Source organism: Phodopus roborovskii, unplaced genomic scaffold (assembly GCF_943737965.1).
Source record: "Phodopus roborovskii unplaced genomic scaffold, PHOROB, whole genome shotgun sequence".
Taxonomy (NCBI): Eukaryota; Metazoa; Chordata; class Mammalia; order Rodentia; family Cricetidae; genus Phodopus; species Phodopus roborovskii.
In genome coordinates, this window is record NW_026126563.1 from 2,444,068 (window position 1) to 2,732,425 (window position 288,358).

Genomic DNA, 288,358 nt, shown 5'->3' on the forward strand with positions numbered 1-288,358 from the left:
TATACAAGGCCTTCATGGTTATGCACGAGTGAAATTTATTTCCCCTAACAAATATTTCCCCCTTAGATATGAAAGGCTAGAGAAATTATGGTTAGGATTAAGATATTAGGGCGACTGCTCTCTTCTATTTTTTTTTTTTCTTTCCTTTGCATATTTTTACACTCCATTTCTTGATCAGGCAAAAATAAATAAATAAATAAATCTTTCACTTTGAATACATTTCCCCCCTATTTAACAGTTACCTAACTCCTGGGTTATTTTGTAAGTGTGGCTCCCTGTATGTCACCAATTATCCTTTTACTGGCACGATGGCTGTAATTCATAAATGCTCCCTCTTTCAGTTCTACAATTTTGAATCTTTGATCTCAAGGTCTCCCGCGTTTTAATAGTTTGGCGCCCTCAGATGCTTTGTGTTTTTGAAGGATGCTGGCAGTGATGTTTCACAGCTGACAAGCATGGACAGTTGTTGATGCAAACACAGTCCTCACTCCAAATGTAACGAGAGAATTTATTCTACACCAAATATATCAGACCAAGGTCTTAGAACGTGGATTCTAGTTGGGCCAAATAACAAAATGCATTGTGGTAATAATTATGTGAATTTTCCCTTGACCTTTTTTTTTTTGTTAGTTTGTTTGTTATTGTATTTTGTTAAAGTAGTTCATGAAGTAAAGGGTTTTGTAAGATTTTTGCAAATGCTTTGTTTCCTTGTCCCTCAAGCCCATCATCCTCCACCAACACCTTGTCCCTTGCTACCCATCCTCTTAATTCGCCAGCTTCTCTCCCTTCTGCTTCATGATGGATGCATCATGTTGGGTTGTTCCATGTTTGAAACCTGAGCTTTTATAATAATCGAAAAGAGACACAAGTCAGTGAATTTAACAGATATACTGATGGAGGCAGCAGGTAGGAAGGTTGGGGCAAAGTGCCACAGGCTACAGCTACCACTTTAGTCTCATGAAACCTAGCAGCCTAGGTCAAAGTAATGCAAGTGCTTTGCCTGATTTAAAGGCCAGACACAGCGGCTGGTGATAAATGGCTATTGTTTTCACTCGTAGTATTATTTGGAAGCTAAATGTATTATGTGAAGATGGTTGAAATATGGGTTAGATATGTGCTTCTATGTATCTTGTTATGGCACACTACTCCTTCATATCAGGTTGGTCATGGTAAGAAATTGGAAGACGAAAAGAATATCACGTGCTACAAAGCAATTCTTGACTTACTGCTTATGTTTTAAAGTAAGCTAAGGATTACGGGTATAGTCTCTTGATAGAGCACTTGGTTGACATACGTAAGTGTTGGGGTTGGAATGCTCGCGATACGATACGTAAGACAAGCACCGTCTCAGCAGTGCGATTAGAAATTCAAGGTCATCCACAGATATTGAGACAGTAAGAAACCACCTTGAATACGTGAGGTTTTTGTTATCATGCAGCTTATTTGTAACGTGTATTGATTATGTAGTGGTCACGTCCTTAGTAATATAAAAAGAAATGGACCGATAGCCCTCACATGTTCAAAAGACGCCTGATTCAGTTTAAAAGTCATTCACTTAAAGGAGGGAGATACACACAGTGGAACTGATCTTTCGAGTTTATCTCAACTGGAAATGTGGGCACTCGTGTTTGGACTTCTTTTGGGAAAAGTAGTTGATAAAAATTGATCAATGCATCCTTAAACTCAAGTTCGTTTACCATCACATTACTTACTAGCCAGACCCTTTGCACATTAGACAATTTTTAAAAACCAATTTAAATCCTTCAGATATTAGTATGAAGAACATTTTGTAACAAAATTATGGACGCCATTTCTGGAGCTTTTCGTACGGCATTGACTTGGCTTCAGGTGGTATTACGCCGAGGAGGGGCATGGAAGGTTGAGGTCATTGAAACTTGAGGTTGTAGGGTATGCTACCTTTCTCCTCATTCTTTATCCCTTCCTAGCCATAAGACGGGCTTTATTGTCCTACCCGAGACTCCAGTTTTAACAGGCTGCCAGAGGTTCACTTCAGTGGAGCAAGCAGAATAGTCTCTGTGAGTTCCTGTGTGCATCTGTAATGTTGATTGGGGGGAACCTTGTTTTCCTTGGCGGCCTCCGTGCCCTCTGTTCTTATTCCCTTCCTGCCACCACTTCTTCAGGCTTCCCTGAGCCCTGAGGGAGGGGTTTGATCCAGACATCCCCTTTAGGGCTGAGTGTTCCAAGGTCTCTCACTCTATACACAATGTTTGGTTGTGGCTTTCTGTATTTGTTCTTGTCTGCTGAAGGAAGAAACTTTTCTGATGCTGGCTGAGAAAGGCCTATAGATATAGCAGAACGTCATTGGAGTCATTGGAGTCATTTTATTGCTACATTCTATTAGTAGAACAGTTGTCGTATTTGGTTTTGTCCTAGGTGCCTGGGCTATGTAGTCTGAAGCTCCTGATGGACCAGGAAGTGTTGGGTATGAGTTCCATCTCATGGAGGGGGCCTTAAGTCAAATCAGATACTGGTTGGTTACTCCTACAAGCTTTGTGCAGCCATTGCACTAGAACATCTTTCAGGCAAAAGAGCTTTGTTGGTAAAAGGTTTTGTGCCTGGGTTGGTGTTTACATTTCTCTTTTTGTAGGAGCTGGACACTAGAGCATGGGGGTGAAGGTTCTATTTAGGCAGAAACTCAACTTTTCTACATTCAATGAATTATGTAGGTTTTGTACTTAGCAATAAGGCCTTATCAGTTTGTGAGAAGCATTATTGAGTCTTGGCAGCATCCTGGATTGTTTGGGGCCCCCATGGGACCCTTTGGCCAACAACTCAAATAGATTTAGAAAATCAGTCCCAGTACCAAAAGATTTCATTTGGCAACAGGAAATGGCCATTTGGGGCTCAGTCTCTCTCATTATTTTGTGACTTCATCTAGATTTCCTTCACATATGTGCATAGTTTAGGAAGCTTCTACTGTATGAGGTTTCCATATTATCCCTCAAATTGTCCTTAATTTTTACTGTCTCTCCCTGTGTTCTCCCTTCACGCCCTACTCCTACCCTCCCCATTCCAGCCTATTCTCATCAACCCATAGCCACTTATTCAACTTCCCTTTATGAGGGAGAGCTCTCTGCCCACCTAGTCCCTTTCTCCAAACTTAACCTCTGTGGTTCTACATATTATAACTTGAGTATATGTAGTGGTATCTTGCTTGCACAAATAAAGCCTGTCTGAAGACCAGAGAGTGGAGCTTGCTATTACCTAACCATGGAGGCCTGGAGGTGTATACAGACAGACTGGAAGTGAGAAGAAATAGGAACTCATTCTCTGGTCTGCTGAGACACTTGGAGGCAAGGTGTGGCTTGAGCCTTCTCTCCAATCCCTCAGCATTTTCCTCTGCGTTTTATTATTTAGACCAATTAAGAACTCTGTTATACAGGTATAATTGACTTAACGGCTAATGTCCACAAATAAGAGAATACATATCATGTTTGAATTCCTGGGCCTGGGATATATTACTCAGGATGATTTTCTTATACGTATATCCATTTGCCTTCACATTTGGTGAGTTCATTTTTTAATAGCTTAGTAATACACCATCCTATAAATGTACCACATTTTCTTTATCTAGTCTTCTTTTGATGGATATCTAAGTTGTTTCTAATTCCTGTCTATTATGAATGGAGCAGCAATAAACATGATTGAGCAAGTGTCTATGGCAGAATGAAATGCCATTTGGGTGTATGCCAAAGAATGGTACAGCTAGATCTTCAGTTAGAGCAATTCCCATCTTTCTTATGAACTGCCACACTGATTTCTATAGTGGCTATGTAAATTTTCATTTCTACTAACAATAGGGGAGTATTATCCTTAGTCTACATCCTTGCCAGGATGAGCTGTCAATGACAATACTTTGACATTTTGGTAGATGCATTTATGAGTATGGGTATATATACACCTTGATGCATACCGCTTATACACACATACAACACACATAGCACACACATCAATATATACATGGATACACACATATGAAACTAAAAGAAAAGTGCATAATTGCATGCATGCAAGCACACATTTCTAGTATCTCTGTATGTATGTTAATGGGATGGAATTATGGGCCTTTTGCATGCTATGCAAGCGTCTTACCATTTTTATACCACCTAGTGCCATTTAATTTCTTAAGAGAAAGTCAGACATATTTCCTAGGATGTTGAGGTTTCAATATAGAGTTTTAAACTGTTCAATATTAATACTTCAGAAATATTTTAAGCAAAAGTCTTAATCAGCAATCTTATACATACACTTGCTACAAATAATTAGTTATTTGTTTACACAAAAGATAAGCAAAGTACTATTGACTGGCCAGCTCTTCAATACAGAACAAGATTATGGTCAAAGGCTGCATATAATTGCAAACAACAAAGTTCATAGGAATTGTGAGGGGCAGAGCTAGTGAAAATGAAAGACAGTAAAAGAGGGAAACAAAAATCAACAGCAAATCACCCCCAAACCCTGGCACATTGTTCACTTTTAACAGAACATCAGTCACGTGGAATATTATAGTAAAATAAAATGCATAGGGCAAAAATAAACGTCGGAAAGCTGTGTGATGTCTAACAGTAATACAACCTTAATTTAATGGGTTGAAAATATTGTTAATATCTATTGATCAGTTTAATGTAAGAGTAGCATGATCACAAGATGTGAAAACTCCAGGACCTTCCTTCTGTAACCTTTTCCAGTAATTTCTCCTATTGTATATAATCATGCTTGGGGTTGCATGGCTTTCTGGAACTCATACACTTGCTAAGTACTTCTCCTGCACTGGTCAGAAGCTACTTGAACTGGCTGTTATTGTTGAGCCCACAGTTGCCATCCCAACCCTCTAGCAGGTCACGCCCTCCAGTTTCCTTGCATGGTACCAGCCTTTAGGTACAGCCCTAACTAAGCATCCCCACTGGTAAGACCAGATGACACACCACCAGGCAGGATCACAGAAAAGAGAGCTGTTTTTGAAGACCTATTCAAGGATGTGATTGTACTTTCAGGGCCATGCTTTGACATTTCAACATCATTATGCAGAAAATGAAGGCAGATAAGTAGACTGGTTTTTTTTTTTTTTTTTAAATCAAGAAATAAATTAGGATTGTTTTTTTTTTTTTTTTTTTTTTTTGAGAGTCTGTGGTGATAACATGAATCGTAAAAGAGTTCTGAAAAGTCAGTTTATCCTCTTGCTTTCTGAGTGAGGGCCAGACTTGTTCAGTGAGTTCTATGAATGAATTGAAGCACACATTAGAATGGTTTTTAATAATAATCTCATTTTGAAACCTGCATTCCCAGTAGAATATCGTAATCATAGCTGAAGAGTTCAGCAAATGGTATGTGTATATTATAAAAAATAACATGTAGTGTTTTTTTTTTCATTATATAATGGAAAACAAAGTTGAAATAACTTTCCTGAATTTTGGAATACCAAGGAATAGAAAACTGATTTATTATTAGAAAAAAATAAAATAATGAAGTAAGATAGGTATTTTTAACTTGTTCTTGTTGGCTTAACAAAATGTTATGTGAAAAATCATAAAGCTTATATGTAAGAACCCCTTGGAATACTTGATTTGCCACTCATGACTTTCTTAGTACATTAGACTAGTTCAGGTAATAGTAGATTTTTCTAAACAAAACAAACAACTATCTCACCAATGTTTAGTGGACTTAACATGACAAAAGTAAATTTTTTTATTTCTCATTAAGTGTGAAAGATTTTTATCAGTAGATGAGTTTTCCTTACCAAGGTAATTCGTAGCCTGTGATTCTATCTTGTGGCTTCAAAAAAGTTGCCCCATCCTCAATGGTTTTAGGAAGGTGAAAATAAAGGGAGCAGATATGTACATCTCAGTGCTCAGGCTAAACATGCATCCTTATCAGATTTTATTGTCAAAGATGCCTAACTGGACACACACAGCAGCAAGGGGCAATTTGAAATTAATTCTTGTTTATTAGTTGACATCTGGCAAGAAATCAGTACTAATGAAAATAAGCTTTGGGGGTGAAAATAAAGTGTTTATTGTAAATTAACAATAAGAACTAAGAGTAAGGCTTATTTTCTACTACAAAGCCAGAGTAAGAGAAATAGAGTGTGGGTAGGTTGAACAATGGCTGCTATTTGTGCTTATAGGCAGTCAGGTGAGTGGAGGTAGTGTTAGTATTCAGGCATTTGTACTGGCCTGCCTTTGGAATCTTGTCAGAATACACCTTCAGCTGCTGCCACTAAGAGCACCACCTGTGCTTATTCAACTTGTTCCCTTTTAAAAAGGGCCCACCTCCCACCTCCCTCCCTCCCTCCCCCTCTCCCTCTCTCTCCTCCTCCCTCTTCCTCTCCCTCTCTCTTCCTCTCCCCTCTCCTCTCTCCCCTCTCCCTCCTCCTGTCCCTGGAGACTGCTCTCCCTGCCCTTTCCCCTTAATTAAAAAATCCCTCTGATTGAACTCCCTTGCACAGTGTCTTTCTCTCTGAGGCCTCATTGTTTATGTTTTGTTTTGTTTTTAAATTGCAACAGGTAGTGATAATTTACTATAGACTTCAAAATCTAGAAATAATTCATTTGTATTCAGAATAAATAAATAACAAATCTTTTTGTTGATACATGTGTTTATCTTATATCCCAATAACACGTTTTGTAGTATTTTTAAAATACCAGCTAATTAAAAAAAAAAAGGGAGCAAATGATGGAAGAGAATGTGAATACCAAGCTGATGGGCTTCAATAACACCTGTGTTCTGCCTGTTCCTCTCTTCTCCCCAACCCCAGGCAACCACTGACTTTAAGAATATCTCCATGCTTTTTCCTTCTGTGGGTTATATAGTTTTGACTACAATGGTTCCTGGTCTTTTCATATGCTTCTCTTTCATTTAATAATATGTATTTGTATGTTTTCATGGCATTAATTTTTTTACCATTGAATAAAGCAACACTTCATAATTTGCTTTACCTCAGTTTATCAATTTGCTTATTGAACTGACTGATTCCATGTGTCAGTTACTGGGATATTACTGATATAAGCATATATATTCAGGGTTTTGTAGGGGCCTGTCCTCAGCTCATTTGGGTAAACACCAAAAATCATCTTTACTACAACTGAGAATAACAGTGGTTTTTATTTGGCAGAAAACTATGCCCTCAAAGTGCTTATTCCTTAAGTGCTGATGTTAGGGAATGTTAGGTGAAGATGTATACATTCGTTTATGCTGTGGATGCAAAGATGTATTGCATTCTTTATGGTGCATTTGTTTAACTCTGTGAAGCTGTGCCACTTTGCCTGTCTGAACATCAGGCTGTTCTAATAAAGAAGTTAGCATCCAGTGGCTACGCAAGAGGAAGAATAGGTAGGACAGACAGGCAGAGAGGTTATAGGAGGAGAAATCTGGGGAAAGACAGAGAAATGAATGAGAAAAGGAGGGAGGACACCAGGGGCCAACCACACTGCTACACTACAAGCTACAGAGTAACAAACAAGTAAACAGTGTAAGGAGTATGGTTTTTTTGCCTGCCTCCGCTGGTCTTGTCCTGCTGCTGCGCCAGCCCCAATAATACACAGAGACTCTGTATTTGATATTATACTGTTGGCCAGGTACTGGTTTCTTATTGGCTAGCATTGTCTTAAGTATTAACCCATTTCTGCTGATCTATGTATTTTCACATGGCCTTCTCTTACCAGGGAGGCGGCTGGTTTCCAGATCTCTCCAGATTCTCCATCTTGACTCCTCTCTCCTACTTCCTATTTCCTCCTTGTCTCCTAGTCCCTCCCTATCTTCCTTTCCTATTGGCCAACAGTGCTTTATTATTAACCAGTATGAGAAACAAATATAGAATGACATCTCCCATCAAAACAGAGGCGTATAGATAAAAGCCCAGAGGCAAAAGGTAGATGAGATCATTTAAAATAAGAACAGCTGGCTAGGACATTCCCCATGGAGGGATACTCCCCTAATCTAGAGGCTGGAGGGGGGCCTCTACTCCAAATGACTTGACTGATTTGGTTGATCCCTCCATGTGGAGGGGGGAGGGATGGGATGGGGGAAGGGGGGAGGGCGAGGAAGGGAGGGAGAGGGAAGAAGAAAAATAAAGTTGGCTAGAAACAAACAAAGCACATTCATCAGTAAGAATAGCCTCCATGTATTTATTTGGGAGCTGGGTGGTTGGCCCCTGGAAGAGTAAAGAGAAAAGAGTTAAAAAAAAAAAAAAAAAAGAAAAAAGAAACAAACAAAAATACTTATCTATCAACAATGAGTAAGTTTTCTTAACTCTGCACATTTATTGGCTTTTGATGTTGCTATTGCTTTCGGTTTTCTGTTGTTGTTTTTGTTTTCATTCTAAGACCTATGAGATAGCGTCTCCTTTTAATTTGTTATATCCTGCTGGACCTCTAAATATCTTCCTGGATAAAGGTCTGTCCAGGTCTGTGGTTGTTTGAATAAGAATCCCCCCCCCATGGGTTCTTATATTTTTATTTTTGGTTATTATTTGGTAGAACTATCTGAAAAGGATTAGGAACTGTGTCCTTGTTGGAGCAAGTGTTTTACCCTGGGTGGACTTGAGGCTTAAAAGCTACTTCTCCAGCACCATGCCTCCCTTCCTACAGTCATACATCTCTCCATTGTGTCATAGACTCCTACTCTGAGACAGCAAACATGTCCCCAATTAAATGCTTTCTTTTGTAAGTTGCCTTAATCATGGTGTTTCTTAACAATAATAGAAAAGTAACTAAGACAGATTACTCGTTCTCTCCTTGACTAGGCTCCTCTGCATCTGTGTTGAATTTTAAGAGGTTTTCATATGTTGAAAGCAACGGGGTTTTTATCAGACACATCTTTTAAAAGTTTGTGGTTTGCCATATATTTTTCTCTAAGCATGGTATTTTATTTTAATTAAGTTTATGGATTCTAAATGTGGTGTCATGTTTTTGAAAATCAAAACTAATTTTAAGACTACTGATATGTTTCCCTTATGTGATCTTTGTTTGTTTGTTTGTTTGTTTTAAATTAAGACTTCTCTTTTGGATATTTCTTGCTGTAATGAGAACCAAGAGATGAAGCAGAGACCGGAGAGTTAGGGTGAGCAAACTGATTAGAGTTACTGTGTCAAAGACAGGGGCTTACGGAAGTAGATCCTGTGTGGTGGGAGGTGGCAGAGCCTGCACAGATGGAGGGACGGCCTTTGATGGGTTCACAGCTCATAGTGCGCTCATATGTGAGCAGCAGGAACACGGAGTATGTGGGTGCAGATGCTGGAAACTGAATGGATGAGACCGTGGGAGGAGTCTGCGGAGTTCTATTCTGAAGCCTGCTTTTCTCAGTGAATCAGGAACAGAGGACAAAAACGGGAGAGTGGAACTGGAGGAGATTTGCAGAGAGAAATCAGAAGACGGGAGCATACAGAATCGAGGAGAAGTACAACACAAGTTGCAGTGAGTCACTCGGGGGCTACAGCTGACACTGCAGTGGCGAATTTATAGGATCGGTGCTGTCTTCATGACCGAGTTCATTTCTTTAGCTGTGTTCACTATAGAGGTGTAAGTGAGGGGAGGGAGATGATCTCATGCTGTGAAGTCCTCAAAAAGTACAGTAAAGCGAGAGAGCTCAGGAGCTGAGCATGTGCATGAGAGGATGACTCACAGGCATATGACTTATCAGCTGACAGACATTCTATTGTCCCGGTCTGTGGCTCTGCTAAGCACCACGAACAAAATAAGATGAGGAAGAATGGGCTGATTTTGACTTACTCCTCCAGGTAACAGTCCATCCTGGAGGGAAATCAGGACGGAAACTCAAGTAACAGATTCAGAAGCTGTAAGGAGCACAGCTCACTGGTTTACTACAGTTGTCTTTTTCTATAGGCTCATTAGGCTACAGTTGTTACTACCACAATGGGCTGGACCTTCTAATGCCATTTAGGAATCAATAAAACCCACATGTCAAACTGATGTAAACAGTTCTTCCATTGAGGTTCCCTCTGCCCAGGCGTGTCATGCCGATAACCAAAATTAGCTGTCACATCTAAACGGCAGCAGTCAAGGATAGCGTAGTATTAAGATTGGAGAACCTGATATTTGTAAGGTAGTTGGAGCTGGGCTTCTAACGAAGTGATCTGGGGTTAGAAGAAGTAGAAGTTGGGATGGACAGACCTGCTGTAGTTCAGGGACTGGCATTGATTGTGGCAGAGTCAGAGCCGTAGAAGAGAGTGAACTAAAATGACTGTTTTGTGGCCATCATTTCAAGTAACTTGCATACAGGATGCTGGAAGGATGATCTGTATGAACAGTCACCACTACAAAAAGTAAGACAGGATTATTTTGGGAAAGGTGGCAATGAGTCAGGAGCTAAAACGATCACAAAATGAGGAGGAGTCTGTAGAAGCTGGGCATGGGACACTAGCAGTAAGGGGTAGTATTTGATAATGCTCTGCTGAAAATGTGACTCAGAGATGCAGATTTTTAGGACGAAAAGAATATGATACAGACCCCACAATGAGAAAGCAAATTCTCCTCCAGTGATCTGGTAATTAAAATGGCTATTGGCAAATAGCTACAACTTGGGATAACAGCAGAGCAAACCGAGCTCTTCAAATAACAGTTAGTGGAGGCGACGGGAGGGAGGAGTCAAGGCACTGGGATTGAAGAGACTTGGGAGATAATTATGTTCGAATGATTGAAATGGATCTTCGGGGAGGGTCAGATGTAGAATTGGGGTTTCTGGAAGGGAAGAGGAGATATGTGGTGATCTAAAGTCTAGTGCACTGGTTTGAATGGGAATGTCCTTCACAGGCTCAGATATTTGAACCTTGGCCCCCAGTTGGTGGCTATGTTTGGGGAGGGTTAGGAGACAGAGCCTTGCTGGAGATAGCCTGTCACCAGGGGCAGGTTTGACAGTTTACACTCTAATAACACATCCAGTTTATTGTCTGTTTCATGTTCATGATTGAGATTTAGTTCTTGGCTCCTTATTCCTGCTGTTCTGCCTGAGATTTACTGCCATGCCATAAAGGACTTTTACCCTCTGGAACTATAATCTCAAATAAATATTCCTTCTGTAAGTTGCTTTTGGTCATGTCACTTTATTGCAGTAATAGAAAAGTAATTAATATACTTAGAAATACTTTCTAGAAGGTTAATTTTATTTGTTAGTTGACACAGTTGAACTGCTAGACTTTTAAAGCAGACTGTTGGAATAAAAACAAATGATGCACACTGATAAGAAACCTGTCTTTTCCTTGATTACACTACCCATTCATCCTCATATCTCTAAACCTGAAAACGCACCTTCTGGTCTCTCTCTACCGTTGGATAGTTTAATATTTATACTTATTAAGGCAATATCAGTAGCTAGGTACTGGAAATAATTAGACAGTGTAGAAGAAATTGATATATTACAACAAAAACTCCTCTTAAAGTTATATATAAAATAAAAATGGGAGTGTGTATTGTCTAAACAATCTCTTGATCCATTCATGATCCTTTTGTGCCTGTATCTCCTTCTTGATCTAGTCTGCCTCTGAGATTCTTCATGTTTAATATATACTGATAGGAGCACTGTCTATGAACCTATGAATGCCCAGCCTTAGATTGGCTTATTTCTAGCCAATCTCTTTTTTTTTAATTTAAATTATTCCATCTACCCTTTGCCTCTGGGTTTTACCTTTCTCTATGCTATATATCTTTCTTTACTTCTTACTCCGTGGCTTGCTCTGTTGCTGGGTGGCTGGCCCTGATGTCCTCTCCTCCTTGTCTTGCTCCCTCATCTCTTCAACCTCTTTCTCCCCAGAGTTCTCCTCCTATTTACTTTCTCTGCCCTCCAGCCCTGCCTAGCCTTTCTCCTGCCTTGCTATAAGCTGTTCAGCTCTTTATTAGACCGATCAGGTGTTTTAGCCAGGTCAAGTATCACAACTTCACAGAGCTAAACAAATGCAACATGATAGCATACAGCACATCTTTGCATCATTAAACAAATGTTTCACACAATAAACAAATTCTACAGCATGCCATAGACATTCTATTAAATTTATTTGCACTTACATTTGTTCTGTGCATGTGGGGTGTGTGTGTGTGTGTGTGTGTGTGTGTGAGTATGTGTGATTTATATCTACATGGTCTATTCCAGAGAATCTTTTCTGAAACATCGTATATCAGAGCATGGGGGTCTTTCTGGCTTTGTGAGGTTCTCCGGCCTTCACTCCATTTATGAAATGCCTTTACTCTACTACTCTTGAAAGCCACTTATCTTCCAAATCAAGTGTCCATATGTAGATGGGACTATTTGCAGGCTCTCAATTTTTCAGTGTTCTTTCACCTACTCTTGCATCTGGGCCATATGCTTTAAAATTCGGCTTTTATAAGGCAGTAAAAGTCCTCCCACACCCTTCTTCAAGGGAACTTTGCTATTTTTAGTCTTCGCAATTCTATATAAATTTTCTGAATATCCTGCCAGTTTCCATATGAAACATTGTCATCCTTATTAACACTTCATTAAATAAGTAGATGCAGTTTGACATTGTGACATTTGTATGGTTTTGAATAACACAATACTTAACAGCGGTATACATGATAAATTAGCAAACCAGTATTGTTTTGTTGAGTATGTATGGATCCACACTAAGTCTCATTAGTTCTAAACATTATACACTATAAGTTTTCCCCAAACATAATGGACAGTGAGACACACAATGAGGCTCCCGCTTGAGTTTCTGGAACTTTCGTGAGCTTTTCTGTGCCTTGTTTAAAGAGACCTTATTTAGTAGATCATTCCGTATTTAATAGTAAACTCACGTTACTGTTACTGTCACCTGCAGAGAATGAAAGTACTGAATGCAGCACTCTCTCCATGAAGAACAACCCTCTTGCTTTGTGTTTACTACTACTTTACAGATACTTACTCCATACTTAGAGCCTCATTAAATCACAAAATCACTAAGAAGTGCCTGAAATGGAAGAGACAACCTGGCACTGAACAGAATGCAAGGCAGACACGAGGTACAATATTACAACTGGACGAAGAAGACAAAGGCTACTGCCCTGCTTAATGGGGGAAATTTGCACCTACCACTCACTGTTTCTACCCACAGTTGGCTCACAAAGTAATTACAAGAACTGACTTTTCGGTATCAAATAAATAAATGAACATGGAATCTGCAAGTATATTGATAACAAATATCATTTGGTAACTTGGATCATTTTACATGATTTCTGATTTATTTCATTTTTCGAGTGTTTAAAATACAACTGATTATAAAATATCTTAAGAACGTAAGCAGTCATATTTTTTAAGTTCATTTCTTAAATGTAAATTAGCTAGAAAGTTTAGGCATCATATTATCAAAATTAGTTGTCTGTGAGGCTGCCTCCTGGCATGGGTAAAATTAGGAGTGCAGGTGAAGACCAGGCACTCCTGGTCCTGGTCACCCATAGGTTATTAGCCAGGCACTCCTGGTCACCCATAGGTTATTTGGCGGGCCCTCTGGTTACACATATTTTAGCTAGATCCATGTTCTCTACTTGGCCAAAAGAAATACCAGTTGCCTCTCAGAAAATTATACAGCTAGTAGCTCAAACACTTGGCAGAAACTAAAGTATTTAATCCTGAAGAAAGAAGATAGTATACCTGGCCTTGACTACTTCTTAAAAGTATATTTTGAAAGTCAGTGTCAAGACACACACTGAAAGGGTGAAGTGAACACTGGAAATACATGAAGAGAGATGGCAGAAACATCAGGTACTGCAAAACAAACGACCAAGATGATCTGAATATTAAAATTATCAGGGATGATTTCAAATGTTCAACAGTGTAAGATGAATGGAAAAAGGAAACATTTGATAAAACCGTAACAACTAATTCTAAAAATAGGACAAAAATAATAAACCGTAAAATTGAGAAGTAGGTAATAATTTTTAGAGGTTAAATATTAGCAAAAAACAAAGCTTTGGAAATTGAAAAAACAAAAATGCATGGGCCCCAAAGCAATCGTCCAGTGGGATGTCTCCATCAAACCTCTCACCTCAGAGCTCAGGGAACCCCCAGAGAAGAGGAAGCAGAAAAAGTGTAAAGGCCACAGGGGATGGAGGACACCGGGAAGACAAGAGCCTCGAAATTAACTGAGCAAGGCTCACAGGAACTCACAGAGACTGACACAGCAATCACGGGGTCTACACCAAGTCTAAACTGGGCCCTCAGCATATACATTATAGCTTTCAGATCAGGGTTTTCATGGGCATCTTGAGTGTGTGAATGAGTGGCTCTCTGATCCTTGTGCCCTTGTCTCGAGCTCTTTTCCTCCTTCAGGCTCGCCTTGCCCAACTTTCATTTGGCGCTTTTGCTTTATCTTATACTTTATTTCCTTATGTTTTGCTGTTATCTCGTAGAAACTTGTTCCTTTCTACTGAGAAACAAAAAGGGAGTTTACCTGGATTGAAAGGGAGTTGGGAGTAGTAAAGGGAGAGGGAACTGTAATCAGGATGTATAGTATGAGAAAAGAATCTGTTCTCAGTAACAGGGGAAATTATTTAAAGATTAAAAAGTTTCATAGACTATTCATGAAATTCACCTTAAAATCAGAAAGGACAAGAGAAAACAAACAAACAAAACAAAACAAAACAAAAGTAGATGCAAATATACATGCTGCTTTGTGTGAAAAAAATATGTATACTTAATTGGATAAGAGATGAGGAGAAGAGGGGAAGAAAGAGAAAAAGGAAAATCTTATTGGAATACGCAATAGTTCAGAATTTTCCAAAGGATTTCCATTTACAGATAGAAAATATAGTTAGATATAAAAGTGTTTATTCACCTATTCTAAAATAATTTGAAGGGTTTTTTTTTTTTTATGACTGTTTCTTCCTGCCAGAATTCAAAACATTTTTGTTTGGTATTTTTCCATCTGTTTTATTTCCAGATATCAGCCATTATTATTCATTATAAAGATTGTATGATATGCATTTGCTCTGCCCACAAGTTCAGGATTTCGTCTTGTTACCCATTCATTTCCCATCCTAGAACAGATACAAAGAATTCTTTCCCATTTCAAATGAAGGAGCCCATACTGGAGAGTTTAAATCATGTTCAGACGAGCAAGCCTAGTGATCAACACAAGTTAGATATGTCTTAGGCATGATTTCTATTAATGTGATCAAAAGCTGTGGAAAAAAGCAACTGAGAGAAAAAGGGTTTATTTGACTCATATGGAAAGGGTTTGGTCCATCACAGAAGAAAATCAAGGCAGTAGGGACATGAAGTAGTTCAGAGTCATTTAGTAGTTCAGAGCAGAGGAACGTAAATTAATGTGTACATATTAGTGCATACTTCACTTTCAGAACTCATGTAATCCGTGATCACCTGCCCAGGGAATGGTACCATGCATAATAGGCTGGCTGTCCCACTACACATGGTACTGGAAAGCACAAGCCTCTGACATGAAGCCAGAGCTGTGAGGATGCTTTTATCCTGGAGGTTCAGTATGAGGCGTATAGGGCAGGATGCTTGTGGTTTGTGCTGTGTCAGTGCTGAACACTGAGTCAGGAGTTAAGTATTTGTCCCCTGTTCTTTAATAAAAGTAGGAGACATGTTAGGTGGCCATCAGTGGTGCATGCCTTTAATCCCAGCACTCAAGAGGCAGAGGCAGAGGCAGGTGGATCTCTGTGAGTTTGAGGCCAGCCTGGTCTACAGAGAGAGTTCCAGGACAAGCTCCACAATAATACAGAGAAATCCTGTCTGGAAAAACAATAAACAAACAAAAAGAAGGAGAAGGAGGAGGAGAAGAAGAGAAAAAAGTAGGAGACATGTGTCTGTGAAACTCAGAACTCTAAAGAGCAGGGTCCCTGTACCCAGTCTGTAGCAGATATATTTGGAGAGAATGGAAAATAAATGTTACTTAAACACCACCCAGACTGATATAACCATCACACTCTAGGAAGAATGCCAGAACTTCCCTTGGAATTTGAGTTTCTAATGTATAGTTACCACTAGCATCATCAACAGGCTGTGTTCAAATATTTATACTGTTCAGTGAAGCTAGTGTCTTGCAAACTCTCCAAAGATTTACTTTGTTCACAGAATCAACCTTCTATCTGCCTGTGTGGGAACAGAAATCCCATGGGGCATAGGGGATGTTTGGGACTCTACTTCATCAAAGGGCATGGGCTAGGCCTCCAAAGCAGGCACATGGCTGGAGCAAGGAGGAGGTATAGTTCTCTGAGATCTTGGTTGGCCTGTATGTGCATGGACTGAGTTACAGAAGCTTGTGTTTGAAAGACATTCTGGGTTTTTCAGACAATGTTCCTTTCTTCTGTGGATCTTCTTGCAAACACTGTCATGCAACCTTGTTCTATCATGGTCCACTTTGAAGGCCTCAGTTCTACTCCTAGAGTTTTGAAATTGAATCTTTACCTTACCAATTGTAAACAAATTCCCTTCCCCACCGGGGCACTGTGAGGATCTTTGAATGTTGGCTTGACTCATGCTTATCATCCTAAAACCATACAATTTAATAGATTATATTTCATATTTACCAATATTTATCTCTATATATATTATCATTCCATGAAGCAGCTTCAAAAGATGGAAATGACCAAGGATTTCATTTGTCTCTGAGAAACTCTAAGAAATAGGCTAGTGAGTGTTCTTATGATTGATTTTTTTTATTTTAAAAATTTTAATTTATACATTTTCCTACTGTGTGTACATATATATGTATATGCATATATATTACATATATATATATTTGGTTTTTTTGTTTTTTGTTTTTGTTTCTTTATTTTATATAACCAAGTCCATTTAAATGAAAACAAACATTTATAGACAATATTTGGCAATTTGGGCGTCGTTCTTTCCAAACTACTTCCTGCAGACTAATGTGGTTTGATCAAGTCAGACCGCCTGAATCAGAGTACCAGGTGATCCTACATTCAAAACAGCTGGACAAAGCAGCCTTACAGACTGCAGCCAGGATTTCTGCATCTTCTTCGAATTCCCCATGACAGTGCCCCTTACGATTGATTTTTATAAGAAAATGTAAAACAGCACTTGGCAGAGCAATTCTCTGCATAAGCCTTAACTGCATGTGAGGATCATTGCCTAGACCAGCTGGTTCCTGTCAGTTTTCATCTTTGAAACCGAGGTACTTTTCAAAGTCACTCTGACCATTCCATTTTACAACTGTTAGCTGCTACTTAAGGAAGACACCTTTAAAAGAAAACTCTTACATTAAGGTACTTTAAAGTACCCTTTTGTCTTCTCCAGCTAAACTTTCCTGCTGCACGCTTAATGGTATTGCAGTGTATGTCACCTGAGCTATTCAGTCAGGCCCATGGCCCGTGACCTTAAGTTAACATGTCCCAAAATGAGCCCTCCACATTTTTCTTCTTGAGCAATAACCCCATCCCTAGCATATACAGGGATAAAGAACTTAGTTGAGCAGGCTCATGCTCAGGAGCATGGTATCTTCACTCAAGAACTGCATGAGTTGACACAGCCTCCCTAAGTAAAATTCCCATGCCTATGTTGCTCAGGGAGGACACTGCACCATCGTGCTCTCCTAATCTCTTATAGATAACACACGTTTCTCTGTTCTTATTTTGGCTTTGAACCCATCCAGGTGTGAGGCTATCACATGCGGTTACATTGTCAGCTCCAGGTTTCAGTGTGTGTCAAGCACATGTTTTGGTGTTTAGGAACTTTCAATTATGCTTTCTCAGTGTTTAATTAAACCCTGCAGTCACCTTGTAATGTGGGATGAAAGGTATGTAGCTCCCATTTTTTTCCTTCATCATTTCCTTACCAGGCTTTCCTCGTCATTTTTTCCTACCAGTGCTCTCGGGCATTTCAGCCTTCTGACTGTTCACCCGTGTGAGCCTTCCCTAACGGAAGGCACACGTACCCTGCACCTAGAAACTTTTACTTACACGGACTCAGAGTCTGTTGTTTCTTGCTCAGATATCAGATCAAATACTCCCTCTAACAGTCGGCCTCCTTCGCCTCCTCTTTCTCTCCCTCCTACCTTTCTCTTGCGTCATGCCTTTGGATTGCCACCACATTTTAAAAGCCACACCACATGGGGCACATGGACCCCATCATAAAGCTGGGGAACCAGCATAGGACAGAGCCAGGCCCCCTGAACGTGGGTGCCACTTAGGAGGCCTGGGCAGGCTGTGGGGTCCCTGACAGTGGAGCCACGATGTACTGCTAGTACAGGAAAAGACTTTGGGAGCCCATTCGCCATGAAGGGGATGGATACTCTCCCAGCCTAGATACACCCGGCTGGGGGTGGAGGGGCTTGGTTCTGCCCCAAATGATGTGACAGACTTTGATGACCTCCCATAGAAGGCCTCACCCTCCCTGGGAGTGGATGGGGGATGGGATGCTGGGGGGGTCAGTGGGGGACAAGGGAGTACAGGAGGGAGAGGGAACTAGGGTTGATAATAAAGTAAAATTGTTTCTAAATTAAACAAATAAAAGGAAAAAGAAAGAAAGAAAGAAAAAGCCACACAGATTATTTGTTTAGGAACTGTTGCTTCACATTCTAAGGGGAAAACAGACAGTCCACATTCTAACCGCTTCTATGTTTCCGGTAGAAAATGGGCACAGCCACAGGGAGTAAAATAGCAAGTGTGCACTAAATCCCCACAGTGAAACCCCAGCAAAGTGGTCTCGCTGGCTCGGGGAAGATGGCCTGGAGGTTTTATATCTTGTTTGTTCTCTGCGAGGAAGTAATGACACCAGCCCTTCCCTTCAGCTGTGATCCGAAACAAATGCTTCCCCTTCCTTCCTTGAGTTGCCTTTCTCAAGTATTTATTTCGTCACGTACGTGAGAAAAGTAGCTACAGCACAAGTGTTCAACAAAGGAGTATCCCTGGGTGAAAACAGAAAAATGCTGAACATATATAAACCTTATATTAACCATACTTTCCGCCTCTCTTCCTTTGCACGTCATTCATTCGCAAGGTACGGAGGCTGCATGACTCATCTCCCTTTATTGGACTTATACATACATATGAGTATCACCCATATTAATACAAGAAGCTGGAGAAATGTGTCAGTTTAATATCCGGAAGATGAGGAGCGTGGCCATGAATTTCTTCACCAAAGGTATTCAGTAGCTTTTCAGGTGGAACCATGGGCCAACTGAGGCTAGAAACAGTGTGGATATCTTGACTGGATAGGAACGTGGCTGCCACCTGAGCACTGGTCCTCCCAAAGAATCACCAAACAAAAGAGGAGCAACGCCCCACTCCACACACGTATTCCCCAGTCCCATTTTAATTCAGGGACTGTTAAGAATTCAGCTTCAGCTCAACTTGAACTCCTTATTGATTTGTTCAGTACTATTCATGACGATCATTTATACTCACAGGGTATGCTGGTGACTGGCATTATTAGCTGAAAATGGATTCCAGCTGAAAGGAGAAAAAGTAGACTTATATTGTGGAGCAATTACCATATAAATAGATATTAGCAATCTGAAAGACTCCTCCACATAAAATTAGTGAAACAGATCTTTTGGGGTGTTATTTCTGAGACTTAAAAGTTGAAATGCCATTTCAACTCTCATTTTTTCTTTCTTTCTTTTTTTTTTTTCTTCTTGTGCTTTCAGAGGAAGGGAATCCTAAAAGAGAGCTCTCAATGCTCAAACATCCACACTATAGATGTGGAGTATCATCAGAAATATGCTGTGTGATTATAGCATGTAAAATACTATCCAAATCCAGTATGACAGTCAAAACAGGTTATCCTCAACACCCACCCGGCTAATGCCACAAATTGTCTTAGGGTTTCTATTAGTGTGACTAATGCCATAATCACAACAAAGGAGGGGAAGGAAGGGCTTATTTCAGCTTACAGTTTCACATAACAGGTCGCCACTGAGGGGAAATCAGAACAGGGACACAGGCAGGGCAAGTTCCTAGGGGCAGAAGCTGATGAAGAGGACATGGAGGAGTGCTGTTTACAGGATTGCAGCTCGTGCGTGGCTTGTTCAGCTTGGTTTCTTATAGATCCTAGGGTCACCCTGGCATGACACCATCCTCTGGCAGCTGGACCCTCCTATATCAACCATCAACCAAGAAAATGAACCACAAGCTCGCCAATGGGCCAATCTAGTGGGGATAGTTTCTCAGCAGAAGCTCTCTCTTCCAAGGCCATTCTCATTTGTATCAGGCAAACATAAACCTAGACAGAACAATGGGTCTCTTGTCACCATGGCAAACACACACATATCTGTTAAGCCATAACCTTTTCGTTTTTGTTTATCCCCAAGGTCTCGTTAAAAATAAATAAATAAACATCACAGTAAATAATGTATTTCCAAACTCCAATAGGGTCAGGCTTAAAAAAAAAAAAAAAACCCTGACAGTGTAAATAACCCAGTGTCCAGTATCTTCAACTCACTCAGTCTTTTGGGCTCCAAAGAGCTTAGACAGTTGCAATTCTCTAATTCTGTCTTTCAAAGCAAATACAGCTTGTTTCCTAGGCCCAGGCTACTTTCATTTCATGGCTGTCCCTGGTGCTCAACCTATGATACTCATAAATTTTCTATCCTTAACTGAAATTGGGCTACACCTTCACCAAGAGCATCACCTGGATCCCTTAATAGACTATGATGCTGACACATGATGCTAACCAAGCCTCAGCCTCTCTCCATGACCCTTTCACACTAGAGTCTTCACTGCTAATGAGACTGTGCCTATACCCATGGCCTCTCCCAGTCTGTCAGAGTGCCACAATTCAGCTGATATCCATGCCTTCAAAACTGAAACTTCCTGGGAGACTCTTAAACCAAGATCAGATGCCAGCTTATGAACAGCCTGGGCTGCCTCGGTGCCACAGCAGCTGTGTGCTGACCCTGGGGAAATACTTCCTACAGGATTCCATTTTGGTGATGCTGGTATCTTCTTATCACAACCAATCCCCCAGCTCCAGGTGACCAGAATCTTTTGGCCCAGTCAAACAAAGTTTTCAATTTAGTGGTCCTTAATTCAAGATATCACAGGACTCTTTGATGGACTCTCCAACTTCACAAGTCAGACCTCTGCCACTTACATTTCTTTCAACACGCTTATCTTCTAAGAGCCCCCTGAAAAGTCTGCTGATATCTCAGCATTCAAGGGCTTTTCTAGGTCAAAGTTCAAATGTCATTACAATGATTACCAAGACACATGGTGAGGTATGTCACAGTACTTCATGACCTGGTACACATTTCTGACTTAGTTAGGGTTTCTGTTGTTGTGATAAAACACCATGACCAAAATAACTTGGGGAAGTAAGGGTTTATCTCATCTTACAGTTTCATATGATAGTCTACCACTGAGGGAAGTCAGGGCAGCAGGGCAGGAGGGAATCTAGAGGGAGGGACCGAAGCAGAGGTCCTGAAGGACTGAGCTTACTGATGGCTCGATCACCCAGTACCACCCACCCAGGTGTAGCATATCCCACATCAATCAAGTAAATGCACCACAGGCTTCCCCACATGCCAGTCTAGTGGGATCATTTTCTCAATTGATGTCCCCTCTTCCAAGGTGACTCTAACATGTGTCAAGTGGGCACAAAACTAGACAGCACACAAAAAGTAGTGTGGATGCTTCATTTGGACACTACCATGCTTAATCTTGATTGCCAACTTAACGGGATTTGGAATTGTGCTGACAAATCACTAGGCACATCTGTGAGTGGTTGTCTCAATTTACTAATTTTGGTGAGAAGACTCACGCTGAAATAGCACAGCATCATTCTATGGACCAACTAATAAATACACCAAACAAGCAAAATCAATAAAAGGGAGAAAGGAAGCTAAGCATGAACATTCATTTGTTTAGTCCTAACTGAAGACAAAATGGGACCAGTTGCTGCCTGCTTGAAGTTGCTGTCCATGCCTTCTCTCTGCCATGATGTAGTATACACTCAAGCTGGGAGACAAACACACACACACACACACACACACACACAAATTCATTCAACCAAGCAAACAAAAAAATGTTGGGAGCCAAACTAAAAACCAGTTCAATCAACCAAATAAAAATTATCCCAATCTTCCTTCCATAGCCTTTGCCATGTATTTGTCACAGTAACACGACGAGTAGTTAATAGAAACAAATTATAAAAGGTTGAAAGTTTTCATTTATTTTTCTGTCAAATTAAAATTTTCATGGAGGAGCCCCTGTAATTAAATTGACACAAAGCTATATATTTTCAAGATGAGTTTGCAATATGAAAGAAACAAGATCTTTTTTGGGAGTAAGTCCTTCTGAAATCAGAGAGCCTCCTACTGATGTGCTAGCTGTACATCTTGAGGTATGATGCCTTCCTTTGTTTTGTTGGGTTATTTCTTTTGTTTGTTTTTTGTTTTTTGTTCCTGTAGGAAGTGAATTGAAGTTATTTTCACATTAAAGTATTTTTAAAAGAAAAAGTATAATTATTTCAGTTATATTTTATTTTCCATATAGTTACTGAAATTATTTTTCTGTAACCTTCCAAAATGTGAGTTGAGTATATATATGAATATAGCAAAAAAAGCTATTAGATTAGATTATTTTTTCTTTTTCTTTTTATTTCTATTCTTTATTGTTTAAAATATCATACTTTTGCTGCCTTTTTGAATTATATGTTACTCCATGTTGATAGTTAAGTAGTGCTTCACACTTTACAAAGCATATTAACATATGTGGAACTGATGGTAACATTTCATGGAACAGGTGTAACAGCAACAGTCTGAAGGTTAAGTAAGAGCTTTCCTTAGAGTCTCACAAAGTCTTAAGGCTGCATCTCTTATGCTCTATTGAAGACACAAGACTGCTTGGAGCTCTGACAAACAGAGACAACTTCCCTGAATACACACAAATTTTCTACTAAAATTTACAGAGCCTCTAAATGTTAAACAATATAATTGTGCCTTTCCTATAATAATCATAATGATTGGATGTTATTTTGTCAAGAACATAGGTTTATAAATTGTTGTTATAGCGGTTAGATCCTTCATCTATCAGCAAATTAGTGGCTTAGTCTTTGGCTATACTGTCTCATTTTAGATAATTCACATGGTATGATCCATCCTGTTGCTGACTCAGAGATAAAGCTTTCAAGGCACTCTCTTCTCATCAGTGTCTAGAAATTCAAACAAGTGCTAGGTCATGGTGTACATGCAACAACAGTTCCATTTCGTTTAGTACAACATGTTTCAAGGTATTTTTTTTTTTTTTATAAATCTGGGTTACTCATTCTCTGAATCTAAATATTTTGAGCTTGCAGTTAGATGCATTTTTTTCTCTATCCCTTTTACCCAGGGAATTCTTGTAACAAGTAATTAATTATCGTAGACAGGCACTTTGGCTACAATCCCTTTCATATGGAGTCAATGCCTCCTACCTCACCTCTAAGAACTGTTGTAGTTTGAATTGCTGCTGTGTTCAGCTCACTGCTCTGACCAGAGGCTGAATACAACACTTCTGTGTTCCAGAAATTCACAGACAAGTCTGGTGACAGATTTCCATGGGGCAGTTTGCAGACCTCTTTGGAAAAGTGACAAAGCACAGTGGGCTGAAGGTCCACTCCAGTCTGTCGGAGAAGCATCAACTGTGAGACTCTTCAGGCTGAGGGGAGGAAATGGCGAAGAATGAGGTCTAACCCTGTGAAAAGGCTTTAGAATTAGGATATAGAGGAAACCAGTTGTCAATGAGGGAGACAGGACCCAGCCTAGCTCTCCCTAACCCAAGCCACTATTTCAAGAACAAGAGGAACTCCAGTGTCTGAGATGACCTGTGATATATAACTAGTACTCTTTGTTGAGACTAAACAGGTTAATGTGACATTACATATATATAATTATATGTTTGTTGAATTGTGTCACAGATGCAGCATATTACCCCCGCAAATCCTAGTCAACTGAGCCAGTTTCAACTAAAACCTTCACTCAAAGTACTGAAGGAGGAGATTGAATGATTCAGGGAAGACATCCTTCTCAACCTGTGGCCTCCTTATATAAGGATACCTGCACATGCACAGTGTACATACAAGCAAATTAATGAAAATATTTACAACATAACATACAACAACAAAACCATGAATGCTCATGCACATACACACACACACACACACACACACACACACACACACACACACACACACCATCATCTTGATCCCTAATAGCATCCTCCCCACTTAAATAAGAAATTTGGAAAGTCAGTCAAGGTGAAAACATATTTGAAATTTAAAACCACATTTGAGAATCTGTGAGCCACACTGATGTCCTCATCTTTCAAGTGTGATTTAATTCCTAACCACACCAGTGTCTTTGGGGGCCTTGTGAAGTCTCCATGAACCTGGTCTCCTCCCTAGCCTGCTGAACTGTGTAGTGTAGTCTGTACTGCACAACATTCATGAATGATTCCTGTTCTAATAAAAGTTCTGCTCTGTTTCTGTTTTATTGTGTCAAAGGCAACCTTGATGTATACTACTTTCTACATACTGAGTCAATATTCTTCAATGATATCTAAAATATCCCAAGCAATCATTGTCGTTTCTTTATCGTATCTATCTCAAACAATTCAACTTTGTTTATATCCACCTGTCGTCTATTTACCTCCCTGAGTAGCTAGTTTTATAAGGTAGAATCCTGTAGGTTTTTGGAAACACACAGTTAATTAGGTATTTTCTGTCCTCAGAGATTTCTTTCAGTGTGACTGAACTAGATAGAATGGCTTGAACTTAATTATAATACAAGGCAAAAATGGCACTTCCTTGGGTCTCGACCTGACATAGAAGAAAGAATTTGCATTTAATTAGATCCTTGTCATGTCTAAGCACTTGACCCTACCTTTCACAAAGAATTAACACCTCTTCCTTCTTCTTCTCTCAAAAGAAGTTTCTAATTGAAATTAATTCACAGTCAAGCAAAATATGATTGCTTTACCCACTTGTCACAAGCACATCTTTTCTTGTGATATAAAATGACATTTAAATATAGCATGGAGATGTAGGCACTCTGTGTTTAATCCATGACTCTATACACTCTTCAGTTTCACTCTTCTACTTCTTGGTGAAAATATTTAATATATGAAGAAATCATTTCATAGAAAATATCTCATCACTTTTTTTTTTTACTTTAGTTGAAGGCTGTTTTTCCATTCATGTAAACAATTTTATTTAATATTCTATGATCAGTGATGAGGAAGAAAGATCAAAATTAGCAAGTTCAGGGCTGTTTTCTATGAGTTTTAGAGAAAAAAAAATAGTAGACTTCTGTGTCTGGGGCTCCTTATAATTCACATTACATATGGGTAGAACAGATGAAGTTGAACATGTTCTAATTTCAAACAGCATCCTCCCTCCCTCCTTGTTTAGAGTAAACCAGGAAGCCAGATCCTTTTAAGGGGTTTACTTCATAGCTTCCTACTTCCTCTGGTCTTGGGGATGGCCTTCATCTCAGTCATCTAGATGCAGATATTACACAAAGGTCACAGGTCGCTCACAGCAGGTGAGAATGCAGGTAACTGTATTTGAGGACTCAACACACATTGTAGACTCTGTCTATGGCAGCGTGTTCCAGCATCTGACTGACTATTCTGGCATGACGGACGTTGCTTGCCCACACTTCACAAAGATGCCTCTTCAGTGAGACTGTCTGTCCTCTCTGCCAACATGTCCTTGAGAATCTTCACAGAATAAAAAAGCATTTTCAAGGTTTTAAGACATTTTCATTCAGTTTCATGTAGAAAATGGTTTTATTTTTTCTTAAATTTTTGTTTAAAAAAAAAAACAAAAACCCGTTTAGCCATTTCACATATATTATTTTCATGACAGCACCATTTCAATGTGACAGCCATCCCCAAACGATTGCCAAAACTACCCATTTTCTTATTTATCAATACAGGATGTATAAATTATATGCTGACACGATATGAACTAGCATTAAGATAAAACTGTCCTATGTTGTGCTGTATAATCTGCAGCAGAGGAAATGTAGTACTCGCTTGTCAGTTCAAGTTTGCCTAGCAAAAACACAGACCGATGCAGACGGCCGGCTGTGAATCTCAACAGTGTTTTATGAGTGATGATTCTGAGAACCGTGTGGTATACATTTAGCTCAGAACTACATCTAAGTCTGAATTTAACTCTGCTAAGGGATGCTTTAAACCAACATTGCAAGTTTTCAATCGAGTGACTGGTGATTTAAACCATCGTAGTTCACATCTCGGCTGGAAAAGGTTTCAGCACAGGCAGAGATATTGGGGAAACTGGTGCAAGACCTTGCCGATGATAAAAAAAAAAAAAAAAAAGCAACATGTACCATAGGAACTCGACACTACACTTGAATTACTCTCAAAAACCATCACCAAAGAAGTCAAACACAAGGGAGAAAAGAAGAAGGAGAAGAAGGAGAAGAAGAAGGAGGAGGAGGAGAAGCTGCATCCTGAAGGCAAGGGAGCATGTTTGTCACTAAACACATCTCCCCCTTTGGGGGTTGAATTGTGTTACTTTGTGCTCATATTGAAGTCCCCATCTTAAGTACCTCAGAATATGATCTCCTTTAGAAACAGTCTTCACAAACATAAGGAGATAAGAGGAGGATGAGCCTAGAAATGCGGTAAGATTGTCCTTCAGGGGAGGACAGAGTCTATACAGACACTTGCACATAGTTAAAGACCACAGGAGCAGAAAAGTATTTCACATTACATAGCTTCAAAGTTAGGCCTAAGGAGATGTTTCTCACCACCCCATAGGGACTGCCATAGTTAGCTGCGGCTCACAACTTAACACAAACCTAAAAACATCTGGGAAGAAGGAGCCTCCACTGAAGGATTATGTCCATCAGATTAGCCTGTTGGCATGTCTCTGCAACATTTCCTTTGTTAAGCGATGTAGAAAGCCACAGACCCCTTGGGGTGGTGATATCCTTAGTAAGGTGGGCCAGGATTCCCTGCTTAGGGAGGGATTCTATTGCTGCCAAGAGAAGCTATGATGATGGCAACTCGTATAAAGGAAAACACTTACCTGAGGTGGTGAGTCCAGAGGTACAGGCCATTGTCACCATGGCAGGGAGCATGGCAGCATGCAGACAGACACGGTGCTGGTTACATCTTGATGAGAAAGCAACAGAAAGTGGACTGAGGCACTGGGAGTGGCTTGGGCATATATGAGACCTCAGAACTCCCCTCCACAGTGACACACTTCATCCAACAAGGCCATTCCTAATCCAACAAAGCCTAGCAATGTAATTCCCAATGGCTTTATGGGGGCCGATTACATTCAGACTACCATACTGGGTTATGTAAGAAATAGCACGTGTCCTTTGTTTCTGCTAAAAGCTCCTGACTTTCCTCAGTTTCCCTTGATAAAGGGCAATATAATCTGTAAGAGCTATAAATCCTTTCCTCCCCAAGTTAATTTTGGTTAGTGTTTTATAACAGTCACAAGCAGCAGCCTGAGACCTGAGACAACTCTGAAGACACCTTCGTTTAAACTTTCCAGCATTCAGAACGATCTGAAAGTGTGTGCACGCACGTGTCTATATGTTTCTACAGTCTATGGTGTGTTGTTATGGTCAAAGCAAACTAACAATATCCCAGATATTGTCCTAAGTTCATACCTAGGGCAACTGCATTTCAACTGGAAATGTGACACACCTGAGCTTTTTTCTCAGTCGGTAGATTATTGATACCGTTTCTAAAAACAGCAGGTCACTGTTGTCCTTCCTTTCTGTAAGCTGAGTTTTGACTACTCCTGCCATTTCTAACCAAACAAGGAGAATCTAATGTCTTCTTCATTGCTTCGTGACATCTTCAAACATAAACATTTCATAGCCTCCTTCATGGTGTTGTCTCCAGTAACTTAATTCTGTAACATTTGACTTAGCTATGCCATCAAAAGTGTTAGTTAAGGTGTCTTTTTTACAGACGTTAAGTAAATCTATTATTTTATTCCAAATTTGGGAATCTGGGTAGGGGACCATGTTCCTTTTCTCCCTTTAAATTTGGTTTTGAGTTCCATCTTATACTACTTTCTCCCCTTATCAGCTTCCCATCCCCCTGATATTACAGGTCTTATTTATAATCATGTCTGTTATAAATCTAATCAATAACTTTCTGTCAGCCTCTTCGTTTCCAGAGAGAATCACATTTAATGTAGACACGTTTGAAGTTTTAGTCTCTGACCTCTCTCAACAGGCTCACAATCCCTTATCCATTTTCATAAAAATAATCCATTCTTACATTTGTAATTTTCCATCTCTCTGAGGTTTATAGGAGTGATAAAAAAATACCCTAGACTTATTCTTGAAGAATTTATAATAACAGATCCAACAACAGTTATATTTGGCAGCTTCTTTGTTCCTCACAAACAAACACTGGGACAGAAAGCCTCCCTAAGAACATTGTGAACCTCTCTCTAAGTTTCTGAAATGGTATGAATTTCCATTTTAACCTCTGGCTTCTCCTCTCCTGAGGAACCGAGTGGAGAATGAAAGCTAAAAGAGAGAGTGATTCCTCCACTACTCTCCTGCACTTTATCTGCTCTCCCTACATCTCTTCCTCCTCCATTGCCTCCTCCTCCTTCTCCCCTCTTCCTCCTCCTCCTCTCTCCCTTCTGCTCCCCCTCTCCTTCCCCTCTGTCCCCCATCTTTTTTTTACTGGGCCTCATGCACTACTGTTCACTTCTAAGTACTCAAGCCTTCACCTTCCTGGTGTGGATGCCCACCAGACACCTGCCTGCAGTGTATTTACAAGAAGAGTGAGACCTTTGCTTCTGAAAAAAAAAAATAAAATGAGCAAGATTGCTTAGACAAATGAAAGTATATGAGCTTAAAAGCTGTTCGCTCATTTCCTCATAAAAACAAGTTTACTGAAGTAAGTCAAAGCTTAAAGTCTAAATAAAAACCCAGGATGTAGTTCAGTGGCAGATTTCTTGCCCAGTGTACACTAAGCTCCTGTTTCAGTTCATAATATTACAATAGTCCCTAACAAATAACTTTTACAATTTATCTTCATATATATGTACACACACACACACACACACACACACACACACCAAGGGAGGAGAAGGGCAGGCTCAGACAAATGCTTCTTGATATGCCGTGGTTATTGTGGAAACAGGACATCTTGTTTTAAACTTTGATTATCATGCACAAGGTGTTGTATTTTTTTCTAACAACATCTTTATGCTCTTTTTCAGTAGCACCTGGCATGTATTTATCCATTCATTGTTCAAATCTCTCCACTTTGTCTCCCTAAATCCCTTTTGCCTCGGATGATGCCTGTAACATTGAGGGTGCATTTGTAGAGAGCATGTACACCTAATACTGATAGACCTATCCACTGGTTCTATTTTTAGTAATGCTATTTCATAATAACCAATGTTTTAGAATCATATATATATATATATATATTTGATATATATATATATATAATGTGACATATATATATATATGTCACATTTCTTCAAGTATCCTGTCCCTACACTGCAATGGATGGCTCTATAACCAAGCACTTGATGACAGTTACAATTGAACAGAAAGGTCTAAAAAGAGAGTTACAAATCTGGGAAAGAGATGTGTTGGGTGACAGGAGTATAATGGGGCAAAAACTTGGGTGTGAATCTGATTAAAACACACCACAGACATATATGAAATTGTCAAGGAATATAGAAAAATAAATCTTTTAAAAAGAAACACGGTCACCAGATAGTATAATTCTTTTTATTCTTATTTTACTTTTCAATCCCAGTTCCCCCTCCTTCCCATCCTCCCCTGCTCCCCCCAACCCCCCTCCCATCCCATTTCCCATCCACTCCCCAGGGAGGGTAAGGTCTTCCAGTAGGGATCATCAAAATCTGTCAAGTCATTTGTGGCAGGAGCTAGGCTAACTAGGCTAAGGGAATGTCCCTCCATGGGGAATGTGATCCCAAAATCCTTCCCTACACCAGGGATACTCCTGATTCCACTGTTAGAGGTCCCTTAGACTGCCTAGGCCTTCTACCTGAGACCCATGTTGTCCCTTTCCCCTAATGTGAGGGACCTTGTATGACTCTTTTAGGGTCCTCCTTGTTTCCTAGCTTCTCTGGTGGTATGGATTTTAGGCAGGTGATCATTTGCTCTATGTCTAAAATCCATATATGAGTGATTACACACAATGTTCCTCTTTTTGTGACTGGGTTACCTCATTCAGGATGGTTTCTTTAAGTTCCATCCATTTGCCTGTGAATTTTGAGATTCTATTGGGTTTTTTTCCCCCACAGAGTAATATTCCATTGTGTAAATGTGCCACATCTTCTTTATCCATTCTTCAGTTGAGGGGCATCTAGGTTGTTTCCAAGTTCTAGCTATTACAAATAATGCTGCTATAAACATAGTTGAACACATGTCTTTGTTGCATGGATCTGCATCTTTGGGTATATGCCTTAGTGGAATCTACCACAGGATAGTATAATTCTTATTTCTTTCAGTTTTTTCTTACATTTATAGCATCACCAGGCTGTAAGGAGTAAGGTTTTTCCTGCAGGCCTGGACCCACAATGTCGCCAGCCCCCAATAACACACTGAGACATCGTATTTGATATACTGCTGTTGGCCAGGTACTAGTTTCTTATTGGCTAGCTCTGTCTTAATTATTAACCCATTTCTATTAATCTAAGTATTTCCACGTGGTCTCATCTTACGGGAGAGAGAGGACCGGTGGTTCTGCTCTCTCCAGTCTCTCCATCCTGACTCCTCCCTACTACTTCCTTGAATCCTCCTTGTCTCCTAGTCCTACCTATCTTGCTTTCCTATTGGCCAACAGTGCTTTATTCCTTAACCAGTATGAGAAACATAGTTACAGAATGACATCTCCCATTACCAGGCTAAAAGGTGCATGCCTTCAGTCCCAGCACTCGGGAAGCAGATGGTGGATCTCTGTTAATAAGGCCAGCCTGGTCTACAGAGAGTAAGCTTCAGGGCAGAGCTATACAGTGAAATCTAGTCTAGAACAAAACAAAACAAAACATTAAATAAAGTTATCAACTAAAAAATACAAAGAAACCACTGATTTTTATCAAAGGTTAAATTAAGATAATATGAGACTTTGATAACTTACTTAATGTTAAATACATGTTATGACATTCTGTCTTTCTTGTAGAGTTGACAAATTTCTTGATGTTTGATCTCCTTGGGTTAGTAACAGAAGATGCCTGCCTGTTTTGCATATCTAGTCAAAATATGAAGATCCAAGTTTAGAGATGAATGTATTATGCTTATTGCAAGATAAATAGCCTTGTAATCCATAGCTATGTTAATTTGAAGGAAGTCAATATTTGCAGAAAGCTCTCTAAAGCCCAGAATAGATATATTTTCCTACAACATTGTGTTAGCTGTAAATGTATTGAGGAGATCAAATTCCTACAGTGCATGTTAGATGATAGAGAACTTTTAGTTACCCAAAGCTGTGATTTATTAAAAGCTGGAGCACATCTGTCTATTACACAATTAATCTATGACTTTGTTTCATTTTCTTTCTTATGGTTGCCTGATGGGAGATGTTTGTACACTGATGTGAGATCTTTGTATGTTATATTTTAAATATTTGTACAGAATGTATCTTACCATGATTCTTTCTCCCTTATGCTGACCTATTTTGCAGTCACAAGAAATTCTGCTGACTTTTAAATGTGAGCAAAGATATATGAATTTTCTAGAAGAATTATGCTTTTAGTTTTCATCCTTTTTAACATGATTGCACCTAATAGTGTTGAATTGTCCCTAATTATAATGTTTCTGGAAAATAACCCAGGTGTAGAAATCCTCCAAGCCTTTTATTTTCTGCCACTCTTAATGTTGCCCTTTTTCAGGGAAAATTATCAAAGTCCCCCTTCCTCTTATATATCCCAGGAGCACCTGCCTTTATACTTCCTCTATGCAGTCCCTATGAAGAAAAAGAAAGAGGAGGAGGAGGAGAAGAAGAAGAAGACCTTAAAATTTCTCCCTCTCCTTCAAGATGTCTCTTACCTCTGAGCATCTTCTTACTACAATGACCTAAGTCAATCTCCAACTTCTTCCTACAGTGTAGTCTTCCTTTCTCAATTAGGGCTCAAAGGCAAAAACAAGACTTCTCTCCTCTTTTTACTGTGTGCTTGTTTCACCGGGGAGATGGGGCCTTGTTAGTTCATATCCTCCAGATGAGTCTGAATCCTGCAACTTACTATTGAGCCTGTGGGTTGCCTGATAATTGTAGGTTTTGATTCTTTGTGAATTGTTCTTTGATTATGGATGCTAGAATCTCACACCTTTCTGGTATGATCACTTGGCCTCTTTTGTGAGTAGACTATAAGTTTATTTCCTCTATTTCAATTAGTTTTTTATGAAATCAGTTAAAAAAACAGTATCTACTCGAAAAGAACTCTCAGATTTTAATCAGGGAGTTCTGTTGTTTTGATTGCATTTAGCTCATGTATGAAATCCAGACAAAACGTATCTCTGAGGGCACACATAATTATTTACCTGCTAGTCTCATCTGTGAAACATAAGTTATGATGGTGCAAATATATGATCAATATATAACCTCTTCTTAAATAATATCACTGAATTAGGTCTTAAACTCTCTTAACAGAGCTGTATTATGACCAACTTAGTAATAAATGCTTTTATAAATAACATGTTTCAAAATTCCCAGGAATTAAAATTAAACTTCAGAAAATCTCAATGTCATTTGAAGAAATCCTACCTATATGGAAATCCATCCATACACATTAAGAATCCTTGTTCACACAATTTGAATAAATATTTTGCAAATGACTCTAAACACTGCTAGTTTTCTAAAAAAAAAAAAAAAACTAGTCTATATATTCTCTTAATTACTACAAGCTCCCATCTTTATTCTTCTTGAGTATCTTCTTCCTAATGGTATACTGTTTGAATGACTGAATATATTAAGATTATTTTCTATTTGTTTTAATATGTATGTGAATGCATACCACATGCATGTGGATATATGCAAAAGACAGAAGAGGGTGTTTGATTCCCTGTATTTGAAGTGGCAGGCAGTTATTAGAAATGCAACTTGGTTCCTATGAACTGGGATTTCATTTTCTAGAAGGTCAGCTGGAGTTATTAGCCCCTGAGCTACATTTCTAACACTATGAATAGATATATTGAAGGCTTTGAATAATCTAAGATCGCAAAAATATAAATATATTATATAAACAAATAAGATCACTTATTACAAGTTTTATTTTAGTGGAAAGATATTTTATGATAAATCAACTTATAGATAGCTTCCAAGATCTTCAGGCTTTTAATACAATATATAGAAGCTATATTTTATGCTTCTGTTTATAAACCTTCTCTATCTGGCCGTGTTGAGAAGCTGTTCACCAAGAGGTAAATCTGGCTATAAAAACCTGTGTGTTCTGTATTCTGCAAGTCTGTTGCAAGGTGGTAACATGTGTGAAAGACATCTCATAATTATTTACCTGCTAGTCTCATCTGTGAAACGTAAGTTATGATCGTGCGAATATATGATCAATGTGTTCAAATGGGGGAAGAATTAGTAGTAATAGTGTCAAAAGATGATATTTTGTTAAAATAGAATGATTTTTCCTTCCAAGGTGAAAGTATTTGTTCTAGAATGAAAATAAGATCCTGAAAACAAAACTTGAATGAACATCAGAGGTAAAAGTAGGTTTCAGAAAGGACATCTTAGTGGAAAAGAGGAGATCAGGCTAAAGCTTGACAGATTTCTATTTAGATTGCTTTAGAATGGTTTGAACATTAAACATTGTACTGATGCAAACTTGATTGTTATTTCTGTTTTAGTTATGTTTTCTCAAATCATGGGTCATTTAATACCACTCTATCAAAGCTTTTTCTGTAACTTTAGTGCACTGTGGGAACAGTAAGGATTCTGCACCTGCCTAAATTACTCTTACAGGTTATAAAGACTACTTATAATTTTTATAATTTATGAAAACAAACTTTTCACATATGTAGAAAGTAAAGTTATATATACTAATGTTAATTCTAGTCTTAACCTTAAAATATTTTTCACATTGTTTAGATATTCATATGGTTCCTCGGTGACCCATCATTCTTTCTTATTCATTCTGACAGGGTTGGAGAGATGGCTTACCAGGCAAGAGCATTTACATCCTGCAGAAAGGACAACAGTTTAGGCACAATAAATTAACCATGGTTGTCTCAAGTCTTTTTTTTTTTTTTTTCTTTTAACTTCAGGAAAGAATTGGTTTACCCAGGGGCTTACTGGTTCTTGAAATCAGTTACTATTCAGATCACATTAACTTCCATTGCAGTGGACACTCTCAGAGCTCTGCAAGCTGGCAAAAGCTACATAAAGTAGGTGTTGGCCCATAGGCTTCTAATGATGTCATTTAAGCATCTCTGAGACCTAGCAGCAGAGTCACTTAAGGCTTCCAATATTCTAACTGTGAAGCAGATGACTTCGGAAGATTGTTGACATGATGTGATTTGAGATCAAGCAGACCAGACATTGGTTAAACTAGGGACTGAGGAACTGTACAGAGATGGCTGTGGATTTCACTTATAATATTAGTGCTGATCTAGTGTTTTGATTTTTCTCCGTAGTGGAAAGATAAGGAACTCCTGTGTCCTTAAGCTATCTATCAATCCTAACAATATCAATACACGCTCAACTTTTTAAAGTTTAAGTGAAACCTTTAGAAAGGAAATAGTTTTCCCTGTTTCATTTTTTTTTCAGACTTCTGAAACTCTTAGATGTTCTTATTTTCATAGCAGTGTAGTTACATGCATACATTCACATTATGTAATGTAGTTATTTGCATGTCCTTCTTAAAAGAACATAATTAGAAACATTGGTTATACAACCAAGGTCTTACTTGGAATGTCATATTTGAGAATGATGCTTTTAATCTACTGCAATCAGATATTTTATGGAACTAAGTTAAATATTATGGAATCAATACATGCAAAACCTTCTTAGAAAATTAACCCAGACCCAGTTATAATATCCTAGCCTAAGAGGTGGAACAGGTCAGTGAATTCCGTGTAGGCCTGGTAATCTCAGGGCATTTGGGGAAGTCAAGAATGGAATAATTAGTTCAAAGCCTGGTGTTGAATTTCTGTTGCTCTTCTTAGACTTCCTATTGCAGCTTTTGAGATCCAACCTGAGCTTGCTCATAAATAATTCCAGAAAAGCAAATAAGGCAGCTTGAGTGGTGATTTACTATTCTTCTACACCTGTGCAAATAATCAGGCCAGATCCAATGAGACAAGACTTGCTCTGTGATTGAGACTGATCTTTCCTTGAGATTACTTAGTCTCAAAGAGCTGTGAATAGAGATTGCTTGCCTCAATGGGAAATGTGTCGTCATCTGTTGCCCATGTTCCTGCGTTATCAGGTTTTAACCTATTTAATTTGTCTCACATCCACTTTATACCTCTTTGGAAATTCAGGATGCCTTGTAGGTATACACACTCTTGTCTTATCTAACAATCATTTAATTTACTTCCTCCCTTGCTGGGGAGGGGGACAAATAGATTTGGTTCTTAACTACAAAATGGACATAATCTTGTTATCTCAAACAAATTGGGAAACTTAATCCAATTCGTACTTTTTTCTCACCTTTTCTTGAATATCTGTTTTTAAAATTCCAAGGCTAGTTTTTGTAATATTTTTTACAGTGACCTAGTTAAAGCCTCTCATAATTCCTCACTATCTGGTCCCTATAGTGTCTCTTGCTACTTATGTCCCTAGGATATGAAGAAACACACATTACTGAAGCTCAGTGGCCTACAGGACCCTGATGACCTGATTACAGCTGCAGCCATGGGTGACTTTCAAGTCACCCTGGAGAAGATGCTTCTGGTCACTAGGTAATTTAGCAAAGTGTTTAGGATACATTAGAGCTGAGGAAGACTGGGGACATCTTCAGCAGAGCATTGGAGATCTTGGTGTGTATGGTGATATTTTGTTTATGGTTTAACAAGCAAAGCTAGCCTGAAGATCAGAGTACTAAGCTAACCACACTAGTCAGCCATTGAGGCCAGGCAGTGGTGGCACATGCCTTTCATCCCTGCAGCCACACTAGTTATCCATAGAATCTGGGCAGTGGTGATGCACGCCGTAAATTCCAGCAATAGAGAGGAATATAGGGTGAGTGGAAAGAGGAGTGCATTTCAGTCACCCTGCAGACAGGATCACCCCAGCCTTGGTAGAGGTAAGAACTCTCTAATGGTTGGCTTCTTTGCTTTTCTGTCTTCAGCTTGAACCCAATATCTGTCTATGTGTTCTTATTATTCATGCTACAGGTGTGAACTCCAGGAGGACCTCAACAGCCTGTGCTGTGAATGCAGAATTTCCTGGGATTCACACTGTGATGAGTCAGAGGCTCAAGCCTCAATCTTTACTTTGACATAGTTATTGTATTACGTTTGTTTTCCCTCTGAGATTTTATCTTTCATATAAATCACTAACCATCATTCTCTTGGGAATCATAGACCTTCCCACCATCTCTTAATACTTTCAACATGCTTTTCAGAAACCACCACAAGAGCCCACAGAGACTGCTTCAAGCCAGGCAGTTCTGTTACTAGTTCTTTATCACTGGAGGAACAAACAAGAGAACAGACTGATGATGCTGACCTTGAGCTTCAACAATGACCATGGTTGACAAATGCCTTCGTTCTATTGTGTTCAAGAAACTAGTCAGTCACAAAGGGCTTCCCTGCATTGCACTCTTTAAAGCAAAATCCACTGCTATCCTCTCTTAATTTTCCCTTCTGCTTCTTCGAGATGTCCTGCTCCCCATTTCAACATTTCACCTGGAACTCTCTCATACACCAGGGCCTACCTCCCCAGGCAGCAGCAACATTCTAAATGCTTCAGTTGGTGAAGTAGCTCACAGTACTCTAATGTAATTTATGAAATTGACATTGGGAAGTCAGAATGACAGTGTTCACTTCAATACACCTGCAGTACTATAAAGTGAAATAATGTAAACATAAATTGAAAAAATCAAAATTAAAAAAACTCATTGTGTCACATACATGTCAAAGTATCGAATAACATAGAAAGGAAATTCCACTGGAGGTATTTACATCTTATTACGTTGTTTTTAATCTTGAAAAAGTTAGCTTGTTTACACATCAACACTTTAAAATGAAAGATAAGCAATATCTCAGAATACATGTATGCTATGAAGGAATGTGAAAGTTAGTGAAATAAATATTACTTAGCACAGAGATTTGTTTAATGATTTGTGGGTCCTAGGCTCTAAATCTAAAATGTTGTAAGTGAAAATACAAGTAGAACTACAAAGTAGTCTTAACAAGAAACTCAGACTTCACTTTGTATATTAGTTATTAGTAATAGTTCCATGAAGATGATTTTGAAACTTAGAAGTCTATTTGAAAATGAATCAATTCATTTACTATACTTGAGTTATGAAAAATGGTTTGTGTGTGTTGGGGGGTTGGCTCAATATAAACATTATATATGTCTAGTAAAAAAATCTGTATTATTACATCTCATTGTAAGTATAATTGTGAAGTAATTACTCCTATTCATTTTCAAACATCTGCATCTCTTACCTCTGTATTCTGAGAAGACCAGGAAACAGTGCACTAAAAGCAATGAACAGCCTAACCTTGAGGACACAATCCATAATTCCTATCTTCTGAGTTCCCCCAGAGACATGGTTAATGCTACCAGAGCACTTGAGTTGCAGGGATATGCTCAGCTATTGTCCAACAGGTCCAACAAATTCTCATTTATAATATGTAGGACTTTGGAAGCCAAGGTGAGAAACCCAGACTCAGGAAACTACAGCAACAATCAGAGAATGTACAGGGAAGAGAATCCAGTCTTCCCATCATTCCAGACCTTTGTAGAACATGATGGTTTACACAGGATCAGAGATTTTACTGATTATCCTGTGCTACAAATTGAAATAAAATATTTAAAATAAAAAGCATTCTTCTGTTTGTTCCACACACTTATCGTTCCAGTTACCACTCTCTTCTTCACAGAAATTTATGAATTTAAAGTTGTCATCAATACATATGATGAAATTCTTATGGCCAAAATTTGGTTTCAAAATATCCTAAAATTTTCTTCATATCATTTTAGGTCTTGGAATCATCTCTTCTGATATCATTCAGAGATGACTTCATTGACCCTGTTCTTGAACCAAACATTAATTTGCCCTAACGTACAGCTGGCTTTTATGTCCCACATCACCATGTTGAAAGTTTTATTGATTTTGAAAGAATGCGTGCAGCCTGTGCTTTCCCTTTGTACTAGTGCTAACACTAGAACCAAGTGTGTTTTCTTAGAAGGACTCTTAGGACACAAGAAAGAGGGACAAGAAGCAAAACTGTGTAGAGGAAATGGCCCGAGCTGTGGTTTAGGACCACCCTCATTCCCATCTGACCCCAGAAGAAGCTCAACAGACTGAACAGAAATTCTTCAAAGTTGTCCAAAATGGCCTCAGGTAACTCAGCCTCTTCATGGGTTTTACCTCAAGGTATCAGTTACTAGATTTGGGCTTTCCACAGGAGGGGGAAAATGGGGCCAACCTTTAGCCTTCATTCAGATAGGGGTTGGAGAGGGAAGATGTTACCGAACAGTAATCATGCAGGGCAATAGTACTTTGCTCTGGGGAAGTTGGAAGCATAACTCTCTTCCTCCTGGTATCCCAGGTGCTTTATAATATACTTGATGCCTAGAGACACGCATACAGCGCTCTCTCATCATCCCTGGGTGTGAACAACTGGCCCGTCTGTCACTGTTCAATCAATTCATAGCTGTCGGCTTATAAACTGTTCATTATCTTGGCCTTGCTTGTGATAAAGTTTTAAGGATCCATCTATGTTTTCTCCCTATTTCCCTGGTGGCTCTCATGAATTTAATCTTAGGTTGGATGTCTGTACTTAGAAATTCAGCTCATGGTGGCAGAATGGGGGAAAAGCTAATTGAAGTGGAATTGAAGCCGTGAACTTGACCACATTAATATGCCTCATAGACCAAACAAAAGGACCTCATTTGCTTTACCAAACTAGACTCTTCCCTGTGTAAAAGGTGAAGTCACCACCTGGATAGTTGCTATCTTTACAAAGAAATCTTAGTTCAGTAAAGTTTGAAAGTGTTCCTACTGTCCACTTAGAAAATCAAAGCCAGCTCGTACAAGCAAATAGCAACAGGAAAGATCAACATGATCTACTTTACATGGGGAGCATGAGTTGAACTGCAAGGTAAATAGTCTCCTCTGAGTTATTTAAAAACAGCCAGACAATATTAAATGGACACACACTGATTATCTTAACAGCCTGATGTAGAAACTAGAACCTCTTCAAAAGAAACAGCATTAGAATCACACCCGTAGCTCCTCATTAGAATAAAGGGAGCAAAGCAGACTGGGCTGTGGCTCTGCTGTGCTTGCCGAGTTGCCCTTGGGGCCTTGGCTTGATCCTTATGATTATGTGTAGGAAAAAACAAAGAAGGTGATTGAAATAAAAAGGAGACAGGTTGTGGCTTAAGGACAAGAAGAATGGGTTTAATGCATATTTTTCATTGGAAATAGATCCTTCTTTCACACACCTCAGCCAGACCGCTGTTTCCTCTCCCTCCCTCCACTCCTCTAAGCGCCCACCCCCACCTCCTGTCTCTCCTAAATCACTCTCCCTCAGTCTCGGTTTCCCTTCAGAAAAGAGCAGGCCTCCAAGAGATGGCAACCAAACAGGATTCAATACCATGAGGCAGAAGCTCTCCTATGGAGGCTGGACAAGGCAACCTAACAGGAGAGCAAAAGGTCCCAAGAGAAGGAAAGAATCAGAGATTCAGGGATTCCAGTTTTTGAGTGCCACACACCTGTTAGCCAAGCTAACAGGTTTAACATATTCCTAGAGGACCTGATACAGAACAATGAAGACCCTGTGCTACCACTTCGGTCTCTGTGAGCCCACATAGGCCATATTCTCTGATTATCCTCCATCCCCTCTGTCTCCTACAGTCTTCTATCCTCCTCCTCCCTGAGGTTCACCAGTTCTGAGGGGAGAGACCTGGTGGAGACCTCCAATTTATACCCTCACTCTCTGCATAATGGCCAGCTGTGAGTCTCTGCACCCATTCCCATTTGTAATGGGATGAAACCTTTGTGATGACTACTGGACTAGACACCATTCTTGAAGTATAGCAGAATATCGTTAGGAATCATTTCATTGTTTTTGCTGTTGGTTGTCGTCTGTCTGGTGTGTGTGTGTGTGTGTGTGTGTGTGTGTGTATTTTGGCCAATTGTGTTTGGTTCTACGAAAGTTCTCTGGGCTCTCCAGTCTCTCATCCCTGCCCATCCTGGCAGTGTAGGTTACGGTTCCTTCTCATTGTGCCTCAAGTAAAATCAGATATTGGTTGGCCACTCCCACAAGCTCTTTGACACCATTGTCCCAGCACATCCTGTAGGCAGGACAGATTGTAGGCCTAGGATTATCTAGTGAGGTCTGTGTTCAGGTTTCTCTTTCCATAGCCTGGAGAGTACTCTCTGGCCAGAGACTGGAATGCAGGGGTGAAGGCTCCAAGCCCAGAACAGCTTGACCTCTGTATGTTCAATGAACACTGTGGACAGTGTCCTCAGCACTGGGACCACACAGTCATCTTTTAGAGTGACCCCCTTGTCCTACAATTAGCCTGGGATTTTTTTTTTGGGGGGGGGCAGAAGGGATCTCCACAGGACTCCCTTGGCCAACAACATAACCAAATGCAACCCAATCCCAGCACTGGAAAGATCGCCAGTTCACACTCCATATTCTCCATGAATTATAATTTTTGTTTTGTGACCCTCTTGTTGAAATTGACAGTTCTCCCTAAATGCCTTAATATTTGAATATTCAGTATCCCCAGTCTGGTAAAGCCAGATGCTAATATTTCCACACAATGGAGCTTCTTTCCCTTAGATTATGTGAGAGTTATGTTAGCATCGTGTCCAGAATTGAACAAATAAGTAAATAAAAGGGTTAAGCAGTCACTTCCGTTTTCCTTAACCTTTAGACTGAACAACTTCAAAAGTTTTTTAATACTGCATCTTTTAAAATGTGCATCATAATACAATTTAAGACACATTTCAATTGTTTGACCAATCTCAAAGCAGATGGAAGAAAAGCTGAATGGTTTTATTATTGTGAATGCCCACTCTATTTCATATCTTGCCACAACAGCCACTTTCCTGTGGAATATGTAGCAAGGTGGTCCTCGCTTGGTACTACAGGTACTTTCTGATCATACATAATGAAGAGTGTGAAAGGGAGCAGAAGTTTGGAGAGGGTCTTAGAAGAAGTCAACTGTGGTAAACAAAGTAGTAATGCTCAGTCCTGTCCATTTATTTTTACAGTTTTCACCCAGTATTTTATTTGCCAGATCTTTGCCTATCTCTCCATTACACTGTTAACTCTCTGAGCGTGGGGTTTCATTAACCCTGATTTAGTCAGCAGAGGTTATATTACAAGGAAGGTAAACTCCAAATTAATGGTTATAGAGATATGCAATGGTTTTTGGAGAATCTGTACTGTTCCAACTCTCTCTCTCTCTTTCTCTCTCTCTCTCTAAATGACTCATGCAATGACAGCTAACATGGTGACAGATATGATTATGAGAGATAGTGTCTTGGTTTTTAGTTCAGTGCTCTTTCAAACTAAGTAGTTTTTCTCTGCAACTGTATTAACAACTCTTGAATCCATTTGCCATCTTATTCCCTGTGAATCTAAAGAACACTGACATCCCCATAGTGCATTAGCTTCTTCTAGCCAACTCATGCACATAGGATGGAAGACTTTTCTTAGTCCACAACCAACATAATGCATATGAACATTGTATAAAAAGGGCCCTCACTGAACTCTCAAGGAAAAAAATTATGATCACAGCTACTTAATTATTTTTCAATTTAAAATGCACACCTTTTGGTAACTAAGAAAAGATGTCATCAGCTAATTTGATATGCCTTCCTCTAACGTAATTCATGAATACATAGGTTAGATGGGGTTTATGTCCCTGATGAACCTATCTGTGACACCAATCTACTGACAAGAGCAAGTATTTTCTGTTTTTCCCATGACATGACTTATTTGTTTTTAGAAAATTAGATTTCTATTTGATACATGGAGAATGTCTTAGAATAACAAACTCTGCCTTCTTTTGGGAATTGACCCACTCAGATGTAGTCTAACATGATAGCAATGCTTTGTAAATAAAAAAGAGGAAGGAAGATGAGTAGACAGAAAAGGTATCATAACTTTTAACTTTTTCAGAGTTACAAACTAAAACTTTACTAGGACACCCTGTAGGTGTATTACAATTGCTAAGTACGGAGAGCTACACTATACTTTAAAAATATCTGTATATTTTTCTTATCATAACTGGGTAGTTATTCTGTTTAACATTCATTCCAGTTACAAAAATAAATAAATAAATAAATGTTCTGTCAAGTTGTGTACTTGGAAATCATGGCATGGAGATGGCTCTTTATACCTGCATGTCAATCACTGTCAATAAAAGAACCAGGAAATGGGGAAATGGCATCTCCCAAGGGCTTATGCAAATTCAGGGTGAGAAATGGAATTGGGATCTCAGGCCCACCATTTGAAAAAAATCCAGCCCTCATAAATCCTGACAGTCCTGTCTCATGCCAAATCCACTCAAATCATGACAGAAGCAAGAGAACTGGCCACATTTATATGGAATTCACTAAGAATGCACAGCTCAGACTTTCAGAGAACTAGGCATCATGCTGTGTGATAAGCAGGCAGTTTGAGTCAGCAGCCTGCAAACATTCACACGTGTATTTAAGAGAACAATGACATCTGTCTGATAACTTCCACCATACTACTATTCTATCTGAAGTAAATTTACCTAAAGTTTAGTCTTTTTCCTTCATCTCACCATCCCACTAAAGACCTCAGTGCATGTCTCTGAGAGCTACACATAAACTACATAAACTGTCAAGAGTAGTGTTTTCACACAAAACTTCGGTAACGAATTATGAGGCCATCAACGTAACTTAGTGCTTACCATTCGTTAAGCACATGCAATATTTGTATCAAGAGGTACATGTTACCTACCAGTGAGGGAGGGGGGTATTTGATCACACTGTGAACCCTGAGTTTGCATTTGCATTAAGTAAATAAAATTAACTTTGGTCAGAAGCCTCAGTTAGCAGCTATTGAAGGAAAGTCATCTTAGAGTGTCAGAGGACATCTGGAAGAGATAGAGAGACACACCAGAAGCAGTAGGGAGGGGGCTCTGTGTGGCCCAGCTGTTTTAGTTTGGCAGAACTAGGTCTCTTTCTGAGATGCCAGTAAGGAGAGAAGGTTAGCTAAGTGCTACTCAACCTCTCTGACTAGCATGTTTTCAAGCCAGACTTTGAGTCTCCAATCTTATTTATAGACAGAACAATAGAGATTTTGTTAAAGCTACCTTTAGCAGCAGCTGAAAAGTCGGTGTCTGCAGGAACAGAATTCCTCCCAGGCTGTGGCCTGAGCAGACCACTGCCAGAGAAGCAAACTGGAAACTGGAGTTGCAGTTCCTATCTGAAAGATCAGTAGGTGAAGGTTCAACTACTGTGCCAAAGTTAACACAACAACAAACCTGTCTTTGCCACTCTGAAGGGTGATTCCTTCCAAGTTCTTTATACAAATCGTGAATGGAAGGGCCGGGATTCTAAATGGGGAAGTAAAGGGGAAGGCTCTAGTATAGCATATAAGGTAGTCATCAATCTCATTATCTGGGAAGGGCATTTAAGGTAGCCTCTCCACTATTGCTTAGATTGTTAGTTAGGGGTTGGTCATCTTTATAGATCTCTGGACATTTCCCTAGTGCCAGATTTTTCTTTAAACCTGTAATGGCTCCATCTATTATGGAGTCTCTTTTCTTGCTCTCCTCTGTTCTTTCCATGACTCACTTTTCCTGCTCCCTCATACCCTCCTCTCCCCTCCTCCTTTCCCCTTCTCTTTCTTCTAACTTCTTCTCCCCTCCCACCATGCTCCCAATTTGCTCCAGAGATCTTGAAGATTCCCCATGGAAAGCTTCCCCCTCCCTGCAGAGCAGAAAGGGGATGGGATGGGGGTTGGGAGGGAGACAGGGGAGGAGGAGAGGGTGATGGAATTGGGACTGACATGTAAAACAAGCTTGTTTCAAATTTAAATAAAAATTATCATAAAAATGAAAAAGAAAAGTCATCTACTTTCCACACATACTTTGTATCTAGAACACTGGATGATTTGAAACTAGTTTTTAAGTTGAAGTTCAAAAATGGGTAAATAAAGATTTTATTTCAAATGATGGGTAACATTCTACAACCATGCTGATGGGTATAGTTATATGCCTTTATATAGGTGAATACCACGATTATGTGTCCAGTTTGGTCTTTGTCTCACATCTTCCCAGCATCTGCTTGCTTATCACATTGTTACCTGTGTTGTCTTCTTAGAGTCCATCTGATAAGATTACAACCTTTTTTAAGACTGTCCAAGCTTCCATCTTCCTCTACTTACTCTACCACTAGGATTACAGACATGTGTCAGCACATCCAACATCTATGTGGGTTCTGGGGATCCAAACTAAGCTCCCTGTGTTTGAGCAGAAAGATTACCCACAAAGCCATCCCCCAACCTCAGTCTATAAATTTTGGGTTATAGACTATTGGAAATGCACAAAACTATCATTGCTTAAACATTTTTTAAACATCTTTTATTCTATTATGTTAATTTACCTTTCTTAGAACACATTTAAATAATCTAAATATATATGCTTAAATATTTTATTTGAATTGATTCAAATTACAATTGAATTTCATAAATATCTTCAAAGTCTGTAACCTAAACTTTATTCTTTCTTATGAAATCACAGGTTTAAAATTTTATTACAGCTAGGCATATCATTCTCCAGGGTCTAGCCCAGCGAATTGTATCCTCTCCTCCATTCCCTCTTTACCCAACAAGCCAGATCAAGTCTGGGTCCAGCATTCAGTTGCTCAGCCTAGTACCACCATCTGTTATGCAACCAATATGTAGGCTTCAGCCAAGATCCACCTGCCTTTTTGACACCCAGACCCCCGCCATGCCACATCCATCCCCTCCCTACAGCCAGATCTACCAGGATCTGGATCCATGACATACTCCAGGCCTGGGGCCAGAGCACACACATCCTATACAGCAGCTCAATCCTCTTAGTCCACCTGACTTCTTTCTGTTAAAGCCATTTCTAATCTCTAGGACAAACCTGCCCATATATCCTCTCTGTTACCACAACCATCTCTGTCTACATTAAACACAGAACTAAGAAGAAAAGTTCACATGTCCAGATCTCATAGCAAAACAAAACAACATTAAGTATTAACCCTGTCTATCGCCTCTGAAACTCAACAGTCTTGAAGCAAAGGTGGCAATAAACTTCATCTAAGAATTTGGGAGTTTTAAAAAGACACAAAGGAAGAACTGAATGAAATTAAGGCAAATAAATGCTTCAGTGGTGCCCTGGAAGAGGGGCTAAAAGATTAAAAGAGCCAGATGTTCAGGGTGGTTGCTGTGAGGCTGTATCTCTTAGGAATGTCAGAAGCTACACTCATAACGTCTTACACCAAGAGATATGAACATATATATACATATATATGCATATACTGCACTTGATAGTTCTGACTTCCCTTTCAGCCTATTATACTCACCTGATATAGTGATGGATGATGCAATTTCATTCAATTAAATATAATTTATGCTTTTAATCATAAGTACCCACATGACATATGTGATAAGATATGGACCCTGAAAAAAATAGATGTCAATAGTTAATAAAAGTCTAATCTAAATAAAGTTAATGTTCAAAAATTGTTGCATATTACTTTTATATTCATTCATCCTAGTATGAATTTTGTATCTTGCTGACTCTGGGCCTTATAGTGTGTAAAATCTTGGATTGCAGGAAGAAAACTCAAGATGAAGGGTATACAAGGAATGTGCTATGTTCAGATAACTATAACCTAAAATCTGATGTACAGGGGCCGTAAGTAGATAATAGAAGTGTCCAGAGAGGGCCAATATGAAAAATTTTAAATATTAAAATTTTGTCTACACTACTTCTCATGGAAGTCTGTTATCCGGAATTCATAATTGCAACCACAGTGTCCTCCTGTGGCAGTAAGATAGTTCTACAAAATAATAAAAAGATTTCAATGCATTTTCATATACTTTTAAACACTGTAAGTTACAGAGTGGCAGGGAAGTGGCCCAGGGTCTCCATGTTTCCCCCACATGTCTTCTAGCCCGGATGTTTCTTTATGGAGCCTGGTTTTAGATGAGAGTTCTTGGAAAGAGGCTGTGTTTGCACACCGATGGCTGACTGGAGTTGTAGTACTCAGAGGAGATGGGAAGCCATGGGTCCAGAGACTAATTTAGTTGTACCGTGCTAGTTTTACCCCCAGACAATCAATCATTGTTCACCTCTGTGTTGGAACTAACATCCTGTGATGAATACATAAAAACCTCTGACTCTATTAACTTCACAGATCCACTGGCTTCCACCATCTTAAAAACAAAACAAAACAAACAAACAAAATCAACAAACACCAATGACAACACCATCTGATCCTTATAGGAATGCTTTCTCCATTTTGTTGTGACCACCTACCTGATGACCAACGTATTTCAAACTTGCCTTGATCCACAGATTTTCTTTGCTAAGTAAAACTTAAAAATTTCATGAAATTGAAATTGTTTCCACAGGAACATGGAATTTGGAATAACCTAAATCTATATTTCCTGGGTTATGGTCACTCAAAGTGGCTCCAGAATAAATTGTCTCATATTCTCTTTCAGATGAGAGCTGTGATTTTTATATTGACAGTGTGGTGGTAAAAGCCTGCTGTCCTTGCTTTCAAGGGGGGGGGGGAGTGTATGATTTCTGGAATAGTTTATGCTACAGACCTGGAGCCAAAAATCTGTGGAAAAATGCCTGGGGGAGGTAAACAACCCAACTCAATAGATAGGAAACAAGGGCACATCTACACTGTAAATTATAGATGAACCTAATCCTACTGATGTGATATGGGCTCCCTTTTCCTGGGTCTCCTGTGGTCTATGGTTACTGACATGGGGGTTGGAGAGCTTTTGTTTTGTCTCATTTCTCTATTCAACCTCTCCCTATGCTCCATGGTTCCTTAAGAGTGTCCCCGTGTATTCGACCATAAGATAACAGCCCATGAGAAGTAAAATGAGCCAAATCATTCATTAATTTGAGTGTGGGTCTCTAGGAGCATCAATTCCAGCCCCATAATAAAATCAACATCAATACCTGAATGCATCTCATTTACTTTTGGTATCTCAAAAACTATACACGCATCTACTCAACACGTTCACAAAGATTTTGAGCTTAGCCAGTAATGGCAGAAACAACAAATGTGAAAAAAATATTTTATCCTCCACATTTTTATTTACTTGAGGACAAAATTAATTTTGAGATAAACTACATACTTGCGGACACAGGACAAACGAAAATTGGCTCGTGTGTGTGTGTGTGTGTGTGTGTGTGTGTGTGTGTGTGTGAATTGTACAAATCTATTCCTCAGGACAGACCCGGGATAATCAATCGCTGGCCTCGAATCTGAAGCCTGCTAAGCAGCTAACCTGTGAGGCCAAGTGAGAGGATGAGAGCCTGGGGTTCCACTCTCTGCGAAGTCACAGCCCAGACACTCCAGCAGCTGGTGGCTTTTCTGGGTGAGGTTGGTGTGAATGGAAAGCGACAGCAGTGTGCTTCCTGTCACATTTGAATGAGCAGCTACGTGACGGGGAGACTTTTCCTGTCAACACAATAACCGTGTCCGCGTGAGGGCCCGAACTTAACGTGTTATTTTCCCCTGGAGGGAAATTGTTATCTAATAAGTGAAGACTTCATTCAACTTACATTTTAAGTGTCTGCCGCTGACAGGCACTGAGATGACCTGGGAAGAAGTAAGATTGTTTCCAAGAGTGCTGTGGTGTGCTGAGGAGGAAGGAAGCGGACAAAGAGACAAGGAGACACAGCAATGCTGGCAGCACTGGTAGGCAGGTTTCTAACGAGGGCAAGGAAGGCAGCGAGGCTTTGCAGGACCAAACAACGCCGCGTGGTGGGCAGGCAGGACATTTGCATTCAAAACGTTTGTGGCTGTGGAAACTCGTGTTCATAAAGAGGGCCCCCGCTATTCCCACCTGTGTAGTATGCTGTGTGCGGTGCATTAGGTAAAGAAACAGGCTATAACTGTTGTGCAAAAATGGTCTGTGCCTGCCAGTGAATTCTAAGGAACTCTCATTACTAAGAAAGCAGAACTATGTAAAGGTACTGGGTCAGATTTGGTGCTTAATGCTGTATTATGCTTTCTTTATGGCCCTTCTTTGCTCCAAGATCCAACTTTCTCTAGAATAAAACACTAATATCCTTCCTAGTCTAAACCTTTATCATCTATTCCACTCCATTCCATTTCGAGCCTCTCAGAAACTGAAAATCGATCCCAGCAGATGTGAGGCAGTGCTGTCAAGTAAACCCTGCTTGACTTTATTTTCTCTGTATTTTGGGCCAGCCATGGCAGGTCTGTTAAACTTGCCAATAGACTCGAAGACCTTCTCTACACTCTTGGTGCATTTGTGCTTATGACTAACTTCCAAGTGCCCTGTGATTCATCTGCTATTTCCCATGTGTCTATTTTAGACTTGCCAGCAGGAAAAGCATTTCTAAAATATGGTGTGTTTTAGCAGTGTCTCTTGAAAATGACACATGCCTCCTAGGCCTCTGTACCACCCAGGAAGATCCCAGGCCCACTTCCTGTAAAGGCGCTGTAACCAGGGTATTTCTTCCCTTTTATGGAAAACAGATTTTTTAATCATATAATATATTCTGATAATGGCTACCCATCCTTCTGTCTTTCCTAGTTCTGCCTTACATCCGCTCTTACCCAGACCCATTGCATTCCATCAGAAAACAAGTAGGCTTCCAGGAGACAATAATAAAATATAATATGACAAAACTAAAACATTGGAATTGTGCAGCACAAAGGAACAGAAATAAAAGATATAAGATACAGTGATGCACTCATTCACACACTCAGGATTACCTTAAAATTCAATTAAAAACCATAGCATACATGCAAAGGACCTGGTATAGACCCATGAGCACTCCATGCATGCTACCTTAGTACCTGAGTTCTTACATGGATTGACCATGTTAATTCTTGGTGTCCTCCATCCCCAGTGGCTCTTACATACTTTGTACCTCTTTTTCTGCAGGGTATCCTGAGCTCCCTTGGGGGGAATGTGATGGAGACATCCATGTCAAGTCTGAGTGTTCCAGTTTCTCTGCCTGTGGGTCTCTTTATTTGGTTCCATCAGCTGCTGGAGGAAGCTCCTGCTCCAATGATGAATGAGCAAGGTACTGATCTATGGACATAGCAAATGCCACTACGAATCATTTTATTGTAACTATTTTAAAAAAAAAAAACAATAGTTTTACTCTACATCTCTGGGCTACCTAGTCTCAGGTTCTGGGTCACCCAAGCAGTGTCAGATATGGGTTGTATCACATGGAGGGGGCCTTAAGTCAAATCAGATACTGGTTGGTTACTTCCACAATCTTTGTGCCGCCATTGCACTAGCGCGTCTCACAAACGGAACAGCGTTGTTGATAAAAGGTTTTGTGCCTGTGTTGGTGGTTACATTTCTCTCTTGATGGTGTGGAGAGTTCCTTCTTGTGGCATAGGTGCTGGAACATAGGGGTGAAGGCTTTATGTAAGAGCTAGCTAGGGATGTGCATGTTTAATGAGTGCAGGTGTAGGGGTTGTTTTGGGTTTCCATGCTTCCCCTTAAATTGCCCTTAATTTTAGCACTCTTTCCTACCCATTCTCCTCTTCTGTCTCCCTTCTCACTTGATCCTTCTGTTTGAGCTCACTCATAAATCACAACTATCTATATTATTTCCTTTTCTGGGGAAATCTTCTGACCCTAGTCCCTTAGTCTATATCCAGCCTCCATGTTTCTACACACTGTAGCTTGGTTGTCATCCACTTAACAGCTAATTAGCTACATATAAACAAAGGCATGCCATATTTGTCTTTCTGAGTTACCTCACTTAGGAGAATTTTTCTAGTTCTATTAATTTACTTGCAAATTTCATGGATTCATTTATTTTTAATAGCCGAGTAACTCTCTGTTGTGTAAATGTACCACATTTTCTTTAACCATTCTTGGGTTTGAGGGATATTTAGGTTGTTTCCAATTTCAGGTTGTTATGAATAGAGTGGCAATGGACATGCTTGAGCAAGTGTCTCTGTGGAAGAATGAAGCAGTCATTTGGGTTTATACCAAGAGGCAGTAAGGCATGATTCTGAGGTAGATAGATTTCCACATTCCTGAGCAATCAATACCCTGATTTCCATAGTGGTTATATAAGCTTACACTCCCACCAACAATGTGTGTCTTCCCTTACTCCAGATCCTCACCAGCATGAGCTGTCCTTTGTTTTATTCATCTTAGACATTCCAACAGGTGTAAGATGAAATCCCACCTTGGATTTGCATCTTCTGATCACTAAGGACGTTGAACATTTCCTTAAGCATTTCTCAGTCACTTGAGTTTCCTCTTTTGGAAGTGTTCTGTTTAGATCTATACCCCACTTTTAAATAGAATCATTTGTTTTATTGATATTTAGTCTTAAAATAATTCTTCATATATTTTGTATATGAGCCCTTTGTTGTACATGTATTGGTAAAAGTCTTTTCCCATTCTGTAGACTGTCATTTTGTTGGAATGATGATCTCCTCTGCCACCCAGAAGCTTTTTTGTCTCATGAAGTCTTGTTTATTAATTATTGATCTTAGTGTATGTGCTAAATAACAACTGTGCCAATGAGCTTAAAACTATTCCCTACATTTTCTTCAATCAGCTCAGTGTATCTGGTCTTATTTTGAGGTCTTTTATTCAACTGTACTTCAGTTCATGTTGTATAATTATGAATCTATTTGGATTCTTCTACATGTAGCCATCCAGTTTGACCATCACCATCTGTTGAAGAAGCTATCTTTTTTTCCCAAGTGTGTGTTTCTGGCTTATTTATCAAAAATCAGGTGTTCATACCCACATGGCTTTATGCATAGATCTTCAATTTGATTCTATTGATTAGCATGTCTGTTTTGTTCCAATACCATTCTTTATTATTACTATACCTCTGTTGTACAGCTTGAATTTGGGAATAATGATACTTCATTATTCAGGAATACTTTAGCTATCCTAGAGGTTTCTTTTTTATTTTTTCACATGAAGATGAAATTGTCCTTTTAATACTTGTGAGGAATTACATTGGAGTTTTGATGGGTTGAGTGCATTGAATCTGTAGGTTGTTTTTAGTAGATGGCCATTTTTCCTATATTAATCCCACTGATCCATGAACATGGGAGATGTTTCCATCATATAGGTGTTTCACCTGCTGGGTTATGATTACTCAGAATTCTATATTATTTGAGATTGTTCTGAAAGGTGTTCATCTGTTATTTTTATATAATAGGATTATTAATTTTTGTGGGTTAGTTTTGCATTGAGCTACTTTGCTTAAAATATTTATCAGCTGTAGGAGTTTCCCAGTGGAAATTTTAGGGTCATGTATGTATACTATCATTTCATCTGCAAATAAAGATATTTTGGTTTTATTCTTTCCAATTTGTATGTCCTTGATCTCCTTCCCTTGCTTTATTTCTGTCATTAGATTTCAAGTACTGTATTGAACAGATATGGTAAGAGTGGAAAGTCTTGTCTTGTTGCTGATTTTAGTGGAATTGCTTTGAGTTTCTCTCTGTTTATGTTGATATTAGCTATGGTCTTGCTGTAAGCTCTCTTTATTATATTGAAATGACTTCATTATATCTCTAATCTCCAGAACTTTTATCATGAGGAATGGTTGGCATTAACTCATCTTTAAATTCCTGAAGAGATTTTTAAAAGGTACATGTCCCTCAACCTGGCTATCAGACCATTAAACAGTGGATCCAAGAAAACAAAAGCAAACTGAACAAACAACAAAAACAGACTTCCTCCAAGAATCCTATGATGAGAGAAGAGAAAGCCTACCACCTAAGCCATGTAGAACCAAACTTTCTCACAGAATGAGTTTACAACTTGTCATATAACCTCATAGGAGACATTGGAACACAGACAATGATTAATGAGATCACACTTTGTCTTGGGACTGCTTAAATATGCATAACTGTGTCCCTGTACTTAAACCTTAACATTACTGCAGGACCGTGAAATTTGATTTGCTGTGTAAGTCTCCCTGAATCTCTGTCTTCTTCCCAATGTGACTACACCAAACAAATTTTTTTTGTTGATTTTCACTGTGCATTTTGGTGGGAGTGTATGCTTTGGAGGCATGTGCTTATTTGGGATAAATGGATGAACTTTGCTTGCTGGTACATAGGCTGTGACCACAAATCCTGTAACAATCTATCCACCACTGCCAATAGCTTTGCTCTTGCACTGTTTGGAAAGGGATCTCTTTCTCAGTCCAGAGGCTGGTAGCATTGGGAGCCAGTAAGTAAAGTCTACTGAGCTATGTTTTGAAAATTTTGAGAGGGAGCAAAAAACTTTCTCCTGTCAGCTTGATACTTCAGAGGGATATTGAAGAAACTTTGTTTCTACAGCATGCTGTTGGGCCCAGAAGACAAGCAGGCTCTCTGATCATAGTCCAGGCATCCAAGACTCTATTCTTATTTAAGGTTCATGTTTAAGCATAGCTCATTATTTGTAAACATTACTTGTCAACAAGTCAAAGATTGAAATTTTAAGCATATGTCACTATCCTACCTTGCCACACTACAAAATCTATTGCAATATTTTCCTTAATCCTTTTAATTATTATTTTTTTAAAAAAGCTACTTTGATTCCCAGGGGGTATTCTATGATCTTTAGTTGATATCACTTGCATGTGCCTGTTTGTATGTGTGTTTGTGTGCAACTAAGAGCTGTTTTAAAGGGCTCTGATGCAAGCATGGATATAGTGTGTGAACTGTGATGAGATTTCTAAGACTTCTAAAGCTTGGAAGTGGTCATGTAGAATGAATCATTTGTTCTCTGATTCTGTTATTAGAGAATGCTCCAATGAGTCAGCTGGGTTACCTGAGTAGGGGAATAAGGATTGAGAATAGGCAGATAAAAGAAATAGAGACAGAAACACAGATAGACTCTGGAGGACCGCCCAGTCCATGCCTTCCAGCACAGTGGAGAGCCACTAGTTTAATTTACACACTGCTTACATACAAAGTAGAGGCAAAGCAGAAAAAAGAAAGGAAGGAAGGAAGGAAGGAAGGAAGGAAGGAAGGAAGGAAGGAAGGAATGAAGAGAAGCATAGTCAATTAACTAGCTTCTGCACTGTCCTTGAACCTAGTGGCAGCCGGGTTCACTATTTATCACATGAGTCCTGGTAGCAGCTAGCAGCTTCATTCCCTATCTCTATGTGTCTTTTGGCTGGCGTCAGAAGCTTGTTAGTTAGATAATATGCTCTTTTCCATGAGATTAATCAGAACTTTCTTGTGGCTCTCAAGGAGACTGAAATAAGCAAGCTTGAACTCTAATGTCTTATAAGTCAGAATAGACTCCAGATGGAAACTGAGTCACTATGGGCTCCCAAACTATGTGAGATCTGAAATTTCAAACTCATTAAATCAAAACAAAAAGTCTAGAATAATCAAACATTTATTATTTCATACTTTCATATCATGGTTTAATAAGGATCAGGATAAACAAATATGCCGAATAGGTGTGCCATAAAAGAGGGACACACAAATCAAAATGTGGGCACACCGCATACATGTGACTGAAATATAATGCCTGAAGTATGAAGGTAAATAATTAGGAGAGGGGAGAAGAAAGCATGTGAGGTGTGCCTACAACTCAGAACACAGAGAAGGAGAAGTGTGGAAAATAAAGGGGCTGTCTCCAGGAGATAGGTAAGGTCAAGAAAGTACATCTGGGAGGAGGGTAATTAGGGAGAGTTGCTCAGGGTGCCAGAGAAGGCACATCTGTCAAGGGAAGCAAATCCTGAAAAGCGACACTTGAATTTATCTGCTCTTTGTATAACACCCAGCTGCCACTCAGATTACCTAGTTCTCTCTCGATAAGCTGAAGCTAATGACTGCAGCTATCATTTGCAATGCAACACAGAAATTGCAGCATCCCATTTACTACAGTTAAGAAACTGACATTTATCACTCCATTCACCAGAGCACTACAGGATTTACTAAGATGAGATATTCTACATGGGGAAGACTCAGAAAAATAAGAACATTGGCTGTGAAAGTTCAAAATGTGACATTTATTCAGAAAGTTGTCATAATATGGTGTAGGTACCTACTTTTAAATAATGCAGTTTCGAGCAAACTCTCTCCGGAGTAAAGGCATCTCCTACCACAGCTTCAATTGTGAGATGTGATTTCTATTTGAGGAAATGATGTGGTTATTGCCCCAGGGAAAAATAATGAACAGGATCTTTCTTCTTTGCCTTGCTGAGCTGTACACATACCTGCTTCTCCAAGCAAAAACATACAATCTTTTCTTTCATGCCACAAGTTATTGTCTCACTTTTAAGCCTGTTTGTACACATCAAAATTCAGGAAAACAGTGGACACCAGTCTTTAAACCAAGACATGTGATCTTAACCACACAAGTAATTTAAGTTCTTTTTCACTCAAGAAATCTAATGTATTTTGTTTCAATTAGGTCAATCTTTGTAGCACTTCTTGACCATGGCAGCATCCTTCCTTCCTTCCTTCCCTCCTTCCTTTCTTCCTTCCTTTCTTTCTTTCTATGATTGTGTATTCTATTCTTCAGTGGATCTTATCTCCTCTCCATTTCTGAATATTTCCAAGATATGCTTTTGAACTTCAGTTGTCCCCTCAGTGTCTTAGACTGTCTCTCTGTTACTGTGAATAAACACGTTATCAAAACAATATTAGGGGACGAAGAGTTTTACTTCATCTTATATCTCCCAAGTCATAATCGATTACCAAGGGAAGCCTGGGCATGAGCTTAGGTAGAAACTTGGAATCAGGGACTAAAGCAGAGACCAGCAGGAGCACAGCTTACCCCCTTGCTTCCTCTGATGTGCTCATCATTTCCATTCTTTAGATAACCCAGGAGCAGCACTGTCCACAGTAGGATCTCCCTTATCAATTAGAAAGTAATAAAACTGTGATCCTGTAGGCCAATCTGATGTAAATAATACCTTGGTGGAGTTTCACTATCTAGGATTGTATCAAGTTGATAAAACATCTAACCAGTATGCTCAGCCTCTTTATCTTTGTTTCTACCTCCTGTCTGTTTTGGGTACTGTTATTTACTTTACACATCCCCTTTGGCAATTTTGCATCCTCCAAGGATTTAACATGATGATGTGGATGTCATATTTCAATCAAGAGCCATAGGAAGAGATGGCCAAATGGCTTAGGGACTTTCCCTAAGGGGTGTTGGCTTTTTGATGTAGTGCTTCTACATTTGGTAGCCAGTTTCTTGTGTTGATAGTTCCTTGACTTATTTTTATCCACTTCCCAGAGACAAACAAAATCAAGAGAAAGACATTGTCTTTGTAGGTCCATGAGATGTCTGACAGTTGGATGTTTCCATTCTAGAAACAAGAAACATGACCCAGGAAGTATTTTTAGAACCAATGAAAAATTAAATAACTTTGTAGGTAAATTTTTATCATTGTGGTTTTGAATGAGAATAACTCATATATTCAAATGCTTTGTCCCCAACAGGAGGAATAGTTTGGGATAGATTAGGAGGGTTTGCTTTGTCGGAGGAGCTGTGTACTGGGGGGTGGGTTCTGGGGTTTCATATTTCTGTGCCATTCCCAGTTAGCTCTCTGTTTTTCTAAAAGACACGTGACTGTGTATCAGATGTAAGTGGTCAGCTACTGTTCCAGCTCCACATCTACCTGCCTGGTGCCATGCTCCCTGCTGTGATGATCAATGACTCTAAACCTCTGGAACTGTGAGCCCCAGTAAACTTTTTCTTTTGTAGATTGGTGGTCGTGGTGTCTTGACACAGCAATGGGAAAACCGACTTAGACAACATCATTGTCTCTATGTTAGGGCAATTTAGAAAATCAGAACTCTGCCACGTCTTTCCTGAATGGCTTGGTCTTGTAGACCTGACAGGGATGTCCCAGGAATGATGAAATGGCAGACTTAGAAGAAAGGACAGATAGAGATCCAGAAAGGCAGGGAATCAGGATTGTGCTTGTGCTGATTGGGGCACCTACTACAAAAACCAGAAACTCAGCTCATTTGTAATGTACAGATCATGGAGAAGGGGTTAGCTAGTTGGTGGGAGGTCTCTGTAAGTCAGAAGGATCACAGTATAAACACCCAAGGATAAAGCTCAGCCATGTTTTCTACATTGTTGCATTTGTCCTCAGACTAAGGGAAGAGGCTGCCATTCCCAGGGCTCCAAGGCACTGTAGTCCTTTACGTGGCTGTGCTCATGTGAGCTATACATATTCACTCAAGATTTCCTTTGCTTCCCTAGTGACAAGGATCATGGAATTCTCTAACACAGTGGTAATTATAAAGGCCATCCCAACCAGCATGCTAATCAGAGTCCCACGAGATCCCCTGCTATGTGGTTAGCCATATACCCCTTCCTGTGTAAGATCTGTCCTTGCCACCAGAAACACAGCTTCGTGTTACTTGGAATTAAGGTTTTCTTGTGCTCTAATAACTGACCTCTGGCTTCCATGTGAGGAGAGAAGTAGCCAAGTTCAATAACCAGAAATGAAAGGAGTACTTCTGGGATGGCTTAGTCTGAGGCAATATTCCTACAAATACCTTTTATCATTCATCTCATGTTAATATTATCAGGATTGCATTATATGTATAGTCATAGTTCACTAGAGGAGCAGCATAACAGATAAAATGACTACTTATTAAAGAAAGGATTTACTAAATTGCCTACACATTAGGGTTGAAATAGTCCAGCAACAGCTATATCACACCGGACAGGTAAAGATCACAGTGGTTGCTCATTCCATTAAGCTGTGTGTCTCGACACAGTTGGAGGAGGCTAACAATGGCTGCCCACATGTGAGAAGCTGAGAACCCACTAGTTGCATAGACCATGAGGCTAATATATGAGTGTTTCCAATATTACACTGAAAGAAATATAACCTCAGAAAAGCTGATTATTATATCACTTAAATAAACAACAACAGCATTAAGCTAAATGTGTTCAGTGGCTGAGAGAAGGCCAGTAGGGCAAGAAGCAAATAATTTTCCTTCCTCCATGTCTTCTATTTCTTTGTTTGTTTGTTAGTTCCTTCCTCCCTCCCTCCCTCCCTCCCTTCTTCCCTCACCCCTCTCTCTCTTTCTTCTCTCTCTCTCTCTTTCTTTTAACTCTGGGATAATACCAAGAGGTGTTGCTGACATTTAAAGTGTATCTTCCCCCACCAATTAAGGCAATCCAGCCAATCCTCCACATACTCACCCATAGGTCAACATGGTGTAGACAACTGCACAATTGAGGGTCCCTTCTTAGATGATTCTAAGTCATGGCAAGTTGACCTTTAAAACCAACCATCACATATGTTCTAATTTCATCTGAAATGTGTCAAAGCTCTGTATACAATGATCTTCAGCTACTCCTGGTTTACTTTTGGGGTGGGGGATGGGGGGCTCCAGACATTATAAAAACTCGTGGCTCAGCTCTACTGCATTGTTGTAAATTACACACGCAAATTCAAGTTCATCATCTTTCCCTTTCCCTTCACTCTTTCCCCCAGATTCTTAACAAACCCCTGTAGGTCCCCATTTCATATATTTTAAACAACGGTTTACAGTATTCTTCAATGTCGTTATTTTATTTGAATTACCACTTAACGGTATACCCACTTTCTTGCTTGCATCTACTTTAGAATGTACTGAGTCTCAGCACATTCATGGTCTTTGAGTTCTTCAATACTTTGAACAACTCTTCACTACACTTCGGTTTCTCATTGCTCTTGTGTCTGTCTATCCACTGTAACAGCATCATGCTATTTGGAACCCATTCTTAAGACATTTCTGCTCCACAGGCTCTGTTGCTTCTTTCTGAACTTCTGTAACCTAAAGTGACATAAGGAAGATAAACAAAACCCAGGTGTATTAAGAGATGAGATTGAAAAATAATTATGCGTTCTTTTTGGTTAGTCACTCAGCTGAAGTCTCTCATTTGTAATACAGGTATGACACTGTTGGAAAAATAAGCAATAAGTTGCTATTGTAGTACTTGACATGCATTAAGTGATGATAACTTCAGCAAAGTATTGAGGTCAAACCAATTTTTAATGTGGATATGTTCAATCAATGTTTCAATTAAATTGGCCCATCAGCAGTTCTCAAAGGTGCTTTCACTTGGCTAGTCCACTGTTTTCTTGTGGTTTCACTTTATCACATATATTTCAAGTGTCCTTTTTTCTGATTCTGCAGGTTCTTTTAAATTCAACTTCTTTTTTCTCATTGTCTTCAAGAGTATACAGTACCTCTTTGTCACTATAATACTAAAAACTATCATGCTAGTAGTAATGGCTAATATTAAATGAAAAATTACAATGCAACAAAATAAATAACTCTAAGAAAACTTTCCAAATAGTAACACACATTACTCCCTTGGGGTGCTCATCTTTACAACCTTGACCTAAAAATGCATCTATTCCATGCATGGCTCTGGCCATGTCAGTTGCCTAGTCAAATATTTCTTGTTCTGGGTTCCAGGGTAATCGGACTGTATTCGGAAGGCAGCTTCATAGGGTGATTTAGTCCCAGTAGTACTCATAGGTCTAGCCCCTACTCCTCCCTAGGACATAAGTGTTTCTATTTAATGGAGCTATGTAATACCTTGAGTATTCTTTCTTTCCTCAAACCACATCTCTACTTGTGCAAGTTCTCTCAAGATGCATTTTCACATCTTTACTCTGACTGTTTTTCTGGGTCACTTCAAATCCTACCTCCTTCTTTAAATTTTATTAGGATACTGTTACAGTAATGAATATCATCAACACATTTGTTTATACCTACACACACACACACACACACACATGCATACACACATGAGAGAGAGAGAGAAAGAGAGAGAGAGAGAGAGAGAGAGAGAGAGAGAGAGAGAGAGAGATTGTGCTCTTTTCTGTCCTACACTGCCCTTACCCAGACTGGTCTACTTTTTCCCTGATAAGAATCCCCTCCCAGCGCATGCCTCATACAATCCATTGCTCTCTCTTCCCTTTCCTTTTCCTTTCAAAAAAAATGCATTTTCCCTATCATAGTTTCTTTCTAATTTTACAACCTACATGTGAGTACACATGCAGGACACACAGAGAGAATATATCAGTATGAATTCCAGTAAAGGCAATATGATATTGAAGTAGTGATTGATTATTTTCATTTTCCTTCCCCACTCATCTATTTTTATTTCTTTTGTTGGTACAGGTAAGCCTTAGAGTACAGTACTGAATAAGATACAGGGTATGTCACCATTGAGCCATTAAAGATGTTAGAGGAAGTATCTTTTGTTTTTCCCAACTTAATATAATGTCAGCTATAGCTTATACATATATAACCTTTATTACAAAAAATAGAGTACTTGAAGTCCTTGTTTCTTTAGTAATTTTCTCATAAGAGGATATTGAACCTTGTCGAATGCCTTTTTGCCACGTATAAAGAGTATAATTTGATTTCTGTCTTTAAGTTTATTAATGTGTGGTACTATGTTTATTATTTTATGTATTTCATTCTTCAGTTGAAAACAACTCGATTATGGTGAATGATGTTAATATTTTCTTGTATTAGGCTTACAAGTATTTTTTATTGAATTGTTTTATTTCTATGTTTATCAGTGAAACTGATTTCCTTTGTAACAATCTGTAGTTGTTCTTTTCTGTTGTATTCTTATTTGGTTTTACAATTAGAGTGCTACTAGATACATGTAATATGTTTTTTATTGTTCCTTTCATACTTAAGTTGTGGAACAGTTGGAGAAGTATTGGTAACATCTTTTCCTTAAACTTTTTGTCAAAGTAATCTGTGAATCCATGAGGTCCTGGGCTTTTTTTTGTAAGGAAACTAAATTCTTCACTGTCATTGTTTGTTTTAGATTTCTTTATGCTCTTTCTATCTTTTTACGTTAATTTTGGTAGGTCCCCTTGTTAGTATTTCAGCATTTTTACTGGCCTGCCTTTGAAGTTCTGACAGCATACACATGCCCTCAGCTGCTTCCACTAAGAGCACCAACTGTGCCTTTTAAAGGGCCCTGCCCACCCCATCCCTCTCTCTTTCTCTCCCTCTCTCTGTCAGTCTCTCTCTCTCTCTCTCTCTGTCAGTCTCTCTTTCTCTCTCTCTGTCCCCAGAGGACCATCTCCTCCTCCCTTTTCCCCCATTTATGACTCTTTTCCCCTAATTAAAAAAAAAAAAACCCTCTGCTTAAACACTGTCACATGGTGTCTTTCTCACGACACTTTTTAAAAAATTACAACATTCATGTGTTTAGGAATTTATTATTTCGTGTAGACTTTTAAGTTCTTTTAGAATATACGTTTTCACAACAGTCCCACAAGATTGTTTGTATTTCTTTTGAACCTTTGTGGATTTTTAATCTTTAATTTCAACTCAATTTTTAATCAACTTCTTATGTTTGTTTTGCTATGAGGTGGTCTATATTTTTATATTTTTAAAAATGTTCTTTGATTGGTTGAGTCTATATACTTTTTTGAATTCTCGATTTTATTAATTTCTGTTCTCATCTTTACTATTTCTTGACTTCTGCACCACTTATGTTTGAGTGCTTTTGTTTCTCTAAGTCGTTGAGATACATAAACAGCTTGTCACGAAACAGCTAGTTTTTAATGTAAGCATTGTAGCCTTAAACTCACTTCTTAAAACACCATAATCATAGCTGTATCTCAGAGATTCTGGAAATTCACGCCATCATTTTTCTTTGACTCTAGAAAATTTAAATTTACTTCCCAATTTCATTGCTGACAATTAACATTTCAAAATAGTTTTGTTCACCCTCTACATATTTGTATAGTGTCTGTAATTTCACTTGATAATTATTTCTAGCTTTATTCCACAATGTCATGATATTATAAAGGAATGACATTGGTCCTTCAAATTTCCAAAGCCTCGATGTGTATCTTATCATGGAATTAGTTATACAGGTAGATCCATGATCCCAGGACTAGAAAGAAGAATAAACATTATCTATGTATTGGATACAATATTCTGTCAATATCCTTTAAGTCCAGTTGATCAATATAGTTTAGTTTAGCTATGGTAGAGTTTAGCTATGGTTTGTTGAATTTTAGATATGGATACTGTCGTCTGATGAAAGCAGCCTACTGACTCTGCCCACAACTGTTGTTTCAGGAATTATCTCTTCTTTTGTGCCTTTTAGTGTTTTCCTTGTGAAACTGTAAGCATCTATGTTTGACACATATCTATTTTCAGTGATTACATCGCCCTGGTCAATATTCCCTCTCATTATCATGCAGTGGATGTCTTTGTTTCTCCTGACTAGTTGTAGCTTGAAGTCTCCTTTTCTGGATATCAGAATAGCTACATGAGTTTGTTCTCAGTTTTAATTTCCTCTACAAGTAGGTTTCTAACCCTTACCTCTCAGTTTGTGGGTGTTTTCCAGTGAAGTCAGCTTTTTGCAGACTCTAGGCAGTTAATCCAAGTTTAGATGGTCCACTTCATCGCGAACAGCTTGTGTTCTAAAACATTGACCAGGGAGGGGGTAAAGAAATGAAGAGACAGACACACAAAAGAAAAAGTTGGCATGGGGTGAGCCACACAAACTACCATCACTAACCCAAACCTCAGCATGTTTCTCAGCTATAGAATTGGGGGAGGCGTTGGTGTGTGATATCAAGAGAGATTTAAGCTTTTTTTTTTTTTTTTTTTTTGCTACTTAAACAACATAGTAAGCAGTGTGGGGCAAAACAGGAGGTACCACTGAGTTCTGACCGTGTCAACAAGTACAGAACTTGCTTAATGACAATGACTGTCAAAGGATGTCTAAAGAAGGATGAGAAAGAATTGGAAAGCTATCAATGAATTAGGTCTGTTGTGCATTTAGGACCAGAAAAAGACAGGAACCTTTACCACTCTTCTGTCCACCATGAGTATATGAAAGCATTTACCATCTGGACCCACAGTGGGAAGAATGAAAATATACTTTGCCTGAAACATCCATGGAGTTGCAAACCACCAGACTTCTATCGGACTGCATTTAGCTAAAAGTTACTTGTGGAAAGGAAATAGTCAAAGTATAGGCAACTGAGAAGTATGTTAAAGTTCCCTTGTACCCAATGGGACAGAGCTTGAAGCCTAATGAAATACTGAATATAAAAAGTTTCATGACATTTCTTCTGTATAACTTAATGTAAATAGTTTCTTGACACTGGTATGATGTATTCACATTATAATATGCTAGGAAAGTCTTGCATATAAAATACATTCAATAAATATGTATTAAGTTGGTCCATAAAGGATTTTGCAAATGCATAGCATTTCAGAATATTCTAAGCATAAAAATATATGAAGAGCCATCAACATCAAGATGTATCCAGATAGGTCAGGATATAAGTTCTCCCTATTTGTGGGACAAAAGTGTCACCACATCGAACTTGTGGGACTGTGTGAATGACGAGCAGGGCACCTCCATGGCCTCTCCCACCTCGGCTTGGATTTTCCCAGCATTGTTGCTATTGCTAGTGGTTCCCACCCAGTGTGCCTTTTCTTCCCTTTGCTATCACCGCCTGCCCCTCTGTTCTTCCGTGACAAGGATCCCAGCTGCGAATGTCAGACTGGGATTCCCAGCTTCCGTTTTCCAGAATGCTAGCTGATCTTAACTTGTCAGTGCCTTTTTCAGTCACACAAAGAAAGTGTCATCTTCCCGCCAGAGGGACATCACACGACGCAGTGATATGGTTTACAGACCACCATTGCAATACCTCAGTTCCAGTTTTGAAGCTGAGCCGTTTGTCTCTAAGTCAGAAAGCTGCTGGCAATTCCTAACCTTGGACAGAGGTTAGATGCTACCTCCACCTGTGAGTGGCAATAAGATAATTTGAGATGCTTGTTACTTTTTGTGCATGTCCTTGTCTTCTTAAGTGTCAGTCATATCTATCGACTCTAATGAGATATGTGTGAGACAGAAGCCATTCATCTTTGGGTGTGCAGGCTCATATGTGGACTAAGAGGACGATGGATTGACAGGCTTTAGAAATTAGCAGATATGGTAGTTGGTCTAGGGCCAGTCTTTCTTGTTTTGTTCGCTCTCAGTAATGTCTGATAGTGACAACGTGGTAGAGAACAAGCCTTCAAGGTGTACGCCCATTTAGGGGTCCTGACTGTCCAAGCTGCTGAAGCAGAATGAAGAATTGGTTCAAGGGATGCTTGAGTTTGTCCTACAGGTTGGTTGCACTGTCTGTATCCCTGAGATCCTTTCAGAATCGCTCCAAGATATTAGGTTCATACCCTTTCTTCTACAGCGAATTATAAGACACAGGGTTCTTATATTCTGTTTCTAATTCAATCAGTATATAAGACTGCCTTGATAGCACAGCATTTCTAACCTGGATCACAAGATCAGAATTCACCCAACTAACTCAGTCTATGCTTTAATATTGTCAAATATTAGGAAGGAGCTCCACCTGCATGATCACTTTCTACATCTTTAAAACCAAAATGGACAGATCAATGATGGGTAAGTAAGAGAAAGAGAGATGTCAAGGTATTATCTCGGAAGATGAAATGGGCCAAGAATATATCAAGAGCACTAGCTTGTAAAACTACAGGTGCCCCACTCCCTGAATATTACATGTGGAGAGAATATACATGAAGTACAACTTCTCACTGAATACCTAAGTCTCTAGGATAAATGTACAGATTGTACCCAGAACCAGAAATGAGCACAAGAGCAGACAACAAAATGTCTTAGTGAAGGAAACAAGTATTCTAAAGTTAGGACTAAAATCAATGTTTGAGTAGATTCTTTACAGCACCATCTGTACTTCACAAGTTAGCCTTTGTAAGACAAAAGTTAGGATGAGGAGACAAATGATGGTAAACTAATTATTAGAGTGGAAGGACACAAATATTATTTTTCATTGATTTGAATTTAGGTAACAACCATACAGATTTTAAACCCTACCATAACACACACACACACACACACACACACACACACACACACACACAAAGAACAGATGTGACCCACTGCAAATGGTAAGACCTGTACACAGGCAGGTGACATGGTTATGTTACCACCATAAAGGCTCCTTACACTTAATCACTTTCATGTATTTTCCGATTTTATAGTAATCGGCAAGTTGCCTCAAAATTGTGCTTTGTCATTCATTACACAATGGGTTGTCTTGTGATAACAGATCATCCGAATCTCTCTAATTAGAAGTGAAGGTCTTTGAGGGTAGAGGGTTGAATTTGTTTGCAACACCCATGATGTCAAAAACTATCTTACACATATGCATAATAACAACCAAATGGTTTTCTTTAAAATATCGGTGTCAGGTATAGTACAGTACCAGCCATTTTGGGGAAAACAGAGAGAACAACTGTGCATAATGGAGGTCATCTCCCTAATACCTCTTCAGGGCAGAGAAGACAGAGAGGGCCAGACTCTGGAAATGTTTAACTTATGTCAGCATCACATAGCCTCCATCAATGCAGCTTAATGCAAAATCAGATTGGTGTCTGAACACTGAATAATTCATGTGGAGCTTACATAAATATATTCCCATTTGTGCTACATTGTGCACAGTTTAGATTAACTTGGGTTTTGGTTCTTAACCCTTAAACACTCATTAAACTAAGCACAAATGTGCAATTTAAAAATGGGCTTGATGTCCCACTGGGGAATGTGCTGTCCTGGTGTGACTATGCATCTCATCAGGTTGTTTAATTTAGATGATTAAATGTCGTCTGCTGTATCATTCCTTTAAAGTCCTGTGGTATGACCATTGTAGAGGGGAAAAAAAAAAAACCATTGCCGATCCAGGAAGAAAGATTATGTTTGTTTTAAGAAGTTACACTTACATTATTTGAAAAGGTGCTGTGTCTCATTTTTCCGAATGATATTTTATTGAGAAGTAACTCACATGGTATAAAATTAATTCTTTGAAATGAGTGAAATGCCATGCTTTTTAGTTTACCCGGAACTGTGTGCCCATCACTGTGATTCAAGTTTTAAACATTCCCAGCAGCCCTCAGTGGAACTCTGCACCTTGTAGCTGCCAATCCTCCCCTCCTTCCTGAGCCCTATGCAACCTGATGGCTTGTCTTTATTTGCCCAAAAGGCATCTTTCTTGAACACTTTATAGAAATATGGTCTCTTTGTCTGGCTTCCTTTGCTTAGCATAGTATCTCTATATTTCATTCCTGTTGCCCCGTTGTTTATTGGTTCAGTTCCGTAATTAAAAACAACGCACATCACATTAGTGGCACAAAACTGGATGTCGGATTTTCATCTGCGGTCTAGGCAATAATGATGGAGAAACACAGATTAAGCTGACAACATTGTACCACATCTTAAATATGTTTTATATATACTTATATAAAATATATTTCTTTCACAGTTCTGTGTTTAAGAAGAGTCGTGCCAATTTTGTCTTTTGAAAATCAGGTTTAGCGGATGCTTGTACATTATACTCAATGGCGCTATCCATGACTTCAGTTTGGTTCCAATAGCATGTGTATTTCTATATTGGAAATCACTGTCACCAGGAGTCAGAGCCAACTGTTACTCATACCCAGCTAAATGACCTCTGTACAGTCCATACACACTCTTACACATCTCATACTTTCAGTTATCCTACCAAGAACGAGTCACCAGACATGCCAAGACCAAAGCCAGGACCATAGGATAGCTATCATTCTTAACACTAAATTAGTAAAATAATATCTGTCATTCCTGGCTCTGCTTCAGAACCGATAAATAGACATCACCTGACATATGGAATTATTAATTTAAAGTCAAATTAGAACTGGAATATTGGAAGACTAGGTCTGTCTCAAACTGAATTCAGTAGATGAATGATGGAAATCCACGAAGCATGTTGTTAGAGTTTCTCTGTACCTACCTAACCAAGGTTCACAGTGTTGTGGTTGGGGAAGAGAATCTTTGTCTCTGAATGTCTGGAAGAATTACTGACAGTGTCCCCGTTAATCTAATCAGGGGTAGACCTTGGAAGGATATGTGTTGGGGGGGGGGACGACACAGGAGGTAGAAATTTTAGCATATAGTCTTGGGTATGGTTCCTAGACTGATGGTTAGAAGAAATCCTTTGGAAGGAAAAATACACGTGGTGGCAGGAAGGACAGAGTGTAACTTGTCACTCCACTCCCATCTCTGTTTTCCCTTCTCTTTACTTCATATCTCTATGTCAACAGTTGGGCATAAAATATCTCCCACAGGTTCAGGACTTTAAAAATCTTTGTCCTTGGCTGTATATAAAAGGTGGGATAGTCACAGGTTAACTTTGAGGGCTATAGAGTAGCCTGATTTTCCATTCCAGGCTTTCTAAGTTGTTTTTTTTTTTTTCTACACCAAGATATAAGCAAGCATCTTCAAGTTCCAGCTGCCATTAGCCTGGGCTGTCCATCACCACACCTCAAACTGTAATGGCCAACTGCCATTACCCTGGGCTGTCCATCATCACACCTTCCACCAACTGTCAGTCAGAATAAACCTTGTATGCTTTAAGTTGCCTCTTCCAGGCATTTCCTCATGGTGATGAGAAAGGCAGCTAAGCCATCCTGTTTCACATCTCATGACTCAACCCAAATGGCAAGAAAAATGGTTTTGGAGAAACTTGTGAGACAAAATGTGCTGACAGTTTATACGAGTTATTTTCTCTCTCTCTCTCTCTTCCATTTTCTCCTCAATTCCTTTTTCGATTCTGTGAGGTGGGTGGGAATATGGGGTTTGGAGAAAGTTGTCTTGGAATAGAGAAAGAACCCACGAGAGAAAGGTGATTGCACTTTTTTATCTAGGGATTTTTAAGTTCAGAATTAACTAGTCCCAATTGGCATGGCTTCCTCATGAATTGTTTGTTTGTGTGTGTGTGTGTGTGTGTGTGTGTGTGTGTGTGTGTGTGTATGTGTGTGTGTGTCTGTGAAACATAGATCTCTCTCTCTCTCTCTCTCTCTCTCTCTCTCTCTCAGCACTTTAGTCATGTAACCAATCATGCTATTGATTTACTTGTAAATTCCAGGGAAACACAGATTGAATGAAATATTAATTCCACTGACAACTAAACATAAAGGTTGAATTTAACTTACTATCCTTCTTTGCTAGTTTATCCTCTCTGTTGTACAACGTGATAGAATATGCGATCAGTGCAACCGTTTGTGTGCTCATGTAAACAAACAGAAGTTCGCTCGCTCTCTCTCTCTCTCTCTCTCTCTCTCTCACACACACACACACACACACACACACACACACACACACGCAAATTGACTCTGAAAGACATTGAAGACACTTCACTATTCTACTTTTCTTAGTTTCCCCAGGGAGTATAAAATTGCCTATGAAATTAAAACGATCCCTTTGTTTCTGGGCTTCAATTCATATGCCCATGCAAAGTTCAAAGATTATAAATTTTTGCCACCCTTCCCACATTGCAATTTTTTCCAACACTCAATATGCTTTAAAGGGATACCCTAAGGAAGAGCAATTACTTCAGAATTGATTCTGTCTGTCATTCAAGTGGCTTCTCACTTCAGAAAAACAATTAAAAGTTTTATACTTCTGAGCCTCAGATCCTTGGATAATTGGGTATCAGCACTCACTGGATGTATTGAGAGGATGGGGTGGATCTATAAAAACTGGTCATGCACAAATCTCTCTTTGCTGTTCCACTTGGCCCCTTGCAGTGTAATCTGAGTTATATGTGTGACAGTCATAATCTTGATAGCTTAGATAGTCACATACACCTCTCTATACACTTAGTCCAGTATGTCCTAAGGAGATATAGGAAAATCTATAAACACTGAAGCCATGCATAAGAAACAAGACATAGAGAGTGACTTCAGATTCTGAGGGGGTATACGTTACCAGTTGACAGAGATATTGTTCAACTCACCAGCCAGCAAGACTTAGAAACTACCCACTGTAAGCTCTATAAGCTGTCATTTTTTAAAATATCTGGTCATGGAATTAATTCTTTTTTTTTTTTTTTTTTGCCCAGAGTGAGAAAAGAGAATTTACATACAAAAGTGTAAACACTCATGAAGGGAAATGTGTGAATGTATATATTATCCAAGCACCACTAAGTAATTAGAGAAGGGCATTGCTGATACACCAGGTACAGGAAATATCTATCGACAACATGATTTTTTTCATCAAAATAGTAAGTGAATTACTAAATGTAGTACAGATGCTTAATTTTCTGCTCTGAATTCTGGGTAAAATCCTAAGATGAATGAATTCCTCTTATCTGTTATTTAGTTTTATAAGAGGAGGGCCATAGAGAATTTTTATCATTATTTCCTGCCCACAGATCAACTGAGGTTATTCACTGACTTGATCTCATGCTACATATGGTACCAGAAGAAAAGTGTTTTCTAAGCCTGTTACCTGCCTCCTCATGTCTCCAAAGTACCTCATCAAAACAACAAAGCTGTGAGGTGTAAATGGATGGTTATTGTTAATATAGCACAATGAAATGAAGTATGTATATACCTTGATGATATGATAACTATTCCTTCATTTTCCCCTTTCTGTGGGTAACTTACTTGAAGGACCTAGCCAGCTTAAGCCTTAGTTTTCCACTTCCATAGACAAAGAAGGGACAATTGAACACAAGACATCCAGAATCGTCATGTGCTTGATATATATATATATATATATATATATATATCAAAGCCTAACTTCCACTGGGTCCAAAAGGAACTCTTAAGACCTAGTTTGACCTGACAGCATGGAAGATTACCAGGTGCTTTCACAAGCATTCCTAGTAAAGCCTTTATCAAGTCTCACTTTGCACAGGAAGACCAGAACGGAAGGTTTTTGCTGTTGTGCTGTTGTAGTTGCTTATGAATGCTGGTGAGAGTTTTGGTCCTGTTTTGTGTCACCTGGCTCCACAGTTATTGAGTTCACAGTGACTCTTCCTCTCCTCCTGCATGCATCTGTGGTCCTGAATGAAGAATTCTGTACCTGTCCTTGGCGTATTTTCTAGACAATCGGTCCCAGGAGACATTATTCCCTAGGGTTTCCTGAGATTTCACATACTTTCATTCTCAGGAGCAATTTTGGGGTTCCCCTTATCTTCCTTACTCTTTCACATTTTGAGTGGCAAGTGATCTACTTAGGATTCTTCACTTTTCTGTCCTTAGTCTCCCACTAAACCAAGCAGATACCATGGCATTAGAGGAGGCGCATACTGAGAATTTACATGAGCCTCAGTGTGTTGTTGTTTTCTTTTCTGCCTGATAGAATTCATGTTATGTGCTGTAATGCTACGTGATGTGGGATGGCTGGCAAAGCATTAAACATAATGCATGCATCACACTAGTAGGGCCGGCGTCTCCCCAGCATTAGTCCTCTGGACTCTGTCAAGACAGGTCTGTCCCTGCATCTGATCGGGACAAAGTCTGCTGGTTCCCGTGTAGCCTCGCCATGTGCCATTCCATGCCCAGTCTTGCGTAAGACCTCCTGAAAACACTCTTGCTCTGCCTACTGGAAGCGACCCTTGGGCTTCCTCTTATATCTTCATCAAAGTTCAACAATTCCTCTCTCTCCACATTCACAGTACTGTGACGACTCTACCATTGATCACTGCTCCAAGCAACGCACCGGATTCTCTGGAATCTCTCTACCAGCTCAGCTTTTCTGCCATGTCCATATAAAATTATGCTAAAGTGATTTTGTTTTCATAAGTATGTGCTATTAATTGAACGAAGTAATAATTTTCATTGAGAAATTTCTACAGATGGGTATAAAGAGCTAGATTATATTCTCTATCTGCACTCTTATCACCACTTGCCTTCCTCTTCCCCTGTCCTTGTCTGTCTTTCCTTAACCTTCTCATCACTCTCCATCCTAAATCCCACACATAAGAGAAAGCCTGCCTCGTTACATTTTTCAGGGTTGTCTATAGTGTTATTGTATTGAAACAGCTATTTTACATGTTGAATATCTCATTACTGCTTTCCATGATCCTAAAAGACCATACCGCAGGGGAATTTAGGATGACTGGTGTTCAGGTTCGGACCTTGCATGGTGCTCAGCTGGCATTGCTGCTGCTCTGTTCCCTGCTCTTCACAGCCAGGGAATCCAAGTCCTCTGCATCCTTAAATAAATTGCTTTCTCCTTAGATAAATGTCACCCTGTCACATGAATTACTTTCTCCATCATTTTTTAAACTTGTCAGTGTCTTTCCAAGTCTGATATAAGTCACGCCATTTTCCAAATAACTTTATTATCCTAATTACTATTTAATTTGCTGGTCAATATGTATTACTATTACATGGAAGAAGACACTCAAGACCAGCTCTGGTCTTAAAGATGCTTTTCTCGGTATCTTGAAGTATACATACTTGTGTGTGATATGGGTTGGAATCACCAGTCAGTGAAAGAGGCTATAAAAGACATAACACTAGAATAGATGTCAAGAAGGTATCAAGAAGAGCGAAAGAAAGAACAATTGAAAGTACATGTTTATGTGTCCTCTACATCTGATACAATTTATTATTCTTTCTCCTTACTTACCCAAAACAATGTCAAGTTCTAAAGGATGTCTAGGAGCTTGGAAAGCTAAAACACTCACAATACAAACAAATTAATGCAAAACTCCTTGGAAGTATTCGTGTTACTGAACTCATTTTAGATTTTTCTCTCAACCCTGTATTTAGACAACTTTCAGCTGTCTTTACCTGAAATACATTGCGTAGGAAACAGAAGCAAACAAACAAATGAAAGCCATTGTGTGCTATCCAGAGATACTTGGCTCCTATTTCTCCTAGCTAGCTCTCAACTTTGTTTTATTTATTTATTTTTTTAGCTCAAACAAATGAAAGATTAACAGATCACCTTATTTCCTCTCTCACTATTTTCTATAGTTCATGTTGACATTATCATGGTAGTCTCTTTTTAATCCTTTTTGTTATATAGTACAATGATGTGTTTACTTTTTTTCCCTATTTCAAATGTAGGTACTCCACGAATAAAGAATCCATTGCTGCTGGTCCTTGGCTTACAAAAAATAGGTTTAAAAAATGTATAATATGGAAGATAGCCATTCATACAAAGCCTTCATAGTCTTCTAGAGAGGGAGGGAGAGAGAGAGAGAGAGAGAGAGAGAGAGAGAGAGAGAGAGAGAGAGAGCTCTATGTCAATGGATCATACAGAACATGGAAAATTGGCTATTTCAGTTTCAGGTTGACAAGAATGTACCAAGACAACTGATATCTCAGCCATGATCTGAAGGCAAATAAAAATGGTTTTCTCAGGTTCAAGTCAATCATATAAGAGGGATCCCCTCTTTGTTTATGGTAGGCTTTCTGCCCTTCATCTAACTGATTAAGTCTCACAATAAGAAAATCAGTTACCTATGGAGAAGGACAAATCTTATTCCGGAACAAAGCGATATGAAAACTCAGAGTCATAGAGGATCATACATTTGGGCATTTTGGGGTCAATGATTGACCCATTGAATAGGAGACATATATTGAGAGTTTTCTAAACTACTGTGTAGGCGGGTATTCTCGGCACCTGGCCTGACAAAGGCATAGTCCTTATCTGCTGTGTCTCCCTCCCACCTTTCCCCTCTCTCCCTCCCTCCCCCCTCTTTCTCTCCCTGCCTTTCTTGGTACTATTACTTTCCCACTGCCAGCCTGGTCCCAGAGTCATGTCAGTCCCCAAATAATACACAGAGACTCTATTAGTTATAAAGCTGTTGGCCAATGGCTAGTGCTTCTTACTGGCTAGCTCTGTCTTAAATATTAACTCATTTCTATCAATCTAAGTGTTTCCATGTGGTCTTATCTTACCGGAGAGAGGATCTGGACCTCTTCTCTCATGTCCTACATCTTCACTCCTCTCTACTACAACTCCCAGAATTCTCCTTGTCTCCTAGTCCCACCAATCTTGCTTTCCCATTGGCCAAAAGGGCTTTATTCATTAACCAATAAGAGAAACATATTTACAGAATGACATCTCCCATTACTCCCCCACTCTCTTCACAGAGATCAGACTGCTGGTTTCATTAAACCCCTGCATAGACCACAGCTGCTATCTACCTTGTTGTGTATCCATGAGTGTCTTCTAATAAATCCTTGATACCCATTTGACTGAGCTCTCATGGTTTTGCCTACAATATTGCCTTTGTTAAATCTAGTTAAGTTCTTTGTCCCCTAGCAATTTCTGGTTTCAGGCTACCCAATTCTGTATCTTCTGCATGGCCTGAGCTTTTGACTGTAAATGTCTCTTACAAAATAGCTATTTCATCACCTGTGACTGCAGAAGTCTGAAATGGTCACAGCCATCATTAGAAAATCCATAACTACTGTGTGATAATATACAGGCAGACAGACACATAACCTTTCTTGCCCCAAATCTCATCTAAGAATCATCTTTTCTCAGCCAAACCTTCACCATATGCTTTATGAAGAAAGAAGAAAACGTCTTTGGATTTGTGCAAGTCTCATGAGAGACACCAACTGTCCCCAAAGTGTTATTAAAAGCAGCTCTCATCTGCTGCTACAGCACATGTGACCTGAATTTTCTAGGTGAACCACAATTTCATTTACATATTGGTTTTTATGCTTTCACTTATTCCTCTATCATTGTGTGTGTGTGTGTGTGTGTGTGTGTGTGTGTGTGTATATATATATATATATATATATATATATATATATATATATATCATTAAAAACATGTCGACATCACATTAGGAGGAAATTCCTAGCACTTCCTTGGGTTGCTTTGACCAAGAGTGAATCCTAGTTGTGTTCTCCACTATACTTTGTGTTCCCTCTGTGTATCTGGTTTGTGGTTTATTGTTTGTCTGTATTCTGTCTCTTGTGTTGATAACTGACCTGTGCTAGCTCCTGTGCCTGTCTTGTTCCTTTCCTTATCTGATGTCTATCTGTCCCTACTGCAATCTACAAATGCTGTCCCCAAGGGTAACTTTTACTCTGTACCCACTGAATAAACAGTACAGGAAGAATCACATGGAAAAGAAATGGACACTTTGCAGAAATCTTTAGCAGAGTTTCACACATGGCTAAGTTATTCACTCCAATGGACCCCAAAACGGAACTGCAAATGCTCTCTTATGAAGTAATATCCAAATGTTACTTTTGATATTTGTGGTAGATATTTATTGCATATGGCTGTTTTTAATGCTGTTTGCTATTTTTTTTTCTGTTTTCTTTTTCTTTTTTTTTTGTATTATCATAGGTTGTAAAAACTGAGTACATGGGGTATGCAAGGACAATAAGAATGATTTTTACATTTTTAAAGATGGTTAAAACACAAGATGAATACACAACATATCATTCTTAACTCTTAAGTGACCTAAAGGTGCTTTTATCAACTCTGCTTAGATAATAAAATAAACATCTGAAAATGTAATCAAGCCTCAATTAAATGTTTTTTTCATATGAGTTGCCACAGCCATGGTGTCTACTCACACCAAAGAACACTGACCAAAACTTTTGTGCAAACCTCCCCTCCATTCACATATTGAAATAAAATATCCTATGTGGTGGTATTAGAAAGCGAGGCCTTTCAAATATTACTAGGTCACAGGCCATCGCTCATGAATGGGGTTAGAACCTTAATACAGAATATCCAACACTTCTTTGGTCTTTAAGTCACAAGCAAGTATACACAATAGAGTGCCATCTGCACCCAAGGAAATGGCCTTGAACTTGATTATCTCCAAGACTAGGAGAGGTGACTGTTCCCCTGCTTGTAGCCTCTTGGTTTATGGTGTTTTTGTTAGAAATATACATGTGTACTAAGACAACTATAAATGCTATTATAATAGATAAGGTCTCTGCACAGAATTTTGAGTGATGTTGACACACAATGTGTGAGATCTACAGAATATGTTTGCTTGTATTCATGTACCAAGGGGCCATAAACACATACTTAACTGTTTTAATTTGTCACATTAAGTGACATCATGAGTGTTTCAAATGACACATCCCATGTACTTGTCTACAAGCACATTTTTTTTTTTATGAGATCCAGCTAATTGCTGGCCACAGTAAACAAGTCATTGTTCTTTAAATGTTTCGCTGTCATGGTTTTCTATAAAAGGGTCTATTCATTTGTATCATCAGACCTGTAAATTTGATCCTTCCATTGTCTCTGTACCTTGTAGGAAAATTTGAGAACAAGGCTCTACTTAGACCTCCTCATCGTAAGAAATGAAGCCCAGGTCATCTACCAGGCCCTCTAACTTTATTGCTTCCCTTCATATCTTTCAATATCTCTCAGGGATTCAGGCTCAGGAAATCTCTGCTTGTTCATGTATCCTTTTATGTTATGCTCAACCAGAGTACTAACTACAAAATTTAGTAGGATTTTTTTTAATGATGTTTCTATTGTCTCAATAGATAAACTTCCTTCCACTTTAACATTTGTCTGAAGAAAGATGAGTGGATTACTTTTTATAACCTTGTCCCATAATTCAATCATAATACTCATACATTTTCAAGAAAACCTGCTACATGGAAACCTATGTAATAATTTGTGGATATGAAGTGTAATATGGAACTGCCAAGGTAATAAGACAAGGTAAAATATGTAAGACACAGAGCTCACGTGGCTCAGGGATGAATTGTCAGGCAGCCAGTTATCTGAGATAAACTCAAATATTGACCCAACGCTGAGGAAAGCCAGGTCTCCCAGAAGAGCAGAAGAGGTGAGTGACAACACATGGAAGCCACCAATCACCAGTGTGGTTCAATGGAAGATGCCATATTGGGTTCCTTGAGAAGACCCCCTTATTAATATTTGTTTACTTTTATTGTATCCTATTAACATTTTTATATATTTTCTTTCTCTTTTTTCCTTTTTTATTCACTCCCTCAAGCTTCCATCTTATTATTGTATTGATAATTTGTTCTTTTTGGAAAAGTTATCATTAAGAATGAATTACCCATGATGTAACTCTTCATGGTCTCACATACAATGCTTTCATAAGGCTTCTAAACATGGCAAAATCACAGAGTATCTCAGATCAATGTGCTGATTGCCTTCCTAAGGAAATGCAGGAAGATTTTGTTTTCCTGAACACGAGTCAGTACTTATCTCATGGGTACCCCCAAGCAAATGCACTTTTACTTCCTTTACTGGCATTGACTTCTTAAGGAACTAAAAATAAAACGTAACAATTTCACTAATTTTAATCCAAAGGGGCATGGGAATTGAACACTTGATCAAAGCAGCAGGGTTTTGTTGTTGTTGTTATTGTTTGCTTGTTTGTTTTTTTAGACTTTAAATGTGACAGGTGCTACGATCTTCTTTGAGGGTAAAACCATGTGTATGCATTGTAATGCATTGATAGTCTAGTTCAGCCATGACTTTTGACCTAGTGTACATTGTAGAATGTTATCACCTTTTATTATGAATTACGATTTCATTTTCTCTAATGTGAAGCAGTCATCTACACATTTCTGAAGCAATTTGATTTCAGATTAAGTCATTTTTTCTACATTTTCCTTGATCATTTAGAAGTACATTTTAAATGGCTGTTTTTATTTATTCTTAACAGTGATGTTTAAATAAGTTCTGTATATCTATAAAAAGTCCCATAGATATATTTTAATGTTAGGTCTTATTAGGTGATGATATCATGTTAAAATAAAAATCCTGGGGGGGCTGGAGAGAGAGAGTGAGAACTAGCAGCTGAGTATATATCACACTCTTCCAGAGGACCTTAGTTTGTTTCACAGCATCCAACAGCCAGCTCACAATCACCTGTTAAGTTGCGTTTCAGGAGATGTGACATCCCTCATTCAGACTCCAAAGACCCACACAGTCATGCACAAAAGCAACACATATACACAATACACATAATTTTAAAAATAGTAAGCTTGCTTTTCCAAGGCTATAAGCAGTGATTTCCCAAAAGATGAAACCTTAGTTTTGTCAGCAAACTATCCACTAGAGATAATTCATACTCTAACACAGACATAAACACACACACACACACACACACACACACACACCTCAATTTTTTTAAAGCTAAAAAACAAAAGAAATTCTGAAATATAGAGAATACACCACAAAGCAGAGGTATCATTAGGCCAAAAGCTGCGTGCTGGAGACAAAATCCAGACAATGTGTTAAGAGTGCATTTTCTCTTGCTTCAGTGAGCATCAGAAATAACTGCTGCCCTTTAGTCTTCTGAGAAACATGGAATAAGCTCACTTCTCCACCTCATACTCAGCCATGTCATGCTCATCACATATATATACTTATATACACATACACACATATACATACATGCACACCTACATACATACATACACACACATACATACACGCAAACATATATACAAGTAGGAATGGATACTCTGCCTCTTGGTGGACATTTTCCTTTCTCCCTGCACAAATGAGAATTCTTGAATGCCTGCCTCTACATGGAACCTAAACAGAGGTTGGCTTAAAGAGACTCAGAAAGCATCTGGCTTCATTCTCTCCTCTGTCCTCTCCTACACTCCTTCGATTGCTTACATTCAAAAAGGCAAGTCAATTGCAAGTAGAACTGTTTTAGGAATAATAAGTTAACACATCTACAAATAGACAATTTTAAATCTGAGTCAGGAAAAGGGTGCCAATATATATTTTTTTCAATTCATCTTTCACTTTGTTTTATTTCTGGTCAGCATCCTAGGGGAGTGGGAGTGATATCTGGAGGTGAAGGAACTTCCATATGTTTGTGTCTGGCCATTTTTCCCCTTCAGTATTCATCTTCATCACTTTGTCTTTCCCTTTGAAGGTGCAAGGAAGCAGGGGAAGACATTGGAATCAAACGAGCTTATGCTCAGCCTTTAATCACATTTTTATAAAAAAAATCAATACACCTTTTTAGAGTTTTAGTTCACTAGATGAAGTTCAGAGATCAAAGGGCCCAGAACCTCCCTAAAGTGGAAATTTTTCACTTACTACTTCAGAAACATATCCATGGGAAATTCGTTCCCGCCCTCTGGTGGCCACTTGGCAGTGTGACATCAACTTGCCATGTCTTTGAGTCCTTAAGTTTCTATAACCAGAGTCATTTGGAAGAAATCTAGAATATGTGTGTCCTTTCTGTCACAGAAACACATTTTAGCAGTTTATAAGCAATTTACATTCATGAAAATGTGAATAAAAGTGGCGCATGTCTAAGTGTTAATGAATTTGATGGGTATGTCAGAGACAACTAACTACTAAATTTCTCATTTTTTTATTTTCACAAACTGTGGGACAAAGATGTAAATACATCAGTGGCCATCTCGAAAGGCCAAATGGATGAGGCTGACATGGTGCGACAGGAATCCTGCTTTGCTGGTTCCAACCCAGTCAAGCAGAAGGTTATGTAAATACCCCTGAAGCACTCAGACAGAAGGGCACAAAAAAACCGCACACTTCACATGCTATGTTATGAAGGGCACAAGGGCAAGTTTTAACCAGACCTGAGGCCACACGTGGTCTCACTCCTCGCACCGAGAACTTGAGATTGACAATATTGAGAATGTCACAGCCATTACCTTGGAAGAACACAGGCACACACAACACAATGGGACAAAAGTCTCTCGGAGGGTTCAACAACTGAGCAGCGCTGACATCACAGATAGGCGCATAATACCCACAGGTAGACACGGAACAATGACACATACATGTAAGCGGCGATGGTGAATTTCCAACGTTCTTGTCTGGTCTCCATCAATCTTCCTCTGAGCAATGACATATTTGAATTAAGGCAACATCTTCAGATTAGGCTGTGATAGCGTTTTCAGTAATTTTTTTCCAATCTAGGTACTCAATTTGAAGCAATGTCCACTACTGTATATAGGACGCAGAAACAAGTAACTGCTTCTCATGGCAGGGCTGAGTCATGGTGATTTCTCATCATCGGCTGCAAGGAATAGCTAAAATCGAGATGTTCTGTGTTCAGAAGCTCCCTCTGCACAGCATGCCTCACCTTTTCTCACCTGTGAGAGGGAACCTTATATATATATGCGCTGTGCTGTGTCTGGGTACACAGTCTACTACCAGCTATCTCAAAAGTAACATCTCTGGTCAACACTCCCTAGCAGGATACATAGGTATATAATGTAATTAATGTCTACTGAATGAAGTCGGAACCATCATGCATTTTATATGTCTCACGTACATAGTCATTGAAACATGGAGTCTATGTAAAGCACAAAATGGGAGGACTTCAAGAGATTTGATTCAAACGCACACACCCCTACACATCTCCATCACACGTCTAACTTACCCAGCTATGGTTCTCCCTCCCAGATTGACTGGGAGCATGTCGGTGAGTCATGCATGTCTCCGCAGCTTTTCTGCTAATGGCTCTGAGGAAAAGTGCTATTATTGAGGTAAACTCTAGACCATTAGAGCCCTAAAAGGTTTGGAAATGGAGTTGCAATTTTATAGTCTGCTATTTTTTTTTCCTTCCAGAACAACTAGAAATGTCTATTGGTATGGATGGGTCAGACACTTCCATCCCTTAAATTACCCCAACATCAACATCAGGTCATCATCACCCAAGAAGACAAGCCCTGAATACTATTTATCCTCTGATCCTTGATGTGACAGGAGTCTCTTTCAGCAGCTGTACTGACAGTTAGGTAAAGTTTGGAACTTCATAAACTGACAGGTTCCCTGCTCTGAGCTCTTCAGCCCTAGAGTCTTAGAAATCACAAGGTTTTTCCTCCCCTCACTTTACCAAGAAGCTTTATTTAACTTCACGTCTGTTTTCTTCACTCCCATCAGACACTCTTGCATCTTTTTGTTAGGATAGCCATTCTGCATCAAAAGAAGGCAGAGATAAAGATCTGAGTTGAAGAAAGGGTTTGCAGAAAAGCGAATGAAAAGTAAAAAGCACAGACATATGCTTGTCAGCTTGATCGAGGCCTCCACTCTCCAAGAAAGCATTTTTCATGATGCCTCGTGACTCATTTAAAATCACCCATATTACCACATAATTCATTTTGGCGAGTGGAACACTGCATTTTTATATCAAGGTTTACTTATTAAAGTTATATTTCATTTGCAATAGGTAGAGAGGAATGGTCTAATGAGCACAGTGAGTACTGAAAGACAGCTCAGTGGACAAAGGCACTTGCTTGGCGACTTATAGACATGGGCTCTACCCTGGAACCCACATGGCTGAAGAACATATCCCCCAGTTGCCCTCAGACCCCCACATGGATGGAATGTAATGCACATGCCCACCTCTTCACCCTGGATACATTAAACAGATGCTTTTAATGCTTTTAAACAGTGGATTGGAGGATTTCAGCAGAGGGTTAACTCCATTCCTCCCTCTGAGAACAGAAACACTGGTTCGTACATGGATCAGCCACAGAGAAACTTTGAAAAGATTAAAGAAGGAAGCAGAACATCCAGAAAACTGAGGATACGAGGAACAGTACAGGAAGAGGTTCTGTGATTTTCCTCATGACCTCCACTGTGTTCCCTATCAGACATTGCCGAAGCCTGGATCATAAAAGAGCCAATTAAGACAAGTGCATTTGATTCCTAATAATTCTCCTAGTTAAAATGCTAAGGAAAGGGCGGCCTAATAACAGAAAACCATTTTTAGCCTCATCTACCTACCCTCACCTCAACCAAACATCAACAGGAAAAACAAGAAAACAAAACAAAGCTCTGTCCCTGGAGTGTTGGGGAGTGAGGAAAGGGAACATTTTCTACCAGGACCATGGAGAGCACTCCACACCCTTTACTAAACGGCTTTGGTGTCTGAGGCGCTACTTGCCTGTCATTTCATTTTTAGGAAAACAAGGGGTTCTGATTCCAGGCAAGGTGAAATCAACATGTCCCAAGGAAGAGCCCAGCCTCATTCCCACCTAATGTCAAGGAGCAAAGTCAGTGACACTAAGGTGGTAACAACCCCAGCACTCTATCCCACGTGTGATTAGGAGTCCAGACATGAGCTCTGCATTACCTCTTCCCATTCAGCACACATGAGGAAGTATGAGACAGTAGGGGGAAAAAAGCAGACAGAATCTAGAGTCCTATAGCACAATGCCCTAAATTCCCTGGATACAATAAAAATCCATGCATCATATTAAGAATAAGAAAAAAAAACCACAACATAAATAATGATTGAGAAACATACAATGACACCAAGATGGTAGCTACATAACAATTATCTCAAAAAAAAAAAAAAGATTTTAAAACACTTGTCTCAAAAACTTCTACAAACATAGGCAAATTTTGTGTAAACAAATGAAAACATAGAATTCTTTTGCCGAGACATTGAAGCTGACAGGAAAGACTAAATGGGAATTATGAAATTAGAAAACATGGTTACAATAAAAACCTCAGTACAGTTCAGCAGAGTGTGAGCATGTGGTTAATAAGTTTGCTGAGATCAAGATGAAGTCCTTGTTCTGAACATCCCATGAAGGACTTGGAAGAGGTTCCCTCTCACTTTCTGCCAGGTGACTTTCCTGGTGCAGTCCTCGGATATATGAAGAATTTTCATTTTCATTTTCCACAGAGGTAAAAAGGAGAGGGCTATTGAGGGCGGAAGAGTTTGGGACTTGAGAACGATGTAGTTGGAAATGAAGACGTATTTTGTATTCTCCCTTTCGAAGACAGAGGACACTTTTTTTTGGGGGGGTGCTTTTGATTTTTGGTATTTTTGTTGTTGTTGTTGTTGTTTTAATTTGGAAAAGCATGCTTTGCCTGTCTAAACATTCCACCCTAGATGGAGTTTGCACATCTGCTCACAGCCTGTGACATGTGTTTAGTGAGACTGTACCACACAAAGCATTTTCATTTATGCTGAAGAACTGAAAATACCGGTGAGCAAACTTAGCGTGGAACAAGTCAAATTATTTCAGTAGTTCTAAGACCTGTGCGTGTGTTATGGAAAAGAGTACAGCCTGCAGCTAATCTTATTTAACTTAGAAATCACCTGCTGTCAGAACATTAAAAGAACATCTGAGGACATAGAGATAAACTTTCAGAACTACCAAGATCAACAGGTAGACCAGGGAGGCTGAGAGGAGAGGATCATTGTAGCCTTACTTAACTCCTCCAACCTGACTGTCTCTCTCTCCCTCTCTCTCTCCCTCTCTCTCTCTCTCTCTCTCTGGTCTTGTCTTTTCCATGAACATGAAGACATACAGAAATCTCTAAATTAGCTCAGCTCTCTTGCTGTTACTTATTTTACTCTCAGTTTCCTTTTCTGTTCCCTTCCTCTGATACCTTTAAAAGCTCTGCGAAAGTGGAAGGGGTTTCCATGACAAGATACCCAAAGCAGGAGGTGAAACTAATAAGCCCCTTCCGTTATAACAATGACTGTTAGTACATGGATGACAAATGGTATGTGTGCAAGGCGTAACTGCCAAAAATGCAAACATAAGCACACACGCACACACACACACACACACATGCACACACACATGTACGCATACACACATGCACGCATGCGCACACACATGCACACACTCATGCACACACACGCACATGTGTGTGCACACACGCACACACACACACACACATACACACAGGCATGCACTCATGCGCACACACATGCACACGCACACACACATACAAACACACACGCACACATGCACGCACACACACTTACAGAAAACTATTTTTGACTAACAAACTTACAGAATCATGAGCCTGGTAGGGAGAAAAGACCTTCATCCATCAACTGTGTCTTCCAGTCGGGACAGAGTAATGCCAAACATTTCACTTATTGCTCCTATTTTGACATTCAGCAAAGATGACAGCAATGCCCCAGTTTCTGCAAACATTAAATAACATTCTATTCCAAGAAGATTGTTTCTCCCCACAAAAGTTATTCATCTTTGAAACAGTTACTTCCTTTCTCAGAAGGGAGATGGGAGCTCATTAGCAAGAGGAAGACATACTCTCAGGGTTAAATGTCAGGATTGATCACCCATTGGTTGCAAAACTGTATTTGGTACTACAGCCAAGAATTAATTGCAAAAGTCATCTCAGGCCTCATGGTTATATACTTGCAAATTGTACAGCAGTTATCCTGCAGGGAGGAAGGAGACTCAGGTAATGGTACAACCTCATGACTTCGTAAGCCCCACTGTACCATGCCTCCCCCAAGGCTGTGAATGCCTGCAATAGGAATACAACTCTAACCCCAAGGGAAGAAGGGAGACATACTAATGACCAGAATCAAGGAAACAGAGGAGGCAATGACAAGCCTGTCAGGGTTGAGTTGGATTATATTCATTCAAATATGTTAGACAATGACTCATTTACTAGTTCATAATCTACTACCTAAAGTCTTCATATCCTGCCAGAAGAAAAAAAAAGTAATTGTTATGACTCTCCCCAAGACACACTAGTATTAGTATTTGATAAGATGTACAAAGTAATTGATAAGGTGTACAAAGTAATGGCTTCCTCCTCATACGTGCCACCCTCCCACTCCCCTCCATCAACACCCTGCCTCCCTCCTGCTGTTGTCCCTGGAAGTTCCTTCACTCCTCTGTGTTAAATGTACACTGTTACCCGCTCTTTTCTCCTTCCAATCCCCTCTCAATACCTCCTCTCACGGCCTCTTTTCTACTGTCCTCATCTGTGTGCATTCCCCTTATAAACGTTTGTACACACACATGAAAAATTAATGCTAGGGTTCACATGTAAGAAACACTGTGTAGAACATGTGTGTATATGCTCCTGCCCAACTGTTTTGAAGTATACTAAAACCACACTCTATTATATTGAGGTAAAGAGTTTGTGAAAATCATTGAGGAAGCTTCTGTAGTTGGACATTTCCAAAAGAGGAAATCAAGAATGGGTAGAGTAACTGCTGCCGGCCACTGTAGCTAGCCTTGCTAGCCTGGCTTGCCCTGATGGATATGTTGCTTTGGTCCACATTTCCCATAGACACAGAAACAAATCTTGCTCTGTTTTTGGAACATTTTTTCCTAACTCTTCCTTTGCCACTTTTCTACGGTTTGTATCTCATGCAGTATTTCTTTAGTTTTCTAAAATGTTTAGAAGTATTTTGTTCTCTTCTACCAACTTGGTACTTGTATACAATAGTGGAAACAAGTCTGTAATCCTTGCCCAATGGAGATTTATGGTTTAGTAGAAAATTACTCAAAAACAAAAAACAAACAAACAAAATGCCACACACACACACACACACACACACACACACACACATACATACACATGTCACACAGGTTTATAGTGACAAACTTTGGCTATTTGTTCTCTGAGTCTACTCAGTAGATCTGTCTATACCTTGCTTGCTCTGACAGCATCTAAGAAATACTAAAAACTCCTGCGAATGATAGTGTATGGTGCTGTCTCCCATTTCAAGCCCACTGGTTCCAGTAAAAGATCAAACACACCCATAGAAAGTTGTCATGTGGAGTCATCGTGCTTCCTTCTGTGAGCTCAGTCAGCAGGAGAAGACAGAGACAGAGCCTTGGAACAAAGTAGATGCTGTCAGACACAGTTACTCAAAGAGAGGTCTGAGGCCCTGAACTTCACTGTTGAACCTGCATAGGGCCACGAAGACCATTCTTAGTCAATATTCTACATCAACCCATATATGTGACCCAAAGATCCATGAGTGAACATAAATTACATAGAAGGGGATTACTAAGTATAGAGAAGTTATTTATAGCTGTTTGTGGTATTATCCTTTGGCATGTTAAATTTTCCACTTATTTTATAGCAATCTTGTTCATTTTACCCCTGCAAGATCTGTAAGACTAAAGCTATTTATTACGTTCTAGTTTTATTAACAGAAATCAAACATTTTGAATCCTATATAATTTCAACAGAACCTAAGGCTTTAAAGAAGCTCGCTGTTTCTCCAGACGGGATTTTCATGAGTTACACAGCTTTAAGGATAGCTGCTCTTTTCATTGAAACAGAACAGATTCATTTTTCAACAAAGGCCTTCCTTAGAGTTTTATATTTCAGACTAACTCACTAAATTACATTTGACCTGACTTTTTTCTATACAGGAACACATTTTTTTTTTGGCTCCATGGCCTCATTATACTTAAGACTTTTATTTTGAGTGTGTGTGTATGTGTGTGTTTGTGTTTGTGTGTGTGTGTGTGTGTGTGTGTGTGTGTGTGTGTGTGTGCAGAGGAGGGTATCAGTTCCCCTGGACCTGGGTTTACAGGTAGTTCTTGTAAGTCATCCAAAGTAGACAGTATATAAGAAATAAACTCAAGTACTCTGCGAGGGATGCATACACCCTTAAATGCTATTGCATCTCTGCCACAGAGCCTCAGCCTTATGAGCAAAGATGAAGTCAGTACTACAGGAAGAATGTCAGTGACAGACCTGTATGTAGCCTTGTTTGAAACTGCAGAATGGCAAACAAAATGTTTTGTTAAAACTCTCTCGGAAGCTACCAATTCAATGGGCCTTCAGAAACTGGATGATGACTATCAGATCCTGAGCTTGAAATCAGTGTCTTCCCAGTTACAAACTTCAGCTGGAACCACAGAATCAAAACCTTGATAGCAGCTCTTTAAGAAAGCCAGCAGTAAAGGCAAGTCTCAGTTCATAGCCAGAGTACAAAGAGAATTCCAGGACACAGAAGTGAATGCATGTATACTGAAGCCAGGAATTAAGAGGCAATTTGTTACACAGTAGAAAACAAAGTAAAAAAAAAGCATAGTGTATGTGTATAATTTAGCGTATAATTCCTTGAAACTGTGACAATCAGATGGAAGAGGAACACTGACAACCAAAGAATTTATATAATGTAGAGGAACAAAAATAACCCTACTTACATTTTCACTGAAAATCAAAGTGTTACTCAGCAAACATTTAGAATAGCTTGTACTTTTCAATGGTTTTAATTAATGTAACCATTTCTAATATTAGAGAAAGCTAATAGTGACCCAAGCAAGTAAATGGCACCCAGTGGAGGCACAATTGACTGCATCCTTTGAAAACTATGATCCCTAATATTAAATTGTGCAATCTATAGATAGTGGCACATTTTGCATTGGTTAGCAATTATTTCAGTAATTCTAGTTATCTATTCATGCACCTGATGTTGCAGCTTAAACTATGTCCTTGTAAATGCCATTGGCAAGTATTCATTATATTAATAGTTCAACAATTAAATTATGTATTTCATTTTAGACATGTGTATAGGTGTGTGATACATAATCTCACTCTCACACATTCCACTAGAAGTCATTAATACTGCTCCTTTATTGAAAAACGTAATGATAATCATGTGAACTGAGTGATAGCTTATTCTCTAGTCACTGAGCCAGTTGGAATTTCAGTGACTACAACCATATTTTGAAAATGCATTTTGTTTAAGGTCCAGAAGCATTTATATCCTGGGGCAGTGCAATGCAACTTGATTCAGAACTCCTGAGGGCAACATCATTATTTCTAAAGTGGGTAGAGAGAGATTGAGTAGGGTGTTTGGAAAAGAAAACCAGCAGGATGGATGGAAGCACTGATGTTAGAGCTACAGGGATTGATTGAGCAGGCACCTAGAGAACATTAAGAAGAAACCACACAGAGAGTGAGCCCTGGCCTTCAATAATCGTTACCTATCAGTCATTTGTACTCTGGAAATTCTCACAGAACTATTGAGTAATTTTAATTGGGAGTATGGAGACAATGGGTAGGATACTGTAATTTATGGGCATTGTCAGTACTAGTAGATATTGAGAAACATTTATTTAAATGAAAACCCCCTTTCTTTGAAACACTAATTAGAAATGGCTTTATTACCTCTGTACCTTGTACAATTTCCATTATCATTCACATGTAAAATGAGTACAAAGTATCAATGTGTTGATACAAAGTATCAAGGTAGTCTTCAACTGAGCTCTCTGTTCTCCCATTTCTCCCAAATACAGGAATTCTTAACTACTGTATGGCACAGGACTTGTCTGCTTTATCACTGTTCTTTTGCATATGCCTCAGCTTAGCTCTCTGTACATGTAATGAGAGATGCTCATGTCTAGGAACGGCAGGAGCAAATGGATAGTATCAAGGCCATAGTTACTCTTCTTCTGGAATTTGTGTTCCGTCTGTTCACTCTAAGACTGTGTTGTATTTACAGCACAACCATTCTATTTATGTACTGTCCTCTTGCTTCCTCTCATAAGATCCACATGTTCTGTCTGGCTCTAACACCCCTTCTTCACGTAAGTCAAAGATGCACATGGGAGCAGCAACCTAGCATTGTTGACTCAGGATGCCCGTGGATCTTGTTGGTGTTTAACCAGGAACACACAGGTTTTGAGTGAAAGTTTCAAGTCATTGATGACTATGTGGAAGAGAGATACCCACTACGACTTCACATATTTGAACGGCTAGCTGGTCCATAGCTAGAAGCACAGTTTGAAAGGCTGCAACACTGAGGAGGTCCGTAATCACTGTTGGAGGGGGTCACTGTAGACAGACCAGGAGGACTGATAGCCCAGCCCTACTCAACGTTCACTCATTGCTTTCAGAGTGTGACTACAGCTGTGACCAGGCAGTCTCCTGCTCTGGTCTCCATGAATTTGCTGATGAGTCCTCCTCACCAAGATGGAGTTTATTCTCCTCTAACTGAAGCCAAAATAACCCCCTTTTACTTCAAGTTTCCTTTTCAGGTCCTTTTATTCCAGCAACAAGAATGTAACTAAAATATCTACATTTTTCATGGCATAAATATATTACACTTTCAGAAGTAGCTTACAAAGCACAGAGGTATTATACTGCATCAATATCTGATACAATGCAGTTATATTTTAGTGCATGGACATCTTTCTCTGAATTACAAACTTTCACCTTATAGACTGCACAGAACTGTCATTCTGTAGATACACAAGGTTCATATATTTCAAGAGCTGGTATGATGGGAGAGGTCATTCTGTAAATACGTTTCTTGCATTGGTTAATGAATAAAGCACTGTTGGCCAATAGGAAAGAAAGATAGGAGGGAGTAGGAGACAAGGAGGATTATGGAAATAGTAGGGAGGAGATCCAAGATGGAGCACCTACAGGGTAGTACGCCAGTCTCTCTCTCTGGTAAGATAAGACCACGTGGAAGTACTTAGATTGACATAAATGGGTTAATATTTAAGACAGAGCTAGCCAATAAGAAACTAGTAACTGGCCAACAGCATTTATATCTAATACAGAGTCTCTGTGTATTATTTGGGGCTGGCAAGGCGGTGGGACCAGACCGGCAGGAAAATCTACTCATAACATTTTATCATCGCCAATAGTTTGTGTTTACATGATTTTCATTGTAAAGATTCAGAATATCTATTTGCATCATCCTGGGTCGGTTATTGCAAAGAAACTTTATTCTACTCCTAAGTGTATTGGAGAATATGAGGATATGTCAATGGGAGGTTTCTGTTGTGGTTGTTGTTGTTGAAGGGCAGGATGGCTTAGAATGTGTAATGAGGAAAACCACCTGTACTCCCCTGTGTATTGTAAAGACACCGCCCTGCTTACATTTACACAATCAATACGGTCAGGCTGCATCCAAGATGAGCCACAACAGAGTCATCCCAAGTGTCCTCTTGTTAAACAGGCTGTGATGGAGCCTCTGAAAGGTTTATGCTAATTCACAATTGCCTGGATTTATTCAACCACAGCTTCTCCAGTCAGGTGGAGAAGGTCCCATGCCTTCCTTTCTGCTCCACTGTGGGTCCTGCCTGCTGACTTTCCTTTCTTTCATACCATGAAGCAGTCCCTGTTTCATCTCATTTTTTAAATCAAACCTAGGCTTCTCCTGACCACAGCCACTGTGTTGCCACACACCTTCACAAACAGCTTTGTCACCGTGGCAACATGCAGCCTTGAATTCTGCCATGTAAACTTGAAGACCATGGGAAACGGCAAGGTACCATTTTACTGGAACTACAAGTTTACCTGACAATAAAACATGTCTCATTCTCCCCAGTAGATGTCTCCCTTATACCTCTCCAAGAATCTAGAAAGGGCACCAGGCAATAATGTTTGTTTGTAAAAGCGAAGTTTTCTTCAGATTGCTAGTGACGGATTCTGCTTCCTCAGCCCAGTGTGTTTTAAGAGAAAAAACACATCAACGTCAAGTCTCACCAATATTTCTTTTTCTATTGTATGAACGTGAGCTGAAACAATAGTTAAGAATGAATCTGATAACTCCAAACACTGCAGGGTTTTTTGGTCATCGCTGTTGCTCACCACAATTGAGTGTCTAGGGGGCAGTGGTCTCTATTTCCTTGGTTTAAAATTAAAAGGAAGAGGTTAAAATCACAAAGTCCCAGAAACGAGTGTACCATGTACTACTTGACCTTACTCCATGCCTCAGAGTGCTGGCAATTAGTCTGATTTCAGGGATACCGTTGTGCTATTTCCAGCTGGGTGAATGCATCCTAGAAGTGGTGAACACTGTTACTTTGTTGAAACATTTGTTCTTTTCTGTTTGCTCTCACCAAATGATTCAGGCTGTTCCTAATTATACAAACTGTAAATTTTGTGACATTTTTATTTAACAGTATAAGCAAAAAAAAAAAAAAACCTGACTGAAAGTCAGTAAACAAACTAAAGCTAAAAGACTACATCTGGCCTGAGGACACACCTCCATTATTAGGGTCCAAGTCTGGGAAACACATAACATGGAGTTAGATCCCTGGCATGGTGGAAACCATGCAAAGTGGCCCATTCTAATCCCAATGCTCTGGAGGTCTGGATAGGAGGGACAGAAGTTTAAGGTCATTTTCACCTACATGTGGAGTTGGAGGACTGCCTGGAACACATATACACACACACACAAACACACACACCCTGTGTCAAGTAAGCAAGCAGAACAAAATGTAAACTAAATTTAAAACTCCATTTTGTTTAGAAATTTAATAGTAGTTTTGCATTGCTCCATAGTTTTCAATCACAAAAAAAAAAAAAAAAAAAAAAAAAAAAAAAGGCAATTTTGCTCACAAACCTATTGACTGACAGCCACATCCAAGTTTTTATAATGAGGCACTCAGGGTATTCGTTGCTTACAGGTGAGCTGGGAGGTCAAATCATTTGTATGTCCAACGTTTAAATAACTTAGCAAGGTTTTATTAAGCCATTCCCACTGCTGAGTGTTTGAACAGATCTTTCTAGGGTGTAGAAGTGAAATGAAAAAAAAAAAAATGGTAATCTCCTCCATCTCACAGGAAGGGGTTGAATCCCGTAAGACACTTTCAACTGCAAAAGAACTGAAAGACTAGCTTCACTTTTCATATGCCTTTCAAGTTAGATAAATAGAGTAGTATTTCTTTGAAAATCTTCTTCAGCTGCCAAACTAGCCCTGAAATGCTTCTGTAAACAGTGATAAAAGGGACAACAGGGAACCAAGAGGAGATAAATACCTCTTGATATAATGGAGGCTGAATCTTAATGTATAAACCCAGATATCAAATTACTCTCTGTAAAACAAATATGTCTCTAGTATAAGGTAACATTTTAATGTCCAAGTAGTCAAATTATGTTCACCTATCTTTGAGAAGCGAGCTAATTTTTTTTTTAACAGTTAGAAAATGACAGAGTTCTGCTACGAATATTAAATACTGTTGTTATCACAAAAATGAGAGCACAGGAAATGATGGACCAGCTGTGAAAATGGGATGGGACAAGTTTTCATTGGTGCTACAGTTACAGGAAGCTGTTCAAAGATACCTTGGTGGGAAAAGTTCCCTGTGATTATAGTAATAATAAATAAGAATAATAATACAATATCTTGCCCTAAAAATTGACTTCATACATGCTTCTCTGTTGTTATTTCAGTCATGAACACTTGACAAAGGAGATAAACAAGGGCACTAATGGCTTCTTAGCCTATGAGTTCTCTTATGTCCTAAAAAAATACTATGGATTCTAAGTAGAGGATCCTAATTCTTACCCACCCAACAGTCAAGGAAGCCTTCATCCCTCGCTCTCTCAGTGGAGACTGAGTTGGGAGCTACTAGAATGAAGAGCTACCCATTTTCTGTCAGAGGAAGGAGGAGTGTGTCAATTAAAAGAGAATGTTCAGGAATAGGGTCAGCAAGCAGACAAATGGCTGTTATGAGTAGGGTTTTTCCTGTTAGTCTGGTCCCACAGCTGCGCCAGCCCCAAATAACACATAGAGATACTGTATAGATACAAAGCTGTTTGGCTGTTATTATCATTGCTTATTGGCTAGCTCTGTCTTAATTATTAACCCATTTCTATTAATCTAAGTACTTCCACGTGGTCTTATCTCACCAGAGAGAGGGGCTGGCTTTCTTCTCTCTCTGTCCTCCATCTTGGATCTCTTCCCTACTACTTCCTCTTTCTTCCTTGTCTCCTAGTCCCACATATCCTGCTTTCCTATTGGCCAACAGTGTTTTATTCAATAACCAATACGAGAAACACATTTACAGAATGACATCTCCCATCACATGGCAAGAAGGAACTCCATAGAAAGAGCAGGCAAGGACCTTCAGACATAGACCGAGAAAACCCAGGGTGCCAGGGAGTGTCTGAAAAGAAGATTTAAAAAAGAAAAAGGAAAAGTTACTCCACATTACAGGATTTGGAGTGAGTCTTAAAGTACTGAAAGACACAAAGAGCAAACTACTGAATAAACATCTTCTCAACAGAATTTCAGCTTTTAAGATTATGATATGATCATACAATGTTAGAGTCATCATTGTGCAGGAAGCAATAATTGTCATAAATAATCAATATTTGAGAAACTTCTTGATTTAATTGTCTCTTGTGAGATTTAAATTTTAAGATGAGGATCCTGCATCACACATTTCATCCAACTAAGAACCAATGACATTTTGGATAAATAAGCCTTAAGCAAAAAAAGTTATGTGATGTTAATTATGTTGATGAACTGTCATTTACTTTTTTGCATTTGTTGAGCGCTTACTCTAAAGACAAGACAATCTTTTCTGCCTCAGATTTTAGAATGTTTATTTCAAGTGTCTTCTGAGAATTCTTACACTTGTGCAGGCTGGACATGAGTGACAAAGAGGGCCAGGGTAGTAAATAGTTAAGGGCATTTAAAACATTTGCTCTTGAGAAGGCAAACTATTTCCATCTGTCATTATTATGTATCCTGTGTTTCTTAGTCAGGGTTTCTATTTCTGTGAAGACACACCATGGCCAGGACAACTCATATAAAGGGAAACATGTAATTGGTGTGCCTTACAGTTCAAAGAATGAGTCCATTCCATACATATCGTCATAGTGGAACACGGTAGCACGCAGGCAGACATAGTACTGAAGAAGGAGCTGAGAGCCCTAAATCTTGATCCATAGGCAGCAAGAAGTGAACTGAACTCGTCATAGCTGAGGTATAGGAGACCTCAAAGCCCACCCCTGCACTAATACACTTCCTCCAACAAGGCCACACATCCTAAGAATGCCATTCTTGATGAGCTTATGTGGGCCAATTACATTCAAACTGCCACACCATGGTTTAAAAATATCAGTGGTGGGTGACAACTGGGAGCCAGAAGCTTATCTTAATGAGACCTCTGATCTGCTTGGAAATCTTTGAATTGGGAGCTACAGAGTGATTGTTTCAGGTAGCCTTCCCCATTCATCTCTGCTAGACACCAGCAAGGAAGCAAGGAGAGAAAGTTAGCTAGTTGCTACTCAACCACTCTGAGCTGTTAGGTTTTCACCCAGGTTTTAAATCTCACCTCTTATTTGTAAATAGAACAATAGAGATTTAGTTAAAGCTACCTTTATTGGCAGCAACAGAGCCAGTGCCTGTAGGAAAAAAATTCCCACCAGTCTGTGGCCTGAGCAGCCAGGCCACTGCCAGAGAAGCAGGCCAGTAATTGGAGGAGTACCAACTGCTGGCTGAAATAACAGTAGATTAAGATGCAGCCACTGTGCCAAAGATAAAACAACAGGGAATGTGTTAGTCCACCCAATAATTTCAATCGAGATGCAAAGAATAGCCAGACTACAATCTACAACTCCAGAGAAGCCAGGTAACAAGGAGGACCCTAAGAGGAAGACATGGATTGCCCCGGGAAGAGAAATTAGATGACATCTCCTGAATACACTGGGGGTGAAGGATGATAAAGGGGAGGAGATGGGGAATGAGAACATGAGGAAATGGATAGTCAAGTTAGGAGAGGAGCAGTGTGGGAGAGCAATAAATGAGATATCACGATAGAGGAAGCCATTATGGGGTTAGGGAGAAACATGGTGCTAGGGAAACTCCCACCAATACACAAGGACTCCTTCCAGCAATAGTGGAGAGGGTCCCTGGAGTGGCTTCCCCTGTAATCACACTGGTGACTACCCCTTCTGTTATCACAGAGCCTTCATCCAATAATTGATGAAACCAGATGCAGAGATCCACAGCCAAGCTTCCGGCCAAGCTCAGGTAATCTAGTTGAAGAGCAGGAGGAGTTAAATACATGTGCAAGGAGGTCAAGATCATGAAGGGGAAATCTACAGAGACAGCTGAACCAAACTCATGGGAACTTGCAAACTCTAGACGGATAGTCATGGAGCCTCCTTAGAACTGAACTAGGCCCTCCCTCTGCATGTGGGAGACAGTTGTGTAACTGGGTCTATCTGAGGGGCCCTTGAATGCAGGATCAGAATCTATCTCTGGTGCATGAGCTAGCTTGTTGGAGCATATTTCCTATGGTGGTATGCTATGCTCCTGCACGGGTGAGGGGCTTGGTCCTGCCTCAACTTAATGGGCCAGGCTTTGTGGACCAACCCCCCGCCATGGGAGCTCTACCATGTGGGAGGAGTGGATGGGGGATGGGCTGGGAGAGGAGTGGTAGAAGGGAGAACTGTGGTTGGGATGCAAAATGAAATTAATTAAACTTAATTAAAAATAGAATTTCCAATTATTGATTCGATGGGCCTTCCCCAGGCAATTTCTGTTGGGTCTTAAAAGTATCCAATTTGATATTGTTAATTTCCTTATTCTATTCAATTAGAATAATTCTATAGCCATTTCTACTGGATGCTGTAAGCATACGACTTTATGACATCCTCTCTGCTGCTTACTACTTGTTCTTCTATATCTGCTTGCTACATGCTCAACGCACTTCATTTGAGACTGAGAGTATAGTTAGCATAAACCATTCTCCAGGGAGAGCAGGTACCACCAGCCTTTGTGTCGTGCTACAACCGGTTTCTGTTGTGTATAAGGCTTTTGTCCTCCCCCAAGAGAACAAGAATTAAATGCTGCATACATGACTACAATAAGGACACTAACTTCATATAACAAGGGAGCAGTTGGTGTCATTTAAGTACAGTTATCAAGACATCATAAAACACTGGGTTGATCTACTAGGAATCATGTAAAGAAAATATATATCTTACCTGTGATGTCAAAAAAGAGTCATAACAGAGTTGTTTCAGTTGAAAAACAAAACTCTGGTGAATGGGTGTGCTCAAAATTGCCCCAGGTCATCTTCATTTATCAGGTAACAAAGTAACCTAAAATCCAGCTAGTACTAGCTATATTGCAAAAAATGTAAAATAAGAACTCAGGTGCTCTTTAGGCTGACAAATGAACCACACGAACTCCAGTTAATACTGCTGATATGAAATGTGACAGGGTGTTCAGAGACTGGTCTTAACAGATAGAGACAAACTTCAAAATATGTGTAGAATCCGTCAACCCCATGTGCAACTATCTCCAGCCTGCTGCCTCGTGTAGATAAGACAAGTCCATAGGCCACAAGGGAACCCCGCCGATAAAATTTGGCCCTGTCAATAAAAGCCAGCAACTTTATTCCTCTGCTGTGCTCAAAGGCCAGTGACGAAACTCAGCTTGAAAAGAGATGAGGAAACAGAGAGTAGAAAGACAGGGATGGGTTAGGACTTAAACCGATTTAGTTTATGCATCACAAGGTGTTTTATTGGAAAGCAAACAATGCATTAATGCCTTAGGCAAATACTTTCAGGGTGAAGTACGAATTATCTCTTAGCAATGGAGGGATCCCAGATCATTTCATTTCTTAATTTTATACCCAAGGGAATAATGGAATTAATAGATCTTTCTCAGGGCTGCAGTGAATGAGCAACAGATCTGGTAGCAGATTCTGCCTCCATCTGAACAGACTGTTTATCTATCTCTCCAAATTACTAGTATCTAAAAAAAAAAAAAAAAAGAAGAAGAAGAAGAAGAAGCAGAAACATTTTCTTTCAGGTTTGAATGTGTAAGTTCACGCTTCCTTGTGTTGACAGACCACATTGGATTGTGGATAAGCGTGGAACCTTCTAAGCAGGGATGACTGACAGGGAAGAGGAGACAGGTGTAAGCTGATTGGGCCACAGAGACCTGTTGAGTATCTTGGAGTAAGCATGTAGCTGTGTGGCAAACAGATTTTTTTCACAGGCTTTCCCATGAGCCTTACGGCAAGAAAGCCAAGGGTATACAGAAAGGAAGCGCTACTAAATCATGAGAGAAAAACCTGGTCCCTTCTGTGTCCTAAACACACTAAGGAACTCTTGAGAACTGAGTTATAGACTTGATACGGGCACATATTTGGTAGGGAAGTGACTTCACCATTTACTATAATTCCATAGGCCCCCAAAAGATATCCCACCACTGTCTACTTTATTTTTAATATATTTAAAGATCTAATTCTATGCATATAATGTCCAGGAAGAGTGATCGTCTATGCATCTGTTTACTATGCCACCCTTAGCGAATTGCACTGGTGACCAAAAAAAAAAAAAAAAAAAAAAAAAATGGATTAGAAAACGAAACAATGGAAAAGGAAGGAAGATGAGCAAGTGTTACAGGAGCGCAAAGAGCCGCGTTACCTTCTAGGCACAATCGTTTCATCACTAATCCTGGGCTGTCAGTGCTATGGTTATGGGAAGGCAGAGCAGCTGCGCACTTGCAAGCTCTGCACCTGCTATCCACACTTGTGTGTATACTCGCTCACGCATGCATATGAAGATCTAATTAGTTATGTTTAATGGGGCAGATTCTTCCTCGACAGTACGTTTCTGGGTAGTTTGAAGTTGAGTTTCATTAGCCACATGCTTACCCGGCTTTGCTGCCAACTTCTCACTTTGCTATGAAATCAAGTGTAATACTGTAATTCTACTTAATCTACTTTTAAAAAAAAAACAATCAAGAATACCCCCAAAGTATCAAGAAAAAGGAAGTATTACAAAAACTTAAACATTAAAAAAAAAAACAAAATAAAACTATTAAGTGAATTCAGTGCCCTCACCTCAGATGTGCATACCCATTGCAATAAATCTATTTAGAGGCACAGCATCCTTTTGGCTCCTTGGTTCTATGGTCTCTATGGGACGATGCCACATGCATTTGTCTTGTAATATTCAGCTGTGGGTACCACACAACAGAGCAGGAATGTGGTTACTCCCAGTGTGTTCTAATTGTTTCCCACATATCCAGACTCTTTCAGTTCTAAAGCTCAGTAGAAATGGCTTTTAGAGTAACCCTCTTCCATTATAGTCTGGGGCTCTGAGATCCTTCTCGTGTGATTTCTCCTGATCTTCTCCTTGGCCACACATATGCGGCAAATTCCTTAACATAGCTACCAAGGCCTTTTTCCAGTCTGACCCTGGCACATCATGATTGACAGCAGGAACCTAAACATGTAGCTCCTGATCTGCTGACTTCATCTGTTAATGTTTTAACTTTTCACGTGGCCCCTGTGTGCAGAAGTTTGTCTGTCCTTGCTGAGCTTCACAGGAGCAGTACACAGCATTACACGCCATTATGATATTTGAGGATGATTTGGTCATGAAAATAAATCTGACACATTGATTTTTCCTGGAAGATTTTATATCATCTTGAATAAATCCTGAAGAGGGGTAACAGCCAACCTCTCCAAAATAATTTCATAACCTATTTCAAGCTGATGTGATAAGGAACTAGAGATGTGACAAAATCTAAATTTAAGTAAAGTCACAGATCAAAAAGGATCAGTCGCATTAAAAGAAAACTTATTATTGGCTTCTTACAAACAGTGGTTTCCCCAAGTGTCTTTAAAATATCAGCTCATGTATATTGAGTGTTTCAGGGTCATTATACTATATAAAATAATGTACAAATTTATGACTTAATTTTTTTTTAGAGAAAAACTCTTTTGTAGAGATGTCACTGAGAAACTGAATTATATACAGTCTAAATCAGCAATAATAAATTGATATTTTAGGGCAAAATTGTGTTGTTTCAAAATTTTAACACAGATTTTATTAGATTAATTAGAAATTATACTTTTCATTAGTTAATTAATAAATTAACCAAGTAATTTTTATAAGTATTTATGCTTAATAAAATTTAGAAATAATAATTAGCATATATACTTATATACATGTATATACATACATATATACATGTGTGTATATATATGAAAATAATCACTACCTAATCTTTGGTCTTTACTGGTTATGTGTGATAGAATGATAGCAGAATCATAGATAGATAAATGATAGACAGATAGATGATAGATAGGCACATGATAGCAGATGATAGGTAGATAAAGACACATCCTAATATACAAAAGGTACAATATGATTCTAGTGAAGTTTATAAAGGACAATATAGTCTACCACTTTTTTAAATATAATTACACCACTATCAGTTATATGCTGGTATTTCCTGGGGTCAATGCAGAGTTTTACCATGGATATTGGATCTTGTTAATGTAGTCTACTAGCATCTAACATCAATGATACATAACAAGCTATAGCCAAAATGCTTAGCAATTATTAGAGGCTCCAAGCATCCCCAGTAATTACAGATGAAGATGAACACTAGCAGAACCAGGTGTGCCACCCAAGAAATAGAGAAATAAAACAAAAAAAAAAAAAAAAATAAGGGGGTATCATGAAGAGATGACTACAGTTACCTGTGTGCATTTGCTCTTTCTTTTAGTATGTATTATGACAACTGGTGAGTTTAAGATGGCTAACGATAGAAGCTAACCGCCACTCGGTGTTCTAGAGCCTACAATCTGATGCCCTGACTGGCATACCAATGTGTGCATCTACTATATGTGTGCTACTGGCAAAGCCTACGGACTTAGGATGTCTTCAGAAACACTGCAGAGTTTTATAGCTTAATCATATTATTTATTCAGCAAAGAAACTTTTGTCATTTTAATTTCAAGTTTTGAATGAGTTCCTATCTATATGATGACACAATGAAAAATTAAAGAGAAATAGTTACTCAGACTGCAAATATTATTATCCTTTTAAAGGATGTTAAACATTTCAAAACTGTACATAATACATAAAATATTAATATTTGGTATAGATTACAGAAAATTTACATTGACTAATTTTGTTTGCTAGTGATTATTTAAAATTATCTGCATAATGCATTCTAACCAGAAAGCCATTGAGTTAACGTCTTCATCTAGAGAGGATGGACCCTAAACTTTGGTGACTCAACCCTTCCTTTTTACTATCAATGCCATACACAAATGGCTATACTCATGCACAAATTGTAAATTATATACATTCACTTTCACAGGTATGATTTTTATACCATCATTAATTTTTCTAATTTAATGTATCAACAACAGCTTCCAACATCAGGAAATATGATTGTGTGCAAAACTTTTACAACAATACTAAGTTTCAGAAATACGAAACTGGGTTTCTATTTCAGTGCAGTTTATTTCACTGAAATATTTCCTCATGGGAGGAGCCTTCTGCTGTTTTAGAAATGTGTATATTTAATTGATTTATGTTTGCGTGCATGTGTGTTTGTGTGTAGTTACCTGCTGCACTGTGGCAGAAGCCTGCAGAGGTCAGGAGAGGGTGTAGGATTGGCTGAAGCAGGACAAACAATGGCTGTGAGCTACCTACGGGGTGTCAAGGAAGAGCTATAGTCCTTCAGAAAAGCAGAAAGCCCTCCCCTCCTAACGGAACCATCTCTCTATTCTGCTTTTTCACTAAAATGTATTTTTCTCCAGTTTGATGTGTGCTTGTGTTTGTACGCTAGCCCGCTATTGCTGTGGGGCTTTGCTTTTGTTGTTGTTGTGTTCGCTTATTTTGCCTTGTATGTTATGTGACTTAATCTGTTTAAATGTGGACAAACATCTTATGTGAGGAAGACCGCTGACTGTGGACAGGAGATTCAGTGCTACCCAAGCCCAGCTTGGTGAACTAATGAGCTTATGGGGATTATTTCTAGAGCATGGATGACAGAAATGCAGCTAGCTACATTATCAAGAAGCTCACCCCTGCATCGCCGTCTTTGAAATGTATGCTTGCTGATTTTGGCCAGAAGAGTCTGCAATGTTATCTTAAGAGGGTTATTTTTTTTTTTTTTTACTATTTATGTTGAAATAAATATATTACCAAACACAGCGCACACTAGTCCATCTCCTATAGTTTCTCCCATATCCTCCAACACTATTCCATGTCCACTGCAGGTACTTTATGTTTTAAAACACTGGGTGCATTATTGCTGCCGGTAGTTGCCTGAATTATTGTGGATGGTGACCTGAACACTATTCTATGTATATTTTTAAAAGTAGACTTTAACAATCATAGCAAAAGCTGCTTACGGAACAATGAAACCCATCTCAACATTAGTGACACCTCAGGACAGTTGCTTCTCCTGAGCTCCTGCCACAGCATGCAGCCAGCCAGCCAGCTCCAGAAGAAAGCTTTGTCTTCCCAGCACTTGGTATCCACAAAATAGAATCCAAAATGGAGTCTGTCACTGACACTGTGCTCAGAAGTGCAGGTCTCCCTGTAGTTAATGTCCTTGCTGTGACAGAGCTGAGCTTTCTAAGGTCCACACATACCTATCTGATTGCCACCTCCCAGGAGCAGAGGTCTGTGGTTGTAACTCTCCTGACTTGCAAGCTGCTAACTGCCCCTATGAGTATTGTTCGCAGTGTTCTGCTTGTTGTGACTGTCAACATCCAGGAGAGAACATTTCACTTGACATGAAAAAAAAAAAAAAAAAAAATCTCCACACCAGTCTCCTGATACAGCCTGAGCTGACTTTGAAATCACAGTACTCCTCGCTCAGCATTACAGTGGTGGTTACAGAAGGCTACCAGAAGTCTGTGGGAACTGTTCTTCAACTACTCTGGGTATGTACATTACATGTATATTCACATATATACATAAGTACAATCTTGTTACACTCATGAAATATGTATTTGTGTTCCTTAGTCTGTTTTATTTTTTTACTTAGTATGATTATATGCACTTCCAATCACTTTCAAGAATGACATGAATTCATTCTCCTTCATTCCTCTTCACTGATGAAATATATTTCACAGATCACACTCCTCTCTCTCTCTCTCTCTCTCTCTCTCTGTGTCTCTCTGTGTGTGTGTCTGTGGTCTGCATATGCTAAGGGGTTTCTGGTAGCATTTCTGGGTTTTATACAGTGGTCTTTCCTCTATGAATCATTTTTTTCATAAGATTTACAACATAATATCAAATAGAGCTGCAGAGAATAGCTAACCTTGCCATAAAGCTGTTCCTTATTGACTATGTCAATAGGTGATAAACATTCAGCTATCACAAGTAAATGTGAAAACTTAATATGAAAGCAAGCATTACCAAGGGCTAAGTAGCTATAGCAATGGCAGAATTGAGTGGACGACACTCTTCCAGAAGATCTCATGAAAGTCTCTGCTTAAAAGAGAGGTAAACAGATCCCTGATGTGACTGAGTCAATTTTCTTGGGTATCTGATGGGAGATGTCATTCTGTAAATATGTTTCTCATACTGGTTAATGAATAAAGCACTGTTGGCCAATAGGAAAGCAAGACAGGCGGGACTAGGAGACAAGGAGGAAAGAGGAAGTAGTAAGGAGGAGTCAACATGGAGAGACTGGGGAGACGAGACACCTGCCCCACTCCCCGGTAAGATACGACCACGTGGAAATACTTAGATTAACAGAAATGGGTTAATAATTAAACAGAGCTAGCCGATAAGAAAGTGGCCAACAGCATTATATCAAATACAGAGTCTCTGTGCGTTAATTGGGGCTGGCACGTTTGGCGGGACAAGACCAGCGACCGACGGGAAAACGTACTCCTTACAGGTATCTTGGGGAAGATCTGACCACAAAGACTGGGAGGGCTTTAATGTTTCAGTAACAAGAGGAAGCCTATTCTGTTTGGTGTTATCATGGTAGAATGTGGGAAAGATCCCATGGAATATTCAAAGAGAACAGTTTCCATTTCCTAGAGACAGAACTCAAGTCCATAAGGGAGAAGACTCCCAAGGAAGTTGTTGTCGGGCTTAGAAACCCTTTTGCCTTACTGTGATATCCTAATACTCATATTATGAACTTGAGAGACTGACGTTTTTCCACCTTCCACCGGTATTGTCTTGATAATAAGTAAATATGTTAATTCACATAAGTAAAGCAGACCAACAAAACCACCACTTTTTGACAAAACAACACTACCAGATAGGAACTTAGATACTCACAAAGCTGCATGAAAATCAATGAGGAGAAATGTACTCAAAAGGGGGCTTGACTTCTTTGTTCCTGGGTTTTGCATGACACTTCTTTTCTACTTAAAAAGAGTGTATTTATAGCTACATTGATGCCTAAGTCAGATAATGACCAGAGTATTTACACACACATTTTTTTTTCTTTTGATTGAGTGGTGGTAGAATACACTTTTAATACCAGTACTCAAAAGGCAGAGGTAGGTAGATCTCTGTGAGTTCAAGGCCACACTGGCCTACAGAGCAAGTTCCAGGACAGGCTCCAAAGCGACACACAGAGAAATTTTGTCTCAAACAAAACAAAACAAAGCCTCTCATGCTTCAATACATTGTATTGTCCTTCCTCCTAGACATAATATCTTTTGAAGATGAACAATGACTTAAAATTTAGTAGACAGCAGATGTACAAAAGCCTTGCTTTGAGTTCCCTTGATAGATGCAACATTAAGCAAAATCTGCTCTCATGAAATAAAGAGGGGGTTGCATTCAGCCTTACATAAGTAAGCTTTATAAGAAACAAGGGGAAGCTATGAGGGATGGAAATGACATAGGAATAGTCTACAAGAGAACAGATACTTTCATCTCATGGAAATTAAGAGATATTGATAGTGTGGGGTCTCAGAAGTGGAAACTACAAACCTCTGGAAAGTGTTGTTTGAATTCTTCCATAATGAGAACCTTGTTGAGTTCTCCGGTCTTGCTACTAAGTGGTCTGCTTGGTTTTTTTTTTTTTTTTTTTTTTTAAATCAAGGGTATGCGGTGAGAATTTTGAATATCCCGAGGGAACTTAAGAGACTGACATTGTCCCACCAGTATTGTCTCGATAACAAGTAAATTTGTTAATTCACACAAGTAAAACAGACCAATAAAACATGACTTTCTGACGAAACAACTCTGCAGCTGGGAACTTTATTTGGCACTCACAAAGCTGCATGGGAATCAATGAGAAGGAATGTACTCAAGAAAGGGACTTGAGTTCTTTGTCCCTGGGTTTTGTACACAGCCATGGTGTCTTAGTTGTCGATTTCTTGACTCTTGACCCTCATCGTGAGAGGTTTATCCTTTTGAACTTAATATGGGCATGTCCCCTTCAGGCGTCATGACTAAGTAGACAGTACTGACACAGACAAACAGCAGCAGCAGCAACAACAACAACAAGGAAAAATGCAGTCCCTCCCGCAATTCTTTTCAGCCATCCTTACACCCGTTATTAGCAGGAACCCATGCATGGCCATTCCCAGCTGGGAAAGTGAATGACTTACTCGGCAGTCTGACACTCTGAACAGAATTTGGGGTTTCCCCAGTAAGGGGGAATGGGAGGTGTGCTAAATCAGGAGTATTTGAAATGGCATTTGACTTTATTATTTCTTTTCTTTGCTTTAGCTCGATGAGCACATAGAAATGAGTTTTTCATCCCGGTCTAGATACTAACAGTCTCTGGGATGATCCAGCCAGCCATTTTTATAGAGTTCATGGGCATGGGACTTTCCTGACTTATTGAAAGCTGTCCAAATAGACCTCAGGCTTTCAGCAAGGAATATAAAGTAGCAGACTGTTTATAGACACTGTTGCATTAATTAGAGCCCATCTGGCTTCATGAAAGGGCTCCACACTGGGAAAGGATAGGTTTCATCTGTTATGACAGTAGCAACACCTGAGGCTCCGTGCTAGTGGATTTGATAATGAGGATGGCAAGGTGACTGAGCACGGATTTCCCGTAGGCTCCCCAAGCTTTTTACCTACTGTGTCTCCAGAAATCATTAAAGCCTGCAACACCGCAAGGAGACCTATTTTTTTTTTTTTAAAGAAGTCAATATTTTTTTAATTAGATTTTGTTAGTAATGAATAAGGTACTGTTTTAGAACTGAAGTCCCCTTTGCAGTTCTACTGGGATATATACTGCTTTTGTCGACATAGTTCACTTTACGGATTGTGGGAAGCCTTCCTTCACAAGCACTAATGTGACAATTTAAAGAGTGAAAATATACCTGATGTAGTGTCATCTCAGCACTTGTGAGTCCAAGGCAAGAATGTTCATGGATAGCCAGGTAAGCTGGCTATCAGAGCAAGAGTCAAAAAGGAGAAGAGAAGGGAGATGAAGGGAAAGAGGAGGAGGAGGACAAACAGAAATAGGAGGAGTGGGAAAAGAATTAGTAGAATACGGAAAGCGATGACCGGAAGAGGAGGAGGACGATGAGGGAATGAGACTGCATACCCGACCTACGGAAAGGAGAAGTAACAACATAAATTAGCCCTGCATTAAGAGATTCTCAGACTTCTTGATTTGTTACATTTTAGCTCAGTGCTCCTCCCTCTTGTTTCCCCTGAGATGATTAAGACAAAGGGAACAAGCCCACTTGCTCATCCTCAGGGAAAACTAAACTTTCCTGCTGGACTGTGCTATCTCTTAGGCCAGAGCCCTGGAAGGTGCCAGGTTTTGTTTCTTGTGCAAATTTAACTTAGACCCTCTCCTTGACCCACAGCCCTAAGCAGTTGGTGCTAGAGGTGTTTTCCTAACATATACAATACTTACTTATTTGTTGCCAGTCAAATTTAAATTAGTAAACGTTTTATTTCTAGCAAGCACTTAAGAATCAGTACAACAAAGTGCCGAGTTGTCGGTAAGCTAAGCAGAATTCATATGCAAAGTGCAGACAAATATTTCTTTGGGCCCTAATTCACAAAGTGACATAGAGACTTATTAATTTTGTAAGCTCAGTCTATAGCTTAAGTTTGTCCCACTAGCTCTTACAATTTAAATTAACGGATTTATATTAATCTATGCTTTGCCTCATAGCTTTTTATCTCTCTTCCATCTTGTACCTCCTGCTGCCTCTCCTTGCCCTCTGGTTGGTCTCCATTCATCCCCCCCACCCCCCAGAAATCCTGCCTAGCTTCTTCCTGCCAAGCTATGGGCCATTCTGCCCTTTATTAATGTAACCAGAGGGCTGCTTGGCAAAGATATATCTTCACAGTGAACAAAACAATTATTTCACAACAGCAAAGAACACTTGCTGCTTTTTATTTCTTTTAAATTTTCAGGTTTTGTGTTCTGACATACAGTTAAATTCATTTTCAAGAGCAATCCATCACACATCTCAAGACAGTGTGCAGATTTGATAACCACGCTAAGGCGTTTTGAGAGGATGTGGGTTGGAGAGAACAAGTTCTTCTGGAAAGAAACAGTTGAAAAGGGAGCTTGGGCTGTGGCTAGCTGTGCAGAGATGCCAATCTCTCTGTGCCTTTCTTTCTTACACAGAAACACTTCAAGAGGGAGCAGATCTGCAGTGAGAATGAAGATGAAATTCCTACCATCAGGAGACTGCAGAGAGCCATCCCTGCTTTCCATAGCAAAGGCAGTAGAGGATCGGCTGTTCTCTCATCAAAATCACTGGCAGGTTAGCAAGGTCCTTTTGTGCACCAGGGATACATCCTGGCTCCACTGTCTGAGGTTCTTTAGACTGCTCAGTCCTTCTGGCTGAGACCCATATTCAGGGGGGCCTGAGTTAGTCCCATGTTGGCTTCCCAGCTATCAGTCTGGGGGCCCGTTAGCTCCTCCTTGTTCAGGTCAGCTGTCTCTATGTGTTTCTGCTGCCTGGTCTTGTCTTCTCCATCTGCAGCTGGGTTCTAGTTCGACTCAGTGTTTATGTATGGGTGTTTGCTCCTGTTTCCAACAGGTATTACATAAGGGCTCCATGGATAAATTAGTTGTTGATCTCAATATCAGGGAAGGGCATTTATGGTAGCCTTTCCACGGAAGCTCAGATTGTTAGTTGGCGGCAGTCTTGTAGTTCTCTAGACCTTTCTTTGTGTTCAATTTTATCTTCAAACCAATATTGGCTCCCTCTTTTATGTTCTCTCTCTCTCTCTCTCTCTCTCTCTCTCTCTCTCTCTCTCTCTCTCTCTCCTGTCTTCTATTCCCAACTGGACTCAATCTTCCTGGTCCCATGTGTTTTCCTTTCCTCCCCCCTCATTTTCTCCTACTTCTCTCTCCATTCGCTGCCCACCCTCCACTTCCCCTGAGCTCTGGTTCTGTGAGGGAGTTTATATGAATCTCTTAGAATACACCATGTATCCTATTTCCTCTGGTGGTGTGAATTACAGGCTGGTGATCCTTTGCTGTAGGTCTAAAATCCTGGAGACAGGAGAGAAGCCCTAGTCCCTACTTCACATGACCTGTCAGATCTACTTGACCCCAACTGGATGGCATTCCCCTACATATGGAATTGGGGTGGGGGGATGGGAGGGGTGGGTGGTTAGGGTGCATGTGAGAGGGCAGAAAGGGTAAACGGGAGGGAGGGAGGGAGAGAGAGGGAACTGGGATCGACATGTAAAATAATAAATTAAATATAAAAAATGCTTTGACTCCAAAATTTAAGTTCAAGGACAAGTTACTGGGGAAAAGGATTTCTATTTTTGTTTCCACAGAAAATGAAAAGATGTGGATTCCTTCCAGACTAATGTGGTTTGATCAAGCCAGGCCGCCTGAAACAGAGTACCAGGTGATCCTACATTCAAAACAGCTGGACAAAGCAGCCTGACAAACTACAGCCAGGATTTCTGAATCTTCTTCGAATCCCCCATGACAACGCCCCTTACCAGCAGGAATTAGTTTGGAAAGAACGACGCCCAAATTCCCAAAGATTGTCTATAAATGTTTGTTTTCATTTAAAAGGGCTTGGTTATATAAACCAAATAAGTAAATAAAATACAAAAACAAAACAAAACAAAACAAAAAACCAAAATCATTGGCGAGACAGATCTAAGGACAAAAGCAGTAAGTTAAGTGTTATCACATTCTGAAAGTACAGACAGGAAGGGAGAATGTAAGGAGGGAGGGAGAGAGGGAGAGGGAGAGAGAGAGAGAGAGAGAGAGAGAGAGAGAGAGAGAGAGAGAGAGAGAGCAGCTATAAACTAACACCTGTACTCAGAAATTTTTAGTTTATAAATTTTTATATCACTGCCATAACAACTTGTAACATTTCCAACACTGTATATTTTTCTATGTCGACATTAAGATTCAATCAGGGAAGGCAATCGTGAAATTCCTTAAACTTGTTATCATATTAACTGTATATTTTTAATTCAGCACAGTATGTACTGAAAAAAATGAACTTTCTGTTCTCTGCAGCTTTAATTAATCATAAATTCTGATCCTGGAAATCTATCCTTAAAAGCAGAGATACTCTTCTGAAATATACCCACTTTGCAGTTCATCCATATCATTTACATATCCATCCACAGATTTACACTCATAGCCTGCTACGTATCTACACATCATTAGACCTGCTTATAGAATGGAGACTCAAGCATAAAATTGATGGTGTCTTACTTTTATAAGGGCCTTGCAGTCTAGTGGGTAGATGTTTTCATGGCCACTGTTGATACTTTGGAAGGGTACCAAGGGCAGTGACACTGTGAATCTGAATGAGTCAAGGTTTGCTGAAAGCCGTCAAACAATGGGTATTATTTCAGCTAATATAATGAGAAAGTAATAAGAAAACAACAACAACAACACACCACGGACATTATTAAACATTAGTTAACTACTATACTTATAAAGCAGTAACAACTGAATTTTCTGAAAGGGTAGGTTTATTCCCTAAGTATATTGATTAAAACCTGACATTATCATGTGTGTGTGTTTATGCAGATGCATGTGTGAGAGGCTGTGTGCATGCAGCCCTATGTGTGTACACAAGTGTGTGTGTGAGAGAGAGAAAGAGAGAGGGAGGGAGAGGGGGAGGTGGAGAAGGAGAGGGGGAGAGAGAGAGGGAGGAGAGGAAGAGGGAGAGGGAGGGAGACAGAGGATTTTGAAAATTAACTATGATTTTATCAAGTGAGGCTCCATCTAACTGGCTACGAGTGTGTAAGAATGAGTCACCTCTGATGTTGGTGCTAGAGAAGCATTTTTTTCCATGGCAGTATAGTAGATCTCCAAGTTTTGGGCTCTGGGACATAAGTCAGTCTCCCACAAGCTCAGTCACTCAGAATTGTTCTGATCCAAGCTTTCCACCACCCCTATTCTCCAGTTTGCAACAATCCCTTCATGATAGGCCATCGTTTTTAGAATAGCATAAGCCAAGCCTAAGAACTCACTTATTGTCATGAAAGTTTGTATCCATCCATGAGGAATCTTGACATAAAAATATCCTGTCTTTGCCATTGTAACTTTTTCTGACATAAATAAGAGGTTACTTTCACTATTTTTAAAACATTGTTATTTGAAGACAATTAGTATCTACTGTACCAGCTCAGATGCTCAGCAAGAGAAGCCATTGTCTTTGAGAATATACAATATTCTCAAACAGAAACTGAGGATATTATGTATACCAGTAAATGTAATCTGTCTTATAAACAGACTTGAGATGAAATCCACATGATCATCTTATAGAATGGAGAAAAGCCCTTTGACAAAATCCAATACTTCTTCAGGATTTAATGTCTGGAGAGCTTAAGAATATAGAGACATATCTAAACATAATAAAGGCAAATTACAGCAAGCCTGTAGCCAACATCAGCCTAAATGGACAGAAAATCAAAGCAATTGCACTAAAATTAGGAAAAAAGACAAAGTTGTATAATCTCTCCCATAGAGCCGTACTTCTCACCCTGCATATGACTCAATTCTAAACAGATCAAAGACCAACATCAGACCTGATACACTGAACCCGACAGAAGAGAAAGTGGGGATAGGAATAGCCTTGAACTCATTGTCAGAGGAAAGAAAGGACTCTGAACAGAGCACTTAGCATAGTCAAAAAGACAACATTTAGTAAATAGGACTTCATGAGACTAAGCTTCTGTAAGAAAAGTACACCATCATTCAGATAAAGTGGAGGGCTATATAATGCGGAAAGATTTCTTATTACTTATTTTGTTTTTTGAGACAGGTTTCTCTGTGGCTTTGGAGCCGTCTTGGAACTAGAGCTATAGACCAGGCTGGCCTTGAACTCACAGAGATCCGCCTGCCTCTGCCTGCCTCCTGCATGCTGGGATTAAAGGCGTGTGCCACCAACACCCAAAAAAGAAGATTTTTTTTTACCAACTGAACATCCAGTAGAGGGCTAATATACAAAATGTTTAAATAATTGAAAATAAACTGGGCATCAAGAAAACAAACAAACCATTTAAGAAACGGCCTCAAATCTAAACGGAGAATTCTGTAAAGAGGAGTCTGAGAATCACTTAAAGCACTGTTCTGCATAGCTAGCAGTCAGAGAAATTCAAGTTAAAACGACCTTGAGATTTCATGTTACAGAAGTGAGAATGGCCAAGCTCAATAAAATAAATCACAGGTGATGCTGGGGAGCATGAGAAGTAAGAGGAACACTTGTCCATCGCTGGGCAGACTCAGAACTTGCAAAGCAACTTTGGAAGCCACTGTGGTTCCTCAGGAAGATGGACATTGATCTGTCTCAGGACTGTGCCACCCAGGTATATTCTCAAAGGTAATTTCATCCTACTTGACAGATACTTGCTCAACCATGTTCATAATTGCTCTATTCATGATAGCCAGAAACTGGAAACCTAGAGGCCCATCAACAGATAGAAGAATAAATGAAATGTAAATTTACACAATGTAATGTTACTTAGAAATTAAATTATAAGTTTCACAGGTCAATGGGTAAAACTAGAAAAGAAAAATAATTTGGAGTGAGGTAACCCATACCCAGAAAGAAAAATATGGCATGTATTTGCTCATATGTGGATGTTACATGGATAACCAAGCTACAATCTGTGTAACCACAGAGATTAGATATAGAGTAAAGGACTATGGGCAGGGATTGATCTCTTTAGAAAGGGGAAACAGAAGTATATCTATGGATGGATGAGGATCTGTACTGGAACTGGAGGATCAACTGAGGAAGAGGAAGGTAGAGGGGGGATGAGGGAGGAAATTCAGGAGGGACATCTAAACCTAGTATTGTAGAAGCTTCTATATTTTTTCTGCTTTTCCTTTGGCTATTTTTCTCCTATTTGTTTTGTTCTATTCAGATTTGGTTGGTTTTGTTTTATGTTATCTTGTTATTGCTTAGATGCCTGTTCATTTTCTATGGAGAGAGGGAATGGCAGGAGAAGAGGGGAGGAACTGGGAGGGGTCAGTGGAGGGAAAAACGGTAAATTGAATATTTTAGATAGATATCTATTATCAGTTAAAAAATATTTTGGCCTTTCGTTGATTTCTCATCACACCTGTTTCTCTGTACTTACCCCAACTATAATCAGCGCCTAACTTTGGCTCCTTTTCAGTTCTGGCTGACGAAAGAAAATCCAAAGAGCAGCCATCCAGTCATAGTTAATTACACATTCTACATCTACATTTTAAAAGTTCAAACAAAGCATTAGAGTTTATGAGGTCTATGACGCTGACAGGATTGTTATAATGGTTTGGGGTTCAGATTTTCAGTAGAAAAGTGAAATTGATAATTCATATATTAAAATTGATGATTGAAATTTCACTGTGTTTTTACAAGAAGTAACCAGATAACTGTAAATTAATTGGAACTGGGAATTATACAGACATAACATTTAATAATATCTTTCTTTATGTGTCAATGCAGGGTTATTTGTTTATTTGTCTATATTTCAAAAGCAATAATTCATTTCTTTTTGTGACCTCAGAATTATCTATATTTACTACGATTACTAAGAAAATAGAAATTATATACATGTTAGTGTTTTATAAGAAGTTAAGTTAGTCTTAGAAACATTGAGAATATTTTTTGTATAAAATGAACTTGATTTTTAAAAAGCTGTGGTTTTATCTGATTAAGCTAAAAAAGTTAATCTTCCCCATATATATTCTCAGTCTGTGGGAAATCCTAATTTTTAACAGACTACAGACTGAGTCAAAAATCATTCAATTCTATCAGCCTCATCCAGTTGCCTGTTTCCTTAAGATAAAAGTTCGATGGTGGTTGACTCTAAATAGATTAAAAAGCTTATCACCAGGTGATCAGATTTAAGGTTGGTTCCTGCTAAAAATTGAGGTTATGTATTTCTAAGCTTTTCAAGCTCTGTGGTTGATTAGTTCAAGTCAAAGCTATTATTCCTCCTGGGACAGGCTTTGTAACTTCTAACAGACCAGAGCAGCATCTCTCAGCTGTCATTGAAGGCAACTGCAGGCTCCTACTAGGTAACAAGTTTTAAGTGGACTTCATTTGTAGAGAAGAGTAAAATTTAAAGTGAAGCACCTCCTTACAGCAAAGGATACTGTTATTCTATTGAGGAGGCAACCAGTTGCACCGAAAAAAATTATCAGCCGTGTATCTGACAGAGGGTTAGTAACTAGAATTGCAAGCAACTCAAATAAACAACACCAAGAAGAGAAACAACTCAATTAAAAATTGGGGCATGGAACTAGAGAGTTCACAGAAGAAAAATAACCAAGCAATGGTTAACATCTTATTTCAACTTTCTCAGCCATCAGGGATACATAAATTAAAACTTGTATTTATTTTACCCAGTTCACAATGGAGTAAGAATAAGCCCAGTGCCTGGTCTGACTTATCTCTTTATGAGTCATTGGTCAGTGATGTCCCAAAGGAACCCGACCCCAATAAACATTATAAGCTGTTACCACTGCTCTTCCTACTCTCCAGACATTGGTAGTAAGTCCATATTGCTATGTTCTGAAGACTGAACATAGTTGCATCACTGAACATGGAGAAATGATGCCGCCAGTAATTGAAGCTTTATCACTACTGGCTTGTCTCTACATTGCTGGAAAATTCTACGCGTGCTACCAGGGCACAAAGTTAGTCAATAATCATACCTAGCTGTTAATCTTGAAAGTTACAACAATGGTTGACCTGCAAAGATATACACACTGGTGTGATAAGGTGACAGGTGTGAGCAACTACTTTTGATTAGTATTCGAAGTTCATCTCACAAGATGGAACTTGTGCCTGGTATTGTAAACTGGGCCCAAACCCAGTGACTTGCTAAGTCATTGACCCTGAGGGGCATAGCTTAATATTCTGCAAGATGGGCTAAACTGATCCATATGTTGTTATCTTATACACATACATTAATGAACCTCTAAACCTTTATAATAGAAACTTGATTTTGAAGTAGTTGGTTTATACAGGCACCTGTAATTGGCCAACATGTAGACACTAAGAGACAGTGAAGAGCTCAGCACTAAAAGGAACATTTAAATGACACCTTGACCTTCCAAGGCCAATGGATGATCATAGAAGAGGGAGCAGAAATATTGTGAGAGACAGAGGTGGTGAGTTTCTGCAGAAGAATAGTATTTGTAGGACATTACGGGACCATTGTTTACACAAAAACTGTGGCTGCCTTCACAAGACCTATACAATTCAAACTTAATATGAGGCATGGTTCATCAAGTCATACCTCTAGCTGATCAATGTGGCAACTGATGGATACTTGGAAAGAAAATTCAGCTCTGTAAGACATATGACCTGTGAGATGTTACCCACATTCTAGTAGAGAGTCCTACAGTCATGCACATACGGGCAGCACTAAGTGTGTTTATAAACACAGCACATGCAATGGGAAGGACTGGTAGAGGAGAAAATGAAGGAAAAATAAAGGAAGTAGATTTGAATATATGAAATTCTCAGACACTAAGCATCTGCTGTGGTCTACACATGTGTTAGGAAATATCTTAAAATAGATTGTAAAGAATAGCAATGTAGGTAACCTTCTTCCACAGGAATACCATTTCAGTATAAATGATTTGTCCCTAAAAATGCACAAGAGAATTAATTTAGCCATAAGAAGGGGATGTGTACTCAATGAATATATGAAAAGCAGCAATTAAAAATTTAGTATTTCATGGTACACATTTAATATTTCATAAATAATCTTGCCAAATATGTCATTCTTGTAAGAAGCCCAGCCAGGCAAAGTTGTCATAAATTAAACAAAATTATCTCAAGAAAGAATTTCAAAACACCCTCTGGAAGGACAAAGGAAATCAATTAAAATTCACCGTAGTCCCATAGTTCTTAAAGTATAAAACACACTAAATGTTTCAAAGGTTAATAGAGCCAATCGCAAGGGTGAGTGGCAAAACCCAACAGGTGATTTAATGATCACACAGAGATAATAAAATGTAAGTTTTCTCCTGCATGTCCTTGACCTGAGGGAAGACGAAGGGCAAGAATAGGTGTTTCAAGAACTTACAAACCTGGAAAGGGGCTAGAGTGTCCCAAGGAAGTCACTCAGTGTGGCCCTCATGCTGCAAAAACACCAGTGTGATAAGCAGATGCAGAGTAGAAGTGAATAGGAACCCAGCTAGCAAACAGACCTTGGTGTTCCCAAGGTATCGTCAATATCTGTCTACGGAACCCAGAATGAAAATCCTAGTGAATCAGCTGATCCTAACTTGGTCATCAGCGAAAGGAAACACCTGGAAGAATCCTTGTAATTCTTATTCTGTATGCTAGGTGTTTTGATTATTATCACATGACCTGTCAGATATACATGACCCCAACTGGATGGCATTCCCCTACATATGGAATTGGGGTAGGGGGATGGGAGCTGAGGGTGGTTAGAGTGCATGTGAGAGGGCAGAAAGGGTAAAAGGGAGGGAAGAAGGGAAGGAGGAAGTGAGGGAGGAAGGAAGGGAGGGAGGGAGGGAGGGAGGGAGGGAGAGAGGGAGGGAGAGAAGGAGAGGGAACTGGGATCGACATGTAAAATAATAAATTAAATATAAAAAATGCTTTGACTCCAAAATTTAAGTTCAAGGACAAGTTACTGGGGAAAAGGATTTCTATTTTTGTTTCCACAGAAAATGAAAAGATGTGGATTCCTTCCAGACTAATGTGGTTTGATCAAGTCAGACCACCTGAATCAGAGTACCAGGTGATCCTACATTCAAAACAGCTGGACAAAGCAGTCTTACAGACTACAGCCAGGATTTCTGAATCTTCTTCGAATCCCCGATGACAGCACCTCTTACCAGCAGGAAGTAGTTTGGAAAGAACGATGCCCAAATTCCCAAAGATTGTCTATAAATGTTTGTTTTCATTTAAATGGACTTGGTTATATAAAATAAATTTTAAAAAAAGGCAAAAAAAAAAAAAAAAAAGAATTCTTGTAATTCAAAGCAACAGGGGCTTTGGAGATGAGTTGTAAATGTGGTCATGTAACCTTGTCCTTTAAAAAGTGATTCTTATAGACAGGAACTACATAAGGAGCCTCTCATCTGGTATCTGTAAAATATATAACTTGTGGTCACAGAGTCTGGATGTTCATTTTGGTCAGTGATGACTCATTCACATAAATACACACATTTCACACACACACACACACACACACACACACACACACACACAAAACTGTAGACTGCAAACTGGAAAAGTAGAGTCGAAGATGCTACAGCTTTTGTCTCCATCCTGTAACCCCATGAAGCTTTATCACTCATGCCATTGGATGCTCTTGCGAGCATGTTTTTTAAATAGTTTTTTTTTTTTTTTTTTTTTTTGTCTGCATTACTAGGAGAAACTGAGAAGCTTACAAAGGCATTTTAAGGAACACATGATGGGAGATGTCATTCTGTATATATATGTTTCTCATACTGGTTAATGAATAAAGCACTGTTGGCCAATAGGAAAGGAAGACAGGAGGGACTAGGACACAAGGAGGAGAGAGGAGTAAGGAGGAGTCAAGATGGAAGACCGGAGAGAGCAGAAGGCCGGTGGGCTCTCTCTCTCCGGTAAGATGAGACCACGTGGAGATTAATAGAAATGGGTTAATACTTAAGACAGAGCTAGCCGATAAGAAACTAGTACCTGGCCAACAGCATTATATCAATTACAGAGTCCCAGTGTGTTATTTGGGGCAAGTACAGCGGCGGGGAAAAACCTTACTCCTTCCTTAGAAACACATGTGTAGGAAGAAATGCAAATAAAATTTGGACTATTGGAAAAATAGTTTAATCCGTGTGCCACATTTTAATTCAAAACTATGGCTATGAGACTATACTTACTTCCCTAATTATCTGTTTGTAGATATGTGAAACAATTGTCCATGGTTGAAAATAGCATCCTTCCCCCTTCATATGTTTCTATCTTTGTGCACAAGTTAACAACTTGATCCTCGGAGTTATTTAAGAGCTCCAGGATTCATCGTTGCTCACAGTGAAAAACGGCACTTTGACAGAAGGTGAAAGAAAGATGTTCTGGAAGAAGTGGCATCTAAATGGCATCAGATTCAATGGCTTCTGGAAGTCACATGTGTTATTCAGACCAGAGATGCTAACATCTTTTCATGGCTGTTTCTTTGTAGGTATCATCATGTCAATAACAAAATAAAGTTTACACAGAAATTAGGAAAAAATGGTTTATTCTTTACAATGCATCATAGAATATAAAAAAATATCTTCCCAGTGCATGATCATTTGGTATTCACACACTTTCATGTGAAAAGAAGCTTTTATAATCCACATTTTACAGATGAGTAAACACAAAATTACAGGGTAATATGGGCATCTTTCAATTTCTCTCAGTGGAGTACACTAGTTAACAGAGTTATAGTTGCACATTGCTGGAAAACACCTCGCCGGTTAGTCAGCTTGGTAGGAGAACTGAACTCAGCAGTCTTACACAGTCTTATAAAAGTTATAAAACCAGTCCAGTTTCCTGGACAGTACAATGACTATTAATATACAGTGTTCGCAGTAGTTTTATTAACAAAATCATGTTTTCTATCCAAGGAAAAGATTCCACATACATCACTCAGAAGGGACTTTGTCATGGTAACTCTTACTATGTTTACTCATTAACCATGGTCATGGTAATAATGTAGAAAATAAGTAGGGTAGCAAGACATACTCCTGCTTCTCTGAACATCTGTTAGTTTTAATTTCTTAATTCAAATTTTAATTGATTTTACTATGTGCCATTATGCATTCTCCTTAGTAAATATACTGACTTAGGAGACACCCATTCATACTGTCCCAAATACACTAAGATAATTGTCTTTGATCGAAAAACAAACTCTTGTTCAGCACCTAATATGTTCAGAAACCACTGCATTAACCTCATCTACTCTTTGTACTATATTTTCTGTAACTCTTCATTACTTACCTCCAACTCAAATTAGAGTTCTTCCAGCCTGTATTTTACCTAATGACACTAAAAATATATCATTCCCCGTATTTGTTGGCAATGGTCCCCTTCACTGTTGGTCTGGGAAGCCTGCACTTCACAGAGCTCCTCAGGTGCCCCTATGGAAAAGCTATTCTAATATTCAAGATCTCACTTCTTGACTATACAATATCATCTGCACTACATTTGCTTAACTGGTAATTATGTTTTGTATTATACAGAATGCAGGGAACTAGGGAAATCTAACTGGTGTTTGAAGATGGGCCACATGGTTAAAAAAATAATGTGAATAGAACTTTCTTCTACAGTTCTAAGCACCATCCCTCCATCAGTCTCCACCATCATCTTCATCCCCAATGTACTGAAGGAGAGGTGTTTTTTGTTTTTTTTTTAATATATATACAGATTGTACAGACCAAAAAAAAAAAAAAAAAAAAACAACAACAACAACAAAAAAAAAAAAAACTAGCAATGCTGATATAAACTTAAAATCAAGGAATGTGAATAAAGAGTACAAGTTTAATAATGTAATATAAAAGGAACATTTTTTATTTTAAATAGATTACACATCATCCTTGCTGGTCAGCTTTAAGTTTTGTGTATGGGACTATCTGTGACTACTAAAAGAAACCCAAAAAAAATGTTTCAGTGAGTGCCTGGGAAATAGCATGGCTTACTAGGTAAAGAGAAAGTGATGATGGGGACAGAGAATGGGCTGATTGCACAATTCTACGGCTACTGAATACAAAAGCGCTCTTGTGACCAGGATGGTTCACAAGAACAAGGAATCTTTTCTAAGTCCTCAAGCAAATGACAGAAGCGTGATGACTTGTATTTATTGGTTTGCTTCCTAACATAAAGAAATGAAGTTATGTTAGAAGGGCTTCTCTCTTTAAGAAAATGCCAGAAAGCACATAGCCTGGAACCACAAGGAAAATAGTGAAATATGTATTTGACATTAGTTCCTTGTATATCTTGCCTTTGTTACACTCTTGGATTTACCTAGATGACATTACTAGGTTAAAGGAACGCTGGTACGATCTGAATTCATTACAAAATGAGTAGTTATACCTTTTAATTGAAGGTTGCTTGGGATTTGTTGACCTAGATTAATGATAAAAGAAGAACACATCCCTGTATTTGTGCCATGCAGTTTTCTTTCTCCAATTTTTAGAAGGGAATATAAGAAAGGTTAATCAAAGAGATAAGGGACTAGTAATTAACTCAAGTTCCATTTATTTTATTTCTCGGCCTCCTCTTTCTCATCATGCTGTGATAAATAGAAATGGTTTCATTGAGGAAACTAGGGATAACCACTAACCCTTTTGTACAATGGACATGGAAGAAACTCACTTTTCACATTGTATCCATTTAGGAAACAGATCAACTTAAAATAATTCCTTTATTTCACTCCCCTTCAGTATTGGAAACTGCTATAATTCAAACAAAGAGGTCTCACCGTTGCATTGTTGTTGCTTTACAATGCTGGTAAGACTCAGAATCATATTATCTCACTTTATTTTAATATTGTGAGTTCAGGGAAGTCCATCCTTGATTTAAATATGAAAGAAGCAAAACATGTAACATGAGGAAATCTTGACTTCCCTTGGGGAAATAGAGAAGAGGCTGACACAGAACTTAAGAGATAATCATATGATGTTGAAGGCCAAACTTAAATTATGGAGAAGAATAATTCTTAAACTATTCAACATCCTGAAACATTTTCTAATAGGGCAAAAATTTGACGAAAGATTCAGCATCTCCAGGACAGGGTTCATTCTCATTTACAGACCTAATGACTTTGATCTCTAATTATGCTTACTGCACATTTTAATTATCTGGCTAAAATAAGCTGTGAAAAATCAAATAGCATGTCTATTTTGTGAAATGATGCGTAAAATCTGCATGTGTATAAAAACAGGTGCAGAAAATAATTCAGATTCAAAGTCAGAACATTAACTTTGTGTTAAGGAATAGTACTGCACTTGGAGAGAAGTAAAAAGCTGAACTCAGGTCTTCATGGGTATTCCATGTGACAATGAAAAGCCACCAAGATTGTTAAATGTGTATACAGACCCTTAGATCAAAACCAGTATTTTCACCAAACTTACATAGTGATCTATTTGAAAATATATCATTGATTCAGTATAATTCTTATGTGAGTTTATTTGAAATAACCATGAATTAACTACCATTAACCCATAAATTTGATAGTTTTCAACCACCTATTTTGAAGGTTTTCTGTAGGTTGATATGCAAGTGGTAAAGTTTCATGTCATTATTTAAAAAGCATTTTTAATATATTGACAAATCCCAATATTGGGTTGGATTTTATAAAGGCACACGCATCGAGATCCAAAATATACCTGGTAGCTTTTCTGAATTCTCACACTCCAAGATTCAGAATTTAGAATCTCTGATGGGGACGGTCACAGACCGCCAGGACTCTGGGAAGTGATGTCCGCATCTCTTCTCTTGAAGAGACAACACCTGTAGCTCATGTAATTATTACCCAAGAGGAGGCTTATCATTCAAGAGAAGTTATTTTCCCATGAAGAAATTATATATTAAATATATGCTAGTCACCCACCCTTAGTATTATGGTTAATTCAGTTTCGTGTCAATAAAAGTGTCTGTTCAATTGATTTGAGGTATTAAATGCATTTAAGCATAAAATAAGCAGATCAGTAGCATTTTGTAGATACTAAAAGAACTGGAAAATTTGAAAATATTCATGACAGGTGCGTGGTGATTTATCCATTTAATTTATCTTCATGTCTTCATTATTGCGTATGGAACACACCATGACATACATATCAAGTGTGGTATCACCCCATTCAAAAATAATACTGTCCACTGAGAACTCCTAAAGAGGTTAAACAATAAAAAACAGGGCAACTAATTTTAATGATAACCCTGGAGTGCCATTTGAATTAATGAACACGAAATCACATATAGTAACAAATATAAATTGAGTATGCAAACAGGGAAAGGTGAATTTTATCATAAGTGATACGTGTAAAGTCTGCATCATATTAAAGAGAGAGAGAGCATTCATTGTGTCAGTACATTTCCTTAATGAACAATTTGCCAACTGCATTCAAAGGAATGATCCTTTTAATATTATTTTAGGTTTTTGTACATGTATCTTTGTGTAATGTTTGTGTACACATGTCTGTGTGTTTGTGTGCATGTGTGCACATGCATATATGTGTGCATGTACGTTTGCCGAGGCCAGAAGTTGACAAAAAGTGTCTTTTCTCACTCTGTCTTTGTTATGTTGACCTCGAAAGGGTCTCTGGCTGAACTCAGACATCTTCTGTTCAGCTGGTTTAGTTAGACTAGTGCTTCTCAACCTATCTAACCCTGCAACCCTCTAATGTTGTAGCGACCCACCCCAACCATAAAATCATTTCTGTAATTTGGCTACTGTTTGAACTGTGATATATAAATACCTGCCTTTTCCAATTGTATCAGGCTACCCCTGTGAATAGGTTGTTTGGCTGCCAAAGGGGTTGTGATGCATAGGTTGAGAACTACTGAGTTAGACTACATGCTGTGGCAATGTCCTTCTCTGTCTTTAGAGAGCTGAGACTACAGGTAGACCACCAAACCCACCTGCCACTTATGTCCCTGTGTGGCAAGTACTCCACAAGGCATGGTGATCATATTGCAACCATATTCAAGAACTGCTGTAATTCTTTAGTTTTTCCTATCACAATTTACTTTATCTTCATTTATATTTTAACACATCAGAGATTGGCCTGCTAAAAGAGACACGTCAAGGAATATCCATTTAGACTATAAAAGAAAAGTTGTATTTTGACAATTTTTTTGAAAAGAATAAGCAGATATACTGTAATTATTCTTTCATAATTAATTTTGGAAGACTACAAATCCTTTATTAGAAAAGGTATCCATTCAGTGTTTATGGGGGGGGTACATTATAATTCAATGGAAGTTACGTGAACAATGAGTTTTAGTTTTTCTGTGTTAAACTCAGTACCAATTAAGCATCTAGGCCCATGTGTGTGTGTGGGTAAGTCAGAATGGTATAGTGTAGTCATAAAACAGTCTGTGATTTTGAAGGAGTGACTTAGAAAGACTCTTAATACAAAAGGCATATATTCGTAAGATGTTAGAAATCAAATATTCAGGGAAGCCTCAATATTAAATGACATTTTGTAATCTAGAGTGTAGGAAGAGTTGACATTAATAAATCATGTGCTCATTTAACTCTGCATTGTATCACAACAGAAGAAAGCATTTCTCTTAACTCAGATTAGGAAATTATTATACATTTTATATATGTGTATATATTTATATAAAAGTTACAAGTAGCAAGCATATGGCACAAAGAAATGGAAGATTAACAGCAATATTTGAGAATGCATGCTTTTTACAATGTGTCTAATAAAGACAGAGTGTTGTTTTTTTTTTTTTTTTTTTTTTTCCAACCTAAATATCCAGTACTGACATGCAGGGGATTTCCTCAAACTTGTCAATTCAGTCATATTGCTAAGTGCTTAATCAAACAAAATTCTGTTGTAGTATATGAATGGAAAAATACCTGATTTCAGAAAGGCATTTATGAAACTCGGTATCTTCCCTTGATGAAAACAAAAAGGAAATCAGGGGTACATAGAAGTGATAAGGGGAGACAGAAAGAAAGACAGAGGGGGGAGATATTTGTCTTATTGCAATCTAGATTTTACTCTTATTTACTGCACTTAATTATAATGAAAAACAAACAGACAGACAGGTGTGCACAGTCTACTGAACCTCTAGCTGGTGTTTCCACGATCCACATTTCCACTTTTTCATTGGAGCATGTTCAAAAACCACGCAGGAACGCACTATTCTCAAGCAGTCTACGCAATGAAAACAATGTACACGGAACACAAGGTTCACCCCAAAGTTGTGTTTTTTGTTTTTCTCACAGATCACAGAGGTACAATCATGTAACAAAGATGTGAATAACATACAAATGGAAGTGAGGTTGACTGGTAAAAGTAAAGCTGGGGTAGTCTTAATCAGGAACTAATTTCTTCTTCAAGTTTCCGTAAATCTCAGAATGTATTTAAAACCTAAGGAGCACTTGGTGATCAGCAACCAAATTAGGGAATGGACACATCATTGCTCAGCAGCAGGGATGTCTTGCCGAGGGAATAACACATGTCTGTGACTCTTTAAGTTTGGGTAAAGGCAGTGGAATGGATTTAAAAATATGTCCACTTTTCACAATTCGCTACAGAATTCCCTTTTCACAGTCCCCATGTGTGTATAAATAGTTCTCTGAAAATAAAGCACAGTTAAAACATTTTTTTTCCCTCCCGATGAATAAGATGCAACAAACACACCAGCTTATTAAGTTCATACAGCGCATGGGATGCGTTCTCCTAATTCAAGGACAGTTGATAGGCTCGAAGAGTTTTGAGGAGATCAGCTGTGAAGCAAATTTAATTGGAAAGGAGTTAGAGTAAAATCAGCTCAGGCAGCCAGGTGAAGATGTAAAGCTTTTGTAATAGCTCATGACAAATAGATGCTCGTGTGGACAACTGAAGGCTATGAGGTTTTTAAAACACGAAACACTCAATTTTATTTTATGAAGTTTCATCAACATGCCACATATAACTTTAATGAGATAAGTTAATCATTCATGCAAAAATAAGACCACACAAATTGTATAAATACCCGGCATTGAATTTGAATAGGATATAGCCAAGTTATGTCAGTGATTGTAAGTAAAATGCATTCACTTCAGTTACTTTAAGAGTAAATGTTGTTCAATTATTTTGTTTTGTTTTTAAACTTGGCTTGCTGAACTAGTCTTTGGAAGAAAGTTCGTTGCTTTTATTATCTTTGTCCTACAATGTAAACACTAGCTTATTCTGTTGATGAACAATGTCTAATAGAAGAATATTAAAATTTAATATAAAACTATGTATCTTAAGAATAACCGCTCCATTATCACCACATCCTTTATGCCTCTAAATATGAAATGCCTTGAAATAGGCAGCTTAAAAGTAATGGATAAATAACACACTCTTTGAAATACTGTAAGACACTTTAAGAGAAACAGAACAAAATAGAACATGGCAAAGGGCATTGACTTACCTTGAGTTTTCGTTTTACACCCTAGTTGTGTTGTATTCGGATTCATGTTTGCTTAGAGATCCAATGAGGCAGAACCTGGAATGTTATGGCTATTTCATTCAACAAAGTAATATTTGCTCAAAATATAGGCATATATATTCACTTAAAGAGCATCCCTAAATTTAACAAAGCAATAAAATAGTATTTCATCAGCATGCATGAACATATTAAATCAACTTAGATATTTTATATTTCATGAATAAAATTTATACTACTGTAGAGTTAAATAAATTATGGCAAACATAAAAAAACAGCATAATTCAACTAGCTCTTAAAATTTAAAAAATAAACCATTTCTAAATCCAAATTTTCTGCTCATTTTTACTCATTTTTAGAAATATTAACATTTAACACAAGATATTCAATATATAAATGAAAAATGAATAAAATGTCTCCCAATATATTCTATACTTAAATATATTCTTGGCATTTTATCATTCAATGTTATAAAATATAACTGTGATCTGAATATTACATTATATGGTGAAATATACTTTCATTTTCTTACCAAAATAAATATATCTATTGCAAAATGTTTTATTTTTGCATTAAAAATATTCAGTGAGATAGTACAGTTATCTTGGTAAGGCAACAGTTTCATAATACTATTTTCTGTCCTGAAATATAATATTGATGAGAGCAAAAACTATCACTACGTGAAGTCAAATTAGTTGCATAAATCTCTACTGTAAATGAAGGGCCCTGTTTTCTGTAGAGATGGTTTTTATATATACATAAATAAACAAAATATCTTTGGTCTGTGTGTACATGTGTCGTCACACACATGCACATTTCATGCACATGTAGGGATTTTAGACAAACAGACTAGTGCTAGGAAGATCAAGGGGAGATGGTTTCAACTATTATTCATAGGGGAGGTGAGCGTGAAGACAGACTCTACACAACACAATGCTGTGGGAGCATTTCTGTCTTCAGTTAACGGTTGCCATCAAATATCTATGCATACTGACCGCTGGACGGATTTCTCATGTCTGGATAGCCTGTGGCTTGTGGTGGGCACCTCCTCAATCTCGTCGATGTCACAGGCATCAGCAGCATCTTGCGAGTAGTTGTGTTTCATGACCAGGATGTTCCTTCTGTTCACGGGTGGGATGAGGGGCTTGACTGGCTGGGTGGGTATCTCTGCCAAGATGGAAGCGTCCCTTGTGCTGAGGTTACTGCGGCTGCCTTTTGCGCTGGACAGTTGGGATCCACAGTGATGGTCATGGATGCATTTGGAAGATGATCTCCGCAGTTTGTGATAGTTATCAAAGTCGTCTGCGAAGTCAGCCGTGGCTCCGGTCCCTCTGAGCGTGCATAACTCATAGTGAGGAGGCTCAAACACCTCCTGGAAAACGGTCTGGTCAAAGTCTGACTTCCTTTGGACGTATTTTTTACGAGGCTGTTTGATCTGTACAATGACAGAGATGATAATAAGGATGATCACAATGCAGGAAGTCACGCCAATGACCGTCCCACTGGTGTTGGTCAGCTGATCCAGCAGGCTGGTTTTCCTCTTTTCTGTAGGCAGGAGAGAGTGACGACAGACAGACAAGAGGAGAAACAACCCACCACACGTTAATATCGCCTTCAAAACGCAAATCCAAACTTAAAAAAAAAAAAATTCTCAGCCCTAAATTACCGCACAACGGTGCCTCAAAATAAAAATTCTGTTTTCACAAGGGCTCTATTTTCCATCCATAAAAGCAAATATTTACTTCCTACTTTTGTTTTTGTTTTTGTTTTCCAAGACAGGGTTTCTCTGGAGCCTTCCTGGAACTCCGTCTGTAGACCAGGCTGGCTTCAAACTCACAGAAATCTGCCTGATTCTGCCCCCCCCCGCCCCCACCGGAGTGCTGACATTAAAGGTGTGAGCCACCAATGCCCGGCTACTTCCTACTTTTAATGTATAACATGTATACATATTAGTGTACCTGTGTGTGCAAAGGCAGATACATGCTAAAACTTGCATAAAACTTACACCTGTCTTTCTCTCTATTACTGCTTGACAGGGAGAAGGAAAGTTATAGAACTGAGGCATTTTGATACGGAGATTAATTCAACACAAAATCACAGCAGACATTTGTAGAAGCATGAGAAGTTGCACACATTTTCCCCAAACAAAAACTATGATAAAAATTGACCACTAAAATTGGGGAATAACGGAGGTGAGGAAATTTTCCTCTGAGTGGGTAGCGAACGGGCACATACAGGAAAAGTGCACACACGCACGGGGGGAGAGAGTGTGCTCAGGAGAAAACGTCTGCACGTACAGAAGCTTGAACGATTAATTGCAGATAGGCATTCTTATAGACGTACTAAAGGAATTAATCCATTCCCCTAAATATAAAACAAAATGTGTGAGAATTCTTCAGGAAGAGTGATCATCCAAGGCATTTAAGCAACGCCTCCCCCACCCCCCCAAAAAAAACCCTTTGAAATCATCAGCTGTCTTTCAGGGAAGCTGAAGTTAAATGCTCCATCTGCAAAGATGGAAGAATAAAAGTTCTGGGGAGTGAACATAGCACCAGGAAAATGTATCAAGTAATGAAAACAGTTTCCATTGGGCAAACTTTCCTTACTACCTCAGTTCCTCAACAGATACTGGGCAGGGCTTCTCTGCTTCTCTCTCTGTAGAAAGTATTTTGATAGATCATCCTAGAAATTTAAGTGTGAAAGAGTTCCTTGTTTATCTTCTTTTGAACTGAGTCTAACATTCAGCTTTAATAATGGATTGGTTTTTTTTTTTTTTTTTTTTTCATGTTAACTAAAATGGAGCATTACCCATCCAACAAGCACCATTTAAAGAACCATATGTTGGTTGTGGGCTGGTCCACAGGGCAATTATTTTGTAGGAAAGAAAAAAAAATCTTCTTAGCAAGAAGATCCTTAACATGCAAAAAAAAAAAAAAAAAGCACTGGAAAAAGCTTGAATAAAGGAAAATAGAAGAAATTTAATAGGGTACAAAGGTGTCATGGAGTGTGGCCCTCCACTGCTGGCTGCTCCTTTCTGCCTTTGGCCCTGCAAGCCCTCCTGAGGTATCTTTGATGAGTGTTCTGTAGTGTAAGCAGAGTCCACTGTCATTATGGATGAGGTCTCCAGGCACACTGAGGCGTGAAGATGGAGACTATTTACAAACTGACTCTAAGGCGTATGCAAAGGCCAACAAAGCCACACCCTCTGTTCTATAACACCTAAGCAGAGATAGCTCCTCCCTACTCCAGGGCTCTGTTTCCATTACCTTTACAGTGATTTTCATCCCAGGGGTATACACAGTTCTGGAGCCCATTGCAGACTAGCGTGTTGTTAATACACATGTTACTGTGACAGAAGAACGTGTTTCCTTCGCAAGGAGCTAAGGGAAGGAAAGGGGGTGGGGAGAGAGAGAGAGAGAGAGAGCATGATGAAAAGGGAAAGTCATATCCAATGCTCTTTGGCTCAGCAGTCACTGAAGGTCTTGACAGGAACCAGGATGTGCCTTTAATAAGACATGGCACTGGATTTTCAGAAAGGCTGACACAGTGATCATTATTCCCAGTGACTGGAGGCTCAGGTTATTATCAGGACAGTGTCTTTACTCTCATCAATACATACAACTTAGAAAAATTCATGTACTTTCCCTGGGCATACGCATGCTCTACACAGCAGTTCTACACACATGCATTTAGATTTACTATACAAAGCATTAATAAAAGTTGGTATAGTTTGAAAATATTATGACAGGTACTATAGAGAAATATATATTGAAAAAACCCATAACCATACTTGAGCATATGTAAAACAAAAGCTCTAGAAATCCAGAACCAACAGAAAATTAATCTTCAACAACCTTAAGAAAATAAGAGAATGCACATAACAATATAATGAATAATTTCCAGAATACAATGCATATTTAGGTAATGGGGGGAGGCTAAAATTAGAACTTCAAAGTGGTAAAAAATATGAGTAGAGAATTATGAAGAATGTGAGGAACAATGATAGCAAATAAAAAATGTCCAACGTAATGTTGGTAGCAGAAAACATGAATTTGTATCACTATTACAGTAAAAAGATCTACTTAGTCTGCACAAATACTGCATTGTGGATTATGGCTTATAGAAATGTTTTTGAACATTTCTTCATCTTTATAACCAGTGGATATATACCTCATTAAGTTTAATTTTTGTGCTAATTTTCCTTAGTAATCATTTAAATCTCTTTTGTATTAATATTTCTAGGTAAGTGAATATAAAAATATGGTATATATGAGATGTTTGAAATTAATCATTCAAGACTTATTGATGATCAATATTATCTAAGATATAATTGCAATAAACTTTATAAATTTCAGAAGTACGTATTTCATATATTTAGGGAAATTAGTTCCTCTACTATATATGCTGTGCTTTTTAGTATGGCCAGGAAAACATTTTGCATATGGTAACTAAGGATATTTTCAAATATCATAATTTTTTATATAGGAAAGTTATTGAATTATGAAAATAAATAGGAAAGCTGAGGGAATGGAGAGGTGGTTGAGTGATTAAGAATGCCAACTGCTCTTTCAGAGGACCGGGATTCACTTCCCATCACCAACACAGTGGTTTACATCTACAGGTAACTCCAGTTCCAGGAGCCTTTCTCATTGGTTGGGCCCATATGTCCCTGTGTGCATTCATTTGGTACACATAAACTCACCAAAGTACAAACTCATACAAATAAAAATAATAAGTATATATTTTTTTATTTTAAGTAAGACATACACAAATTCAGATCCAATGGTTCCACCTGCTCCCTGCCCTGGCTTTCCCAGGAAAGTATTTACTTCCCATAGCTGAGATCTACTCTAGGTTCCTTATATAAAGATTAAAAGACATGGAATATCATCTGGAAAAGCTATAAAAAGAAACGAACCTGTGGCAGTCATTTTGGAAGTACATTAGTGATTTGTTAAGAGGTCTGTAAATCTCTTATAATGTAAAATTTAGTGATGTGATATAATGTTGCAAAAGTTTACTTTTCAATTTGGGAGTAAATTTAATTTCCTAATGCTTTGTAGAACAAATACGGGCTGCTACACAGACAATAACTGTTTTCAAAATTTGTACATAAAACATTAAGGTATTTCCTAGATTAGACATGCTGAAAAATATGCTTGCGTGTAAAGCAGAATGTGATGATACATTATTTATGATTTATTAAAGTTTGCTCGAGGATTCAGAAAGGAAAGTCAGTCTCAAGCTATAAAGATCATTCAGTGGTTGCTCAGACCTTTAACCCCAGGACTCAGGATTAGGAGGTAGAAAGATCTCTATTTTAAACAAGAGTGAAGGATAACAGCTCATGCCTTCGACCCCAACATTAGGAAGCATCTGCTCTCTTCCACCTGCAACAAATCTACATTTTCATTTTCATTAGATGCTGACTTTGCCTTCCATTCAGTACCAACTATTGGGTCTCTGGTGGGCTTATCCACTTCTGACATTTCCCTGGATGTGAGGCTTCCTTTCTTAAGCACAGTCCTTTCCTCTCTTTCTGGCTCTTCTGGAAGTCCTGGTACCGGTGACTGTGTCTCCAAGGCTCAGAGCCCTTGGACCCCACCCTTTGAGTGATGACTCACTGGGTGGTCTGTGCCAGTCTCTGAAATTGGCCCTCTGAATTTCTGAGACACTAGGAATTGCAGACCCTTGGGTCTTAACTTCTATGTTTAACTCATGGGAGCTTTGTTATAATCTATATCTCCTTGCTCCCACTGGGATGCTTTTGGAGACCCACTGAACCCTCTAATCAGGTGTTGTTTCAGGGCTACCAGCTGTTGTCCATAGAGCTGGAGGCTCAAAACTACCAAGCATGTCTGGGTGATGCTGTAATAATGGGAAAACGTCAGGTGTTTTAAGCCCTAGGGAGTCTGTTTGGATCCACCAAGAACAGCATTTTGCCAAGTCCAGGAAGCACCTTGATGGTTAAATAGAGCCTGGACAGTGAAGTTAAACAGGCAGCTACTCCAGGACATGATCAGCACCCCAGCTTTTCCAGATCCCCCAAAGATGAATGACATCCCCCAGGTCAGCAGGGGGTAGTCTTGAGAGCAGGGCATCCTCATTCCCCTCACCTGGTACCCCTTTCTAACACCTCATTCTTTTGTAATAACTAAAGAGGGGGAAATGTTAGTATCCAGGCATCAGTACTGGCCTGTCCTTGGGGTTCTGACAGGGTACACCCTCAGCTGCAGCCACTAAGAGCACCACCTGTGTACATTCACTGTAAGCCCTTTTAAAAGGGCCCTGCCCACCTCCCTTTCCTCTCTCTGTTCTTCTCTCTCTCTCTCTCTCTTTCCTCTCTCCCTCCTTCCCCCCCCCTCTCCTGCTGCTCGAGTCTCTGATGGGAGATGTCAGTCTGTATATGTTTCTCATACTGGTTAATAATAAAGCACTGTTGGCCAATAGGAAAGGAAGATAGGAGGGACTAGGAGACAAGGAGGAAAGAGGAAGTAGTAAGGAGGAGTCAGCATGGAGAGACCGGGGAGACCAGACGCTTGCCTCACTCTCCGGTAAGGAGACCACGTGGAAATACGCAGAAATGGGTTAATACTTAAGACAGAGCTAGCTGATAAGAAACAAGTAACCGGGCCAACAGCATTGTATCAAATACAGAGTCCCTGTGTATTATTTGGGGCTGGCGTGGCGGCAGGTGGAAAAAACGTACTCGTTACAAGTCTCTAGAGGCAGGTCTCTCCTCTCCCCTTTTTATGATCCCTTTCCCCAATTAAAAAAATATCCTCTATAAGAGAGAGAGGGAGAGCGAGAGAGAGCATAGCAGTCTGGGATTACAGTCTGACATTTGGTGGAGCCAGGATCACCTTTCTGCCTGAGGTAGAGTAAAAGCTAGTGGCCGGCTGCTTTGCTTTTCTGGTCTTCAGCTGGGAAGTTTGAACCCCAATGTCTGTCTCTGGATCACTGTTTTTCAAGTGTGATTAGTATATTGCTCTGATTTATAATTATCTACCAAGTAAAGAATACCTTTAAGATACTTGGATAGTTTTTGGCCTTCTCCAATGCCTTGCTAATATTGTAATAATTTGTATATCGGATGAGTCAGTTTAAAAATTTTAAATTTATGAATCAAAGGAACATTTTACCTTAGACACAAAACAATGCAATAATGTACTGGACAGATAAGAGTGTTCAGATTAATATTTCAAATAGTAAAGATGTGTTTTTTGTCTTTTTTGCTGCTTCCTAATTGTGAATATGTTAATCAACATGTTCTTTTAGTTATTATATGTTTCAGTTACTGAGACCACAATAAATACAAAGAAATGTCAGAAAATTTTGTTCCAACATTACATCATCAAGCAATGAGAATCGCCATCACTTACCTTAGATCATATTCTAGGTAATAAATACACTATGTTTTTTTTTTCCCTCCCTTATTGTGGTGATATCAGTAGAATTCTTGTACAACTCGCAAATAGGTAAAAATACAAAAAACAGCAGATAAATTCTATGATGGCTATAAAACAAATTTTTAACCTGTTAGCTCTTAAACTAAAACTAAATTTTATAACTAGGCAAACAACAACAGCAAAACTACAGTGTTCAATTCTGGCCTTGCAGACTAGGGCGGAGAGTGTCTTCAAGAGGGACTTTGCTTTGGGCTGTGAGAAATGATGTACTGTTCCCTGGGCCAAAGCAGGATGACTATGACTTGTAAGACATGGGGGTAGTCAGCATTGGGATACTGGCAGGCCAGTCTAAAACTCCCAGTATCCCTCTTCAAACTTTACCATTGAGCTAGCCAACACAATAAATACACGTCAGCTGTCTTAGTAAGTACTGTACTGAGACAATGATGAAAACTAAGGTAAGAGCTTGCAGAGCTAAGGGTGTTGGCCAGGCCTTCAAACACTACAACAGAAAAGCAGGAAGAAGGTCAAGAGGTCAAGGTCACACTTGGCTACATAAGTACCCTGTGACAGAAAAGTGATACAAGGGAAAGTAACCTTTCCAAGTTGAGATTTTGGATACATTCTATCAAGTGAAGGGGCTTAAGTGATGCAAAATAAGCATTTTTTTTTTTGAGAGTTCTCTGCCTTCCACTAAGTGAGACCATTTATTGGATTATTTTGAAAGCAAGTTTTCTGGTTATCATTTCAACTGTCATGTATCACCACAATTTAAGTTATTACCTTTCAGTTCTAGAAAAATAACAAAAGTAGAGCTCATACATATTAAATATCATGATAAATTTAAGTTTTCAGCATATATGTGTTCAAATAAGAGTACAGCTTTGAAAAGACTATAGCTCAAATATGCATATTTATTTCTGATATTCTGTTTTTTACACTTTAACAAGACTATCAAAATAACATTTACTCTCTCTCTCTCTCTCTCTCTCTATATATATATATATATATATATGTGTGTGTGTGTGTGTGTGTGTGTGTGTGTCAAAGATGTTAAGACTCTGTACACTTGAGGATTGATAGGAGTGACAATGTTGCTTTTTATTATGATAAAAAAAAATGTTTCAAAACTTTTAAAAAAACCAAATAAATGTCTAGACTGTGAATTATTTATAGGTACCTTCAATATAGTTTAAATTTTATTCACTGAACATTCATCTAAATCCTTCAAAATAAATTATGTATGAAGAAAATTCACAATTTTTTTCACATAAGGAATGGAAGAAGTAATAGTATGATCTGTAGTTTCCAGATTTCCAGCTCATAGATCTCCAGACTCTCCATGTCAAATAGGAGCTGGACATTCATAAAAGTTTCATTGTCAGGAACTTACATAGCTTTGTTTACTTTAAATAATTCAATTTATCATTTGAAAGGAAAACTAATATTTAAATTTAAGAATTATGCCCCTAATGTTAAAACTCCATCATAGTGCACATACTCTTAATTCTTAAGTAAATGCATATTAGTGTGTAAGCATACCTATGTGGATGCAATTTCTCTAATAATAAGGTAATAAACACACTACAAAAAATTCACAGGAAATACGTAAGTCAAACTGTGGGTAATTTCTAGATTGTTCCTAATGGTTATTTCTAATATTTATTGAAATTATATTGTGTTTATCTAGAGATTTCAGTATTTTTATATTCATATATATTATATATTCATATTATTCATATATTCATATATAAATACATGTTTGTAAAAGTTCTAGAATTTCAAAACAGGCTATAGAATATTGATCAAAAAAGCCAATTTTCCATCTCATATTTTATACTAGAGAAAATGGCAGTTTCTCTAGAATTAAAAGTAATGAACATAAACATATTTAAGGAAAATTGTATGCTATCTTGTATGAATTCTCAACTGTTCGCAATCTATCCACAAGGTGGCAGGCATCCACCACACTTCGCTGAAACTTGTCAGGGCAGTTAAATACATAGTGACACAGCATCCATACACCTGAGGACTCACACTTCAGAGAAGAAAATGAACAAGGGTCCACAGGGACGCCGATACTGTTTACTTATTCTAAAATCCATATTTAATAAAATCAAATATCTAATCAGAGAATGTTTGCCTCCTAAGTTTATGAAGAGTCTCAGTTCTGTAATTAAGAGCTTTAGCAAGAAAAGAGATTCCTTAATAGAGGGAGCCATTATAGGTTTAAAGAGCAATCTGACACTAGGGAAATGTCCAGAGATATACTAGGATGACCCCAACTAACAACCTAAACAGTAAGGGAGAGGATACCTTAAATGCAATGAGATAGATGATTATGTTAAATGCCATCCTGAGACTTCATCAAGTAGCTGATAGAAGCAGAAGAAGACATCCATACTAAACGCTGAGCCTCTCCTGGAATCCAGTTGTAGATGAGCAAAGGGTTTAAGACAATGTTGGGGAAACCCAAAGAAACTGTGACCTGAACAAGCAGGAGCGCATGGACCCCAGTCTGACAGCTTGGAAACCAGCACAGGACTGAATCAGGCCGTACATGGGTGATAGTTAAGAGGCCTGAGCAGTCTATGGGACCCCTGGTAATGGAACAATATTTATATATAGTATACAAATGGACACTGGGAGCCTACTCTCCATAGAAGGATACTCTCTCAGAGGGAGCCCCTAGACCCTCCTCCAAATGGTGTGCTAGACTTTGATGATCCCCCATAACGGCCTCATCCTTTCTTCTCCTCCTCCTTCTTTTTTTTTTTTTTTTTTTTTTCTTGGCAAATGTATCACAATTGTGTCCCAATCATCCCTTAGATTCCTTTTTTCTTTTTTTTTTTAAATATTTTTCTTATTTTATATATTGATCCCAGTTCCCTGTCCCTCCCTCCCTCTCCCCCACCCTCCCATTTCACACGCCCACTCCATGGGTAGAGTGATGCCTTCTAGGAGGGGTCATCAAAATCTGTCAAGTCATTTGGAGTAGGGACTAGGCCCTCCCTCCTGCCTCTAGGTTAAGGGAGTATCCCTTCATAGGGAATGTGCTCCCAAAGTCCTTTCATGCACCAGGGATACATCCTGGTTCCACTGTCTGAGGTCCCTTAGACTGCCCAGGCCTTCTGACTGAGACCCAAGTATGTTCTGGAGGTCTGAGTCAGTCCAATGCTAGATTCCTAGCGATCAGTCTGGGGGCCCATTAGCTCCTCCTTGTTCAGGGCAGATGTCTCCATGTGTCTTTGTAGCCTGGTCTTGTCCTCCCTCTCTGCATCTGGATTCCAATTTGGCTCAGTGTTTAGCTGTGGGTGTCTGCTTCTGTTTCTATCAGCTACTAGGTATTGGCACAAAAATAGACAGGTAGACCAATGGAATTGAATCGAAAATCCTAATATTAACCAGCACACCTACCAACACCTGATTTTTGACAAAACAGCTTAATGTATACAATGGGAGGAGGAAAGCATCTTCAACAAATGGTGCTGGCACAACTGGATGATGGTGTGTAGAAGGCTGAAGATAGACCCATGTCTATCGCCATGCACAAAACTCAAGTCCAAATGGATCAAAGACCTCAACATAAATCCAGCCATACTGAACCTCTTAGTAGAGAAAATGGGAGGTACCCTTGAACAAATTGGTACAGGAGACAGCTTCCTGAACATAACTCCAGAGGCACAGACACTGACATCGACAATTAATAAATGGGACTGCCTCAAACTGAGAAGCTTCTATAAGGCAAAGGACACAGTTGACAAGACCAAATGGCAGACCATAGACTGGGAAAAGACCTTCACCAGTCCTACATCTGACAGAGGGCTGATCTCCAAAATATACAAAGAACTCAAGAAACTAGTCACCAAAACACCAAATAACCCTATTTAAAAATGGGATACAGAACTGAATAGAGAATTCTCAATATAGGAAATCAAAAAGGCTGAAAGACCCTTAAGAAAGTACTCAACATTCTTAGCTATCAGGGAAATGCAAATCAAAACAACTCTGAGATACCATCTTACTCCTGCCAGAATGGCTAAAATTAGAAACACCAATTACAGTTTATGCTGGAGAGGATGTGGAGAAAGGGGACCACTCAACCACTGTTGGTGGGAGAGCAAACTTGCACAGCCATTTTGGAGATCAGGATGGCGGTTCTTCAGGAAAATGGGAATCAGTCTACCACAGGCCTCACCGTTTCTATGGAGCAGAAGAAGGACTGGAGGGGTGGGGAGGCATGGGAGGGAAAGGGAATGGAATTGATATGTAAAATAAGATAGTTTCTAATTTAAATTTAAAAAGGTTTTAGATTTATAACTGCTGTTTTAATGCTGAAGTCTATACAGGTCCATTAGCACTGTCAAGGTCTTTCATTTCTTCAAATAAACAAAAACGCACTAACTAGTAAATGAAACGTGAAATAAAACATTTCTTTCTGGGATGCTGATATTTCAACTTCCTGCATTTCAAAGGTAAGGAGTCTACCATGGGTAGATTAAGTCAGCCACACAACCATCATCTGGGGATGAGAAACATAGAAAGGACATTGAGATGGAAAACTTGTGCTTAGGACTGCACTTACAATCTGACTGTGGGCCTCAGCACTCTCTTTTCCCTCTTCGTTTCCCTCCAGTTATTTTCAAAGTGAATTATCCTCCTTTTGCTCCAGAGCTCACAGACATGGCAACACACATTCACACATGCACACCCGACTCCCTCTACAGCACACTTCTGCTCTGTCATGTCCTCTACCTATAAGTCAATAAAACTTCCTTCAGACCCGTGAGGAATTGGAGTGGGAGGAGAAGAACATTTAAATCTTTTTATTTCTTGTGTTAAATGATTATGACCTGAGAAGATAATGGCTTACTAAAACTTTCCTTAGAGATAAGGTCTTATTAAACTTTCTGATCTTTCAAAATGATCAAGATGATTTGGAGTCTCTTTGAGTGTTGCTTTTTTTTTTTTTTTTTTTTTTTTTGATGAAAAATTAAGAAAAGTTCCACACTGTTATAAACATGCATATGTGACTTATATCTATATTTGATAGACAGACACATAGTGAGTCCATATTGCATGCAACGCCTTGCATAATTAAAAAACACAGCTGACTTCATTCAATACTCACCACAGTCAATTTTGTGAAGAGGGTTTCCTATGCTCTGCCAGCCCCCTAGGCCAATTTCTAGAAGCATTTTTTGGTTACATTTTCAGGCTTCTTTGGGTTAGTCTGCATTTTCCTCTATGCCCCATTTTACCCAGGCTTGTTATTTTACAAGTGCCCCATCAGTTTCTATTGAGTCTAAGGTTAAACCATTGACTCGGGACTCCTACTGGGCTCTGGAAATTGTCTGAGAAACAGCCTGAGTCTGAGCTTTCCAATTCCCACACAGCTTCCCTACTTGGAATTCTAATTGGCATGCTAACTGAATATGGCCTAATGGCATCATGAAAAGGAATTTTCATCCTTCTGCAGCTCGCCAGCACTAGCTTCCCTTCATTATCATGTTGTTTTGTTTTATTTTATTTTATCCTTGGCTAATTGATCGGGACTTACTCATGGCACAAAGTGGTTGGGTTCATGATGATATATCCTCAAATACATACCATATTGTGACTGTACCTACCTTTAATCCTCTCCTGTCCCTGCTGTAGAACATTATTTTAAGGTGTATAACCTTTGTTTATGCCGTGGACCATTTGTTTAACTATGTAAAGATGTGTGACTTTTGTTTATGCTGCATTTGTTTAACTGTGAAGCTCATTTAAAACACCTGGTGGTCTAATAAAGAGCCGAACAGGCAACAGCAAGTCAAGAGAAAGGATAGGCAGGGCTGGCGAACAGGGAGAATAAATTGGAAGAAAAATCTTTAGAAGAAAGAACAACATAGAACAAAGACAGGGGGACACTAGGGGCCAGTCACCCAGCCACCTAAGGAGTAAGAGTGAAAGTAAGACTTACAAAGTAAGGAAAGTGGAGACTTCTCCTTAATTAAGCGCATAATGGCTCCTTCCACCAAGGTCATTCTTTGTCCTTCCCCCAGCTTGACCTTCCTGATCTCTCACATTCTCCTTTCCTATTTCTCCTACCTCCCTTCCCCTCCCGCCATGCTCCCGATTTACTCAGGATAGTCCATGAGATAGAAATGGAAACAATGTTACCAAACACATTTTTGTAAAGCCAGTACTACCCAGATAAGGATACACATGTGCATGCACACACACACAACCACATAACACAACCAGAGAGAGAGAGAGAGAGAGAGAGAGAGAGAGAGAGAGAGAGAGAGAGAGAGAGGAAACAATTTCCCTGACAAAGAGTATGAAAGAAAAATACTTACAAAACCAATTCAACAACACATCAAAAATCAAACACTCTGAACACCACAGCTTCATTCCAGAATGCAAAAGCAATTCAATAAATGTAATATACCCCAAAAAACGAACTTAAATAAATTGCTTGATCATTTTAATTGATGTAGAAAGGCATTTTTGACAGAATTCAGCGTCCCTTCATGATAAAAAGCCCTGAAGAAAGTAGGAGTAGAAGGAAATTATCTCAACATAATGAAGGCTGAAACAGGCACCTAACATTGGGGACAAGGACACTCTTCCCACTCACATCTTTTTCCTGACAGTTATTGAAATATTAGCCAGGACAATAAGGAATGAGAAGGAGGAAGAAGGTCATACATAGGAAAAGGAAGCAGTTATTCCTGCTCTACAATGGTTTGACTACAGTGAACACACCCTAAAAACTGCACTGGAACACCCTTAGAAATTAGTTTTAAACGTTCAGGAAAATAGCAAGACATAATCAACACCAAACATTGGCAGCATTAATGGCCACACTGAGAAAAAGCTAGGATCTCACTTGTCTAGGCTACCTGGGCAGCCAAATCCGCAGGATCCCCAGTCAATGCTGTGATTACAGATGTGCATAGACACACCTGGGTTTCCACATGAATGCTGGGGATGCAAGCTCAGCTCCTCTTGATTTTATAGTAAGCACTCTCACCAACTGAGCCAACTTCTCAGGCACAAGTACTACTTCCTGCTTACTTCATATATGCTCATTTGCAGACCATGTCGAGTACAAATCCCTCAAGCAGTACCACTTTTATGAGATGCCAACTTCTCAGTGAAGTCTGACAATGGTTTCAACTTCTGATGAATTTCACTCTTTCTTTGGCATTAATAATGAGGGACCATACTAATTCATCAGAAACAGCACTTATAAATCGTAATAAAATATTTATTTTTAGATGTCAAAAGCAGGTTTAAAACTATTGCTCACTGCTAACTGCCATTTGTCACAGTGTTATTCTAATTACTGAGCAGAAATGGAAAAACTTGTAAATTATGGGTCTACAGGAATGACTTAGAAATTACCGGCACTGGCTGAGCAGTAATGAGGACCAGAGTTGGGAACCCAGAATCCATTCAACAAGCTATACACGGGACCCTGACACACTCTGCTAGCACACTTCATGCTAGCACAGGAATGTCCACCCTCTCACATGCCTGTGCACACACTCATGCCTGCACACATATATGCACTAAAGTCTTCTAAAAATTGGGAATACATCAATCCATCAACATTGCTGCCACAAATTCCCTCTCAAATGGATTTTTTTCCCTCCTGTCATATTGTGAACTAAAGTTGGCCCTTAGATTTTGCAGTTAATAATAAAGGAAACTTAACTGAGAAATGTTTACAAAACTGATTCCAGATATAGATTTGTGCACATTCTCTTCATGTCTTTTATAATCTTTCTATTTCTTTAAAAAAAAATTCCAAAACTCTCTTTTCTGACATGAAAAGAAAAGGAATATATTTCTGAATCTCTTAATCTAATTTACAAGATTCTGCTTATGAACTTTAACCATGCACAATTATTAGACCTCCCCCCAAAACTTGCAATAAAATGTAACATCCCACTGTTGAAGATTTTTCTGTGAGACGAAAGCCATGATTCCATGCATACACATTCTATTCCATAGGTAAACATAACTTCCTTCCTCTCTTGCGATGGTTTACAACACAAGACATCTACTCCGGGTTCACTCCAAGGAATCACGGTGCACTTTTATGCCATCATTATGTCTGCTTTGACTCAGCTGCGTGATGATTTATTCATCATGTGCAATTAGACATCACAATGATAATGAGGAGGATGTTGGACTGCTTTGCACTGGAGTTATTATTAGGCCCTGCACATTTGGTACAGAATTTGTTTTGTGACCGATTTATGCATGTCTGCAGCCGCTGGTTAGTTTAGACACATTGTTCTTACAAAGGTACAATATTTGTCTCTGCTGCTGAACATTCCAAGTTCCAATAGAAGAACCTGCAGTAAACAAAGATTTGTGCCAAGTCTTAAGAGGCTGTGGTTGCCTGGAGCTTGTGATTGGACAACTTCAAATGATGACTGTTGAAGATAATAATCTTCTGTGTCCATGTGGCAAACAGATATTTTCACTGACAAATATAAACTACAATGACTGCAAGAACAAAGTGAAACCAATTGATTACATATAATATAATGTATAATATGTATATATGCACACAAACACACACACACACATATATATATATGATTATCTGATGGGAGATGTCATTCTGTAAGTATGTTTCTTTTATTGGTTAATGAATAAAGCACTGTTGGCCAATAGGGAAGCAAGATAGGTGGGACTAGGAGAATAGGAGGAGAGAGGAAGTGGTAGGGAGGAGATCCAAGATGGAGGACGGAGAGAGAAGAACGCCTGCCCCTCTCTCCAGTAAGATGAGACCACGTGGCAGTACTTAGATTAGTAGAAATGGGTTAATAATTAAGACAGAGCTAGTCGATAAGAAACTAGTAACTGGCCAACGGCATTATATCAAATACAGAGTCTCGGTGTGTTAATTGGGGCTGGCTCAGCAGTGGGCCCAGGTGGCAGGAAAAACCTAACTTGTAACAATTACCAAAGAGCCTAAAATGATATGTGATTATACCCAGGCTCTTGCAAACCCACACTTCATACCAAAGTCTGCATTACTCTAGAATGTGCAATTGGAAATCCTAAATAAATAAAAACCAAAGCTAAGTTGATTTCAATTAAAGTCGTTGTTTTTGCATGGAAAACTGAAGATACGGATTAATATATGTTATCATTCTGTGTACCTATGCACGTAGAACCTTCCTAGTGATGCAAGTTAAGTTACCTGGTCAGTAATACGAGTCCATTACAGATAATTTTCAAATATTGGTTGCTGTTTTCATTATGGTGCATTTGAAGCCAAGCAAAGGATTGAGGAGAAAAGTGTAAGCTGGAGGGAAGGACGGAGCCAGAGAGGGTTGATTTCTTACAGACTGAGACAAGAAGGACACTCCAAGTTCCAGGCCAGCCTGAGATACAGCCAGCGAAGAAACCCTGTATCAGAAACAACAACAAAATCAGAAAAAAAAAAACAAAGAAAAACAAAAAAAACCAGAGTTGTAGTATAGGCCTGTGATCAACCATTGGGAAATAGAGGCAGGAGGATTAAGAGAATTTAAGGTCATGCCTGATATAAAGAACCTCTACCTCCTATTGACCAAGAAGCCAGTATATCAGACAAAAATCACTGAGCAAGGGCTCCTAGGATGTGGCTCTGTAGGGTTTACAGAATACCCTTGGTTTGATTCAGAAGCCCTTAGAACCTGATTCACCACGACACCTCTGTGCAGTACCATCTGTGTCTTTACACTCAGGTGTTGAAACAGACATCAAGTGCCTCTGAAAGGCCTCTAGTGTTGCAGGAAGCTTGCTTCAGCTCAGGAAAGGCGGGGAGGCTGTGTCCCAGATTTAAGCCTAGCCCTTTGTAACAGGCCTCAAACAGCTATCGTCGAAATGGGTGAACCTTGGCATTCCCTGAACTCCTGCATACTGGGTTCTTCCGGTGGTTTGAAAGAAAATGGCCTCCAAAGGGAATGGCACTATTAGGACCTGCAGCTTTGTTGCAGTGAGTGTGGCCTTGCTGGAGGAAATGCGTCACTGTGGAGGTGGGATTTGAGGTTGCATATATGCCACCACGATGATGGTGGACTAAACTTCTGACACTGCAAGCCACCCAATTAAATGTTCTCCTCTATAAGAGTTGCCCATCGTCATGGTGTCTCTTCACAGCAGTAGAAACCCTGACTGAGACAGTTCTCATGAGTAAAAGTGTAGCTTAGAAAAGTAGTGGGATCTAAGGAAACATTGTAAGATGGAGCCTTCCCTAACCATACCTTTATAAGATCCTGGTTGCAAGACTCTACCAGAAGGAACAGCAAGCCAAGACAAGGTTCATCGCATGGGTGGTGCATGCCAGAGTAGTGACTTTCATTTGCCCATCGGCACCACTCCACCCAGCTCAGCATCATGTTCTGTGCTTACCACAGGGACCACCGCTAAGTCTCAGAGCTGGTGGTCCAGGCTCACTCCCATCAACCACTCAGAGTCTACTGCTGCTGTGTGCACAGCTGCTGATTCCGTGCACTCTGGCACACAGCCTCCCTGCCTTTCCTGAGGTTCTAAATGCATGGTAATTATTGCATCATAGAAAACCATGAGTAATCTTATTTACTTAAATATAATTGACCCCTTCAGAAAGTCTTATTTTTAGACTTTTAATGTTTAACTAAATCAATTCATATTTCATGTAGGCAAAAAACAATAATCTAAAATTATTATTTTCTACATATATGTACTGGATAGGTAATGGATATTTCATGTTAAGTATTTATGTGCTGTATTTACAAGAATATGTGTATAGTGTGGGTGCTTTTGTTAATTACTTTATTTTAGCAAAGAGAGACCTCAACACCCACCCCAAAAGTGATACGCTTCCTCCCTTTGGCGGCCAAGTTCTTTCAAACTGCCATCTCCAAACTGTTTTCTTCCTTTTCTAAACTAAGCTGAAGGGTGACAACTAAACGTAATGACTGAAGGCATACCTTTCTGTTACTGCTATATGTAGTCTCATAGAAGGCCATGTGCACTCTTCTAAGATTGTTTATTTCGTTTTTCCCTTTTCTAATACAGTTATTGTCATTTTCTTACTGAATTCTTGTCGTGATATTTTGTTTATTATCTAACAAATGAAGCTTGCCTGAAGATCGGAGAAGCAAGGCTGGACACTCCAGTCAGCCATAGAGATCAGGTAGTGGTGATAGCCCATTTAATCCCATTAGCCACACTAGTTAGACACAGAAGCTTGGCAGTGGTGGTGCATGCCTTTGGTCCCAGCACTAGGGAGGAATATAGGGTGGTGGAGACAGGGGTGCAGTGTACTCACTCTGTCATCACACTGAGCACAGGATCGCCCCAGCCTTGGTAGAGGTGAGAACTCGCTAGCTGACAGATTCGCTTCTTTGAATTTTCACCTTTCCCCCTTTAATATCTGTCTCTGGGTTTTTATTATTCGCGCTACACATTCTTAAGTTTTTTTATAGGATTAAATACAATGATTTATCTTGACACTTGTTCGCCTGTTCTTCTTTCCCCTTGCATTTCAGCTATGGTATTTTTTCATCGATACAAATATTAAATATAGAGATTTTATTACCTACTTTATGCGTTGTGTCTATTTTAGAAAGACTTGCCAAAATATGACATACATTCGGCTTTTTTTTTCCCAGCATACTTTATGTACTGTTGATATTTAAATCTATGCCATCTGTTATTTATGTTTCTGTATGACATATACAGTAAATATTTCCTACATTAATAAAAATATGCTTAATCTGCTTTAAACACAGCCATTTATAATGGTGTGATATTGAAATCTACACCCTAGAGAGGAGAACCCTACTACTGCTACACTCTTGAGCCAGTATAATTTACAACTGCAATCTATGTATTTATCCTCACACCCATGGATAAATGTAGTTCCCACGCCTCATCAAAGGAGCACCTTCTTCTATCAGATGGAGACCACAAGTGTTCAAAATCCAGAGAACAACTGGCTGTTCTTTGGCTGCCCTCAGTTGGTAAGTCTACAACACAACTCCTACACCTCAGGCTCAGAAAACATCACAGTAAGAGCCAGAGGACTAGCATGTACTGTGGAAGGAAAGATGCCCCCACGAAATCTCAATATTATGGTTGTTTAAATAAGACCTTCACAATGACAACGGTAGTTCAGAAATCACCCAGCCATTTTCATATAATCTCTGTTGGTTAGAAGCTAAGTGCAAACGTCATAATTTAAAAACATGGCATCCAAGAGAAAGAGAGAATATAGCGGAGCTTTGGTGGAGGGGTTTTTTAATTGAGAAAAGTGAGTGGGAAAGGGGTGATAGGAGAGGGGAGATTGCCCTCTGGTGGCAGGAGTGAAAAAAAAAAGAGTAAGGCAGAGAGAGGAGGGAGACAGAGAGACAGGCAGAGAAGCAGGAATACACACAAACACACACACACACACACACACACACACACACGCACACAGAGAGAGAGAGAGAGGCAGATAGACAGACACACACATGCACACACACACACACACAGAGGCAGATAGACAGACACACACACATGCACACACACACACACACACACACAGAGAGAGAGAGAGAGAGAGAGAGAGAGAGAGGAGGTGGACAGGGCCTTTTTAAGAGGGAATGTAGTGAATGTGCACAGGTGGTGCTCTTAGGCTGCAGCTGAGGACATATCCTGCCTGAACCCCAAGGGCAGGCCAGTACAGATGCCTGAATTTTAACAAGAGGATCACCACAAAAGTTTCAATGCAGGCATCAGCTGTAGCTCTGATCTTCAACTTTGTGCAGATTCCTTTTCCCAGAATTTTAGACTATGTGAAACTCAAATTCTTGGAATTGCCTGACTCAGTTCCTCATTTCTCTACTTGTTTGTGGCCAAAAACTCTTTGAACTCCAGTGTCTGATGCCCTAAGATGCAATCAGTTCACACATGACTCCTCTAGTCACAACTGGATTATGTTTCGTAGAGTTTTCCGGTTTGATCAGGTCTTACCTTTTTTATTCATTATCTTGTAACTATTTGATAAAGGATTCACAATCTCAGGGACATTTTGCCACAGAATACAAACAGCACCATTCACTTCAGAAGATATCTGTAGATCCTGGTGTCCTGTGAGTATTCTATCTGTATGAGCAGCTGTATCATGGGTATTCTATCTATTGGTGCTACTGCATTATGGCTACTTTTTTCTAGGTGTGGATATACTGTGGACATTCTATCTGCAGATGCTGCTTTATCATGGGTATTCTATTTATAAGTGCTGATGTATCTCAAGAATTCTAGCTATACGGAGAGTATTCTATCTGTAGATGCTATTGTATCCTGGGAATTCTATCTGTAGGTGCTGCTGTATCATAGGTATTATAGACTGTTTTTTATATGATGAGAACTTTTTACCTCATCTAAGAATAACCCTTCACAATTCCCTTGACATCAAAAGGATATTATGTGCAATTTAATAAAAAAAATAGACCTCCTACTTTGACTTATAAGTTGACATGAAACCACACGTACTGTGCTATTTGAGCAATTTATTGTCAATAATTTCCATATGATCCTAAAGCATTCAGCATTTAAACATATCTTTTACTTTGCTTATCTCTTTACAACAGGCATTTCCTGCTCACCTATCAAATACTGATAATGTGCAAAAAGCTTTGCCTGGGAGCAGAAGAATGAAAAGCTCTCTAGAAGTGAGAAGTGTCCTGACTTGTGGGATGCACCCAATCCCATTACTGAATTCACACACAAAAACCGGGGTCTCCAGCTTCCCCGCATTGACGTGGAGTCAATGCTAAATAAGCACTTCTGCCATAATTGGTTACAAATAAATGTGCTAAAAGTTAAATACTAAACATAATCTTTCTAACCACATGATTCCTTAGGATAAAAATCAGTGACTGTGGAAAGTGATCTTAATATATTTAGCTGTATTATTAGAAACACTTTGACATAAGTCAGTAAGATAAAACTCAATTTATTGGTAATAATTCATCAGTGTGAAGACCCATCATTGACTCTGAGAAGCCCCAAATAAAGCAGGAGAGAGAGAGAGACATTACACACCTAGAAACTCACACACATAATCATGCATATATGTACACATGTGTCCATATACACAAGTGTGAACACTCACACAAAAAGTACACACGTGATATCTGTGCTAATTATAGATATCAGTTAGTCTGTCGCCAGAACAAGCCTAAAAGCTGCATGTCCATCCCTCCAAACCCCAAGTCTGCCTTGTTATGACTGATGGAGTCTACATACACTGTGTTATCAGCAACAGACAAGAGAATAATGCACTACAAACAACTACAGTCATCACTATCGTTCACGATGCAGGTCTAGACTTGTTGCAGAGCTAACGCTGCACAAAGCCACTCTAGGCGAGGAGCCTGAAGGTTCTACAATGAATCTCCTTGACACCAGTATAAGAACCCATCTCAATGTTTCTAACACATGCATTTCAAACAGGAGCCCACTTGATATTTTTTCACAGTTTCTGCACCTTATCTAGTAGAACATGGTTCCAATAAATAAAGCAGCACACACACACACACACACACACACACACACACACACAGCTCATTACATAATGACTTTCACCATTTAGTACACAAACACAGTTCTAAACAATGATGGAGAATGAAGGAGAGCAAATAAAAAAAGCCATGATAAAAATCTTTACCAATTATTTAATTTTCTTGTGATGTTATAGTGAAATACAACCCACTTACAAGTGAGGCATTGTTTTTGCACAGTTCTAGAATCTGCAAAGTGCAAGATTGACATACCAGCAAATTTGGTTCATGGTAATGATCAGCTGACAGGTGAAAATACCACACTAGCACCTCACGGGTTGGGAGGAGGGGTATACTCACTGAGGAGATTGCCTGTGAAGCCCAATCCCATTAATGAGTGTTTGCCTTTGAAATCTAATCATTTTACAAGGATCCCACCTCCTAAAGGTTTCATATTGGTTATTAGGTTCTTAACAAATGGAATTTGAGGAATTTATAGACATCATTTGAGTTTCACCTGACAAACTAACCATATTTTGTGCAACAACAGAGAATATTTGATATAACATGCAAGAAAATCAAGATCACACAAGATGACTTCGGTAAAAACTCATTGCAAATTAATGTAACAATCCCAGAAACTGTTGTTGTAACGCCCGCCCCTTGTTCCAAAACAAGTAGATCTCCTCTCCTATGGAAGAACTTAACGGGTTAGGTGGACTTCCCTTCGATATTGAAGGAGCATCCTATATCCTGCAGACTGTTCATTGTTACAGTTACTCACTAAATAGTTTTAATAGCTTATAAAGTCACAGACACTGAGATGCTGTATTTTCTCTTAACTATACTTACATGGTAGGTTCATAGCATGACACATAATACCATTTCTTATATGCATGCGGATTTATAAATACTCATAGAAATCAATAATCCATTTTAGAGGTAAAAGGGACCTTAGTTGTCAGCTGAAATTTCCTGCTATCCCACACATGGTCAAGCTTCCCAATGGCTTATTTTCCCCATAAAAATACCAAAATGTGAGCTATAGGGTTTCATTTTGATTACTGTAGCATCCCATGCACCTGATATCTTTTATTTTTTGTATGATTACTGCAAGTCCTTTAATTATACACCTAAGTGTGCTTTCCTCATAATGAAGTTATTGGCTCATATTGCACTCGAGTAAAATAAAATCTTGAATTGTAGCGGATGTTTTAAATTTAGCAATATATTTCTCATTTATCCATATTAAATTTTACGGTGCAGTAGATAAAATTTGCAGATTTTTCATGATATTTGAGAGATTCCCACAGTACTTTGCCATTCTATATTTTTGACATGAAATTAGATGGGGGGATCTCAGTAAGTCATGATTCCAGATTGTAAAGAACATTTTAAGAACTTCTCACACTAGGGGCCAGGCTAGACAGCTGAGCATCTAAAATTGTGCTTGCCACATAAGCCTGATGAACTGTTTGATCCCTGGAAGGAAAGAACCAACTCCACAATGTTATCCTCTACTGTCACGTGTGTGGTATGGGACACTCCCCATGGTTCATGCACACATGTCACACAAGACAACAATAAATTAATAATACAAAACCACCACACAATATCAAGGCTAATTCTAGCCCATCACTGTGAATGCTATCTGAACTTTTCTTTTTGTAGTGAGAAAACTTAATGTTCATTTCTTAGCTTTGCACAGGAGAAAAATGTATCATCGCTGACTAGGCGCAACAGTTCTGTAATGCCTACATCAAAATATCGTGTCACATATGGCGAATGCATAATGTGTTATATAAATTAAAGGTAGTAAGAAAGAACTGTCAAGGCCAAAATAACAAAAGTAACAGATCCCATGTTAACTATATTCCACAGAACACGTAGATTGTAATTCATACTTTTAAAATGCAGACCCTTATCAAAGGCACACTGCACTAAATATGTCTGAGCAATGAGATATGACCCGCCAAAAATTACAGTAAGAATTTCTTCACATTCAAGTCTAGAAAATAGGAGATTATTTTTCAAATACCATAATGAAATAAAGATCCAAGACCTCCAGTATTTAAATTAACCACTGAGATGAAGACAGAGCCTTCACCATGTATAAACAACACACAGCTGGGCAGGATATTTAACTCACTTGAAGTCCATGGTACTATTTAGAGAGATCAAGTGACATTCAAGGATTCTTGTGCCACCGAATACCCTGGCTGCATAATTAGAAAGGAAACTGAAAGCCAAAAGTATTTGTGTGTTTTATAAAGTGATTATCTAAAACTTTTAACAATTCTGTACTTAAAAATCTTGGCACACTGCACTGTTTCCATCAAGAGATGCCGTAGAAGGCTCTGAGCTTTTTCTCTTTTCTATTTAAACAAAATGCATAGCTTCCAAATACAAGGCTCGTATCCTTTAAAGCTGAATTTCTTGGCATTTTCTTTCATTTGCTTATATCTGTGAACCATGAAATGCCCTAAGTTCCCTAAGAATGCCTCAATATATCTGTTCATGATGCTTGTTAGGCTATAATTTTCACAATTAAAAATTTATGGAAACAAAGATGTACTTTTCAGTAGCTTTAAACATCATCACGTCACTTAGACATATTCTGATTTTTTTTTTCTCTAATTCTCTGTCTTCCCAAGCAATCCTCTCTTCCCTCACTTTAACTATGGCTCTGCAGAGGCAAGCCCGTCCAGATTAAACGAGACTAAGACTTCTACAGAAGCTTACTAAAGCCAATACATCAAACATTTTATGAAGTTCTGGAAACCGGTATATAAACTCAAGCTTCATCAGAAACTGCAGCACCGCCTCCATATTCCTGGGAAGAGCTAACATAAAGACAAACAAAATCCATCATTTCCCAGTGGAAGAGCATTCACTCGCTTAAGGGAGGCTGTGATGCAAATAGGGAAGTAAGTACTGAGAATGTGATAAGTAACTCCCTGCATCAGATTGAGGGAGAAAGGAACCTCACTGGTTTTAACCACTTATTAGGGAACATCCTGCTGTGCCCAAACTGCATGAAGAAAACCCCATTAGCAGCTGAGGAGCTTTGCAGCCCAGGGACACATCTGAAGGACAACCAGCCAAGTAAAGAGAACCTTACGCTCTTGGAAGGATGTGAAGAGCATCTGAAACCTGCTGTTGCGGCTGCCCTCGTCCGCCCACATGCGGATCACCCCCAGGCCTGTGCGCAGCATCACGTCATTAGCCACGGTGCTACAGAACTTGGCCTTCAAGTCCTCCACCGAGCTGCTGCCATCATACACCGCCACGAAGTTCCTTTTACATTCATTTGAATTCTGCATCTCATAGTCCAAGAAACGCAAGTAAATCTGCAAAACAAAGATAAAACAATCCGCTCATTCCCGCTACAACCTCCTTCTGTCTTTTCAGTCTCACAAGACAGCCTTGATTGCAATCAGCCCCATTATTTCCCGTCGACGACCACAGCCAGACAAACTAGTGCAAAGCAAATTATCTTTAATATTTCTTCTCAAGTGTTATTATGCTTTTTTTTTTAAAGAAAAACTTAAATGTGCCATTTCCTTTAGCTAAGTATTTTTTGCCCAAATGATCCTGATGTCATCCTGTGATGTATCTGAAACAACACCGTTTAGCTTTGGATATGGATGTACTTTAAATATTTTTTATGTATTCTTGTTCAAGTGCCCTTGTTGCTTTATGTTGAAAAAAAAAATGTATACAAAGAACAAAACTAAAGGAAAACGAAACTTTGAAAGCTCCTGATTTTAGTCTGTTTAGATTACACTTACTCAGCCTTTTCGGTGAAGCATATTAAAACCGTTTCAAAAGGCCAGTCTAGCCTTTTTCATACTTAAAATCAGGCCACTCAGCTAAATCTATACACATAGAAGTTAAATTAGCCCTTAGCATTTAAAGAATACAATGTATCACGAAACCAAGTCGTCATACGTCATCATTATAGGCTCCTGACAATTTTGTGACTCACATGTCAATGTACTCAGATGTGACAACTCACAGAGTATAAACTACAAGTGAGACAGGAGGTCTCTGTGGCTCCATAGTCCACACTCCTTCCTCAAGGACACTCTGTGGTGAAGAGATTTTATCTGACTGGCTTCCAGTGTGTATCCAGATTCCCAAGTGATTGATTCCAGAAGAGATGAGACTACAAAGGACTCAGGTGAGTCATCCTTCCATTCAGCAATATCCACAACCTAGACTTTCAGCTGGTCGCAGCCATAATTCAAGGCATTGTGCCAACAACAGTAAGCAAGGAATGAAGCACTTGCTGAAGAGTGTGCTAAATCATTACACCAATATAGAATGTGAACTCCGTTGAACATTACATTTTGGCTTTACATTTTATCATTTAACCGTGCCTATCTATAGCTTATTGTATTTAAATTAGATTTAACTTTATATGACACGCATACAAACTTAAAGGTATACATTTATTTTAAGTTCACTTTCAAATTTCTATATTAACTCTCTTGTTGTTATTTCTATACTAACTTTTGGTTGTTATTTCTACAACTAAGAAACTTGTAGGACAACCCCCCCCCCCAGATCTGGAAATATCTACCCTGTTTAAAATTTCAACAATTCAGTTCATACAAGCATTTTATTGCCCTTAACTGCTATTAAGACATAATAATTAGTTTCTCTTACAAATCAGTTATATGCCTTGTCCCCCTGAAACAGGGCATTTCAACAACCTCCTCAAAACTGTGTTATCTGTTAGAGTCAGTGTCTGCCATGTGGCTCAAGTCTCAACCCAGCCAAACTTAATACTCGTGAGTACAAAGTCAACGATCCATGCCTCTGGCCCGAATCCTCACCGCACAACCATCTAGAAACCTTGCTAGGGCAGACATCTCCCCCTTTCCCTGCCAGCACTGTGTTTCTGTTCCAACACCCTACACTTCTTCATGCTTGAGCAGTAAGCATTTACTTGGGGGAACTGGTTCCTGCTGTTTGTAGCAACTCCTTGCAGGTGTGTGGAAGTTGAGTTCAGTTACTACATTCCCAATTATAAAAAACGCCTCCTACTGGGCCGCCTCCCTCACTCCAACAGCCTTTCCCTTTATTCCCTCCTTGCTCAGTTAGAACCTAACATATTTTAAGCTGCAGCTCCTGCAGCTCTACCTTTCTTCTCAACTAACTAGATCTCACATTTTCCTTACTACTTTCATGTGCATCCTCCATATATTTACTGGCTGCCCGTACACTCGACTATCTTAAGTATTACAAATGATGATTATGCACATGGGTTACAGTCAATAGTAACAATTGTTTAGAATAACTCTCAAGACAAACGGTTACGTGGATCTAAAGTATATGAAGCATAATACCATAAATATATTGTAGGCCTGTGTGAGCTGGGAATGAGCTGAGGTGGCTCACACCAGGTCACCCTGACGATGTAACTTTGAGAAGGCAGGACATATATGTGAAATATGAGGAGGTGAATGGAATTGAGCAATATGGAGAACTGGACTTTTACCCTGATTTTTCATACAACGAAGGTTTCATATGTAGGATTTCTGTCGGTTTCTAGCTACTCTGGATGAATTTGAAGTAGCTGACTTGTCAAGACCATTTACGCCACATAGTCTAAGGAAGTGCCCATTGTGGCCATGTCCAGATCATTGTTTTATCATATTCAACATAAATGTTATCCACTACTCCCATCATCCATGTGGAGTTTATTCTTCCCAACATAATGCATTTCTGAAATTATCCACAGTATCCCAGAAATGTCCAGATTAAGAAAGTCTGATTTTGTTTTTGTTTCTGTTTTTTTTATGGGGGGGGCAAGTGTTTCTAGCACTTTTCTGAAGATCCTGCTAGCCAAAGTAGAGAAGAGAATCTTTCTCTAACAGCTTGGTAACTCCTCTGCTTTCTTTGCTGGGGATATATTATATTTAAGTGTTCCAGGAAAAAATCTGGGAGATGTACTTAATGCTTTCTGCTTCCGAGTTTTCCAAGTCTAGTCACTCTGTTTTTGCAAAAGATCGCCATTGCCTACAGGGGTGGGTTTGCTTGGTGGGTACATAATTAATATAAATGTGTGACTAGTTAGAAAGCTATACTACAAGTGAACAGCACAGTGGCCTGAATTGATCTTAGCAGAGTTAACTGAAGTGTGTGGGGACAGAGATGAACTGAAAACTTGTTAAGTAGACAAATCACACAAAGGGGCTTTTGAAAACTGCACCTTTTCCTCAGGTTTGAAAACCAGGTGGGTTGTGGTGTTATTTCATTGAAGAGAGCAAGGAAGGTAGGAAAGTTTGGATACTCGAGAAAAGAATATGCCCTTTAAATATTTGTATATATAGTTCTCTGGGGCTCCCATCTTGGTCAAAGAAGTTTCTCGTGGAACATTGGCAGTAACATATTTCTGCTCAAAGAGCTGAATGTCCCCACAAGGGCTCAGTAGTTGATAAGACAACTACATATCTCCTTGCAGGCTCACAGAGCAATGCAGAAAGGGGGGGCAAAAAAAAAAGTGTCTCCGAGCTGGAGGGACTAGTGATGTGAAAATGTGAAATACTGTTCTCTGCATACAGTATGGCTCTTGTATACATGAACTCACAGCAGGGGTTACCTGTGTAAGTTCTACCCAAGATCAAGTCAATTTAGAAAACCCAGTATGGTTGTGCAGAGATGGGGCTCTCAAGACTCAGCCCCAGCTGAGGTGATGTTGGTAACTGATGGGATCTGGGGGCGGGAGGAATAGTTATTGTTCTTTAGGCATATGGCCAGTGATACACCTCAGTGGGTGATCCAATGCGCAGTCTCACATATGGAGGGGTAATTGGACTCAGTGTGTTTAAATAATAAATAAATAAAATAAGTTCAAGGTTGGCATGAAGTTGGAAGTTGTTTTGGGAAAGAAAATGGGTGAATGAGGCATGGCTATGGACAAATTATATTTACACTGATATGAAATTTTGAAATTTTGAATTAATGGAGAAACCATAAATCTGAAAAATGGTAAATCTAAATTTTTGCCATATGTGTCACTGCGTCTTTCACACGCTCACATGAAAGGCTTTTTAGAAGAAGGCGTCTTTCGGATGGTCTCTACCGGAAAGGCAGAGAAGGGACTAAAGCCATAACTCGCTTAAGAAACGTAGTAAAACCAATGTGAGTCTCTGAGGCAAGTTCTGTTTTTTAGATTATTTTCATTGTGTTGCCTTGCTGTGTCCAGAATAATAGCAGTCTGGAAGCTCTATAAAAATTAAATGAGAGCCTGCCAGTTTTTGTAAGATAACAAAATTGTGAAGTGCAATAAAAAAAAGTCAGAATGCACGTAGTATATTATAAACTACTCAGCAATAAGTCCAGCATAGCTTATCACTCTTAAAAGAGCGTACAAATGCAATTGAGAAACGCACAGATTTGCCAGCCAGGGAAACGTCCACTACAACAGGTGACCCATCACAGACCACTTTTTAAAGAATACAACACAAAACAACCGTGGAAATCAGTAGTTTTGCAAAGTTTAACAAAAACAACTATGTACCCACAGAAATAAAAATAATGAAAGTAAATGACTAACCAAAACTACAAAAACACAAAACAGTTTTTCATTTGACACCTTCAAGTCCAGGTGCTTCAGCTCCTTAATGTGCATGAGCGCTTTTCCAATGGCTTATACTGTAAGCTGAAGCAGACTGGGATACTAATTCTTTATTATTAGAAAGGACTTTGTGTGCTGGCAATCACTCTTAGACCTGAATTAACACTTTTCTACAGTTTCCAACAACAGATTACTGCAACAAGAAATTAGTGCAACAGCATATTAGTGCAAGAACTGTTGAGATTTACAAAAGTTGAGTCTGATTTTTGAAGTGACGTGGAATTTTTAACACTGTTTATGTTTGTACTTTGGATCTGCCTGATACCAATCCACTCAGTATCCTCATTGCATCCTTAGGGGATCCTCTACATTCTTAGAGAAAACATTTAGAAAATATTCATATGCTGTAAATTCCAGAGGGAAAGTTATTATATTTAAAGAAAAAACTTTAATAAAATAAAAACAAATTGGGGAAAGTCCCTGTAAAGTCAGAAATTTCAATTTTGCGTGAGTCTGTGAAACACGTTGATGAAGTCAGTAAAACTCAGTGGCAAAATTGTGCCACTTTGAAAATAAATGATTATCTTAAAAAGAAACTTTAAAGTTAGGGCTATTTAATATTGAAGCTGTTCAATTGTTAGAAAGTCAGTTTGCCAACTGGGCTAAAGTTTTACATTTGACATTCTGCAGTGTCTGTTTTACCACAGAGTCACTGACAGGCATGTGTTTGTGATGAACAGTGATGGGCTATATCTTAAAGGTATTTTTCCTCATAGAACTCTGTTTATGAAGGAGGTACACAACTACCTATACTAGATTTTGTATGAACACTTGTGTAGTATTTATGATTATTTTGGACTTCAGTTTTTCTATTTAATAGGAAACTAAAGTGTTGGAGTACTGCTTTTGCTTCACTGAAATAAGAGCTGTCTGTCTATAAGCTAAATTTATTTCAAGGAAAACATACTGATCAAAAATTTCCTCAATAGCTGCAGCCTCAGTCACGTAAATTGCTCCTTGCTAATTTCAATAATATCTTCCTGGTCTTGGAGGGAAACTTCCAATAGCTTACCATAAATATTGCCTCAAACTCCTTGCTATTGTTTATTTTTATAAGAATAAACTTAGCTATTTATTTATGCAGGAGTTGAAATAAGAAATATTAGTCATGGAAACAACTTATGAGCCTTTTTAACTTTGTGGACATCTAACAGTGTTAAGTGTTTATACTAAGTGTAATATGGTAGACATTCTATTCAATTATCTTTTTCTTAGAAAATTAATCCAACATCTGGAAATATAGTTTCGTAGTTAAAAGCACTTTTTGCTCTTGGAAGAAGACACAAATTCACTTACCAGCACCCACTGCTGGTGGCTCATAATCACCTGGATCCCTAGCTGCAGGGAATCTGATTCTTTCTTCTGGCTTCTGAGAGCACCTGCACTAATGTGAGGACACACACAACACACACACACACACACACACACACACTCACAAACCCATAATTAAAATAATATAAAAATAAAACAAAGCAAGCTTTGATCATCTATTATATCTATGCTTTCAATTGTTTTGAAGGATTTTCAATTTATACCATAAGCATGGGTTTAGCCCAAGTATACATACTGATTTTCTAACCATAACAACACCTAAATATGAAGTACTCCCCGATTTTAAAAACTATTAAGATAGTCATTATGGCTGGAGTCAGTGTATAGAATTTGTGACACAATGCTTCCAAGGAAAATAATTATTTCAGGTAGCAATTGAAAAAATAAGGAAAAAAAACTCTCTAGTCCCTCTGTGAAGGAAAGAGAAGATGATAAACAGAATAATATATAACTCTAGTGAAATAGTCAGATCCAAATCTCTTCTCAGTGAATCATTTTGATGCATTCTCCTTTTTAATCAATCACAAAGATTTGGAACTGACAGGATGATTCATTGAACAAGACATGGGGAACTTTGGGACATATAAACCATTTCTTGGAGTATCTATTTTCCAAATTGCACTAATATGGAAGAGAGTGTCACATTTATATGCAAAGTGAGTAAATTTAGCTGAACTTACTAAGTAATGCGTTTACAAAGAAATTTTAACACCAGCAGCACAGAAGTTCCTCCTCCTGTGTCATAATGATATGAAAAAAACACATGTCAAGGCAATTATGTGAAACTCAACAGAAAGTCTATTCACAGTAAATACAAGTTGAATCATCTGTAGTCTGACATGTGTTATTGATGATTTCACCTCTGGACATCTTGACATTTGAACCACAGTCTAATGGCCTGTGCCCAGGGCTTTGTGTTTACTGTTTGTGACTGAACAGGTCAGGATTATATCATGTAGAATATTGTATGAATTTGAAGGTTGGAAATCTCCACTTGGAAAAACATGAATAAAAAAATAAATAAAGTAGATTTTGATATTAAAAAATATTAAAGAGATTTTCAGATACATATGGAAAAGTACCAAAACATTTGGGTAGCCCCCTACATTCTCACATTCTATCTACAATTGCTATTTTATTTTAAAATTTCTTGGCTATTATCTACTACATTAAGATTTTCATTTTCATTTTTCTTTTTCTCGTGTATAGAGATAACAAAGGTGGATTCAATTCCTAGAATCTTTGAGACATTTTTTTGTTTCCAGTTCTAATCACTACCCCTTTCTATTGTTATGTAAGAAATTTCCTCAACTTCAGAAGATCCATTTAAGATGATCCATTTATTTCTGTGCAATCCTCAGGTTAGAAGAACTCCAGACTTAGATTCTTCTGCCCATGAAGAGCGCTCTGCTGCGTGATTAGATTAGACTCAGCTGAGCCACCTCCCTTTGCTCAGAGCCATCTTATTGACAGTTTGACTAGTGTCCCTCAAGCACCAGTTACCCAGCAAATTAATTTATTGTAACCAGATGTGGGACTTTGGTGGGAAATTGCAGACATTTCATAAGCTTCTACCACACGTACATCATCACATAAACAGGGTTAACAGTTTGGTGTTTTATGAAGTACAGACTTTTTTTTTTTTTTTTTTTTTACATCGTATGACATTGACTATAAGTAGACTTGCAATGTTTCAATTTAGTAACTAATTTAAATTTAATTTGAAATAAGAAAGTTATATGTAGATAACAAAAGGTAGATTTGTTTGTTTGTTTGTTTTTAGTTCTCCTAAAACATTTATTACTCACTCTCCTTGGAACACACTTGGTGAAACTTTTGATCCTATCTCCTGTGATACTTGGATGAACTTGATCATTTTACTGAATATAGTGGTTCTGAGACATCAGACTGAGCCAGAGCTTTGAGATATTATCCTTGCTTCAGCCCTGCTACTAGAGAGCTAAATGTCTGAGCTGGTCTCAGAACATATATTTATGGGACTTGAGTTTTAACAGGATTTTCATATAATATTATTCAAAAATTACTTGATTTTAATTGTTATGCATTATTCCCCACCAAATTCTTCTTTCATTCCTCCCCTGGAGATTGTTAACACCAAACCTTTAATATATTGAATTCAAATCTGTTTATCACCAGTTCCAAATATAAAATACAGTTCCTAAAACAACGTAGATTAAGAAGATAGCTATGTTGCTCTTTTATTTCTTGATACAATTTATCTTAAATTTTACATGAATTTTCTAAGTACTGTTTTGATAATTTCAATTATCATATATTTAATATTTATAGATATATAATGTATTATGGTTTTATTCCTCTCTCATCACCCTGTCTTATCCCCTCCAATGTTTACTGCCCTTTGTCCAAATAGTCCCTTCTCCCTTTCATGCATTGTCTTAGCCACTGAATTTAGTTGAATTTAATTGCAAGAACAAAAGTGATGAGTCATCATACAACAGCGTGGTCAATTTAACAATAGCAACAATAGAAGAAAATGACATCTCCTCTTCTGGTAACTTTTAACTGCCAATAGTTCCTTAGGAAGGGTAGGGCCTTGTATTTCTTAGGATTTCTATTGCTGTGAAGAGATGCCATGACCAAGGCAACTCTTATAAAACATTTCATTGGGGTGGTTTTCTCACAGTTCAGATGTTTAGTCCTTTATCATCATTCAGGGAAGCATGCCATTATGCAGGCAGACATAGTTCTGGACAGGAACTGAGAGTTCTTATGTCATGAACTTCAGGCAAAAGGAAGTGGTCTGTTTCACTGGACGGGTCTTGAGTGTATATGAGACCTCAAAGTACGCCTCTACAGTGACACACTTCCTCCAAAAAGGCCACACCTTCTATTATTCCAATCCCTACAGGACTCAAGAAGCCCTCCCCCAGGCAGAGTTGAATGGGGAGTGGCCCCATTTTGTGCAGGTATTGCCATTCCATTTGAAGTGGTTGCCTACAAATACCTAAAGTTCATCCCTGAAGGGAACTGGAGTTCAATTCCTTACCATGGTTTTGTATTCTATTACTCCCTACAGGTGACACTTCTCTGAATAAAAATCTATAACTAGACACATTAATTCCTTTCCTATAGCATTGGTCTAGAATCTTCATAGATACAAAGTCTGTTCATGGAAGCTGTTTTTTACCACCCCCCCCCCATGGTTAACTCAAAAAAAAAAAAAATAAGACCTCCATTATCCTGACTGTTTATTCTATTTGTAAATGACCCCATCATGAATAAACTTCCAAAGGTATCTGGTTTTTTTCCTTGGGAATGCTGGTTGATCACATTTCTAATGAAAGGGGTTCTTAACATTAATAAGGGAGACATTGGCAAATATTCTTTCTGCTGAATTCTAAGAAGCAATATGCAGTGCATATAAATTTGAATGGCAACAAGTAAACTCTTCTAACAGTTCATTGCATGCTATGCGGGGTCAGGAGAGATCATTCAGAGACACACAGTGACCCATTTCAAGCTTGACCTATGCTTTGATATTTTAGTCTCATAAATCACTAGGCTATCCACAAAAATAGAACCCACGGTTGCGGTAAACCTTGTTTCTTGTTTTCCTCCACAGCATTCAACGCCACTCCGTGTCCTCTGAGCCTCTAATTGAACAGAAAAAGACTGTCACAGTAGAACCTTCCTGGTTCAGCTCTACAGGCAGTGTCTCCTTTGGGTCACAGACTGCCAGATTCCGGGACAGGCAGGTGCACCAGGCATTGTTGTTCTGAGGCTACACAAAAGACAGATTACTTGCCAGCTGGAAGAAGGAGGCGAGTGTTTACACTCCACTGTAACACTGAAGTGACAAGGTGCCATTAAAGACAGCAAGGTGCCATGCTTACAGTTCCTGTTTGTAAAAGTTGGCTTTTAATAAAAGATTTTCATTCATAACGGTGAAGAAAAAACAAGCACTTTCTTGAGGATCTGCAAATCCTACATAAGACAAATTTAGCTCTCTGGTCATCAGGAGAGTGTTTATCACTTTATATGACAAATACCAAGTAGTTATATAAAAAAATTGCTTTGAATATAGAGATTTGAACCGAAGCTAGACAAGTGCTTTGTCGCCAAGCTGTATTCATGTCTTTTTTTTTTTTTTTTTTTAACTTTTCATTTTGAGATAGGGTCTCCCTAAATTGTGCAATCTAGCTCACTCTCTGTAATCTAAGCCAATCCTGTACTGAAATGGCAGCCATCTTACCTTAACCTCCCAACTGAGCAGAGGCTCGGGAGTCTCAGGGGTTTATGCTGTTAGTATCAGGTGTCAAATTCATTTTAATTTACAAAGAAATAGAAGAAAAAGAAAAAGCAGTATCCAAATTGTTATAAAGTGATAAACTTTATAAAGATTTGCTCCCACACAGACAAACATGTAACTATAGGAGCTGTGAGTAGGGCCACTCTTTTATCATTTCTAAAGCTCTGTGGCTACCTGTTTGAAGAAAAGGGCAAGATGTGTGTGTGTGTGTGTGTGTGTGTGTGTGTGTGTGTGTGTGTGTGTGTGTGTGTAGAAAGGCCAAACTACTTTTTGAAGGGCCAACTCCCCCCCAGATTAAAAAAAAAAAACAAAGGCAAAAAGACTATGTTTTTCCTCAACCCGAATATCTCACCCCCAAAATTCTCTGGTATCCATCTATCCTAATATTTAACTGGTCACTAGAACACAGTTCAGTCCTAGACTCATTGTCTTCTCCCTACTTAGGCATGTGTTCCTGTTAACCCACTTACTTTTTCCCCCCACATAATGATCTATTTCAAAAATGCAAATCCAGTCATATCCCCTTTATTCTTGCCTTTGATGATATCACTAAGCGCTTGGGGTATAGTCCCCATTCTCTGGGAAGACCCACAGAGCTCCAGAGCTTATGGACCTGCCTCCCTCCACACCCATCACCTAATTACATCTCAATCAACTGCTTTACCTTCTGAAAGTTTTGCTGCCTTCTCTGCATGTGAAGTCTCAGGTGCGCTCCCCTGATGTCTTCAGCACCTCCCCTCCTGTCCACTTTCCATGGTGCTGTTTCTCATGGCATTCTGCTGAGACCTTGGCCACCTCTGTGTAGTAGTCTTACATAGTCTTTCCTTTTACACTTTCCTTATTAGTAGCTCAGGGGTCCAATCCTATTGCTTGAATGGTTTCTTTACATATATGTGTAAGTACTAAATAAAGAAAAGCTGAAGGATGAGTCTAGAGTGTTATCTGTGTGTGTGTGTGTGTGTGTGTGTGTGTGTGTGTGTGTGTGTGTGCATGTGTGTAATGTTGCATGTGTGTCTCAGAGCACCCACACACATGTGCATTGCTGTATGGAAGCCAGAGGTCTAGAGGTCAGCTTTTGAAGTTGTTTATCATGCTTCAGTCATAATATTTTTGGAGGCAAGGTCTCTCACTGGCCTGGAACCCACCAAGTAGGCCAGGATAGCTGTATCTTAAATCCCGGGAATCTGTCTTTTATCCCCCAGCTCTGGAAATGTGAGTTCTCACCACTGCATCAAATTTTCTTTATGTTGGCTCTAGGAATCAAACCTAGGTCCACATATTTTCAAGATAATCATTCTACAAATGAAATCCATCTTTCCATCCATCTTCCCCTCCAGTGTACTTTCAGTAATGGATAATAATGCTCTGGGCTTTTACAGGGTCACTAAACCAATTAATTAAACAAGAAATTAATTTTCTTCAATAAATAGTATAAATCAGTCATATTATAGCTCTACTGTATATGTGGGAAGGAGAATAAAAAAATAATAAAATGAAAGTATTATGTACTGATAGGGCAGTTCCTTTGAGGCAGACCTGTGAGGATGAATGCACTCTTCACTGTCCTAAAACATGTTTTCAGAGTGTTTGCCTGCATCTGAATCTGACCAACGTTACAGTCACTGATGCATATAAGATTTAAAATATTATAGTGTAATTCTAGCACTCAAAAAATGGGGTGGTCAACAATAGGTATGGAGTGCTTGTGACTGAAAGACAGGACTTGGTAATATAACCTGCAAATTTGCCATACCAATTACAGGAAAAAACAAAAAAAAAAAAAAAAAAAAAAAAAAAAAAAAAAAAAAAAAAAAAAAGCAAAAAACAAAAAAAGAACTATCCAGAGGCATGTGAGTGAGCTCTCCTAGGCTCCTTTACTTCACATGCTAGATATATATGATTTCATGGACCCTGCTCACTTCTGCAGACATGCCTTTAATTTAAAACTGCTGACAGTGAGGGTTCTCGTTTACATCTTTCCTAACAAGGACTCCAGCCTGACACTGGGATCTAGGTTCCGGAGAGGTAGACTTGATTCACTCACATGTACAATCTGTTAACCAGATCCCATGCTGGAAAGTTACCTTAAACAGGCGGATACAAGTCTCAGTTCAGAACACGGGATACTGCTCACCCATGGCATGCTTGGCACATGCCCCAGCGCTACCAGATAATGTGGGAGCAAGATGTTTCTCACATCCACAGCTGTGCGTGGGTTTCACCCTTGAGACTGACCTTGGATCGTGGCGGGGCTCTGATGTACCACTTGCAATCCACGGCTTCACTGGCAGAAGCTTTGCCTTCCTTCAGAATTTGTATGGACTCCACGATTCCTTCAGGACCGCCCATTTCAAACTCACACGCTAAACAATAAAATGCCAAACACACACAAAAACGGAGCTTGAATAATAAACCCAAAGTATACTTCATCACAGAAAACAAAGACCTCTGGACATTAGCAAATCTCTGTTTTACCAACCTGGCAATGGTTTCAAAACTCCAAGGTCCTTAAAGTCAGGATCTTAAAAATTGAGAAAGAGACAATTAGTTTTATTCTGCATATAGTCCTTGCTGTTATATTGAGTAACATTCCGTCAAATTATCCAGGAAGTAGCTTGGTTATACATTCGGAGAATTTAGACGATAAAACAGTAAGTACATGGCAGTATCAAATTATGGATTTCAAGTGTATGCCAATATAGCCATACATTACTACTGGTTTTCTACAAAAGGTGGGGGAAGGCTAGGTCTGGGGTCTCTCTCTCTCTCCCTCTCTCTTGGTTCCTGTCACTGAGAGCAGCCTGGGTGTGGATCATTGGAGTGGGAACTTGAGGGTCATCGGCTTCTCGTGTAGGTGACTTCTTCAAGAATAAACCTCACATAACCTGTTCTGAGTCTCTGAATCTTAATTCTGCACATCCATAATTAGGTATACATATTAAGATCATGTGAGTTTATGTAACGTCTATGTCTAGGTGCACCTCATCCTGTTCCCTAGTAGGTGAGTATACTAAATGTGCATGTGCAGGCTTGTGTTCAGTTTCGTTGTTTGCTTTCTTGCAGTTAAATATTGTTGTAAACTGGTTCTCTTGCCAGTGAGAGACGTAGCATTAACCATGGTATTCCCAACTGCATAAACTATTTTCACTCAGTTTATTATAAACACTACTAGAATTTATGTATATACATAGAATCAACAAAAACAAAATATTTTAACCTAGAGACCATTTTCCTAGAAATATTTGAAAATTATCCTTTTAGTTTTATGGGACAAAGAAAATATCTATATTTAATTTCATTGGAAAATAAACAAAGAAGACGTATATGTGTGTATGTATATGTGTGTGTGGTGTGTATCATTTATTAAATTACTCATCAGTAATGTTTTGTTTTTCTTTCTTCCTTAAGCATCAATGGGCATCTCAGTATTCTTCCAATAAATATATGTTAAATGTCTGATGTGTGTAATAAAACAGCTAAATTTTATGTAAAGTTACTAATGCTTTCACCGTTAAGCAGTCCACTGGTATGGAATAGAGTCATGCATATTTTCTGGGAAAGTCAAGCTTTGAAATAGACTGTGGTCTTCCACAACATTCTACATCAGAGGGTGGGAAATGCCTCTAAGTTCAAGGACGTCTTGGTCTGTGCAAGTTCTAGGGCTATATAGTCATTCCTCATCTCAAAAAATTAATAACTATAACTAAATCAAGCTTATCATTGTAGGGCACAGCTCATTCAAAGAAATTTGTTTGACAGGGTTAAAACCATGGATTTAATCCTCAGAAGAAACACCAAAAAAATATTTACATCTAAAACTAAGAGTGCCCACTTTGAGTCTCTAGATTTTTCTTATGCCATTTGTGCTATTTGGCCTCTGCTTAAATATATCCCTTAAAAAATGCACATTACTGCCTTTTATGATTAGGAAGTTTCAGATGCGCACACAGCTGTCTCTATAATATTGAGGGAAATTAAGTTAATGTTATATCTTCCAGTTTGAAGGGAAACATCTATCATTTTTATAAGTCTTGCCGCATCAGGTTGATATTAATGCCAGAACTGGGAAATGAAAATTTATTTTTGTCTTTGTATTAACAGTGATAGGAGTGATGGCTCAAAATACTTTTGGAAAAAAATTGTGTTGCAGTTCTGTTTGGAATACTATAATTATAAATTCCTCCTATGATCCAAAACAAAACAATCAAAAGCACATTTGAAGCAGCCTAAATTGGATTTAAGAGTAATAAGTGACTGATTGCTCAAGGTTATTTGGGGCAGACAAAAGTTATTATGTAGCTGCACAGTAAAGCTGAACACATTAACCAACATTCTACTCTCTTGATGTCTCCAAAACGTGTTCTCCACAAAGCAATCTAGATTAAATTTAAAAATATAAATGAAGCCATGGGAGTTACTTCCCATTGTCCTATGATCACAACAGATCCATCCCTCATGGGGCCACAGAGCCCATAGCTGACCCTGCTCTTGATCGCTTCCCACACTCTTGTGTCATTAAATCCAGTTGTTAGAAATTTTAATTGTTTGCCTTAAAAACCAAAGAAATTGTTTCTACTACATCTATCCTCTGGTGGGGAACAGATATTTTTGTTAGAAAAGTTAAAATAAAAAACTCACTTTTTCTTCCACATGTATAAAGTCTGTTCAAAAGGGCAAAACAATGAAGAAATAATTTTTGAACAGATTTCTTACTTATGGAAAGAGATGGGAACTACATAAAAGTGGTCATGACAAAAATTTTACCAGCCTTATAGATGTCAGAAACATATTTTACAGGGACTTAGACACTCAAATACTGTGTGGTAGTTTTATTATCAAGTTTGGTAACTAGTAATCTGAGTCAGGCATTTAAAAATTCTGGAAAAGAGTGCTAGATATTTACATGATTTACATGTACACATCATTACCTCTTCAAAAGAAAAATATTACTGAAGGAACCACAAATTGAGAAGTAATTGAAGCATCTCACAGGATAAGCTATTTTTCACCCGGAGTCACACACACACACACACACACACACACACACACACACACACACCTCGTAGAACCTGTCTTTACTGAATCCATGCTGGATGGAGACCATTGAGGGAATGGTCCACACAATTGCAGTTACAACAATTCCTGGACTAAAAGCTTTAGATCAAACAAGATGGCAGAGTGCATATCACGGCTGTACTCTTGTGTGCTCCAGAGCTGGACAAATGTGGTTATTCACTTTTACCAGAATTGGACCAGTATTAAATATGAATGAATTAACCAATGTGAACTTTTATTGGAACGTTGGTAATAAATACACATTGAATAACAATACTGAAATTGTCATTTAATTTTAAAACTTACACTGCACAGCTTGTGCTAAAGGTCTATTTGTATCGACTGCTCAAGAGTCATCATGTTTCAAAGAATTAGTGCTCAGCCAAGTACCCAAGACACAGACCATGGCAGCTAGCCTCCATGGTACAATCTTTTAAAGATAAGAATTTACTTATAGGTCCTTGATGAAGCACAGAAAATTATCTATTTTAAATGTGTGAATCCCAGTAGAAGTGTCTTGATATTCTTTAGTGAAAACTGCAAACTATCAATAGGCAGTTTTGCTTCAAACTATCTGGTGTGATGGTTTTTTTTTTTCAGAAAATTAATTTCAAAGTGGTTTATACTGTGAGCTGGTGTGTGTGTGTGTGTGTGTGTGTGTGTGTGTGTGTGTGTGTTTTACTCATGGACCATGGTTTTTCACTTGAAAGACAAATTGTAATTATTCAGATTTAGATTCTTGATGGGAGATGTCATTCTATAAGTATGTTTCTCTTATTGGTTAATTAATAAAGCACTGTTGGCCAATTGGAAAGCAAGATAGGTGGGACTAGGAGAATAGGAGAGAGGAAGTAGTAGGGAGGAGATTCAAGATGGAGGACGAGAGAGAAGAACACCAGCCCCTCTCTCTGGTAAGATGAGACCACATGGCAGTACTTAGATTAATATAAATAGGTTAATAATTAAGACAGAGCTAGCCGATAAGAAACTAGTAACTGGCCTACAGCATTATATCAAATATAGAGTCTCTTATATTATTTGGGGCTGGTGTGGTGGTGGGACCCAGCTGGCAGGGAAAAACCTACTCTTAACAGATACTTGCCAGACTTTTTCTTGAAAAATGAACAAAGTGAAACTCTGTTACAGATTTGAAGGAAAACAACTAACAAGGCTGTCATTGATACCAATCAGACTACAGTGAAGAGAATGCATTTGTCATTGTGGGCCTGACAGCCTCCCGATACTTGGAGAATTTAAAAAGGAGGTGGTTTTTGATATGATAAAATATGGTTTTTGATGTTTTAAAACATAATTGTATCAACATTTTACAATTCTGCATAGTAGGGATCTGAAGCCTGCCTAACAGACACCTTGCAGATTTAAAAGCCCTGGAAGGATTTGCACAGGTACTTGGCCTATTATAAGAAGAAAACACACTTATGTCATTAATGTATTAGAATAAAAATATCAATGATGTAGCTTCACGGTTTCTATAATGATTAAGCATTTTAAAACAGTCACCAGATGAAGCTTCATGTAACTTAAAACAATAACCACTATCATCTGTAAAGACCATTGAATTGGTTTCCTCTTATCCACGAGATATCTCTATGAAGTCGGATTCTCTCTGTAATGACTGTGAACAAAGAATGCCATTAAGCAGATGCAGAAGTCTATTCATATGAGAATGAAGGCATTATATTTATAAAAATAATAATTAAAAAAAAGTGTTGTTCTTCCACTAAAATGTCAATGGTGCCTTAACGTACGCTCTGTGTTTTAATTCCTAATTGACTTACTGGAGTAACATTTTCATGATTTGTAGGTATATTTTTGAAGCATTCCTTATTTAATTGGGTAATTTGTCAAACACTGAATAACACAGCTCCATGCACTTTGAGAGAATTTTGATAATTTTTCAGAGAAGAATGACAAGCAATCTCCAGAATGCCTACCCTCACAAACCCTATCACTGTCTCATGGGCATCTCTTCCCTAGTAACTCAAGATCGCCACTGAATACAGAGGAACTGGAGATTCACTCGTGCTGCTGTCTCAAAGTCTCATATTGTGAATTAAGTCATGAGAGACTTACTAGAAATTGCTGTTCAAATGACTACTAATGCATATGACACAGACATTTTCTCTAAATGGAGTTTGACAACTTCATAAACAGTATGACTGAAATTGACTGAACCTTAAGTAGTTCTTGAAGAAAGCTCTGAGACTTTCTGGAGTGGTTTTCTTAATTGGGTTAAAACAAGGGTTTTATTGTTTAGGTTTCACAACTCACATATTCCCATCTACCACAAAACTCAGCTCTGTTCCAACAAGCCAGCAATTAATGAGAAAACAGGCTATGTGACCAGGCTGTATAATATATTGACAGTCTTGTACCATATAAGAATTAAGGTTGCTATGTGCATATGTTTATGATCTAGTTCAAATACTGGATAGGTTAGTCAGTCTTGGTCCTCTCTTCTTTCTCCCTTCCTCCACCCATCCATCCCTCCCTCCCTCTCTCTCTCCCGCTGTGTGTGTGTGTGTGTGTGTGTGTGTGTGTTATAATGCAATTTTCATTGAAGGGCCCAAGCCTTCTAAGAGTAACATCTTCTAAGAGTGACATTGTCTTCCTTTCCAGGGCATGCCAATTTAACATTTTTACAATTTAGTTTGAAATTATTTTTTTGGTTGTCCAGCATAAATATAGGGTAAGACCCAGTTCCTGAAGACATTTCACACACTGGATACAGTACATAAAGAAATCAATCAGAAAATGACTAGGAATCTTCTTCCCTGATGGCAAGCTTTGATAGTGCTAGAAGGTGCTATTCAGAAAAAGAAAAGAAAAAAAAAAAAGAGATTAGTGTCATTAGTGTAATTACCTAATGCTAGGCCCTGCATACTCTAATAACAACAGAAGAGAGAGAAGAAAGCCAGCCCTTCTCTCCGGTGAGATAAGACCACATGGAAGTACTTAGATGAATGGAAATGGGTTAATAATTAAGACAGAGCTAGCTGATAAGAAACAAGTAACTGGCCAAAAGAATTATATAAAATATAAAGTCTCTGTGTGTTATTTAGGGGCTGGAATGATGGTGGGGCCAGACTAGGAGGAAAAACATATTCATAACAGTACTGCAATTTTTTTATGTGTCACAAAGCCTCATGAGTATTTATACAAATGATAAGACTGTGAGTACTTTTTAATCTATGCACCTAACTGAAACAAAGATTGCTCTGTCTTGTAAGCAGCATGAGCTGAGTTGGTTTTGGTAGTTGCTGGAGGATGAGAGTCGGTTTTCTCCAAGTGTGTGATACCTGCTAGGTTTCCTTTGTTCTAATAGATGGCTGTATGCCCATGGACATATGGGAAATACTAATTAGACTCTGTAGATTATAAAAACCTAATAAGGGAGATGACATGATATCAGAGGGGAGAGTCGGGGAGGAAAAGAAAAGGGTAGATATGGCCAAAATGCACTCTGTATACGTACGGCACACTCAAAACAAGTATTTTCACAGACCGGAAATCCTATTATTTTAATGCAGTTATGCTGTTAATGGGCCATCGATACAATATATGTGTGTAAATAGTAAGGCTTGGCATCAGAATCAAGCAGTTTAGTTTCATGATTACATGATATCACTTTCTCTGTGTCAGTCACAAGGATAATAAATATTTTGGATAATTATGAGCAAGTAGTATTACTCTGGGGAAACAAATTTTGTCATACATAAGTAAAACCTTGGGAGAGACAAGGAAGAAATAAACAGGAGAATAAATAGAGATGTGAAACAGGAGGATAAAGACTAAAAAGGAGAGGCAGACCTCTGTTTATTTGAAGAAGCTATTCTAGAACATCTCTGTCTCTCTCACTCTTACTTTATTTCTCCCTCCCTGCCACCCTCTTCTTTTCTGCTTTGCTTTCTACCTTATTTGTCTTCCTGGAGTGAGTTCTAGCTTGATGACAATGCCTGCCTCTCCATCAGTACTCTCCCAGTGATCTCGTGCATTGCCTGAAGTAATCAGAACACAGGTCACTTGAACCATGCAATCTGCCATTCCTTTTAAAGGAGCTAATTGAATGGAGACTACCTTGCTGGTAGACTACTGTGGTTAGCAAATATAGCACCGCTACTGGCCTTGGTCTATTAATTTCTGTGTATTTATCCTTCATCCTTGCACTTGTATTGACAAGGACAATAAAATCTTCTATGCCAATCAGGGAGAGTTGGGCATCTAATTAACACAAATAGCGGTTGTAAAATGGCTTAAGTTCTGTGTCTGCTAGAGTAGGAGAAGGACACAACCATCAACAGTAAATTTGAGAGATTAGAAGTCACATATACTTCTTTGAGAGCTGGGTTCAGAAGTGTATCACAAGCATGAAGGGGCAGAATGCTGTGGCTCCCCACATCTAGGACTGAAATGTTGAACATGGTATCACATTGTAGATCAGTGTGTGAGTGCCAGAATAGCATTACTGTCACACTTCATCCTACTTGTATCAATATTAAATAAATCACATCAATTGAAATAGTTATGGAATGTTTTTGTGTTCTCAATGTTATTTATAAACATAAATGTGTCTGTGAAGTTGCTCCCAGTGGCAGAGCTCAATAAATACACTCAAGAGAAAAAAAAAATAAAATTGTATAAGTCTTGCAAATTGAAATTGAAGACAAGATCTCTTCTGCTTCCAGTTGGAAGAGCTTTAGTCTCTTTTAAATAGAGTTGGGACCACTTCTCACTGCAAACACTGGGAGAGTTCTCTGTTGCTGCCCTTGGCAAAGATACCAGGGCTGCCATGCCAGGCACTAGAAGTACACAAGGGCAAGTTGAGCCATCATGGATCTGGAAGAGAAGAATGCCAGATGCCGCCACTGCCAACAGATTGGCATGGGAGCATGCATGGAGCACCTCTTGATAAATCCTGAAGCAACTCAAGGAATGCTGTGAAGACCACACGGTTCTGCCAGTCTGGATGAGGGTCAGAACTAGTGACATTTTGTCTTTAACTTGATGTGTTCTGGCCCTTCAATCTTTGATGCTGGAGATGAAGCACAAGGCCTTGAGACTACTCTGTACATGTGATTAATCTGAGAAACATCAACAGGTCTCTAACTTTTCTAATTGAAAGTATTCCACCTTCTAAAGTTTTAGTTGATTCTCTATGAAAAGATTATAATAAAAAAAATCCACCTGATGTGATATGGATAAAAATACTTTCATAGCCTGCTGGGTACACAGATGATGTTAGATGCTTGCTGAATACACAGTTACTTGCCTTTTAAACACAAAGCATTCTCATCCTAGGTATAAGGCAAGACAGTTGTAAAGCAATTGAAACAGGGTGTCTGATATCCTACTTCACAATTTGCATGACTCCTCCTACATACATGCAATCATATGAGAATTTGCCAGACTTACTTGCATTTCAGTGTGAAGAAACATGTTAAGTAGAGTGATGTCCATGGGATTTAGGATCATCTAGAAGAAACACTCCTTGGTGTATCTATGAGGATGTTTCATAAGATATTTAGTTGGGGAGGGAATCCCTTCTCTAAATGTGTACTCTACTATATCATGGACAGGAGTAAATAAAAGGGAAAAATAGAGGGGGCCAGGTGACTGCCATCACTCTGATCTCTGCTTTCTGGTCTACACCAGATGTGTAGGAGGAGTCATAGCTGCATGTTTCAACACATCTCACACCCTCAAATTGTATCATGAAACAAAGCCTTTGTTAAATCCTTTTGTCACAGCACAGAGTAGAGTAACAAATGTAAATACAATGGAAGTAAAAATTTACACAAAATTTCAGTGTCCTGTTTCTTTCATTTATTGTATATTTTTTGCGTTCTCCTGGACACATTCCTGCTTACTTATTACAGAGATGCAGGTGTGAGTTTTGTTTGTTTATGGATTGACCACTGCAGAACAGGTGTGATGCATCTTGTGTTAATGAAGGATGTTCTGTTGGTAAAATTTCAGTTCTAGGAAGTTCAGATTCCATCTGGGAGACTGGACAGATCCAACCTGGAGCTGCATACAGAACCGCAGTGCCAAAGTGACCAATTTCTTCTCCAACCTGTCACCTCTCGGGTATTGAGAGGAGCACATTTCCCAAGTACTTCCAAACACAACTGTAGATGTGCACTTAAGGAGAAGTCTTGGGAAATTTAAGTATTTAGAATTTCATAACTGTTTGTTATCATTGGTATTTAAAATATTCAGTTAGCTTCTTCTCAAATGTGGAATTATATTTGTAGTCAGTCACTTTTGACATTATTTTTGTAGTGGAAGGTGTACATAATCACAAAGGTCAGGCAATTATTAGCGGTTAGCATGTTTACCTATTTGTTGTGTGTGCATGAGGTTAGGGGTTATATGGATGTGGATGCCTTCAGGTTCATGTACTGGGTTGCACTGTGGATGCCAAAGCACAACTTGCAGACTTTGGTTTTCTCCTTCTATCATGTGGATCTGGGGGCATGAACTCAAGTCCCCAGGCTTGGTTTGGGTGCCTTCTGAAAGGGCTTTGAATGGTTCATTAACCCTTGGGTTGCAAATTAAGACTCGACCTTTTATGGAGATGTTTGCTGAATTTGTAGTCCTATACGTGTCTGTGATCAAACACAAAAGCGCCAAAGGCAATGTGAATAAGAGGACTTAAATAAGACTTTGCAGAGCTATGGTCTAAAGCAAAATCAGTCAATATTTCAGTTTGAGGTTCTTTTCTGTTAGAAAGAGTGAGTAGATGGTTGCCATCTACTTTAGCCCCTTAGAGGTATATTATTTTTTAAATCAGTCATTAGCTTCTCCTGAGCTGGAAACTTTCACAACAAATTAACTCAGTCCACCTGTTCCAGTGATCCAAACTCATCAACAGGCTCTAAATACTCATTCCCTCATTGGTTTTCTCTAAAGACTTGTCATGTTTTCCAGGAACAATTTCCTCAAATTTGGAAACTCTCTGGCTCCCACACACCAACGGGAACTCACCAGTCATGCAACCTTCTGGAGTAGCTTAACTTTTCATTATTTTCTAAGCCAAAGTCTTTCTTCCATCAGTTTTGTATTGCATACTACTCTCGGTATCTCTTTATTTTCAACCAATTTATTAGGTGGAAAATAGAAGGTGAGAAACAAAGCAACAAGAGAAAAAAACATTTGATTAATAAGTCTGCACATTTGAGTCCTGAGAATTATTTTTTGATTATGGGTGACCTTTCATTTGGCTGCTTCCTTGACTCCCACACATCTGAAACCAGTCTGATGACTCGCGCTCCGACAATGTTTGGGAACTGGGCAAGCAGACCTGATCATGCAGTTATTGTTGATATAATTGGTGCTCTCAAGGTGATTGCTCTCTTACAATTATAATCATAGATGTTATTCTAGCATTGTTGTCAAGGGACTACAGTGAGTAAAAAGTGATCAAATGATTAGTTTGGTTTTTCTGTAGTGAGTATACTGTATGATATACACTCAATTATTCTTACTGAATAGAAGAGAGTAAATGAATGATTGCAGAACTCAATCTACTATAAGAAGAGCCAGAATCAGAGGCTTGATTGCACAGCTGTTCCCAGTCACCACCCAGTGCCACCAATCAAAGGGCCCAACATGGACATTATTGTAGCCCATCCATCCACTTCATCCAGTATTTCATCTAATATAAAGGCAAGTGTGGAATCACATGTCTATAATTCCAGTACTCCATCCACTCATTAGGCTGACATAGAATGAGTATGAGACTTAGTAAGAGCCAGTGTCAGAAAAAAAATAAATAAAGACTCTTCAAAGAAGCAAAATATAAATTATAAATTAGTGACTATTCTAGGATTCTAAACTCACTCATAAGAAAGGTGCTAAGAATAAGGAATGTGGTAAAAATAATAATAAAATTCATCCTATTAGTATATTACAGTTCTCAAAGGAGTACACATATTACCATGGATTTGCAACCCAAGGTTACTTGGTTAAAATTACAAGGTTATAATTACAATTTTCCTTTTATTAGAGGTAAATTAGGTGGTATATTGACACATGGTTTCTGGTGACACAATCTAATAACATATCAATTGAATTATTATAATTTCCATAGAAAGTGCTTCTTCTTACCAAAGGCTCATGAGTTGAAACATTTATTACCACCAGGTGGAGAAAGTGAGAAGTAAATTATGTAACAACAACTATAAACATATTGATAGATTGATAGTTTAAATGATCAATTCATAGCTATGGTTATTAGATATTCAGGTCCAGCAGAAGAAATAAGCCATTATGTGCATCACCTGAGGCTTTCCCTTGTCTCGCCAATTTACTTCCTGATGGGGGATGTCTTTCTGTATACTGTGAATATATATTTCTCTTATTGGGTGATGAATAAAGCTGTTTCAACCAATGAACAAGCAGGATTTAACGTGGGAGGAAATCCAAACAGGGACAGAGAAATGTAGTAGGCAGAGTCAAGGGGATGCCATGTAATTACAAAGGAAGCAAGAGGTCTAGGCATCACTGGTAAGCCCATATCATATAGAGATACAGATCACTAGAAATGGGTTAATAATTAAGACAGAGGTAGCCAATAAGAAGCCTGAGCCATCAGCCAAACAGTTTATAATTTATATAAACTTCTGTGTGTCTATTTGAACAGAATGGCTGTGGGACCCTGCAGGACAGAAACTTCTATCTAAAACATCCTCCTGCTCCCCCCCCCCAATAGTCTCATTTTTTTCTGTTTTTTTTTTTTTTTTTTTTTTTTTTTTATCCCTCCATTATTATGCTCTTCATAGTGTCCTTCATGAGGTGGCCATCATTGCTTCACCACAAGGTTCCCAAGATGATGCTCTGCCTCCATCATATCATGGCTCACAAGAAAGATAGTAAAGTGACCATGGACCGAATACCCTGAAACCATGCACCAAAAACAATTCCTTCCTGAAGTGGTTTTCTCACTTCTGTCATAGCAAAGAAAGACTAACATTATCATTGAGTACTTATTATCACTTTTGTCTAAATATGCTCACATATCTTCAAAGAAATCTAAATGCTAAGTCATCTAGTATCTTGTGTATTAATAACTTTTATATCTGTGAAAATGCACCATTATCAAGGCAACATGTAAAAGAAAGCATTTAATTGGGCTTAATGGTTTTATAGGATTGGGGTTCACGATGAGAAAGTAAAGGCATGGGAGGCAACAGGAAGAGCTAACAGGTCATATCTTGATCCACAAGCAGGAGACACAGATCACACCAGGAATGGCATGAGACTTTTGAAACCCCAAAGGCTTCCCCCCCAGTGAAACTCCTTCTCTGGAAAGGCTCCACCTCCTAATCCTTCTGAAACAGTTCCACCAAGTGGGCAAGAAATATTCAAGCCAGGTAACAAATTAGGTATGTGTAGTTGTATCTACCACATAACCCAAATCATTAATTGCCTATAAACTCAATAATCCTCAGAAATAGATCAACAATAGTCTACACTAACCTATCACAACCCAAACAATTAGCAACATTGAGTTCAGCCTCCTTTGTCATCAGGGACATTCTAATAAAAACTACTTTGAGATTTCATTTTATACCAGTCAGAATGGCCAAGATCAATAAAACAAATAACAACTTGTAAAGCCAGTATAGGAACCAGTGAGGCAAATAGGAATAGATCTGAAGTATTAGCTATACCACCATATGCACAATAGAATATATATATATATATATATATATATATATATTCTACTATAAAGACGTTTTCTCTTACATGTTCATGTCTACTCTATTCATAAAAGCCTGAAATTAGAAAAGAGCCTAGATACCCATTGATGGATGAATGGATAAAGAAAATGTGGTTCATTTATAAATTGAAATTACTCTTCTGTTTGAATAGTGAAATTTACAGATAAATGAATGGAGCTATTAGGTAATACACATATACACACACAAATGCAAAAATGCTTTGTATTCACTTACATTTGGATCTTAGCTGTTAAGTCATTGTCATTATTTCATAGATAGAGAGAGGCTTAGCTATAGAGTAAGAAAGTATGGTAGTGCCTACAGAAAAAATAGAACAGACAGTTATGGATGGTTAAAGTCTGGGGACTGGAATGGGAGGATTGAATAGGGAGAAGAGGGAAGAGCTCGTGAAGGAGATAGCATGGGAAGAACAGCTACAATTAAGTGCCATTTTAGGGATTATATGAAAACCCAATACAATAGAAGTTTCTTCAAATTTATTCATGAATAAAAGAAAAATAAATGTAATCACCAAATAATGGAGGAGAGAAAGCCCCAACTGGACATCTCTTGTTACCAAATGAAATCTCCAGTGTCAGGAATGGGTCACATCTGGTTATTGCCCAAAGGAGCCACATGAAAAAAATCCCAAATGACTCTGGCCTATGCTACCACTACTGGTTGTTCTCCACAAACTTATGGTAAGTCCTTATTGCTGAAGACAACACCCACATGACTCACTGAACATGGGGAAGTCAAGCTTCTGCATACCTACAATCTTTACCCATTCTCAGTATTGTATGTCATTGGCAGGTACTCAGCATACCGGCAAAGGAGGAAGGTAAACACAAACCCAGCTGCCAGCTCTGTGTTCTACAACGGTGACTTCCTGTACATAGCAATAAAAGGACTACTAACAACATCCTGTTATATATGTTTTATTGACAGGCACGGAAAGTCACCCAGACATAATCAGAGAAGCTTCCTACTGCAGTAGAAGGGAAACCCCACAACTGGACAACGAGAAGAGAGTGAGAGACTGTGGAACACTCAGTCCTAAATGGGATGTCTCCATCAAACCCTACCTGAGGGGTTCAAGAAACTCTGGAATTGGAGGTGGAAAGATTATGAGAGCCAGTTGGGGAGGGAAGACGCCAAGGAAGCAATGCCTTCCACACACCACAAGACCGATGCACACATGGCCTGGGACACCGTGACAGAAGGCAGAGGGCCAGCACTGGTTCCATGAAGCCTTAGCACTGAAAGGGGAAGCAGACACAAGCCCCATCCATAATCCAGAAGTAATCTTGACAGCCACTCCTAATGGAGAAATGCAATCTCTCTGGGTACATGAACTGTACTTAGGGCAAACTCCAAGCCCACCAATAGAAGGCCAATAAAAAAAAAAAAAAAAAAAAAAACTCAATGGCAGTTTTGAAGATGTTTTGTCCCATAATGCTTTGATTGTGCATTATTTCACCGTAGTTGTCTTTTGCTCAGCAATTACAGTTTCCAATTGTGTATTTGTATGTTTTATTTCTCTCTGTGTACATATTTGCACGTGTGAGTGTTTATGTAATTCTTGTATTTTTTTTTTTTTTTTTTGGTTTGCTTTGGTTTTTTTTTCTTTGTGTTTGTTTGTTTATTGACCTGATTTTGTTTTTTTTTTTTGTTTTCTAAAGAGAGAGCTAGAAGTCATGAAAATTGATGAGTGAGAAGGTGGGATGGATCTGAGTGGAAACAAGGAAGGAGAAACTATGATCGGAGTATACAATATGGAAAATATTTAAAACCCAAAACAAAGATTTTCAAAGGTTAACTGAGTTACCAGTTCCACAGAACACAGAGGAGAATTTGTGTCAATCAATGTGACCCTCAAAGCCACATTTGCTACTCTTCTCACATGTAAGGAATAGTGTCTCTTGCTTATGAAGCAGAACTTGTATACTATTTTATTAATAATCGCAAGAAATAGGTTTCCCACATAATATCTCCTTTTGAAGTGTTCTCAAAATAGTGAGAACATTGTTTAATAATAATTCTACCCATTCAAAGATAAGGTAAAATTTTTATGAGTTCATCCCTAAAACTTTTAAAATATAATCATAAGCATATATATGCATATGTATGTATGCAAATGAATAAACATACTTAAATATAGTCATAAATATATATGGATGTATATAATAACAAAAGTCAGGCTGTTTTTCTTGTTAATGTATAATGAAATTAAATTCTAGTGCAAACTAAAATAAACCAAGTGAAGTAATCAGATAGTAGACTCTACATCTAAAAATAAAACATAAATTCCACCACTAATAAACATAATAAAGATTAATTTCATTGAAATTTTACTAATGTAAGAAAAATTGTGATTTGATGAAGATTCAGTAAGTGTGTATCAATTGCATCTAGTTCTTTTCATTTGAAACAGGCAGCATCAAAGAAGTATTACAAAGGAAATTTTACAGTAAATACCTCATTTCAAATTGCCCACTAGTCAATCTGAAGCAACTCCTTCCCTATGATTAATTGTGCTGCTGTAGCAGCTTGGCTAATTGAAACCCTGAATGTGTAGGAAGTCCAGCAGGTGAGCAGCATGAAATAAAAGCACTTAGAAGAAGGTCCATGATCTCCTCACTGCAAAGATGCTCTGGACAAATCTATACCTGGATTTTAGCACTCTAACTCCGTCCCATCTCCCTAAAATCATTTTTCACCCTTCCACGCTGTGTATCACCAGGAAGACTTACTGACCAGTCCCCACTTGCTGTTTGTTTAGTGTACAAATTAAAGGAACTTAAAAGATACCTATTACTAAAAATACCAACATATGGACAGGTATTTGTAACAATATACTGAAGAGGATAATTGAGTTTGTAGGAAAACAGGAATGTGGATAGCACTAAAGTTAATGACAAAATATTTTAAATAAAGGTTTTTTTTAATTAGTTAAGTTTCTGCTTTGGGGATAAACATATTAAAACATGTGATTAAAGAGTAAAGTGTTCATGTGGCATACCCCTTCTGGTCACAGTCTGACAATGAAGAAAGTCAGGCAGGAACCTGGAGGCAGGACCATGGGAGAATGGGTTAGCTGGCTTGCTCCTTATCTACTTTGCTTATACCTCCCAGCACCAACTGCCTGGGTGTGGCACCATCCACAGTGCTCTGGACCCTCCAGTATCCTTTGGCAATCAAGAAAATGTCTACAGGTCAGTGTGAAGGAGATACTTCCTTGAGTCCCTCTTTCCTGGCGACTCGAGTTTGTGTTTAGTTGACAAAACACAATACCAACCAGTACAATTCTGAATGATAACTGTAAAACTATAAGGATGATATTTATCTGGAAACGTAGGAGATGGAAGTACAGCTGGTGAAGGAGAAGTAGGAGAACTTTGCACGTAAGTTGTTTTTTCACTAAAAGCATGAAATGAAAGCACATCAATATTGACCGACAGGCAAAGCTGTTTTGTTAATCCACAGCCTTCATTATTCACCTTCCCTAGAAACACAGGACCTTGGGTTTGTTAAACGAAATAAAAACCAGAATTTGATATATACTAGCATCATGTAGAATATGAGGTTTTTTTTTTTTTTTTTTTTTGCTTTTATTTTTTTTTTTTTTAACCGAAATTATCTCCCCATGTAAAATATTCAAATGTTCTTAAGTTTGGGGTCAACTGAAAGTCTTGAAATTTTACTCTCAAATGCTTTTCTTCCACGTGTTACCACTTATCTTAGTTAGGGTTGTTATTGCTGTGAAAAAACACCACAACTATAGCTTCCAGTTTCAGAGGTTTAGTCCACTGTCATCATGGTGCAACATGGTAGCGTGCAGCAGACGTGGTGCTGGAGGGATAGACGAGCGTTCTACAACTTGCAGGTAACAGGAAGTGGGCTGAGACTCCAGGCAGAGGCAGTACCTTGAACATATGAGACCTCCAAGCCTGTTCCCACAGCGACACGCTTCCTGCAATAGGACCACACCTACTCCCACAAGGCCACACCTCCTAATAGTTCCACTCCCTGTGAGATTTTTGGGGACTACTTCCGTTCGAACTACCATACCACTAACTGTTCTTTCTTACTAAAAATATTGTTTGTAGTTTGCCATAGGCACAGACACATTCATTTAGCAAATGTCTAGAAGTGTACTTTCAAAGTAGGAAAATATGCATATTAATAAATTTAGCTTTAAAACATTTCATTGAACATATAAAATGCAAAAATATCTTATTTGAGGATATAAGGTAGGATGAGACAAAGTTAACCTTTCTCATAGTTAGTGTGCTTTGAGAAAAATCCAGTTGGTAAGTAAAACACACAAAAAATGCAAATAGTTATAACAAGGTAAGAGGGAAAAGTAAAAATTATCATATGTTTAGAAATCACAGTTTTCTTTATATGAAGCATCATTTAATCTTACATTTACAAATATTTTTATATAACAATAAACAAGTTTGCAAAAAAAAAATTGTAAATTGCCCTGGTTGTAGTATCTTATTAACTACCATGTGATGTATTTAATAAAATTTGGTAAGAATCATTTGATGCTATTTTGCATCTCAAATTAACAAGTGACATAAAAAAATTTCCCACGAATTATAAACAGAAAAATGAGAATAGTATAAGTTTAGATGAAGCAATGATTCATATGTACCTCTGTAAAATAATGGGCAAACAAAGGATGCTGGTCACCTTTCCATACTAATTTAGTTTCTGAAGCTATATCCAATTTAATGAGATGGCAGGGATCAGACTTTGTGTACCACTTTTACAATTCTTGGTTTTATGGGATCACATTTTATGTGTTATGAGATGAAGTCTAGGGTCTAAACAAAGTCGAAAATCTGAGGAGAGAATGTCTGTGAATCTGAAATTGTACAATACATGCCTCTTGGGTATGATTGTACAAGGATGTTCATGCCCACTCTAACTTCCCACCTTACCTACTGAGGGGAACTGGAATTTATAAACACAGAAGAAAATGAAATTATTGCTGCTTAAAAGTAAGAGGTTAAAAAAATGTAAAAGAACTTCTAAAATCACATTTTCCCTCCTTGCAGCCTAAATAGAGGGAGATTACAAAACTACCTTTAACCTCATTACAATTACATATGTCATAAATAATTAGAGTATCAGGCCAAAGAGAACTGTGAGTGTTATTCCATTCTAGGTCCCCATCAACTGCTAAAAATAATTTTTCAGAAAGTTGCAAAATTTTTTATGGAGTGTTAAGCACAGTAGCATCGAGCTCAAGGGAGGAGGCTGAAGACACAGATCACAAAACCTGATGTTAAAGTCTCTTGGAAATAGAAGGATCATACATCTCTCTATAAAAACACCGCTAGTATCTTAATAAAATGAAAGACATTACAAGTACAATACCAGCAGGAAGACTTCTCTATCATTAAGAAAGATACAGATTTGGAAAGGGAAAAGTCGGTAAGTTACCAACTCATCACACAGACTTTGCAGTTGCTTACAATCCATGCTGTAAAAGAGCAGTGTGTGTTATATAGAGAAGAGCAATAAGGGAAAATATGAGAGATATCAAAAGGCAGGACAGGGATGAAGAAAAACATCTCACCAGAAGTTTCAAGGAAGAAGTTTTTAAAAAGAATTAATTACAGAAGGTTTCCCAATCTGTTGAAAAAGGGGAAATCTTTGTAAGACTCAACATAGAAAAAGTAGGGGGGGGGCAGTGAGTGGAGAGGGAGCTAGGAGAAAGAGAAGGGGAGGAGAGGAAACCACGTGGGACTAGGAAGATTGAGTCAGGGGAGGAAAAGAAGACAGGAGAGCGAGAGAAAAAGAGAAAGAGAGAGGTTTGAAGAGAAAACTGACTCTAGGGAAATGTCCAGAGACCTACAACACTGACCCCAACTAACAACAACTAACAATTTGAGCAACAGTGGAAAGGCTACCATAAATGCCCTTCCCTGATAATGAGATTGATGACTAACTTATCCACCATCATAGAGCCCTCATCTAGTAGCTGACGGAAACAGAAGCAAATACCCACAACTATATACTGAGCCCAACTGGAATCCAGATGCAGAGGGAGAGGACAAGACCAAGTTGCAGAAACACATAGAGACAGCTGACCTGACAAAGGAGGAGCTAATGGGCTCCCAGACTGATAGTTGTTAGGAAACCAGCATTGGACCAACTCAGACCCCCTGAACATGGGTCTCAGTTTGAAGGCCTGGGCAGTCTAAGGGACCTCAGACAGTGGAACCAGGATGTATCCCTGGTGCACAAAAAAACTTTGGGAGCACATTCCCCATGGAGGGATACTCCCTTAACCTAGAGACAGAAGGGAGGGCCTAGTCCCTACTCCAAATGACTAGACAGATTTAGATGACCCCTCCAGGAAGGCACCACCTCCCTGTGGAATGTGGGGGGGGAGTTGGAGCGGGGGTGGGGGGGGCAAGGGAGGGTGGGAAAGAGGGAGGGAGAGAAAACTGGGATTGATATGTAAAATAAGAAAAACAAACGGAAAGAAAGAGGGAAATGTGAGGCAGGACCAGGGAACATTCATGCATTGCATTCTGTAACCAGTAAGGGAGTGAGTAACAACCTGGGCTCCAAAACCTCAGACAAATCCTCCCAAGGATGAGAGCAAAATGGTGGCTTCAGACAAACCGAGGATGTTATTGAAGGCCCACGTTCACTTAATAAATTTCTGAAGGGGGTAACTCACCCATTAGTGGGTGGCACTTGGAATGTGAGTTTCATGTGGGAAGGAATAAGGAATGATAACACACGGTTAAACACAGGTGGACCCAGATTTGATGACACACTGATAACTGAACAAAAGCAGCTTGAATGCAGACATGATAATAGGAGACACAAAATTCCAAGGTATTTTGAGTGTATTTCCTAAGAAGACTATAAAGTCAGATTACAACGTCTGTGGTAACCACAATGAGTATAGGAGAAAAAGATGATTTATTTGCAAAACTAAGTGGAGAAACCTAAGTGCTATGAGGGGCAAAATAAAAAAGAAAACACTATGATTAAAACACACACAGAGAGAGAGGGGAGAAGGAGAAAGAAACATAAAGGGCTGAGACAGTGTGATTCATCTAACTCAATTATACAAATACAAATGAGATAAATGCACCATTAAGAAACAGGCAAAATGACTGCATGACACCGTTCTTAAGAGTCATATACAAAAACAGAACACACAAATATTCACTGTTGGCTATAGTAAAATTTCACAAATCCAAGAGGCCTATCATAGCAGTAATCAAAAACAAATAAACAAAAAAGAGACCCAAAGACAGAAAGTAACACTATTAGACACAAACTGAGTAAAACGTCAAGTAATTAATTTCACTGAAAAGATGGAATGTTTAAAAATGCATGTGTTCTTAATCAACAGGTATAATGTTCTTTTATTGATGAGATCTTTCCAGAACGTAAGAGAAATAATAACATACAATTTTAGTGACAAGATGAGGCAGCAGGCAGTGTTATGTGTTGGACTCAGGTTAATGCCTGGGTCCTACATGATGGAAGGAAAGAACCAAATACTAGCTGTTGTCCCCTGCCTCTATGATTGCTCTGTAGCATGAGTGCCCTCACACACACACACACACACACACACACACACTCACAAACAACTAAATAAATAAGTGTAAACAAACATTTTTAATCACAATTGAAGCGATAGATTTTTGCTGCTGTGAAAAGAGAAATTTTAAGGATGACTATAACTCCGTAAAGAAGTTGTAAAAGTATCACATAGAAACTTGTTTTGATGTTGCTGTGCTGAGGTGGAACTGACATGGAAACCCTTAGCTTGAGTCCATGTTTCACTAGGCTTACATTTCTCCACTTTCTAAAGCAGAACATTCTTTGGCGATCTTCTGAAAATACATGTGTTGGCATAACCTGGACTCCACATAAGATTTGGAAGAAATGAACCATTGCTTCATTTAAAAACCTAATCTAAAAGTAAGTAGGCATGGTGTTTACCTGATTATAGAAATAATCCCCACATAATGTTGATAAACAAGTTTTAAAGTCACAAAATAATAGGTAAAATTGATTTTTAAAAAATTAACAATGTGAGGAGTAAGAAGATCTAGTCTTCACTGGGAACCCCAAGAGAGTAAAAAGTGAACATGCTGCAAGGAAATCTAATTAGCATCAACATGCTTTGTATCAATACTGCAAAAAACACATAGATTTTGTGGGTGAATGCCTTTTCCAATATGAGACCATGAATGAAGAAAGTCAAAACCTGATACAGGAGGAAATCTAGGTCTCCATTAATAAAAATGCCACTCTAATCCTATATAGCTTCCCTAAAAGGCAAACAGGACATAAGACAGTCAAGAACACAAAGGTTTGCTGATACCTTGAGGCAATAAGACTCCTACCTGATGATGCTAGAAATCAATAACTTCTTATTTAGGGGGAAGACTGGCATCAGCTAAGGGGATGGGTAGGAGCTGGGAGTCCAGAACCCTTTACAAAAATAACAGCAGTGGCTACAACAGTTAGGGCAATCTTACTGGACAGATGTTTTCTCTAGTGGAAGGATGTTTGTCCACCATCACTTGGTTGACTTGGGCAGATGGAAATTCTGAAAGAACCTAACACCAGGAGACTTAAGGGAAAGTGTTGCGACCACCTGGTGATTTCTTTCAGACATTTACAAGAAGCCACTGGGGAAATAGACCACAGAAGAATTTTTAGTCACAATTGTAAAATCCTCCCCAAATCCAGACTCATGGGAAAGAGAACTACCTTGTGGTTTTGCCCAGCCAGGCTTGAAGGAGTTCAAGGGCGCCATCACAGCATTTCCTGGATAATTCCTAATGAAGCAAACTGTGACATAATCCATTCCAGTCACAAACAGCTGATGACTCTTGTGCTGCCTTTAAGGCCAAGGTCAGATATTCAAATGATGAAGCTGTAAATTTGTTCTCACACCAAAAACCAGAAGTCGTGTTTTACACAAAATGTAGGTAACTGAAAATTAGAGAGCTCCTCTGACATCATAGCACAGGACTTTTGACAGAGGATCATCTCAATTTCTATTTTCTTTAAATACAGACAATGAGACAAAGATTATGTGGTCTTTATTAATGTTTTAAAGATAAACAGTGGCCAATGTATGAGGATAAGCACATTTCTGAAGTTTTAACTTATCGCAATGCAGTAGAGTAATTTGTGATGTCTTAACAGTGCCAGGCACAATGGATATATTTATCTACAAACCCAGGGTGTGTTGAGAGAGAGGACATGAGCCTGGCTTTCATTTTTAAATGATCATGCTGCCTGCTAGTGTAAAAATGAAATGTGTACTTTATTGTATTATTTTATGTGTGTAACCTTTGGTCTTATATAATGTTTACTTATCTAAAGCTCTCAATAGATGAGCTGTGCAAGTCTAGAATAAATGGTTTTGTTTGTTTTAATATCTGAGAATAAAGCTCTCAAAGTTCCTCACATTTAGTGAGTACTCATTAAAATGTTGTTTGCAGTGAACACACTCCAATCATTGGCTGGAATGTGGCTGCTGGCAAATTCATTTCTAATTATCTTCCAACAGTTTTCAATTATTAATATGCTTCTTTTCTTGTATATTTTTTGCAAGCCCCAATCTTAGAATTACAACTTCAAATTAAATTTATAATTTTCTGTCTCTGTGGACTTGGTACACATGAGTTAGCAGTTCTGTCTGAACAATAAAAAAAATGTTCTTAGTATAATCATGAACTACTGGGGGGCATTATCACAGAAGAACAGCTTATGAATAAGCATTTCATTTCTGAAGACTAGGAGCACAGCTCAATTGCCGTATAGGAGACCTGGTGTTAAACAGAAAATTTCCTCTGAACTTTAGAAAAGTAGAATTGAGTTGTCAATGAGGTTTTGGAAGTCCTAAATTATAAATAAATGAGGAAATTCATCCTGGAAGAGTGAAAATAAAACTATCTTGAATAAAGGTATTAGGTCACATATGAACCTACAGACCCATTACTGAGAAAGTCTGGGAAGCATCTCCAGAAGGAAAGTTCAGAGAGACCTACACCTGGGCTGGCTCTCAGAACTCCCTTTTCAAAAGTCCATCTTATTGCCAAGTGCTTTTAATTCTTATTTGCCTCAAATAATAGCATTTCCAGGGTATCCATTCCTTTTGGAGTGATTTGAGCATAGTGGCATTTATTTTATTTATCAATTTACATTGAAGCTTAAGGACAATTTTTTTTTATCATAGTTTAAGAAACTACAAAGAGGTGAAATCTGGATTGCCACCATCATTAAAGTATAAATCTAAAGTATAATATCTAAAACTTTCTCAGAGATCACAAGAAGCAATTCAGTGATGTTGAAGGTGCATTAACCCTCACATACAAAACAAATCAAAGATCACACATACCTAGGCACATATTCCACACACAAGGCAATGGAACTGATACATGCAGAAAATGAAGACAAAAATCTTGAAGTAACAAAATAAGGACCATGCCAGTAGAAGGAAATGTCAGAATTAATTCAGACATTGCCACAGTACAAACACAATCCAGCAGTCAACTAGTATTAGCCAAAGCCGTGTGGGTATGGTGACCTCGGGTAGTATCTGTCAACCTAGAATTGACAGTCAATGAGATGAGCTTTCAAGGGTGAAGGGGAGATAACACTCATAGATAAACATCAAGAGCCGATATCCGCAAGAGACGAGATCTAAAAGAAAATCTAAGTACATACTGCAAGAAGAAAATCAGTGATGTGGAATAGTGGCACAGGAAACAAGAATGAGGAGGTTTAATGGAAACTTTGGTCTAGTCTCTGCTCACACCACTTGCCTTATAATTTAGTTACAAACATACATCCCATTTCACTGAGAGATGGAGAAACATGACCACTATAAAAAACAGAATTAATCTATCAAAAATAAATCTAGTGACTTTAAAAGCATGCTTTAGCAGCAGACTCTAATTTAACTGCTATGTTCTTTTTTAATCCCGTTTTTCTGACCTATCTATCTAAATTATTTAGCCTATTGCTGAAATGTGTTAGAATAAAGTTAGAGTAGAAACACTGGAGGAGAAGACAAGGTATGAAAGGAAGCCTTCAAACTGGGGTGAAATAGTCAGACATTCCTAGCAGAGAGAACTTGGAAGCATGGAGGCACTTCATAAGCATCCAAGCAGCTACAGGTCTGTAGATGATTAGGAACACTGTCCTATTTTAGTGAAATTTTAATCTGTTTTACCCTAGGGTGGACTTGGGTGCTTTGAAATGCTTCCAAGTACATTTGCAGTATTTCCAGAGGAGCTAAGTAATGAAATTCAGTATCTCATTATTTTGTACAAATGAAGGTTCAAGAAAAGAGGATTTGGGAAAGATCACTATGTGTGTTTTAGATCTATGTCCAAGACTATACACATGGCTATTTATTATTTATTTGTTTATATTGTCTTCTTATTGCAAATGCCTAAGAGCCCTGGCTTTCCCATCACTGGAGAAACAGAATCATGGTAAGGAAGCCTTCATCACATCAGCCAGGTACCACAGAACTATATCCCTGCAGCTTGGAAAGAGGAATCCTTGTACTGCTGTGGGGTGAAGCAGAAACTGAAGCCTGTGTGGTTCAGCACCTTGGACAGAGTCACACCCCCAGCAGCTCCCTGGATGCTGGAACACATACTGCTGCCTATGACTGTAGAACACAATCTTAGAATCATCTTTGTTGGTAACTCAAAAGAATGGATGACTGTAACAAAGAAAGCCAATCAGAAGGAAGCATTATTGTAAGCAACAAATGGCATCAGGATTTCTCTATAGCAATAGAAGATGCCAGAGTCTTCTACAAGCATCTTCTGGTTTGAAGGAAGACAAGGTGTCAGGTTGGTCCTTTAAACATATGTGGAGGTCAGACGACTTAGTTTTGGAGTCAATTCTTTCCTTCTCCCTTTAAATAGGCTCCAAGGAAGAAACTCAGGTCAAGAGCCTTTGCTCTCTGAACCATCTTTCTGGCCTTTCTTTAGTAGATTCTTAGTAGTGGAGTCATACACAAAAGAATGCACTAGAAGATGAACTTAAAAATTCCATTTGACTCTACATTGAACTCCATATCCTCCTTGACTTTCCATCACAAGGACTCTTACAAACAAGGACCATCTAAGTGATTCTAAATGTAGACATTCTGCCAAGCTTTTATCCACTGGTGTTTTCTCCCTAGTTTTAAGGTTGTAATGGCAAGAAAATTTTATTTGCTAAGGCCTTCAATTCTCCCTCGTATCTGATAGATAGGAGACTTCCATGTTGCATGTGACATGCTAATTTGACTGACATTTGTTTCTTCCCACTGAAACACTTCAGTCTCATTTTAGGCTGCTGTCCACCCAAGTTGTGGTTTATTGTTGGCTCATGGAACAGCAGCCTGTCTCTTCCCTTGCCAGGAAACCTACACAGATATCCCGTCTTTATCTTTCTTGATATTTCTTTGCTGAAGGATGATATCCACACCCATGATTTCTACATCCACCTCCATGCCAGTGACTAACAGTTGGGTTTCACAAATCAGAACTATCTATAACTTAAAGTCCTCAAGAAGCAGAGCTCCTATAATGAATTAAGATGATCAGTTTCTTTGCAGAAATGTACTGCTCTGCCAGCTAACAAAAGGTTATTTTGCCTCTAAATTTAAAAATTACCTGAAAGCAAAGGAGAGTATATCTTCTCCTCCTCACAGGCAACAACACAGCATATGCTGTGAATTTGAGCCTCTGCAGAACTACTGAGGCATGAGCTCTCTGACCATAGCTGGTGTAGCTATTAGTATTTGTGCTAACTTACTAGAATGCTTTTTATCTGCTTCCCATCTCATCAGTAATTCTACATCACTTCAGGTTAATTTTCCATCTAGGAACCAAATAGTTTTTCTAGGTCTAAAGTAATAGAAGATGCCAGAGTCTTCTACAAGTATCTTCTGGTTTGAAAGAAGACAAGGTGTCAGGTTGGTTCTTTAAACATATGTGGAGGTCAGACGACTTAGTTTTGGAGTCAATTCTTTCCTTCTCCCTTTAAATAGGCTCCAAGGAAGAAAGTACAGTCATTTTCCTATGTAGAATACTTTTCTGGCTCCTACTGTTTAAAGGCTATACTCAGTATCACAGCACCTGAAACACATTAACACTCACTCCGGTTATCACTACAAACATGTCATCCACTGTGTGTAATTAGTTTTTTTATACTTTCTTGAGATAGTATAAGCACATTGTCTCTCACTTTGGTTGTACATAACCAAAGACTCACATATACCACTCTCTTTTCTCTTTCCAAGTCATAGCCTCTTTTTTTTTTCATTAATTGTTGTCACATTTATATAATACGTATGTGTAGATATACATGCATATGCATTTATAATCCGAAATACAATTTGCTAGGCCCATATAATGTTGTTTGAAATTGTTTTCAGGGCTGATGATGATGATTTAGAGTATTGAATAATCAATTGGTGCGCTCTTCCCTGAGTAAGACTCTCTCTCTCTCTCTCTCTCTCTCTCTCTCTCTCTCTCTCTCTCTCCAGAGTTTCTCTGTATTGCTTGGGAGCCTGTCTGTCTTGGAACTAGCTCTGTACTCTGTAGAGTAGGGTGGCCTTGAACTCACAGAGATCCACATGCCTCTGCTTCCTGAGTGGTTGGATTAAAGGTGAGTGCTACCAGTGCCAACCAAGACTATTTCTTATACTTTCAGCATTCTTTCCTGTGTGTTTCCTGTATGTTTGGGACCTCCTGGCCTTTCTCCTGTCCACTTTGACATGCCCATTGTTGCCCTTGTTCAGCTCATGGTTAGGCAGCCGTGTTGGTGAGACTTTATGGATGTAGCTTCTGACATTCCTAGGACACACAATCTCACAGCAATTCCCACAACCCTCTGGATCTTTCAGTCTTTCCATAGACTGCAATGTTCTCTGGGGCTTAAATGTGGGAGCTGTTTGGTAGGTGAATCCATCAAGATTGTGTTCCACAACTCTGCATTTTTAGGTTGTGCTTTTTAAGATCTGTTTAACAAGATAGAAACCATTCCTACTACTGGAAACCTAGCCAGGGCTAGTGAAGTCATAGTCCTTGGAAGAGAACCCAAAACCGCCATTTGATTGAACCAGAATAATCCCTAAATGCATTCTAAATATTTGCCCTTAAACCTGCAGATGAGTGAAGTCCTCCCCTCTTGTGAAGGAAACTTGTGTTAGTCACACCTGAAGATCAGGACAGAGAACCACAAATCAATTGTCAACTTGCCATGCAAGAGACTCATTTGGGGAGAACTGCTCAGAGAGATACTCTCTAGGTTATGTTGGCCTAAGGCCATATCTGTAGGGAATTACCTTGATTGTTGACTAGTACATGAAGACCCAGACCATTTTAGGAACACAATTTCCTAAACAGATGGATACAGAACAGTAGAGAAAAGAAAGCACTATGAAAACAAGCAAGGAAGGAGTCCTGTGATTATTCTCTCTCTCTGTTCTTGACTGTGTATGTGATACCTGAAGACCCTGCCTTGAATGGACTGTAGCCTGGAATCCTAAGTAAAATACAACTTTCTTTGCTTTTCTTTTCATGATATTTTATCATGGCAGCATTTAAAAAGGTAGAAAATAACTCCTGAAATTGAAAATCTTCTGTAAAGCAAAGGGCACAGTCAACAAGATAAAACGGCAGCCCAAAGAATGGGAAAAGATATTCACTAACCCCACATCTCACAGGGGGCTAATTTCCAAAATATACAAAGAACTCAAGAAGCTAGTTACCAAAACACCAAATAATCCAATTTTTAAAAGTAGAGTATGGAACTAAATAGAGAATTCTCAGTAGAGGAATCTAAAATGGCTGAAAGACACTTAACATCATTAGTCATCAGAAAAATGCAAATCAATTTCTGAGATACCATCTTACTCCTGTCAGAATGGCTAAAATCAAAAACACCAAAGACAGTTTATACTGGAGAGGAAATGGAGAAAGGGGAACATTTCTCCACTGCTGGTGGGAGTGCAAACTCCTATAGCCACTTTGGAAATCAGTATGGCAGCTCCTCAGGAAAAATGGGAATCAGTCTACCTCAAGATCCAGTAATTCCACTCTTAGGCATATACCCAAAGAGGCACATTCATACAACAAAAGCATCTGTTCAACTATGTTCATAGTAGTATTATGTTTAATAGCCAGAACCTGGAAGCAACCTCGATGCCCCTCAACTGAAGAAAAGATGGAGAAAACTTGGTACATTTACACAACGGAATACTACTCATCAGGAAAAAAAATGCAATCTTAAAATTTGCAGGCAAATGGATTGAACTAGAAGAAACCATCCTCAGTGAAGTAAGCCAGTCATAAACAGACAAACATGGTATGTACTCATATATATGGTTTTTAGACACAGAGCAAAAGGATTATCAGCTTATAATCCACACCACCAGAAAAGCTTGGAAACAAAGAGGACCCTAAGAGAGACATACATGGTGCCCTGGAGAAGGGGAAAGGGAAAAGATGTCTGAGCAAGTTGGGAGCATGAGAGGAGAGGAGGGGAGAGGTAGTTAGCAGGAGGAGTAGGGGACAGGTGGGCACGAGGGATTGAGTCAGGGAAAGAATAGAGGAGAACAAGAAAAGAGATAGCATAATAGAGGGAGCCATTGTAGGTTTTAAGAAAAATCTGGCACTATGGAAATGTCCGGAGAACTACAAGGATGACCCCAATAACAATGTAAGAAATAGTGGAGAGCCTACCTTAAATGCCCTTCCCTGATAATGAGATTGATAACTACCTTATATGCCATCCTAGAGCCTTCATCTAGTAGCTGGTGGAAGCAGAAGCAGATACCCACATCTAAAAACTGAACCAAACTTCTGGAATCCAGTTGAAGAGAGGAAGGAGTGATGAGCAAAGGAGTCAAGACCAGTCTGGAACAACCCACAGAAACTCCTGACCTAAAGAAGGGGGAGCTCATGGACTCCAGTCTGATAGCTGGAAAACCAGCATAGGACTGAACCAGACACCCTGAGTGTGGGTGTTAGGAGGACTGAGCAGTCTATGGGGCCTCTAGTAGTGGATCAGTATTTATCCCTAGTATATTAATGGACTTTGGGAGCCCATTCCACATAGAGGGATACTCTCTCAGCCTAGACACATGGGAGAGTGTCTGGGTCCTGCTCCAAATGATATGACAGACTTAAGACTCCCCTTGGAAGGCCTCACCCTTCCTGGGGAGCAGAAAGGGGATAGGATAGGGGTTTATGGGGGAAAGAGGGGAGGAGGGTGAGAGAACTGGGATTGACATGCAAAGCAAGCTTGTTTCAAATTTAAATAAAAAAGATAGAAAATAAATAAATAGATGAAAATAAAATATTGTGTTTCTATGTGTAGCCTTTATTTCAACAGACCAAAATTACTCACAGTTCATTTGGTGGAAAGCCATACAGGCAGGATTACAGCCTTTGACCATTGCAGTTCTAAGGCCTGAAGGGCCCACTTTTGCCTCTCCCCCAGAAAATTTTCCAAGAACTTAGTATCAGAACTCCTGAAATTGCCAATCATACAGTGTAACTCAAATGAAAGCTCCCTCACCTCCTGGAAGCAATAGGCTTACATTTGTCACATGAACCACCTTGTACTCCCCGAACCCCAGGTGTGATCAGAATACCTTTGAGATTCATTCATTTGTTGCCTCTATTATCTGGCATGGGAGTAAACAAATATGCCATAGATGAACTAAACGTACATTTAAAATCCCTGCTTGATGTTCATTTTCCTGCTTCTTAAATTTTAATGTAATATACAACATTATCATTCTTAAAAGGTAATATAGCAAGCATCTCTGTAATTTATAGAGAAATCACAGTTATACAAATTTAAATGACTCATATATATATATATATAATATATATACACATGAATACATATGTGTATGAATGTAAACAGAAAGAAATTTTATATGTTGTTCATATGTATATCCATGTTCACATACATGTGGATGTATATGAATGTGTGTGTGTATGTGTATATGCGTGTGTGCACATGTGTATGTCTGAGGTTGATATCTGACACCATCTACAATCACTTCCACACTTACTCATTGAGGCAGGATATTTTGGTGAATCTGGTGCTATTCTTTTCTCTAGTATGGCTGGGCTGCTGGCTTCAACAGTGCTCAACAACTGTATTTTACAATCTGGGTTGTAGAAGGGCTAGCCCCCAACCTAGCTTTTTACTTGGGTATTGGAAATCCAATCTCTGATGCTCACTTTCATAGTAATGCTTTATCCACTGAGCAATCTAACTATCCCTTTTGAGTCAAAACATATTTGAGAAAAAATATTACTTGAAAAAGTTAACTCTCAGTTCTGGAATTAAAGTCATCTGTTAGATACTCACAAGAAAAATTCTTTGAAGGAAATGTAAATATTTGAAATTTTATTTAGTTATATTTATATTCAGGAAGAGCCACTCCTACATAGCACAGAAAAGAATTGGAGTCTTGATTCAAACTTCACTAATCAGTACCCTGCTGTTAACCAAAACTCATATCTCAGTCTCCCGAGCTTCAGGGACATCTGGGAGTCAGTGTTTCTATGTTACATTATGAAGCAGTCTCTAGATTCATTTTACTGACTAAGGAACTAGTATGTGACTGATTTTGGCTTTGTAAAGGATGGACAGAAGTGCACCTTATTATAATTCAGTTTTTAACATAAAACTTTATAATGTATATAATAATGCACACTGTAGGACAAAAAGAACATTCTTAATACTAACATACTTTCACTAGCAGGGGATGCTAGTTTGTATTTTTTATGTATCACTTACAAATTCTATCTCTTTGCAAGTTTGGATAAGAGGAGTAAGGATTAGAAATGCTCTTAAATGAGCCTTTGATACAGTAACAGAAAGCACATCCTGAGAAGTACACCATGAAGGCTTTTATCTCTGAAGCTCAGAGTCTATGTAACAGATAGCTTTGGAAGGACTAATTGCTGTCTTAAGACCATCATCATACATGTGGTCTATTACTGCAGAGATGAGAGATGTGCTTCATCTGTGAATGACAGAAGTTGAACACTCTTTAATAGAAACAACAGCCATTAAGTATCTGAAACTGTTTATTTCTTCTACATTATATTCCCTGGTGTTCCACCTGAAAGAAAACAAGCATATACTGATCCAAATGAGGACTGGAAAATACTGTGTAAACTGTTGTAGATCAGTACAAGGGAGCCCTATTCAGAGCTGCTCATCACAACAGCACAACTGTAAATAATAATGCACTATGTAGCATCCTAAGTATGGACTCTCATCTGTACATGATACAACTATTGTCATATGGGATAGGATTATTGGCAGGAGAGTATAAGATAGAAAGAGGAAAGAATCATTCTGGTTGAAGAGGTGAGGTTTGAAGAAGAAATATCTTTAAAGTAGGCTATTTTCTCCTAACACAATGGAACTGCATTTTTTTATGATTGAATACTCGTGTTTATTTTTTAAATTTTTAACTTTATTTTTTGAGATTATAATATAATTTAATCATTTCCCTCTCCCTTTTCTTTCTCCACACCTTTCCATACCTATATCTGTATTTATACCTAAATCTATATATATCTCCTCATTCTTTTTTAAATTCATAACCTCTTTGCTTCATTGCTCACATGTATGTGTTTATCTTTGTGCACGTGCATGTGACCATGTATTTCTAAGTACATAATAAAACATGCTTAGTTCATATAATGTTAGTTATATATGGTTTTATCTCTAAAAACATACATACAAGACACTGAATTTTTGGCACTGATGAAGGATTTGAACAGAAATCTGCCTATGTGTGGAGAAGAGACTTCCATAGGAAATGAAAAGTTACTATATCTTCCACTTGGCTTGCTCTTTTGTGTCCCTAAAATACACTGAGCTACTTTTGATAAATATGCTCAAAAGAAGGAACATAAGACAAATCAAGAAGTTTTGAATAATTAATCAAAACAGAGACCAGATGAGTTTCATGTAGTTTATGAATAAATGGAACACAGGACTGTCTTATCCTCCATGCAAACATAGCCTCTGAGACCTGAGTGCTTATTTGACAGTGCTTACTCCTTGACAACAAATGCCTGCTAAATGACATGTATGGGTAATGTTTGCCAAACTTTTCCTTGTCAAACAACTCAGTGAGTTTGATAATTTTGCTCTCATACCATGTGTTGGTGAAGCTCTTATTGCCAGACTTATCCCTTCGCTCCTTGATATTCCTGACCCCATACAAAGTGATACAATTGGTCATTGGCCAAATTGCCTGAAATTAGGCACTTTACCATTAACCACTGTCATATTTTGTCATGGTGAACTCTTTAGAACATTTTTCCCTATACGTCTATACACTGTTTAGCTCTAACCAACTTCCATGAAATATAGTGAGATATTATCAATTAGACATCAATTAGACATGATAATTTTTTCAAAACAATTACAAAAATCTTACATGTTTTTCTATTCTTCATTCATGCGGTGGTAGATTGAGATTTATTAGATGACATTTTAAATATGCTATTGGAATGTCTCATTTATATCCTTATCACTTATTTGATCATCACCTAAAAATAGGCACATAACTTAATTGAACTTGCAGCTTCCAAGAAGCTCTTCTAATTTATTATTTTTGTGAAACACACACACGCACAACAGATGTGAAATTCAAAACCATCTACAAGCTTTGAAAAGATATGTATCATAACACCTTCATGAAATTGTGAATTTGCTGCATTCCATTGCCTTACCTCATACACCATAGATATTCCCTGCACTTGAATTTTACTCCATCAAGTCTGTGCTGGAATTCTTGTTTTTCAAGGAGGCTTCCTCTTACTTTTAGATTATTTGTGGTTTATGTTGCTGTGTGTTACAGCATTGGGATCCAGAAACACCATCTTAATCTCTTGTTTATTTTTACCTCTAAACTTCAGACTCCACCTTCTTCACCCCAGTTACATCTCCTTAAGATCAAAACCATCTGTCCTCACCCCCACCACATGCACACAGCATGTGGGAAATAGATGAAATATCCTGGTAAACTGGATCAGGGGAGAATATGGAGATGAGAACATGAGGAAAGAGGATGGGTGAGTTGGGAGAGAAAGAGAGAGGGAAAGCAATGAAAGGGAAATCTTGATAGAGGGAGCCATTATGGGGTTTATGAAAAACCTGTTGCTAGGGAAATTCCCAGGAATCCACAAAGATGACTTTAGCTAAGACTCCCAGCCTCCAATCAGATTAGGGACTACTATAATTGTCATCGTAGAACCTCTGTCCAGTAACTGATGGAAGCAGATTCAGAGACCCACAGCCAAACACTAGGCTGAGCTCTGGGAGACCAGCTGAAGAGAGGGAGGAGGGAACTCCATGAGCAAAAACGCAACAGCAGTGTCAAGACCCTGTGTTGGACCAAACTAGGTCTTTTTCATGTGTGGCTTGACAAGTTTGTGGGGACCCTGCAAGTGAGCCCAGGATCTATCCCTAGTTCATTTGGAACCTTGCTCAACCTTGATGCACGGAGGAGGGGCTTGGCCCTGCCTTAACTTGCTGGGCCAGGCTTTGTTGACTGATTAGGGATGTCCTTCTGTATATATGTTTCTCTTATTGGTTGATGAATAAAACACTGTTTGGCCAATAGAGGCAGGAAGATAGGGAAGACTAGGAGATGAGAAGAATTCTGGGACAGGTAAGCAGAGAGAGACCTTGAGGAGATGCCATGTAGCCACCAAAGGAGTAACAGGTTCTGGCACTCACCAGTAAGACAAGACCACGTGGAAATACTGAGACAAATAGAACTGGGTTAATAACTAAGACCGAGCCAGCCAATAAGAAGGAAGCCCTACCCCTCTGCCAACAAGTTTATAACTAATATAGCATCTGTGTGTTATTTGGGGCTGCGGGATCTGGTAGGACAAGAAACTCCAGTTACACCTTACCCTTTCTGGGAAGTGGGTGGAGAGGGGAGGCGGGGAAAGTGGGCGGAGGAGAGAGACGAGAAACTGTGATTGGAATGTAAATGGATAATATTTTTTAAGTTCAAAGGAAATTGTTAATGAGCATATCGCACCACTGTCAGTCCTAATATATTTCTGATACCCAACACATCTCTTACTTTCAGGATGTGCCTGACCCAGCTCAGCCATAGCTCTTTGCTCATTCTTTGACTCTGTCTCCACAGGTCCTCAGCACTGGCTTGGTGGTCAAGAGGATACAGACTGTAGGTAACATTCAGTACATGCCACGCACATATTCTCTGGGTTTCAGAAACTGCAAGACTAATGGTTTGTTTGGGTGCCTCTGAAAATGGTCTTTACTTCAAAATAACTGCCAAAAAATTAAGGATGCGAAATGTCTCTGCACTGAAATAACTGTTCCTACTTCCTCATACAAAACAGTATTGCATCTCTCATCCACCAGCTCAATCACGTTCCATGCTAAAAATATTTGAACAAAGATAGCTTCCTCTGGGAGCATTGTTCTGCTAAAATAACCTGGAACATGGTGGTTGTAACTCTGTCATACTTGGTTTTTCAAAGGGCATAATTTAACTTGCATATTTATTGTTTAAGAAAAAGTATGCTTTATTACATGTATTATCAACTAAGCAACTGTTTCATATCAATAATGAAGTTTGCAGAACCTCAAACTATATGGAATATTTTAAAACTGTAGTTAAAATATAATATTCTACAAACCTTTCAAAAGAGTGACATTAACTATGAAGAAGTTCTAAAACAGATTATATGGATTCATAAATAAATAAAGAAAAAAGACTATTTAATGAAATATATATATGTGTGTGTGTGTGTGTATGCAAAATTCTATATCCACTTTTTAAATTCCATGATATTCTTAAAAGTTAATCAAATATTATGAGTACTGATCATCATAAAATATGTACAAATATAATGAAAATAATAATGTATATAATTTAATAAAATTGTTACTGCTCAGATGATGATATTAGAGTAAAGAGAAAATCTGAATTTTTAATGTTTTTATTTTTGGCCCTTTATAAACTTCCTACTTTGTCATTGAATGATTGAATGTAGAGATACTATTGTCTTCTACATTCACCTCTAAGTAAAACATGAGCCTGGAGTCTGTGTTCAGGTAGGAAATTTCTTGCTGTGCGAGTACCAGAGCTTTAGTTAGGATGCCCAGCATGCACACACAAATTGAATGCAGCCACGAATGCCTATAATGCCAACACAGGGAGAATGGAAGATGGGCGCATTTGTGGGACTCACTGGCCAGCCAGTCTAGCCAAGTTGAGGAGCTCTGGATTCAGTGAAAGATCCTGTCTCAAATGAATGTACTTATTCTCGCACACAAACACACTCACATGTGTACACACACAAAAATAAATAAATTAACTGGATAAATTATTTGAAAATAAGTTGAATATGTATTTATTTCCACTCAGTAACAACGAGAAAATATACTACAGTTTCTAGGCTGATGATCTCATAATATTTGGAGAGCAGTTACAAGTAATGTAATATTAATTACTAATGAATAGGTCATGGCATAAGGAAAGAAAAAATAAATAAATTTTTCTTGACATAAAGAGGGGTCTCCTGAAAGAGATGAGTCTATATGTTACTTTTAAGGAACAAAATGGCATTTTCTAGGTGGAAGAATATGAAAACTTTATAGATACAGCAAACCATTCACCTGAGGATCAAATCACTGTGCTTTGTGCACTCTGGGTTAGCAAATCCTGCACTAGACCAAACTTACAGGCATTACATCATCCAAGGAGGAGACTACAGAGAAGTAAAGTGGTCACAAAACATTTCTCATGTCCCCGTGCCAGAAGGGACTTTGTTTGCACTGGAAACGAAGAAATCAATGAAGGAATTTAGGCTCTGACATACACATTCTCCCACCTAGAAACACACATGAAGACCCATCTCTCTCAGGAACTTTTCTTTACCACCTTCTTCATGAAATAAGTATTTTACTGATCATGACTCATGTCATGATCTGTCCATTAGTCACTATCATTATGGAACAGGTAAGTGCTCTCCAAATTTTATGAACTCGTTAGCTAATTGGAGGAGCTGATCTCCAGCAAGAAGAAGAGTTAAAAAACCCAGGAAATAAATAAAATGGATCTTAACAAAGCTTAAGCAGAATGCTCTGCACAGACTGGAGAATGGCCAGAAGCTATTTACTAAGGCTTTGAGGTTTAACAGGGAAAATGGATAGCTCATAGTTGTTTGCTTGGAGACTAGAAATTGTTACTATCATTATCCCAAATTAAAATAAAAAGAAAGGAGGCATACTTCTCAAGCAAGGAAATGATGATAATCTCAACTTTTAGGTGCAAATGAATCAGAGAAGTAAAAATAACAGTGGGCTGGAACACAAATGGGTGAAGAGAAGGTAATATTTGAAGTACATTCTTCCATATGTTGACACTATGGCTAACATTCGGAACTCAGATATGACTCACAGTTACTTCCTTAGAAATCTCACAGTTCAGCAGGAGAAAGAGACATAAACAGATAATTACAGTGCAATGTGAGGGAGCAACAAGAGGGGGTGTGTCACAGTGAGAGCTCAGGGAAGACAGAACAGAGGACTTACGGAGAAGGGAAGACTAAAGGGAGAAGCAGATAGGGAGCATTCATTGAAATGTTGCAAGAACTCCTCAGGTAATGTTCTGTGAGTACCTTCCATGCTCTCCATGTTTGTCTCCCACAGTCTGTAATAGGACATATCCTTCGGACTTTAAATTTTTGCACAGTCCCTCTCCTAAATCCAGGGCAAGGCCCCATCTCAGCTAGTGCATGGTTTCTCGCTTATTTCTCTATGTGGCTGACTCCCATCAACCTACCAATTTCACCTCCAAGTCTCCATTTCAGGGTCCCAGGTTAATTTCTTAAATTAAATTCATTTCATATTCTCTGTGTATTTAGTATATAATGTTTTTATCACACTTATATATGTTTACTTATACGCAATTATTTAGATATGTTGTTTAATATCTGCTACTAAATATTTAAGACCTCGGAGATTAATACCAGCACCCACACAGAACACCACTGCTTCAGTGACCAGCTGCAAGGCCCTTTCGCAAACAAGTATACATAATACATATGCATAAATGTGCTGAGAAATACACAATAAGGAGGAGAATTTATGAAAAAGTGAGTTCTAATTCATAAATGAAAGAATTACATCATAAAGAATAGTAGAGGAAGATTAGGTGTAGGAACGGATTATGGTGGGCAACGATGGAGTGGTTTTACATTGTGTTTTATATATTATTAGACTTTCATTTCACATAACTCTCATGCACCTTATTTTGGTGAATGAGGAAATGGATTATGACAGTAGATAAGCACACTGGGGTGGGTGAGATATCTGAAGGCAAGAATGAAATTCATGCCAGCAGGAATGGATAAAGGGCACATGAAATGATTTAGCACTCATTTGCCAACAATTAGTGGCTGGCGGTGGAGAGCAGGAAAAATGAAAATAAAACATGTTTCACATAGTCTGAGCCTGAATGACTACCCTGATGATTTCGACCAATTAAGAAAAAAATCATGGGAAAATGTTTTGGCTTGTGTATTTGTCAGTGTATAGAGCTCACTAAGGATGTGGAGGTTACGTTTTGCCATCACAAACATACTCTCTAGCTAGAGTCCATAAAATGAATTCCTAGTAAATCCCTGAATGGGGAACTGGATTTCGATGCAAAGTTCAGGAAACAAGAAGATTCAAAATTGTCTATTTCCAGAACAAACAGTAATAGTATTAGCCAGCAAAGCAGAGATTGATTCAGTGCCGTTTCTTCATCTTCTGAAGATATCAATGAAGTATTATCTAACAATCTACAGCAGGTGATTTGGGTCCAACTTGTTTCAATTTTTCTTCCATAATTTTCAAACTGGCTAAATATGGATCTCTAAATTTTCTCAAGCTTTTCTAGGCATAGTGTTTCTTAATTCTAATTCAGTTTACTATTTCTACTGTAACTACATGTCTCTAATTTAGTGGACCTGTATCTATGGGGTTCAAAGAGGAATGATCTTACTAAATTTTCAATAGGGACAGAAGTCTAACCTTCTCTGTGCTTCTCCTTCCCTTTTACATTTGGTAACTATCTATGTAATTGGGATATAAAAACACAAGTTACAAAAAACAAGAAAAACTATCGTCTTTAAAGAATGGACTTAGAAGTTGGGTTTGGATGGATACAGTGTAGTCCATAGATAACTACAGTGAGTCTCACAACATAGAGATGGTTAGTAGTACTTTATCTTTGACTGACTTCTTGGAACCCCATGTGATTTTGTCTTCCAGCAAGTACATCAAAAGACATATTCTATGCAGATGATTTCAGAAATGACCTATTTTCCCAAGGAATCTAAAAATTCTTGCTACATGTTTAATACAGAAGGATAGGGTAATCTATGACAACTTTCAGATTTCCACTGAAAACCTGGGCTGCTGTGTCTAGACTCCAGACAATCACATTCATCTAGTGAACTGCAGGCCAACTAGGCTGTGCCCAGCCTCAATGATCAAGTGCCTGAATAGCTCTCTAGCTACAAGTTTCCAGAGCACCTGGATACCCAGCATTTCTATAGATACCTTTGTACGAGCCTACAGTCTCTAGATTGTCTCCTAGAGAGATCTTGGCCAGTATGTGTTGGGGAATATTTGTACACTGAAGATGTATTTCTATGATTGATTTAGCAAAAAGCTGAATGGCTAACAGCTAGGCAGGAAAGGATAGTTGGAACTGCCAAGGAGAGGTAAGAAGAAGAGGAAGAAAAGGAGGAGGAGGAAGAAGAGAACAAGGAGGAGGAGAAATCTAGGCAAGTGAAAATCACCAGCAAGGTGAAGGGAGTGCAGAATGCATAGTATGGATATGATGTAACACATAGTAGAATGTAGATTTTAAAATCTGTGTTAAATAAGTTGTAAGAACAGTTGGAAACAAACCTAAGATAAGGCCAAACTTTCATAATTATTACGTTTCTGTATCATTATTTGCTGGCTGGCTAGAAGTTCAAAAAAGTTCCACTAGAAAGCATACTACACACAGTGGCCATTGTGAGGTGCTAGATGCAATTATTACCTAAATTTTTCTATTATTAACAGAAACTCAGGAGTCACACATGGTTTGAAAAACTCATTGATAGGAGAATCAGCAGAGAAGCAACCAGTGACCTCATCTCTCTGCTTTCTTCATTCATACCACCTGGGAATCTTTCCAACCCTTCCCTACTACTTCCTGTGTCTCGATATGTCCTGGGTCCTACAAAAAATAAATCAATGGCAAATTTCATTACACAACAGACATTAAACTTCTTCCACTCAATAATATTATGAATGTATCATACATCCCAATAAAGCCTGTTGGGAGATCTGAAATGAAATGGGATGTTCCATATCAATACATTGAGTGTCATCTTTAGAATTTGGGATTTATTTGATCACCCAATTTTTTTCTCAAATTAGCTTTGCTGCAGTGTTTGAAGGAACAGTCAAAATAGCACCCTATAATAGTTACAATAAACTTTAAACTTCCTATCTTAGTTGACTTTTTTTTTTTTAGGTTAAAGGAAATAAAAAGAATATAAATACTGTGGACCTATTGTTATTGTAACTAAAGTTCTAGATCCTACTCATCTTTGACAAACTCGTATTATTATGAAAAGACAGGGAAGAAGGTATAGAATGAATATTCCTACCACAGAGCAGCTGCTAGAACCCCATTGTATCAAGGATTCCTGAATGTGTGAAAGGAGCTTGAATGTGTTGTCTTCCAAATTGAGTAAAAAGAAACAGAATGAAATATGCACTTTAGAGCCAGCAGAAGCAGGTTTGAATGTTAGCTTCTTGAATATGCACAAGCCATTCACCACTCCAAACTTCAAGTGACTCATGTATAAAACTGGGACATAGCAAAACAGTATAATTTTGTTTTAGAAGAAGAAGAAGGAGAAGGAGAAGGAGAAGGAGAAGGAGAAGGAGAAGGAGAAGGAGAAGAAGAAGAAGAAGAAGAAGAAGAAGAAGAAGAAGAAGAAGAAGAAGAAGAAGAAGATGATGATGAAGAAGAAGAAGAGAAAGCAATCTGTGTCTCTAAAATCAATTTTAGTGGAATAGGAAATGATTCTGTTACTTTGGAACAGCAGTGCGCCAACAGTCTTAGATAACATCTACAGGGTCCTTCTATGCACAGCAGCATCAGCTGTGGAGGTCTATCCACGGTCACATGGCTGTGTTGTTAATTCAGTCTTATGCAGGTGTCCCAAATGTGAGAAAGCTCTGCTCTTTCTTATTTCATTAGAACTCCTCAAATTCCTTCCAAATGACTAATTATTTGGGTTCTTGTCACAAGAAAAATTACCTTTAGGATACAGAGTATAGGTAGAAATATATTATCCAAATAAGAATTATTTTAAAAGGGACAAAGGCTGGCCTTTCCATTGATTCAAATGTCCAAGGATATTTTAGTGATTATAAGTTTAGTTTGTTTGTTTGTTTGTTTGTTTTGGGAATCAGCTCAAGTCTCTTGTGCTGGCCATGGTTGTACCATTCTGAATTTTGGATGGCAATTTCTCTGTGACTTTGTACCTATTCTTTCAACACTGGCATACAAGTCCTCAACACGCATCTCATTTACAAACGTGCACATAGTGAGTTAAAAGCTCTGCAGCTAGTTTACACGGTCAAACCTGTTTCTGTTTATGTCATCTGTTCCTTTGCTTAGATGTATATTCTCCACGATTCATTTCTTTGGAAACAGTATGTGGTTCAGTTCTTCTGAGTTTCGTCACTGAAAAACTCAAATGTCCTTGAATGGTTTGAATAGCAAATTTCTCGTGAGATGAAACGCCATCAGAAAATACAGGACTACAGAGCCATTGCCAGTGAAGGAGCCAGTTCAGAATTGATGTCTAACGACTGTGACATGAGATAAGTTAACAAGATGAATGCTGAGGAGTGTAGGAGGACAGTGTGATAGGTAGATGGGTTTGTCATCCTTCTCCTCCTCAACTTTCATGTAGGACTAATGTACCTTCCAATTCACAAGAAGACAGACATGCTCAGAACCTGTATTGCTGATCCAGCATTTTCAAATGTTGTCTATGGGCACCTATCTCTCTGACCAAGCTCTAGAAATCATCCCACAAACCTGAATGCCAACAAAAGAGGGAACAGAACCTCAGGAACACATCACTAAATGTCCCCCCACAAGCAATATCACAAGAATTATTCTTTAACATAGGCAAAGAGATAACAATGACTCAAGATAATTTATAATGAACTTGGAAAGTCTACCAGTAGCCTAGAGAAATTTCCTACAAATAATGGATTATATAGCCCAATAGGAAATTATCAATGCCTTATTCTGAGTTTAAAATGAACTTAAAAAGAAGAAATAGCATCTTAGAAATTGTGGTCTTAGGTTTAAACACTAGTAAAAGGATTGCGGCAAATTGAATTGTAAAGTCAAATGGAATCCAGTTGCAGAGAGGAAGGAGTGATGAGCAAAAAGGACAAGACAAGGCTGCAGAAACCTACAGAGACAGCTGACCTGAACAAGGGGGAGCTCATGAACCCAAGACTGATAGCTGGGAAACTAGCATTGGACATACTCAGACCCCCTGAATGTGGGTCTCAGTTTAGAAGGCCTGGGCAGTCTATGGGACCTCTGACAGTGGAACCAGGCTGTATCTCTGGTGCAGGGAAGGACTTTGGGGCACATTCCCCATGGAGGGATACTCCTTTAGCCTAGACACAGGGGGAGGGCCTAGGCCCTACTCCAAATGACTTGACCGATTTTGATGATGCCACTTGGAAGGCCTCATCCTCCCTGGGGAGTGGATAGGGAATAGGATGGGAGGGGGGGTCAAGGGGTATGGAAGGATGGGAGGGAATGAGAACTAGGATCGATATGTAAAATAATAAATAATTAATAATAATAACAATTAAAAAGTCAGATGCATCTCCTGATGATTTAACGAGAACTATTGACAGTAGATCTGACCATAATGATAAACGGACTCTTAGGAGACACAAAGTAGATGAGATGCACCTACTTGGTAAATGAGTAGCACTGTTACCCTTTCTTAGTGAAGTAATTGCTTCCTATGTCAGTTGCAGACTTCACATCAAGCAATTTCCAAATGTTCCAGTCCTTTCCTCACCCTCATCATTTGCTAAGCATGAACCAGACTGCACTTGTCGATTCTAGTATAAACTTTGTATTATGAACCATTTAATCATTTAAGGCTTTAATTTTTGAAATTTTAAACTTGGATGAATATAATGTAAAGCAGCATAGGTGACTTATAAAAATGCTGTATGATTACACATTCAAAAATATATTATAACACCTGGAATATAATAAGAATTTGATAATTCATTCTTTTCATCAAGATGAATGTCTTATAATGAGACTTTTAGAAATCAGGAATCACTGCTTAATTATGCCATATTTCATCTGAATTAATTTTGAATGACTACATTTATCACATTATTCTTCAGGAAAACTTTATTGAAAAACTTGAGGAAGGGGTATTATCTAGCAGATGAAATAAATATTTTGACACAGAGAAGCTATTTTTACAACTATGTATGATATATGCATAGGTATATTTCTTGTAATATATGTCCTGTCTTCACATTTAAATTATAATGCATTGAGTATCATTGTTTTGTGTTATTATAGCTAACAAATGCAATTAGTTCAAATCCTGAGTCAGCAAACAGTTAAAGTAATTAAGTATTGCCCAAATAACAAACAGTCAATGGATAAAAACAACAGCTCATCTAATCCTTACTTTTAAAGCAAGAACAATTGTATTTCTTTGGGTATTATAAGGTGATTGTGTGAATGGTTTAAAAGTTAAAGAGTCTTTGTTGCTGCTTCAGAGGTCTGAAGTAAGGTTCCCAGAACCCAGAACAGTCATTTCACAGCTGCCTGTAACTCCACCTACAAGGTAATGCCTACTGCATCACCACCCACACTATATACATAAATTAGAATCATGCAAAACACCTAGAGTCATTCGTATATTAGAAATGCTAGGACATATTCCTAGTTAGATAGGAAAAAACTGGGGACATCTGAAAAGAAACATTACGAAGTTCTACAGAATGAAAAATTAAAAGATGAAACAATAGATTTTTCAACATCCTTGTCATTTTTACATGTTATAGCTTGCATCTATCACATGCATTTCAGAAATATACCAAAGAAGAAAGTTCCTTTGTCTGTAACCAGTCTTGAGAAGACATCATTTCATAAATAAAAATAAATCTCCCTTTAATTTAAAAATTGGAGTGCACTGTAAAACTCTGCCTACCCACAAAGAAAAACTGATGTCAATTGGTAAATTAGTTCTGTAAGGAAAGAAGCCAAGACTAAATTAAATGTAAAATTTTCAAATACATAATTTTGTCTTTCGGTTTGCTGACACAAGTTCATTGGCTCACATTCAAGTCATGTCCTATTTCAATATATAAAAGTACCATGATTAATTTGACTTTTCTCCTTAGTTCTCCCCTAAACTGTGTTTTACCTTTCTTGGCCACAGTTTCCACTCAGCTTTAAATTCCCCATGTGCTCGCAAAAGATACTTAATTGATTAATCGGTCTCAACATGCTTCAAAATAAGCATAGCACTTTCTAAGATTTGGTTCTCCAAGGTAAATTTTGACACAACTTAATCAATAAAACATTCATTTCCACTTCACTCTTTCAACCTTTCAACACTAATACTGGATTTCATATATGTGTGTGTGTGTGTGTGTGTGTGTGTATGTGTGTGTGTGTGTGGTGTGTGTGTTCTGATTACAGATCTCCTTTCCAATTCATCAACACAGAAGCTAGACTAACATTACAGTCTACATTCCCTTGCCAGCATTGCTTCCATTATGCTTGGATGATGCATGCTTTACTTCTGTGCTTTTGTGCTCTCTTTAGTCAGTCTGTCCCTCACATCCATATAACTCACACTCCTGTAATAAAACACAATATCAGACACCACTATTCAATTAGCATGTCATTGTGTTTCCCACTTCTAAAGTTACATGTGTGAATAGTTGGCCCATCTCCCATAGCCCTTCATCATACGAATCAAATTATTAACTTTTCAGTCTTAACTTCTCCCCTCTCAAACTCACACTCTACAAATGGTTTTTGATGACTAAATACATATGAATACATCAGCAGTTCTTCTCCATCGTGGAGTCTCACACATTCTATCTTCTTTGATTACAGATGTCTGCCCATTTGCTTACAAACTCAATGAGGAACGCACACAAAAACTCACCAAATATTAGCTATTGCTGACCACTGATAAGCCTGCATCCTAAAGATGCTTCGTGCATCCCTTTTGCCTCGAAGCATGATGTCAATCAAAGGAGAGAATATTCTGTTGTAATTCTATTTAGAGAAGCATGACTGGTTATGGCTGAGTGGGTACAAGAATACTCCCTGTTCACCTCAGTGAGGTGAGGAAGGGTTGTGAGAGAGAGCAGTGCTGAACCACAAGGCCCACAGAGCATGCCTAGTTGCTGCCCTCTACTTTGCTGAAGTATACATGACAATGTGTCTGTGCCAAAGTGATGGCAGATGTCATTCGGTAAATATGTTCCTCTTATTGGTTAATGAATAAAGCACTGATGGCAAATAGGAAGGCAAGATAGGTGGGACTAGCAGACAAGGAGGATTCTGGGAGATATAGGGGAGAGTCAAGATGTAGGACATGAGAGAAGAGATCCAGACCCTCTCTCCAGTTAGGTAAGACCACGTGGAAACACTTAGATTAATAGAAATGGGTTAATACTTAAGACAGAGCTAGCCAGTAAAAAAAAAGAAAAAAAAATAGGCCAACATCTTTATATCTAATACAGCATCTCTGTGTGTTATTTTGGGGCCAACAGGGCTCTGGGACCAGACTCACAGGAAAACTGCTCATAACGCCAAAGCACTCACTGAGTTGGGGATAAACACTTATTTCTTTAAAAATACTATTACGCTCAAGATAAAATTCTGCATTTCAATCAATTACCTGCCTCAGCATGAAACAAAGAGTTGGAGGCAATTATGTGTCAGTTACCATCTGTTCTTGTTGAAATAATTAATTAAAGGTTTACATATGGTCTCACTTGAACACATATAAAGTGATGGCAGTAATCTGTTATATCACTAGATTGCAACATCCACAGTTACCCTTGCCGGGTGGTGAGATCCAAAAACAGGAAGTCACAGAGCAGGACAGTGATGGAACCTGAATCGGATTCCAAGAAGATGGTATGGCAGAACATGTTTGTGTTGCATGAAATACAACACAGCAAGCGATGATATGAAAAAAAAATCACATACACCGTGTGATTACATACAGTATAACAGATAAATTACTACAGAGATAAAAATATGAAGTCCTATGTAATCAGAATACTCCAGAAGCACCCCCATCACACTGCTCACATAATCAGGAAGGGACTGATCATTACTGGGTATATTTTTAAGGGGAACTATTTAACTTAAACTATTTCGAGCCATGTGTGGTTAATCATGACCACCAGTAATGAGTATCTTTTCATTTGTGAAAAGAGCTAGGAAGCACTAATGTGCATGTTATCTCCTGGGGATGAGAAATTTCAACCATAGGGAACAAGAACATATGCCTTAACAAAATGATGGACTTCATCGTATACATACGTGATGATCTCAAACAGGATACATAAGTCGCTGTGAGGAAAAATAAAACTATTTCTGATCTGAGCTGAACAGTGAAAACTGTAGCTCACCGAGCAGAAATGCCAACACTAGTCCTTTGCACAAGAAACTAGCAGTCAGTCTAGTTGCAGAATTTCTGCATTCCTCTTGTGTTGATGGATTGTTAACAGTTCAGATGCAAATTGACTATGTATATATGTGTATATTGATATAAATATATAGTTTTTTATGGAAATGTGGGAGCAGGCCATAAGCACAAAAACAGGGGCTAACAGACTCAGGAAATGGGACATCCATTCAGAGCTTAAAGAAGGAGCGGATGTAGAGGGTCATGAGCCGGGAAATTCTAGGCTTGGAGTTATCAAGGAGCGAAGTGTGCAGGACTGAAGAGATTTCCGAAAGTAGTGTGAGAACCCAGAGAGAGAGGGCGCTGTGTGGAAATTATACTGAGGGAATGAGACTGCTGTCAACAGAGAGTAATCATGATCATTGTTTTTAGCTGATCTTACTATTTTGTTTTAGAATGAGAGGCAAAATATTACTTAGAAATGGTTATGAAGGCAAAGCAATGTGTTCCTGTGCAAATAAATCTGGCTGTAATTTTCCCAAGAGTTATCCAGTTATTTACAGCAGGAGAGCTCTACAAAGAGTGAGTTTCTTTCTGCTACAAGAACTCTGCCTTTTGATGCTTTTGTTGTTGCCATGACGACACTCATCTGTGTTGCCATTGGCCATTCTGCTTGTTCTACCCATTCTACTTGTCATAACTGCCAGGGGAAAAGCACGTTCCTTTCAGACAATAGTGCCACTGATTTCGTTACTTTCCCTCCATATTGTGAAAGTTAAGATTTTTTTTTTGCACAATATCCTTACCATATTCTATGTATGTATACTTTTACTTATGTTCAAGACATTTTAGTATATTGATACAATTTAGGATATTTTTATCATGCTGCACTTTACAGTTCTACCTCTGATCTAGACATTTCTACTCTACCTTTGTTTTAGGGATTTACATGGATATATACATATATGGTTATATTGCTTAGGTATTTGTCCCTGCTTTACTCAGGGAAGTTTCAATCACTGTTATAGCTAGGTTCCTGAGTATTACAGATTATCTTCACCCATGTTTCCTACACCTATGAGATTAGTCAGACATATATGATTAATCTTCAAACACTTCATAGACCTGCAGAACATGGCATTTAAATGTTTTAATATTAGTACTACACTATTGCTCCTGACAGCACCATGCACCTTCCCGAAAAAATGTTAGACAATGTTGTTGCTCCTTCTGGAGTCCATCCTTGCTTCAGCTATGGCTGCTTGGGCAAAGAACTGCCCCCACCTCGACCACTGATTTGGACGTGCGGTCCTATGTGCTTGCAGGAGAAAAACATAGAAGACTGCTGAACCTTCCAAGTCAAGGTAAGACATCCTTTCTACCTCCCTGCTGTTGTTGTGGTCTGTCAAGTTTTCTAGGCCTTAGCCAAAACTGGCTGTACCAACATTGCTGTGAGACCTTGGGTGACTGTCCAGGTGGCTTGCTGCTTCTGTCCTTGCTGCACCTTTTGGAAGTTGCCCATCTGCACTTCCCACCTATCCTAGTATTGTTATTTTCTTTCTCAGGTCTTTGATGAGGTTGAAGATTAAATTATCACAACTATTATTCTCTCTTCCTAGTTAGATATATTAGGTGTTAGACTCAGGCTTTCCAGCTTAGGACAACTCTATCGTAAATCCCCGTTTTGACTTCACCCTAGGACTAGATAGTTAGGTCTTAAGTTTGTATGTTCTCAATTTTCCTTTTCTTAGAGCACACTTGTTATCCACTGTTTTGTATATAGTTTTGTATCAAGCCTGAATCTTTTCTTTAGACTAAAAGGGGAATTGTAGTGAGATATTCACTTTGTCCTCACCTGTGGCATGGACCACACCCATTGGGGGTAGAGACAGGGGCAAACGTTACCTGGGGGAACTAAATATGAGGAGGGGGCTCTGAGAGCTCTCTTGCTTGCAGCATGGGGACAGGAGGACATCCAGAGGCATCCTTGGGACCAGGAACCTGCTGGTGTTCATCTGTCTATGTTGTAAGTTATTTCTCCCTGAATAAACATCTATTCGGCCTATTTGTTTCTCCTGATCCTTATTAAACATCAATACCTGCTATATGAGTTTCTGTCTGCATCACCAAGGGAAACCCTTCAGGGTTTTGAAGTGTAGTTTTCTGAAGAAATGTTTCCAGGGTAGAGAACAACCATCTGATTTGGATTATGATCAACTCAGAGGAGAACTGGCATATTTATGACTAATACGCCACCCCCCCCCCGGTGCCTAAACAGTTAACTGTACCTCTTGTAGGCATATGTACTGCTGGTTGTGAACTGTCATGCTATATTATAACCCTCTGTTGCTCCTGGGCTAGGCTGGTGAAATGAGTTGTCTGAAAGAGGCTGGGAAAGGAAAAATACCATAAGGACAAACTGAAGCAGAATTTCAGGCAAGTCAGCAGAGTTGTGGAGTGGCGGGAAACTAGCCAACTGAGCAGGCAGGAACAGACAGCACGGGCTGCTGAAGCAAATTCATCAGGCAGATATGCCATGAAGAGGCAGAGGCTTGAAGGTGCCAGTTCCCGCAAGTAGCTATTATTTGACACAGGCAAAAATATCACCATCCCATGCACGTCTCTTGGAAAAGATGGCAAGAATTTTTTTTGGTTTGTTTTTCTGGGGGTTTCAGTCATATTTATGCATAGAGCTGGAGTTCGCATAAAATTGAATGACATAAAAGACACAAACATAACATCTATATCCACCTAGACACATACTATTAATTTATATGCAGAAAAATCCAGATAAAATGACATTATGACAAGGGCAATTTGAATATTTGAACTTCAGATAAATATCTCCCGTTCTCCATTTCCATAGACAAACTGTCACATCACTTTACCTTCTATTCATCTGTCACATTCAACACATACTTTAAACGTACAGTTGTATGTTCTATGAGTATTCTGATAGTTCAGCAACAATTTAACACAATATCAGTGCCTTTGAATACGCTGTGTTACAGCAATGAGTCATGAGATCTGTATTCTTCCGGATATCTGAGGGGGGGGGGGTCCTACATGCCTTCCAGCACCTGGAGACTGCCCACATTCCTTAGTGCATGGCTTTCCATCTTCAAAAACCACAATAAACATTTTCTATTTCATAGACTGTCATCAGACAGGGACATTTTTGCCTTCCCTCTTTTACACAGAAGGACTTTGTTTATCCCCTGTGATTTTACATGAAACCCAGAAGAACCTTCCCACCTTAAAGTCATTCAGCCCACTGAGATCAGCTGTGTTTTCAATGTCATTCAACGTGATAATTTCAGAGGTTCCAGAATAGAAGACACAGGCTAATCTTTGTGTATGAGTCTTTGAGACATGGCAAGCACTTACTGACTGGGCCATGTCCCCAATCCATCACCTAGTTCTTACTTCCTGTTTCCTTTAAGCCAAGCTTTTCTAGTTGCATCCAAAGACCTCTTGAATTTTAATTGACAGTGTAATTCTTAAAAGTATAAGTAACATTAAAAGTTCCCATTCCCCATGGGAGGCCTCACCCTCTCTGAGGAGTAGATGGGGGTGGGGTGAGGAGAATGTAGGGGACATGGGAAGATGGGAGGGAGAGGGATCTGGGATTGATGCCTACAATAAGATTGTTTTAAATTTTTAAAAAGTTCTGCCTTACGGTCCAGAACACAACTGCACTGTTTCCAATTAACTACAGCATCTATTTCTTTCCTCTCAACTTCCATACTCATGCCCCTGATTTTCTGTGCTTCTTATTTATCAGAGTTTTGACTCATATTTCCACCAATAATTTACTTATGATGATGTGTATGTTCTGTAAGGCATGACCTTTTCTCTCCCATGAGCCTTACTTACTCTGAAGTCCCTATTGGTCATCAATGACACTGTGTGTCTTCTCATAGACCACTTAAGTAAATCAAACTTTTCCTCAAACATATTTCTCAAATACTTCCAAGACCATTTTCAAGATATTTTTATAGTAATATTTTACTTCCAAGAACTAAAATAACTTTGTCTTGCAGTACTGTTAGAATAAATTTCTACAAATGTAATGGCTTTTAATCAAATCAAATGTGTTATTTTGCATTCTTTTTTGCAGAAGTCTGAAATGAGTTGCCTGTGGTCCCTTTGGGGCATTTAGGGGATATTCCATTTTTTGTCATTTTCTGTTTCTAGACATTGCCCACATACATCACCTTGCTACTTCTCCATCTTCCTTTAAAGGGAGCTGGAGTCTGCCTTAGGTCATCTCACATGACACCAAGTCTTCTGTCGCTTTATTTCATAGAGAAGGAGCCCACTCAGATGACCTAGGATCATTCCTCAATATTAAAGTTGATGAATACATGTCTTTAATGTTGCACATAGCATGTGATTCTAACTCTCCTTAAACATGTAACAATACACTCATGGATTCCTGCAAATAAATATTGGGGTAGAGCACATGCCCTGATTATTAGTCTACTACACAGATTGATTTGATCAGAGACAATGAATTAATTGCATGGTTGCTACAGTTATGGTATACTATATTTATGCTGTTATGATCAACAAAGTGGACCAGAAGTATTCATCAAATAAGTAAGTAGCAAACAAGGTAGGGTGGAAATTTAAGGTGTGGTCTCTTTAAGAACAAAAGCACAAGTTTACCTTTATAGCTATAATGACATCAAACATTAAAATAGAAAGGCACTCTTAGTTATTACAATATTGTTTCCTTATAATCCTGAACTGATTTCATATACCACTAACTCAATCTGTCTGTAAAATTATATGAAAGACAATGTTTTAAATATGAAGATTTAAAAATACTTCCCTAGGCAAATGTATATGAAATTCATAAATTGAAATGTATGTTCCTCAAACATACAATGATAAACTGAATGTTAAACAGAGTATTCTGGGAAAGATTATACTAGTAACTCTTGTAACTAAACAAATTCCTGAACAGGATAAGTGTCAAAATGGAGAATGAGTACCTGTGTCCTCCGGTTAATTTTGGTCATATTCCGTAGCATTCATTTTTAAGTGATGCTACTTATATTAACAATTAAAAGGAAGGCTAGATGTTCGTCATGTTATGATAGGTTTGGATGCAGAGGTGACCTCACAGCTAGGTGAAGTATGGTTTCCCCTTAGCCCATCAGACCTCTCTTCAATAAATCGATAAGCATCCCCACTCTTACTTCTGATCCTCCTCTAGGAGATTTGATGATACACCCCTCTCTCTGCTGAGCTGCTTACAGTAGCCCTAGAAAAAGCTGGGCTGTACAGTGACTAAAAGCAACTAACATCACAAGTAGAAAGGAGGCATGTGTGACGAAGGGCAAAAAATTGAGTTACACCTGAATGAAGAAACTCCACCAACTTCCCTCTTAAGTGTTACCCTGTGAAGCACAAGTTTCAACTGAGGGCTACATACACAGAGAATCACATCAGCAGGAACAAATATGAGAGATGAACAAGAAAGCAACTATCTACTTCAGGGTAAGTTGGTTAGAGAAGGCACAAAGTTTAAGAGATGAAGAGGGAAGCAAGAAGCCATTGTCAATTGAAAGGCATTTCTGACAACATGAAAAAAAGTGAACTCTTCGAGTCATGGCAGGGAATTATGAGATGATGCCATAGTTTTCTGTAATTAAATTTCTTAATATAACTGCACTGAAAGTAATTTCAATACAGATAACACTAGAGTCATAATCTCTACCCTTTTGCAGCAGGCATGTCAGCACAGTTACATAAACTGATAAGCAAGAGAAGCTCCATGTCTGGGCAGAGTTCATGAACGAGGTAGCATGTTTTCCCAAGCTCCCTGGCTTCTACTTTTCCTTCCAATTTTCCAGCATAATATTTTTGTTGCGTATTTAGAAATTTCACAACATATGCCCACATCACACTCACTTCCCATTCGTCTGAGATCCACCTACCACCCTTGTGACCTCCTCACTGGAAGAAAAAAGAAAAGAATAAGAACACGAGTCCAATGAGTGTTGCACATATATTGACCGGAGCATGGTCAGACTCCCAGGCCCTTAAAGAAAACTAAAATCATCTCCATTAAGCACCCTGACAGAAGCCCTCAGCTGTGCCCTCCATCATCCTTACTACAATTTTGAGTTCTCTACAGTTGTTTCATGTCTAGGCTGATACTTTTTATTGGGGGTAGGGGTGTCACTGAAGCCTTCTATGTTCTTAATTTCTCCATTGTACTTCTGCAGTCATCCATGCCACTGTAAAGGTAGCATCTTTGCCCTTTACCATCATCAGTAGCACAGACCATGGACTTCCACGTTTTCTGGGGATCGCGGACTTCCACGTTTTCTGGGGACCTGCTTCTCCTTTGTTGTTGTTTTGTGTTATGAAGGAATGAGTGAAAGAAACCCCAAAGTCTTCTTTCTAATTCAAAGAAGATGTTGGAACCTCTGCGGTCCCACGCAGGATGTACCATGTCCCAAACCAACCTCCCCTCCCCGCGAAACCTTGAACCAACGAGTAACTGCAAATAAGAGCCCTGTCTGTACCTGGACACTGTGTATCCTGGAGAAAAAGCCTGACAATATCTGTATTGTACAGGAAACTTCTCAGCAAATCTTCTCTTTCCTTTTATTTTGCTTTTGGCATTCTCTGCACAGATGGGAGCTAATCCTGGAAAGTCTCTCTCCCACTCTCAAGTTCTCTCCTGAACACCCACCTAGACCAAGCAGCGATTTCTTCCTTCTGACGTCCCCCCCCTCCGCCTCTCAGCTTGAGTCCTCCACCAGCTTTTGATGAGATGAACCAGTGAATGGTCCAGATGAGTAAGAAGCAGGGACTGAAGAAACAAGTCTCACATGACCATCAGTGATACCTGCTCCACATTCAAAATTTCAAGTTTTGCCTTTAGTTCCTTGAGAAAATACTCCTCAAAAAGGAAATGCGATGCTACTCCTCAAAGTTTGTGTTTCACAGTTATTCCTAAGGTTCAATGAGACTAGATCAGGTCAAAACTGTAAGCACAATAGTTTAAAAGATGTTGCTACCTAACCTAACATTATGTTATCTTCACTTTCTATGCCAAAAAGTTTTTTTTTCTTTTTTTAATTTTAAATCTTAGACTTGCAAAGATTCTTTCTTTTAGGTAAAATTTAAACTAATCTTTTCTTTAGAGAATTTTGTTTTACATCAGAATGGATACCAGAACTGTAATTATCCATCCCTACCTAAATGATGACCTCTGTCAACTGGGAGAAGAATCAGTCTTCTCCAGGAATAAGCCCAAGAAGCTCTACATAAAAGCAATATTAAATATACTCAGCAGGTTGCATGTGCATCTACATATATGTGTAGATATATGCCTATGTGTACACACACACAAACACATATATACATATATATGATAATTAAAGAAGTAATGAATTTGAAAGAGTAGGGGTATGAGGATGATGTAAATACTACACTCGTTTACAAACTGCTCAAAAACTAATAAGTCTAAATTGTTAAAGGAAATTTAGAAACTTTGAAAGTAGTTAAGTGAATATTCATTCACTCCAGGAGGATAAAGTTGTACCTAATAACTAAGATAACATTAAATACAAGACTATTTCTATTTAATAGCACATTTCATCTACTCTGCACAGAGATATTTATGAAATGCTTGGTTTAAACCTCTGCTCCACAATGTACTCTTTCAAATGCCTTTGAAGTTACTCAGCGAGCAATTTGAGAAAGGCTAGGAATCAGCAGACTGTCCCTGAGACTTTGAGTTCTTCGGATGAAAGGTACTAGCTAAGTAAAAAGTATCATCACCATCCCAAAGCATTTAAAACTCCATTCACTTCCATGGGAATGCCTAACTCACCTAACTCTGTAACAGTGAGGTGCAATCCTTCCTTCAGCTAAAATGCTTTAGTAGGATGTGTGTAATTTCTCATAGGAATAGTATAGAAAAAAAATCATCGAAAGTGGAAGATTCTGTATGTTTACTTTGTTAGTCTGAAAAAAAAGCAGGGGAAAAAAATCCCACCTTTATTTACTAGAAAGTAAAGTAAAAGATGAGCAAAATATATGTGTAACTGAAGGGAGAAAATATTGCCTTCTCTGGATGTTTTCCTACATTCTGATGGATTAAAGACTCCCTGGGTGGTACCACTGATCTTGTAGTTCCAAAGATATAATTATGGTTTCACTGTTCAGGTTAAATTTTCTTGTGGCAAAGAACCCCCCCCCCACAAGAAGGCAGCTTGGAAACTGTTACTTTCTGCTCAAAACGCTTTCTTAGGTTGAAGTTACAAAATATAGAAGGGAGAAACAATGTTCTTTATTAAAACTATTTAACCACCATAGTTTATTTTTATGTTTTTATTTTAAATGGTTTGTTTACACAAATAATACCAAAAATATAAAACCCATTTTATAAGGATCTTTAAGTGTACTAATAAACCTCAGTCAATTTTTATTCTGGTTCTATTTGAGTCTAAGAACACTCTTTCTCCTGGGGCATCCATTCTTATGAATTTGATGTATATTGTTGCAGCTTTAGTCAAGGCTTACTAGGTGTTTGAGTTTCTGTACTGCTCAGTTTGAGTAGTGTTAATGGCACAACTATTTAAATTAGAAAATAAGAAAGTTCTCTAAGAGTACGCATGTTTATGTTTAATGTGATTTTTTGTTGTTGTTGTTGTTGAATTGGCTGTGTCATATTTTACAACATGTAGTTCTTAAAGTTTTTCATTTCTTAGTACTTAGCCCTGGTGTTCAATTTTATTTTGTTGAGACAGGGTTTCTCTGTGTAGTCCTGAAGGGCACAGAGCTTGTTATATAGGTCAGGCTTGCCTTGAACTCACATCTACTGTTTCTGCTTCCTTAGTGCTGGGATTATTTGTAAGTGCCACCACACCCAGCCAGGACCACTTAGCTGTTTTTGGAACCCAGACACTATGTGTCTGCTCTCCACTAACCCACAGGATGCAGGGGGAAATCTCCTTGTGGTAATCCTCTCTGAAGTACTCAGAAGCATGGACCCATTGGTCCTCTTTAAGAATCATGCTGTTCTTTGTAGATGCTGGAATTTGAACTAGTTGATTATTTCCTCATCCTGAAAGTAATTCTAGACTACTGCCCCAGGTGATTCATCCCTGTACTCAAGACCTAAGTGACGACACAGGAACTAAAAATAACCATCAGTGAACTAAAAAGTAAAGAACCATTAAAATGGGTAGGAAAACAGAACACCTTCCTGAACACCATTTCCCTGATATTTTTGTTGGCGGTCTTCCTATCCTCCCTGACCATGCACGAGTTCTAGTTGGCTGATTTTCAGACATCACTGCAAATTCAAAAGCCTAGACAGTAGGGCCAGCAGGAGCTACAGATGAAAGGGCTATTTATTTTATTTTTGGAGTGATTAGAAAAGTCAGACACTCAGTCAGATCTTAGGAAACAGAAACAATTTTGGAGCTGAGTGAAGATACAAAGTAGCAAGCCAGCAAGGAAAAAAATGGAAGCAGGAAACCATAAAGAAAGGAGATGATAGGAGAATGAGCCAATGGGAGTTTGAGTTCTTAAGCACTGGAAAACTTGATCCATGTTTTAGTAATAAAAGACCGAGTACCCTAGCTCAGTGCTATTAAATGTGTCAATTGTGGAACTCAGTTTCAAAAATTGCCCATGTATGCAATCCTGATGGAAATCTGGATATGCAGGAATGGCTACATTGCACTCTGTGATCGTAAAAGCCTAACTAAAAATGTACACATCTGAATATTGATGTGCTATGTCTACTATGTCTATGTATAGACACATATGACTGATTGTATAGACAGACACGTGCATAGAAATGTACACACAAATATGTGTGTCAATCTTGTTAGCTTGCCAAATGTGATGCAACCTAGGAAATAAATATCCACTCAGTTCAGTGTATGGAAATCAAGTTTTTCAGACTTCAGAGATAAAATTCAGATTTTTAGATCATAGTACAGAAGACAAGACCTCCTCCCAGTTATTTCTTCCTGGATATATTTTATGACTATCGTCATAAATAACTATAACTCCTACTATTGAGGCTTGGGCCTAAATAAGTAATGTTAAATAGTCCCTAATGTTATATAGTCCCTAATGACATAGGGACTATTTCTTCATACTATTAGAGTACACACAAAAACCACAAGAAGCAGTTACTTTTGAAATTGTTTAGTACGCTTGCTTTCGCAATAACATCAGAATATACCTATTCTTAAGGAACATATGATCTGATTCATTTTAGTGATTTATTTACTTTCATTTCGTGTGCAATTGTGTTTTGCCTGCACATATGTCTGTAATAGGGTGTGAGATACCCTCGAACTGGAGCTACAGACAGTTTTTAAATGCCATGTGGGTGCTAGGAATTGAATCCAGATTTTCTGGAAGAGCAGCCACTGTTCTTAACCACTAAGCCACCTCTCCAACCCAAAGGCTGATCCATTTTGACTAGCTATGGGACAATTGAGGTCTTTCAAACATTCAAAAAACATTTCAAATTCACAACTACATTTTGGTTGAGTTATACTCAAATCATTCTGAACAATATCGTCTTTACTTTTTTTATAAAATAATGTTTTAAAAGGTAAATAAAAATATCATAGGTTATATCTAAGGTTAATGGCATGAAAAAGAAAACATAAAGCTGTAATTGAAGAACTTGTCTGGCTCTAAAGTTGACATCTCCCCAGCTTCCAATTCTAGAGCTGCTGAGCTGGCCCTTCTGCTCTGCTCAGCTCCTACTTTGGAGACAAGATGATTTATACACAACTTTATACTTAGAATCATAAAACCAAACACAGGAACTCTTATTTACTCAGTTTCCCCAGTGCAGTACGTAAGTCAAACTACCGAATAAAATTGAAAACTATCACTTAACCATTCCTCAGTCATCTACTTCTATTCCATGAAATATTAGCTGCAAAGAGTTTCCCTATATTCTGTGTTTCCTGTTGCCTATTATAACTAAAGCAAAACACCACACACACAGTGAGAAGCCTGTCACTGCACGTAAGTTATGAGTTGCTTAAAATTTGAATGATTTTCTTCAACTGGGAGGGAAAAAAATGACTTCAGTTAATAGGATACCAATTGATGAGTATAGAATGATTTGAAGATATAAGAATATGATAATATGTTCTGGTAGTAGTGAAAGATGACTTTTCATAAATTGAGCCAGCCAGAATCACCCAACACTTTGAATATTTGTTGAAAATTGAAATAAGCTGAGTAATTTTTATGATTACTCCTATTTCCAGTTAGACCTTAGAATGAGCTACTGGATCCCATTTCATTCCCTCAAAGCTATGAAACATTTCCACTTTTAAGAAGAAATTAGGATTCTGTATAGAAGGATACCTTTCTCTTATAAATAATAATTTTCAAAACGAATGTATTCTTATTTTCAAGTTCCTTAAAATTACTTTAGAGGACAGCCTCTATAGTATTACAGTTGTCTTTTTCATGTTTAGTGATATCCTACCTATAATCAGTCTACATATTACAAGTTGTCTCTCAACTTACACACGCCAATACGATGGAAGTCAATTCAAATAATTATGTTCCTGATTCTCACATAGAGCTCTCATCCATTTCTTTTTGTGACTTCACAATGGTAGCTAAAAATTTTTTTTCAGAATTTGGGAAGCACAAAGAGAGTTGGTTATAGGTTGTATTTTTAAGCATAACGTAAAATTTAACAGAAAATTTTTAGCATCTTACAAAAGATTTGTACTATGAAAATAGAAAAGTAAAAGGAGGGAGTTAAGAAAAAAAATTGAAAACGAACTTCTACTTACCAGGTGTGAAATTATAACGAGCTGAAAATCCCATAGACTCCAGCTCGCCATCAGCAAAAAATTTAATCCACAGAAATCTTCCACTAGATTTTATTACAGGTGGATTCTGCTGTCCACAGAATCTTCCAATTATTGGAGAAAAGCCAAAAGGTCCATCTCGAACTTCAATGTGATCAAATTTGCACTCCCAAGATGGTTCAATTGAATATTTTTCATCAAAGTAGAGTTCAATGCACTGCCTTGGGGCAGCTGTGAACAAGAAAAGAAAGATTATATGTAGAAAGCAGTTTCTTAAATCCTGAGGCTGATTAACTGATTCCATGGGATGTTCTATGTGTATACTGTTCAATAAAACCCTGTAGAAAAGTTACTTGGGAAGTACAAAGAAAGTAGATGCTTAAGCATCATTTTTTAAGTTGGCCTTTAAAACTGATGGCATTGCACAAAACACTATCATAACATGGAACGGCTAACATGGAACCAACACCAGGTTAGCAATGCTGTTAACTCATGTTAGAAGGTGAAGGGGTGTAGTTCTATCTTGTCTTATAACCTCCAATGTTCAGGTTTAATGCCAGAAAGCACTTGGGAATTATCCCCCAGGCAATTATGCAACCATTCAAGTAGCTGCCACCAGGTGTCTTGATTAGATCCCAGTGCATTTACAAGGTATTAAGGGTAATGATCCCAGAAATCAAATGTGATCTCATCATTCTCCACTTGAATTTCAGTAATACTTTCATCAGCCAAACTACAGACCAATGCCCTTGACAGATAAGGGCCTTGAGAAAGGTCTCTTCTATGACCTCATCACCTCAGATTTACAAACCTCAAGGTACTTAGAGCATGTCTTGTTTTCTAACACACCATCCCCTATGCAGCTGGGGCATATTTGTTTAACCGGTCTTTACTGAGAGAGGGTTTCATTTGCTTGTTTACTATTGTTTGATTTTGTTTCTCTGTGCAGGTAGTTGAACTCAGGGCGTGAAGAATGATAAGGTAATGTTACACAACTAAGCCACATTTCCCTGCTCTCCTACACAATTTCCTCTTGTTTAGAGGAAATTCTCCTCTTGGTATCTTCGTTAAAGAAAGGAACCTGTTTTACTGTCTTTTCCTGGTACCTAAGCACAATATGTGTCATTGTGTATTTTTTCAATATTATGTTGAGTAAATAAAAATTAGTTAACCTTCATAATATTTCTATAGCTCCATGAAAAATAAAATAGCCTGATGAGCCTAGCAACCATATCAGTCATCACAATGGTATATATTTTAATACTCCCTCACACTGTTCCCTTTCATGACTAAAACAGCAGTAGTGCCAATTCCTACTGTTATACCCAGCTAGGATATTCCATAATGGATATAACAATACTTGAAATATCAATAGATGTTTATCCAGGCTAGGAACAACTTCTTGAAGCCTCTTAAAAGAGCTTCCTTTCTACTTAGTCTCCTGCATGAACTAACCCTTCCAAACCTTGGGCACAGCAAAACTTGCTGCCTACATGATCAGCAACCAACCATTCAGATTGTCCCCTATCCTTCTCCACTGTTTCTTAAAGGCATATTGATCACCACAATCGATGACCTAAAAATTGAACTTGTGCAGGTGTGGATTCCATCGATTTATATAAAATTGAGATGTGTGGTAGAGACAGGAGACTCTTGTAATGAAATATAAACTTATTGTTCACCAGTTCTAAAATTAAACATCAATACCAAGGAGATCAGCTTATGTTTAAAGATTATTCTCCAAAACAGTTTTAATCTGTACAAACATGCCCAGCTCATAACATAACCTACTCTAAAGAGAAGTTTGTAATGCAGACCATGTTTTTATCTGACATTAGTATAGAGTACAAAGGTCAACAGCCAGAGGAGCTATGGCAGAGTCGAGAGAATTTCCATTAAATGTTTCAAAGTTTCAAACTGAAAAACACCATTTGAAACTATCTCAGAAGTTATGTTTCCTACCCAGCATACCACTCTCCAGAAGTGTATTACTTGAGTTCATTCCACACTGTACTCTCTACACTATAAGCCTCCTTGTACATCTGTTCTTTGATAAGCTGCAGGGAGATTTGAAGAGAAAACAAACTACTTCATCATATCAGGCATTACTTTTCTTGGTTTCTCGAGACAGGGCTTCTGGTTGTTATAGAACTTGCTCACTTTGCAGACCAGGCTGCCCTCGAACTCACTGCCTCTGCCTCTGGAATACCGTGATTAAAGGCATGCAACCCCTCTGGGTTCCAGGCATTTCTTTTAGTCATGTGGGAAGAATACACTTATTCTCATCCTCATTTTTCTATGACCTACACTCTATCCAATATGGACAAGTGCTCTACTCCAGTCTTCTCTAGCAGCATGCCCTCATGCATCTTCTAGAGAACCATGTTACGTGTACACAGTCGATCTTCCTTTCACCCAGCATGCTGAAATTAACTACCCACAAGTCCACATAAGAAAGTCCTGCAAGCTAAATTTTAGAAATTACCAAATAACATTGAGAATGGAACACAATACCCAGAGTTGTTATCACCAATGGCACAAATGGGTGGTCACAGTATAAGCAACTAAATCTGCCAGGGTCTCATTCCACAAGATCATTGTTTTTTCTTCATCTTCAATGTGTTATATTCACAGACTCCCTCGCTCTACTCATCCTCACTGACATTCAACTGACACTAAAATTCCTTAAGATTTCCATCTCCCTCAGCCTCTTGGAATATGGTACCCATGCACATCCGCTTGATATACATGCAGTGTACCTCCTTTATCAGAAGGAGTGCGATGCCATCTGAAATCCATGAAAGAATATTGCTTTTCACCATTGAGAGCTTCCTGATTTTGTTTATTCAGCCATAGCTTGTCTTAATTAAGCAAATGGCCACTTATTTATCCCCCTTAGTTTTGTTTTATGTTGCTATTATAAAATAGTAAGGCAAAAGCAGCCCTAACAAGAAAACGTGTATTTAACTCACAATCCCCTCCTCGTGGGAACATCAAGGCAGCAAGGACCTGAAGCAACTAGTGGCATTATAGCCACAGGAGCAGAGAGCAATAAACTAATGGCTCTTTTCTTTTACAGAGGAGCCAGACTAGGAAACAGCGCCCTGCACTCTCAGGATGAGTCTTCTCATCTCTGTTTACCCAACTGAGAAAGTCTCTCACAGGCATATCCACAAACTTACCTCATCTAGACCTACCCAGGCAATCTACATTGTGTCAACAATAACAAAAAAAAAGTTCTTTTTCTTACTAATTTTAAATTTACCTATTTTATACTGATCAAATGACTCCTTCTAGAGATAAATATGAACATTTTTTTTTCTCAAAAAAAAAACCTTCCTGTATTCCTGTTTACTGTATCTTCCCAACCCCCCCTCACCCAAGTGATCTCTTCACTCAATCTTCTACTGACTGGGAGATGCTTCTGTCTCTGATTGTGTTAATCACTGCACTCATCCTAAAGTCACAAGCAGACTCTTAATTTCTTCATACAATAAACACATATGCCTGTTTGTCTCATTTCTTCTTGTAGCAACTGTCACTTGGAATCCTACTGATTCTTGAGTCTCATCCACACCAGGCCAGCTCCCCGACATCCCTACTGATTGCCCTGCTTATCTGAAAGCCCTCCATGTCTCCATGCCCTGTCTATTCCCAACATGTTATGTTCTAGAAACATCCTCCAGCCTCTCTTTATTCATGTGACTGAAGTGCACTGGGTGTGGCTGAAATACAGTGAAATGATTTCAAAATCAGATGGTGCCTGAGCCTCTACTTCCAAAGAAATCAGCGTTCTAGGGAAAGGTCAGACATCTGTGTTTTTAGTAAGCTGAAGTATTAGTGCTCTGAATAACTCCTTCTGATATTTTTATTCATATGAAGCCCTCACTAACATTTTCTACATTTATGTGCTATAAATATATCAACAGTGACCACATCGGTGTTTTATAAACCCTGTCTTACCATTGTCCACCTAGTCATTTGATTTTCAATAACCTGAAGACATCACATTTCTCCCCTTTTTGTCTGTCACCCCTGCCAATATCTTTCATTCAAGTTTCCTCTGTTTTATTTCGCCACCTCTGGTAGCTCTCTAGTTGACCCTCCAGTTACTTTCCTACTGAAGTCTCACCTCATTAGCTTTCTGAATTCTTTCAGTGGTATTCCATTGCCTACAAGTAACTTAAGAATGTCTATAGGCTTAGCTCCTAGAATCCTTTTTAGGATCATCTCCCTCCAACCTATTCCTCTCTTGACCTGTTCAGAAGGCCTGTATGCCAGCTTACCACTCCTCCGCACTTTAGTACAAGGTGTTCTGTAAAAGGAGGCCTGCCATGTAGGTACACATAAACCATGAGGGATAACACCATAGTTCTCTCTCTCTCTCTCTCTCTCTCTCTCTCTCTCTTTCTCTGTTCTTCTCCTTCTCCCCTTCCTCTTCTTCCTTTTCTTCTTCTTCTTCTTCTTCTTCTTCTTCTTCTTCTTCTTCTTCTTCTTCTTCTTCTTCTTCTTCTTCTTCTTCCTCTTCTTCCTGCTCCCTCAATCCTATGTAAACCTCAAAGCCTCTGAGCAGCTCAAAATCCTCAAGCCACATTGACAGAGAAATAGAAGCTAGAGGGTTCTTTTTGTTATTTTCTTTCTTTTCTTCTTTCTTTCTCTTTTAAAATACATTGTGACTGCAACCCTAATTTATGAGGAGACAATATGCAGTCACAATTTTTGGTTTCCATAACTTAGTCTGTAGTTGTACATGGTGTGGAGGTAGCAAGTTCTAGGCTATTTGAAACTAACACTTAAAATGTTACCTTCATCACGGGGAGACATGTTCACATATTTTAAAAGCTTTCTCTATATTTAACAGAGAGCTGGCTCAAGGTTAAAAGAAATGGAAAATATTCAGAAGGGGGAATCTTTTTTAAAGTACTTTTTGTCCTTCATGTTGGCAAAATGGATGAGAGCTTCTTATTAGAACCTTGGCTGACCTGAAAATATGATCACCTCACTTGCAAGTACACAAAAAGCTAAATACCATTCAAATTAATGTTTACAAAATATGACTGCAGATACACCTTTGCTAGTCATGTGATTCTCCATTGCTTGATAATATTGAAGTAAACACTAACGAACATTCAATTGTTATTGTTAATATACCAGTAAAATATTAATTTTCAAAGTGTCATAAATTGACATTGTCAAGTAAAGAAAAATTGTACTATTTTAGATTGCTGGAAAAAAGAGCTTTTAGGTTGTGTACTTGTCTCGTTTACTTATATTTGTGTGTTCATACCTGTTTCTAATAATTTCATAAATTAGCCTGATTCTAGACTTAACAGTTGTTTCCTTAGTGCTTAGTATCTCAAAAATCAGTTTTGTAATACCTCTGTTCACACCACACATGCAGAGCCTGGAGAAGGCCGGGTCTTGGCTGGTCTCCATGGCCTGGCATTCTCTCTGCTCTTACCTTCTATGATGTAGACACACTCTCGGTCAGGAGGGTACTTGCTAGGATAGTTGGGAGAAGTAAAGACACCTCCTTCTGCATGCTTTGTCCAAGTTCCACACTGCACTGGCTTCTGTGCTTCTGAGGTGATTTGTTTTTCTATAAAACAAAAGTTTTAAAAAGAACCATCATCAAAATAAATAAATAAATAAAAGAAACCATCATCCAATATTTTATAACACCAAAAATAGAGTAGACATTCTCATAATATCCATCAGTAAATTAATTTCAAGATGGCCTTTTAGTCAAAGACAGTCAATTATCTATGTATATCCAGCTATTCTGGAATGGGTATGGTAAAGTCAGAAAATGCAAAATAATTAGACATCTCCATTAGAATCTTTAAAAAAAGATACAAAACAGCACACCTGTTCCTTTCTTGGTTGCTCCAGAAGAATGGAGGATGATTAAACTTGCTATAACTGAAACAGAGAAAGGACAATCAGAAATGCAAAATTCACACCAAAAATGACCAAACATTGTAAAACCATAAGACAAGTTACAGATAAGATGTTACCAAAGTGGAATAATTGCATCATTGTTAATCCTTACAAAGGTGACTCAGAACTTTGGAAATCTAATTCAAATTCTAAGTTAAACATGGGACTCCCGTAAGGAAATATTTCCTGTTTAGAATGGATGAGACCCAAACACTTCAAGGCTAAGAAAAATGCTGCTCTGCAAATGTTACGGAGATTGCAAGGAGGTTCCCAGATCTTGCTGCAGTAAAGGACCCTATGCTAGGAGCTTTGGTTGGTATCTTTAGAGGAAACGGAGAGCCACAGTAGGAGGAGGAAGGGAAATGCAAAGAGGAAAATCTCCATGGCCCAAGCTAACTATTGCCAATAGGCTTGGACTTTGGGACATAAACAATTCTGCAAAGCCTATGGCAGGTGGCTAGGGAGGGAGAGCAAGAGAAAGATCTAAGTGGATTGGAACTGAGCTACAGGGAGGGATTGTTTGTTTGTTTATGTTAGTTTAGCTTTTGCATGCTTGTTTTTAGGGAGGGGGGAAACCTAATCAAACTATCAACTAGCCCTGTTTATCACATTCTCCAGCTATAAAATTCATCACTTCTAACCTGAAATGTGATTCTAAAATGACTGTCATCTAGAAACCGATAACAGTTCTGAAAAGGGGATTTTTGGAGGTGTCTGTGGAGTCAGTTCCAGGCCAGAGACCCTGGATTGCACCGAGTAGTAAGTCTACCATCCTTCGAGGATCTAAACTTCTGTTTACCTCTTCCTTCACTCGAAAATGTCTAAAGAAACATGAAACTAGAAAACTGTTTTTAAAAAACCTGGTCTTGTTAATAACTGACGTTTCTCTTCTTTCATTTTTATTAGTTATTATGATCAATTACATAAAAGCTCTTCCTTTGCACATTTCCACCTGAAACTAACTTAGGGAGGGGAAGTGGCGGCATCAATCAATCATCTTACCTAAACCATGTCATTATTCTCAGGAAAATTACCTGAGCCTTGACATTAAGTTTTGGGTAATTATCAACTGCACTACTTTACACTTTTGCCAGGTCAAAGATTGGGCAGGACTATAGTGCCGGATGCCTTTAATCCCATCACTCAGGAGGCAGATGCAGGCAGATCTCAGTGAGTTCGAGGCCAGCCTGGTCTACAGAGTGAGTTCCAGGACAGGCTCCAAAGCAATACAGAGAAACCCTACCTCGAAATAATAATAATAATAGTAATAATAATAATAATAAATCAAAGATTGTTCCTGTGTGTGTGTGTGTGTGTGTGTGTGTGTGCAAATCTTTTCTAACTTGCTGTAATTCTTTATCTCCCTTGGCACAAAGAGGTTCTAGGCATATCAGTGTGTATATTTGGCCTTACTCTGCTGTTTCTATTTTGATGGAATCACACACAGCACCTGTGCAGTGTTGAACTCGTAGATTAAGACGATCTCCTAGCAGAATGGCACAGATTTAGTCCCAAGTCCTGGCTTCATAACATGACATTCCCACCACACATTTGTCTGACATTGCCTTTGATGACTTCTGAACCTCTTTGCCTCTACTCCTTCCTCCCCACCTTGTCCCCAGGCTTTATCACACTTGGAAGCATAATGAGAGCTTTAGCATTAGAGACCGGGATGTATCCTATGGGAAGCCCCTGAATTCAGGTGTGTGCTAGCTTACCTGGGAAACAGAAGGTGGGCCCAGTGAGCCCCTGAACCTCACAAAGGCGGTTTATTCCTTCTTGCCCAGCAAGGATCACCCTGCTATCTCCCCGTGGCCACCTGCGTCCTCTCTGGGGCCCAGAATCTCCTGCACATGTCTACTTTTTAACTGCATGCTCCTCTGGACCACCCAGAGAGCCTGCCTACCGAGAAATGGTTTTCCCTGACCAACTCTGAGGTCCAGCTCCACTCTGTGCGCCGCCCCCGCCAGGCTGTATGATGCTGCAGTACCGAAAGTTTACATCTGCCCCAGACTCCAAGGGACTGCGGGGTCTGGTTGGAGTGGTTGACAGGGCTTTTCCCAGTGCATGGGGCCAAGAGGCGAGGTGGCAGCACCCCCGGAACGGATCGGCACTGCCGGAGAGGTACTCACTGTGAAACAAACTGCGTCCATAGATCATGTCTGTGCGTTACACCAGAGGCTCCGATCTCCACTAATTCCATTTAGAAACGGAGAGACTTCGTTGGTAGGGAGAGGATGGAGTCCAGAGATTTTAAATATGCAAACCACGGGTAAAATACAGTGGGGGGGAAGCGAGAGAGGGAAGACAGCGATAGCGATCAGAACTGTTCTATCTTCCGCCCTTGGCTGGCTCTCACCCTCCTTGGCTCTCTCACCGCCGCGAAGCCAGCATCTCCACCATGACGCTCTCATTACAACCGGGCGCCGACCGCCACCATGAGCACTGCCGCCGGCAGCACCCTCCTCCTCTGCATCATCGCCGCCGCCGCAGCTGTCAGGAGGACGCGGCGGGCAGTCGTCGCGCGGGCGGCGGCAGGCGCGGGGCGAGCCCCGGGGCGCCCAAAGCCTGGACCCGATCTGGACCGGGCGGCAGAAGGCGCAAGGCGGGGACCGGTCCCGACCGACGGCAACAACTGCGAGGGCGTCAGTGAAGGCGGCGGCAGGGGCTTGCTCAGTCTCCAGTCTCATCCACCAGGAGCACCAGGTCGGAGCAGCGTCGCCGGGAGGATGTCCAGCCGCAGCCCTCCTCTCTCCAGCCTTTGGGGTTCTTCTGCTGAGGCATTGAAGGCAGGAGGCAGGGGTCCGTCATGGGCTCGGCGGGCTGCGCGCCACCTCTGCGATCTTGCAGGGAAAGGAACCTAAGGGTGGGCGTCTGGGGGGCGGGGGAGGGCTCAAGGGTGGTGGAGGGGAACACGGGGGTGGGTAAAGGGGGAAGGGAAGGGAGAGAGAGGAAGATCGGGAATATGGCAGAGTAACCAAGTGAGCGCCTTAGTCACAGCTCTGCGTTGCATGACCCTCCAGGAAGCCCAAAGCCAGCGCGAGACTGGGCAGCTGAGCACCGCCCGTGCCCCCAGGGCTGGAGCTCGGCGCAGTGGGGCGGCGGCGACAGCAAGGACATCACAGCCGCTTGGTTCGTGGGGGAAGGGGAAGGGGGGTGAGGACCAGTCTGAGCTCCTGCCCTCAGCCAGCTCTGGCAGAAGGGTCCAGAAGAGCCCTTGCAAATTCCCCACTGCATCTCAGAGGAGGGCGAAAGGCGTGGAAGGGGGAGGGGCCATCGTGCGAATATGCCCCTTCGAGTTTGGTTTTTCACTTTTTAAAGATTTAAAATGACTGTCTCCCGTCCCTCCAACTGGAGCTCTCTGGTCCCCTCTTGTAGAAGGTGAAGACTGCGTCTTTTAGCCGCTGGTCTAAGATCGGAGGCCGTGTCACTGGAAGAAGGAAAACAGTAAAAAGTTTCACGATTAATCACTGCAGGAGATCCTCACGGGAATCCCACCAAACTGCTCCTTCAAGGACGCAGCCGCTTGCAATATATCTTTCTCGGCCGAAAAAAAAAAAATACCCAATACTGTCCAAAAGCAAACACGGATCACCCCACCCCAATACACACAAACGCGCGCGCTGCTCATCAAACTCAGAGAAGAAAGGAGTTGCTGGAAAAACAGCAGGAAGAACCCCAGTTTGGAAAACTGCGAATAGATGAATGTGAAATCACAGTAAAAAACAAGGCAGTGCCATGAAGTGGGTTGGGGGGGGGCGGGGGGCGCTGAGCTTGCCGCATTGGGCAGCTCTTCCTCCCTTGCCCTGCCAGCACAGCCAGCACCTCCTTCCACCTCTGCCTAGAAGCTCCGGGATCCCGCACTCCCTCCCATGCCTCTGCTGACCCCACCTGTTCTAGGCACAGCGGCGCTAGCTGGACCTTCGTGGTGCAGCCCCAGGGGGTGAGCGACCCTCTGACGCCGCCTGCAGCTCTACCTTGCTGACTGCGCCCCAGCTGGGGATCATAAGTAGTGAGGAAAGGGGGGAGCAGGAAGAGTCGAGGAGGCAGACAGCAAATGTATGCACGAGGCTGCAAAGACAGGGGTCCTCTCAGCGAAGGCCAAGAACCAACCCAGCCTTGGAAAGAGACCGACAGGAGCGCTCTCCAGAACCCCCGCTACAGCCACGCACCTGCTGCTGAGGATGGAGCCGCCCACAGGGATGTGTGGGTGTCTGTCGAGTGGGCGTGTATTCAGTGATCAAGTCCACAGGTTCTCACTGTGGCGCTGGAGAAGGCGGGGTGAGGCGCGCGGGGCGAGGGTAATGAGTGGCTCTAGTCTACAGGGATTCCACACTGAAATGCAAGCTTCTGATCCTGCCTATTCCGGACTGCAAGTCTTGAACGGTGGTTTAAAGTGAGTGAACGACTAGGCGAGCAGATGTAGCCGAGAAGGCAGAACTAGAGAGGGAATTAGAGCAAACAAGCAAGAAGATAGAGAGAAAAGCAAGAAGGAAGGAGGGAAGGAGGGAGGGTGAAAGACAGAGAAGAGAGGAGAGGATGGGAAGAGAGGGAAGGGGAGGAGAGGAGAGAGGAGGGGAGGAGGGAAGAGGAGGGGGAGAGGAAAAGCAGGCAAGAGAAGGGGAGAGGGAGAAAGAGATCTGAATGGGGGGAGAGAACACTGTTCTTCCTAAAGGAAACCAATTTCTCTTGAAGTCAGGCAAGCCTGTGAGAGGAGCTATGAGCCTGGAAAAGGAGAAAGCTGTGCCCACGGATGCCGCGGAGCCGTGAGTCTTTGGTGCACACCTACTTGCAGATGGACCCTGTGCAATGAAATGTCCTATTGGAAGTTCTGTGACCCACGTGAGATTCTCGCGCCAACGGGGCGGGGGGCGGGCAGGGTGGGAATGGGAGTGAGGAAACAGAATAGACACAGTGGAAGCCAGGAAGAAGCCCTCCAGATGTAAAGAAGAAAAAGATGTTGAAACAGTGGTGAGTGGGACCAAGAATACCTGTGAAATCAGCTTACTGGAAAAAGGGTCATCTTTAGAGTAGAGGTGGGCTTTCTTGACAAAAGGCTGGTTGCTTGAGATGATGATGCACAGAAATTCTTAAGAGGGGGCAACGTTATTAGACAGATCCAAAATGTGCCATGTTTACAAAACTGACAAAAGTGTTCAAAAGAAACTGTGGCGACATTTGAAATAGTTTTGCAGAAGATTTTTACTGCAATTTAAACTACAAAATTAAATACAGGAAAAAAGTGTTCGCTGCGTGCTTATGTCCCACTCCACGCACGCTCTTCGTGCCCATTTGTCCAGTTTGTTTGCCCAGTCAGGGAAGTAGCCACAGGGGTGCTCCTAGTCAGGTGGTCCATGTATCAGAGAGTAGGGTGCACCGTGTGACACACACAAAGGTCCATTACAGGAAATCCCAGGAAAGGGACAGACAGAAGAAGAGAGCCACAGACAGCCGAAGAACCAGTGCCCATGCCTTTGATGTAAGTCATGTTCTCATGGTGGCCTGCCCTCGTTTTCAGAACCTAGTGCACTTATGGGCAGTGCCCAAGGCTGACCAACTTTGTGTCAGCTACGCCCTGGGTGCTGAAGCAGAGTACACACTTCTGATGCCTCCACCATCAGGGACTTGACTCTGGAACCACAGATGCTCTCAGGATACAGGGGTTTCTCTTTCCTTAAGGACCCCATTCTATTCCCTCTGCACTCATACAACCATGCTCTCAGCCTTCACCAACAATCCTCTGGCTTCACAAGCTGGCTTCTCATTCTTAAGACTCTTCAATGACCACCTGCCTAGTAATGCTATCTTCCTAGTAGGAGCCCAATGGCTCTTTCTTTAAAAGAAAAAATAAAAAGAAAAAAAAAAAGAAATAAAGAAAGAAAGAAAAAGAAAGTTATGGAGCAAAGCTCTAGGAATACATGTGGTCTACTTATATGGTATGGTTGTTTTGAAAGGAACACCTAATAAACTGGTATATGTCTGAGTTTAGTATGCCACCATGCCTAGGTTCTAAGGATTAGAATTAAAATACTGACTGCTACAGGAAATGGTGAAGAATCAAAGTTTTAGGGACCTAAGCATGTGTCCTTGCTTGCCTCCCAGCATGCTCCAGCATAACAATAAAAGGGTGAGGAAGACCCCAAAATACTAACTGAAGAGGTGGGGATCTTCAAATAGAAATGCAAACAATTGTCTGCATGAATGTAATTCTTTGTAGAGAACAGTACCCCCTACACACACATGCATACACACTCGACCACTATGGAACCCTTGTTGATGTCCTCTACTTTACTCGTACAACCTGGGGGTTGCCTTTCTGTTGTTCAAAGTGGTGATGCTACAAGAACTAAAATAGTGTTTATTTTTTTCATCCACTAACTCACCATCAGTATTCAATCAATATAGTTATATTTGTTCCTTTCCTCATTACTGTGATGAAACACCTGATGTTTCTGTGTATCTGATTTCACAAAGCAACAATAAAGTTCACCCCGGCAGGAAAAGCACTGCAACTCCAGGCAGATGGCTACATTGTGTCTGTAATCAGGAAGCAGAGAGATGATTGTTCGGGCTCAGTTTGCTGGCACACTTCACTTGGTTTAGATACCAGTGCTTAGAGTGGTACCCCTCACAATCATTTTGGTTTACTCCATAAATGGATACAGAGCATGCTGGTGGGAAAGTCACAGTGTTAGAAGTATGAGGTGGCTATTCACACTGGAAGCACAGGAAACAGACAAGGATGAGGGTTGATACTCAGTTCATCCCACCCCCTTTTATTCAGTCCAAAAGCCAACCAATGGCATGTTACCACTCATATTCATGGGGTAGGTTCCTCTCACTGAAATCTCTTTGGAAAACCTCTATGTGATACACACGGAAGTCCCTTTAAGGTTCTAAGAATATGGTTCAGTCAGTAACATACCTGGTGCACAAGTGTAGGGATCCACCTCAACACCCCCCTAACGAAGGCAGGTTTAGGAGAATAAACTTGAGGCTTCCTCAGCACTGGGCATTTGAAAGATGGGGGCTCGATGAACCCCAAGTCTAGCCAGTCAGTGAGCTCTGTATTCAATGGATTCCTCCTTGGATTCTGCATCACTGCTGCCTCCAGGCTCCTGCCCTATTTGTTTCCCTGTTCTGACTTCCTTCACTGAAAAAACAAGGATATGGAACCGTAAGCCAAAGGAAGCCTCCCTCCCCAAGTTGCTTGGTCATGGTGTTTCATCACAGCAACAGTAAGACAAATTGCTTATTAAAAAGAAAAAAAAAAGTAAGATTGGGGTTTGGCAAGGCAATTCTTCCAACAAACATGTTTTCTCCATAAGCCTAGGGACCTGAGTTCAGTCCCAGGAACCTGCATAAAGGTAGAAGTAGAGAGCTGGCTTCACACAACTGTCCTTTCTTGGCCGCCACCATGTGGCCAAGGGCATGAGATCTGGAACACATGCACACACAATAAAGTATGTATGTTACACAACTTCAGCATTATGGAACAAAACTGTAGTCCCAGCTACTTGAGGCATGTCTAGACTGAATGCTTAGTTCAAGAGCATCCTGAGTAACTCAGTGAGGTGCCATCTCAAAACCAAAAGTAATAAGAATCGTGCATGTAGCTCAGTGACAAAGCACTTACCTAATATACATGGGTCTCTGATATCAATCCCAAGTATTGGGAAACAATCAAATAAAAACACAAACAAACAGAAATGTAATCAAGAATGGGGTCAGAGGCATTAGGAAGAGAGGGAAGTGAGGGTTGACCAAAATATATATCAGTGTTGCTCCTGGGACTTGTGGGTTATTAAATGGAAATCCATAGGTTACTGGTACATGAGGTATTGGTGAGAAAGCCCCAAGAAGCACCCAAAATTATGCAGGTTATTGTTATTGCCCTTCCTTATCTATCTCAAGTAGTTGTCAAGACTCCATTGTGAAGATACCACTCCCTTTGAATGCAGGACTCAGAGAGATAAGGCTTGAAATGACTGGGAAACTCTGCCTTCTTGCTGCTTAGTTTTCATAGTGCCTGAAGGTGATATGAGGCTGGTGAAGAGACAAGACATTAATGGCCTTTTTTAAGCACTAAATCCTTGTAACAGACAAGATGACCCTACCAGTACAAGAGTGGCAACACTGTACGTGGATGGAGTTAACCAACTGCTTCTTTGACTGGGTATGAGTGAAGTGTTTTCCACCTGAGAGACTTAATACCTGCTATAATCTATAGAGGGTAAAACCACGCCTATGTTCTAGCAGAGAACCTACTGATGATACTTTTCTAAATGCTCATGTTGGCAAACTGCCTTCTACATGTTGATGTTTATGCCCATACATTTGTTTTGCTCATCCCAATTTTGGTCACAGATGTGTCTTACTGCAGTGGGTCATAGGTGGTGTAGAGGTGCATCACTGTTCACAATCCTTAGAATAAGCAACTGTCAGTGTTCAGCTGTAGGGGAGACATCTATATGAACTTCTTTCCCCACGGCTCTGAGGAGAAACATCACAAAATGGTTTCCCATGCCCCAGTGGAAGACCTCACATAAAGGACAAATGAACAGTACTGTCTGGGCTCAGTGGGTTAAAGGAAAAAGAAAACCTAAATAAGCAATTATAAAAGGAGGACATGAAGTTTGAGGGAGAGGTGAGTTTTCTGGGTGAGTTAATGATGAGGAGCGATATGACTAAAATGCATTGTATGAATGTTTGCAAATTTGAAACATTAAATAAAATATTAAAATTAATAAGAAACCCAAACTAAAAAAAATTGATATTATTGGAATCGATATAAATGAAAGGAATATCCATGAAGCTATATTCCAAGCTGGGAATGTGTGGCATCTCTAGTTATGGACTTTCTGTGTATCACCATATCACAGGCAATCTCCACTGTAACTTCAGGGGAAAAACATATTTCCAATGGTTGTTTAAAAATAGATTTGAAAAATATTTGGAAACAAAAGATATTTTGGAAATAAGTTAAGCTGTTGTTAAGTATACATATTTTGTTGAAATGTAAGTAATGACTCAAAACATTAGTTAAAACTGATTTATCAGGTATATGAATATTATTTCAAGGCTAGACAAATATTTTATTCCTAATTGAATGAAATAAATTAATTATATCACAAATATTGATGATGACCCATAGAAGACGTTTTTTTGTTATGAGGATGAGGAAAATACTAAAATTCCAAAATTTTTGTTAGAAACAACCTTGCCTTGTAAGGTAGAATGGGCCTCCCATACTCAAGATATATATTGTAATTAAAAAAAATATTTGGGTTCATGACATAAATGATGAATAAAACATTGTTTTTATTTATTAATTTATTCATTAATAAAATAATTCACTCATTTTTGTGGTTCTTTGTCCATATTGGTGTTTCTATTGAGGGATGAAACACCATGACCAAAATGCAAGTTGTGGAGGAAAGGGTTTATTTGGCTTACACTTCAGCATTGCTGTTTGTCACTGGCAGGATCCTGGAGACAAGATCTATTGCAGAGGCCATGGGGGAGTGCTGCTTACTGACTTGCTTCCCACTTGCTCAACCCCCTTCTTATAGGACCCAGGACTAATTGCCCAGGATGGCACCACCCACTATTGGCTAGGCCCTCACCTAAACATCTGGACATCATAGAGGTATTTCCTCAACTGAGTCTCCTTCCTCTCTGATGACTCTAGCTTGTGTCAAGTACACACAAAACCAGCCAGTACACTCCTCATTTTCTTTTCTTTTATATATAGTTTAAGAATAAGTGTCCCAAGATATACCCATTAACATTTGCAATATGAAAAGAAATCCTTATTCCTAGATGTAAGGTAACCACATTACAAAATTAAACAATTGGTTATAGTAGTAATTCCATACAACATCAATGCCTACTACTTATGGTTTATATAGACTTCAAAAAACAATGATGGTGTTTCAACTATATTTTAATTTAAAGAAGAAACATTTAAATAGTTTTCTAATTGTATTGATTAATTTCTCTGGAATACATAAATACTTGTATTTATCACCGTGGTACGTAGAATCCCTGAATCCTGTTAAAATAGCAAAGTGATGTCTCTATAATGGAATAAGAAACAGCAGGCAGCAGGAACTGACTGCAGTCATATTGCAAAGAGGATACCGAAAGTCATTTTTACAAAGTTCTTGGAGGGAGGGTGGCTTCATCAGATAAGGAGAGGTAAGATAATACAAATTTTATATATGCATATTGTACAGATTTGAATATTTTACCCTGTAAACATACCTTATATTTTTGGAGAATGTAGGTTAGGTTATGTGGTGTGTGCCTGTGCGTGTGCGTGCGTGTGTGTGTGTGTGTGTGTGTGTGTGTGTGTGTGTGTGTGTGTGAGAGAGAGAGAGAGAGAGAGAGACAGGAATTGATTATTCCCATCTAATTGTCAGAAATGAGCTTAAGTCTGAAATAAAATCCAAGAGAACTGAGTTAAATAACATTGATTTATAACTGAAAGGCATAGCAACCTTCTGATCCAAAGGTTACATAAGCTTCTGCTTTTGAGTCATGCCTTTTATCAGTCTAATTCTGGATGACTTCTGCTTCCTTCCTTAGCCCTTATGTAGAGACAGGGGCAGGGGAGATAACCTATGCTCTAAGATCACTGAGTTTACAGGCATGAGGACTTGAGTTCAGAATCCATGCACACAGCCAAGTGTGGCCCATGTCCTTGTAAACCCAACGCTGTGAAGAACAGAGATGCATCCATCTCTGGGTTTGGGTGGCCACCCACCTAATTCCAGGCTTTGTGAGAGGTCATGTACATACACATGTGCACACACCATACACACAGAGAGGATGTCAATGGACACTTTCCTAAGTGCCAACAGCTTACTTAATTTGAACCAATGATTGACAAGGGATCCTTATTGTCTGCAGTATTTATCACTTCTTTTGTACTAACAGCTAAACATTTCCAATGGACATTTGTTTTGATTTGATTTTTTTTTAAAACGTAATTTCTGTTCCTGGAATTCCAAGCCAAGGTATAATGGATACTGAGAGAGTAAATGAATTCTACAGACTTGTACCTTCATCAACGTTTTTGTTTTTGTTTTGTTGTTGTTGTTGTTGTTGTTTGTTTTTTCCCATTTTGCCAAACAAGATCTATTATGTACTCTAAGATGTCTTTGAACTCTCAATCCTCTGGAGTGCTGAAACCATAGTAGAGCAGTACACACCCAACCTTTGTCAACATTTTCTTTTTTGTTTCAGTTTGTGTGTGTGTGTGTGTGTGTGTGTGTGTGTGTGTGTGTGTGTGTGTTGTTCTTTTGGTATTTCAGGACAGGGTTTCTTTGTGTAACAGTCCTGCCTGCCCTGGAACTTGCTTTGTAGATCAGGGCGGCCTTGAATTCAGAGATCCACCTGCTTCTGCCTCCCAAGTGCTGGAATTAAAGGCGTGTGCCACCACTGCCCATCTACCAGTGTTTTCCTGACACACATTTTTCTCATTTATGATACTTCCTGTATACAACTACAATGTATTAGAGTTTAACCACCTGGATTATTTGTGCATCTTAATTACAAGCCTGATCTGCCTGATCTGAATATTTGGGTATTATTTTGTTTGTTTTTGTTTTTGTTTTGTTTTGTTTTTAATGAGAAGAATGAAGACAGAACAAGTGCAAAAATTTCTACATCATTTGTATTTTAGCACAGCTGATGTAATCCCAGATCTTCCAATTGACTGAGGACAAAATTCATTTTGGATAAGGACAAGATATCAGCCACATTATTTGGCACATAGCAATATTTTTTCCTGTGAAACCACTTGAGCTGAGCCTACATAGTCCACACTATAGACTATGTAGTTCTCAGCACCACGATTTTCCACCCCTCTACCAGGATGCCTCATTAGCATTGCTTAAAGGATTCAACTGCTTTTCCAGTCTAAGCTTTAAGAAAAAACTTTCAAACAGTGACATGGTCAGGCTTGTCACAGCAACACACCTCTCCTAGTACCAACATCTGTCTTAGTTAGGGTTACTATTTCTCTGAGGAAACACCTTGACTGAAGTAGCTTTAAAAGAAAGTATTTAACTGGGGGCTTGCTTTAAGTTTTAGGGGTGAGTCCATGATCATCTCTGTGGAGTTTCTGGTGGCAGGGAGGCAGACATTGAGACAGTAGCCCAGATACTGCATGATCTGCAGCAAGTTGAAAGGGAGAGAGAGGGGAGAGAGAGACAGAGAGAGAGAGGTGTTGGCATGGGACTTTGAAACCTAAAAGCCCACCCTCAGTGACACAACTCCTCCACCAATAAAGCCATGCCTCCTTCAACCAGGCCACAATTCCTAATACTTCTTGAGTAGTTAAACTTGCTGGGGGCCAAGCATTCAAACACAAAAGCCTATGAGTTCTATTCTAATTCAAACCATCACAGGAGGATAAGTTGATCTCATTTGTCAGAGAGTTTGAATGTAGCACATCAGGAGAGTAGACTGACGACAGACAGGGTAGGTCCTGGTCAAAGTCTGGTCAGAGTTGTAGTTGGTACAAGCTCAGATGGCTATACTATGCCAAAGCACAGGGACTGGGAAGGGTTTTTGTTTTTTTGTTTTTTTGGGTTTTTTTGGAGTGGAATATCAGGAGGTATCTTTCCAGCCCTCCTCTAAATCCTGGAGCACTTTCTTAGTCTGTAGTTTATTGATTAGGCTATATAGGCTAGCAATGAGATTCAGGAATTGTCTGTCTCCACTTCCTCTGCACATATATCAAGGCTGTTTTTACAGGCATAAATCACCTTATCTTGGGTTTAAAGTGGGTTCTGGGGGTCTGCCTGAGATTGAAGTGCTTCCTGGGCAAGCACTTACCAACTCAGATTTACTTTATTGGTTTTTAAAATGGGCATACAAAGCAATTTTAGCATTTTCGCAATACGTTCTTTTCCTTGATCCTCTTTATCCTCAAAACTCTTTACTTTGTTTGTCTCATCATGGAGGCCCCTTCCTACACCTTTACAGTCTCTCTCCTATCCTGTTACCATATTCTATAAATTCTCACCCTAAGATCTCTCTGTCTCTTAATGTCTCTCTATCTCTCTGTCTCTCTCCATGTCTCTCTGTATCTCTCTTTCTCTGTTCTCTCTCTCTAGGTCCACAGTCTCCTTCCTGGTTTCAGGACCTACACTGGAATTAAAATTTAAGCTCAGACTTTCAGAGGAAATGTGGCATTTGTCTTCCTCAGTATGGCTTATTTCAGTTAACATAATAATTTCCACTTCTATCTGTTTCTCTTTAAAAATATAGACCTTGGCAGGAATTTTCTGGAAAGTATTATAATAGTATATGGAATAACTCTAATAATCAGTAAATGGAAACATATGAAAAAACTTCCATGGGGCAGAAGAAACAATCACCAGGGTGATGGACAGATTCCACAACAGGAGAAAGTCCTTGATAACTATACATTAGCGATTTTGTACCTAGGATATATAAAGAACCACAACAACTACACACCCCCGTCCTCCAAGTGTCTCGTAATAAATGAACGGATCAACTGAATAAGCAGTTCTCAAAGGAAAAGACACAAATGCCAAAAAAACAAAAAAAAATCATTGGAAAAATTTTCCATACTCTTAGCTTTCAGGGGAATGGAAAGTCAAATTACTTTAAGATTCCATATCACTCCAGAAGAATAGTTTTTGTTTGTTTGTTTGTTTAAATCCAAATAACAAGTAACAAATCCTAGTGAAGATACTATAACATCATACACTGATTTTCAGAGTCCAAACTGTTGCAACTGTTACAGAAATCAGTGGAGGTTTGCTCAGAAAACTAAAGAAGCAACTTTAGCATTGCATTTTCAGCCTCCAGTGTCACCTCAAGCCTGGGGCCCCCAGTTCTAGCTCAGTTCCCAAACCAAGGACTCATGCTCTGAAAAGCCTTTTCCCATAGTGGCTCTTTACTGTGTACTGTGTGCCGTTAGCTTCAGGAAAGTTTTGCCATGTGTCTAACGTCTTAGCTCACTGTGTTCTCTGTCACCCATGTGCTCTTACACTTCCTACAGTGATTCTTATCCTCCTGCATAGCTGTAGGTTTTTCTTGTCCCACCGCCCTTTCCAGCCCCGAACAAACACATAAAGGTGCTATATTAATTATGAAACTGTTGGCTGATGGCTAGACCTTCTTACTGGCCAGTTCTTTTTTAATTATTAACTTATAACTACTAGTCCATGTATTTCTACATGGCCTTATCTTACTGGAGAATGCCTAGCGCATCCTATCCTCTGGTCTCTACATGGTGTCCCTTTCTGGTCTCCCTCTGCCTACCTTTTCCAGAATTCTCCTCATCTCCATGTTCCATCTATCTCCCTGACTCATTGGCCAAACAGTGTTTTATTAATCAACCAATAAGAGAAACACATATACAGAAGGACCTCCCCCGTCACTCCAGGGCTTTATAGATGCCATGGCTTCTCAACACACAATAGTCTCAGATCCTTTACACTTTTTGGAATTAATGCTTTTGCTTCTGATGAAGTAACAGGAACTTAAGCTCTGAGGCCAGAGGAAAGGAGGAAACACACTAAGAGCAGGTTAGCAACAAATCCGTTACAGCCAACTGATAATACGGCACAGAGACTCTCCTAGATTCAATAGGCATTTTTGTAAAAAATAAACTCTGCCTGTACATGGTTACATCATACAGCCACAATTAAGATTGGGGATATTATGGTGAACTTCAATGTAATCCTGTACCACTGACTCACTGGTACCCTGGGCTAGAGGCATGAGTTGAGTGGGCTACTAAGTGTTATGTGAAAGACTAGCAGGGTGTTGTGCCAGTGTATAGCCATAGAGATGGTATGTGACTGTTCAGTCAAAGGACAGGAGAGTATGGCTGTAGTGAAGATCTACAAGCACAGGACACGAGCATTCAATCAGGCAGCAGCTGAGTCTGAAAGAATGCAAGGTCCTACACATAATCCGCAAGACTCCATCACCCTCTGGTACTCTATGTCCGGTCTCCCTAGTGAGGGGCGTTTACAAAGGAAGAAAGAAGCCCTTCAACGAATCAGTAATTTGGACATGGATATTACCACATGCAGTACAGGGAAAAACAAACGAAGAAAGCGCTGTTGGCTTCGAAGGCACATTCCAAACCATCATCCACTAAACACAAGGGGCGAAGATTCGGAATTAAAGATTCTGGAGTTTGCCTTCCCAACTCGTTATATCTGAGCTTAGTCGTGTGACTTTGACCAATGAGGCTTTAGCAAGACTGATGATATAAAGAGAAACTCGTCAAGCACTTGCAAAATCCGGCTTTATTTCTACTGGTGAAAGGTTTTCCATTGCTAGTGGAGAAATCTATTGTAGCTTGTTAAGCATTTTAACTACTAACGGCAGAGAATAGCCATGCCAGCAGAAAACTCCCTAGACTGAGCAGTGAGCCTCCTAGCCAACTGCTGTCAGTGATTTTAATGAGAAAATCTTAGATATCTATAGACAGATGAGCTATTGAAGGAGCTCCATCAGGTACAGCTGGCTAAAGAATTATCCAGATGAGCCAAGTTCAATTGCTTACTTACATAAGCAAGAAAATGTGCTATTACAGTAAGCCACTAGGTTTTAGGATTATTTTATTTTACAGAAATAGTTAAGTGATATGGAGGGAAACGTATATGCAGCAAATGTAACAATGATCACTATTGAAATGAACATTTAGAAACATCAATAGGTAGGTTCGAATGAGTGAATTTGAAGGAATACCATCAGGGAAATACACATTGATAAGATATGGGAGTAAATAAATACTGAAAACTGTGTGTGAGTCTCTGAATGAAAGATGGGTGAAATAACAACAAATGAGGGAGATAGGTTTTAATTAAATAATAACATTATTTAAAAGGATATAAGAATTCAACTCAAAAGGCCTACAGAAGATTAATATTTTAGGATAAAGTACGTATCAGAAACTACAACAATAACGTGTAGTAAAATAAAGAAATGAACAATTTTTAAAGACTACGACAAGAAGAGAAAAGAAGAGAGATTATGCTTTCATAAAGGATAGTTAGTGATCATATTTGAGATCCAGCTTTTGATAAGTAATACTGAGTGCAAAGGGTCTGTGGAGTTAGACATAAGAATTTTAAAGAATAAACCCCTGGGACCTAAAGTGTGTACATATGTAAGTTTGCATTTAAAATTAAAAAATAAAAATAAAATAGGAAACTGTCTTAATCAAGCTGTCTATTGCTGTGATAAAATAGGACCTTAAGCAACTTGGGGAGGAAAGGGTTTCTTTCAGATTACATTCAGGCCACAGCCCACCACCAAGGGAAGTCAGAGCAGAAACCTGGAGGCAGGACCTGAAGGAGATCCTGTGGAGAACTGCTTACTAGCTTGCTTCCCATGGTGTGTTCAGCCAGCTTTCTCACACATTACCTGCCCAGAGGTGGGCATCATTTGCAATTGGGCTATCTCACACTAGTCACTGATTAAGAAAAAAATGTAACACAGGCTTCCCCACAGACCACTCTGGTGAAGAAATTTTCTCAGTTGAGATTCTTCTTCCTAAATGACTCCAGTTTATGTCAGTTGACATAACATTAGCCATCCATAACAGAAAGGGAGCAACTTGTCAGTATACCCAATTTAGAAAATGCTCACATGTTACACTGCAGGAAGACAAATGACTTCCGGGTTTTCGAATACATAGCCAAAGGTGAATAAAGGTCCAAGGAGAATGCATATTTCCATAGTTATATAAATATCATATACATACACACATTTGTTTATGTGTATTGACACACACACACACATATATAGAGAGAGAGATCATAATTTACATATGTGCATTCTATGGGTTAAGAATGAACAATAGAGAGAGCTAAGCATGTCAAAGCTCTGTCTTATCTGGATAGAATTCTGTAGACAGAGTATGTTACTAGACACTGGAGGCAACATTAGGATAGCTGTACCAATAAGTTTTGCTATCACCATAAGAATCAAGTTGTAGGTAAAAATGTTCATTCAGTAGAAGAAAATTATGCCTGAGAAGTAGAAGATACCAGTAACAACAGAGAGATAACTAGTAAATCCAGAAAGCAACAAAAATATATAAAACATGCCAATCTGGACAGACATTATCCCATAAGCCCTCTACTCTACACAAAGCACTCTAGGCAACTGAGGAAAGCTAAGAGTAGTGAGATGGTCGCATCCAAAGAAAAGCAAACCACCCTGAAAACATAGAGGTAGGTAGCATTATATGGACTGGACTGGATATATATATATATATATATATATATATATACATATATATATATATATATATATCAATTAGTGAAAAGGAGACCATGGTTTTTAAATTGGGAGGGTATATGAGAGGTTCAGAGGTGAGGAAAGTAAGGGAGAAATGTTGTAATTAAATTATAATATCAAAACCACATTGTCATAAATAGCTGGGGTCAAGTCAGATGTTTCTCTGTTCTTGATCTTTTACCCAAAGAAGTGAAAATTAGGTTTCACTTATATTTTAAAAACAAGTACATATCAGAAAAAGATAATACTGTTAGGATTGACAGAGGACATGTGTGATAATCAAGGACCCTAATTGCTGGAATTTCCTTTTATGAGATTAAAAAAGAGAAGTATTTTGTTTGCTAAGGCACTTAGGAAGGATAAGTCTCTGTTTTCAGGGATGGATTAGATGATATATTCAATCTTCTAAATGTGCACATCTCTTCCCTACTTTAATCATTGCATGCCTAATTATGCCTAGGCATAATATGGTACATAGGAGAGTCTTCCTAAAAGTTTGAGGACATAGTTTAACATTACAATGTCTGCTCCCATAATCACTGTAGGCCAGAACTACCTGTCTACTCTTTCTATCACATCGGGGACATATTTGAATAGAAACTGTTCCATTTGGTTGTCTTCCCACAGGAGGAGACATCTATCCCATGGACTGGAGAAAAGTGGGCACTGTAGCCCAATGTAGCTGAGATTCTGAGGTTGCAGGTTCAAAGAGTGGTATGTGTACATCTGAATATATCTCTAACTCCAAGGAAGTGAAAATGATTTCCCTGCTCATTGTCCATCCATATCACCAACATAAATGAAGGAATGATTAAATGATGAGCAAATGAAAAAAAAAAAAAGAAAGAAAACATTCAGCATTTTAAAAGTTATTACTTATTATTTAGTGTAGATGTGATGTAGCCTCCCTCAGCATGTGTTGGGTGAGATTAGAAGACAACTTTCAGGAGTCAGCTCTCTCTTCTTCAACCATTTGAGACAATGCCATGTTATTTCTGCTGTCCTGGGTACTCTAGGTGGGCCAGCCCACCAGTGTCCAGGTGACTCTCCTGTCTTCTCTCTGTCTCATCTCTGCACAGGAGTGCTGGGGTCACAGATGCACAAGATTGGGTCAGCTTTTTTCACACCTGCTCCTTGGGTCAGACTCTGTTCATCACCCTTTCTTGAAGAAAGTACACTTACCCATGCAACCATCTCCCACGCCAAGTGAGGATCACGTTATGGAGAGTTTTATCATTTGTCATACCACAATTTAGTTTTCTTAAAGTATTATGAATAAAATTTATGAAAGTAAAGCTATAAAAACCCATTTCATGAAGACAGTGTAACCTTAGCATGAAAATCAGATGTCCTGAATTCAAGTATCAAATTTTGCCATATTTTCCTCTTGGGCCTCACTCTGCCACTGTAAAATGGCATCATCAACTACCAGTTAACTATAAACCTTTCTTCTGAGGATAGTCTCAAGCTGCTGGACCCTTTTTAAACTAGAGGCTCAACTCACCACAGGGAGAAAAGCAAGCAACTTCTGTCAGTGACTGCAGAGAGCTGGCCTCCCTTAGTATTCATGCAATGCAATTAGGCCATGAATGCTGTAACCTGGCTTGCAGACTTCTCAGCAGGTCCATCTTACACAACAATGGCGTGCTTGGTAAAATTTACATGACTATCTTTCTCTCCTGGAGTCAGTGTCTAAGTTGCTACCAACATCTTCAAGGAGAAAACCCCACAGACTTAGATTATTAGCACTTATCTTATACTTATTCATTTCCTGTTTTTCTGAAGAAAGGTAAACAAAATAATCTATACCCATAGTGCTCCTGGGCAGCTGATCCCAGAGATCAAATCCTGGTCACAGATGGCTCACTGCCTGTTAGGTTACAAACATTCCCTTTGTGGGCATGCTTGAACCATGGAAGGCTCAAACTGGTTACGACTTCACAAGTGCTAGGGTTGTTCCCAGCATAACATTTAGACAGAAAATAGAATTAACTGTTCTGGTGTGAGCTATATCTCATATTTCCATACCAAAGTCAGATTCTGGGGAGGAAAAAGTCAGACATTGAAACCTATGATAGGTCTTCATGGTGAATGTACTTGCGAATGTTGAACTCAGTTCCCTATGGCCTCAGAAATGCCTATCTTGGTCTCTGACTTGTGAGATTCGTTGTCTCAAGTCAAGAGCCATCGAGGGTGAAGAGACTTGGCCTTCCGTGGTATATGATGCCACTTCTCCTCAATGCTTCTAAATTAAAACCCAGGTGACAATCAGATATGACTTTGATGGGGGAAGTCTCATCTCTCTTTCAGATCAACACATTATTACCAGAGCCTGCAAGTAGTACTTAAGTGTGCATTGTAGCCTCTACACTAGGCTCTTGTAGGTTATTACTTCCTTTAAGCTATAAGATGACACTACAGTAGATTATTAGCAGTTTGCCTTCAGCACTGACTTGGGGGTCCTTGCCAAATCATTAAATTCTGAGTCACAGGAATGTCCCTGACATTTTCTTTTGGATGTTTCTACTTGTCTCCACAGTCCTGCCATAGCAGCCTAGGAGCTGGGGACTACTGTCCCTATTCTGCTAATGTGTCTATTAGTCAAGAGACCTTATCAGCACTTCCATAGTTGCAATATTGGAACAAGATCGAGCCATTAATCTAGAATCAGGGAAGGGAGGTAAAGAATACATATTCTCTTTAGTTCATAAATAGAGATCTACAGCTAAGCACTGAGCTGAACTCCTGGAGCCCAAGAGAAGGAGGAGTGATAAGCAAAGGGGTCAAGACCATGCTGGGGAAACCCAGAAAAACTGCTGGTCTGAGCAAGTGGGAGCTCACAGACCCCAATCTGACAGCTGGGGAACCAGTATAGGATAGAATCAGACCTCCCCAGAATGTGGGTGTCAGTTAGGATGCCCAGGCCATCTGTCTATGGGGTCTCTGGCAGTGGAACCAGTATTTATCCATAGTATATGAAAGAACTATGGGAGCCTATCCCCTGTGGAGGGATATTCTCTCAACCTAGATACACAGGGGAGGGCCTAGGCCCTACCACAAATAATGTGAGACTTTCATGATCTTCCATGGGGGTGCTCTGGGGAGTGGATGGGGCAGTCATTTGGGGACATGAGAGGACAGAAAGTAGAGGAAACTGGAATTGATCTGTAAAATAAGACTGTTTCTAATTTATATAAAAATTTATAAAAATGTATTCCCCATCATTTGAATAAATATTATAGAATATGAGCCTATGACACACCAAGTTAGCAATATATTTCCAACCCCATCTCCTTTGTTTCAAAAAACAATTTTATTTCTAAAATTGAATGATATATTTTTAGTGAAATTTATACAGCAAGGCTTTTCATGCACCTCAAATGAAACCTGAAAATTTGTCTGGATTATTATTAAATTTAAAAGGTTCTGAACATAAAGTTGCCTCCTAACAACATAGGAAAGACCAATACCAAATGCATTGCTTGAATAAATCTAGGATCATGGCAATTGCTTTATTGAGTATTCATCTATTTGTTTTATTTGGATTGTTTTTAGTATCTCTCTAATATTTTTGTAAATGACAAGTTTCACTGTCAAAAAACAATGTCTGTTATTTTTTCAATTCAGGGTTTCTCTGTGTAGCTATGGTTGTCCTGGAACTCTCTGTGTAGACCAGGCTGGTCCCAAACTCAGAGATAAACCTGCCTTTGCTTCCCAAGTGTTGTGACTAAAGATATGCACCACCAAATCCAGCTGAACAATGTCTTTTTTGTGTCCATATTTTCAGTAGTTTTTTGGGGAACTTATTCAGATTCCTCTCTCCCTACCATCTCCTACTTCCTGTCTCTATTCTCTAAACTTGTGTCTTTTCTTTTTAAACCCATCAGGTTCAATTTGTGATCCATTTACCAGATTAAACTCTGGAGAAAATGAACTCTCCCTCTAACAACACCTAACACTTGTCAATGGATCTGGCCACTTGTGGGACTTCTGGTCCAACTTCTCTCTCCAAGTCTTGCCATGCTGTCACAACTGCTGTGAATTTAGCTGCCCTGCTTTATCAAAAGGCACTGTTTCCTTTCCATCTGTTACACCCTTTCTGCTCCTTCTGCAACAATCTCTGACCCATGGAAAGACTGGGTTATATATGTTAAATTATGGCTGTATATCCCGAAGTTTCTTATTCTCTGAATGAAAAATACCTTGGGTATCTGTATCGATCTTCATTTACTACAAACAAGCTTTTCTGATGTGATTTGAAAGATGAATTAATCGATGTCCACGTGCGCTTGTGCACAAACACACACACACGCACACACATGCACACACACACACACACACACACACACACACACACACACACACAGTGGTAAATCGTTAAATATAATACTATGTCTATTTAGTAGGAAAATAGGATTAGATTCTCCCCAAGGGTCTCTGACATGTATAGTCAAAAGTTCTTTGCCTGATAATGGTGCGAGGTACAGGTTTCATCTTCTGATGCAGGACATAAATATAATTAAAAAGAGGTTAGTATTCTCCGTGGTGTTCATACTATCATCACAATGTTGGGGCAAGTCTGTCCAGGCCATTTATTATTGTGGCTCACAAGGATGCCAGCTGGGTAAGACAGATTTTTTTTTCTCTTCTGCTATCTTGGATTGCCTTTTCCAGCTTTATGAAAGCTAGCTAGCAAGGTTAAAGTTGACAGATCTTTACCAATTTGACTTCTCCAAATTCTATGACAAAAGTTTATGGTGTGTTCAGCAGTAGAGACTTACTTCTAAGTTCTAAAAGACAGTCAATAACATTAGAAATTGTCTATTATGTTTTGGGTCCTTAAGGGAACTCATATGCCAACAACTCTAGAAGAAGTAACCCATTTCTGGGAAGGGGATGTTATTTGTTATCCTATGATGTCTAGTATAGGCAATGTTTCTGAATTATAGTATAAGCCCATTTAACTATTTTGTCTGTATACATGTATGCACATATATGTATATATATATATATGGATAATTTATTCAAAATTCTTTATTGAATAAACAGAGGATAGATTCGCAAGACGGTCGAGGTCAGGCTAACTCATAAAGGGCCAGTATTCTGTACTAAACTAACACTATACACAGCCAATGTGTTTTGAACAAGACCAACTGAACTTAAAATTTTTATCACATTGAAGATCATTTTGGAAAAGAACTAATATAAAGCTGGCTGAAATTTTGACCCATTATAAAGAGAAGAATGTGGTGGGGTCGGGGAGGGGGTTGATGACTGACTTTTACGAGTCCTTGTAGAAGACCTGGATTTGGTTCTCAGCATCTACACACTGTCTTATAATCATCAATATCTCCAGCTTCGGGGGATTTCATAGCATATTTTTGTGGTTTCTGTGGAAACTAGGCACACACGCAGCACATGTGCATGTATGTAGGGCAAAAATACTCATACCCATATCATGAAACGAGTAAGTTGTAACATTGCACAAAAAAGATTCAAAAAACAAAAACAAAAAAAAAATAGTGAGAATACAGTAAAGGAGACAGAGAGCTGAAAGATAAATGAGATGTAGATGATAGATCATGGAAAGACAGGTACAGAGAAAGAGCTAAAAGCACTGCTAATGTTCACAGGTTGAAATGCAATACTTATTTTTATGTTGTTGTCTAGAATCCGGTCTAGTATTCACTTTTAAGTATGTGCCTATCCATCTTGTTGAAGGATTTTCCTTTATAAGAAAACATGCAATATTGCAATATTGCAAAGATGGAATACATTGTTTTTGTTACCTTTATTTTTACCTATTTTTTTTTAAAAAAATAAATATATTCATAGTATATATCTTTGAGTTGTATTTTCATTTTAGGTCCTTGCCTTGGAATTCATAACCACATATGGATCACAGTGCCTACAAAGGAATTGTGCTCTTCCAGAATACTGAATGCAAAATTAAAGCCTCAAAATGGAAGAGATGAAATGAGATATGAAGCATGGCCTTTTAAAGCATTATTAACAGCTAATGTGTGCATTTTGCCTGAAGAATAAAACAATGTCATTGATGTGTCTTGAATGATGATTTATACTGGTTAGTTACTTTGAATTATATAGAAAGTAGACATTAATTGAGGCACTAAACTCTTTCAGCTCTTATCTTTTATTTAATAATAATTTATTCCAAGTCCACTATTGTAAGACTATCCCAAATCATAAATTTACCAGCTTCTCTTCAAATTAAGATGCTTAGCAACATTGGAGATAAATTCCACTATTCATCACTGTCACATAATTTACATGCAGGCATACATATTCTAACACAAAATTTCTATTTGCTTGATTACTCTCTTGGATATAAATTTATTGGAAAGTATCTCTAATAATATTTTTCAAGGAGATTTAAGAGTGTGTTAGGGAAAGATAGCATGAATCAGCGTTGGCTGTTCATTTTGTCCAGAACTTTGCATGATAACAAAGCAAGTATCAGAACAGGTCTTGCTTTCAGAAGGGTTCATGCAAGTGTCACTATACACATATATCTGTATTTTGAGGTTACTTTGGACATAAATGAGCAACTTGACATTCTTAGATGGCAGTAGGGAAGGGTTTATAATTGATTAAATCATTGTGCTGTTAAAATTGCTCTTCAAAGTTCCTGTAGGTGAATAGAATGTGTTTTATTCTCCAAAATAGCATATGATAATTTCACAATTCTTAATTCCATCTCCAAACTTGTATGAAAAAGGTGTATGTGTGTATGTGTGTACAGGTAAATGAAAACTTCTGAAAGATAAACTGTGTCTGCAGACAGTGAATAACTAATTACAATTTTAGTATTGTGGAGAAATTACAACGTGGCAGGTTCAAAGACTAGTTACCTTATCTTGGACTAGTGCTAGCCCTGCACTCGCCCTGAAACATCCATTGCTCTCCCATTTCTGTGTCAGAATTAACATCCTGTGACCAATAACGTAAAATCTACTGGAATCCGTCAGCTTAGCAGAACACGCATCCACCGACACAAAAGCCTATGTAGCCTCCTGGCTTCCTCTGTCTCACAGTAACTGTCTCTCTGACGTACCCACCACTGTTAAAGCTGCCTTAATTTATTACTTCCTTTGTTCTGCAAAACTATAAAACCTTCATGATATTGCTTCCATACTGGAGTGTGGGGTTGGGGAGTCACCTACATCTATGATTCCCAGCCAGTATGATGATTCAAAATGGCTCCAGAACAAACTGTCTCTCCTTCCCTTTAAGATGAGAGCTGTGGTGCTTAGGTCAGCGGATGCATGTACATGTGCCGGCCATAGGCCAGCTTTGTGTGTTTTTCTGTTTTATCCAACCTCCACTGTGCTGGTTTTTTTTTTTTTTTTTCCCTCTTTTTTTGGTCCGCGTTGTGTCTTTAATCCTGGAGCAGAGCTTGCTTGCCAGCAAGATCCAGGGTTCCTGGTGTTCCTGCCTGCCCCACGCCGCCGGGGTTGGGTGATGGCGGTGTGCAAATACACACTGCTCTACCTGGTTTTACGTTGTTTTTAGAGGATCAGAATTGCCATCCCCTTAGCCCTAGATTAAAGAACATGCTGAATGCATTGATACCTTAAGGAAGTGACCTGGACAAGCATGGAAAGATGGATACTGGGTTAGAACGTGGGATGCACAAATGCGAGACCTTCAGCAGACCACGCCAGAGTGTTCAATTTTCTTCTTCTCTCCTTAAGAGGTCTATCTCAAGACTTACTGAATAGCAGGAATACTGTTGTGAAGGCTCATGCTCTAGGTGGTATACAGCAGAGCCTGGCTGGGAGGGAGGCCAGGTGTAGGGGATCAGAACAGGTGGAGGAGAGTGAGGCAGAACCCACCAATCATGATGTGGACAGACCCAAGGTCTCCACACAAACATGCTCGCAAGAATCAGGTTGACTCTTGGGAACAAGCTGTGCGCTGCCTGCCCCAGACTTGAATATTCACTTCCACGCTGTATCCTCATTTTTGTGGCATTCAAAGCAGACTTTTTTCTTTTTATTTAAGACATATTAAACTAAAAAGAAATAAGAGAAACAGCCAGATTAATTTCTATCCGCTATAGGTTTCTCCCTCTCACTGGCTCCTCAGGACAGTTTCTAATCTCTGTTGGGAAGATGAATGACAGGCCTGAGTATTTGTTCCATTTTGTAGGCTGCGGAAGTCATGTTTGGACTGCATAAGTGAGACAGCTCACAATCCCATCTGCCCATTCTGATTTCTGTGTTTGACCGTGGATCCAGGGCATCAAGTTTCCATCTGTACCAACCTTGAATCCCTACTGAGATGAGACCATCCATCTAGAAGTAGAATGCAAAGGGGAGGAAAATTGAAGTTTTGTTTACACATTATTGGTTCCTGTCTTTCATTTATATAGCAAAGTGAAAGAAATGATACAATTTCAGTTACAGATATCTTCATATTATTAGCTAGAGAAACACTGTCCTACTAGAGATGATTAATGAATACAGAGGGGATTCAATTTATCTTAAATACATATAATTTACTTACAAAATATGTTGTTGGGAATAAAACAAAATATTCCTGAAAGCATTTTAGTGAAAATAATCACTATCTTCTCTCTTCCATCATCCTTTCGCCTTTGAGTCAATATCTTTACAAACCTAACTACATCTGTCTAAATATATCCATATCTATATCTATATCTATCTATGTATCTATTATCTATCTATCTATCTATCTATCTATTTCTTACCTTTTTGGCAGCCATATCAATGTATTTGAAATCACACAGACAGGAGATGCTGATTTCATAAGGCTAGTAAAGCTGATGCCCCTTGTTTGATTTCTTGTGAGGAGAAATAAGCAGCCAGTGTTTCATCACACTCTCCCAATTCTGCTTCTCATCTTGTTAATATGCAGATGTATATACTCTAATATGTATAGAATGTTTAATTAATTAAACTACCATCAGTGTTTATATTGATATAATTATACATACCTTGATCACTGGGAAATCAAATGATATCAAGTGTGTACTACTTTACCAAATGAGGAAATTTAATTTTTTAAAAAAATGTTACTGGAGATTTATTTTTTTTTTCATGTTGCAAAGTATAGTTACAAAATAATTGCTTTTTAAAAAGCATGGAGAAGAAGAAATGCTGAGACAGATCATGAAAGTGCCTGACTTTCAAGTTTTGTTAGGATTTCCACCCACCCAACTTCTGTCTCCAGATGACCCTCTCCTTCCTTTTTTTGTTTTTTTACATGCAGTGGGCATTTGACCTTTGTCATCATCTGGAATGCACTTTCCAGCTCATATCCACCTATTTGTAAATTGTTATATTCTACTGCAAGTTTATAAGGGGTTGGTATCACTTTTATAGAATGAATTAGATTTGCTAGCGTTTACTCAGTTCAGTCTAGCTAATTCATCTCACTCCAGGCTTTCCTGAATGACCAGTTCTGTCCAGGAAAAGGAAGAACTCTTAGGTGATAAGCTACTATGACCAGCAAACATGGAGAAACTGTAGATACCAGGAAAATAAAAAGGGGCCATCTGAGAATAGGTGGGGAGAATAATAGAAAAGGAAATAGAAGAAAGCAAGTAATTTAGAGTCAATGTGGGGCTTTAATTATGAATTGAGGAGGAAGACAGATACAGAAGTAGGAGGAAGACTAACACAAGAATAAGGATGTATAGGAGTGTCATAAGGAACCATACTATTAACTATATACCTAAATATACCTAAAAATATATACCTAAAAATACAGTACAAGTGAGTCTTTGTATGCATATACATGTACAGTTTAAATAAATTTTCCAATCTGGAATGACAATGCCTCCTCTAAGAACCATAGACTATCAAGACTATCTAACAAAAGTCCAACAAAGGCACAAGAAGCCCCCTTTTGAGTTGTTGGTCAGGGTTGTCCAAGAGACTCCCAAACATTAAGGGGCATTGCTATTGACTTTGGTTGCTTCCAAGAGTTGGAAAATAATTACCCATTGCTAATGACACCATGACCTTCAGTCACAGGGCCCAGAGGACCAATGATGGATCAGTTGTGGAAGCTTATTCCCGCAGGACTAGCCTTCATGATACCAGTAGATGCCAGGCAAGTTTCCAATGGTGGGAAACAACCAGTAGTATTTATCCACAGCTATCATTCCTATGAACCACAGCAAAGAGCATCAGCTTACATAAGCTTACATAAGGGTTCAAAAGTTGCACACATTCCTTAGAATTAACCACTGGCTCTCTAATTGGACATAAAACCTTCTGAAGAAGAGAAAAATCATGCCTGGTACTATAAAGCCAGCCAACTACTAGGGGATAGTGAGTCCATAGATCTTCCAGGAGAACCTACAACTTACTATAAGTCAACATAACCCCTAACTTTATTCTAAACATTTATGCTTCTATCAATGGATATTGATATAATTCTTCACTCCCCATCAAAGAAACATTTCTTGACAGCAGATAGAAACCATTACACAAAAGTACAACTAACTGATCAAGATGCAGAGATGTGAGCTTGGTCTCAACTGATACACCCACAACACGAGTTCTGCACTGAAACTCATCAATCATTTCAGAAGAGGGAGCCGAAAGATTGTAAGAGGCAGTAGAAGAGGAAGTTGGCTTTAGCATTGTTTCTCTTGGAAATGTGAGAAACTGTATTCATAAAGTCTCATCAACAATAGACATGCCAGTATGATGGGGGGGGGGGAAGGCTCAAGAAGACTCAGGCATAATACAGCAGCTAAGGAATGCTGAGTGTGAGAAAAATGGTCTTCCACATTTGTTATCCAGTCCCAAACAGTAAGCTCTGATAGCATACTTATGAATAACATTGTAGGAAGTGAGTAGGTATTTAGTTATTAAGGAACATACATTACTTATTAACACATATTGCTATTTACATATTATATACTACTTATTAAGGATTATATGTATGTATATGAATGTGTTTAAGAATAGTCAAAAAGGTCATGAATTTGAGAGAGTGAGCTAAGGATGGGACATGGGGAGGGGATATAAAGAAGAAAGGGAATAGGGAAAAATGTAATTTTATTATAATATCAAAAAAAAAAAAAAACCAGAAAGCAAGTTTAAGCCATTGGTTGTTGTTGTATATCACAGGAGAAGAGTTGTATCCAATGAACAGGAGGTTAAAATATATCTTATCAGTGTTATGTGTAGTAATTGATAAATGCATCAGAAGTAAATTATCATAAGGTGATAGACAACAGAACAAAAAGAAAAACTTAAGTTTCTCCATATGGTTTTCTATTATTTGTCTGGGTCCAAATATCCACTTCTTTAAGGCCATGGGCATAATGAGTTGCAGTCCAGCCTGCTTCAGTACCAACCACATTTAAATGCAAACATCTCCGCCAAAGGCTAAAATTTCTGAACCTGAGGTTAAGGCTTCAACATTTAGGTTCTATGGCACACTGTTCAACCCACAGCAGTGGAACAGTCACAATGACATTCTGAGTACTCTTGAGTTCAGGGTGGATGCTGACACCAGGATGAATCAGAAGATCCCTGAAGAAGTAGAGTGGATTTCTACTGTGGCCCAGAAACTCTAAATCATTAGCACATTCGCAAGTTAAGAGTGATAGATTGGTACATACAGCGCTTGCCTTTCAAGGATGAGGACCCAAGTTTTGTCCCCAAAGTTCATTTAAAAGGGGCTGTGTGACAGTGCATGTCCTTGTAATGCCAGCACGACAGTGTAAAATAGAGACAGCTGGATCACTGGGTATCATTTGCCAGCCAGCCTAACCTATGTGATGAGGTCCAGGCCACTATGATCCACCACGTCAAAATGAGAGAAAGAGGGAGACAGAGAGACAGAGAGAACAGGAACGATGCCTGAGGACTGACAACAAAGGTTGTCGGTCCTATGGCTTCCACAGATGCCTGGACCTGAATACTCATGCAGCTGCAGCTGCTCACATCCCAGCAGAGGTCTGACATCTGTGGAAACATGAAGCCACATAAAGTTGCTCTTAGACAGGACAGTCTATAGGCACTCAGATGTAGCAGATAGGAGTCTAGGAATGTTAACACCAGAAACAGAGTAAGTATAACTTTTCCATTCTTGTATCAGCTAAACACGGGCTTAATTTGGAAAGTGGAATATTTTATTTCATTGGTATCCATTACTTTGTCTAATGTTCTGTTTATTTTGACCAAACCACAATCTCTTTGATTAAGATAAGCTGCAAACAGATCCTTTCCATATTATATAATTCTAATTAAATGAAGTTAATTGAGAAACTGAAGGAAGATTTTATTTGGCAGGTTTTATGACTAGGACATTTTAATTAAGTAGAATTTCCAAGGGATATTGATAATAGTGTTTGGTTTCAAATTGAGAATGTAATCTCTTTACCCCAGGAGAATGAAAACATACAGAGACCATATTTATTGTTTCATTAAAGAATAACAATGTCGAATCTGTTTATAAAACATTTCTATGCAACAGATGAGATGTGTGGTTAAGACACTAGCCCCTGAAGTCTGGGGATTATTTCTGGAAGTAGTAGGTAGAAGATGCTTCTAAGGTGTTGGCAGGTTCTAATATTTAACAGGGTCTTTCATGCTACAAAAGCTTCACCTGCCTGATGGGAACCACAAAGGTCCTGTTTTTGTTGTTTATGTGGTTTGTAGTTGTTGTTGCTGATTCTTGACTTCTAGGTAGGACTTCCCATAGGCCCCAAGTAACACACAGAGACTCTGTATTAGATATAAATGCTGTTAGCCAGTTACTTGTTTCTTATCAGCTAGCTCTGTCTTAACTATTAACCCATTTCTATTAATCTAAGTGTTTCCACATGGCCTCATCTTACTGGAGAGTGGAGCTGGCATCTGTTCTCTCCAGTCTCTACATGCTGACCCCTCCCTACTATTTCCTCAAATCCTCCTTGTCTCCTAGTCCCGCCTATTTTCCTTTCCTATTGGCCAACAGTGCTTTATTCATTAACCAACAAGAGAATCATATTTACAAAATGACATCTCCCATCACATGGGTGTACAGCTAACCACTAGGACATGAACAACCTACCAATGTCAACATTACTCAACAGTGATCAACTGGCAATACTTCATCTGACAAGGCCTAGGTCTCAGGAATCACCATGCTAGATGTTTATTCCCTTCTTCTTATTAGGCTTTAGGTAAATAAACAGTTACTGTAAGTCAACAGGGGCATTGCTCATGCCGTGTCCAAAAGTCAGTTATTTTCAGCTTTTCTCCCCATTAGCTGGCTCTTACACCTTCTGTGCCCACTTCAGCAAATCTCCAAGGCTTGGATGGTGGGAGATTGATGTAGATGATGTGTCCATGACTGAACACTCAGTGTCATTTACAATTTTGTATTTCAGTAAGTTATGTCTCTGAATTAGTCCCTTACCCATGGAAAAATGAAGTTTCTCTAACCCAAGTCCAGAGCAGCAGACATTTATGGAATAGATGCAAATGTTTAGAATGCAGTTTTACAGCATGACCATTTGCCCTGATAGATTCTCCCAAGTATAGAATATGCCCAGGTTTACCATATAGCATACCAAGCATGAAATCCTTCCTGTAGATCAGGCTTGCTACCCAATCAGAAAACAATTGTTTATCTACATAGCCATCATGCCACTACTGTGCTAGCTCCATTGGTTTTGTCTGGCAAGTCAGTGCTATCGTGTGCAGGATCTAGCACTGAGTAAGACTGCTGATATTTATTTCTTCCTCAGCCTTCTGGAACTATGAAAGCTGGCCAGCAAGGAAAGTTTCCTGGTCAGTTTGAGGTTGGTTTCCCCATGTCTTGCACCCAAAGTAAATGACAATAGGGCCTTGGCATGTAGCTACCATGGGGAACCACAGCAATAGCAATAGCCTATGTTGTTTGCCTTACTTCTACATTCTGAAGTGGGCACAACAGATGTTAGAGCCGGCTAACAGGGAGATTCATGGTAACATGATGTAATTGTATGAAGACCAATTTGTACCAAGACAAGATTTGTTTTGTCCTCTCTCATCTCACTTTCTTGGAATTGAATAATTAGGATGTAAAGAATTATTACTCATTTTTAGTGTAAGAAAATTCCTTCCCTTGAATTCTGTTTTGTGTACTTTTGACAGTGAAGTCAAAATCATGTTTATGTGAGTGTATATGCAGTGAAAATTATTCTCTGTAATGTTACCCTTTAGTGCATTACAAGCAAAGAGGCAAAGGCAAGTTTCACACTGTAGCTATGGATACAGTATACTTTCAAACACAGTAACAAATGTTTGAATATGAAGCAAATTTGTCTTCAAAGGATATAGCAACTTCACAATCCCCTGAGCTCCTGACAAAAAATGCTACTTTGTAAATATTGGTAATCAAATTCAATATACTCCTTAGGCTTTTACCAGTGTTACAAAAGGCTCATGGGACAAGGATATGCAGTTACGAAGATTATAACACAAATTTTCACAGGAACCAGAATGATTGTAATTTATATAGTTTATGTGACTGTTTAAAATTTGTTAATTGAGTTTTATATTTTTTTGTGAACTGGTTCAGTTACAAATGTTTTTATTCATCCATTCAAAGGACTTACAATACTCCACAAGTTCAGGTTATAATTAAGTTCCTTTTGTATACATTGCTATAAATGGATTACATATAAAATATCAGGCTATTAGTATACCTGAAGAATATTTAATTATAACAATTGACATATCACTTCATTAGATAATGTGAAACAGTAATGATTTATGTAGTTTTCATGACACTGACCTGTGAAAGATGAATTGACAACCTTTTCTTCAGAAAGAATAGAAAGTTGCAGGGTAAATACCCAAAAGAATCTCAGCCAAGCTAACACAGAGGTGTGGAGTCAGCATAGGTATCCATCATTGGGTGACTTGACAGATGAGGTTGATACACACAATGGAGTGTGTATATTCAGCTATAAAGAAGAATCATATTGGGATTTTTGGTGTTTGAATGAGAATATTTTTTCATAGACTCATATATTTGAATGCTTCTTACTTGGCTAGTAGAACTGTTTAGGAAGAATATGAAGGTGTGGCTTTGTTGGAATAGGTACGACCTTATGGAGGAGATGTGTCGCTAGGGGTGGGTTTTGGGTTTTAAAAAGTTCATGCCAGACCCGTTTCTTTCTCTTGGCTTGCAACTTGTGGATCAAATGTGAGCTCTTAACTATCACTCCACCACCATGTCTGATTGACAGCCTCCATGCCTCCTGCCATGATGAACATGAACTTACCCTCTCATACTGAATGCCAGCCCCCCAATAAATACCTCCTTTTGTAAGTTGCTTTGGTCATGTTGTTTCATCATAGCAATTCAACAGTACCTAGGATAGGGCTAGAGATATTGAACAGCTGCTACTCTTTCTGAGGACCTGGCTTTTATTTCCAGAACCAATATACTCACTCACAACTATCTGTACCTTCAGTTCCAAGGGTTCCAGCACCTTCTTCCTCTGTCTTTTATGAGCACTAAGCACATACATGTTGCACATACATATTTGTAGACAAGACACTAATACACATAAAATAAAAATAACCCTTAAAAAGAAAGACAAATGAAATTACGATGTTTGCAAGCTGTATAAAGCTGGAGATAAAAATATTAAGTAAATTAGTCAGACTTCAAAATTCTGGCAGGTAATACACATTTTATTTTATATAAGGATCCTAGATTTTATATACATACATAAATTCATATACATATATTACACACACACACACACATATATATATATATATATATATATATATATATATAAAATGAAAGAAGAATTAAGACTGCTTAGAGGAAGAAAAGTATTTAATGGGTCTATTGGGAAGAAGAGGTAGGCAAAAGATAATATAATCACATTAAATGATTAATATATATATATACATATATATAATATATTTAAATGAAGTTATTTTTATAAATACCATCCACTCTATTCAACAAAAGAAGCTAATAATAGTGTAAATAAGATAAATTTTCTACAACAGGTGATAGAAGAAAAAGCCAACACCTAACTCAGGTGATTTTATGAAAATATATTCTTTAAAATTCTTGTAATACAAAGGGTTTGTAAAATACCCCAAACTCCAAAAAACAATCCAAACTTTAATCAATCAATAGCCATCCAAGTATTGATGAAAATACAGGTTAGCATCAATTGGTGGTATAACCTCCAAATTTCATATCTACCCTGAACAAAAATTTGACCCCTGTTGGAATAACAATGTATCCTGATGCCACTAAAATGTAAGTTTGTAAAGAAGTCATTCTGTAATGGAACCTGGAGTGACATTTTTTCCTTAGGGCAGACCCCCAAGGAAAGACGCAGGAGACAGAGACAGAGACAGAGACTTGAGGGCAGGTACAAGGTGAGAAACAAAATGGATTGCCTGCAGCTGCCAAAATCTTGTGGAATGAGCTACTTTGTTACTTTTCTTATGGCTGCTAGAAAACACCTCATCTAAACAACTTAAAGAATGAAGATATGTGTGGGCTCTTTGTTACAGAAGTTACAACCTGTAGCTAGATGGCAGGTGCTTTTGGACAGAACTTGGTGATTGTAGATGTGTTCAACAGATGAGACTTTTTGCTTCATGGAAGACAGAGAGCAGAAAGCCAAACAGTAGGAGGTACCAGGTAAGAGCTTCAAAGGCAGGGGCCTAATTCCTCCGATTATATTCCATCAACTATATTGGTTTTAAGATGCACTTTTCAAGATCTCTCTACAGAGGATAAGCCTGGTGCCCACATTCCCATCTGGGTTGCCTCCCAGACTCTTAGGTCTCAATTCTCGTTTCTTTCCTGCCCAGGTTATCACCTTTGAATGAAAGTATTCCAGTACAGTCTCTGCCATGGGCTTTGTAGAGAACATAACTTAGGAAGTAGCTTTCTGAATTATCTAATATTCATTAGATTTCCTGCCTCTTCTCTCCTGTACATGCACAGGTAGTGTGAGGTTTGTTCACAGAGTAACTAGCAATAGCCCTACAGACCAAGGTTTACACTCCACAAATGACTCTTTTGGACCTGCTTCTCCAAATATCCTGCTGGCCCCTAAAATTTTGCTTTGAAATAGAATAAAGTCTTGTCATTCTCCTGATGTAATATCCTCCCATTTCTCCACTTAATTCATTTGTTTATGTAGTCTTCAATATCACACGAGGGCCTTTGGCTTTCTAGTTACTGTTCAGCCCATCTATATTCTGCCCCAGGGAAATCAAATGTCTTTTGCTTTTGGTTTCTTGATTTTTATTTGAAGTTTCATCACTTTCTCTAACAACCCGAAACACACAAGTCATTCCCCATATCTAGACATTTTTCCTTTTCGTATTAGTCAATTTCATTGTTTGTCACACTGTAAACTTACTTGTTCATTTCTTGCTCCCCATCACACACACACACACACACACACACACACACACACACACACTGAAAAATAATTTCCACAAAAGCAACAATGTGATAATTAATGATGTCCATTCTCCAAAGGTCCAATGGGACCTGTTGCATGTAACAGCCCCTCGATGAATATACCTTGAATAAACTAGTGACTGTTATACAAACTACTTCATAAGGATTGAGCACTTTCTAGACACCAGATACATTGTGGAAAATACCATTCAAAGATGAAGAAACAGACATCCTCTTTTCTCTACAGCCTAGGCTCTGCCCTGACAATGCACAGCAGCTTCAGGTGTAGCTTTCCATGTCTCTTGCCTGTCTTCACTAAGTCTCATGGTTCCCCTTCTTCATGACTGCATCTTCTTTCTGCTTCTATGAATACTGTACTATAAAAACTTTGTTTTGTCTGTGTCTGGTAGAGAGAGGAGGGTGTGAGGGAGGGGACCTTGCTTTGAAGCTCTACCTCTGTGACTTGGGCTTGAGTAATCTCATGTGGAACTGAACTCAATCTTCTTCCCTTATCTCAAAGATTGCCCTCCTTTATTTAGTGATGCTATTATTTTTGGCTCATGGTAGTTTAAAAATTCCTAACAATTGAATTTATTAAGGTTTCAGCTCATATCTGGTTGATAGTTATACGCTAACTCAGAGGTAAAGATTCAGTGATCTTAATTGTCATCCCTTTCCAGCCAGAAGATGAGTTTAATTCATATAGACTATAACAAATCCAGAGTCAACATAGCGAATACATTTCTATAGCATATATAGATTTTGTATGTGACAAAATCAGTATATTAACTGTGACAAATATTTATAGGTTTTATTTGATTATTGGCAATTGTAACACACACATTACTTTCTGGTAATGATATTTGACCTAAGAAAAGGAGTATCATCATCATCATCATTAACAGGCATCATTATCTCCTTGATTTGATATATGACAACATTTCAGTTAGCACTTTTTCTTCTATACATATATAGATATAAAATATTATACACGATATATGGAAAGTCTATAAAGTACTCCAGCAATGCTACTTTAAAAGCCAAATTATTTTGCTATTTATCACTTCCCTTTGGAGAAAAATAACAGAGTCTAGGATTAAAATATAACAGTGGTCAATCCAACCTTACATGTTGTGTTATGCATTCCCCATATTTTATGCATATGATCCAATCTTTTTTTAATTTTCAGGCTCTGCTAATGTCCCCATTCTCAGTGGGTGGCCCAACACCCATGGAGTCATAGGGGACAGTAACAGGACTGAATGGATTAACAGGAAATTAAAAGGAAGCTAATTAGAAGTTAGGAGGCTGTTGGTGAGGTCCATGAAAAGAAGGAGTAAGTGACTTAGAGGTGAGTATGATCAAAACACATTTTATACGTGAGTGAAATTCTCAGGGGATAAGCAAAATGATTAAATTAAAAATTCTTGTAGTATGAATTAATATTTTACATCATAAAATAAAGATGTTTGTCATGTGCAAATTTTTACAGGCTATACCTTCTTGTTAAAATGCTGATAGAAACTGTAAGGAATTATAACAGAAATTTACTCCCTTCACAGGTACGTGTGTAATGACTGCATTTGGATGAACTGGACATTAGTTTATTATGTAGAAGAGAACGGGTTTCCATCCTTTGCTTAGGCTGCAGCATCACAGACCAGTTTACAACAGAGAGGCTCCTTCACTGTTATCCAAAGAGTGCCTGCTACTCATCAAAATGTCAGCGTAACATTTATTAACTTTATGAGATGAAAGGGTAAATTTTAGGGTGCTGAGAGAGGAACAACACACGCTCACCAGCACAAAGGAGTTCTAAGCTGTCTCAGTCTCTGCGATCACGCTCAGACGTTTTCAGTTACAAATTTATCTACCATGACTCAAAATACTTAAAAGCAAAATTTTAAAAATAGAATGAATAGTATTTCAAAGCACAATAACTAAGAAGGTCAGTGTATAAATAGATGCTTTCAAGAGTCATACTTAGTTACTTTACTCTGCAAATAGCAACATATTAAAGACCAAGTTATGTATTCATCTCCACCTTGGCAGTCTTGCTCACAATCTGCTCAAACAATGCACAATTCGCATTCTTCAAAAGTGGCCCCTACTCCTCTGTTCATTTAAAGTACAGAAACACGTTCCTATTGCTCCTCTCTCCCTCCTTGTGTGTGACCATTTCAAATTTGTACAAATGGGAACTATTTGAAAAGAAGGCTTACCCTCTTGTGCTTCAAAACATGCTCCATAACAGCGAATTGAGGGCACTTCCTCCTCCTTGTCCCCTGATGCTAGAGGACTCCATGATTCTGTGTGCCTATCCACTTCTTTAGTTAAGTGTGTGAAATGTGCTGTCCCCTCCACTACCTCCACATCAAATGGACTCCAATGGCTCTGACACACTTAAGGTGTTCATTAATGCCACCCCACAGTCCTCAGGTATGTGTCTAATAAGCTCAGCCCAAGGCAGAATTCTTGTATGGCTCTCTTCCTGTGTGGTCAAAAGCCATTCTTTGACATGGTATCGTTTCAGACTTCAAAACTCTAAAGCAAGATGAGACAAATTGCAACAATTTGCTCCATATCAGAGTAGTGAGTGTCAAGAAAAGAATCTGACTCACAGGACATACATAACAAACCAGTAAAATAGAAAATAACAGTAAGATTCTTAGACCACATTTTCTGGTGTATAGTTATGTTTTCTCTAATGTCAGACCTTTTTTTTCTCCTACAGCCCCTGAAATTTATGGAATATATTTCATAAACAGAGAATTGACATTCTTTTTTTTTATTTGCAATGTGTTGTTGACCTATAACCTTGATGACAGTTGCTACAGTGTAGACTGTAGGTAATGGCCCACAGAGTTGCAACATATCTCTAATTTGGCTTATACTGAATGATTAACACTGGAATTTTGAGTGCCATCTAGAATCATTCTCTTACATGATTCCAACAGCACTACTCAATCTGAGAACTGATTTAAAATTTAAATTTGTAAATAATTGATCTCGTTTTTCTTAATGTGTCATCACTGTACAATACCTACACATTTCAATTTTTTCCCAATACATTCCCCTGCAGCATATTTCCTGTGCCTTTATTTTATTCAGTTTTCAGCGAGAATGTTGATTGTGGGTAAATACTCTGGCTATTCCCTGCTACCTGGATCTAAGTAAGGTTGGCAGCATGACAGATTTTTAAGAACATAACTCACGATTGTAACAGCTTTTTACCACATCGCATAAGGACACCAAGATAGAATACTTTCTTGTAATATAAAAGATACAGCAATATCTTCATTTTTTTTCTGAAGTCAGTGAATGCATTCTGTATGAAGAAGCAACTTGCAAAGAGATGCGCTGTTTTGCATGCTGCTTGTAATCTACTTAATAGTGACTCTGGCAGGGAAACAGAAGCCATCTGAAAATGGAGCAACAGCAGAATGAGCCAACTGTCTTGAAGTTAGTTTTTGTTTTCAATACAATAATTTAAAGGAATTAAAAGTTGTCAGATTTTCACTTGTTTGTGCAATCCCTAGTTACAGTTACATAGCTTATAGGTCTGTGTTCCATAGCATAGGGCAATCATCTAAATTGCAAATGCAATCTAAGAAGTAAATGTTGTATATAGCATGCTGATCAATCAATGGGATAAGGCAGAGATTTTTGGTTATGTATCTGTTTCTTGGGTCTTTGGATGCTTTCACAATTTAGTGTGTTGATAAAAGGTTATTTCACATTTTTTTTGTACTCTTCAAACATTCAATTAAGCTGTTGTTGCATTTCAAATTGCATTATATTTGCTGATGTTTTATTTCTTATATGAAGAGACACTTAAATACCTGCCTAGCTTGCTTCTGTGCTTTTAGAAGATTGCTGTATCACTACATAATCATCCAGGCTTAAGCTCAGTAATCTATGTATAGACAAGTTGTTTGATGAATAATTTGAAATTAATCTTAGATACTAAATGGGAAGATGTAAACATGACTGAATAAATTAGAATAAACATGTTTTGACACAATTATTCTTCATGTCTTCTCAGGATACCCAATTAAGTGTGTGTGTGTGTGTGTGTGTGTGTGTGTGTGTACAAATTTAAAATTTTCAAAAATATGGGAAAGAAGTGAAATTACTATATTTCATTAAACGATAACAAAGTGATAAATCTATGATTCTTTTTACAAAAATTAGCCAAGTTAATATCTGCTCATATATTGATCCTTCTGTTTTTTCTCTTGCTTTTAAACAACTTTTTGATACCTTTCAGTATAATAACACCTAGTTTCTCAGTATTCCTCTAATCTGGTGTCTTACAACCAACAAATACTCCAAACATGCTTAGACAACTGTCCACCTGCAAGTTAATGATGTAAGTTGGCTAGGCATGCGTAGATACAGTCTTCAGGATCACCTGACTTATGAAGCCTCCTGGGTGATTCTTGGGTACACTCTACCGTGACATGACAGATTTCCTCACTTCCTGGGAGAGAGTGAATATTTTTCTGATGATGTAGTGAGTTTATTGTGCTTTTTATTAACTATTCCTTCCACAGTATTTTCTTTTCACACCAACTGTGTTTAAGGTAGTTTCTCACCTACAGTGATATTGCTGTTTGTGATAGTAGCAAAACTTTCTTCTTTGTTTACCTAGTACTTTGTAGTCACCGAGTCTTGTATAAATATCTCATTCAATCCTTCAGTACTTTTATTTAAGAAATAGGAATCCATACATTATTGTAGTATTCCATTCCAACCTAGTTGGCACTGTTATCATCAGAAATACAAACAATAACAAATGCTGGTATTGGGAAAGAGGATCCTTATACACCAATGGTGGGAGTGTAAACTAGAGTAGCCCCCTTGAAACTAAGTTTGGAGATTTCTCGAAAACAAAAAGAGATATATCATATGGCTCAAACTTGACACAAATCGATCTACTAACTTGACACAAACCAGAGTTACCTGGGAAGAAGAAACCTCAAATGAGAAAATTTCTCCAATCAATCTGCCTCATGGGTGTTTCTATAGGTTGTTTTCTTGATTACTAATTGAGGCGGTAAGGCCTAGCTCACTGATGGCTGTGTTGTTTGTAGGCAGATGGCTGTGGGTTTTTTAGGAAAGCAAGCTAGCATTATACAGAACAAGCAGAATCTATATATTACTTAATACATGCATTTGTCTTGATTATGGTTTCTACTGCTGTGAAGAGACAGCATGACCATGGCAACTCTTTTTTAAAACATCTATTTAGAAGCAATCTTATTTTACCTATCGATCCTCCCCCAGTACCCTCTCACTCCCATCATTCCATGCCCCTCACCAACCCCCAACCCACCTCCTACCCATGCCCCAAGGATAGTAAGGCCTTCCCTGGGGTATACATGTGCACAGGAGGGTTTGCAGGTAAAAAAAAGGGAAGGGGAAAACGTAATTATATTATAATCAGAAAAAAATACACAAGTTAAGCAAGCAATGGAGAGCAAGCCAGTAAACAACATTACTTCATGGTGTGGGTTTCAATTCTTATATAGAGATTCTTTGGCTCCATGTCTCTGTGGCTTCTTGGCTCTGTGGCTTCATTCCGTGTCCCCATTCCTACAGATTCTCTGATGGACAATAAAACTTACGATGAAATAAATCTGTTCCCTCTTTATTAATTTATTAATCATGGTGTCTGTCAAAGCAAATAGAACCCTTAGCTGTATCACTCCAGCACATGAATGCAAAGAACTTTGTGTTTCACTAGAGTGATAGTTGCTCGTCTGGGTTCACTGATGCTCTGTTCATAGTAGATATCCACACACTGACAAACAGATAATACAAATATGGTGTGTCTATATAACAGAGTAAAGAAAAACGACATCATGATATTTTTACAGGTGAATAGATTGGAAACGTCCATTGAGTGATGTCATCTAGCCTGAAAATTAAAATGTAAGGTGTTCTCTCTTACTTGAAGACCATAGCTTCGAATCTTGTTTTGTGTAATTACCATGGGAGAATACATTGGATCTAAGAAATGAGTCATTATCTGGGGCTACATTTAAGCCAGGATTCCTTGAGGATAGGTGAAATTGATGTAAAAAAAGAAGGAATATGGTGGGCAGAAATGCTCAAACAGGTAGTGGAATTATGGGAATGGGATAGTGACACGTCAGAGGAAGGCATAAACATTTATTTTGGAACTGCCAATCTTACAATCCAAGCAAACACTAAGGGGGGCTAGTAGCATATACATGATATGAAAGACCAAAGGTAGAATACCAAGAGCTAACAATTCAGGTATGCATGGGGATCAGGAAAAAAAGAAGAGGCAGGCTAACCAAAACTAAGGCTGTCTGATGAAGCCATGTAAAACCTCACTCAGTACGATTAAATATTTTTAAAACAAGAATTTGAATAAAAGTTTTTCCACATTAGTAAAAAATAGGGCTTCCCAAATACATGAATTATTAAGGGAAAATCCCAGTGCCAAGCAAGGGCTTCTTCCCTATGTATTTCTGGTCAGATATATTACTCAGGTACCCCTAACAATCCAGGCTCTTGTCATTGCTTTTGGTAGCCCACTTTTACAACTGGCAAGATTCTGCTACAGAAGCCAACATGTACATTAATGGCAGGACACAGATAACTCTGTTTTGATTACATCAACAAACATTCACTGTTGATTCTATCTTATAGTACTAGAAGTTTCTATCTAGGCTGTTGAAGGAAAAACTTAACCATCTTGACTAGTGTTGGGCCCTAAGACCATGCATGCTAGAATGCAAGATGTGTTCATTGGTATAATAATGACACTCAAATAGAATGGACCCAGATTTGGTGACAATATTTTTCTGTAGAAGTCTAGTCTAAAACCAGAGAGTCGATAATTCTGAACAAGGCATGTATCTGCTCTTGAGGAAAACTTCAGTAAAAGAAGTCAGGGTTGTAATGGCCATAGTGGACAAGAGGACTGACTCAGTCCTTGGCTTTGAGAATACCTTAGCTGGCAGAGTGGGCGTACAAAGCAGGCTGCTACCTACAGATGCTGATTTATCTCTGGCAGAAAGTGATGCAAGTACCCAAGTAACACAGCTGGCATCGCAGAGAGAGGAGACAAGAGTGCATGAACTTTACTGTACTGTACTGTACTGCGAGGTAGTGAGGGTTAACCCTACTCTGCCAAATGATCCTTGTGGGGCACCCCCTGTGATGCATATCAAAAGTGGAAGATGAAAAAGAACCACGGACTAAAGTTTTCTTCTCTTCCACCCAAGCATTTGGTTAAAGGCTTTCTGTGTTTGTGTACTTTGATAAGAACAGGCATTTGTCTCTAAATTTTGGGTACCCAGTGAATGTGAAACTACAAGGAATTTCAAGCAGTTTTATAGGCAATGTAAATACATTCCTGTAAATATAATGTGGTTTCTCTTTATTGTTCATGGCTTTCCTGAAAGTTGAGGCAAGGATTAGCTATACTTAAATACCAGTGTTACTATTTTTCTCACGAATTCTTCTATTCTACGGATGACTGTCTTGTTATGGTTTAACTGGAGGTAGATAATAGTTTGGTACATTGTAAGTGCTTAATGTGATTTAGAGTACTTTAAATCTTAATTTTATTTCCAGTTAGGGTGGCCATGACTTTTCCATTTTGAATATTTTCCTCTAAGGAGAGGGAAATGAAACAGCATTTTAGTCATTTGCTTTCTGCCCATCACAGCTGGTACTTGCTGTTGCATTAAAACACATTGCTGAAGCCGCTTTTTTTTTTTTTTTTTTTTGTTAAAGGGACTTGGAATCTCAGCCACTTAGAGAATTAAGGTTTTCTTATTTAACATTTGTCTAGAACCATTGATGCTCGGGGAGTGGAGTTATATTCTTTGTGGAACACTCATGCAGCTTCCTGAGCTGATGGAACCACTGTCATCCTCCATAGCTGGTCTTCAGTCAGCACACCACAGAAAAGAGAGAGAAGGGAAATATTTACAGCAGCCCTAGCTACACATAAATCAACTAAGAGCAAAGGAAGTTAGGAAATACAGTCCTTAGATGGAAAATTCCCCGGCAAGCACTAACGGAAGGCTCAGTAAATAATGTGGGGCATTAGGCATTTCTGTCATATCCCACATCCCAAACCTCTGTTTCTGCACAAAGCAAACAGCACATCCCCTCATGAGATACAATGAAAACTCCCCTCTAATTATGAGTTTCTACTCATCAACTCCCAGATTAAAGAATGATGCATGGTTCTTCAACCATCTAAGTCAAATGTTACTAACTAATGTTCTAAAAACCACACACACACACACACACACACACACACACACACACACACACACTCACACACACCTCATCCTGTACATGGGAGGCATTCATATTATAGGTTTCACATGATAAGGGTGGAGAACCTGTCATCTTTTTCCTAATTAAAATCTTACCTCACAGGCTAGTGCAGGGTTGAGTTAAACTAATATAGACATACCTCACTGAAACTGGAACACTGCCCATCTACTCACAAGGTCATCTCCACAACGATGTTAGCATTGTTGGACACAGATGAACAAAACAAAGTCATAAAAATATCGAACAGCTATCAAAATAATTGTTCTACTAATTTATCATCATTTTACCTTACTTCCAGAATGTTTTCTATGCTGTATGGAAGAAACGTTCCTAATTATAAAAACAAATTCCATACATTTTTTTTTCAGATTATAATCAAAGGAACAAAATCTTTACAGTTGCAAAATATGGGATGTCCTAATTTTCTCATTGTGTTGCTATTATAAACACCATGACCAAGAGCAGCTTAGTGAGGAAAGGGTTTATTTCATCTTACAGGATACAGTTTGTGGTCAAGGGAAGACAAAAGAGAAACTCAAGACAGACAATACCATGGAGGGAGCTGCTTAGTGGCTTGTTCTTCATATAGTTACCTTTCATACAGCTCCAGCGCATCTGACTATGAAGGTACTTCATGCAATTGGCTTGGCCATTAGGCCTCAATGAGCCATCAAGGGAACACCCCTCAGACTTACGACTGGTCAGTTTGACAAAGGAATTTCTTCAGTGGGGGTTGGCTCTTCTCAGCTGATTCCAGGTTTGAGTCAAGTTGACAGCTAAGTTAACCATGACAGATGGTAATTTTTTTTTTTAAATTGAAATTCAAGAAATACCAATAAAAGGAAAAACAAATAAATGGACTTGAGTTAAATAAGCAAATATCCATCAAACGACTACAGTTAAAATTGTGCCGCCCCACAACCAAGTGTGACGGCAGCTGTTCAGCGTCAACAGCATTTAACATAATAGCATCCAACGCTGCATAGGTGCATGGGAACGCTCCCAGTCAGTGAGATATTCCATATGAGAGCAACTAGAAGGCCCTGAGATAAAGATGATTTTCTCAGGTCCAGCAGCAGGTGCTGGGCAAGGGGAGTCATGGGGGAAAGGCCCAATCTCTATGTTTTTACACGATATGCTCCTGATACATATTATTGAGGTTACATGTTTCAGGGGACCCTACAAATCTGAGCACCAAAATTAGTCAGAGGTTAAGTACATGATGTTTTTGCAAAATATTGAAGTTCAGTTTATAGAACCCACTTCAGGCAGCCCACAATTGTCCGTAAATCAAGCTCCAGGTGACATGGTGTTCTCTTCTGATCTCTGCTGATAGCTGCGCTCACATGTATATACCTTCACACAGACACACACTCATACTCTCAAAACAAATAAGCCTTAAAATAAATCTACATGAAATATAAGGACATGCAATATCTCATTATACTCTAGTAATATTTATGAAAATAAGTTTCTGCTGAAATGGATTGGTCTTTAATAAAACCATTCCTTAGGTTAATTTTAACCAATAGTCAGAAATAAAGAGGCAAAATGACATTTTGCTAAGCATCGAGTTTAATGTTGTTGAATAAAATTATGTGAATACATAAAATAATTTCCCTATAAAATTGTGTTCAAATGAATCAAAATGCAAGAAAATGTGCTCTGTGGTATTTATGTCTTAATACAATTAATTTTCATCAAGAGTTGCACAAGAAAATGTATTATCTTTATTTGTGTATAAGTCTTCTTTGTTATGGTCTGTTATCTCTGTGCTGACAAGATTCATGAATAAAAGTTAATAGAAAACAGTCACTGTAATATAAAACATAATTTTCAATGCTAGCTTTGTATTCTGAAAGGCCCTAAACTTTAATAAATAGTTTCCATTTTACTTGACTATCTCTTCAATTATGTTTCTTTTATTTTCTATAAGTCAACACATGGATTATAGTTGATTTTTGTAATTGTTCTCTCCAGATGTGTTCATCTGTTGTACTCTCCATCAGAGAAAGACTCTTATAGATTGTCCCAAAACAACACTCTTCCTCTGTCATGTCTTGATGTAAAAACCAGAGGGGATTAGACTCAGAAGAGAGAAAATGGTATACTATTCTTTACTCTCTCTCTTCAGATTGTGTCTTGAAGTGGCTTAGTGCCTCATCTTGTCATGAGAACCTTCACATATAGGAACTTTTATTTCATTCTATAATTCCTATCTGTGTTGTCTTAGACTCAGCTGTGGTAGTAGTTGCAAATTCTGTTTGTGAGCTCTAGGGTTTTTCAACATATTTTGTTGGTTTACTCTGGCTGCACACAATGCTGTAGATATTTATTTAATTCTCATTTACACTTTTTAAGTGTCACAATTTATTTCTGGACTCATAATTGTTATTCTAACTTATTGTCACTATACAAAAGTTAGGAATGAAACATCGTAAGTACAGATTTATGGGGAAATTAGAAGGCTGAATGTTTCAGAAAAGTATATTCTTGACCATTTTCTTTCTTAGAGGCAAAGAAACTTAGGTCATAGATGATGATACATTAGAACCATATGATGACAATCATCATTGTCAACTAATCACATTTAAAAATATAAACAGATATCAAAAGCAAAGTTTTCAGATATTAATTCTTAACTATGAGCCCATCATTTTGGAGATGCTAGAGATGTTGAATTTATAACAGATGTGAGGACTACAGCAATAAAAACCTAGCATTTCTGTGTTGGGGGGAATCATCATTTCTGATGTTATAGATATGGAAGTTGTAGGCATGCTTGATTTTTTTTCCAGTCTTGGTGCAATGCCTCAAAATGAGTAATTAGAATAACTGCAATTGTGCAGTTGGCTTTTAAAATTTAATACATCTTATGTCATCATGAATTACTTGTATGTTTATTGTATTGGTATATTAAAATTAACTGTAATAGTACAAGGCATTTTAAACTATAGAGAACAGTGTTTCTTTGAAGTACTTATTCCTAGTACAACTTGTTAAAACCCAGAGCTGATGGAAGATGTCATTCTGTAAATATGTTTCTCTTATTGGTTAATGAATAGAGTCCTGTTGGCCAATAGGAGAGCAAGATAGGTGGGACTAGGAAACAAGGAAGATTTGGGGATAGGTAGAAGAGAAATTCAATATGGAGGACAGAGAGAGCAGAACTCCAGACCATCTCTCTGGTAAGCCAAGGCCACGAGGAAACATTTAGATTAATAGAAAAGGGTTAATATTTAAGACAGAGCTAGCCAGTAAGAAATGCTAGAAACAGGCCAACAGCTTTATCTCTAATACAGAATCTCTGTGTGTTATTCTGGGCTGGGGGGGGGAGCAGAAAAACCTGTTCTTACACGGGGCTATCCATAAATGTGTAAAGTTGGAAACCACAGTACATACACTAATAACTCATAAGGTTAAAAAGAAAAACCAATTAAAAAACATAAATAGAAGCCCTGGGCTTCCCGCATGCTAGGCAACTATTCTACAACCAAGCTGCATCCCCAGGACTGCAAAGCTGTGTCCTCATTCATTCACTGACATGCTGATGCAGATCCCAATGCAACACTCAAGTCACAGTCAGGTGTGACTCGTATTAGTTCTTTTACTGTGGGAGAATATCGTCATCAACAGGAACTTAAAAGATAAGAGAGTTTATTTAGTTCAGCTTACAATTCCAGAGATAGAGTACATTATGGCAGGGAAAGCATAACAACAAGAGATTGAGGCATTAATGTCGCATGTATTTCACCCACATAGGGAGAGGGGTGTGGAGTAGGGTGGGCTATGAAGACTCAGAGCCTGTTTTCAGTGACATACTTCCTCCAGCAAACCAAACCTACACCTCCCATAACCTTCTCTGTGGCCACACCAATGGTTCAAATGCATGAGCCTCAGGGCATAGGGGGTGGTGCCTCATTCATACCACCATATAATTCAAATGATCAGTGATTAGCAGGGAACAGCCTTCCCTGTGTGGGCATGTAGATGGGTTGGTGTGTGGAAATATAGCCAAGTTCTTCTTGGTGATCTTTGATGTCATATTGTTGCTGTACTTGATTTAAAATATTTACCTCTGAAAGTAATATCAACATGAAAAAAAAAACAGAATAAAACAACTGTTTTTGTTGAAGCTATCATTTTCCACTTCTGCTGCCAGAATTCAAATGCTATGAAAATCATGATCAGAATATACATCACTGTGACGTAGCTGCTGTGTTTGTTCATGTGAAAACCACAGGTTACAATATTGATCTAATATTTGGATGTTTCAGAGCATGACGCATTTCTATAATGGACTTCCTTTTACGGTAGCAAATACATATACTTTATGTAATTAATTTATAGTGGAAATATGGCAAAATGCAAAGCATATTATATATATATTGTGTGTGTGTGTGTATACATATATATAAAACCCATACCACAAATATGTTAATAGATACGCCTCATGAAATTCTATGTGATTCTTTCTTTGACATATGTCAAAGAAAGAATGATATATATATATATATATATATATATATATATATATACACACACACACACATATATATATATACACACACACACACACACACACACACACACACACACATATATATATATATATATATATATATATATATATATATCATGGGTTTTCAACCAAGCCAAGCAAAGATACTTTATGATTCAGTTATGGAAAGAAGAATCTCAATGAGCAATTACACATGAAAATGTTTCATCCTGACTTTCACTCAGTCAGGTTGTGATCAGAGATGAGATGAGAGAAACTCTACATGCATAACTGTCGGGAAAGAGATTCATTACCTTCCATGATTTGGCTTCCTACAGCAGCATCAGTAAAAGTCAACGAGGCTGCTTAAATACCAGAAATCTTCACCAGCCTTTAATGGAACAATTTACACTGCGTTGAAGTTTGGCATTTAACAATGTGGTGTCACCAATTATTATTCAATGTCATTTAAGAAGCTGTTAATATAAGGAGCTGTTACATCTATCACAGACCAAATAATTACAACCAAAATAGAATGTGGGTTCTCATCATTTTCTAGTGACATCTTGAATCCAAAAAATATAGAAAGTCAAATCCAATTCAGGTAATACCAAAATAAATAAATAGAAGAAAAATAAATAAATAAAATTGAAAACAAAAAAGAAAGCCAGAAATGTATTTTTTGTATAAATACATATAGACAGACACTTATACACATAAAAATATTTACAAAGAAAAATATACCTGTGGAATTAGAAAAGTACACTGTTAGTATATCTTCTGAAACAACATGCATTCAATACTGAGAAGTCAGTGGAAAGTTTATTATTAATATGAAAATCTGCAAAGTTATTAAATACCTACCAACTCACATCATGTACAGGTCCAACAGTCTAAATTATGATGGTCAAATGCAGACATGGCTGTCTATGCCTCTGGACTCATGGACACCAGCCTATTAGCTTCAACACTGTTTGATTTCTCTGAGATCCATTCAGTCACAGGGTCAAAAAGCCTTTGATCTAGAAAAACTATATCTAAGCCCATCATGCTTTTGATGAGGGGTTTATGTGCATGAAATATCACATTCATTTCACTTTTGTGCTGTGTTGGTGAATAATCTATCGCCACAGGATGAAGTTGTAACATGGACAACTTAACCAGATGGAAATTAGCCTTTGCTGTCCATCCCATTAGTGGTGACTAGTAACAGAGGAATTAATTTAAGAACATACACATTAAACATATGTGGCACTCTATTCATTATGTGACAGTCCAGTCAATAATCCTAGGCCTGTGATGTAAAACCAAGCAAAGGCAACGGGTAGAAGATCCGCCTCCACCCCTGTGCCCTGAATCTCTGAGGACAACCAATCAATAAATGACACAGAGTAAAGGATGATTCTAGATGTCTTTAAAATCAAGAGATGGAAACCAGATGTCCCATGGTAACCACAGGGAAACCATTTTAGCGGGTGTCTTTGAGACCATGAGGACATACATGGGCATGCTTCCCTCAAAGATGGAGTGAATTAAACATCATTCTGCAGTTCATTCTTTTGTTACCAACAAAAGCACCCAGATGAAAATAAGAAACAAGCAATAACAAAACAAAGTGCATGATCACCTTTGAAAAACTCTCTTGTCATCACAGACAGCACATTAGTAGCTTCTACTCACAGATTTTTCTTTTACGTCATGGAAACTGTAAGCTTTAAAGAGCACGCACCTTGGTTTTCTATGATTATCTACAGTAAACAAATCTGCATTTGAGTGGTGGATAAAGCATGACTTTCTAAAAAAAAATTACATTAGCTGAATATAAAGACATGTGTGAGTAACACTACAGGGATTTTATATTTCAGTCACAATGTAACAGTAATTGATTAAAGTAGAGGGAATAGAAGCAGGGAGGAATATTAGGTGTGAAGAGAGGGAAGGGAGAAACGTTGTAATTAAACTACAGAGTCAATAAGGGATGGAACATTCATTCAAACGGCCCCTGTGCCATATTCTAGGACAGATGTGAGTAGGGAAGTTTTAGCTTCCGGATCTTTCCGTTGTTGGCTTCTGATCCTTGACTTCTGTCTTTTTAACTCTTAAGAGTGATACTTCCTTTATTATTAGGTTCCTGTGAATCTGATTTATCTTTCTAACTCTTTGTGTTACTTCAGTAATATACTATTATACATGCTGTGGTAAAAATTTTATATGACGTACCTTATTGTTGTTTAGTATTTGCTATAACTGTGATTAATTCTTCTGAATCCTAGCCATATTTTTTTTAACCTCTCTTGGTTCTTAATCTCACTAAAGGTTTTTAAATTCATTGCAGTAATAGAAACACTTTTTGCAATAATCATATTTTAAAACACATATATATGCTTATATAGAGTAAGTATATGGAGAGTAAACACTATGCATAATATGCATGGCAGGCCATGTACACATATGGTTATATTACTCTGAATATGTGATAATGGTTGCTTACTTTTGCCTTTCCCATTTTCTAATCGGCTTTAATTTGTGACGTCATATTGTTTTCTAGATTATTTGTCATTTCCATTGCTGTTCTTTTTACAAAATATTTGCAAGCAATAACAATTAGTGGGAAACAAGAGGCCATGAATTTGGAGGACACAGACGGGGATATATGCGAGAGTTTGGAGGGAGGAAAGGGAAGGGAGAATTATTGTAATTAGGTTATAATCTCAAAATTAAAAATATATTTTAATTAAAATATAATTTCATCACCTTCTTTCTTCTCTTTTCTCCCTCCAGCTCCTTGCAAGCTCCCTTTCAGATGGATAGGTTATGATTTTAACACACACAGACACACATATATAATATATATGCATAGATAAGTACTCAAATATATCAGGACATAGTCTGTGAATCAATTTTCCATTCTCACTCTGACCCTTTGGATTTGCTAAGAAAAGGGTTTCTTCTGGTTTGTAATAGTCAAGTTATCTGGGGATATTTTAAATTCATTTTCAGTTTTATTGAATCATAACTTTAAAAACCTCTACCTCTGAAATCTTTATTGATAGTTTACTGTGTAAACACATACACACATCAATCCACATACAATAGCCACCAGTACATTAAAATTTATATTTGATTAGGAAAGTAATCACTCCCATGAAGCCCATACTAGAGTCTCCACAAATTCTGATGTTCTGCTTGTTCTCTTTTGCTGACATTTTTGTCATCTGCCTATGCGCTCTCCTTGTGGTCTTTCACAAGATTTCTGTTATCAATAATTTTACTTTGATCTTTAAAAATCATAGTCAGTTAAAGGTGTCTGCCCAAAGGACAGGTGGGCAGGAGCCTCCAGTTTACTGTCTAACACCAAGAGCATGTCTGTGTTCTCAGACTTCCACCAACCCAGACATAGGAGGAGAGAAGTCTCATCAGGTACCAGACCTGTCTATAGTTTACCTTCTCACACAGCAGACTAGGGAAAGGGACTTAAGAGGAGTTCTTAAACTTGCAAAGACTTGCCTCCCTTCCTCCACTCTAGGGGAAAGTGAATATACAGTAAGCTGAGAGAAAAGCATCTCTCCTGAGGATAAGAAAGCTGTTAAGTAGATTAATCTGCACCCAAAGACCTGGCAGAAATGAGCTGTTCCACGACCTGTGCAGTCTCAACTTTGAAAGGATAGAGAAATGAACATTTCCATCTCATATTAATGTGTTCTCTGGTGGCGGTGGCAGTGATGGTGGTGGTGGTGGTGGTGTGTGTGTGTGTGTGTGTGTGTGTGTACACATTGTATCTCTTAGCAACAATGCCCTTTCTTTGTCAACAGCTAAACATGTGCATCTTTGTCAATAGCACTGGACCATCCTTTTGACTTTTCCTTACAACATGAAGAGCACAGTGAGGTCATTAAAATTTCTTCTGTTGACAGAGAACATGAAGATTCCTTTATTCCTTTGCTCATTTCAACTGGATTCTCATTTTATACACATGCACACTCGCACGCGCGTGTGCGTGCGAAAACACACACACACACACACACACACAGGGCCCTCCACTGGCTTATTTATCTTTCCCAGTTGTCACCTCTGTATCTGAGGAAAATTAAAAACTTACAAAATTATACACAATGATCTCCTTCGTCCAATTCTCTGGAATTCTATGGCAGTGTTAACTTTTCATTATCTAGGTAATCGTGATATTTTGGGTAATGAAATATTGAAAATGCCTTTAAGGTGATTGTTGGTTTGTTTCACAATTAAAGAATTCTTTTATATTTTAACCATATTTTTATGACATAGATTTTCTTACAGTGTTTGATGATTCAGCTTAGCTTATTTCAGTCAGTGATTCCTCTGAAACTTAAACTCCTAAGGGCTGCAAACTTGTTAAATATCCTTACTTTCACTAAATGGTTTATTATCACAATATTTGTCGCATAATCTAGCTTTTCTCCATAGATTTAAATAGCCGTGCTCATTATTAACACTGGAACTTATTATTCAAAAGAGGAAATACTGCAATACCAACACCAGACTACAATAATTCGCACTAATAATACAAAACCCCAGTTAGATCTTATGTCTCCATGTAACAGATATCATTACAAGATGAAATTTCAGAGAACATGGGTTTTATAATGGTGTTGAGAGAGTTCAATAAAAAACCATCAAAGTCCACATTAAACATTCAACCCTAATAAAATGTAATTCTAAAACATTTGGTTCCGCTCTTACCTTCTGACTCTGGGAAAAATACAAATTACTTGCAAGATTTCTTTTTAATTTTCCCTTTACTAACAATGTTCTAAATTATTATTTCTTAAAATTATTCCACAGTTGGCTGACTATTTACCTGTATTAAGTAATGTATCATGAATTTTTATTTACAATGGCTTGATATTGAAATTAAAATTAAAGAAACTCAAATAAACTCTGATTGGCAGTTGTTTCTCTCTTGATTTCCTTAGAATTGTCCCTCACATGAGAGGCTCTTCTCTGAGGGTACATCTGCAAGATCCTCACAAGTCTGGATTCATGAGAGATTCTTTACTTCATTCAACACATCAATGGGGTGTGATTGCTGCTTGCCTAGGCTGAAAGGATGTAAAACTACATTCAAATTATTCTTCTGCATACATCTGAGGAGTTTCAAGTCAGATGAAACAGAAAAATGCATTGTTAGTAAAGACTGTTGCACCTGCCAATTAAAAGCAGTGTTCTGATTTAATTGAAGGCTCAGACAGAGAGAATGTAAAAGTTTCTACAAGGAAATACATCTCACAAATGAAGTGCTCACAATGTGTCAGTACACTCTGGTCTCTGGACATCTGTGGTTACATTGTGGAAGTTGATGCTTCTGCATTGAGGAGATACTTACTGGCTTAACTCAATGGAGCCACTAGCCAGATCCAAGAGTTTCTCCAACTAAAATATAATAGAAGAGCTCCTTAATAGTAACTTCTGTCAGTAATGCTGAGCATGATGCATCACTCTGCCTATTGGGAACAGAGAGGAAGGAATACTTCAGTTGGAGAGCCCCTACCCTTCCCTGACCATGCTAGCTTTCCCTCTCCATCAAATTTTGTTTTAGGGTCTTTGGTGGATCATAATTTGAACCTGTGAACCAAAACTTCCAAAGACATCTCTCTTCCTCTATCCCCACCTTAATCCTCTTGTAGAAAAGATGCCAACAATATTCTTAAAGGAAAGCCAAACAAGGATGGCACGGAGAATCTCCATGCCATGCACAGCCCGTGTAAGGAGGAAACAAAGGCTAATGCCCTGTTTAACCTGTATTAACATACACTTGAAATGAAGACTGCCTTTTCTTCCTGAAAATATGGTTTTGGTCTTGCTTATCCTGAATATATGTGGAAATGTAGTCTCCTTTCTTGATTTCCATGACCGGGAAAGGCTTTGATAACTTTTCCCAGAAATCCTATGTAGCTTTCTCCTGGTAACCCATTGCTTATATGGCTACCATGACTCTGCAGGTCAGCCTGCATTTTCCACACTGAGCATGCCCGAGTCCTTGGCAATTAGACCGGCTTTCTGAACATTCTACTGTTTGGCTCTTGCTCTTTGCACCACCTTGCTGACACAGAGGTCCTGAAAGTAAATGCAGGTCCCATCCCTTCAGCGTGGCTTTTCCTGCAGTGTTCTTTGGACCATTCTCTTCCTACTTCCCTTTTTTATTATCTCAAACCGAGATTTACCCTAGGAAAGCAAACAATTGCTTGTCTGTGGGTTTTGTGTGGCTTCCTATGCTTTTACCTTCTCCCTTATAATTCTGAACATTAAATAAAAGGATGTCATAGAAACAGGATGATGTGGCTTCATTTGGGGATTGCAGCCCTATAACTGAGAATGAAAATGAATGAGTACATGAAATTCTAATGAGCACCACAGATGGAGCAAGGGTATGAATGTCAGCCCTACCCTCCCAGGATGACACTCAGGTCTTTGCTCCTGAAGTCACAGCCCATGGCCCTCCGATGATTTCAAAGAAATGCATCTGACAGGCTGGGAAACCTCTCCACGGTCCATTTCAGGAACTGTCACTCCTTCAGAATGGATGACATGCTGGCTTCCCTCAATGGAGGGAACGGCCATGTGGAACTATAAGGAACATAATTGCTTTTTTCTTCAAATTTTATTGGTCACGTCCTTTATCACAGCAATAGAAAGCAGACCTGGTAATGATGAGAATGGCAGCACCCCATGAACGTTTCCTGGTTTAGTCCTCCTCCGAACACACAGCCTCTTGTCGGGTGGCTAAAGGTATGACATTTCTGCTTTCAGTCTACCACCCAGTTTGGGTGAACTGGAAACAATTTGTGCATTCGGAGAGGTGTATATGTCTTTCTTCCCATCAATATATTTTCTTGGTGGTCACTGTCAGCCTCACCTAGAGGAAGAAACTAAACCATGAGTAGATAAGCAGGTGCCACTCTGAAAGCCAGATCAGAGCTGGATGAAATCCGGGCTGTGATGTCATCAGTATGCTGGTGTACTGGACATCTGTGTCCCTCCTCCTGCTAGACACCCACCATTCCTTAAGAACATGATAAATGCACAGTATGCTAGACACACCAGATATTGTGGTTCAGAAGGTCTGAGCTGGAGCCCAAGAATCTATGTCTGAGCCCATTATATGGTATCGTTGGTGTTAATGGTTCAACAGTCTTGCTTTGAGAGCATCCAAGCATAACCTGGTAGCTCTCAGGTGCTATCTTCATGTGCTTGGATTTTGCCGTGAGGTGGGGTTGAATGAACCATCGCAGACTAAGCTTTTCAGTGCTAGCGATCACGTCACTCCTTTTGTAATTACAACATCCAAGGAATTAAATAACTCTGTCACTATCCACACGAGGGGGTGTGTGAGAGAGAGAATGTGGAGTGTATTCAGCACAAATGGCCTGGGAAGTGCACAAGACCCGCAGCATCCCACCTCTCATGACTTGCCCTTTCTGCGTAACTGTTTTAGATCTGTGAACTTGGAATTCTGCTCTGGCACCTTGCCAGGCCCCAGACATCATAAAGCTCTTAAAGATCTTGAAAGATATGCTGCCAAATACTTTTTTCTAAGTGACGTACAACTGCTGTAGTTAAGTGAATTGGAAAGGAGAACAAATCTCTTGGGCCTCTTTTTCTAGAATATCATCTGCTGACATGTCTCATGGGTAGGCGTGCCTTACTCCAGGGATGGTCAAAGTTCTCAAGACACGCCCTCTGGAGATGAAGAAGGCCAACCCTTTAAAATAATCACTTTGTGGTATAAAATCTACAGTCTGACCACTGTGAGTTAATTCCTCACACCATACAACTCAACACTTAAAAAGTAACAGGTGGGCAACTGATTTGTACTAATGCCCTTTTTGGGGGTAACGTGTGACCTCTTATCGTTATTGCCAACGATGAGGGTCCAGCCCACAGTCAGCACCAGAGTAAGCAAAGAAAATGCAGGAGTACTGAGATAGCTTAGGAAAAGTTCTTATCCCTCTAACAGTTAGACCTCTCTTATCCGAGGGGAAAATAAAGAAGCACAGATGCTTTCTGATGGCAACTTTCTCTCTACTTGATCTAGGAAATATTCTCTCTGAGAAATCTCTCGGGCTCTCCCCCCAATGCTCTATTCAACAGCTTCTCCGTCACTAGTTATGCATCTTTCTCTGTCTACCTCTCCGATGCTGCCCTTTGCTCTCTGCCTCCCTACATCACTACCCTCCGCTCTTTCACTCTCTTCTTCCTTCTCCTCTTTGTCTCTCTTCTGCTTCACTCTCTGCCCTCCTCCTCTGTTACCTCTGTTGGTTCGATCTTCACAAACTCTGGACAATCATAGGTTGTTTTACAGGGCCCTACCTAAACTCAAAACATAAGTCACATAATAGTTTCTCTCTGACTAGCAATGCCACAATGTCCCATGCAGGTTGCACTAAGTTGATGAGGGTTCACAGCCAGAAAATAACATTGGAAATCAAGACTCAACAATAACTATTAGCTAGTTGGATCTTGAACGGTGCAGATTAAAGTTGCTTCAAACTCTGGATTTGAATCAGTAAAAAAAAATACCTGGGAGATTGACCTACTGTGTTTGTCTCTAGGGATAATCAGCCTGCTTTGAATCTGATGAGGTCTTGCATAAATGTGTAAAAGGATTTCTTTGTAACTGAGAGTTCTCCTATGTCAGTCTGAGTTATGAAAACTATCCTAGTATTAGTTCTGTTCATCAAAATTATATAATTTAAGCAGAATCATTCTCCAGATCATCCACAGCTATGTGGGTGCCCAATAAATGAAATATATGCATGAGATGAATGCATAAGAGTGGTAATACACCCAACACTGTATTAGGGAAGAAATGAAGTTCTTAGGGGAGAAATGAAATGATCCATGAGAAAATATACAGACTGGTTTCCACAGCCAGAGACCTCGGGGCTTTGCCAGGTGAAGCTCCCCATGTTCCTGATGAGTTGGCTTGTTAAACACTAATTGTCACCTGCTGTATACTTCCATAGCAGTACTCTACATGAGGTCATCTTATTTTCTCCATGTAACATGAGGGAGGCAGAGGAGCAATCACATGAGTTTAGATAGAGAGCCCGCCTTCATGAGACAGATTGTGGAGGATTCCTAAGGAATGGGGAAACTCCCCTCTCCCGTTTTTTCCCAACTCTAGTGTTTAATTATTCTGATGTCTTTTTAAAAGTTCCTGTGTTTCCTCTCATAATTTAAACTGGAGCGCTGGGCTTTACAAATATTGACAGTAAGAACTGCAATTATTTCCCTTCACACAGAGGATATAAATTACAAATGTCAGGGTCACTCCATACTCCATCATCGTTACTCTGAATTATGGTGGAAGGACACCTCTTCTGCTCTCAGTAATTTCACATCCACTTTCTAATTTGAACTTGCAATTTCATTTGACTTTCTCTTTACAGTCTTCCTTCTTTATGCGACACTGCTCACTTTTTCACATGTTTCCATGACCACAGTACTTTTCATAAAATATACATAAGAAAACAGGAAGTGTTCTTGTGGCTCTGAGTTGTAGTTAAGGTAATCACCCATGGCAATAACTGATGTGAGCTATGTAAATTTAGGTATGTTAATTACCAACCCTGTTTCAGCTTCTTCATATTGCAGGCAGAACTTGTGACAATAACTGTGTCATGAGCTTTTATGACTATAGAGTTAATAAGGCATACACTTGGACATTAGCAGGAATGTCTCATACATATGAAAAATATTTGAGCTGCTGACACAATCAGGGCTCTCATGAAATGTTTTCCTGAACCTCACTGCTGGTCCCACGTATATGTGCTCCACTTGGCTCATTTTTATTTTTCTAAATATTCTTAGTTTTTCTTTGGAAAGCATTCAGTAAGTCATATTCTTTGACTTCATAATACTGGTGTCAATGTGTAACGGAGTGACAGAAACAGTCCTTCATTAGAGCTGTGTCTTAGCAGAGCGTTCTCTCTGTGCAAAGGAAGGGGTTTCCTCACTCTAGATCACTGCAAATAATGTGTGATCCCATGGAGAGCACTCGATCATGAATTTGGCTGGTTTTCTCTTGGCGTTTTCCCCCCCCACAGGTCCATAATTCTTGATGTATGATATGACCTTCGTTGGAAGTATGGTGGACTCAACATCTTTGAATGGGTAGCATTAATTTCTGTAACATGGTGTTTCTCTCTCAGTTCCCTGAAATCTAATCTCCTTTCTCAATAGTTTCACTTTAAGTTATATTTTGTGCTTTATGGCTAAAGGTAGAAGAAAGAGGTCATGAAGAGAGAGTGACAGATGACCTGGACAGCCACAAAACTCACACATTCCAACTGAATCAGGCATGATAAAAATCAGAACAAGTGGGAGTCCAGTCCTATAGCATAGGACTGACACAGATTCCCTGAATGTGGTGTTAGTTGGGAAGACTGGGCAGTCTATGGGACCTCTGGTAGTGGATCAGTATTTATCCCTAGTTTGTTAATAGAATTTGGAAGCCCATTCCACATAGAGGGATACTCCCTCAGCCTAGACACATGGGGGAGGGTTGGGCCCTTCTCCAAATGATATGACAGACTTTGAAGACTCCCCATGGAAGGCCTCACCCTCCCTGGGAGCAGAAAGGGGATGGGATGGGGGTTGGTGGAGAGAATAGAGGAGGAAGGGAGAGTGAGGGAACTGGGATTGACATGTAAAACATGTGTGTTTCAAATTTAAATAAAAAAAATATCAGAACCTCTCCAGTGTTAACCATCATTCCAAAACAATGTCACTGTCAGCAGAGATTCCAAAGAAGTCCCCCTGTTCACAGTCAGGAATGACAAAAGGTCATATTCATATTCCAAGTTCAGTTCCTTATTAGCATTCCAACCTGGTCACATGAGAACTTATCCATCTGTAAAGAAGACATTGAAACCTTTTTGGGGAAATGGATAGAAGTAGATTTCATAATGCTATTGATAATAGGCTCAGAAAGATAAGTATTTATTGCATATTCTTTTTTATAAGATTCCAGATTTTAATTCATGTAGATGTATGTATATTTACATTCATGTGTGTGTGTGTGTGTGTGTGTGTGTGTGTGTGTGTGTGTGTGTGAAAGATATGGAAGTAGAAAGATAACTATGAGAGGAAAAAAGGAGGTCATAGTTAGACGAGCAAAAGAGAAGAATGCAAGATACTTAGGTGGAGGTAGAAGGGATTATTTGGGAGAAAGTAATCAGCAAGATGACCAAAGAAATTGGAGGGTAAAAAAGGAACATATACTGTTATACAAATGAAAACTGCTACTAAGAATGCCACTGTTTGTATGCTAACTAAAGGAATTAACAACAACAACAACAAAAACAAAACAAAATAACAGAGCGCAAGCCCTATCTCATCGGACAACTCATCTACCTCTTTTCTACCCTGTTAAACTGGAGCTGCTTATCGGGACTTTAAAATTACTCTTAGGTCCAAAATGTACTTCATTTTTTCCTTGACAATAAGAAGTAGCTTACTCAGGTTCTTTGACAATACTTCCAGGGAAGGACTGGAGAGATGGCTGGGATTAAGAGGTCTTACCACTGTTCTAAAGACTGGTGTCACTCTACCATCACATCTGATGTCTCCCCTAGCTCTAGGGGATTCAATACTCACTTGTGGCTCCAGGTGCACTTTCTAAACAACACATACTCGAAATTTTACACAAAGAATCTTAAGAGCATAATTTAAAGATATTTAACTACTACATTCATTGGACACAAAGATTGCTCGCTGAAAATCCCAAATTTACTGCTTTATAGCTAATCAACAGGGTTTATTTGATATTATTGTAAGCATTCCCATGCTGCTTCAAGTAAGTTTTAAAATACATTATGTTGTAAAAAAGCAATTCTATTAGCTTCTCAAAAGCAAAATACTGTGGCTAATTTCCTGTTATAATTGATCATGAATCATATTGAATTGTAGACTTCTACAAGAATATATAGTTAGTATTAAATTTTAATAGAGTTTAATATTCACAGTGTGGCTAAAATTAGTTTTAATCTAAGCAAGTCCACTATAGAATGTGTAAGATAAATGTACAACTGACTCCACAAATAACATGAATACTATCTGATTGTGCTAGCATGGAAATTTAGAGTTGCAGTCTCTTTTTGAATAAAGCAAAAATACTCCCATTTGAAAATATTTTGCTCATGTTCTGAGTCCTCAAAACACAGGAACTCACCATGAAGAAGTACGAGAAACAGTAAATCACTGGTACCTCACCCCCAAGTTAAGTTTAGTACATGCAAATAATATACCTCTTATTTTCTTTGTACACAACAAAATAGTCTGTAATGTACTTGATATGCATAGTTGCAGAGGAAGCATTAGAGTTTTTTTAAGCATCAAGAGAAAGAAGAAGGTAAAACATTTTTGGTTAGTGTCTTAGTTAGGGTTTCAGTGGCTGCCAGTTTGGCTTACACTTGTGTTCACCATTGAGGGAAGTCAGAACAGGAGCTAAAACAAGGCAAGAACCTGGAGGCAGGAACTGAAACAGAGGCCATGGAGGTGTGCTGCTTTCTGGTTTGGTCTCCATGACTTGCTCATTCAGCTTTTCATAGAACGGGGTACGACCAGTCCAGGGGTGGCCCCATCCATCATGGACCCAGCCCTTTCCTATCTGTCCATCTCTCATGAAGAAAATGCCTTATAGGTCTGCTGACAGTCTGATCCCATGAAGGCATTTCTTTTCCAACCCAAGATCCCTCCTTTTTGATGACACCAGCTTCTGTTAAGCTGAAATAAAACTAGCCAGTACAGTAAGTTGTCTGCAATTACACAAAGTATGTTACTACATTAATTACCTTTCTAATGTGAGAGAAAAAAATACCAGAAGTAATGGAAGCAGCTTAAAACACATTTTTGTGTCTCAAGGGGTTTCATCTCATCAGAGTAGACAAGGAATCCCTTGAAGCTACAGGAGCCTGTGCTAGAATTAGGTGGGCCAAGCTCAGAAGTGGGTATAACCCCAAGTGAGCTGTTTCTCCTAGATGGAACACATGTAGTAGAGATTCTATCACCTTCCAAAGTATTACCACCAACTGAGCTTGAGAGAGAAATAACACATTAAATTGTAATGTTTCTCGAATATTTATAGTATTTTTGAATATTTATAACATCACCATTATTTGAATATTTATAATATGTATATCAAAATAATATATTTATAATATCAAAATAGAAACAATAAAAAAGGTAAACATTTGCTGTTTGGGGGCATTACAAGTTTCCTTCATTTTGAAAGGTTATATAACATCTTTTGACTGTTATCAAGGCCAGGCTATGCAAAACAACCATCTCTGACTGGGCAACTCAGTAGCAAGATCAATTTTTCTCTCATGGTTATTCCTCTCAGTGCCAACTGAAATGCTAATGATCTATCATTAGACAAAGAACATTTTATTCATATTTTGAGGAGACATGAATAACGAAAAATGAAGCGCTGTAACCACAAACTAGAGCTCGCTAACATCTGTTAAAACAGGCTTGTCAGCACGGCGGTCTGGGTATGAGACTTAGCACTATGTGCTGGCATGATCAGCATTTTAATCTGTAGTTTCTGTAGTCCGTTTTCCTCATTACTATCGGGAGATAGAACAGTGAACTTTTAAAGTTCATAACAAACCTGCAAAACTTTTCAAGACAATTGTCTCCCCGCGCTGAATGAGCTGCAGATCCAGGAATGCAGAGCCAGCAGCAGAAGGATAGGGAGGGACCATCCAGGCAAAGCACACAGAGAAATACAGCTTGGAAGCAGAGGAGAGCAGAAAGGGGCTGAGGGCTGAGTAAGGTTAAGAGGAAGAAGGATACTGGAAACTTCCCCTTGTCCTTGGGAAATATCAGGTAGTCATAACATGCATTAACTTCATAGCCTACGGGTAAAAGCCTAATTGTCACATATAATTTGGATGCCATAGTAAACTCACTCAGTGTTTTTATTTCAAGTCACTTAAACAAAATTTCTTACTATGAAAATTGTGAGAAATAGTATAGGTATCTGCACTTTAAATTTCCTTTAGATAGCTTATATATTGTCTATTTAAAAAATTGGAAAAATAGCAAGAGAGACTCCCACCTCCCACAGGAAGTACTCATCCCGTTGACCCAAAAGTCAGGTTTGAGTTTCTAAGTAGATGACACCGTATTAAACAGTATGAGAAAGGGTGCTTTCTCTGTTGGTTCGATTTCGTCAACTTGACCCAATCTAGAGGCAGGTGGGAAGAGGTAGCTGCTGTTGAGGAGCCCTCTCCATCAGACTGGCCCGTGGCCATGTCTGTGGGACATCGTCTCCATTGCTAATTGATGTGGAAGGGCCCCACCCACTGTGCGCAATGCCAATCCTGGGCACTTTATCCCGAGTTGTGTAAAATCAAGAAAAGCAAGCTACGGAAAGCAAGCAGGTATGCATCACTCCTGCCTGGTCTAGGTCTCAGTTCTTGCTCTATGTTTTCTAACTCGGCTTCCCTAAAATGAGGGACTGCAATGAATAAGCTGCCATAAACCCTTTCCTCCCCAAGCTGCTTTTGGGTGTGTCTAAGATGTACTCCGTTGCAGTAATACAGGCTGCAGGTAAACTATCCTGGGCGTGTGTGTGCTAGGCCTCATGTCACACAGATTCACTCTTCTCTATATTTCCAGTTGACAAATGGTTTCTCCTGTGGGTTCTGCTTTTTTCTCTTTGTTTACGTGGCTGTTTGTCTCATTCCATTCATTAAACGATTTAATTTTTCTTGTATGACACAACTGAGAAGAATTGAAGCATCCCTAAAAATGTTGTTTTCATTTAGAGGACAATTTTATTTTTCCCCAGCCTAATCCCAGTTTTCCCCTCTCTCTCTCCCTCCTCTCTTCCCGGTCCCTCCCCAACTTTCCCCCACAATACACTCCCTCTCTATCCACTTCGAAAAAATGCAGGCTTCCCACGGACATCAGCCAGCCAATGGTGTATCGAGTTGCAGCAAAACTAGGTACCTCTTCTCCTATTAAGGCTGGAAAAGACAACTCAACAGGAGGAAGAGGTCCCAAGAGCAGGAAACAGTCAAAGACAGCCCCTGCTCTCACTGTTAGGAATCCCCAAAGAAGACCAAGTCTACAGTTGTTGTAATATATGTAGAGAATTTCCTCCCTCCAGCCTCTCCTAGGTATCCTCTTTCTAATTCCTCTGATGCTTCATCACTCACGTTCTAGCATCCTTTTCTTTGATAGTTATTGATATTATTACATTATTACTACACACATATGTATGCACACAAATAGAAGCATTCACACATGTAAATGCAACCTGCGGAATAGTCTAATTTTAATTTATACAAAGCAAGCATCCTACACATGAATTTTAGAGGTCAGAATATTTACGCAAATAATATGCTAAAGACAAAAATCTTAGTTATTTAAAAATATTTTTGTTATAAGCTATGAAAATGGTATCATTTAATATCACACTTAAACTAAAGTGCTCTGCTTGCCAGAAAGATAAAACAAAACAAAACCAAAAATGTGTGATGTGGACGCTATGACTGCCACAGGATAAAGACAGGCTCCAGAGAGAGTGACACAGGGATCCTTCAAGCCATACATAACCACTGTCACCTGTCTGAGCACAGTCTCCTAAAAGCAGGACTGGAAAAAAAGACAGTTATTATAGGGAATGTTAAGCATAACTAATTATGTGAGCCAAAGGAACCTAATCTTGAGAAAAACTTCACAAAGACTCATATGGAATACAGACCAGAGTTTTCATCATTAGAAAGGAGAGGAAAAAAATAAATAAATTTCTGCTCCTCTGTTATGGGCACTGTGGCCCCAGGTGTGAAGGAGGATGGGCAGACACCCAGCATCACAATGTTCTCCTGCCAGGATGAGATGAGAGGCAGATCAGGCCTGGGGATCAGCTGTTGCACCTGATCTCTCTAGGGACTCATGTCCTGCTGGCCAGAAGAAATAGTTTGTAGCCACCAGGCGCAGTAGTCTGCAAAGCATGAAAAGCACTGGGTATCAGCTGGTCTGGGCTTCTGGATTCCACACAAAACTCTGCTTTAATTTTCCAACCAGCTACTGCTAATGGCCTGGGCATGAACTGTGCTTGATTTTTAAATTTAATTTTCCTTTTAACTTTGTGGATTTTGAGGCTATTAGATGCCAACAAATTTGTGCATTTTACAGGTTTCTAACATCGATCTCTTCGTAGAATTCATGTGTTTCTTTAAAAGTAGCTGATAATTTTGACATTATTCCCAGCTCTCCTTGAATTATAATGTTTTCATCATCAAGCTATTTTGCTTTATATTTAAGGGATTATATTATATTATAGGGAGCTTTATATTATAGGGAGCATTCAATAACTTTTAAATTTAATTTGGAGAAATGGGATCCATTATGCCATTTTTTTCCCCATTTTTGTTTTCATTTAAATTTGAAACAAGGTTGTTTTACATGCTAATCCCAGTTCCCTCACCCTCCCATCCTCCCCTATCATCCCCAACAAACTCCAGCTCATCCCCTATCTGCTCCCCAGGGAGGGTGAAGCCTTCCATGGGGAGTTTTCAAAATCTGTCCTATCATTTGGGGCAAGGCCTAGGCTGAGAGAGGATCCCTCTATGTGGGGTGGGCTCCTGAAGTCCATTCGTATACTAGGGATAAATACTGATCCATTATGCCATTTTCATACTTTGTTTAGTTGCTGCTCCCTGCTTACTCTTCCCATCCCCCAACTGCTCTAATGGGTCCCCTTTCTCCTTTCAGAAAACCCCATTAGTTTTGACTACATGTCCGTCTCTCTGTAGTCTTCCTTACCTGTCTGTCCTCCCTCAATACCTACTCTTCTCCTCAAGATCCCCTTTGCAGGTCCATGATCAGTGGCCCCCATAGGGAAACACATATGAAGATTAAAATATTTGATCAACATGTGAGGAAAAATACACAGCAGTTGCTGACCCTTTTAATGTTAGTAAAAACTATTTTACTTATCAAAACATATTCCGGGTTCACCTTCATTCCTAGAAATGCCATGATTTCATCTTTTTGACAGTGGAATGAATTGTTGTCATGCATATGTCCCATACAATACTTTTACTTCCGTGTGTTGACGGAAGCAAAGCTGGCTCCACACTTACATTAAAACCTGATCTGACAAATCAGAATTTTAATTGGAGAGTTTAGTGTATTCATATCTCTGTAATTTTTAAAATGTGTAGCCTTCCTCTTATTTTTGAGATTGTAATACAATTTCATAATTTCTACCTTCCTTCTCCCCCCCACCCCCTCAAGCCCTCTGATACATGCTTCCTTGGTAATAAATTCTTTGTTCTTCAATTGCTATATTTGCATGTATTTTCATAAATGCAACCTTCTCGATCTGTATAAAGTTCCTCGTATGCATGTTCTTAGGGCTGGCCTTTTGGTACGGGAGAACCTGCTGCTGAGTTGTTCCCTGGGGAAAGTATTTTTCTCATTCTTAGCATTCCTAGTTTTCCTGTAGTTCTTTGTGTAGCATGTCTATTATTGTTCTCCATGTCCAGTTCATGGTCTCATTTTAGATACGCATGTTAATGAGACTTGGATGTAGTTTCTGACATTACTAGAAGAAACAGTCTCACAGCAAACTCCCTGCTCCTCGGTTCTTGCTTTCTTTCTACCTCCCTTCTGAAATGTTCCCTGAGCCTTCGGTAAGGGGAATTTATTCATTGGAACTTAGGTTTAAAACTCTGCATTTTGATGGGCTTTTTTTCTGTAGTAGTCTTTATCTGTTGCAAAGTACCTGTCTGTATAAGGACATATATTTAGAATACAGTTAGGGTCATGTTTGTTTATTAGGTTGAGATATGTCCCATGAATACCTAGGCTCTCTGGGAATTTGAACATTTAATTTTGTCAAAGGTCTTTTCTGTATCTAATGTGGTTTCTCTCTTTTAATCTATTTACGTGGTAGAATATAGCTATTGACTTGCATATGTTGAGTTGAATCATCCCTGTATTTGCTGTTAAGCTGATTTAATCATATTGTGTGTGTGTGTGTGTGTGTGTGTGTGTGTGTTCATTCATGTTCCTATGATTTCCATTCTGTTGGGTGATTTTTTTCTGATTTGAGTACCAAGGGAAAAATGAATTGTAAAAAAATAAAATTAGAAATATCCCTCTGTTTTCTATTTTATGATATATTTTGAGGAGTTTTCATGTGAGTTCTTTATTGAAGGTCAGGAAGAATTCTATGCTGAATAAATCTGTCCTTGGAATTTATATTTGTTGGAAAATTTATAATTTCCACTTATATGTCATTGAATATCATGGACCTATTTTAAATATTTATTTTACTTACAATTAGCTTTGTTGGACCATAGAGGTCTAAAAATTCTTCCATTTGTTTTAGATTTTATACTTTGATGGACTGTAGCTTTTTCTAATATGTCCTTATTATTCTATGAACTTTGTAATTGAATGTCTAAATATTTTCCTTTTGATAACCAATTTCATTGATTTGGGTATCTTTTGGCTTATTTTTCTAAAAGATTTTCAAGGAACTACATCTTTAATATATATGGTTTTTATATTTTTTTTGTCCATTTTCTCCTTTTTAAAAATAAATTCTTTTTGAAAACTTCCAACAATATATGTTGATAATCTTCATTCCTTTTCTGCAACTCCTCCCAGAATGACCCCCTCCTTCCCTCATTCCAAATTTGTACTCATTTTATCTTCTACTGAATCCCATCTGTCCAGCCTGTTCAATTTTGAATGTGTGCTTTACCACTGGCACCTACTTAACCTATCAGGAGCCATAATCTTAAAACAACAATAACAAAGCCTGACTCCTCAACTCCCAGAAGCTATCACTTGCTAACAGCTCCTCAGTCAGTGGTAGGACTTCATGCCCACCTCGCATCTCCATGCTGGGATATATATATATATCCCCTGTGGTTGAGCAATTCTGATATTCATTAGATTATGTGAAACAAACGTTAACATTAAAATTCTCCTCTGAAATATACTAGAAGATTTGTTTATTTTTATTTTATGTGTATGGATGTTTGCCTGCATATATGTAAATACACCATTTGTATACCTGGTGATCATGAGAGAGCGTTGGATCCTATGGAACTGGATTTAAAGAGGCTTATGAACCTTTTGTTTGGTTCTGGGAACTGAACCTGGTCCTCTGCAAGAGCAACAAGTACTCTTAGCAGCTGAGCCACCTCTCTAGCCTAACCTCCTGTGAAATTCTTATTGAATACTCCTTATTTAATTACTAATAATGGAGAGATT

The 288,358-nt window shown here is 38.8% G+C and overlaps 1 protein-coding gene across 1 annotated transcript; it reads right to left on the reverse strand.

Moving 5' to 3' along the window:
* Positions 1–119,758: 119,758 nt before the first annotated feature.
* Positions 119,759–223,784, reverse strand: Neto1 (neuropilin and tolloid like 1). The gene is made up of 11 exons (XM_051202082.1): positions 223,635–223,784; positions 221,431–221,484; positions 221,024–221,161; positions 215,545–215,793; positions 158,564–158,605; positions 158,320–158,447; positions 145,935–146,163; positions 124,146–124,259; positions 121,875–122,424; positions 120,865–120,939; positions 119,759–120,193 (listed from the first exon to the last, which is right to left on the reverse strand). Exons 1-10 carry the CDS (start codon positions 223,660–223,662, stop codon positions 120,879–120,881), a joined length of 1,593 nt encoding a protein of 530 aa, XP_051058039.1. The 5' UTR covers positions 223,663–223,784; the 3' UTR covers positions 119,759–120,193; positions 120,865–120,878.
* Positions 223,785–288,358: the final 64,574 nt, after the last annotated feature.

Excerpts from the sequence above, each read along its gene's own strand:
- Neto1 (XM_051202082.1), bottom strand. The coding sequence starts at position 223,662 with ATGATCTATGGACGCAGTTTGTTTCACA. Across the intron at positions 158,606-215,544 it reads TCGTTATAATTTCACACCTG|ATCCTGACTTTAAGGACCTT; the intron begins GTAAGTAGAAGT and ends TCAATTTTTAAG. Across the intron at positions 146,164-158,319 it reads GAGCCCCGCCACGATCCAAG|ATTTACTTGCGTTTCTTGGA; the intron begins GTCAGTCTCAAG and ends TTTGTTTTGCAG.